At 44.7% G+C, this 233343-nt stretch overlaps 6 protein-coding genes and 1 pseudogene across 9 annotated transcripts; 2 read left to right on the forward strand and 5 right to left on the reverse strand.

Annotated features, from left to right (window-relative positions):
* The first annotated feature begins 58492 nt into the window (after positions 1–58492).
* Positions 58493–66390, forward strand: LOC121577227 (diencephalon/mesencephalon homeobox protein 1-A-like). The gene is made up of 5 exons (XM_041890987.2): positions 58493–58683; positions 62236–62400; positions 62655–62833; positions 63500–63917; positions 65674–66390. Exons 2-5 carry the CDS (start codon positions 62247–62249, stop codon positions 66099–66101), a joined length of 1179 nt encoding a protein of 392 aa, XP_041746921.2. The 5' UTR covers positions 58493–58683; positions 62236–62246; the 3' UTR covers positions 66102–66390.
* An 11634-nt stretch (positions 66391–78024) lies between these two features.
* LOC121576433 (fatty-acid amide hydrolase 1-like) lies at positions 78025–99766 on the reverse strand. 2 transcript variants are annotated; one of them, XM_045223491.1, is made up of 14 exons: positions 99425–99766; positions 98903–99016; positions 97675–97815; positions 96378–96511; positions 95832–96038; positions 95381–95421; positions 94983–95107; positions 86010–86214; positions 85486–85610; positions 85089–85132; positions 84960–84999; positions 79180–79288; positions 78753–78898; positions 78025–78294 (listed from the first exon to the last, which is right to left on the reverse strand). In XM_045223491.1, exons 1-14 carry the CDS (start codon positions 99638–99640, stop codon positions 78157–78159), a joined length of 1785 nt encoding a protein of 594 aa, XP_045079426.1. In that variant the 5' UTR covers positions 99641–99766; the 3' UTR covers positions 78025–78156. The 2 variants fall into 2 exon arrangements, with proteins under 2 accessions (XP_045079426.1, XP_045079425.1); XM_045223490.1 differs by lacking the exon at positions 79180–79288 and having other exon boundaries at positions 85486–85585; positions 86089–86214; positions 99425–99750.
* A 5350-nt stretch (positions 99767–105116) lies between these two features.
* On the reverse strand, positions 105117–109248 carry LOC121576434 (cytochrome b-c1 complex subunit 6, mitochondrial-like). The gene is made up of 4 exons (XM_045223492.1): positions 109110–109248; positions 108799–108834; positions 108373–108534; positions 105117–105310 (listed from the first exon to the last, which is right to left on the reverse strand). The coding sequence occupies exons 1-4, from the start codon at positions 109152–109154 to the stop codon at positions 105278–105280; spliced, it is 276 nt and encodes a 91-aa protein (XP_045079427.1). The 5' UTR covers positions 109155–109248; the 3' UTR covers positions 105117–105277.
* Positions 109249–114448: 5200 nt separating this feature from the next.
* Positions 114449–123052, reverse strand: LOC121577421 (annotated as a pseudogene).
* Positions 123053–123177: 125 nt separating this feature from the next.
* On the reverse strand, positions 123178–127548 carry LOC121576435 (leukocyte elastase inhibitor). Of its 2 annotated transcripts, none has more exons than XM_041889570.2 (7): positions 127130–127548; positions 126724–126982; positions 126405–126542; positions 125714–125831; positions 125416–125558; positions 125019–125183; positions 123178–124321 (listed from the first exon to the last, which is right to left on the reverse strand). In XM_041889570.2, the coding sequence occupies exons 2-7, from the start codon at positions 126973–126975 to the stop codon at positions 123875–123877; spliced, it is 1263 nt and encodes a 420-aa protein (XP_041745504.1). In that variant the 5' UTR covers positions 126976–126982; positions 127130–127548; the 3' UTR covers positions 123178–123874. The 2 variants fall into 2 exon arrangements, with proteins under 2 accessions (XP_041745504.1, XP_045079428.1); XM_045223493.1 differs by having other exon boundaries at positions 126724–126994.
* A 6578-nt stretch (positions 127549–134126) lies between these two features.
* LOC121576436 (SUN domain-containing protein 2) lies at positions 134127–156586 on the forward strand. 2 transcript variants are annotated; one of them, XM_041889573.2, is made up of 13 exons: positions 134127–134203; positions 146560–146662; positions 146751–146887; positions 147078–147362; positions 147468–147539; positions 147817–147947; positions 148082–148135; positions 148224–148277; positions 152077–152150; positions 152582–152714; positions 153035–153538; positions 153730–153819; positions 154196–156586. In XM_041889573.2, the coding sequence occupies exons 2-13, from the start codon at positions 146562–146564 to the stop codon at positions 154316–154318; spliced, it is 1758 nt and encodes a 585-aa protein (XP_041745507.1). In that variant the 5' UTR covers positions 134127–134203; positions 146560–146561; the 3' UTR covers positions 154319–156586. The 2 variants fall into 2 exon arrangements, with proteins under 2 accessions (XP_041745507.1, XP_041745505.1); XM_041889571.2 differs by lacking the exon at positions 134127–134203 and adding an exon at positions 134463–134755.
* A 5972-nt stretch (positions 156587–162558) lies between these two features.
* On the reverse strand, positions 162559–230894 carry LOC121577228 (growth hormone-releasing hormone receptor-like). Its single transcript, XM_041890988.2, has 13 exons — positions 230776–230894; positions 206783–206891; positions 204487–204594; positions 204168–204268; positions 201723–201820; positions 197707–197839; positions 178624–178777; positions 177590–177650; positions 177245–177314; positions 173793–173884; positions 171618–171747; positions 165114–165155; positions 162559–163018 (listed from the first exon to the last, which is right to left on the reverse strand). Exons 1-13 carry the CDS (start codon positions 230824–230826, stop codon positions 162917–162919), a joined length of 1251 nt encoding a protein of 416 aa, XP_041746922.1. The 5' UTR covers positions 230827–230894; the 3' UTR covers positions 162559–162916.
* Positions 230895–233343: the final 2449 nt, after the last annotated feature.

Raw genomic sequence — 233343 nt, forward strand, 5'->3', positions numbered from 1 at the left:
GGGAGTTGATGTCTGGGCTGGTTGGATATGGGGGGAATATTAATCTGGGTTTAGTGTGAGCAGGACCCCACAAACGGCTCAAGCAAACAGAGCTTAGACGAGGCCAAGTCTCTGAGAAAGTCCTAAATCTTCACATTAGCTCCCCGCGTTTCTTCTGCTGAACCCGTAAGCTCTTTTTCTAAAGGACAGCACAAACAAACCACAACCCCCCAATATTACCCCTTGCCAGTCCCACACCTCCCCTCGCTCCTCTCTCAAAACAAACACACGCACACACACATACACACTCTCTCAAAATCAAGACGGATTTGAGAATTCCAGATTGCTGGGAATTTATAAATCCGAGGCCCAAGTAGATAGGGACAGATTAGAAAGGTGGCCCTCTTAAAGCGACAGCATGCCACTCCATTGTGTTTCTCTTTCTACCATTTGCCCTACTCCTGTGTCACTTAAGAAAGAGATAGCAAGCAGAGACACATAGTGGATGTTGGGGAAGTTGAGAGTCTTGATAACCCTTCTCCAAAAATTACACTATACAAAATGATGTGCGTTGAAACCAAATTGTGCAGACATGTTACACATTTCGATGATTTTTAACTGTCCAATGATACAAATAAATAAATAAACAGCTCTTCTGAGCTCTCTGAGCTATAGTTAAGTAGTACAATAAGACACTTTAACATGAGTTTACAGTTTGATACTGTAACACACATTAAGCATCAATGTTTAAACCACTAATTCCAATGTCTATCAACTTGGTCAACGTGAATGATAGCTGTTATGAGAGCTTCTAAGATGGCTCACTACAGGCTATAGTGTGCACATACAGTGGTTTTGTTTTTCTGTTATTCGCAGAGTGGAAAGTCCATCTCGGAGGTGACAGGATTGCGGAGTGGAAAGTCCATCTCGGAGGTGACAGGATTGCGGAGTGGAAAGTCCATCTCGGAGGTGACAGGATTGCGGAGTGGAAAGTCCATCTCGGAGGTGACAGGATTGCGGAGTGGAAAGTCCATCTCGGAGGTGACAGAATGAAATATGTGGTGAATAGAGAGGTGGTTGAGTTTGTTGTTTCATGGGGCTACAGTAACAGTATGATTTAGTACCTAATGTTAACTAGATTAAATGCAATTGACCAGAATCTAATAAATTATTCACACCTTTAAGGTAAGTATTTAGATATTATGTAATACATTATTCTGCACAGTATTTACAATTAGCTCTAATGTCAATACTCTATGGACTGCCTTCAGCAAGTTCATAATAAGATTTCATTTCTTTACTACTGTTTCCATCTTAGAAAGAAAGATATAGGCACAATCTTTGGGAGAAAATGCTGAAGCAATTTCTATGTTTTAGTATTAGGATGCTATTACAATAGCTAAATGGGTCGTTCCACAAAGAGTGCCCTTTGATATTTTAAGTAGAAATTAAATGAAGTATGCTTTAATAGAGATCACATAGAGAATGTAATAAATATGATTTTTAATATGAATTAAGTCTTGCGAGAGTGCTAAAAAAATCAGCATTTTGTCCCTCCATCAAGCCTGTATCACTTCTAGGAAGATTTCAACCCACTTAATCCAAAAATGTCTGCAAGTTTCACCATCATTGTAAAGCGCTAGTTATTTTGTTGTTTTGACTAAGTAATTTTTTTATATCATTATTTATTTCATGTGATTAATTTACGTCTGTCCCACATTTTAAGGTCAACCCTGTTGCATGAATTGAACTCTCATTTTAATATGGTGAAACTATTCCTTTCTAAATATTTTCTTCAAAACAAACATTGAACTTCTAATAGTCAATTCATAGTGTAAAAGCAGGTGAGCTGGTTCTACTCTTTTTGGCCATTTTCTAGTGTTTTGTGGTGGAAAACTGAGCGGGTCACAATTTCATTTTTTTTGTGAAGCTTGCATTAAATTGCCACTCCCTGTTGCAGACAACAAGCTTCCATTCCCACAAGGGGATTTATGGCTGATTTAAGATGAAATCGTCAACCCTGTTACGGTCAACCCTGTTACTTTATTTGGCACCAAAAAGGCACATACTTAAAAGGCACATTTTATTTAACCTCTTGAGATGGGAATCTTGGACTAAGTTACACTTCTCAAAAGGCACATAATTGGTGGAATTACCCACATGTTGTCATTTTAAACCACAGGGGCCCTTTAAAACAATTAAAACAACACAAAAATGGTAGGACTGTAGTCAGTTGGAGGTGGTGTAGAGAAGTCATATCTGAGCAGCTTGAGAACCTAGAGGGGGCTTTCCCATACTGCTGGTGGAGAGGAGAGAGGGGAGTTGGTGGGGGTAGGGGGGAGCCGCTGAACCTCATCCCATCACCTGCAGCTTCCTGGCGGGGTGGGAACCAGGCGATGCTCACTTCTGACTGAGTTTCATTAACTTGACGGCATGTGCCAAAGCTCTGGTATTAAAGTTAATCAAACACAACCCACACACACACATATGCACGTAGCACATGCACACCCGCACACAGACGGAATTAAATATCAGACTCCACCATGACACCATATACCCTAAAATGAATCATTTTAAAGGGGGTGATATTAGTTACAGTAGACCAACCATCATTTCATGTTCTGGAAGTGTGTCCAATACTTTGGGTCACATGGCTAGATATTAATCTTGAGTGGAAGTGATTTAAACATCAAATGGAACCTTAAAGCGTTTTTCCACCTCATGGATGTGATTTTTCCTTATTTGAAGTTATCCATCAACTCTCAAGACTAAAGTATATTATTTACACATGAAGACTTCAACATATATTGCCACTTCAGGTCTTAAAACTACAAGAGCACATTGCTAGTTCTCAAGGACTGCAGTCACTGATGGTTTCAATTTACAATTTGATTTTATTTGATTTGAGTGAAGGAAAAGCAGCCAACAAGTGCTCAGCATATGTGGGAACTCCTTAAAGACTTTTGGAAAAGTATTCCAGGTGAAGCTGGTTGAGAGAATGCCAAGAGTGTGCAAAGCTGTCATCGAGGAAAAGGGTGGCTACTTTGAAGAATCTCAAATAGAAAATATATTTGGATTTGTTTAACACTTTTTTGGTTACTACGTGACTCCATATGTGTTATTTCATAGTTTTGATGTCTTCACTATTATTCTACAATGTAGAAAATAGTAAAAATAAAGAAAAACCCTTGAATGAGTAGATGTGTCCAAACTTTTGACTGGTACTGTATATATATATATATATATATATATATATATATATATATATATATACCAGTATATATATATATATCAGAGGAGGCTGGTGGGAGGATATATAGGAGGACAGGCTCATTGTAATGGATGGAATGGAATAAATGGAATGGTATCAAACATATGGAAACCACGTTTGACTCTGTTCCATTCATTCCATTCAAGCCATTACAATGAGCCCGTCCTCCTATAGCGCCTCCCACCAGCCTACTGTGATATATATATACATTTGAGGGGGCAGGAAACGAACTCAATATACTTGTAAATGACTCAAACTAAATCAAAACTGTGTAGATGATAATGGACCTACATTTATACAGTTTCTTGACTTAAAGCTATAGACAGTCAGGGAGTATTGAAAATTCCAAAAACAATGGCTAGAGGACTTTCTTTTGCAAATGTTTACGGTAAATATAACCAATTTTCTGTGCTGCCCTCCAGACCTCATTGAAGACCGAATGCGGCCCGCCAGGCAAAATGAGTTTGACACCCCTGCTCTAGACAGAGGGGGCCCCGGGGGCATTGGAGAGCCCGCGGAGGGTAACCAGGTGTCAACACAGGCGGGTCCACCCACTCTGCAGACAGGCAGCCCTCATCAAGCCAGCACCCTCCACAGATCCATCTTCCGCTGACACTTCATTTAGACTGAATTAATGTAGAATTAGAGCCCATTATGGGCTATTGGCAGGTCCTGTCAGTTCTATAGTACCAGGGAGAGTGAGAGAGAGAAAGAGAGAGAGAGAGAGAGAGAGGGGAGAGAGAGAGGCAGGAGGGAGCGAGGGAGAGAGAGAGAAAGAGAGAGAGTGTGTGTGTGTGAGAGAGAGAGAGAGAGAGAGAGAGAGAGAGAGAGAGAGAGGGGAGAGAGAGAGGCAGGAGGGAGCGAGGGAGAGAGAGAGAAAGAGAGAGAGTGTGTGTGTGTGAGAGAGAGAGAGAGAGAGAGAGAGAGAGAGAGAGAGAGAGAGAGAGAGAGCGAGATCGATAGGGGGTGAGAGGGGGAGGGAGGGAGGGAGAGAGAGATAGAGAGAGAGTGTGTGAGAGAGAGTGAGAGAGACAAAGAGAGAGGGGAGAGAGGGAGCGAGAGAGAGAGAGAGAGAGAGAGAGAGAGAGAGAGAGAGAGAGAGAGAGAGAGAGAGAGAGAGAGAGAGAGAGAGAGAGAGAGAGAGAGAGAGAGAGAGAGAGAGAGAGAGAGAGAGAGAGAGAGAGAGGGGAGAGAGAGCGAGAGAGAGAGAGAGAGAGAGAGAGAGAGAGAGAGAGAGAGAGAAATAAAGAGAGAGAGAGAGAGAGAGGCCAAACTCTCATTCTGAATATTACCAGATAAGGCATTTTCAGCCCTATAGCCACAAAGCTGCAGCGGTGATTAGATTTCTCTCTCTCATTCAACCTCAGTCATCAGTATTGCTAATCAACTAAAGGAATGCGTAAGGTTTTTTCCCTCCATCTGCCTTAGTCGTCTCAGATTCAAAAGAGATCATAAGAACCAACAGAACCATTTGAAGTACAGACATCAGCTCTATAGGGTGGGCGATAAAGTTAGAAATCGTTTTTTTTTAATAGTCACCTAATTATCAAATCTCAGCGGTGGTCTGTAAAAGCCTGGTGAGTGCGTATGCTATACGGCTTAATCCAGATCACTCACTGCCTCTATTCACATGGTCTTACTGTATCTACTGATAAAAGGTGAAGTAAGGACTTGGGTCCAGAGCTAGATCCAATGTCCATCTCCATGCTCACAACTGAACATAGCGAACAGCGTTTGGTAAGGAATGTGTGCGTGTTGTGTTTGCATTCAGGTGAGATCAGATCGGATCATGAAGACACACAGTGTGTGAGCGTCACTTTGTTCCTCTGAGACGTGTTTAACACCCGTCCAACAAATGTGGAGCCCAACTTTGACCTCTGAGAGTCAGGGGCAGACAAACACAGAAATATCACACGCAATCAGGCTCAGCTAACACAATCTGGCTCACGCTTGCAAATCTATATTTATATACACACATACTGTACAGTACCCACACACACAATATTCATGCATACACTATAATACTACTCCCACTCAACTCCTCATCAAGGAAATCCACACATTAGTACCATTTCCAGTATCAAGGGATCCATTCCTATGCCACCATTACCCTTCCAGACTCCAGCATGAGAAGTAGATTCCAAGTGGATATCAGTGTTAGAGCTGTCCATGTTGACCGAGGAGGAGTCGATCGCTGGATGGTCAGCCCTCCCCCGTCCTCCCCTCCCGCCCTCGTCACACCTCCCACTGTCTCAGGGGAGTTCACGTTGAGGGCCCCCACTGCGCATCCCTCACTGACCAGGCGGCTGAGAGGCACAAAGATACCCTTAAGGAGCTTTGCGCTCTGGAGGAAACTTAATCTTCTTTTTTAACGCCATCCCAAGGCTCCATCGCCGAACCCTGAATAGAATGTGGAGCTTGGGTGGGGGGGAGAGAGGGAGGGAGGAAGGGAGGGAGGGAAGGAGGAGCCGGCTACAGAGTATCTCACAGCCCACATGGCCGCCCAGCCCCAAATCTGAATATCTGAGCCATGGCAGAGAAGCTGAGGCACTCCCAACGCCAGCATAGGAATTAGCCCTCTGACTGGCTGCGCTAAATCCCAACTCCCCTCCCTCCGCTCTATGCTCTCGCCTAGCCATAGATACTACGCCCCTACTGCATTACTAATTCCCCCACTCCCGCCCCCCTTTCACTTTGCACTGTACATGTCGACTGGGTTTGGGGCCTGAGAGGCAGAGGGAAAGAGACAGAGAGAGACAGAGAGAGGGAGACAGACAGAGGGAGACAGACAGAGAGAGACAGACAGAGAGAGACAGACAGAGGGAGAGAGACAGAGGGAGAGAGACAGAGAGAGAGAGAGAGAGAGAGAGAGAGAGAGAGAGAGAGAGAGAGAGAGAGAGAGAGAGAGAGAGAGAGACAGACAGACAGACAGACAGACAGACAGACGGACAGAGGGAGAGAGGGAGAGAGGGAGACAGACAGAAGGAGACAGACAGAGAGAGAGAGAGACAGACAGACAGACAGACAGACAGACAGACAGACAGACAGACAGACAGACAGACAGACAGACAGACAGACAGACAGAAGGAGACAGACAGAGGGAGAGAGACAGAGAGAGAGAGCGAGAGAGAGAGAGAGAGAGAGAGAGAGAGAGAGAGAGAGAGAGAGAGAGAGAGAGAGAGAGAGAGACAGACAGACAGACAGAGGGAGACAGACAGAGGGAAAGAGAGAGAGGGAGACAGAGGGAGGGAGACAGACAGAGGGAAAGAGACAGAGGGAGAGAGACAGACAGGGAGAGAGACAGACAGAGGGAGAGAGACAGATGGAGACAGGCAGGCAGACACAGACAAAGAAAGAAAGAAAGAAAGAAAGAAAGAAAGAAAGAAAGAAAGAAAGAAAGAAAGAAAGAAAGAAAGAAAGAAAGAAAGAAAGAAAGAAAGAAAGAAAGAAAGAAAGAAAGAAAGAAAGAAAGAAAGAAAGAAAGAAAGAAAGAAAGAAAGAAAGAAAGAAAGAAAGAAAGAAAGAAAGAAAGAAAGAAAGAAAGAAAGTGAAGCGTTTTCATTAAAACTGTAACTATTACTGTGATGGAGATGATAGCCATTACTTCCCAGCTTAAACATTCCTATTGAAGACACTCATTGATAAGGTCCTTGAGAGTGAGATGGGAAATGTGAGCCCATCACCAGAGTCATTCCTCATCATGTCTTGGTTTGACACTGGCGACAAATGCAGCAGCAGAGGACAGACACAAAGAGGACAAGCATATAAAGAAAGAATTGCTCGTGACAGACTCGTGCGAAAAATCTCTGAGCCCATTATATTTGGAGGGAGGTGTGACAGATTACCGGTGAGGCGGATTCTTCAGAGGCAAGAGGTAGAGGACACTCTTTACCCAAACACTTGGGAGCAGTGCTCTGACATGCTCCTTCAGCACCCTTTCAGAAGACTATTCACAAAGCAAACACAGTCAAGGGCTTCTCTCCACAAGTCAGGCCCTGACGCCCTGCTCATAAACCTCCCTGAAAAGGATTTAGCCAGCATCGAAGAGCCACAAGCAAAAAAAGATGTGGGCAAACCCAACAGACACCTAGTACAAAGCCCTGACAATGGTATTTTTTGTCAACATAAATGAAAACTCCATCCGAAACTATCTTTTGCTATTTGTTTCATTAGTCCATTGTTGACACAGTCCCAAAATGTTTTCAAGAAATGTCACTTTCAAAATACAGAAATCATCCCCGTATGATGCATTTGGATCATATGATGCTGCATTTGCAACACATGATGCAAAACGATTTCTGTATTTTGAAAGTTACATATCTTGAAAACTGGATTGCTGACAAGGAAAACATTTTGGGACTATGTCAAAAATGGACTAATTAAACAAATAGCAAAAGATAGTTTTCGGATGGAGTTTTCCTTTAACAGGAGTAAAGAGAGGGTGGAACGAGTAAATGGGGGAAAGGAGAGGTGAGGGGGAGTTGGAACACAATTTTGAACGCAATCTCAAAAGGCACAAAGACAGAGCGGAGCTCTATTTCATGCTCAAAGTGTACACTCTTGTAAAAGCAATTTTTAACAAATGTAGAAGAAGAATATTCTAGGTTACTGTGTTGCCTTGTGGAATTCATGATGTGTCGGTCACAATACAAATGTGACAATTGTAACTTATTCTGTATTTTGTTACCTACAGTGATCTATGGTGGCCCTAAGGGGCAAAGTAGCTTTTTGCAATCAAGATTAATTCATCACTCTCTTCAAAAAGTGTGCTTTTAATTGATTTTACAGAGTCACTGTCCATTGATTTGTCCATGAAAATGGAACATAAAGTATTATATCGTATCATACCATATCATGTCGTACCTCGTATCTTGTATCTTGCATCATGTCATATCTTTGGGCCTGTCACACAATCAACAGAACTGATGACATACTAGGTGGCCAATACTGCCCTCTTGGCTAGTGTAATAAATTACAGTGAAAGTGATGTGAGCGTGTTGAGTCTGGGTCGATGAGGAGCTGAGCCTATTCCAGCCTGGAGGCATCTGTAGTGGGGGTGTGACATTCTGGCACGGCTGCGATAATACAGTCCACACACTGGTTTAGCACAGGCAGGAAGTATGAGGAATTCAAAAACCAAAACAATTAATTCTGCACTCTTAGAAAAAATAATTCCAAAAAGGTTCTCCATAGAAGAACCCTTTTTGGTTCTAGGTACATCCCTTTTGGGTTTCAGATAGAACCCTTTTGGGTTTCAGGTAGAACCCTTTTGGGTTCCATGTAGAGCCCTCTGTGGAAAGGGTTCTACATGGAACCCAAAGGGGTTCTACTTGGAACCAAAAGGGTTCAACCTAGAACCAAAGGGGGTTCTTCAAATGGTTCTCCTATGAGGACAGCCGTAGAACCCTTTTAGGCTCTAGAGAACACCTACAGTAAGAGTGCTAAGAGTGTGACCGAAAAGGTGAAAGATGCCTCTTCAAATAATTTGCAAATGATTTAACTTTTTGTTGCAGTGGGCTAAATCAGGGTCACAGAGTGTTTCTTGGTAGTCTTAAAAAATCTACTTTGAAACAAAAGCATACAACTCACACACATGGTTATGTGCTTAAAAGAAAGAAGAAACCTGTACCATGTCAGATGCAGAGTTGAAATGTATTCAGTTTTGATTTTGCCTCCCAATATTACACTTTATATACATCGCAGAAGACTGAAATAACAAAACCGTTTGACATAGAAACACCAGATTTTCTGTGGTTTTTTTGGAAATTAAGTTTATTAATTATGAAATTATGAAAGAAAGAAATTTGAATTTCTTTCCTTAATGCGTTTGAGCCAATCAGGTAGGGGTGGTATACAGAAGATAGCCCTATTTGGTAAAAGACCAAGTCCATATTATGGCAAGAATAGCTCACATAAGCAAAGACAAATGAAAGTCCATCATTACTTTAAGACATGAAGGTCAGTCAATCCGAAAAATTTCAAGAACTTTTAAAGTTTCTTCAAGTGCAGTCGCAAAAACCATCAAGCACTATGATGAAACTGTCTCTCATGAGGACCGCCACAGGAAAGGAAGACCCAGAGTCACCTCTGCTGCAGAGAATAAGTTCATTAGAGTTACCAGCCTCAGAAATTGCAGCCCAAATAAATGCTTCACAGAGTTCAAGTAACAGTCACATCTCAACATCAACTGTTCAGAGGAGACTGCGTGAATCAGGCCTTCATGGTCGAATTGCTGCAAACAAACCACTACTAAAGGACACCAATAAGAAGAAGATACTTGCTTGGGCCAAGAAACACGAGCAATGGACATTAGACCGTTAGAAATCTGTCCTTTGGTCTGATGAGTCCAAAATTGAGATTTTTGGTTCCAACCGCCGTGTCTTTGTGAGATGCAGAGTAGGTGAACGAATAATCTCTGCATGTGTGGTTCCCACCGTGAAGCATGGAGGTGGAGGTGTGATGGTTGGGGGTGCTTTGCTGGTGACACTGTCTGTGATTTATTTAGAATTCAAGGCACACTTAACCAGCATGGCTACCACAGCATTCTGCAGCGATACGGCATCCCATCTGGTTTGTGCTTAGTGGGACTATCATTTGATTTTCAACAGGACAATGACCCAACACACCTCCAGGCCGTGCAAGGGCTATTTGACCAAGAAGAAGAGTGATGGAGCGCTGCATCAGATGACCTGGCCTCCACAATCCCCAGACCTCAACCCAATTGAGATGGTTTGGAATGAGTTGGACCGCAGAGTACAGGAAAAGCAGCCAACATGTGCTCAGCGTATGTGGGAACTCTTTCAAGAAAAGCGTTCCAGGTGAAGCTGGTTGAGAGAATGCCAAGAGTGTGCAAAGCTGTCATCAAGGCTACTTTGAAGAATCTCAAATATAAAATATATTTTGATTTGTTTAACACTTTTTGGGTTACTACATGATTCCATATGTGTTACTTCATAGTTTTGATGTCTTCACTATTATTGTACAATGTAGAAAATAGTAAAAATAAAGAAAAACCCTTGAATGAGTAGGTGTGTCCAAACTTTTGACTGGTACTGTATAAAAATGTATTATTTCAACAAATCAACAATGACTGTTGTATGTTTTAGGATAGTGTTCTCTGTATTATTTTGATTCTATATGTTCTGATTCCATGATTCATATTCGAGTTCGCACAGTTCCAGATTGTGTCTAGAACGTGCACGATCAAACTTTGTCACGTCCTGACTCTGGGGACTTATTTGTTGAGTCAGGGTGTGATTTTCTATGTTGTATTTTCTATGTTTTCTATCTAGTATGTCTAGATCTATGTTGGCCGGTGTGGTTCCCAATCAGAGGCAGCTGTCGCTCGTTGTCTCTGATTGGGGACCATACTTAGGCAGCCTATTGGCACTAGTGGGTTGTGGGATCTTGTTCCGTGTGAGGTATGTTGTTTGTGTACCTTGGACTTCACGTTTCGTTTCGTTTGTTGTTTTGTCGTTGTTTATTCGGTTCAAATAAACATGTATGCATATCACGCTGCGCCTTGGTCTGACCCGTCCTTCAACGAACGTGACAAACTTGCTCAATACGCGTCATGGCGTTCGTCTTTACTGACCACACTCAGTCAGGACCTTGGAATTAACATCTCACCTCCAAGTGGAAAAGATCAATGGAGCGCCAGCGGGATATCAATTAGGATGTCAAGGAGACTGCTCAGAGATCAAACACTAGGGGTTGGTGGGAGTGATGCTGCAAAGAGCTGAGCTGTGTCCCAAATGGCACCCTATTCCCTATATAGTGCACTACTTTTGGTAACAATCTCTATGTAGAGAATAGGATGCTATTTGGGACTTGGAGTCTGAGTGAGAACTATTTCAGCTGAGCTGACATGGCTGGCCTAGACCACAGAGAAGGTCTCTCTCTCTTTCTCGCTCTCTTTCTCTCTAATAGAAGAGATTAACGGTGAATGGGCAATTATATACAAATGTAGGATCTTAATTTGATCATTTTATTTAGCTGAGAATTTTCCTGCACAGCAGGAAATGCAAACTTGTAGTGTCTTTAACATTTTAAAAGGTTTTTAAAGTTTGTAATTTCCACTTAGACATTTCTGACTTGATTTGCCCTACCGAAAAGTTGATCAACCCCTAAAGAATGTCCATTAATTATAATCTACATAATAATTCACATTCCCTGTTGCTGCAGGATTATTTTCCAAACTGGCTCAAATTAAGATCATACATCTGTAGGCTTATATTAAATACTATAATCTTATAAACAAGAACACAATTAAAGGCACTGATTGCTTAAAGTCTTATCTAATTCTAATTAATTCAATTGGTAAATCTTTCATGTGATGTGATTGATTCAGTGTGAAAATGATGCTAATTTTATTGGTGGTGGGGGGGGGGGGATATTGCGCCATATACCTTTTGTTTTACTCCACTGCTAACCGTATGTAATGTAATTCCCAGACCGGTGTCCAGTCTTACAACTGTGTAGTACATGAGGCTCGAATGTTACTCCTTCACACTTGTTTAACACTTGACCAGTGACCTGACAAAGAGCTTCTGTGGTGTGCTGTGTGTTGGACAGCTCCCCTCCGCCATTTTAGGTCAACTGTGTCAACCGTGTTCTATTCTCCTCAGAGAATGAGCTCAGGGAGGAAACCTCTGTCACCCCTCTGATATTATTATTTTAGAATGGGACTTAATGACTACATTTCAAAGGGGAAAGGAGGAGAGAGGGAGAAGTCAGTAATTCAGAAATTCATCCAGCCATTCATCCCTCTGTGGAATCGCCTTAATTGGAATTCAATTGAGTTGTGAGTATGTGTGTGTGAGGACGGTGAGAGGGGGGACATTGGACCTCCTTTTTTAAAATTCCCTCGCCTCTCTAGCCTGGCTGATGGGCTCTCAAATACATTCCTCTTGAGCCCGGAGCAGACTTAGATACACTGTGAAATACAAAGTACTTTACGGTGAAAGGGGCCAGGAACTTTATTCGAAAGGGAAGGGGGGAAATAATTCACTTTTTTCTCTCTCCTCCAGCAGCTCTAGCCAGCCTCTTTATGATTTGATGTCATTTAGATGAGTGGTTACTAAGGCAGACCGTTAAAGGGATTATGATCTGGTTGGGCCACGCCGGGAGGGGGGAGAGGGGTGGGTTTTAATGCTTCTGCGAAAAGGGTCAAGGGGTGGAATATAGGCTGGTGGGGTGGGGTGTATAACACTAGGCTGGTGGGGTGTATAACACTAGGCTAGTGGGATGGGGTGTATAACACTAGGCTGGTGGGGTGGGGTGTATAACACTAGGCTGGTGGGGTGGGGTGTATAACACTAGGCTGGTGGGGTGTATAACACTAGGCTAGTGGGATGGGGTGTATAACACTAGGCTGGTGGGGTGGGGTGTTTAACACCAGGCTGGTGGGGTGTATAACACTAGGCTGGTGGGGTGGGGTGTATAACACTAGGCTGATGGGGTGTATAACACTAGGCTGGTGGGGTGTATAACACTAGGCTGGTGGGGTGGGGTGTATAACACTAGGCTGGTGGGGTGGGGTGTATAACACTAGGCTGGTGGAGTGGGGTGTATAACACTAGGCTGGTGGGGTGGGGTGTATAACACTAGGCTGGTGGGTTGGGGTGTATAACACTAGGCTGGTGGGGTGTATAACACTAGGCTGAACACTAAGCTGGTGGGGTGTATAACACTAGGCTGGTGGAGTGGGGTGTATAACACTAGGCTGGTGGAGTGGGGTGTATAACACTAGGCTTGTAGGGTGGGGTGTATAACACTAGGCTGGTGGAGTGGGGTGTATAACACTAGACTGGTGGGGTGTATAACACTAGGCTGGTGGGGTGTATAACACTAGGCTGGTGGGGTGGGGTGTATAACACTAGGCAGGTGGGGTGTATAACACTAGGCTGGTGGGGTGGGGTGTATAACACTAGGCAGGTGGGGTGTATAACACTAGGCTGGTGGGGTGGGGTGTATAACACTAGGATGGTGGGTTGGGGTGTATAACACTAGGCTGGTGGGGTGTATAACACTAGGCTGAACACTAGGCTGGCGGGGTGTATAACACTAGGCTGGTGGGGTGGGGTGTATAACACTAGGCTTGTGGGGTGTATAACACTAGGCTGGTGGGGTGGGGTGTATAACATTAGGCTAGTGGGATGGGGTGTATAACACTAGGCTGGTGGGGTGGGGTGTATAACATTAGGCTGGTGGGGTGTATAACACTAGGCTGGTGGGGTTAGGTGTATAACACTAGGCTGGTGAGGTGTATAACACTAGGCTGGTGGGGTGTATAACACTAGGCTAGTAAGATGGGGTGTATAACACTAGGCTGGTGGAGTGGGGTGTATAACACTAGGCTGGTGGGGTGGGGTGTTTAACACCAGGCTGGTGGGGTGTATAACACTAGGCTGGTGGGGTGGGGTGTATAAAACTAGGCTGATGGGGTGTATAATACTAGGCTGGTGGGGTGTATAACACTAGGCTGGTGGGGTGGGGTGTATAACACTAGGCTGGTGGGGTGGGGTGTATAACACTAGGCTGGTGGAGTGGGGTGTATAACACTAGGCTGGTGGGGTGGGGTGTTTAACACCAGGCTGGTGGGGTGTATAACACTAGGCTGGTGGGGTGGGGTGTATAACACTAGGCTGATGGGGTGTATAACACTAGGCTGGTGGGGTGTATAACACTAGGCTGGTGGGGTGGGGTGTATAACACTAGGCTGGTGGGGTGGGGTGTATAACACTAGGCTGGTGGAGTGGGGTGTATAACACTAGGCTGGTGGGGTGTATAACACTAGGCTGGTGGGGTGGGGTGTATAACACTAGGCTGGTGGGTTGGGGTGTATAACACTAGGCTGGTGGGGTGTATAACACTAGGCTGGTGGGGTGGGGTGTATAACACTAGGCTGGTGGGGTGGGGTGTATAACACTAGGCTGGTGGGGTGGGGTGTATAACACTAGACTGGTGGGGTGTATAACACTAGGCTGGTGGGGTGGGGTGTATAACACTAGGCTGGTGGGGTGGGGTGTATAACACTAGGCTGGTGGGGTGTATAACACTAGGCTGGTGGGGTGGGGTGTATAACACTAGGCTGGTGGGGTGTATAACACTAGGCTGGTGGGGTGTATAACACTAGGCTGGTGGGGTGTATAACACTAGGCTGGTGGGGTGTATAACACTAGGCTGGTGGGGTGTATAACACTAGGCTGGTAGGGTGAGGTGTATAACACTAGGCTGGTGGAGTGGGGTGTATAACACTAGGCTTGTAGGGTGGGGTGTATAACACTAGGCTGGTGGAGTGGGGTGTATAACACTAGGCTGGTGGGGTGTATAAAACTAGGCTGGTGGGGTGGGGTGTATAACACTAGGCTGGTGGGGTGGGGTGTATAACACTAGGCTGGTGGGTTGGGGTGTATAACACTAGGCCGGTGGGTTGTATAACACTAGGCCGGTGGGGTGTATAACACTAGGCTGGTGGGGTGTATAACACTAGGCTGGTGGGGTGGGGTGTTTAACACTAGGCTGGTGGGTGTATAACACTAGGCTGGTGGGGTGTATAACACTAGGCTGGTAGGGTGAGGTGTATAACACTAGGCTGGTGGGGTGTATAACACTAGGCTGGTGGGGTTTATAACACTAGGCTGGTAGGGTGAGGTGTATAACACTAGGCTGGTGGGGTGGGGTGTATAACACTAGGCTGGTGGGGTGGGGTGTATAAAACTAGGCTGGTGGGGTGGGGTGTATAACACTAGGCTGGTGGGGTGTATAACACTAGGCTGGTGGGGTGTATAACACTAGGCTGGTAGGGTAGGGTGTATAACACTAGGCTGGTGGGGTGTATAACACTAGGCTGGTGGGGTGGGGTGTATAACACTAGGCTGGTGGGGTGGGGTGTATAACACTAGGCTGGTGGACTGGGGTGTATAACATTAGGCTTGAAGGGTGGGGTGTATAACACTAGGCTGGTGGAGTGGGGTGTATAACACTAGGCTGGTGGGGTGTATAACACTAGGCTGGTGGGGTGTATAACACTAGGCTGGTGGGGTGGGGTGTATAACACTAGGCTGGTGGGGTGTATAACACTAGGCTGGTGGGGTGGGGTGTATAACACTAGGCTGGTGGGGTGGGGTGTATAACACTAGGCTGGTGGGGTGTATAACACTAGGCTGGTGGGGTGTATAACACTAGGCTGGTGGGGGTGTATAACACTAGGCTGGTGGGGTGGGGTGTATAACACTAGGCTGGTGGGGTGTATAACACTAGGCTGGTGGGGTGGGGTGTATAACACTAGACTGGTGGGGTGGGGTGTATAACACTAGGCTGGTGGGGAGGGGTGTATAACACTAGGCTGGTGGGGTGTATAACACTAAGCTGGTAGGGTGAGGTGTATAACACTAGGCTGGTGGAGTGGGGTGTATACCACTAGGCTTGTAGGGTGGGTTGTATAACACTAGGCTGGTGGAGTGGGGTGTATAACACTAGGCTGGTGGGGTGTATAACACTAGGCTGGTGGGGTGGGGTGTATAACACTAGGCTGATGGGGTGTATAACACTAGGCTGGTGGGGTGTATAACACTTGGCTGGTGGGGTGGGGTGTATAACACTAGGCTTGTGGGGTGTATAACACTAGGCTGGTGGGGTGGGGTGTATACCACTAGGCTGGTGGAGTGGGGTGTATAACACTAGGCTGGTGGGGTGTATAACACTAGGCTGGTGGGGTGTATAACACTAGGCTGGTGGAGTGGGGTGTATAACACTAGGCTGGTGGAGTGGGGTGTATAACACTAGGCTTGTAGGGTGGGGTGTATAACACTAGGCTGGTGGAGTGGGGTGTATAACACTAGACTGGTGGGGTGTATAACACTAGGCTGGTGGGGTGTATAACACTAGGCTGGTGGGGTGGGGTGTATAACACTAGACTGGTGGGGTGGGGTGTATAACACTAGGCTGGTGGGGTGTATAACACTAGGCTGTGGGGTGGGGTGTATAACACTAGGCTGGGTGGTGTATAACACTAGGCTGGTGTTGGGGTGTATAACACTAGGCTGGTGGGGGTGTATAACACTAGGCTGGTGGGGTGGGGTGTATAACACTAGGCTGGTGGGGTGGGGTGTATAACACTAGGCTGTGGGGTGGGGTGTATAACACTAGGCTGGTGGGTGGGGTGTATAACACTAGGCTGGTGGGGTGTATAACACTAGGCTGGTGGGGTGTATAACACTAGGCTGGTAGGGGTGTATAACACTAGGCTGGTGGGGTGGGTGTATAACACTAGGCTTGTAGGGTGGGGTGTATAACACTAGGCTGGTGATGGGGTGTATAACACTAGGCTGGTGGGGTGTATAACACTAGGCTGGTGGGGTGTATAACACTAGGCTGGTGGGGTGGGGTGTATAACACTAGGCTGGTGGGGTGGGGTGTATAACACTAGGCTGGTGGGGTGGGGTGTATAACACTAGGCTGGTGGGTGGTAACACTAGGCGGTGGTGGTGTATAACACTAGGCTGGTGGGTGGGGTGTATAACACTAGGCTGGTGGGGTGGGGTGTATAACACTAGGCTGTTGGGGTGTATAACACTAGGCTGGTGGGGTGTATAACACTAGGCTGGTGGGGTGTATAACACTAGGCTGGTGGGGTGGGGTGTATAACACTAGGCTGGTGGGGTAGTGTATAACACTAGGCTGGTGGGGTGGGGTGTATAACACTAGGCTGGTGGGGTGGGGTGTATAACACTAGGCTGGTGGGGTGGGGTGTATAACACTAGGCTGGTGGGGTGGGGTGTATAACACTAGGCTGGTGGGTGGGTGTATAACACTAGGCTGGTGGGGTGGGTGTATAACACTAGGCTGGTGGGGTGGGGTGTATAACACTAGGCTGGTGGGGGTGTATAACACTAGGCTGGGGGGGTGTATAACACTAGGCTGGTGGGGGAGTGTATAACACTAGGCTGGTGGGGTGAGGGTGTATAACACTAGGCTGGTGGAGGGGGTGTATAACACTAGGCTGGTAGGGGTGTATAACACTAGGCTGGTGGGGTGGGGTGTATAACACTAGGCTGGTGGGGGTGTATAACACTAGGCTGGTGGGGGTGTATAACACTAGGCTGGTGGGGTGGGGTGTATAACACTAGGCTGGTGGGGTGTATAACACTAGGCTGGTGGGGTGGGGGTGTATAACACTAGGCTGGTGGGGTGGGGTGTATAACACTAGGCTGGTGGGGTGGGGTGTATAACACTAGGCTGGTGGGGGTGTATAACACTAGGCTGGTGGGGTGTATAACACTAGGCTGGTGGGGTGTATAACACTAGGCTGGTGGGGTGGGGTGTATAACACTAGGCTGGTGGGGTGGGGTGTATAACACTAGGCTGGTGGGGTGGGGTGTATAACACTAGGCTGGTGGGGTGGGGTGTATAACACTAGGCTGGTAGGGTGGGTGTATAACACTAGGCTGGTGGGGTGTATAACACTAGGCTGGTGGGGTGTATAACACTAGGCTGGTAGGGTGAGGTGTATAACACTAGGCTGGTGGGGTGTATAACAGTAGGCTGGTGGGGTGGGTTGTATAACACTAGGCTGGTGGGGTGGGGTGTATAACACTAGGCTGGTGGGGTGGGGTGTATAACACTAGGCTGGTGGACTGGGGTGTATAACACTAGGCTTGAAGGGTGGGGTGTATAACACTAGGCTGGTGGAGTGGGGTGTATATCACTAGGCTGGTGGGGTGTATAACACTAGGCTGGTGGGGTGTATAACACTAGGCTGGTGGGTGGGGTGTATAACACTAGGCTGGTGGGGTGTATAACACTAGGCTGGTGGGGTGGGGTGTATAACACTAGGCTGGTGGGGTGGGGTGTATAACACTAGGCTGGTGGGGTGGGGTGTATAACACTAGGCTGGTGGGGTGTATAACACTAGGCTGGTGGGGTGTATAACACTAGGCTGGTGGGGTGTATAACACTAGGCTGGTGGGGTGGGGTGTATAACACTAGGCTGGTGGGGTGGGGTGTATAACAGTAGGCTGGTGGGGTGGGGTGTATAACACTAGGCTGGTGGGGTGGGGTGTATAACACTAGGCTGGTAGGGTGAGGTGTATAACACTAGGCTGGTGGGGTGTATAACACTAGGCTGGTGGGGTGTATAACACTAGGCTGGTAGGGTGAGGTGTATAACACTAGGCTGGTGGGGTGTATAACAGTAGGCTGGTGGGGTGGGTTGTATAACACTAGGCTGGTGGGGTGGGGTGTATAACACTAGGCTGTTAGGGTGTGTTGTATAACACTAGGCTGGTGGGGTGTATAACACTAGGCTGGTGGGGTGTATAACACTAGGCTGGTGGGGTGGGGTGTATAACACTATGCTGGTGGGGTGGGGTGTATAACCCTAGGCTGGTGGGGTGTATAACACTAGGCTGGTGGGTCGGGGTGTATAACCCTAGGCTGGTGGGGTGTATAACACTAGGCTGGTGGGCCGGGGTGTATAACCCTAGGCTGGTGGGGTGTATAACACTAGGCTGGTGGGGTGGGGTGTATAACACTAGGCTGGTGGGGTGGGGTGTATAACACTAGGCTGGTGGGGTGGGGTGCATAACACTATGCTGGTGGGGTGGGGTGTATAACCCTAGGCTGGTGGGGTGTATAACACTAGGCTGGTGGGTCGGGGTGTATAACCCTAGGCTGGTGGGGGTTTATAACACTAGGCTGGTGGGGTGGGGTGCACAACACTATGCTGGTGGGGTAAGTGTATAACCCTAGGCTGGTGGGGTGTATAACACTAGGCTGGTGGGTCGGGGGTGTATAACCCTAGGCTGGTGTGTATAACACTAGGCTGGTGGGGTGGGGTGTATAACACTAGGCTGGTGGGGTGGGGTGTATAACACTAGGCTGGTGGGGGGGGGTGTATAACACTAGGCTGGTGGGGTGTATAACACTAGCTGGTGGGTGTATAACACTAGGCTGGTGGGTGTATAACACTAGGCTTGTAGGGGTGGGGTTGTATAACACTAGGCTGGTGGAGTGGGGTGTATAACACTAGGCTGGTGGGGTGTATAACACTAGGCTGGTGGGGTGGGGTGTATAACACTAGGCTGGTGGGGTGTATAACACTAGGCTGGTGGGGTGTATAACACTTGGCTGGTGGGGTGGGGTGTATAACACTAGCGCTTGTGGGGTGTATAACACTAGGCTGGTGGGGTGGGTGTATAACACTAGGCTGGTGGGGTGGGTGTATAACACTAGGCTGGTGGGGTGTATAAACTAGGCTGGTGGGGTGTATAACACTAGGCTGGTGGAGTGGGGTGTATAACACTAGGCTGGTGGGGTGGGGTGTATAACACTAGGCTTGTAGGGTGGGGTGTATAACACTAGGCTGGTGGAGTGGGGTGTATAACACTAGACTGGTGGGGTGTATAACACTAGGCTGGTGGGGTGTATAACACTAGGCTGGTGGGGTGGGGTGTATAACACTAGACTGGTGGGGTGGGGTGTATAACACTAGGCTGGTGGGGTGTATAACACTAGGCTGGTGGGGTGGGGTGTATAACACTAGGCTGGTGGGTTGGGGTGTATAACACTAGGCTGTTGGGGTGTATAACACTAGGCTGGTGGGGTGGGGTGTATAACACTAGGCTGGTGGGGTGGGGTGTATAACACTAGGCTGGTGGGGTGTATAACACTAGGCTGGTGGGGTGGGGTGTATAACACTAGGCTGGTGGGGTGTATAACACTAGGCTGGTGGGGTGTATAACACTAGGCTGGTGGGGTGTATAACACTAGGCTGGTAGGGTGAGGTGTATAACACTAGGCTGGTGGAGTGGGTGTATAACACTAGGCTTGTAGGGTGGGGGTGTATAACACTAGGCTGGTGGAGTGGGGTGTATAACACTAGGCTGGTGGGGTGTATAACACTAGGCTGGTGGGGTGGGGTGTATAACACTAGGCTGGTGGGGTGGGGTGTATAACACTAGGCTGGTGGGGTGGGGTGTATAACACTAGGCTGGTGGGGTGGGGTGTATAACAGTAGGCTGGTGGGGTGTATAACACTAGGCTGGTGGGGTGAATAACACTAGGCTGGTAGGGTGAGGTGTATAACACTAGGCTGGTGGGGTGTATAACACTAGGCTGGTGGGGTGTATAACACTAGGCTGGTAGGGTGAGGTGTATAACACAAGGCTGGTGGGGTGGGGTGTATAACACTAGGCTGGTGGGGTGGGGTGTATAACACTAGGCTGGTGGGGTGGGGTGTATAACACTAGGCTGGTAGGGTGAGGTGTATAACACTAGGCTGGTGGGGTGGGGTGTATAACACTAGGCTGGTGGGGTGGGGTGTATAACACTAGGCTGGTGGGGTGGGGTGTATAACACTAGGCTGGTTGGGTGTATAACACTAGGCTGGTGGGGTGTATAACACTAGGCTGGTGGGGTGGGGTGTATAACACTAGGCTGGCGGAGTGGGGTGTATAACACTAGGCTTGTAGGGTGGGGTGTATAACACTAGGCTGGTGGAGTGGGGTGTATAACACTAGGCTGGTGGGGTGTATAACACTAGGCTGGTGGGGTGTATAACACTAGGCTGGTGGGGTGGGGTGTATAACACTAGGCTGGTGGGGTGTATAACACTAGGCTGGTGGGGTGTATAACACTAGGCTGGTGGGGTGGGGTGTATAACACTAGGCTGGTGGGGTGGGGTGTATAACAGTAGGCTGGTGGGGTGGGGTGTATAACACTAGGCTGGTGGGGTGGGGTGTATAACACTAGGCTGGTAGGGTGAGGTGTATAACACTAGGCTGGTGGGGTGTATAACACTAGGCTGGTAGGGTGAGGTGTATAACACTAGGCTGGCGGGGTGTATAACAGTAGGCTGGTGGGGTGGGGTGTATAACACTAGGCTGGTGGGGTGGGGTGTATAACACTAGGCTGGTGGGGTGTATAACACTAGGCTGGTGGGGTGTATAACACTAGGCTGGTGGGGTGTATAACACTAGGCTGGTGGGGTGGGGTGTATAACACTAGGCTGGTGTGGTGGGGTGTATAACAGTAGGCTGGTGGGGTGGGGTGTATAACACTAGGCTGGTGGGGTGGGGTGTATAACACTAGGCTGGTAGGGTGAGGTGTATAACACTAGGCTGGTGGGGTGTATAACACTAGGCTGGTGGGGTGTATAACACTAGGCTGGTAGGGTGAGGTGTATAACACTAGGCTGGCGGGGTGTATAACAGTAGGCTGGTGGGGTGGGGTGTATAACACTAGGCTGGTGGGGTGGGGTGTATAACACTAGGCTGGTAGGGTGAGGTGTATAACACTAGGCTGGTGGGGTGTATAACACTAGGCTTGTGGGGTGTATAACACTAGGCTGGTGGGGTGGGGTGTATAACACTATGCTGGTGGGGTGGGGTGTATAACCCTAGGCTGGTGGGGTGTATAACACTAGGCTGGTGGGTCGGGGTGTATAACCCTAGGCTGGTGGGGTGTATAACACTAGGCTGGTCGGCCGGGGTGTATAACCCTAGGCTGGTGGGGTGGGGTGTATAACACTAGGCTGGTGGGGTGGGGTGTATAACACTAGGCTGGTGGGGTGGGGTGTATAACACTAGGCTGGTGGGGGTGGGGTGTATAACACTAGGCTGGTGGGGTGGGGTGTATAACACTAGGCTGTTGGGGTGTATAACACTAGGCTGGTGGGATGTATAACACTAGGCTGGTAGGGTGAGGTGTATAACACTAGGCTGGTGGGGTGTATAACACTAGGCTGGTGGGGTGTATAACACTAGGCTGGTGGGTGGGTGTATAACACTAGGCTGGTGGGGTGGGGTGTATAACACTAGGCTGGTGGGGTGGGGTGTATAACACTAGGCTGGTGGGGTGGGGTGTATAACACTAGGCTGGTGGGTGGGGTGTATAACACTAGGCTGGTGGGGTGGGGGTGTATAACACTAGGCTGGTGGGGGGGTGTATAACACTAGGCTGGTGGGGTGGGGTGTATAACACTAGGCTGGTGGGGTGTATAACACTAGGCTGGTGGGGGTGTATAACACTAGGCTGGTGGGGTGTATAACACTAGGCTGGTGGGTGTATAACACTAGGCTGGTGGAGTGGGGTGTATAACACTAGGCTGGTGGGGGGTGTATAACACTAGGCTGGTGGGGTGTATAACACTAGGCTGGTGGGGTGGGGTGTATAACACTAGGCTGGTGGGGTGTATAACACTAGGCTGGTGGGGTGGGGTGTATAACACTAGGCTGTGGGTGGGGTGTATAACACTAGGCTGGTGGGTGGGGTGTATAACACTAGGCTGGTGGGGTGGGGTGTATAACACTAGGCTGGTGGGGTGTATAACACTAGGCTGGTGGGGTGTATAACACTAGGCTGGTGGGGTGGGGGTGTATAACACTAGGCTGGTGGGGTGGGGTGTATAACACTAGGCTGGTGGGGTGGGGTGTATAACACTAGGCTGGTAGGGTGAGGTGTATAACCTAGGCTGGTGGGGTGTATAACACTAGGCTGGTGGGGTGTATAACACTAGGCTGGTAGGGTGAGTTGTGTATAACACTAGGCTGGTGGGGTGTATAACAGTAGGCTGGTGGGGTGTATAACACTAGGCTGGTGGGGTGGGGGTGTATAACACTAGGCTGGTGGGGTGGGGTGTATAACACTAGGCTGGTGGGGTGGGGGTGTATAACACTAGGCTGGTAGGGTGGGGTGTATAACACTAGGCTGGTGGGGTGTATAACACTAGGCTGGTGGGGTGTATAACACTAGGCTGGTGGGTGTATAACACTAGGCTGGTGGGGTGGGGTGTATAACACTAGGCTGGTGGGGTGTATAACACTAGGCTGGTGGGGTGGGGTGTATAACACTAGGCTGGTGGGGTGGGGTGTATAACACTAGGCTGGGTGGGGTGTATAACACTAGGCTGGTGGGGTGTATAACACTAGGCTGGTGGGGTGTATAACACTAGGCTGGTGGGGTGGGGTGTATAACACTAGGCTGGTGGGGTGGGGTGTATAACAGTAGGCTGGTGGGGTGGGGTGTATAACACTAGGCTGGTGGGGTGGGTGTATAACACTAGGCTGGTAGGGTGAGGGTGTATAACACTAGGCTGGTGGGGTGTATAACACTAGGCTGGTGGGGTGTATAACACTAGGCTGGTAGGGGTAGGTGTGTATAACACTAGGCTGGTGGGGGTGTATAACAGTAGGCTGGTGGGGTGGGGTGTATAACACTAGGCTGGTGGGGGTGGGGTGTATAACACTAGGCTGGTAGGGTGGGTGTATAACACTAGGCTGGTGGGGTGGTATAACACTAGGCTGGTGGGGTGTATAACACTAGGCTGGTGGGGTGGGGTGTATAACACTATGCTGGTGGGGTGGGGGTGTATAACACTAGGCTGGTGGGGTGTATAACACTAGGCTGGTGGGGTGTATAACACTAGGCTGGTGGGGGGGTGTATAACCTAGGCTGGTGGGGTGTATAACACTAGGCTGGTGGGGTAGGGTGTATAACACTAGGCTGGTGGTGGGGTGTATAACACTAGGCTGGTGGGGTGGGGTGTATAACACTAGGCTGGTGGGGGTGGGGTGTATAACACTAGGCTGGTGGAGGTGGGGTGTATAACACTAGGCTGGTGGGGTGGGGTGTATAACACTAGGCTGGTGGGGTGGGGTGTATAACACTAGGCTGGTGGGGTGTATAACACTAGGCTGGTGGGGGTGTATAACACTAGGCTGGTGGGGTGGGGGTGTATAACACTAGGCTGGTGGGGTGTATAACACTAGGCTGGTGGTGGGGTGTATAACACTAGGCTGGTGGGGGTGTATAACACTAGGCTGGTGGGGGTGTATAACACTAGGCTGGTGGGGTGGGGTGTATAACACTAGGCTGGTGGGGTGGTGTATAACACTAGGCTGGTGGGGGGGTGTATAACACTAGGCTGGTGGGGTGGGGTGTATAACACTAGGCTGGTGGGTGGGGTGTATAACACTAGGCTGGTGGGGTGTATAACACTAGGCTGGTGGGGTGTATAACACTAGGCTGGTAGGGGTGGGGTGTATAACACTAGGCTGGTGGGGTATATAACACTAGGCTGGTGGGTGTATAACACTAGGCTGGTGGGTGGGGTGTATAACACTAGGCTGGTGGGGTGTATAACACTAGGCTGGTGGGGTGGGGTGTATAACACCTAGGCTGGTGGGGTGGGGGTGTATAACACTAGGCTGGTGGGGTGGGGTGTATAACACTAGGCTGGTGGGGTGGGGGTGTATAACACTAGGCTGGTGGGTGGGGTGTATAACACTAGGCTGGTGGGGTGTATAACACTAGGCTGGTGGGGTGGGGTGTATAACACTAGGCTGGTGGGGTGGGGTGTATAACACTAGGCTGTAGGGTGGGTTGTATAACACTAGGCTGGTGGGGTGGGGTGTATAACACTAGGCTGGTGGGGTGTATAACACTAGGCTGGTGGGGTGTATAACACTAGGCTGGTGGGGTGAGTGTATAACACTAGGCTGGTGGGGTGGGGTGTATAACAGTAGGCTGGTGGGGTGGGGTGTATAACACTAGGCTGGTGGGGTGGGTGTATAACACTAGGCTGGTAGGGTGAGGTGTATAACACTAGGCTGGGGGTGGGGTGTATAACACTAGGCTGGTGGGGTGGGGTGTATAACACTAGGCTGGTGGGGTGGGGTGTATAACACTAGGCTGGTGGGGTGGGGTGTATAACACTAGGCTGGTGGGGTGTATAACACTAGGCTGGTGGGGTGTATAACACTAGGCTGGTGGGGTGGGGTGTATAACACTAGGCTGGTGGGGTGGGGTGTATAACACTAGGCTGGTGGGGGGGTGTATAACACTAGGCTGGTGGGGTGGGGTGTATAACACTAGGCTGGTGGGGTGGGGTGTATAACACTAGGCTGGTGGGGGGGTGTATAACACTAGGCCGGTGGGGTGTATAACACTAGGCTGGTGGGGTGTATAACACTAGGCTGGTGGGGGTGTATAACACTAGGCTGGTGGGGTGTATAACACTAGGCTGGTGGGGGTGTATAACACTAGGCTGGTGGGTGGGGTGTATAACACTAGGCTGGTGGGGTGTATAACACTAGGCTGGTGGGGGTGTATAACACTAGGCTGGTGGGGTGGGGTGTATAACACTAGGCTGGTGGGGTGGGGTGTATAACACTAGGCTGGTGGTGTGTATAAACTATGGTGGGGTGTATAACACTAGGCTGGTGGGGTGGGTGTATAACACTAGGCTGGTGGGGTGGGGTGTATAACACTAGGCTGGTGGGGGTTTATAACACTAGGCTGGTGGGGGTGTATAACACTAGGCTGGTGGGGTGTATAACACTAGGCTGGTGGGGTGGGTGTATAACACTAGGCTGGTGGGGTGTATAACACTAGGCTGGTAGGGGTGGGGTGTATAACACTAGGCTGGTGGGGGTGGGGTGTATAACACTAGGCTGGTGGGTGTATAACACTAGGCTGGTGGGGTGTATAACACTAGGCTGGTGGGTGTATAACACTAGGCTGGTGGGGTGAGGGTGTATAACACTAGGCTGGTGGGGTGAAGTGTATAACACTAGGCTGGTGGGGTGGGGTGTATAACACTAGGCTGGGGGTGGGGTGTATAACACTAGGCTGGTGGTGGGGTGTATAACACTAGGCTGGTGGGGTGTATAACACTAGGCTGGTGGGGTGGGGTGTATAACACTAGGCTGGTGGGGGTGGGGTGTATAACACTAGGCTTTGGTGGGGGGGGTGTATAACACTAGGCTGGTGGGGTGTATAACACTAGGCTGGTGGGAGGTGTATAACACTAGGCTGGTGGGGTGTATAACACTAGGCTGTTGGGGTGTATAACACTAGGCTGGTGGGGGGGATGTATAACACTAGGCTGGTGGGGTGGGGTGTATAACACTAGGCTGGTGGGGTGTATAACACTAGGCTGGTGGGGTGTATAACACTAGGCTGGTGAGGTGTATAACACTAGGCTGGTGGGTGGGGTGTATAACACTAGGCTGGTGGGGGTGTATAACACTAGGCTGGTGGGGTGGGGTGTATAACACTAGGCTGGTAGGGTGAGGGTGTATAACACTAGGCTGGTGGGGTGGGGTGTATAACACTAGGCTGGTGGGGTGGGGTGTATAACACTAGGCTGGTGGGGTGGGGTGTATAACACTAGGCTGGTGGGGTGTATAACACTAGGCTGGTGGGGTGTATAACACTAGGCTGGTGGGGTGGGGTGTATAACACTAGGCTGGTGGGGTGTATAACACTAGGCTGGTGGGGTGGGTGTATAACACTAGGCTGGTGGGGTGGGGTGTATAACACTAGGCTGGTGGGGTGGGGTGTATAACACTAGGCTGGTGGGTGGGGTGTATAACACTAGGCTGGTGGGGGGTGTATAACACTAGGCTGGTGGGGGTGTATAACACTAGGCTGGTGGGGTGTATAACACTAGGCTGGTGGGGTGGGGTGTATAACACTAGGCTGGTGGGGTGGGGTGTATAACACTAGGCTGGTGGGGTGGGGGTGTATAACACTAGGCTGGTTGGGGTGTATAACACTAGGCTGGTGGGGGTGTATAACACTAGGCTGGTGGGGTGTATAACACTAGGCTGGTGGGGTGGGGTGTATAACACTAGGCTGGTGGGGTGGGGTGTATAACACTAGGCTGGTGGGGTGGGGTGTATAACACTAGGCTGGTGGGGTGGGGTGTATAACACTAGGCTGGTAGGGTGAGGTGTATAACACTAGGCTGGTGGGGTGTATAACACTAGGCTGGTGGGGTGTATAACACTAGGCTGGTAGGGTGAGGTGTATAACACTAGGCTGGTGGGGTGTATAACAGTAGGCTGGTGGGGTGGGTTGTATAACACTAGGCTGGTGGGGTGGGGTGTATAACACTAGGCTGGTGGGGTGGGGTGTATAACACTAGGCTGGTGGACTGGGGTGTATAACACTAGGCTTGAAGGGTGGGGGTGTATAACACTAGGCTGGTGGAGTGGGGGTATAACACTAGGCTGGTGGGGTGTATAACACTAGGCTGGTGGGGTGTATAACCACTAGGCTGGTGGGGTGTATAACACTAGGCTGGTGGGGTGTATAACACTAGGCTGGGGGTGGGGTGGTATAACACTAGGCTGGTGGGGTGGGGTGTATACCACTAGGCTGGTGGGGTGGGGTGTATAACACTAGGCTGTTGGGGGTGTATAACACTAGGCTGGTGGGGTGTATAACACTAGGCTGGTGGGGTGTATAACACTAGGCTGGTGGGGTGGGGGTGTATAACACTAGGCTTGGGGTGGGGTGTATAACAGTAGGCTGGTGGGGTGGGTGTATAACACTAGGCTGGTGGGGTGGTGTGTATAACACTAGGCTGGTAGGGTGGGGTGTATAACACTAGGCTGGTGGGGGTGTATAACACTAGGCTGGTGGGGTGTATAACACTAGGCTGGTGGGGTGTATAACACTAGGCTGGTGGGGTGGGGTGTATAACACTATGCTGGTGGGGTGGGGGGTGTATAACCCTAGGCTGGTGGGGTGTATAACACTAGGCTGGTGGGTCGGGGTGTATAACCCTAGGCTGGTGGGGTGTATAACACTAGGCTGGTGGGCCGGGTGTATAACCCTAGGCTGGTGGGGTGTATAACACTAGGCTGGTGGGGTGGGGTGTATAACACTAGGCTGGTGGGGTGGGGTGTATAACACTAGGCTGGTGGGGTGGGGTGCATAACACTATGCTGGTGGGGTGGGGTGTATAACCCTAGGCTGGTGGGGTGTATAACACTAGGCTGGTGGGTCGGGGTGTATAACCCTAGGCTGGTGGGGTTTATAACACTAGGCTGGTGGGGTGGGGTGCATAACACTATGCTGGTGGGGTGGGGTGTATAACCCTAGGCTGGTGGGGTGTATAACACTAGGCTGGTGGGTCGGGGTGTATAACCCTAGGCTGGTGTCGTGTATAACACTAGGCTGGTGGGGTGGGGTGTATAACACTAGGCTGGTGGGGTGGGGTGTATAACACTAGGCTGGTGGGGTGGGGTGCATAACACTAGGCTGGTGGGGTGGGGTGTATAACACTAGGCTGGTGGGGTGTATAACACTAGGCTGGTGGGGTGGGGTGTATAACCCTAGGCTGGTGGGGTGTATAACACTAGGCTGGTGGGGTGGGGTGTATAACCCTAGGCTGGTGGGGTGTATAACACTAGGCTGGTGTGGTGGGGTGTATAACCCTAGGCTGGTGGGGTGTATAACACTAGGCTGGTGGGGTGGGGTGCATAACACTAGGCTGGTGGGGTGGGGTGTATAACCCTAGGCTGGTGGGGTGTATAACACTAGGCTGGTGGGCCGGGGTGTATTACATTTTACATTTACGTCATTTAGCAGACGCTCTTATCCAGAGCGACTTACAGTTAGTGCATACATTATAATTTTTTCATATACAGTGCATTGGAAAGTATTCAGACCCCTTGACTTTTTCCACATACTGTTACGTTACAGCCTTATTCTAAAATTGATTAAATTAAATGTTTTCCTCATCAATCTACACACAATACCCCATAATGACAAAGCGAAAACAGGTTTTAAGACATTATAGCAAATGTATTCCAAATAAAAAACAGAAATACCTTATTTACATAAGTATTCAGACCCTTTGCTATGAGACTTGAAATTGAGCTCAGGTGCATCCTGTTTCCATTGATCATCCTTGAGATGTTTCTACAACTTGATTGGAGTCCACCTGTGGTAAATTCAATTGATTGGACATGATTTAGAAAGGCACACACCTGTCTATATAAGGTCCCACAGTTGACAGTGCATGTCAGAGCAAAAACCAAGCCATGAGGTCGAAGGAATTGTCCATAGAGATCAGGAACAGGATTATGTCGAGGCACAGATCTGGGGAAGGGTACCAAAAAATGTCTGCAGCATTGAAGGTCCCCAAGATCACAGAGGCCTCCATCATTCTTAAATGGAAGAAGTTTAGAACCACCAAGACTGGTCCGGTCAAACTGAGCAATCGGGGGAGAAGGGCCTTGGTCAGGGAGGCCCAAAGATGAGAGAACCTTCCAGAAGGACAACCATCTGCAGCATTCCACCAATCAGGCCTTTATGGTAGAGTGTCCAGATGGAAGCCACTCCTCAGTAAAAGGCACATGACAGACCACTTGGAGTTTGCCAAAAGGCACCTAAAGACTCTCAGACTTTGAGAAACAAGATTCTCTGGTCTGATGAAACCAAGATTGAACTCTTTGCCTTGAATGCCAAGCATCACATCTGGAGGAAACCTGGCACCATCCCTACGGTGAAGCATGGTGGTGGCAGCATCATGATGTGGGGATGTTTTTCAGCAGAAGGGACTGGGAGACTAGTCAGGATCGAGGGAAAGATGAACGGAGCAAAGTACAGAAAGATCCTTGATGAAAACCTGCCCCAGAGTGCTTAGGACCTCAAACTGAGGCGAAGGTTCACCTTCCAACAGGACAACGACCCTAAGCACACAGCCAAGACAATGCAGGAGTGGCTTGGGGACAAGTCTCTGAATGTCCTTGAGTGGCCCAGCCAGATCTCTGACTTGAACCTGATCTAACATCTCTGGAGAGACCTGAAAATAGCTGTGCAGCGACGCTCCCCATCCAACCTGACAGAGATTGAGTGGATCTGCAGAGAAGAATGGGAGAAACTCCCCAAATACAGGTGTGCCAAGCTTGTAGTGTCATACCCAAGAAGACTTGAGGCTGTAATCGCTGCCAAAGGTGCTTCAACAAAGTACTGAGTAAAGGGTCTAAATACTTATGTAAATGTGATATTTCATTTTTATTTTTTATTAAGCGTTAAGGGTATTGTGTGTAGATAGATAAGGGCTATTTGACCAAGAAGGAGAGTGATGGAGTGCTGCATCAGATGACCTGGCCTCCACAATCCCCAACCTCAACCCAATTGAGATGGTTTGGGATGAGCCGGACGGCAGAGTGAAGGAAAAGCAGCCAACAAGTGCTCAGCATATGTGGGAACTCCTTCAAGACTGTTGGAAAAGCATTCCAGGTGAAGCTGGTTGAGAGAATGCCAAGAGTGTGCAAAGCTGTCATCAGGGCAAAGGGTGGCTATTTGAAGTTTTTGGTTACTACATGATTCCATATGTGTTTGTAGTGTATTAAAGATTATGACTTTCTTAATGGAACCAGAGGATGTTTATCTTAGTTCAAATGTAGCCGTTTGGAGGGTGACGCCCCAGGGGAGACCGGTGATTGGACGAAAGAGGGAGCAACCCATTTTTGCCATTGTTTATAAGTAGGAGCTAGACAAAGGGGGGGTTCAGAAGCATTCAGATTAATTTGGGACGGTGCTTCTCCAGACACCGCGGGTCTGTAACTTATGCTGTACACTTGTGATATTAATAAAAGCTTCTAATCAAGGTGCAGCCTAAGCGGACTCTTTGATTGACAGCAATAGCCACCAACATCCGACGGGACACGATATGTTATTTAATAGTTTTGATGTCTTCACTATTATTCTACAATGTAGAAATTATTAAAAATAAAGAAAAACCCTTGAATGAGTAGGTGTGTCCAAACTTTTGACTGGTACTGTATGTTTCACCAGAGAAGACCTGTCACCATCCAGAGTCTCTCTGAGGTTTCAGAATGTCACCTAGTATGTGGCTAATGAAGAGGAAAAGGGTTGAGTTAAAGCAAACTTCTCCCTGAAGAGTCTTAAGATGAGAGAAACAGATTCTCAGTCACCATGGCTGGTCGCTTGCCATTGCTTGCCGTCCTCCGATGCCTTCCTTCTCTTGGCGAGCCACTTGTATGCGAGAGCCCATTTTCCTTAAACTGCTTGGATCAGCTCCCTCTCACTCCTAGCTCGCTCCATCAAGAACCAAGAAGACACAAGCCTCCTACTTTATTTCTCTCTCTCCCCCACAACCTCGCCACCCCACCCCCGACTCACAGTGCCGGGCGCACAGCTCCTTCTCCTCCTTCTTAAACACCTCTTTAATTCACACCACTTTGAAGAGACACTCCAGCAAATGCACTCAATCAATTATAAATGAAATCATCTCCTTACGATATTAGAGATTTTGAAAAGTCTATGAAATACCGGGAGATTAGGGAGCCCAAATCAGTTTTAGCGGTATCTAAAGTGACAGCAGGAGAATCATTGGAAGGAGCGGGTAGAAACTTAAAATGATTATGTAGATCTGTGTCACTGCCGAATGTTTCTGCAAATCCCCGCTGGATCTACCGCGACGGAGGAACCAGATTATTCCCTGGCCTTATTTAAAAGGGCTGCAGCGCTTAAGTGGCTTTTCAAAAGGAAACATTTAAATATATTTATACCGTATATTTACAGCTATGATTACTCTCCCTCTCTTGATTATGACTCCAGCCACTTCTAGCAGCCCTTAACTGTCATATTTTACCCCTTGGGCACAGTGAGTGTGTTACATGAGCATTTATTGTACCGTGTTATAGAAATATAGTTATATTTTGTAGCAGTGCTCCTAAATGAGACATCAAATTGAGTTAAAGTTCATGCCAAACAGGAAATATCACTTAATTTCAACAGGGTCTCATTAGAAGAATGTCAAAATAGTGACATTTAACCATTGTAGTTATAATGTATGTCACATAAGCTGACATATTAGTTAATTTAGTGTTCTTTTTTAGGTAAGGATGTAACCAGGAAGTGACACGGAGGGGCGTCATCAAAAAGGTGAATCAGCTGACAAGTCTGGACCAATGAAATTACTATCAGATGGTCTTGGGGCAGAGCGCAATGGTAGCATGGCAACCAGGACAAGCCTCAACATAGGGAGAATCATTGGGACAATCTAATGTGGTTTTGTTCAACTCCTGCGTCCTCTCTCCGCCGTCCTATCTTGCTTCTTTTGAAAAAGGTCAAAGGTAATCGAGGAGAGGCACTCCTCAACCACTACCACTTATCGGTTTCCGGGTCACAGAGGAGAGAGAGGACGGAGGAGACGAGGAGAGGACAGACTTTTGCCAAAATGAGAGTCTCTCATACAGTCCAGTACAGGCAGTTCAACTAGTCTCAGTCTTAGCTGAATGTATCCTCCAAGACCATTACTCACAATGTTAAAACATTAAATTATGGCCCTGTGCACATTTACTTTCTGTCACGCTGTGGTTCATTCATCTTTAATGACACTTTTCAGATGATACAAAGTAGCCCTATCCACTGCATATAGGGTTGATGGATGGCAGAGAACGATATGAAACACACTGATCAATATCATGGATTCGGCTCTGTGTTCCAAGGCTATTCCACTCAGCAAAAGCACATGTTTCTCATTTCTGCTGCAAGCCTCTGTGAGTCCACACAATATATTATCAAATTTCCACTGTGTAGCCATACATACTAAATCTGAACTAAACTACACTGAAGGTCTTATGAGGATAAGGGGTGCATCTATCTACTATATATCACACAATTTACAGTACAGTTACTCTATGTAGTACATGTTACTCCAGTTCCTCTAGTCAGTATAAGAGTTGAATCCTACAAATCAAAGATCCTTCATCCTTCATGATTTATATCCTTAATTCTTCCCAATGGATCACTGCTATAGTCTGAGGGGTTCTTTCCTGCTGTGAGCCTACCTTTAGATCTTTCAAATCAAATCAAAGTTTGGTCACATCCATAGTTTAGCATTTGTTATAGCGGGTGCAGCGAAATGCTTATGTTACTAGCTCCTAACAATGCAATAAAACATCAAACAATTTAAATGTTGGGGGGTGGAGGGGAATACAGAAAATACAAGAAATCAAGAACGGCGGGACGAATTGAATTAACAACCCAAATACACTATATATGCAAAGGTATGTGGACACCCCTTCAAAATAGTGGATTCGGCTATTTCAGCCATACCCGTTGCTGACAGGTGTATGAATTTGAACACACAGCCATGCAATCTCCATAGACAAACATTGGCAGTAGAATGGCCTTACTGAAGAGCTCAGTGACTTTCAACCTGGCCCCGTCATACGATGCCACTTTTCCAACAAGTCAGTTTGTAACATTTCTGCTCTGATGGAGCTGCCCCGGTCAACTGTAAGTGCTGTTAATGTAAAGTGGAAACGTCTAGGTGCAACAATGGCTCAGCCGCAAAGTGGTTGGCCACGCAAGCTCATGGAACGGGACCGCCGAGTGCTGAGGCGTGTAGTGCGTAAAAATCGTCTGTCCTCGGTTGCAACGCTCACTACCGAGTTCCAAACCGCCTCAGGAAGCAACGTCAGCACAATAACTGTTTGTCGGGAACTTCAGGAAATGGGTTTCCATGGCCGAGCAGCCACACAGAAGTCTAAGATCACCATGCGCAATGCCAAGGGTCGGCTGGAGTGGTGTAAAGCTCACCGCCATTAGACTATGGAGCAGTGGAAACGCGTTCTCTGGAGTGATGAATCACGCTTCACCATCTGGCAGTCCGACGGACTAATCTGGGTTTGGCGGATGCCAGGAGAACGCTACCTGCCCCAATTTCATAGTGCCAACTGTACATTTTGGTGGAGGAGGAATAATGGTCTGGGCTGTTTTTCATGGTTCGGGCTAGACCCCTTAGTTCCAGTAAAGGGGAATCTTAACGCTACAGCATACAATGACATTCTAGACGATTCTGTGCTTCCAACTTTGTGGTAACAGTTTGGGGAAGGCCCTTTCCTGTTTCAGCATGACAATGCCCCCGTGCACAAAGCGAGGTCCATACAGAAATAGTTTGTCGAGATCGGTGTGGAAGAAATTGACTGGCCTGCACAAAGCCCTGACCTCAACCCCATCAAACACCTTTGGGATGAATTGGAAGACTGAGTGCGAGCCAGGCCTAATTGCCCAATATCAGTGCCCAAACTCACTAATGTTCTTGTGGCTGAATGGAAGCAAGTCCCCGCAGCAATGTTCCAACATCTAGTGGAAAGCCTTCCCAGAAGAGTGGAGGCTGTTATAACAGCAAAGGGGGACCAACTCCATATTAATGCCCATGATTTTTGAATGAGATGTTCGACGAGCAGGTGTCCACATACTTTTGGTCATGTAGTGTAGCACTGTAGCAGTAATCAAATGCAATCTATACTTATGTACACCAGGAGAATTTACACAAGATCAGCTAAGAATGATATGTACAGCAGTAGACATCTTAGAGTAAGCAATGTCAAGAATCCAGTGTATAAATCAATATGCGGTGTGTATAAACAGTGTAACTACAATACAATGTACAGTGGAATAAATATTATGATGAGCTACATCAGGGAAGTGACCACTGGTTCAATGTCTGTGTGTGTGTGAATGTGTATGTGAGTGTGTTTATTGTGGCAACCCGAGGGCCAGCAGCGAGCTACAAAGGAAGGAGCAGGACCTTGGTCCAGAGGTGAGTCAGTGCCATGGACAGCTCTACAGGCACTAACTGGGGCTGGTGATTCAACAACAATACTACCCAGTCCAGGTGCTGCAATCAATTGGCACCTGGAATTGGTCCCACATGTCCCTGGTTACCCCAAATGGGTATAAGTAGAGGTGCAGTCACTCGGGCGCAAGGGCAGACAGGCAGAGGGTACGCCTAGACCTCAGAAGAACCGGAGAAGAGGATCCATTCCCGGGCAGCACGCCACCCGGCGCAAGTTGAGAGCAAGGATTGAAACCCCGGACTCATTGCTCTCTCTCTCTGTTTTGTTCATTACCACAGGCGGTCTGAGGAGCCTCCACGTCGGACACAGAGTGACCCACTCGTTACCTGAGACGCCTTTCAGTTGTATTCCTCCCCTCCCCGTTCCCCCCAACCTTTATTAATGAACAACTTTGGTTTGAGCACTGCAAAACGGTCTCCAGCGGTCTTATTTTATTGTGAGTTTCACCTCTGACTCCCCTGGGCTGCCACAGTGGGTGTTTGTGAGTAGGATGTGTATGTTTTGTGTGAGTGTGCATCACCTGGTAGATGGCTAGTGATGGCTGTTTAACAGTCTGATGGTCTGGTAATAGAAGCTGTTTAACAGTCTGATGGTCTGGTAATAGAAGCTGTTCAACAGTCTGATGGTCTGGTAATAGAAGCTGTTCAACAGTCTGATGGTAATAGAAGCTGTTCAACAGTCTGATGGTCTGGTAATAGAAGCTGTTCAACAGTCTGATGGTCTGGTGGCTCTATGTAGTACTGTGTGCCTCCCATAGTCTGTTCTGGACTTGGGGACTGTGAAGAGACCTCTGGTGACATGTCTTGTGGGGTATGCATGGGTGTCCGAGCTGTGTGCCAGTAGCTAAAGACAGACAGCTCGGTGCATTCAACATGTCAATACCTCTCACAAATACAAGTAGTGATGAAGTCAATCTCTCCTCCACTTTGAGACAGGAGAGATTGACATGCATATTATTAATGTTAGCTCTCTGTGTACATCCAAGGGCCAGCCGTGCTGCCCTGTTCTGAGCCAATTTGCGGCACCTGACCACACGACTGATAAGTCGTCCAGGTGCGACAAAACTAGGGCCTGTAGGACCTGCCTTGTTGATAGTGCTGTTAAGAAGGTAGAGCAGTGCTTTATTATGGACAGACTTCTCCCCATCTTAGCTAATGTTGTATCAATATGTTTTGATCATGACAGTTTACAATCTAGGGTTACTCCAAGCAGTTTAGTCAACTCAACTTGCTCAATTTCCACATTATTTATTACAAGATTTAGAGGTTTAGGGTTTAGTGAATGATTTGTCCCAAATACAATGCTTTTAGTTTTTGAACTATTTAGGACTAACTTATTCCTTGCCAGCCATTCTGAAACTAACTGCAGCTCTTTGTTAAATATTGCAGCCATTTCTGTCACGCCCTGACTCAGGGGACTCTTATATGTTGAGTCAGGGTGTGAATGTTCTATGTTAGTATTTCTATGTTTCAGTCTAGGTATTGTATGTCTATGTTTGGCCGGGTGTGATTCCCAATCAGAGACAGGTGTCGCTCGTTGTCTCTGATTGGGGATCATACTTAGGCAGCCTATTGGCACTCGTTAGTTGTGGGATCTTGTTCCGTGTTGAGGCTTGTTTTGTGTTTAGCCTTAGGACTTCACGTTTCGTTGGTTTGTTGTTTTGTCGTTTGTTTATCATTTAAATAAACATGTACGCATTTCACGCTGCGCCTTGGTCTGACCCGTCCTTAAACGAACGTGACAATTTCAGTCTCTGTAGTCGCTGACGTGTATAGTGTTGAGTCATCCGCATACATAGACACACTGGCTTTACTCAAAGCCAGTGGCATGTTGTTAGTAAAGATTGAAAAAAGTATGGGGCCTAGACAGCTGCCCTGGGGAATTCCTGATTCTACCTGGATTATGTTGGAGAGGCTTCCATTAAAGAACACCCTCTGGTGTTCTGTTAGACAGGTAACTCTTTATCCAGTGGGTGTAAAGCCTATAACACATCATACCAGTCAAAAGTTTGGACAAAGCTGCCATCAAGGCAAAGGGTGGCTATTTGAAGAATCTCAAATATAAAATATATATATTTGTTTAACACTTTTTTGGTTACTACATGATTCCATATGTGTTATTTCATAGTTTTGATGTCTTCACTATTATTCTACAATGTAAAGAATTGTAAAAATAAAGAAAAACCCTTGAATGAGTAGGTGTGTCCAAACCTTTGACTGGTAGTGTACTTGGATGTGTAGTGTCAGCATTTGTAGCTGGCATGTCATGCCTAAGTTTGCTAATCTTGCCAATAAAAAAATCATTAAAGTAATTGGCAATATCAGTCGGTTTTGTGATGAATGAGCCATCTGATTCAATGAATGATGGAGCTGATGGAGCTGAGATGAGGTTCAATTCTCTAAATATCTGGGACAAGATGACCCACTGATGCTGTAAAGCACTTCTGATCAGATTTAGCAACAGTAGACAGATGTTGAGGGCTGAGAAGTAGCTGGGTAAGGACTATTATATTATTATATCATACCGTCACAGTTTTCTCCCATTCCTTCAATTGAGAAAAGACTTAGAGTCGTTTCTAAGTGCTCCCAAATCAGATAAAACAGTAAACGTTCTCAGCGCTATGACGCTGACATTCTCCCAGAAAGGATGATGTCCTGGTGCTAGGCTGGCTTTGGAGAGACTATGTGGGAGTTGGAGGTGTAAACTCACCCTTTACTTTTTGATAGAGTCTACTGGATATTTAGCCTGATCTAACATCATGATCGGACTGCTGTGTAGTGAAACAGAATGTATGCTCGTGAGATTAGGATGGTCGAATAAGGCTACTGGATATTATCATGCTACCAAAATACAGTCCAATGGCTACAACCAATGTTCCCTCTAATTTTTTGGGGCACTGAACAAATGTTTGGTCTTGTGAGCGGAAACTTGAACGTTGTGAGAATTTTGTGCAACTTCCGGCGTGCGTTTACAGTGAAGACTGAGGCTGTACCCTGACAGTTTTAGACAGTAGCCAGTAGGCTGTTGTGGCTATTTGAACATAATGTAGGCCTACCAACAAAACCAATGGAGCAAACACCATAACATGTTCACATGGAAATAGCTTTTGATTTCTATTATATAGCCTACAGTGGAATATGTGATGTGTTCAATGCAGGCCTGCATTGCATGAGACTTTTAAAAACGTTTTTACATTATGAAGGGCTTGACATTAATTCATGATGTTTTACTTGGTCTGTAACACCATGGGCCAAATAGGTGACTGTAAATTGCAGTGTATTGTGTTGTATGATGCAAGAAACCACTTTACAAAATAAAATAAATTCTTATTACCATACAGAGAATTAGACAATGTAGGCTACCCCTCTGCCTATTGGCTTATTTGCATATTCAAGCCTGTCTCAAGATACAACATTACCCCTTTAATTAAGACATAAGCTTTTTACCTGACTGGCTTTTCAAAGACAGCTTGAAATGTAGCCTGTCAGTGTAGATGGGAACATGCTCTCTCTGCTGTCTCCTGTAGTCCACGATCAACTCCTTTGTTCTGTTGACGTTGAGGGAGAGGTTATTTTCCTGGCACCACTCCGCCATGGCTCTCACCTCCTCCCTGTAGGCTGTCTCATTGTTGTTGCTAATCAGGCCTACCAATGTTGTGTCGTCAGCAAACTTAATGATTGAGTTGGAGACGTGTGTGGCCACGCAGTCATAGGTGAACAGGGAGTACAGGAGGGGGCTGAGCACGCACACCTGTGGGGCCCCCATGTTGAGAATCAGTGGCGGAGGTGTTGTTGCCTACCTTCACCACCTGGTGTCGGCCCGTCAGGAAGTTCAGGACCCAGTTGTACAGGGAGGGGTTCAGACCCAGGGTCCTGAGCTTAGTGATGAGCTTGGAGGGCACTATGGTGTTGAAGGCTGAGCTGTAGTCAATGAACTGCATTCTTATATAGGTATTTATCTTGTCCAGGTGGGATAGGGCAGTGGGCAGTGCAATGGCGATCGCATCATCCGTGGATCTCTTGGGACGATATGCGAATTGTAGTGGGTCTAGGGTGTCGGGTAAGGTGGAGGTGATATGATCCTTAAATAGCCTCTCAAAGCACTTCATGATGACAGAAGTGAGTGCTACGTGGCGATAGTCATTTAGTTCAGTTACCTTCACTTTCTTGCGTACAGGAACAAATGGTGGACATCTTGAAGCAAGTGGGGACAACAGACTGGGATATGGAGAGATTGAATATGTCCGTAAAACACTCAAGCCAGCTGGTCTGCACATGCTCTGAGGACGCGGCTTGGGATGCCGTCTGGGCCGGCAGCCTTGCGAGGGTGGGTGCGTGTTAAACCAGCCTTGCGAGGTTTAACACGCACACAGTCCTCGTGAGCGTCGGGGGCCCGCGTCGGCGGCACGGTGTTGTTTTCCTTCGAAGCAGGAGAAGAAGGTGTTTAGCTCATCTGGAAGCGAGGCGACAGTGTCCGCGACGTGGCTGGCTTTCCCTTTATAGTCAGTAATTGTCTGTAGTCCCTGCCACATACGTCTCGTGTCTGAACCGTTGAATTGAGACTCCACTTTGTCCCTGTACTGACGTTTGGCCTCTTTGATTACCTTACAGAGGTCATAGCTGGTCTGTTTGTACACATCCATGTTCCCAGTCACCTGACGACACCATTTTGTATACATCTGGCCCTTCATTGGACACTGTGTTAACAAACCTCCAAACGAGCTTCAATGCCATACAACAATCCTTCAGTAGCCTCCAACTGCTCTTAAACACTAGTAAAACTAAATGCATGCTTTTCAATCGAACGCTGCTGGCACCCGCCCACCCGACTAGAATCACCACTCTCGACGGGTCTGACCTAGAGTATGTGGACAACTACAAATACCTAGGTGTCTGGTTAGACTGTAAACTCAACTTCCAGACTCACATAAAGAATCTCCAATCCAAAGTTAAATCTAGAATCGGCTTCCTATTTCGCAACAAAGCCTCCTTCACTCATGCTGCCAAACATGCCCTCGTAAAACTGACTATCCTACCGATCCTTGACTTCGGCGATGTCATTTACAAAATAGCCTCCAACACTCTACTCAGCAAATTGGATGTAGTCTATCACAGTGCCATCCGTTTTGTCTCCAAAGCCCCATACACTACCCACCACTGTGACCTGTACGCTCTAGTTGGCTGGTCCTCACTACATGTTCGTCAGTCAAACCCACTGGCTCCAGGCCATCTATAAATCACTGCTAGGCAAATCCCCGCCTTATCTTAGCTCATTGGTCACCATAGCAGCACCCACCCGTAGTCTGCGCTCCAGCAGGTATATCTCACTGGTCATTCCCAAAGCCAACACCTCCTTTGGCCGCCATTCCTTCCAGTTCTCTGCTGCCAATGACTGGAACGAATTGCAAAAATCTCTGAAGCTGGAGACTCTTATCTCCCTCAATAACTTTAAGCATCAGTTGTCAGAGCACCTTACTGATCACTGCACCTGTACACAGCCCATCTGAAATTAGCCCACCCAACTACCTCATCCCTATATTGTTATTTATTTTGCTCTTTTGCACCCCAGTATCTCTATTTGCACATAATCTCTTGCACATCTATCACTCCAGTGTTAATACTATTGTAATTATTCTGCACTATAGCCTATTTATTGCCTTACCTCCATAACTTGCTACATTTGCACACACTGTATATATATTTTCTGTTGTATTTTTGACTTTATGTTTTTTTACCCCATATGTAACTCTGTGTTGTTTTTATTGCACTGCTTTGCTTTATCTTGGCCAGGTCGCAGTTGTAAATGAGAACCTGTTCTCAACTGGTTTACCTGGTTAAATAAAGGTGAAATAAATAAATAAATAAAAAAGTCACCTTGCCATGGTTAGATGCAGTGGTTCGCACTTTCAGTTTTGTGAGGATGCTGCCATCTATCCACGGTTTTTCTAGTATTGGTTTCCTTACCGTAAGCAGTCTATGGACAAAGTAATACAGGTAAGGAAACCAATATCAAAGAGGTGTACACTAATTATGATAAACACAAAGCCCAAATGACACACATAACTCACTGTCTAGCCTGACATAACAGAATCTGTTAGTGGTCCACCTATCCCTTTCCCCCCTTCTCTGTGGTGACTGTGTGACTGTCTCTTGGGTACTGCTAGTCCCAGCACAGTCTGTCTCATGTCTCTTTCTCCTGGTTGATAGTTTAATTACCCCAGATAAATCCATTGGCAATTTGTCAGGCTGTGACAGTGTCTCCTCCCTCCCTCTGCTCCCCCTCCCTGGTTCCAACTAAGCCCCTGTAATGAATCACTGATCACCCGGTCTTTGAAGAGCATCTCCAGCCCATTATCCCCTAATTACCCCAGACTAGCAAAGGCTCTGATTCTGTCCAGCAGGGGGCACTCTGGGAAGTAGAGTCCTCACATAGTTGAAGTAGATCTAATCAAGTGTAGGCCAATTTTTGGTATATGTTTTTATGGGATAAAATGTGTGCTGCCTTGTCTGGCAATTTTTTCTGTCAGAAGTTCAGTCCAATGGAGTTTCAGTAGGCGACCATCTCCTTGTCCAATGGATCCAAAATGGTAAGGCTAAAATGTAATGTAAATGTAGTTTGAAAGCCTGCTGGCTGGGGCAGTTTATGCACAGGGATCAAAGTATTGTTCTCCATCTCTACCTCCTGTTTGGCAGAGAAGCCATCTTGTTCTCCATCTCTACCTCCTGTTTGCCAGAGCAGCCATCCTGTTCTCCATCTCTACCTCCTGTTTGGCAGAGAAGCCATCTTGTTCTCCATCACTACCTCCTGTTTGACAGAGAAGCCATCTTGTTCTCCATCTCTACCTCCTTTTTGGCAGAGAAGCCATCTTGTTCGCCATCTCTACCTCCTGTTTGGCAGAGAGGCATTTTTTGGGGGGGTAGAAGGATTACTTCATCCTATCCCAGGTATTCCTTAAATAGGAGCTTGTTCCACCATTGGGGTGCCAGAGCAGCGAACAGTTTTGACTGGGCTGAGCAGGAACTATGCTTCCGCAGAGGAAGGGAAGCCAGCAGGCCAGAGGTGGATGAACGCAATGCCCTCGTTTGGGTGTAGGGACTGATCAGAGCCTGAATGTACGGAGGTGCCGTTCCCCTCACTGCTCCATAGGCAAGCACCATGGTCTTGTAACGGATGCGAGCTTCAACTGGAAGCCAGTGGAGTGTGCGGAGGAGGGGGGTGACGTGAGAGAACTTGGGAAGGTTGAACACCAGACGGGCTGCGGCATTCTGGATGAGTTGTAGGGGTTTAATGGCACAGGCAGGGAGCCCAGCCAACAGCGAGTTGCAGTAATCCAGACGGGAGATGACAAGTGCCTGGATTAGGACCTGTGCCGCTTCCTGTGTAAGGCAGGGTCGTACTCTCCGAATGTTGTAGAGCATGAACCTGCAGGATCGGGTCACCGCCTTGATGTTAGCGGAGAACGACAGGGTGTTGTCCAGGGTCACGCCAAGGCTCTTCGCACTCTGGGAGGAGGACACAACGGAGTTGTCAACCGTGATGGCGAGATCATGGAACGGGCAGTCCTTCCCCGGGAGGAAGAGCAGCTCCGTCTTGCCAGGGTTCAGCTTGAGGTGGTGATCCGTCATCCATACTGATATGTCGGCCAGACATGCAGAGATGCGATTCGCCACCTGGTTATCAGAAGGGGGAAAGGAGAAGATTAGTTGTGTATCGTCAGCGTAGCAATGATAGGAGAGGCCATGTGAGGATATGACAGAGCCAAGTGACTTGGTGTATAGGGAGAAAAGGAGAGGGCCTAGAACTGAGCCCTGGGGACACCAGTGGTGAGAGCACGTGGTGCAGAGACAGCTTCTCGCCACGCCACTTGGTAGGAGCGACCGGTCAGGTAGGACGCAATCCAGGAGTGAGCCGCGCCGGAGATGCCCAGCTCGGAGAGGGTGGAGAGGAGGATCTGATGGTTCACAGTATCAAAGGCAGCAGACAGGTCTAGAAGGACAAGAGCAGAGGAGAGAGAGTTAGCTTTAGCAGTGCGGAGAGCCTCCGTGACACAGAGAAGAGCAGTCTCAGTTGAATGACCAGTCCTGAAACCTGACTGGTTTGGATCAAGAAGGTCATTCTGAGAGAGATAGCAAGAGAGTTGGCTAAAGACGGCACGCTCAATAGTTTTGGAAAGAAAAGAAAGAAGGGATACTGGTCTGTAGTTGTTGACATCAGTGGGATCGAGTGTTGGTTTTTTGAGAAGGGGTGCAACTCTCGCTCTCTTGAAGACGGAAGGGACATAGCCAGCGGTCAAGGATGAGTTGATCAGCGAGGTGAGGTAGGGGAGAAGGTCACCGGAGATGGTCTGGAGAAGAGAGGAGGGGATGGGGTCGAGCGGGCAGGTTGTTGGGCAGCCTGCAGTCACTAGTCGCAAGATTTTATCTGGAGAGAGAGGGGAGAAAGAAGTCAAAGCATAGGGTAGGGCAGTGTGAGCAGGACCAGCAGTGTCATTAGACTTAACAAACGAGGATCGGATGTCGTCAACCTTCTTTTCAAAGTGGTTGACGAAGTCGTCCACAGAGAGGGAGGAGGGGGGGGTGGGGGGGGAGGATTCAGCAGTGAGGAGAATGTGGCAAAGAGCTTCCTAGGGTTAGAGGCAGATGCTTGGAATTTAGAGTGGTAGAAAGTGGCCTTAGCAGCAGAAACAGATGAAGAAAATGTAGAGAGGAGGGAGTGAAAAGATGCCAGGTCGGCAGGGAGTTTAGTTTTCTTCCATTTCCGCTCAGCTGCCCGGAGCTCTGTTCTGTGAGCTCGCAATGAGTCATCAAGCCACGGAGCTGGAGGGGAGGACCGAGCCGGCCGGGAGGATAGGGGACACAGGGAGTCAAAGGATGCAGAAAGGGAGGAGAGGAGGGTTGAGGAGGCAGAATTAGGAGATTGGAGGGAGAAGGATTGAGCAGAGGGAAGAGATGATAGGATGGAAGAGGAGAGAGTAGTGGGAGAGAGAGAGCGAAGGTTGCGGCGGCGCGTTACCATCTGTGTAGGGGCAGAGTGAGTAGTGTTGGAGGAGAGCGAGAGAGAAAAGGATACAAAGTAGTGGTCGGAGACATGGAGGGGAGTTGCAGTGAGATTAGTAGAAGAGCAACATCTAGTAAAGATGAAGTCAAGCGTATTGCCTGCCTTGTGAGTAGGGGGGATGGTGAGAGGGTGAGGTCAAAAGAGGAGAGGAGTGGAAAGAAGGAGGCAGAGAGAAATGAGTCAAATGTAGACGTAGGGAGGTTGAAATCCCCCAAAACTGTGAAGGGTGAGCCATCCTCAGGAAAGGAACTTATCAAGGCGTCAAGCTCATTGATGAACTCTCCAAGGGAACCTGGAGGGCGATAGATGACAAGGATATTAAGCTTAAATGGGCTAGTGACTGTGACAGCGTGGAATTCAAATGAGGAGATAGACAGATGGGTTAGGGGAAAATTGAGAATGACCACTTGGGAGAGATGAGGATTCCTGTGCCACCACCCCTCTGACCAGATGCTCTCGGGGTATGCGAGAACACATGGTCAGACGAGGAGAGAGCAGTAGGAGTAGCAGTGTTTTCAGTGGTAATCCATGTTTCCGTCAGCGCCAGGAAGTCGAGGGACTGGAGGGTAGCATAGGCTGGGATGAAGTCAGCCTTGTTGGCGGCAGAACGGCAGTTCCAGAGGCTGCCTGAGACCTGGAACTCCAGGTGTGTGGTGCGTGCAGGGACCACCAGGTTAGAGAGGCAGCAGCCACGCGGTGTGAGGCGTTTGTGTAGCCTGTGCGGAGAGGAGAGAACAGGGATAGGCAGAGGCATAGTTGACAGGCTGCAGCAGATGGCTACAATAATGCAGAGGAGATCGGAATGAAATGAACTAAACATCTGGGAAAGGAGAGAGCAGGCCTCCCTCACCAAAAAAAATATAACTCTCCCAACTTCCACCTCAGAAACTATAATTGTTTCACTGAACCACCCGAATAAAACTCTCCCAACTTCCACTTTAGAAATTAGAATTGTTGTAAACTACAGCGGTTCAATGTTTCAATGAATAGACTCAACTTACTTTATTCAGCTAGCTAACTATGACGCCATAGCTAACTAGCATGCTAGCATCCAATAACACACAGTTTAGCACCAATACTTGGTTACAACAAACTACCAATAGTGTGTGAACACACTAAACAGATAATTTGTGTCCGTGTCTAGTTCTTTCATAACGCAGCAATGATTAAACGTTGGCTAGCTAGCACAAAGATATTGTATTTAGCTACTACAGTACAGCCAGCTGGTAGTGTTGGCTAGCTAGCAATGGCTGCTGTGTTGACTTTGTTTGAAAAACGGCGTCGCTGCGAACGAATGTAGCTGGCTAAAAGGATATTGTTTTTAGTTGCTACCGTTGCTAATAGCTACTCGCCAGCTAATCCAGGAGGTGAGTAAGCTAGCTAGCTTCGTGCTACACCCGGCACCGTCGAATACAAAAGTAACCTACAATAACTACATACAACAACTACCCACAACAGCCCACGATGCCTACATATACTACCTAATAAAATACAGCCCACGATGCCTACCTATAATACCTACAGTGGGGAAAAAAAGTATTTAGTCAGCCACCAATTGTGCAAGTTCTCCCACTTAAAAAGACGAGAGAGGCCTGTAATTTTCATCATAGGTACACGTCAACTATGACAGACAAATTGAGGAAAAAAAATCCAGAAAATCACATTGTAGGATTTTTAATGATTTTATTTGCAAATTATGGTGGAAAATAAGTATTTGTTCACCTACAAACAAGCAAGATTTCTGGCTCTCTCCGACCTGTAACTTCTTCTTTAAGAGGCTCCTCTGTCCTCCACTCGTTACCTGTATTAATGGCACCTGTTTGAACTTGTTATCAGTATAAAAGACACCTGTCCACAACCTCAAACAGTCACACTCCAAACTCCACTATGGCCAAGACCAAAGAGCTGTCAAAGGACACCAGAAACAAAATTGTAGACCTGCACCAGGCTGGGAAGACTGAATCTGCAATAGGTAAGCAGCTTGGTTTGAAGAAATCAACTGTGGGAGCAATTATTAGGAAATGGAAGACATATAAGACCACTGATAATCTCCCTCGATCTGGGGCTCCACGCAAGATCTCACCCCGTGGGGTCAAAATGATCACAAGAACGGTGAGCAAAAATCCCAGAACCACACGGGGGGACCTAGTGAATGACCTGCAGAGAGCTGGGACCAAAGTAACAAAGCCTACCATCAGTAACACACTACGCCGCCAGGGACTCAAATACTGCAGTGCCAGACGTGTCCCCCTGCTTAAGGCAGTACATGTCCAGGCCCGTCGGAAGTTTGCTAGAGTGCATTTGGATGATCCAGAAGAGGATTGGGAGAATGTCATATGGTCAGATGAAACCAAAATAGAACTTTTTGGTAAAAACTCAACTCGTCGTGTTTGGAGGACAAAGAATGCTGAGTTGCATCCAAAGAACACCATACCTACTGTGAAGCATGGGAGTGGAAACATCATGCTTTGGGGCTGTTTTTCTGCAAAGGGACCAGGACGACTGATCCGTGTAAAGGAAAGAATGAATGGGGCCATGTATCGTGAGATTTTGAGTGAAAACCTCCTTCCATCAGCAAGGGCATTGAAGATGAAACATGGCTGGGTCTTTCAGCATGACAATGATCCCAAACACACCGCTCGGGCAACGAAGGAGTGGCTTCGTAAGAAGCATTTCAAGGTCCTGGAGTGGCCTAGCCAGTCTCCAGATCTCAACCCCATAGAAAATCTTTGGAGGGAGTTGAAAGTCTGTGTTGCCCAGCGACAGCCCCAAAACATCTCTGCTCTAGAGGAGATCTGCATGGAGGAATGGGCCAAAATACCAGCAACAGTGTGTGAAAACCTTGTGAAGACTTACAGAAAACGTTTGACCTGTGTCATTGCCAACAAAGGGTATATAACAAAGTATTGAGAAACTTTTGTTATTGACCAAATACTTATTTTCCACCATAATTTGCAAATAAATTCATTAAATATCCTACAATGTGATTTTCTGGAAAAAATTTCCTCATTTTGTCTGTCATAGTTGACGTGTACCTATGATGAAAATTACAGGCCTCTCTCATCTTTTTATGTGGGAGAACTTGCTCAATTGGTGGCTGACTAAATAATTTTTTCCCCCACTGTAACTACAATCTAAATACATAGTTTAAGCCTTACTCGACAAAGCCCAAGCTATGTATAAAGCCAAACTGGCAGACTGCAATCAGTAGCTGTAATTAAGTACAGCAGCTACCAACCACCTAACGTTAATGCCTCGGATAATGAGGTTAGAAAAACAGCTGAATGGTAGGCAGCTAGCTGGCTCAATCACAGGTACTCTTAAGCGTGAAATAACATTGGAAACAGGCCATCTTGTTCGCCATCTCTACCTCCTGTTTGGCAGAGAAGCCATCTTGTTCTCCAGGTCTACCTCCTGTTTGGCAGAGAAGCCATCTTGTTCGTCATCTCTACCTCCTGTTTGGCAGAGAAGCCATCTTGTTCTCCATCTCTACCTCCTGTTTGGCAGGGAAGCCATCTTGTTCTCCATCTCAACCTCCTGTTTGGCAGAGAAGCCATCTTGTTCTCCATCTCTACCTCCTGTTTGGCAGAGAAGCCATCTTGTTCTCCATCTCTACCTCCCTTTTGGCAGAGAAGCCATCTTGTTCGCCATCTCTACCTCCTGTTTGGCAGAGAGGCCATCTTGTTCGCCATCTCTACCTCCTGTTTGGCAGAGAAGCCATCTTGTTCTCCAGGTCTACCTCCTGTTTGGCAGAGAAGCCATCTTGTTCGCCATCTCTACCTCCTGTTTGGCAGAGACGCCATCTTGTTCTCCATCTCTACCTCCTGTTTGGCAGGGAAGCCATCTTGTTCTCCATCTCAACCTCCTGTTTGGCAGAGAAGCCATCTTGTTCTCCATCTCTTCCTCCTGTTTGGTAGAGCAGCCATCTTGTTCTCCATCTCTTCCTCCTGTTTGGCAGAGAAGCCATCTTGTTCTCCATCTCTTCCTCCTGTTTGGTAGAGCAGGGTCTAAATGGTTCTCCTGTACAGTGGCGACCCATCATTCAGGGCAGGTGGGGCAGTTTTTTTGGGGGGGCAATCTACTGGCAAATCCTTTATAATCCTTGTCATATGAAGATAAATAATGAAGAGTAATTATAGATAAAAACATATTGGTGCTCATTGGACATAATCACACAACAAGTTGGAAATTGCAAATTCAACAATGAGTGGTTTGGAAGGAATCAGTGGCTAACTGCAAGCATTGCAAAGCAATCACTAGCCTGCTATTCAGTGGAGTGGCTGTGTGGTCCCAAGTCTGGGATTAAGGGTCTATTTTCCAAGCTTAAAATGATAAACATTCAACATTGGCCATGCTGTCAATGAAGCATGATTTGTGCCGCGCTCAAAACAACTGTTAACTCGGAACTGGGAAATCTGTGTCACGATCGTCTAAGGAAGTGGACCAAGGCGCAGCGTGTTGAGCGAACATGTTGACTTTATTAAATTAAAGCAACCACGAAAACAACAAAACAAATGACGATAGTGAAGTCCACAGTGACAATGACTGAACATGGAACAAAAACCCACAACCCCAAGGTGAAAACACACAGTTTAAATATGGCTCCCAATCAGAGATAACGAGCCGACAGCTGACACTCGTTACCACTGATTGGGAGTCACACGAACAACCAAGACAACACACCCAAAGACAACCAACCAAAACACAACAAAACGAACACACCCTGGCTCAACATACAAAGTCCCGGAGCCAGAGCGTGACAGTACCCCCCTAAAGGCGCGGACTGCGATCACGCCTCAAAAACCCCAAACAGGGGAGGGCTGGGTGGGTGTTGCTCCTCGGAGGCGGCTCCGGCTCGGGCTTGACCACCACCCTTCCTCAATCCCCCGTAGCGCCCCGGTCCGATCCGACCCAGCTGGTAGGATCTGGACTGACGACGCGTACCCCTGGCTTGGCGCGTGAGGCAGGAACGGACCGGACCTGGCTGACGATACGCACCCTAGGCTTGATGCGTGGAGCCGGAACGGGCCTCACCAGGCTGACGACTCGCATCCCTGGCTTGGTGCGAGTAGCAGGAATGGGCTGGATCAGGCTGACGACTCGCACCCTTGGCTTGGTGCGAGTAGCCGGAACGGGCTGGACCAGGCCGACGACTCGTACCCCTGGCTTGGTGCGAGTAGCAGGAACGGGCTGGACCAGGCCGACGACGCACCCCGTAGGCTTTGTGCGTGGAGCAGGGACAGGCCGGGCTGGGCTGGCGACGCACCCCGTAGGCTTGGTGCGTAGAGCAGGGACAGGCCGGGCTGGGCTGGCGACGCACCCCGTAGGCTTGGTGCGTAGAGCAGGGACAGGCCGGGCTGGGCTGGCGACGCACCCCGTAGGCTTGGTGCGTAGAGCAGGGACAGGCCGGGCTGGGCTGGCGACGCACCCCGTAGGCTTGGTGCGTAGAGCAGGGACAGGCCGGGCTGGGCTGGCGACGCACCCCGTAGGCTTGGTGCGTGGAGCAGGGACAGGCCGGGCAGGGCTGTCGACGCACACCGTAGACTTGGTGCGTGGAGCAGGAACAGGCCGGGCAGGGCTGTCGACGCACACCGTAGACTTGGTGCGTAGAGCAGGAACAGGCCGGGCAGGGCTGTCGACGCACACCGTAGACTTGATGCGTAGAGCAGGAACAGGCCGGGCAGGGCTGTCGACGCACACCGTAGACTTGGTGCGTAGAGCAGGAACAGGCCGGGCAGGGCTGTCGACGCACACCGTAGACTTGGTGCGTAGAGCAGGAACAGGCCGGGCAGGGCTGTCGACGCACACCGTAGACTTGATGCGTAGAGCAGGAACAGGCCGGGCAGGGCTGTCGACGCACACCGTAGACTTGGTGCGTAGAGCAGGAACAGGCCGGGCAGGGCTGTCGACGCACACCGTAGACTTGGTGCGTAGAGCAGGAACAGGCCGGACAGGGCTGGCGATGCACACCGTAGGTTTAGTGCGTGGAGCAGGAACAGGCCGGGCTGGGCTGGCGACGCACACCGTAGGTTTAGTGCGTGGAGCAGGAACAGGCCGGGCTGGGCTGGCGACGCACACCGTAGGTTTAGTGCGTGGAGCAGGAACCGGCCGGGCTGGGCTGGCGACGCACACCGTGGGCTTGGTGCGTGGAGTAGGAACAGGCCGGTCCGTACCGGGAACACACACCACTGGCCTTAACTGGGGATCAGGAACGGGCCGGACCGGACTGGTAACACACATCAGTCTCTCACGCCGTGCCACAACAACTTCCCTCCCTCTACTCGCCAATGGCTCCCGTAATCCGGTAGCCTTCTCTCCACGTCTCCCTCTGGCAGCCTCCTGCTGCCCAGCCGCCCAAGCCATGTGCCCCCCCCAAAAAACTTTTTGGGGTTGCCTCTCGTCCCTCCGACGATGGCCCTGCTGACGCCGTTGCTCCTCTCTCGCCAGGGCCTTGATCCTCCCCCAAGGTCCCTTGCCCCCGAGCATGTCCTCCCAGGACCACGATTTGCCCACCTGGGCCATCGCCAGCCTCTCGATCTCCTTACCCGGCGCTTCCTCCCACGTCCAGTCTCCTTGCTCCTGGACACGCTGCTTGGTCCTTTTTGGTGGGTTTTTTCTGTCACGATCGTCTAAGGAAGCGGACCAAGGCGCAGCGTGTTGAGCCGAACATGTTGACTTTATTAAATAAAAGCAACCACGAAAACAACAAACCAAATGACGATAGTGAAGTCCACAGTGACACTGACCGCATAAGGAACAAAAACCCACAACCCCAAGGTGAAAACACACAGTTTAAATATGGCTCCCAATCAGAGATAACGAGCCGACAGCTGACACTCGTTACCACTGATTGGGAGTCACACGAACAACCAAGACAACACACCCAAAGACAACCAACCAAAACACAACAAAACGAACACACCCTGGCTCAACATACAAAGTCCCGGAGCCAGAGCGTGACAATCTGACTACAGTGAGTTCAAGACAACTGGGAACTCAGGGGAAAAAACTAGCTCAGACTGGGAAAATACGTTTTGAACGGTCATCCAACTCGGAATTGTAAATTGGGAACTCTGGCCTCTTTCTAGAACTACGACCTGAAGATCACTGACGTCATCATGATTCAACCTTGTTTTTTTCCGAGTTCCAAGTGCTCTTGAAAGCACCACAAATCCAGAGAATGCCAGACTTTGATGACAAAGTTTGATGACAAAATTTCCCCATGAAGGACCGCCGCGCCAACTTCCTGTTCAAGTGAGCACAGCACAACAAGGTGAGTCCAAAAATGTATTGTATGCTGCTGCATAAATGATGTAGGAGGGAGATATGTATACTGTAGCTAAGAAAGTAATACAACTGTAAGTGTATGTTGTGTAGTAAGCTGTTAGTAGCCCATGTGCCTCACCATAATAATTTGGTATATTTTCCCCTCTTAATTTCGCCTACTGTTTCGGACTTGGTGGTGCACATGTAGCCTATAACCTGTTTTAGAGAAATGTAATCATTTAATATTGTAAGAGCTTTCATTGTCTGCTTATATGCCCCCTTTACTTATCCTACGGTTCTGACTTGATGTACAGGGAGAACACTGTAAGAACGGCCCATGTTCTGAATTCTGTCGCTTAACAAATAGTTACATTGACTACGTCCGTCCTAGCTCGCTCATTAATGTCTTAAATTGACATTACGGATTGCCTCTTCTTTTTTTTTTGTCATTTAGCAGACGCTCTTATCCAGAGCGACTTACAGGAGCAATTAGGGTTAAGTGCCTTGCTCAAGGGCACAGACAGATTTTTCACCTATTCGGCTCGGGGATTAGAACCAGCGACCTTTCGGTTACTGGCACAACGCTCTTAACCACTAAGCTACCTGCCGCCCTACTCTTATCCGCTTGTCCTTCCCTTATGCCATAGTTTGTACACCTCAATTGTCAGTAGAAACCACATTTGTTTAAGCAAGTCAGCCATATCAGCTATGTTTTTTTAAAAGGCAGTAAATGAGGCTGAATGAACTGTTTCGCTGCCAGACAAGGCTCCGCTTACAGTGGTAAGGTGTTGGGACTGTTGTTGGGACTCTGCTGTTGGGACAGCTTTATGTAGGCCCTAACAGTTTGTGGGCACCGTTTGTCACCGTTATGGTGCAATTTATGTATTGTTTAGTGTTGTGTTGTGTTGTGTTGTGTAGTGGCTTTACTGGCATGCATCCCACATGTGTATTATTTTTTTTGCCCCACCAAAATGTACATTGCCACTGCTCCTGTAGAGTGTTTGGGCCACGGCAGAAAATGGAGCCCCTAACTCCCTATCTCACTCCCTATCTCACTCCCTATCTCACTCCCTATCTCACTCCCTATCTCACTCCCAGATGCTACACTTGGGATTTGGGGCGAGTCACCGCAGACCAATGATAAAAATTGGAATTGGTAGCCGACATGGAACAGGGTCAGGGGATTTGGTCTCAACACACACATATTATGTGTGATGGAGGCACATCTGGTTTACCAGGGGGTCTGTTAAAACAATGGAATTAGGGGTGTATAATATTCGAGGAATGTGATTCCACTCTTTGCAACATGATACGGAACTCCGCTAAATGTGTTAATGTTTTTTTATATTTCTTGGAACATCTCCACAGCCTAGGTACACTCCACTGAGTTCACTCTGATATAGAATGAACTGATCCAAATACAAAACGTGGATTTGTGGGAGAGTTTAGACGCAGGTCAGAGTGTGTCGGGGATTCAGAGTGATGAAGCAGATTTACTAAACAGTGTGTGTGCTGGGACAGAAAAGTTCCCGTAGAAAAGAGCGAAGAAAAGGGTCTCTAGATCACACAACGTCGGCCATATTTAACATGTGCCTAGATCTCACACATTTGTGAGAAAGCGATATCTCATCACTTATTTACTAACCTTTTAAGTATAGCCTAAACAATGTTAGGCTATGTTTTCTAGAATACCTTTTTAATGTGTACCCGACTTTATCTGGGATCCTAAAGCTTATGCTTGAACAAAAAACTCTATGGTACTTTTGGGATCCTGGTGTCCGTTTTTTGTCAGTGTGGAGGTGAAAGCCTGTCAGAAGGGGTTAGCTTCTCCAGTGAAACTACTTCTTTGCATTTTATAGCTCGAGGTCTTGCCCTGTGTCTGCACTATTTCTTTCTATCCTCTTGTTTCTCTCCTTTTGTTTAGATAAAGCGAGGGATTAGGAAGATTTGCCACCATAAAGTAGTGGTTTGATAGGCTTTTATCCCTCCATCTTGCTAAAGCTGTGTCTCCCCTGGATTAGGCGGCTACAATAGGGGCCCTTGTGCTAGGCCGCAGCCCGAGGGGGACAACCAAACACTGGCTCAGGGAGAAAGGAAGGAAACAAACCTGCCAACTTCGATATGTCAAGTTGGCCAGAGGAACCGTTGGCCAGAGTGGCTGTGGAGCATGTACGGTGGTGTGTGGGTTATGTGATACGGTTGTATCTTGATCAGGGCTTCCAAATTCCAGTCCTGGAGGGCCAAAACACTTGTGGTTTTCATCCTCTCCTTATCAGGGATTAATTCAAACCTGGGACACCAGGTAAGTGCAATTAACTACCAGGTAGAAACAAAAAACAGAAGTTTTTCGGCCTTCCAGGCATCCCTGATCTAGATTCTACAGGATCCATTGGATTAGTTAAGTCAAACTCTTCAAGGGTGCCACTGCCACAGAATATCCAATACACATTACTAGTACCCAATATGGCTTAAAATCAAAAGATTCCCTACCTATCTGTTTACATTTTACATTACAGAGCTAATATGGGCACAAGGGTCCTATTGGTGTCAGTTATTATGAGCATTAACGCCAATGTATCTCAACCTACGCACCTGTTGAGATGAGCTGTTATGAGGTCTGTGGTTACCCTAAGAGTTTTACTGCCCAGGAATCCTATGGCAAAATGATGCCTTATCTCCAGATGCAGAATCAGATGGATTACCATCTCTCATATTTAAAAGAATCAACAGGGCAATGGACGCTAAGAGCTAACCGAATCCCATTGTGATGCAGGGAGGGACAGTATGCCAAGAGTATGCAAAGCTGTTATCAAGGCAAAGGGTGGCTACTTTGAAGAATCTCAAACATAAAATATATTTTGATCTGTTTAACACTTTTTTGGTTACTACATGATTCCATATGTGTTATTTCATAGTTTTGATGTCTTCACGATTATTCCACAATGTAGAAAATAGTAAAAATAAAGAAAAATCCTGGAATGAGTAGGTGTGTCCAAACTTTTGACTAGTACTGTAAATATATATCTCAGTGGGTGTGTGCGTGCGTGCGTGCATGAGTGGATGTGTGCTAAGGTGAGGAGAATCAGAGCAGGTGTTCAGTTCAGTTCAAATGTCCAGCATTCTGATGGCTTGTAGATAGAAACTGTCTCTGAGCCTGTTGGTATCAGAACTCATGCTCTGATACCGTCTTGACAGAAGGGGAGTGAACAGCTCGCAGCTGTGGTGTGTTGGGCCGTTGATGACGCTGCAGGCCTTCCACTGGCACTGTTTTGAATAGATGTCCTGGATGGGAGGGAGCACAGTCCCAGTGATGTACTGGGCCATCTTCACCACCCGCTGCAGGGCCTTGCGGTCGTGGAGGGAGCAATTCCCGTAGCAGGCCATGATGCAACCGGTCAGGACGCTCTCGATGGTGCAGCGGTAGTATTTGGAGAGGACCCGGGGTGGCATCCCAAATTTCTTGTGGTGGTGTTGTCAACATTCAACTTCTTTGTTTTGCTGATGTTGAGGGAGAGGTTGTTGTCCTGGCACCACAATGCCAGTTCACTTACCTCCTTGGAGTTAGTGTTGTGCAAAGCCACGCAGTCATGGGTGAACAGGGAGTACCTGTGTTAAGAGTCAGTGCGGAGCAGGTGCTGTTGCCAATCCTCACAGCCTGTGGTTTGCCCATCAGGAAGTCCAGGATCCAGTTGCAGAGGGTGGTGTCCAGACCCAGGGCTCTGAGCTTGGTGTTGAGCTTGGAGGAAACAATAGTGTTGAATGCTGAACTGTAGTCGATGAACAGCATTCTCACATAGGTGTTCCTCTTGTCCAGATGTGTTAGGGCCGTGTGAATAGTGATGGACATGGCATCTTCCATGGATCTGTTGGAGTGGTAGGCAAACCTTTTTTTCTTGGGCACTGGGACGATGGTGGTCTCCTTAAAGCAGGTGGGGACTACAGCCTGGGACAGGGACAGGTTGAAGATGTCTGAGAAGACGCTCGCCAGCTGGTCAGCACACACTCAGAGGAAGCGGCCAGGGATACCATCTGGGCCAGCGGCTTTGGGAGTATTCACTCTTGAGAGTTTTCCACCTGTCACCCGCAGAGACTGAAAGCACCTGGTTGTCCAGAGCAGCGAGAATCTTCCTGGATGCCTCGCTATTGTCTGCCTCGAAGTGAGCACAGAATGTGTTAAGCTCGTCTGTGAGTTTGCCTTTGCAGTGTGTGTGTGTGTGTGTGTGTGTGTGTGTGTGTGTGTGTGTGTGTGTGTGTGTGTGTGTGTGTGTGTGTGTGTGTGTGTGTGTGTGTGTGTGTGTGTACACTTGCATATACAGTACTTGCCAAAAAATAAATATAAAACAGAGATTTCTATAAAAAATAAAGGGGATTTATCCCTTTAAAGCTGGTGTCTAACACATAGGGGTTGGGGGTTCTTTAAGGGAAGGCCCTGCTAAAAACATGTCTAAAAGATTGCTCTTGGCAAGTTGCTTTGTTACTCTTGTCACACAAGTCCCCAGGTAGCAGTCAATTCTCCCCCATACATCAAAATGATTAATTTAACATAAGTGAACACAGCCCTGATTAGCCTTGACTGAGATCAGGGGAGGCTAAAAGCGGGAGGATTGGAAGAATAGAATAATGTATTAATTAAGTTGCGAAAACCTCATAATGACTCTTAATGTGCTTTGAGAGACTCAACTTTCCACTCTATTAATGCAAAATATCAGTCGAAAATTAGCTCTATTTTTGAGCTGTAAAATTACAAACGCGTGTGTGTAATAAACATGATTAAACTGTAATCAAAAGTCCTTTAGAGTTTCCATTTAGTGTTTTACCGCTCGAGTTGGTTTATTAAGGCATGTACTGCCAAAGTCCTGATATGACTGGATAAAGTTTTAGATCCTGAAAGCAGGCAGGCCTACGTCATTCAGAGATGACGAAGAGCAAAGACACTGATCAGTCGAGGCTTTAAAGTGATAAAGTCTAAACGGTATGCTTTAAAGTGATAAAGTCTAAATGGAGCAGATGCCGTGTACGCAGAGAACAATGAGCCCTAGAGCCAAATCCGTGGAAATCTGAGATGAATTTCGAAATAAGGGCTAGAAAAGTTAGAGTGTGTTAAGATGAGAGCGAGAGAGAGGGGATGGAGAGAGAGAGCGAGAGAGAGAAAGAGAGAGAGCGAGAGAGAAATATACGGTAGGCCTAATAGAAGTTAGTCTTCCTCATGACCCTTGGCTTTAAACCATTTCGACGCGCTGGACACTAGCCCACATTAAGTTCTGTAGAAAGCTGATTTGAGGAAGAGCAGCTGAGGGGAATACCTTCTCGCTTTAATTGCTTTAGAAAGGGTTCCCACAAAGAGACACTGCCCAGATGTACCTCCCGTTTAAGTTCTTATTTCCATCGGTTCACAAGTTAATCCGATTTCTCTCTCAGGCCCAAATACTCCGTGATATATCTGCTGACAAAAGAGGGTCGGTTTGAAGGAATAAAAACTTTCCCAAAAATAAGAACAAACAATGGGAAACGAATGTGCATTTATACGAATTAAGTCCCAATTACACTTAATTGATGAATTGCTAAATGTGTTGTGGTTATTTTCATTAGACATATTAACCCTATCGTTAGGCTAATTATCAGTTAATAGGCTTATTCGTTGAATATTGAAAATGACTATTAGGCCTGAATCCTTGTCACTATTATAATAAGGGAATATCATGACTATTAAGTCACCAAGACCCATCTAGACTCAAGACCCAAATCAGGAACGATTTTCTTTCGTCAATAAATCAAAGACACATTTTTAAACAAGAGAATGCCTGCGTGCCAGCAAAAAACCCCATTCTGATGTTGAATAAATACTGGACCTGCCTAGATTATTGTTGTAGGTAGGCCTAATCTAATAAAGTATCACGAATAAACAAAAACATTGGTTCGTGGAGATCCTGAACAGTCAATCTGTTGCGCATAATGATCTCCGGGGCGCGCGTTGGATGGTGCATCAATGACAGCGCAGTAACTTGTCCTGCCAACCAGCTCAATCCACCAGGCTATGCCAAAACGGCGTATTCATTATCTACAACAATTTAATATCGTTACCACTATTTGCGTCATAGGTTTCCCAATTGTCTCATGCAGTCGATCAAGATGTGAGAATTGCACGACCTACAAAGAAAATACAACAACATATTCGCATTGAGTGTATTTTTAGAGAATTTTCTATGCATAGTTGTTATTGGCAATTCACCTCAAGACTGGATTGTGACTCTGTCTTGAGTGCCTATACATTTTCTTTTCATGTAGTGTCTTCTCTAAAGTCGAAACTTCTATGGATGAATATGGCCAAAGATCAAATTGAGTTTAAGATTTCACCCCCCTCTCACTTTCTCTCCTCTCGGAGAAATTCCACAAAATATGCAAGCACTACATTAGAAGGCTACTTTTCGCTGACCTTAATTCCAGCCTAAACGGTTTTTCTCCAGGAGAATACATATTTTCTTAAAACCTTGAAGAAGAGAGGGGCATTATTGTTTTAATCCTCTTAGCAGCAGTCATTTTAAGACCGTTTTTTGGAGACTGAAATGGCGTCTTTTCTCCCCAATCCTAACCTAAATCCCTTGGGGCCGGGAGAGTTTCTAAAGGTAGGACCCTAGCATCTATTAGCCATCTCTCCACCGCAGTCTCCTCTGCAAATGTCTCGACAAAGTCGAAAAGCAAATAAAATTAAATGCATGAGTAACTTAATAACCTTTTAAACACCTCAAACCCTGCATGCAAACCACTGTAATGAAAACGTTATTGAAGCCATTGGCACTTCTTGAATGAACAGGCACTTCTTGAATGAACAATCATAAGTTCTTATTTACCACTGATTTGAATTAACCTGTTATTATTATTATGATTATATGTAGGCTATTATAATGTTACATGCTTTTGCAACATGACATTGAAGATATTAGCCAATGTTCCGTGCTCCATTTGAAAATAGACTGCATATTGACCAAATATATACATGCAAAACAATTGCCAAATGTATATTTGAATTAAGAAAATGAGACTCAAGGAAACACTTATATTTCTGCATATCAAAATATAGACTGAGCAACATGCGGGATTCCTTAATGCATGACTTGTACGTACAATTAATAGTTTATGGCCTAAGAAAATGAAATTATAATATTTTTGTGCAGGCCTATACAGCGAGAATAAAATATTATTATTGCTATTTTGATAGGCTTAATGATTATACCTTGCCAATATGAGAATTCTACATTAAGACATTTAATTATCACACATCTGCATACAAACTATTATATGTTTGATGATAACATTAATGTCCAGACAACGATTCATAAATGAACAGTCAAAATCAGTCATGAGAAAGCCTGGAGTAGAATAAACTTATTTTGGTTGACACAGCAAAGGACCATTTGAAACTCTGCATGACCTCACCAGGCGCTCGAGCTCCTTAAAGCCCATACGTCGTGCGCGAGCCCAATAGATGGCAGCTCTCTGGATTCCCGACACTCTCTAACGACAGGAGAGTGAGAGCACCGCGCGCAGAAAACGGACTACAGTATTCCTGAGGAGTATTCCGGATTTAACAGCACGGAATTGAGAAGTAACATACAAGGTGATACTTTGAAAGCTAATATTCCATTTGAAAACAGCCGGACATAGGCTATAGGCCACGGGCGGTGTTCGTAAGAGGTGAGAACTTTTTGAAGGGCATGCATCTGTATAAAGAATCAGGTTGGACCTGTTAGTAAAGTAAAATTATGTGTGGCTGTCATAATTCCACTTTTATTGCATTTCCTTGCAACTTGAAACCTCTTCCATTTAAACCTTGGAGCAAGATATTGTTCAAGTCTTCTCATTACACATTCATTACGCATGGAAAGATCTAAACAAACTTAGACTTTAACATTATTTCATGATTTTTGTATTTATCTCCGGAATAATTAAATTAACCATTGGCGTAATTTTGGGCAAAAATGTGAATAAAGGGTTCATGTAGAAGGAAGAGTGTGTCGCCTGTACAGGCATATCGGCGGGCCCCTGGGCGATATTTAGCCTCCTCCGTGTCTGGGGTAGAACATATAAATCCACGGCAATTAGCATAATGGGGGTTAAATCAGCTCCCCAAGGCTAACTGATTTTGTCCACATCGAGAGATTAATATTTTTGGTGACGAGAAGGATTTAAAGAGCCTCAATAAAGCAATTGTAAACAATATGTAGACTACAGGCAATGGCACTTATAGGACCTATGATGAACAGTCATATTCAAAAAGGGACATTATTAATCACATACATACATACACACACACACACACATCCATACATGAGTCTGGTCACACCAATGGTCACATCAATTTATTTTATTTTGTGTGCTTTTTCAGAGAAAAGTCCCTGATTAATTTCTGATTATTGTGTAGTTTTCTGTTGACGTTTTTAAGTTCCGCTAACGCTGTAGGGGGCCACGACGCTTAGCTATTCAGGCACAACGTCAAGTGCGACATTAAATTAATGAATATCAATATCAGCATTAACGTTGAGATAACACTGGAGGGCAGGCTACTTATTTCACACAGCCTCTGGGGCTTTAATGGGGGGAACTCTCATGGGAAGGACTGGTTAAATAGCGAGCTCTCCGTGGGAAAAGGGGGTTATAGGTTTAGTGACTGGCTAGGTTTCTCAATGCCGTCATATAATAATGTTACTCTCAGCTTGAATCTTCTTAAAGAAAAATAGTTACAGTTATAGCCATATAATAACTGATGTAATATTGGATCATGTCCAAATGCAGCTTCACCATTAGGTTATTTGATGTCAGCTACTGACAGTTTTAATAAACACACACACACACACACACACACACACACACACACACACACACCTTTCACGTGTCAGAACTGATGACAAATGAATAGCCTAGCAGTTGGAGCCTATTTGCGCCTACATTAGACGGGTAGCCAACAGGGGATCCCTATGCATATATTTAACTGAATATCCTTACATCTACCCGCCACTGCAAGCCTCCAGGCGGTGGGACGGAGCCGCCATAGACCGGGAGAAACGGCTGCCATTCAACTCCAATACTCAGGGAGCTAAATACATATTTTGAAAAGGCCCTTATGTCCCCGTCCTGGCCAATGTCAAGTGTTCCCTCATGGCCTATGGCATATTCCAGTTTATTGTAAATCATTCTATTGTAAAAAATAGTTTATTAAAATAAATAAAATACATTACAGTAAAAAGTAAGCCTATGATTTAAGCCTGTATTTTAGGCCCATTATGATCCCTGTAAATTTGTCTGAAATTACCCCCTCATTACACTACTGTATTATTGGCATGGCAAAAAAATGAGATCGATTTATAATAGGTATACTTCCATCATAAATTATAAATCAAGATTTGTATAGCATTCAAACATATATCTTGATAAATGTTCATGCTCCTGCATTTGGTGACAATAAGAAAGTGAAAATATGGATGATAGCCTATTGATATAAGGTATATCCAGGTTATGAGCGTTCGATTAATTATAATAATAATAATAATATTATATTAAGCTTTTATTACCAATTTTTGTAATGTCACTTCATGCATTGTACATTTCTGCATTATCAGTTACAAGCTGAAATGTTAAGCTCGTGATAGGGATCTGATACAATCATTTTGGTACTGTATTTAAATGTATTGTTGGGGTACAAATTCCCGCTGTCACCCTTAGGGCTTTTCATTCCCAAGAGCATATAAAATGAAATAATACCGAAGGCTATATCATCTTTTCGACAAACGTTTCAACTCGATGTAAGCCTACTTAATATAGCAAATAAATAGGTCAAAAAAGGGCATATTTTAATCCACCTATTTGAGGAATTTTTATTATATTCAAACAAATATTACTATAGGCCTAGGTATTTACAATGATTCTTAAAATACCAACATTGCAGTGTTCCAAATTTTGAACGCAATATGAACGCACATGAAGTTAGCCCAACTTGTCTTAAAAATAGACAAAACTAAAACATGATTCGTTATGACTTGTTTAATGCCCAGGATGCGATTAAATTCGGAACGCACAGAAAAACCTTTGATTTATGTGGTAGGTACCCTTTTCAACAGTAGGCTTGGGTCATTTTTATCGTAATCTATAGGCTTAACCTGTGTAAATAAAAATGGTTCGAGTTAGGCTATTATGCACGCTATTTTGCTACACATTATGGATAATGACAATAATTAAGCAATTTATAGAACTCTTAATGAAAACATGATTATAACATTTAATAAATGAGTCTGGTCACACCAATGGTCACATCAATTTATTTTATTTTGTGTGCTTTTTCAGAGAAAAGTCCCTGATTAATTTCTGATTATTGTGTAGTTTTCTGTTGACGTTTTTAAGTTCCGCTAACGCTGTAGGGGGCCACGACGCTTAGCTATTCAGGCACAACGTCAAGTGCGACATTAAATTAATGAATAACAATATCAGCATTAACGTTGAGATAACACTGGAGGGCAGGCTAATTATTTCACACAGCCTCTGGGGCTTTAATGGGGGGAACTCTCATGGGAAGGACTGGTTAAATAGCGAGCTCTCCGTGGGAAAATGGGGTTATAGGTTTAGTGACTGGCTAGGTTTCTCAATGCCGTCATATAATAATGTCACTCTCAGCTTGAATCTTCTTAAAGAAAAATAGTTACAGTTATAGCCATATAATAACTGATGTAATATTGGATCATGTCCAAATGCAGCTTCACCATTAGGTTATTTGATGTCAGCTACTGACAGTTTTAATAAAATGGGCGGCAGATATCCTAGGTTAGAGCGTTGGGCCAGTAACCGAAGGTCGCTGGTTGGAATACCCGAGGAGACAAGGTGAAAAATCTGTGGATGTGCGGTTGAGCAAGGCACTTAACCCTAATTTACTCCAGGGGCGTCTTACTACTATGGCTGACCCTGTAAAACAACACATTTCACTGCACCTATCCGGGGTATGTGACAATAAAACATCTTAAAACATCTTAAATTAATGGAAATAAAAAACGAAGTTTAATATAAATACATAGCCTACATAAATAAAAGTTTAATATATAAATGTTCGATCATTTAGGCCACTTGATGTTTGAATCTAGGCCTACATCTGCAGGCCAAGTCTTGCTTACAGGTACATAAATCAACATTGATATTACTGGTTTTACTAATTCAACAATAACTAATTGTTTGAAACAACAACTTTTCCCTCTGTATTTACAGGTGACGCAGCCATGCAGCACTACGGAGTGAATGGATATTCTCTCCACGCCATGAACTCACTAAGTGCCATGTACAATCTTCACCAGCAGGCGGCGCAGCATGCCCAGCACGCGCCCGACTACCGGCCGTCCGTGCACGCGCTCACGCTGGCAGAGAGACTGGCTGGTAAGAACTGGTTGCACATTTACTCATTCTACTGCGTAAATCTGTCCATAAATCAGGAATATTTGCAGTACAATCAGGCTCTCATGCTGTGTGATGGACAAATATTATGTTGCCTTATGTTCAAAAGGTGTTCTTGAGTTTTATGCAATAAATTGTTACATTGTTTCAGAAAGGCTTATTGATCAGCCCTATCTGACCTGTCCCTCAATTAAATTAGCCCAATCTCTTTTCCTTCAACGGCTGCACATTTCAAGACATAATCCTGGAGGCCCGGTATGGCTCCCAGCACAGGAAGCAGCGGCGCAGTCGCACGGCCTTCACTGCCCAGCAGCTGGAGGCTCTGGAAAAGACCTTCCAGAAGACCCACTACCCTGATGTGGTGATGCGCGAACGCCTGGCCATGTGTACCAACTTACCAGAGGCCCGTGTACAGGTGAGGATATTACTTAGTCAAAATAAATAAAATATTTCACCTGCCTCTTAACTTTCAGTATTGGTGGGGGAGAAGAGAGGGGGTGGGGGCGATGAAGATAAATACTTGCTTAACCCTCTTCGTTCCTGGTGGAACATAGGACCATACTAAAGATCTCCAATGTTGCTGGTGGAACATAGGACCATACTAAAGATCTCCAATGTTGCTGGTGGAACATAGGACCATACTAAAGATCTCCAATGTTGCTGGTGGAACATAGTACCATACTAAAGATCTCCAACGTTCCTGGTAGAACATAGGCCCATACTAAAGATCTCCAATGTTGCTGGTGGAACATAGGACCATACTAAAGATCTCCAATGTTGCTGGTGGAACATAGGACCATACTAATGATCTCCAACTTTACTGGTCTCAGCAGTTTTATTTTGCTTCTGGCCATGACAAGTGGATGTTTTTGAGTTTCGCTGTCAAGAAGTTCAAATGCAATTAGTAACAATTATATTAGTGAGAATACATCATGTACACATGACGCACCAAAGCCATGTAACAAATCACCAATATTGACATTATCAGAAGCCTTGGCTATTATAGAGAATTGTAGTTTATTACAAAGTGATGACATTGTGTTTATTATTGTATAACAACTGAAATCCGTCCTCTCACCAGGTGTGGTTCAAGAACCGCCGCGCCAAGTTCCGCAAGAAGCAGCGCAGCCTCCAGAAGGAGCAGCTCCAGAAACAGAAGGAGGCCAACAGAGAGGGAGGTGACGAGGAAGAGGCCAAGACCACCGACCCCTCCACCCAGACCACTCCATATCCCTCCTCCTCCTCCTCCTCCCTCTCGGAGACCATGCGACCCCAGCCTGCGGAGATGAGTGTGGAGGTGAATGTCACCTCCCCGGAGGCCTCGGACAGCGAGTCGGCTGCGGAGGACAACGGTGAGGGAGAGGAGGAGCTGAAGTGGGAGAGGCTGCAGGAGGACACGCAGCAGCAGCATCAGCATCAGAGGGAGGTGCAGCAGGGGGGTGCAGGACTGCAGCCAGGAGGAGGATCCCCATCCTGCAAACGCCTCAGCCCCACACCAGGTGAGAAATCCCACAGACATTGGGCCATTAGACATAAGTATTTATTATACTGTAGATGCACCCTCGATTTCCTTAAGAAGCACATACAGTGGGGAGAACAAGTATTTGATACACTGCCGATTTTGCATGACATAAGTATTTGATACATCAGAAAAGCAGAACTTAATATTTGGTACAGAAACCTTTGTTTGCAATTACAGAGATCATACGTTTCCTGTAGGTCTTGACCAGGTTTGCACACACTGCAGCAGGGATTTTGGCCCACTCCTCCATACAGACCTTCTCCAGCAGATCCTTCAGGTTTCGGGGCTGTCGCTGGGCAATACGGACTTTCAGCTCCCTCCAAAGATTTTCTATTGGGTTCAGGTCTGGAGACTGGCTAGGCCACTCCAGGACCTTGAGATGCTTCTTACGGAGCCACTCCTTAGTTGCCCTGGCTGTGTGTTTCAGGTCGTTGTCATGCTGGAAGACCCAGCCACGAACCACCTTCAATGCTCTTACTGAGGGAAGGAGGTTGTTGGCCAAGATCTCACGATACATGGCCCCATCCATCCTCCCCTCAATACGGTGCAGTCGTCCTGTCCCCTTTGCAGAAAAGCATCCCCAAAGAATGATGTTTCCACCTCTATGCTTCACGGTTGGGATGGTGTTCTTGGGGTTGTACTCATCCTTCTTCTTCCTCCAAACACGGCGAGTGGAGTTTAGACCAAAAAGCTCTATTTTTGTCTCATCAGACCACATGACCTTCTCCCATTCCTCCTCTGGATCATCCAGATGGTCATTGGCAAACTTCAGACGGGCCTGGACATGCGCTGGCTTGAGCAGGGGGACCTTGCGTGCGCTGCAGGATTTTAATCCATGACGGCATAGTGTGTTACTAATGGTTTTCTTTGAGACTGTGGTCCCAGCTCTCTTCAGGTCATTGACCAGGTCCTGCCGTGTAGTTCTGGGCTGATCCCTCACCTTCCTCATGATCATTGATACCCCACGAGGTGAGATCTTGCATGGAGCCCCAGACCGAGGGTGATTGACCGTCATCTTGAACTTCTTCCATTTTCTAATAATTGCGCCAACAGTTGTTGCCTTCTCACCAAGCTGCTTGCATATTGTCCTGTAGTCCATCCCAGCCTTGTGCAGGTCTACAATTTTATCCCTGATGTCCTTACAAAGCTCTCTGGTCTTGGCCATTGTGGAGAGGTTGGAGTCTGTTTGATTGAGTGTGTGGACAGGTGTCTTTTATACAGGTAACGAGTTCAAACAGGTGCAGTTAATACAGGTAATGAGTGGAGAACAGGAGGGCTTCTTAAAGAAAAACTAACAGGTCTGTGAGAGCCGGAATTCTTACTGGTTGGTAGGTGATCAAATACTTATGTCATGCAATAAAATGCAAATTAATTACTTAAAAATCATACAATGTGATTTTCTGGATTTTTGTTTTAGATTCCGTCTCTCATAGTTGAAGTGTACCTATGATAAAAATGACAGACCTCTACATGCTTTGTAAGTAGGAAAACCTGAAAAATCGGCAGTGTATCAAATACTTGTTCTCCCCACTGTATGTCAATTTTTGTTAGTGTGCTTATCCCTTATCTGCAGGACTTCAATGTATTCTATATTATTATGAATTCGTTTTGAAAGCGCAAAATCGACATTTTCTCTAAAATAATAAAAACTATAACTAAAATCTCTCTCTCTCTCTCTCTCTCTCTCTCTCTCTCTCTCTCTCTCTCTCTCTCTCTCTCTCTCTCTCTCTCAGACTCTCCCTCCCTCCCCTCCTCCAGCGGTGGCATGGGCAGCAGTTGTGTGTCCCAAGGCTCCTATGCCTCGTCCCCCCTCAGCCTCTTCCGCCTGCAGGAGCAGTTCCGCCAGCACATGGCTGCCACCAACAACATGGTCCACTACCCCTCCTTCGACATGGGTACCCCCTCCTCCCTGCCCTATCTGGGCATGAACGTCAACATGCCCTCCCCCCTGGGCTCTCTGCCCTGCCAATCCTACTACCAGTCCCTGTCCCAGGCGTCCATTTCCCAGGCCCAGCAGGTGTGGAACAGCCCCCTGGCGGGTCTCCAGGCCCCTCCAGGCAGCCTGCCCAGCCTCAACAGCAAGACCACCAGCATTGAGAACCTGCGTCTGAGGGCCAAGCAGCACTCTGCCTCCCTGGGCCTGGACACGCTACCCAACTGACCCCCAGACTGACACCCCCCAGGGCAGGGCAGCTACCTGGGACACAGTCAGATGTTATGACCCCTTCTACTGACCTCATTACTGACTGGACATTACAGACACTGTATCAGTTTTGTACACTGGGACTGCATGGGACTGGAGATTAGATCAGTACCCTACCGGACACTACTTATTTGACCCCATTGCAGGTTAGATGCATAGACCCAGTGCAATCTCACTACTATACTGAACAAAAACATAAACGCAACATGTAAAGTGTTGGTCCTGTGTTTCATGAGCTGAAATAAAAGTTTTGCACGCTTTGAGGGAGCTTGCAATTGGCATGCTGACTGCAGGAAAGTCCACTAGAGCTGTTGTCAGAGAATTTAATGTTCATTTCTCTACCATAAGCCGTCTCCAACGTTCTTTTAGAGAATTTGGCAGTACGTCCAACCGGCCTCACAACCGCAGACCACGTGTAACCTCGCCAGCCCAGGACCTCCACATCCAGCTTCTTCGTCTGAGACCAGCCACCCGGACAGCTGATGAAACTGAGGAGTATTTCTGTCTATGATAAAGCCCTTTTGTGGGGAAAAACTCATTCTTATTGGCTAGGCCTGGCTCCCCAGTGGGTGAGCATAGGCCCTTCCAGGCCAACCCATGGCTGCGCCCCTGCCCAGTCATGTGAAATCCATAGATTAGGGCCATCCTTATATGAACTGCAACTCAGTAAAATCGTTAAAATTGTTGCATGTTGCGTTTATATTTTTGTTCATTATACTTCCTACCAAACCAGTTGGATCAGAGACTTCAATGCTACACTCTTAAATCACAAAGCCGTCATCTCATACTGGGGCAAATGCATTATGACGTCTACAGTATATCTGATGATCTCAACACTAGAGCTGGCGAGGGTGACAATAATATTAAAGATGTGCTTTGCATGCATCCTGAGACAAGTATTACAATGGCACAAAAATAGAAATGGCACAAAGATTGAACCAAGATTCCAGCCTCGGATCAAAAAGCCAATTCAAACATTTACAATAGGACAGACTGGCCAGTTCAATAGCCTACAAATCCCACAATGCCCTGCACCTGGCAGATGGACAGTACTTCCTGTTTTAGAGCGACATCCAGAGGAAGATGCAAAGCAAGATGGTTCACGCCGCCCAAAATCTGTCCACGAAAACAAGACTAGGAAGTGAGGAATTTCTGTATGGAGTTCAATGAGTGTCGAATTTGGTCAACAAAAAATGTAATTGCTAATTTGCTATGCAAGGCTTATTTGATCGAATAGACATTTCGTAATGGTTAGGTTGTTACGAATGCACTGATATAAGTGGACACACATGGCATTTCAGCAACAAAATATATATATATATATATATATATATATATATATATATATATATATATATATATATAGAGGAGTTGTGCCTGTTGTTCACATGCGTATCTGCCCTCTCATTGGCTAGAATGGTCCTACCGGATCTTGCCTACTCCCATCTTTGAGGATATGCATTTCCATTGTTAGAGCAGTCACTCGACTATCTTGTCAATATAATAGATAATCTTCGCTACATCCCACCTGCAAGAATTTATTCCACATTGTACTGTAAATATCCCTCCATGTTTGTTTCCATCCCATCTGCTTGGCTAGGGAGTATAAAATCGGTGTATCCTTTTGTGTCGAGGATTTAGAAGAAACATTCAACCTATTTCTGACTTGTTCCATTGTGGCTTAATGCAAAGGACCCACAGTATAATGAGCCAACACCTGCTGGGTACAGATTATGGTCTGTGGAATCCTACAGGGGGAACAGAGCGACGTTCAAATATGAAACTGTTCAACCTATGTTATGTTCGCCTGAGTGCCAGGCTGTTTCTGCGTTCAACAGCGTTGGTACATCCTTAAAAAGACAATGACAAAAAAAACTTGGTGTTGTTGACTAAAGCAGAAACGGACTGGCACCCAGTTCATAGCTACACTATATGTATTTTATCATTGTAGATCCCAGACGTGTATTTCTCAATTGTTTACTTAAATGTGAGTAATTTATCTGTTAAAATGCAAGGGAATAAACCACATGTATGAAGACTGATTGTTAATGAGATTATTATTTTAGATGTTTATTAAAATTATGCAAATGACAATTTATGAATGTTTTAACCAAACAATTTTGTGAACACATCACAGGCCACAGAGGTCAATGTGTAAGCCTTCTATGTTGGTTTGAACTCGTGTTGTACGGGGAAGACAGTTTCTATTTTTGTTCATTGTATCTACACATCCCTCCCAAATACATAATCACTGTTAACGCGTCACACAATAAACACAATTAAAAACTTTCCATGTTACACCCAACTATTCAGTGAAAACATGCACAGAGCTGAAGTCACTCATCTCAAACAAAACGCACACATGCCACTTGTTCACCGAATGCAGAGTAACTAACCCTAAAGGAAATGTCTGAATCCCCCTCCCCTTCTCAGCCCTGTCAGTCGAGGTTTGGCTGCACCGAAACAGAATGCTTTGCCATAAGAAGATTACCTTGGGTTGGGATATCGATGGAATAAGATGAAATAGAACTGAAAGGGTGCCTAGAGTCAGCAAAGTTTAGACATCTGTTTACCATGGTCCACCCTCTCACTCCCAGTCTCACTCCCTCAACAACCCATAAGATCAGAAATCTCTCTATCCCACTTTACGTAACGGAAGGATATCAAGTTGCAGAGTACATAAAAACGATTTGAAAAAAATCATTACAAATCATTTGTTGATATAAAAAATCCTGCCAGAGAAATATTGGGTTGTTCAAGCCTGTGTGATTATGTGGTCATGTTACGCTAATCAGTGGGGTTTGTGCATGTACACACATTTGTATATCGTGAGTTTGTGTGTGGACTGGTCAATGTGAATGCTGTGTGTGTGTGTGTGTATGACACTGCTAAGCCGCTGAAGGAAGGTTTCCATGAGCTCTTTGATTTGTATCTGGGTAATGTGCTATTAGAGGGATTTTCCTCGTTGACAGCTCAGAGAATGTGCGGAGGAATTGCGATGCTAGCGGTCTAAGAGAATACTGGAAACAGGATTAGGATCATATTCTGGAAGCGCCTGTCACTTCATCAATGGGCTAAGGTTCCCTGGGTGACAGCCCTCCTTCTCTGCCCGGCTAAAACCTTTAGCGGGCCCCATAAAGGGAGTGAAAGAGGGGGAAAAAAACAAATTATTAAATGAATGGTGCGCTATAATTTGGGTTGTGCTGGGACCAGGGGGGTATTGTGTTGGGAGGTCTAGGGGGCATGGATTTGGAGGGAGGGGTGGGGGGAGGAGGAGTTGGTGCTGGGTGAATGACTGGTCTCTGGGAAGTTATGCTGCATTCATAACATCTCGTAAATTGGTAAATACCAGCAAGCGACTAGGAAAAATCCACTTGAACACCCCTCAAACTGGTCATTTCTAGCGGGAAACTCATCTATCATCTCTGAGCGCCGACTTCTCCCACATGCTAAACTCTGACATTACATTTTAAAGGAAACCTACATAAAAGCATTTTCGGCAGTTAAATGCAACAAAACATTATTTATTAAAACAACTGATATGGTTTTTTAACACTATAATTTGTTTACGAGCATGATAGCTGTACTTTCAGTTTATGGTTGACGCAGCTCGTTTGCCATTAGCCAATTAGCGTTCTCAACGAGTTCAAAGCCCATGAATGCACAACACATTACGCCCAGTTTTCAAGCAGTATTTTCAGAGTTTGCCACTTGTTATGACGTCGCATTACACACACACACGCACAAAAACACAGACCCAATCCATTGGCTGTGCATAGGGGAGGGTTGTTATACTGATGCTATTGCACAGGGAGGAGGCAGGCATGGTAGTGTACTCCACAAGGAGGAATAGCAGCAAGTGTATGGTGAAGAACAGCATCCTGTGAACGTTGACTTTTAGTCGAACATTACTCCCTTGTTTCCAACTGTATCAGTCATGCATGTAATTCATTTTTGTTGAATGATTAATTGTTTCATACATGTAGTTGTCTGAGCTCTATTGCTGTCTGAATAATCCAGTGATCTTTAAAGTAAAATCACTGATGTTTGGTCCACTTAGGAAAGTAAGTAGTGGCCAATTAGATGGGTTGAGTATACAGATGTAGGATCTCAATTTGATCACCCTGTTGCAGGAGAACTTCCCTGCAATGTATGACATTTTCAACATGTAGGGTATTTGAAATTTTAAAAGGTTTCTGAAGTTCGTATTTTCCACTTTGACATTTCAGACTTGATTTTCCCTTACGAATGTATCAACCCCTACAAACATGTCCATTAATTATAATCCACATTTCCTGTTGCAGCAGGATTATTTTTCTGCTATAGCAAACAGGTTCAAATTATGATCCTATATCTGTGCTCAACTAGATGGTTTGTGTTGAATTTACTCAAATAGACAGTTTACTTGATGGGTTGTGTTTCTGCATATGACTAGAGGAAATAGAAGAGGAATGACATGAATAGTTCATAAAACAAACAATGAACAGACTATATACAGTGGGGGGAAAAAGTATTTAGTCAGCCACCAATTGTGCAAGTTCTCCCACTTAAAAGATGAGAGAGGCCTGTAATTTTCATCATAGGTACACGTCAACTATGACAGACAAAATGAGTAAAAAAATCCAGAAAATCACATTGTAGGATTTTTAATGAATTTATTTGCAAATTAGGGTGGAAAATAAGTATTTAACAAAAGTTTCTCAATACTTTGTTATATACCCTTTGTTGGCAATGACACAGGTCAAATGTTTTCTGTAAGTCTTCACAAGGTTTTCACACACTGTTGCTGGTATTTTGGCCCATTCCTCCATGCAGATCTCCTCTAGAGTAGTGATGTTTTGGGGCTGTCGCTGGGCAACACGGACTTTCAACTCCCTCCAAAGATTTTCTATGGGGTTGAGATCTGGAGACTGGCTAGGCCACTCCAGGACCTTGAAATGCTTATTACGAAGCCACTCCTTCGTTGCCCGGGCGGTGTGTTTGGGATCATTGTCATGCTGAAAGACCCAGCCACGTTTCATCTTCAATGCCCTTGCTGATGGAAGGAGGTTTTCACTCAAAATCTCACGATACATGGCCCCATTCATTCTTTCCTTTACACGGATCAGTCGTCCTGGTCCCTTTGCAGAAAAACAGCCCCAAAGCATGATGTTTCCACCCCCATGCTTCACAGTAGGTATGGTTTTCTTTGGATGCAACTCAGCATTCTTTGTCCTCCAAACACGACGAGTTGAGTTTTTACCAAAAAGTTCTATTTTGGTTTCATCTGACCATATGACATTCTCCCAATCCTCTTCTGGATCATCCAAATGCACTCTAGCAAACTTCAGACGGGCCTGGACATGTACTGGCTTAAGCAGGGGGACACGTCTGGCACTGCAGGATTTGAGTCCCTGGCGGCGTAGTGTGTTACTGATGGTAGGCTTTGTTACTTTGGTCCCAGCTCTCTGCAGGTCATTCACTAGGTCCCCCCGTGTGGTTCTGGGATTTTTGCTCACCGTTCTTGTGATCATTTTGACCCCACGGGGTGAGATCTTGCGTGGAGCCCCAGATCGAGGGAGATTATCAGTGGTCTTGTATGTCTTCCATTTCCTAATAATTGCTCCCACAGTTGATTTCTTCAAACCAAGCTGCTTACCTATTGCAGATTCAGTCTTCCCAGCCTGGTGCAGGTCTACAATTTTGTTTCTGGTGTCCTTTGACAGCTCTTTGGTCTTGGCCATAGTGGAGTTTGGAGTGTGACTGTTTGAGGTTGTGGACAGGTGTCTTTTATACTGATAACAAGTTCAAACAGGTGCCATTAATACAGGTAACGAGTGGAGGACAGAGGAGCCTCTTAAAGAAAAGTTACAGGTCTGTGAGAGCCTGAAATCTTGCTTGTTTGTAGGTGACCAAATACTTATTTTCCACCATAATTCGCAAATAAATTCATAAAAAATCCTACAATGTGATTTTCTGGATTTTTTTTCCTCAATTTGTCTGTCATAGTTGACGTGTACCTATGATGAAAATTACAGGCCTCTCTCATCTTTTTAAGTGGGAGAACCTGCACAATTGGTGGCTGACTAAATACTTTTTTCCCCCACTGTATACAGCTTCAGGGGGAGGTGCAGCAGGGGGGTGCAGGACTGCAGCCAGGAGGAGGATCCCCATCCTTTAAACGCCTCAGCCCCACACCAGGTGAGAAATCCCACAGACATTGGGCCATTAGACATAAGTATTTATTATACTGTAGATGCACCCTTGATTTCCTTAAGAGGCACATACAGTGGGGAGAACAAGTATTTGATACACTGCCGATTTTGCAGGTTTTCCTACTTACAAAGCATGTAGAGGTCTGTAATTTTTATCATAGGTACACTTCAACTGTGAGAGACGGAATCTAAAACAAAAATCCAGAAAATCACATTGTATGATTTTTAAGTAATTAATTTGCATTTTATTGCATGACATTTTCTGGATTTTTGTTTTAGATTCCGTCTCTCACAGTTGAAGTGTACCTATGATAAAAATTACAGAACTCTACATGCTTTGTAAGTAGGAAAATCTGCAAAATTGGCAGTGTATCAAATACTTGTTCTCCCCACTGTGTATATATATATATATATATATATAAAAATATGTATTGTCACAAACACTGGATAGGTGCAGTGAAATGTGTTATTTTCCAGGGTCTGCCATAGTAGTATGGCGCCCCTGGAGCAAATTAGGGTTAAGTGCCTTGCTCAAGTGCACATTGACAGATTTTTTTCACGTTTTTCTTTCACGTTGTCGGCTCGGGTACTCCAACCAGCGACCTTTCGGTTACTGGTCCAACTCTCTAAGCATTAGGCTACCTGTCTTCATATAAATATGAATGCATCCACAGACATGACTGCAGGATTACTTCACCGACTTCTCCGCTGAGAACGAGAAACGTCACCATGACAGGGGTCAAAGGTTAGCGATGCTCCATTCAGCCCCACCCACTCTCCCCCCGCAAGGACTGGGTCCATATGTCTGGAGCTCTTTGTCAATGAACTTCTTTCTACATAGCATTAGTGTTAAACAAGGAGAACTATCTGAATATACAACCACTTCTGTTATAAAGACACAATCCCACACATGACCACTTGTATGCATTCAGCACAGGTCCTTAGAATTAGAACATCTTAGTTACTGAGAAGGATCCGATGCTGACTCTCAGCACAATTCACTCAACAAACTCCATTAATTTGTTTCCTGACTTAATTTATTAAAGGAAAGATTCACCCATTTTTTATGTTATATGATGTAAAACTCGTCATACCGGCTGTATTTCTGCCTGCTTGAACGGCAATAGCTCAGATAAACAGGAAAACAGGAAATTACCACGGGAATCGATAGAACATCGCTCAGAGACGCACAAAAATGATATAACATTCAAAATGGATGAATCTTTCAATTAAGCAAGGTCACCCCAAAAAAGCTTATGACCTCTCCTCACAACTTAACCTCACAAGCCCTGATTACTTAAAATCATGACTTCCAAGGACAGAAGAACGTCAAAAGTTTAAGGTTAGTGCCCGAGGGCACCAGACTTTAAACAACGATACAGATGTAACTATGTGCCATTCAATGTATTATCTGAGCACCACTGGTGCTCCCAAGTCAAAATTCCACCTGCATTTCACAGGTCACGTTTATAAGTGCGTGTTCCCCAAAATAATCAATATTAGGAAACGTTTTTTTGCGGCACACCTGAGAGTTCAAAATGGATGAATCTTTATCTTTCAATTATGGGTGGTCCTCTGTAGCTCAGCTGGTAGAGCACGGCGCTTGTAACGCCAAGGTAGTGGGTTCGATCCCCGGGACCACCCATACACAAAAAAAAAAAAAAAATGTATGCACGCACGACTGTAAGTCGCTTTGGATAAAAGCGTCTGCTAAATGGCATATTATTATTATTATTATTATAGTTCCTCAAGGCACACCAGTGTGCCGCTGCAATAGAGCATCACCAAGACCAACTGATCCTAGACCTGCTACTAGGCCAACTTCCCCTACGGAAGAACCACCAAGACTCCCTCCACCAGGGGCGTATAGTAACTCCCAGGTCTGCTCACTTGTTTGAAACAATACTTTCACAATACTGCGTAAGGAGTTTGATTGTTGGCCGACAAGTTCTATAATTCCCGGAATTACAGACTAGTATGCAAAAGCTAAATCAGGCTCTGAAAAGTGGATGAGACGGTCTGTATCTGCAGGCTTCACTAGTAGCTCCCCAGCTTGTGTACCGCCAAGACGCTCTCCTTTCTCCCCCTGACTTGGGTGCTAATCCTGACACGCACGGTCTGCATTTTTGACTGTACGTGTTTAAGCGCATTTATCTCCCCAATGTAAACCAATTTGGCTGTAAGGGCCGTGGGCCAAGCATGCCGCAAGAGGAAAGAAAGGGAAAAACTCCCAACCTAGCAGATTGCGCAAGAGGGGGAAGAGATGGTGAGGTAGTGAGAAGAGGGATTGAAAGAGGGAGGGGAGGATGAGAGGAACACCTGAAAGCAGCAGAAAAAGGGATGCGGAACCATCTTCAAAGAAAAAAAGCCCAGAATGTCCCTTGTCCAGAGGGGAAGCTTTTCAACGTTGGAATAGCGGCTCTTAAAACCGCTAGAACCAGGATCACGGAATTGTTGAGTCACAGAATCGTAGGAAATCATTCAGAGCTCTCGGCTAATCCCGTCACAGAGAAATTGTTGGGCATATACTTTCGAGAGATCCCTGCCCCTATGCAAGAAGAAGCACGGTACCTGGGCTGGTGCATTGAAAAAAGCTCCCTTGTGCTATTCCATGTACACCTGTGTCAGCTGTCTGGTAATCTCCCCCATTCCTCTCCTCCCTCCACATGCTGCCTCTTCCGATTGGGGAGTAATGGTGGTTGAAATGGACCAAAGTCCTAAAAGCTGCCAATCTCAGTCTGATGTCCCTTTGGAAGTGTTTTTCAGGTCTCAGAGGCAGAACTCAGCACTTTGAACATCTAGGAGCCAGGAGTCGTGCTGCGACAGACATTACCTGCGAGTCTACAGCACTAGAACGACCGCGGGGCTCCTTGGTCCCTGAAATGGCACATTAAGACAGAATCATCCTAGTTTAGTTGGGGTGATATCGTGTTTTTATTTGTTTGCACCCGAGCGGGGTGTGAATGGGTTGGTATGGCTTTTTAAGTACCTGATCTCATAGCCTGAGGTTTCTGTAAATGAGGTGTTTGGACCTCTAACCAATGAGCCATGACATGAGGAGGAGCCTGCTGGAGACACTGGTATAGGTTCCCTGCTAGATGGTCTGTTATGTTCAGTTTTCTTGGTCTTGAGCCAGGTAAAGATGCAGTCGAGTGTTGAGCTCTAACTTTTCTCTAACTCTGTTAGAAAACTCCTCAGTAGTACGGTGTCCATATCAGGACAGCCTTAGTGTCAGTCCTCCTGAGCTGGACAACGTACCTCAGTATTCAGTCTGAGTAAATGCCGTAAAGGTTTTAGTCCAAGCAGGACCAGAAGTTGATCATCAGTACGGGGTTGTTATTAGCAGAATGGGGAAAAACAGCCTTATGTGGTGTACTTTTGACCTCTCTGAGCATGATAGTAGGGGACCACTCCAGGAACTATATTAAAACACACATTACAAGTCACTAACTACAATCAGCTAACATTATTAAACAATGACATCATCCTGATTACAGTTTGAAATCAAGCATTTAAGTAGAACCATTTGAATGCTGTGAGAGAGCGAGAGAGATAGTGAGAGAGTGAGTGTGTCACTGTTACTGGAGGGATTTGCGAACCATGTCAAGTTCTGAAGAGACCCGAGGCCACCCCCCCTTCTCTGCTTAATGCTTCTTGAATGAGACACAGCCAGAAGCACACACACACACACATCACTCTCTATGTACCAGATAACACTAATACTCTCAATCTACTCTCTCCTTGCTTGCCTAATGTGTCTACCTCAGTCTATCATATACTATTTCATATAGTAAAAAGAATAGGAGTTGGTTGCGGTGGTCAAAAACAAAATACATTGTCCCAATGGTCCCCCATCCTAGGAGTTTAAAACATGTACATTTATGTAAAAAAATTAAAACATATTTACAATACTTGGGTGTAATGACAATCCGCGGCAGTCATGGCGCTCTGGCCCTGCCAATGGAACAGCTAAGTCATTAGACCCCCCCCTATCCCTGCTCTAAAAGATATGTCCTGTTATTGAGGCAAAGCAGTAATCACTCAGACACAGAGGGACAATTATCTGTGGCACCAAGATGGAGAGAGGAGCGCAAAGAAGGAGAGACAAGGAGGAGAGAGGAGGGACAAGGAGGAGAGAGGAGGGACAAGGAGGAGAGAGGAGGGACAAGGAGGAGAGACAAGGAGGAGAGAGGAGAGACAAGGAGGAGAGACAAGGAGGAGAGAGGAGAGACAAGGAGGACAGAGGAGAGACAAGGAGGAGAGAGGAGGGACAAGGAGGAGAGAGGAGGAGGAGAGAGGAGGGAGAAGGGACAAGGAGGAGAGACAAGGAGGAGAGACAAGGAGGAGAGAGGAGGGACAAGGAGGAGAGAGGAGGGACAAGGAGGAGAGACAAGGAGGAGAGAGGAGAGACAAGGAGGAGAGACAAGGAGGAGAGAGGAGAGACAAGGAGGAGAGACAAGGAGGAGAGAGGAGAGACAAGGAGGAGAGAGGAGAGACAAGGAGGAGAGAGGAGGGACAAGGAGGAGAGAGGAGGGACAAGGAGGGACAAGGAGGAGAAAGGCGAGACAAGGAGGCCAAATAAGGAGAGAGGAATGTGGAGGGCAGGTCATCTGATGCAGTACTCCATCACTCTCCTTATTGGTCAAATAGCCCTTACACAGCCTGGAGGTGTGTTGGGTCATTGTCCTGTTGAAAAACAAATTAGTCCCACTAAGCGCAAACCAGATGGGATGGCGTATCGCTGCAGAATGCTGTGGTAGCCATGCTGGTTAAGTGTGCCTTGAATTCTAAATAAATCACAGACAGTGTCACCAGCAAAGCACCCCCAACCATCACACCTCCATGCTTCACGGTGGGAACCACACATGCAGAGATCATCCATTCACCTACTGTGTCTCACAAAGACACAGCGGTTGGAACCAAAAATCGCAAATTTGGACTCATCAGACCAAATTACATATCTTCACCGGTCTAATGTCCATTGCTCATGTCTCTTGGCCCAAGCAAGTCTCTTCTTCTTATTGGTGTCCTTTAGTAGTGGTTTCTTTGCAGCAATTCGACCATGAAGGCCTGATTTACGCAGTCTCCTTTGAAGAGTTCATTTTGAGATGTGTCTGTTACTTGAACTCTGTGAAGCATTTATTTGGGCTGCAATTTCTGAGGCTGGTAACTCTAATGAACTTATCCTCTGCAGCAGAGGTAACTGGGTCTTCTTTTCCTGTGGCGGTCCTCATGAGAGCCAGTTTCATCATAGCGCTTTATGGTTTTTGCGACTGCATTTGAAGAAACTTTCAAAGTTCTTGAAATGTTCCGTTTTGACTGACCTGCATGTCTTAAAGTAATGATGGACTGTCGTTTCTCTTTGCTTATTTGAGCTGTTCTTGCCATAATATGGACTTGGTCTTTTACCAAATAGGGCTATCTTCTGTATACCACCCCTACCTTGTTACAACACAACTGATTGGCTCGAACGCATTAAGGAAAGAAATTCCACAAATTAACTTTTAACAAGACACACCTGTTAATTGAAATGCATTCCAGGTGACTACCTCATGAAGCTGGTTGAGAGAATGCCAAGAGTGTGCAAAGCTGTCATCAAGGCAAAGGGTGGCTACTTTGAAGAATCTCAAATATAAAATATATTTTGATTTATTTAACACTTTATTTGATTACTACATGATTCCATATGTGTTATTTCATAGTTTTGATGTCTTCACTATTATTCTACAATGTAGAAAATAGTAAAAATAAAGAAAAACCCTCGAATGAGTAGTTTTGTCCAAACTCTTTGACTGGTACTGTACACTCCATCACTCTCTTCATCCCTCTCTCATTTCTTCGTCTCTTCGTCTGACCAGCATCTCCACCTCTCTCATGAAGCGCAGACAGAGCTCATCCTGCCAGGGCAGGGCGACACACTGGACGGCCACAGGAAGCCCCTCTCCACCAGTCACTGCCTGTAGAGACACACACACCTACGTAAGTCCCAACCAATGATGTGCAGATCAGAGCCCGTACTCATAAATCCTTTAAATCTGAGTAGGAGTGCTGCTCTAGGGACAGTTCCCCACAGTCCACCCCTAGCAATCTAAAATGCAAAACTGATCCTCTGGCAGCAATCCTTCTCAAAGACGCTTTTTGAATATGGGCCCAGTGATCTGAACTCTGCAACACAGCAACCAGGACCTCCATCTACTGGTTACATGTGGCACTGCAGCCTAAGATTGAGGTTAGTAGCTACATGAAGATGTACATTAATTAATAATTATGAGACTATAGTCTTGCATCATGTGCTTAGGCTACAGGTTGTATAGAATGGGTAAAATGGCCACTTCAAGTCAAGATGGAAATATGTTTGGAAAGGGCTAAATATACTGTAAATGTTTTAGGAGGAAGAGTTTGTGACTCCGACTACCTTTTTGTAGAGCTTGTCCCAGAGGTCCCCATAGTTGCCCTTGTAGTGCCGGAGTTCTTCCTCATCCTCTGCTGTTACCGTGGAGACAGGAACCACTCCAGCAGGAAAGTTAAGGAGATTGTAGAGAATGGTGTAGGTGACTGCACCTGGAAAGAGAGAGAGAGAAACAACTTAAAATCACACCACCATCTTGTCGTTACACATTGGAAAATCGGGCATGACTAAGTCTAAAGAAAAGTCTCATAAACCCCCAAAGGTTTAGTAAATCTTTGTGTGACTTAAGTAAATTATACAAGTGGCCTTGGACAACAACACAAAATCAACTCTAAGCAAAAACAGTTAACTTCCCTATGCTATAAAGACTAACCTAAACCCCATTTCATAAAGTGTTAATTTGCCACAGAGAGAGGAGAGATGGGTACAATACTGGTGAGTTTGCCAGGGTAGTTGTGGTTGTAGGCTGGACCCATCATGGGACACAGCAGCACATCCAGCTCACACCTCCTCCACTCTGCAATCACCTCATGCATGTAGTCCTTAGGACAGATGGAGAACAACATTTCCCTCAGAACATTGATGCCCACAGCCTTCTCACCAAAGCTAGATTTATTATACTGAACAAAAATATATGCAACAACTTCATTGATTTTACTAAGTTACAGTTCATATGAGGAAATCAGTCAATTTAAATAAATAAATTAGGCCCTAATCTATGGATTTCACACGACTGGGAATACAGATATGCATCTGTTGGTCACAGATACCTTTAAAAAAAAAAAGTAGGGGCGTGGATCAGAAAAAAACAATTTGCCTCATGCAGCAGGGCACATCTCCTTTGCATAGAGTTGATCAGACAGTTGATTGTGGCCTGTGGAATGTTGTCCCACTCCTCTTCAATGGCTGTGCGAAGATGCTGGATATTGGCATGAACTGGAACACACTTTTGTACACGTCGATCCAGAGCATACCAAACATGCTCAATGGGTGACATGTCTGGTGAATATGCAGGCCATGGAAGAACTGGGACATTTTCAACTTTCAGGAATTGTGTACAGATCCTTGCGACATGGGGCCGTGCATTATCATGCTGAAACATGAGGGATGGCGGCGGACGAATGGCACGACATTGGGCCTCAGGATCTCGTCACAGTATCTCTGTGCATTCAAATTGCCATTGATAAAATGCAATTGTGTTCGTTGTCCGTAGCTTATGCCTGCCCATACCATAACCCTACCGCCACCACGGAGCACTCTGTTCACAACGTTGACATCAGCAAACCGCTCACCCACACGACGCCATACACGTGGTCTGCGGTTATGAGGCCGGTTGGAAGTACTGCCAAATTCTCTAAAACAACGTTGGAGGCGGCTTATGGTAGAGAAATAACATTCAATTATCTGGCAACAGCTCTGGTGGAAATTCCTGCAGTCAGCATGCCATTTGCACACACCCTCAAAACATGAGACATCTGTGGCATTGTGTTGTGTGACAAAACTGCACATTTTAGAGTGGCCTTTAATTGTCTACAGCACAAGGTGCACCTGTGTAATGATCCTGTGGTTTAATCAGCTTCTTGATATGTCACACCTGTCAGGTGGATGGATTATCTTGCCAAAAGAGAAATGCTCACTAATTGGGATGTAAACAAATTTGTGCACAAAATTTGAGAGAAATAAGCTTTTCTGTGCGTATGGAAAATGTATGCTATCTTTTATTTTTTTGATCAGTGTACGTACACCATGGCCAAAAGTATGTGGACATCTGCTAATGGAAAATCTCATTCCAAAATCATGGGAATTAATATGGAGTTGGTCCCCCCTTTGCTGCTATAACAGCCTCCACTCTTCTGGGAAGGCTTTCCACTAGATGTTGGAACATTGTTGCGGGAAATTGCTTCCATTCAGCCACAAGAGCATTAGTGAGATCAGGCAATGATGTTGAGCGATTAGGCCTGGCTCGCAGTCGGTGTTCCAAATCATCCCAAAGGCGTTCGATGGGGTTGAGGTCAGGGCTCTGTGCAGGCCAGTCAAGTTCTTCCACACTGATCTCACCAAACAAACTGTATGGACCTAGCTTTGTGCACGGGGGCCTTGTCATGCTGAAACAGGAAAGGGCCTTTCCCAAACAGTTGCCACAAAATTGGAAGCACAGAATCATCTAGAATGTCATTGTATGCTATAGCGTTAAGATTTCCCTTCACTGGAACTAAGGAGCCTAGCTGAACCATTTAAAACAGCCCCTGACCATTATTCCTACTCCAACAAACTTTACAGTTGGCACTATGCATTCGGGCAGATAACGTTCTCCTGCATCCGCGAAACACAGATTTGTCCGTCGGAATGCCAATATTTGTCTATGGAGATTGCATGGCTGTGTGCTCGATTCTACCCACCTGTCAGCAACGGGTATGGCTGAAATAGCCGAATCCACTCATTTGAAAGTGTGTCCACATACCTTCGGCCATGTAGTGTATGTATGTTTAGTACATAAGTATAGATTGTATTTGATTACTGCTACACTACATGACCAAAAGTAAGTAAGTAAGTATGTACAGTGGGGGAAAAAAGTATTTAGTCAGCCACCAATTGTGCAAGTTCTCCCACTTAAAAAGATGAGAGAGGCCTGTAATTTTCATCATAGGTACACGTCAATGATGAGAGACAAATTGAGAGAAAAATATCCAGAAAATCACATTGTAGGATTTTTAATGAATTTATTTGCAAATTAGGGTGGGAAATAAGTATTTGGTCAATAACAAAAGTTTCTCAATACTTTGTTATATACCCTTTGTTGGCAATGACACAGGTCAAATGTTTTCTGTAAGTCTTCACAAGGTTTTCACACACTGTTGCTGGTATTTTGGCCCATTCCTCCATGCAGATCTCTTCTAGAGCAGTGATGTTTTGGGGCTGTCGCTGGGCAACACAGACTTTCAACTCCCTCCGAAGATTTTCTATGGGGTTGAGATCTGGAGACTGGCTAGGCCACTCCAGGACCTTGAAATGCTTATTACGAAGCCACTCCTTCGTTGCCCGGGCAGTGTGTTTGGGATCATTGTCATGCTGAAAGACCCAGCCACGTTTCATCTTCAATGCCCTTGCTGATGGAAGGAGGTTTTCACTCAAAATCTCACGATACATGGCCCCATTCATTCTTTCCTTTACACGGATCAGTCGTCCTGGTCCCTTTGCAGAAAAACAGCCCCAAAGCATGATGTTTCCACCCCCATGCTTCACAGTAGGTATGGTGTTCTTTGGATGCAACTCAGCATTCTTTGTCCTCCAAACACGACGAGTTGAGTTTTTACCAAAAAGTTCTATTTTGGTTTCATCTGACCATATGACATTCTCCCAATCCTCTTCTGGATCATCCAAATGCACTCTAGCAAACTTCAGACGGGCCTGGACATGTACTGGCTTAAGCAGGGGGACACGTCTGGCACTGCAGGATTTGAGTCCCTGGCGGCGTAGTGTGTTACTGATGGTAGGCTTTGTTACTTTGGTCCCAGCTCTCTGCAGGTCATTCACTAGGTCCCCCCGTGTGGTTCTGGGATTTTTGCTCACTGTTCTTGTGATCATTTTGACCCCACGGGGTGAGATCTTGCGTGGAGCCCCAGATCGAGGGAGATTATCAGTGGTCTTGTATGTCTTCCATTTCCTAATAATTGCTCCCACAGTTGATTTCTTCAAACCAAGCTGCTTACCTATTGCAGATTCAGTCTTCCCAGCCTGGTGCAGGTCTACAATTGTGTTTCTGGTGTCCTTTGACAGCTCTTTGGTCTTGGCCATAGTGGAGTTTGGAGTGTGACTGTTTGAGGTTGTGGACAGGTGTCTTTTATACTGATAACAAGTTCAAACAGGTGCCATTAATACAGGTAACGAGTGGAGGACAGAGGAGCCTCTTAAAGAAGAAGTTACAGGTCTGTGAGAGCCAGAAATCTTGCTTGTTTGTAGGTGACCAAATACTTATTTTCCACCATAATTAGCAAATAAATTCATTACAAATCCTACAATGTGATTTTCTGGTTTTTTTCTCCTCAATTTGTCTGTCATAGTTGACGTGTACCTATGATGAAAATTACAGGCCTCACAATTGGTGGCTGACTAAATACTTTTTTTCCCCACTGTATGCATGTATGTACGTACGCATGTATGCATGCATTTGGAAAGTATTCAGATACCTTGACTTTTTCCACATTTTGTTACGTTACAGCCTTATTCTAAAATTGATTTTTATTCCCCTCATCAATCTACACACAATACCCCATAATGACAAAGCAAAAACACGTTTTTAGAAATGTTAGCAAATTTAGCAAAACTTAAATATCACATTTACATAAGTATTTCAACACTTTACTCAGTCCTTTGTTGAAGCACCTTTGGCAGCGATTACAGCCCCAAGTCTTCTTGTGTATGACGCTACAAGCTTGGCACACCTGTATTTGGGGAGTTTCTCCCATTCTTCTCTGCAGATCTTCTCAAGCTCTGTCAGGTTGGATGGGGAGTGTCGCTGCACAGCTATTTTCAGGTCTCCACAAAGATGTTCGATCGGGTTCAAGTCCTGGCTCTGGCTGGGCCACTCGAGGACATTCAGAGACTTGTCCCGAAGCCACACCGGCGTTGTCTTGGCTGTGTGCTTAGGGTCGTTGTCCTGTTGGAAGGTGAACCTTCGCCCCCAGTCTGAGGTCCTAAGCGCTCTGGAGCAGGTTATCAAGGATCTCTCTGCACTTTTCTGCGTTCATCTTTCCCCTCGATCCTGACTAGTCTCCCAGTCCCTGCCGCTGAAAAACATCCCCACAGCATGATGCTGCCACCACCATGCTTCACCGTAGGAATGGTGCCAGGTTTCCTCCAGACGTGATGCTTTGCATTCAGGCCAAAGAGTTCAATCTTGGATTCATCAGACCAGAGAATCTTGTTTCTCATGGTCTGAGAGTCTTTAGTTGCCTTTTGGCAAACTCCAAGCGGGCTGTGCCTTTTACAGTCTGGCCACTCTACCATTAAGGCCTGATTGGTGGAGTGCTGCAGAGTTGTCCTTCTGGAAGGTTCTCCCATCTCCACAGAGGAACTCTGGAGCTCTGTCAGGGTGACCATCGGGTTCTTGGTCACCTCCCTGACCAAGGCCCTTCTCCCCCGATTGCTCAGTTTGGCCGGGCGGCCAGCTCTAGGAAGAGTCTTGGTGGTTCCAAACTTCTTTCATTTAAGAATGATGGAGGCCACTGTGTTCTTGGGGACCTTCAATGCTGCAGAAATGTTTTGGTACCCTTCCCCAGATCTGTGCCTCGCCACAATCCTGTCTCGGAGCTCTACGGACAATTCCTTTGACCTAATGGCTTGGTTTTTGCTCTGACATGCACCGTCAACTGTGGGACGTTATATAGACAGGTGTGTGCCTTTCCTAATCATATCCAATTAATTGAATTTACCACAGGTGGACTCCAATCAAGTTGTCGAAACATCTCAAGGATGATCAACGGAAACAGGATGCACCTGAGCGCAATTTCGAGTCTCAGAGCAAAGAGTCTGAATACTTAAGTAAAATTATTAAACCCATTTTCGCTTTGTCATTATGGGGTATTGTTTGTAGATTGATGAGGGGAAAAAAATCACGTAACAAAATGTGGAAAATGTCAAGGGGTCTGAATACTTTCCGAATGCACTGTATATACACACAAATATTGTCTGTGACTTATTCAATCGCATGCAACTCAGATAATTGTTTATAGGCAAAGAGACATCAAGGTGTGATTTTTATTTATTTATATGGCCTCTGTAATCTAAGACAATAAGACTCTTCACGAGTTTCTACATAAGCCAGCCGTTCCCCAGCCAATGAAAGCCTTAACGAGTTCCTCTGTGAGCCAGCCGTTCCCCAGCCAATGAAAGCCTTAATGAGTTCCTCTGTGAGCCAGCCGTTCCCCAGCCAATGAAAGCCTTAACGAGTTCCTCTGTGAGCCAGCCGTTCCCCAGCCAATGAAAGCCTTAACGAGTGAGCCAGCCGTTCCCCAGCCAATGAAAGCCTTAACGAGTGAGCCAGCCGCTCCCCAGGTAATCCCGCACACACGGGCGCACACGTACGAAAGAGTCGCCTACAAAAGAGTTTGCTTCTGCTGCAGCCTTCGCTGTAAAATATAACGCATGCGGCGGTCACTTGGTTGATCTCTAGACTGATATGTGAACCACACTGTTGACCAAATGTCTACCTACCTCCACATCCGCATGCTGCCTCCACAGGTCTTGCACAGAGCTGGTGAAAAAGGAAGTGATGGAGTAATTCATTATGGTTACTTCTGCATTTCATAAACACTGGAGAACAAGGCTGATCAGGCAGCTCACCCAACTCCACGCAGGCTCTCCATAGCGGCAGCGATGCGGGGAAACTGAGGGAGGGAAACGTGTCAGAAGCTTCATAATACATCACTACTACATAATTACATAACCAGTATTCCCAGTCGACCACATTTTCCAGCACTTTAGACCAAATGCAAACTACTCTTCACACACCTATACCCCTGTTAACTCCTGAGGGCAGGTGTACATAATTTGGCGGATATAATCAAAACAAGTATTACAATAAAAGCATTGATGCTACAGTTTCATCAATTGAATATACAGTAGAAAGATGCACTCATCCATAGGAATTACAATGATGCAGAACTGTGAAGGAGTCATTGGGCGGGGGGAATGGTTTCTCCAGCTCCTAGGTCACTGTTTTAACCTTCCCTTCACTCACTATAGGCTTGAGGAGAATGGAGAGGATTTTCTTCACAGTGCGAGGCAGACGGTAGGGGATAATCTGAACCCTCAGACACGGGTCGACTGGCCCCCCTTTCCTGAAATAACACACAAACAGAGTTACTTTCATTGACAACATATTTTAGTGTCCTGGATAGTTCATTTCACTCCCAGGGACGTTCATTGGGGTAGTTTTGTTTAACTCGTTGGGATTACCAGGGTCATGTCCATTAGGCCCAAAATGGAAGTAAACAGGTTGAATCAGGGAACGACAACATGGACTTGTTCAATGAGAAACAGTAATTTTCATTTTCCGTTTCAAAATGCTTTGCTACGGTGTGCCCTACTGAACACAACCCAGGGTAATTTGACTCACTGGAGGGAGAGTGCGAGAGATGAGGAGGCATCGAGGGAGAGAAAGGAATGCAATTTGCAATTACATATCAATACAGTCATGGATCGAACTATAAACTAATTATGCATATTTTTATATTTATGTCATTCAGCAGTCCAAGTCAACACTGTGTCTGATAAAAGTGTTCAACCAAGCTCTGATCTGGATTATGACAAATAGATCAGATTTGGGCTGGGGGTTACTCACCGTGTGCCCTGCTCTCTCCAACAACGCCTTGGTCTCCCTCAGGGCTCGGCCCATGCTTGGAGAGGGCATAGTGTAGCCGTCGTTCTCATAGTAACCGATCCTCAGGGGCTTGGAGCTCTGGTATACCTGGAGAACGGAGGAAGGATATAAAGATTTTCCATCAGAAAATATAATAGTAATATATACTGAACAGAAATATAAACGCAACATGTAAAGTGCTGGTCCCATGTTTCATAAGCTAAAATAAAAGATCCCAGAAATTTTCCATAAGCACAAAAAAGCTTATTCCTCTCAAATGTTGTGCACAAATTAGTTTACATCCCTGTAATGAGCATTTCTCCATTGCCAAGATAATCCATCCACCTGACAGGTGTGTCATATCAAGAAGCTGATTAAACAGCATGATCATTACACAGGTGAACCTTGTGCTAGGGACAATAAAAGGCCACTCTAAAATGTGCAGTTGTCACGCTGTGGCGGTCACGAAATTCCGTCAGCCGGTGATTGTCAAGCAAATAGCTGTCGGTCTCACGGTAATTGACCGTTAATTAACATAAACACATTTAGCATCTCCTGGCTTCCACACATAGCCTACAAGCCACTGATGCCGACCTTTGGAACATCTACATTTTAAACAGTCTAATAAATCCATGTAATATAGCCTACACCTTCACAATAAATCCATTATTATTTATTATTATGCGGCTATTCTGTGTTGAGCGGTTAACAAAGAAATAGGTTCTAATATATGCTTAATTTAGAGTTATTAATGGAACTTTAGTTGTTCTACAAATATATGTTTTGATTTTTAATTAATTGTAAGGCTGCATGATGCAACTAATGATGATTTGAAAAAAGTCGCTTGAAAGGCATAAGCTCTGCTTTGTTTTTTTGCGCAGGCTGTACACACTTCGTCAGTCTCTCATTCACAATCTGAGAAGCAATTGATAATGACTCGAATTTCCCGGCGGCATCCCCTTTGTGCGGCCATAATGCACCCTAAAAAAATCCTTGCCTTTTGCACCCCTTCTCCCTGAGTGCTGCACGCTCCGAAGCACCCCTCATCTCACTCACACGGCTCTCAATCACGTGATCGGGTCTTTCTCACAGGGTACAAGTGAAGACAGACACATCGGGGACGCAACTGCGCGTGTCCTTATCCAATTCCGAGGTGCATATTGAAGATATTGAAAGAACTGTCCACATTTACTTTTCGTCAGCCAACAAGATGAGTAGGCCTAACGAACAGCAAAAGCACTAGACTATGTCAATCTACTATCCCCCATAGTAAAAAAGTTGACCTATTCTATGCTGTGCGAGAAATAAACATTCCAAACATAGTCTGGGATATGTTGGAAAATTACAAACTCTCTTATGCACATGCGCTGTATGAGCCTTAAACCTGTAAATGTCCACTGTCTGTTTGAAGGTCTTGTAAGAAGAAGCTGGTATTTTTCGACTGCCTCTGTTCAACTTAGTCACAAGACAAAGAGCCTCTGACTGACCACAGTTTTTGGTCCATCCTGTTCTTTTCGTATCTTTCAAGGGGCACAGCTGTGTGGAGATATGAGGAGAACAGAGGCTAGCTTGAGCAACAGTGACAATTCTATCAGCAGAAAGGAGTAACAAAACTGGCGTCATCACTTGTTTGTGCGCTGTTCCCACCATGCTCTCACACACCTGCTAAACTGCCAAGTAGACAAAGGTTATGAAAGCTGAGACCCAACTCTTGTTGATGGGCTCTTAACTCTGCACTGTTGAGTGGAATGTTAACCAGCACCAGATTTGCAAATCTTAAAATAAAAAGTTGTTGGTTGAAGAATCTACAGTCTCTTCCTTTCTGGTTAGAATTTCGCCGACAGGGATGCAATAGATCCCAAATTAATACAACCTTTTTACACAATGAGGCTGACGCAACAGATCAGAACGTTTAGCTTAAAACTGATAAACTATTAGGCTATTTCTTCACATTATAAGCGCAGCAATGCGCACACGGCAGTAGGCTTTAAGTGCGAATGTTCCATTTGCGGGAAAACACAATGATCAAAAGTGACCACAAATGCGATTATGCATGTAATGCTTTCATTATAAAGGTGCATTTTTATGTTGAAAATGATCTTCCCCAGACTTGAAACTCACGCGCTTCTTATGTACGCCAGTTAGGCTCTACACCCCTTGTAAAGCGGATTAAAGTGCTTAATTTTAAGATGTTATTTGGCCACTTTAGTTGTGATACAAACCTTATTAAAACATACAGTGGGGAGAACAAGTATTTGATACACTGCCGATTTTGCAGGTTTTCCTACTTACAAAGCATGTAGAGGTCTGTAATTTTTATCATAGGTATACTTCAACTGTGAGAGACGGAATCTAAAACAAAAAAACAAAATCACATTGTATGATTTTTAAGTAATTCATTTCCATTTTATTGCATGACATAAGTATTTGATCACCTACCAACCAGTAAGAATTGCGGCTCTCACAGACCTGTTAGTTTTTCTTTAAGAAGCCCTCCTGTTCTCCACTCATTACCTGTATTAACTGCACCTGTTTGAACTCGTTACCTGTATAAAAGACACCTGTCCACACACTCAATCAAACAGACTCCAACCTCTCCACAATGGCCAAGACCAGAGAGCTGTGTAAGGACATCAGGGATAAAATTGTAGACCTGCACAAGGCTGGGATGGGCTAAAGGACAATAGGCAAGCAGCTTGGTGAGAAGGCAACAACTGTTGGCGCAATTATTCGAAAATGGAAGAAGTTCAAGATGACGGTCAATCACCCTCGGTCTGGGGCTCCATGCAAGATCTCACCTCGTGGGGCATCAATGATCATGAGGAAGGTGAGGGATCAGCCCAGAACTACACGGCAGGACCTGGTCAATGACCTGAAGAGAGCTGGTACCACAGTCTCAAAGAAAACCATTAGTAACACAATACGCTGTCATGGATTAAAATCCTGCAGCGCACGCAAGGTCCCCCTGCTCAAGCCAGCGCATGTCCAGGCACGTCTGAAGTTTGCCAATGACCATCTGGATGATCCAGAGGAGGAATGGGAGAAGGTAATGTGGTCTGATGAGACAAAAATAGAGCTTTTTGGTCTAAACTCCACTCGTCATGTTTGGAGGAAGAAGAAGGATGAGTACAACCCCAAGAACACCATCCCAACCGTGAAGCATGGAGGTGGAAACATCATTCTTTGGGGATGCTTTTCTGCAAAGGGGACAGGACGACTGCACCGTATTGAGGGGAGGATGGATGGGGCCATGTATCGCGAGATCTTGGCCAACAACCTCCTTCCCTCAGTAAGAGCATTGAAGATGGGTCGTGGCTGGGTCTTCCAGCATGACAACGACCCGAAACACACAGCCAGGCCAACTAAGGAGTGGCTCCGTAAGAAGCATCTCAAGGTCCTGGAGTGGCCTAGCCAGTCTCCAGACCTGAACCCAATAGAAAATCTTTGGAGGGAGCTGAAAGTCCGTATTGCCCAGCGACAGCCCCGAAACCTGAAGGATCTGGAGAAGGTCTGTATGGAGGAGTGGGCCAAAATCCCTGCTGCAGTGTGTGCAAACCTGGTCAAGACCTACAGGAAACGTATGATCTCAGTAATTGCAAACAAAGGTTTCTGTACCAAATATTAAGTTCTGCTTTTCTGATGTATCAAATACTTATGTCATGCAATAAAATGCAAATTAATTACTTAAAAATCATACAATGTGATTTTCTGGATTTTTGTTTTAGATTCCGTCTCTCACAGTTGAAGTGTACCTATGATAAAGATTACAGACCTCTACATGCTTTGTAAGTAGGAAAACCTGCAAAATCGGCAGTGTATCAAATACTTGTTCTCCCCACTGTATATGTGTGAAATTTGTTTTGATTTATAATGGACAATTATCATGCACCTGTATTGAAACCGGGGCAGCGGGAAAAATACGTCATCTATGCACTTAAATAGCGAATGGAGGACGCTTTTCCCCGTGGTTTATTTTCATGCCAGCCAGGTAGGCTATACTCCTGTTGTAAATATAAGCAATGTGCTTAATATTAGGAAAGTTGAAAAAGAAATATAGTAGGCCTAGCCTATAGAAAGCTGATCCTCCTCTTTTCAGTAGAGGCCATCACTTCGCACGCAATTGCATAGCCTATTGAAATGTTGCGCAACATGAGCTCATGGGCTCTCGTGAAGTGTTTGATTAGATTTTCGAATACATTGATGTCAGAGTGATTAGAGGGACAATAGAGTGCTGAGTACCAGTTAGCAAGTTTGGTAGGCTACTAATGACCATCAGCAGCATCAGAGCTTGGAGAAGCCTAATTACTGTGACTAAATGGTCATGTGGAATTTGACTGCCTTCCTGACTCGTGACCGCTGGTGTGGCGGTAATACGGTCACCGCAACAGCCCTAGTCACACAACACCACAGATGTCTCAAGTTGAGGGAGTGTGCAATTGGTATGCTGACTGCAGGAATGTCCTCCAGAGCCGTTGCCAGATAATTGAATGTTCCTTTCTCTAACATAAGCATCATTTTGAAAAATTTGGCAGTATGTCCAACCAGCCTCACAACCGCAGACCACGTGTATGGCGTCGTGTGGGTGAGCGGTTTGCTGATGTCAACGTTGTGAACAGAGTGCTCCATGGTGGCGGTAGGGTTATGGTATGGGCAGGCATAAGCTACGGACAACGAACACAATTGCATTTTATCGATGGCAATTTGAATGCACAGAGATACCGTGATGAGATCCTGAGGCCCATTGTCGTGCCATCGTGCCATTCATCCACCACCATCACCTCATGTTTCAGCATGATAATGCACAGCCCCATGTCGCAAGGATCCGTACACAATTCCTGGAAGCTGAAAATGTCTCAGTTCTTCCATGGCCTGCATACTCACCAGACATGTCACCCATTGAGCATGATTGAAATGCTCTGGATCGACATGTACGACAGCTTGTTCCAATTCCCACCAATATCCAGCAACTTCGAACAGCCATTGAAGAGAAGTGGGACAACATTCCACAGGCCACAATCAACAGCCTGATCAACTCTACGCAAAGGAGATGTCGCGCTGCATGAGGCAAAATGGTGGTCACACCAAATACTGACTGGTTCTGATAAACGCCACTACCTTTTTTTTTTTTAAAGGTATCTTTGAACAACAGATGCATATCTGTATTCCCAGTCATGCGAAATCCATAGATTAGGGCCTAATGAATTTATTGAAATTTCCTGATTTCCTCATATGAACTGTAAATCAGTAAAATATTTTAAATTGTTGCATGTTGCGTTTATAGTTTTGTTCAGTATAATAATAATAATAATATGGATCTCCCATTATATTCAATAACCAGGTTTCCATCCAACCTTCTAATACAAGTAAAGTACATTTTGGATAAAAATTTTTGTGATAGGCCCGATGGAAACGGATAATTTGTCGGTAAACTTTCCAAATGTCGACAAAGAAAAATACGCTAGACAAGGTGGGATCTTTTTGTGTCCGTAAATTAATGATGCAAGAAATATCGGCGTAAGCGCTGATGTGCAAATATTTATAGAATAACCATCATATCGAATTAAACTTGGAGTCACGCGATGACGTGTGGTCCTCCCACTACGACTCGTCGGGAAAACATGCAGTTTATTAGGCTACAGATGAAATACATTATGATGAACTTCACAGGGTGGTGAAAGTGCATGGTGAATAATAATAATAATAATAATAATAATAATAATAATAATAAGCCATTTAGCAGACGCTTTTATCCAAAGCAACTTACAGTCATGCGTGCATACATTTTTGATGTATGGGTGGTCCCGGGGATCGAACCCACTACCTTGGCGTTACAAGCGCCGTGCTCTACCAGCTGAGTACCTACAGTGATGAGCTCTACTGGTGAACAATTAATCAATTGGCCACCCAGACTATTTACATTTGTTTTTACACTGTTGCTACTCGCTGTTTATTATCTATGCATAGTCACTTTACCCCTACCTACATGTACAAATTACCTTGACTAACCTGTACCCCCACACATTGACTCGGGACCGGTACCACCTGCATATAGCCTCGTTATTGTGTTACTTTTTATTTAATTTTTTACTTTAGTTTCTTTTGTAAATATTTTCTTAACTCTATTTCTTGAACTGCATTGTTGGTTAAGGGCTTGTAAGTAAGCATTTCACCGTAAGGTCTACCTACACTTGTTGTATTCGGCGCATGTGACCATTTTTATTTTACTTGATCAGTGGTCACCAACCGGTCGATTGCGATCGACTAATCGATTTCCAAGGCATTCGTAGTCGATCACCAAATATTTCCTATTTAAAAAATAGTTTAGCGCTATTCGCTATAGGTGCACTTGATTCAGCAGCCCTAGCGTCAGGAAGGCAATGTGTTGTTTCATGTGTTTGAAGGTAAAACTCTGCTTACGCTGCAGGCCCAGAGAGCAAATCAAGTGCACCTATCGGCCTACCGCTGGCCAATCAGATTGCTCAGTTCACCGTGTCTGCACAGTTTCCTCGAGCCAGACTGTAAAAAGTAAAAAGAAGCCTCGAGCGCACAGAAAAGTTGATACTGTGAGATTTTAAAACTTTTAAAACCATGACTAGAGAGAGACTCAATGAATAGAGCAAAGAGTTGCTGTTTTTATAAGTTCATGTTTAGGTTGTTATTCAACACTTAAAAGGTGCGTTCTCCCTACTTCCACTCACACTACAACCAGCACTGCAGCTGCAATGAATGACTATAGCAAAGTGTTTCGATAAGCTTGCGTTGTTATTATTAGCGGCTTTTGTCTATTATTTTTCTTTCTCTGGTGATAAGAGTAACATAAATTGGTGCATGAGACAGAAATAACGCAGTGCGACTTGAGCTTCTTGATAGGCCACCCCTGTCAGCTGGAAGGAAGACTGTTTCCCCTTTTCTCAGCGGAGGGAGGGAGAGCGGAAGGGCAGTGAATCGGGTGAGAGGAAGCCACTGCTCTCTCTCTCCCTCCCTCCCTCCCCTCAGACTGACTATGAGACACAGGCCATCAGTCCAGTAAAAACATAAAAGCTAATTATTATGCTCAGTCAGCTCTGCCACACAAGAAATCCAACAGATTATACAAGTTTGATCATATACGTAAAATGTTGAAATATAATTTCAAAATGGTCTGAGAAGAACAACATTGGCAGGGCAATTCAAGGATAGCCAATATGCAGTGAAAATGTATTGGGCCTATAGCCTACAGCACAAACCTCAATGCTACATAACTGTTTTTAATTGGTTAATGTTGCATAGGCTTATGTTTTTGAAGTCATGTTTGTATTTTCTTTATCAGAGTGGTAGATCTCGGCTTGCTTTTGGACTCAAAGTGATCTTGACTCAGAAAAGGTTGGTGACCACTTGTGAAGATGAAGAGGGTTAAGAAGGATATTTAAACCTTGAGACACAGATTGTGTATGTGTGCCATTCACAGGGTATGGTAGTAGTTGCCAGGCGCACCTGTTTGTGTCAAGAACTGCAACGCTGCTGAGTTTTTCACGCTCAACAGTTTCCCGTGTGTATCAAGAATGGTCCACCACCCAAAAGACAACCAGCCATCTTGACACAACTGTGGGAAGTATTGGAGTCAACATGGCGAGCATCCCTGTGGAACGCTTGACATCTTGTAGAGTCCATGCCCCGACGAATTGAGGCTGTTCTGAGGGCAAAGGGGGGGTGGGGTGCAACTGAATATTAGGAAGGTGTTCTTAATGTTTTGAACACTGTGTATCTGCTAGCTGTTGGCTAGAGTGCACGTGCCCAGGGGCGGACTGGGACAAGAATTTGGCCCTGGCATTTTATCCACACCAGCCCACATCGCAAACTGTAAATATAATACCCACTGCTAGTAGCCATGTATTCATCCAACAGTAAATTGAATGTCCTCCCAATGGCCGGTGCACATTTCGTGCGCGCACCGCTCCATCTCAGAGCTACATCAAAAGTTTACCTACAGAAAACTGACACCCTCCTCTCTTCGACAGGGACAAAGCTTCCAAAGCTGTGCTTTTCCCGCAATTGCATTTTGAAATGTTACACGATCAGAGCGCATTGGGGGAGAGGAGAGTGGCTCGTTCATCACAGCAGCAGACTCCAGAGAGGGCACAGGGGCAGGGCAGACACTTTCATTAAAGGAGTCATGAGGATAATGCACTTTACTGTTTGGCCAAATTATGGTTTTAGCCGGCCAAAAAAAGAGGACGTTTTGAGTGAGGCGACAATGTAGCTTAGTACAACAGAGAAATTGCGCAAACATCTTTAAAACAAATCTTAACAGCCCCATGGCCTGAAGCCCATGTCACATTTTTGATTGTCAATTTTGATCAGTCTACCCAACTAAGACAACTGTCCAGCCCATCTGGCATTTGCCAGAATTGCCAGATGACCAATCCGCCCCTGCACATGCCAATACCAGAGTGGGCAAACTTGCTATATAACGCAGATTTATTTGTAAGTTGAAATGCGATGGAAACCCATTTAACTTGTATTTTTTTTATTCAGTACATGGGAATTTAACCGTGAAAAGTATTTTCATTTGCACTACGTCATCACGCACAGCCCTTGACCACAACAAGTCAATTTGATGGAAACAAATCTCTGGTGGGAAAATGCACGTATTGTTTTTATACAGATTTTACAACATTCGCATGAAAATCTGTCGCCAATTGTATGGAAACCTAGCTAATGATACGTATTCTATGATAAGATAAACTTCACCCTGGAACCTGAGACTATGTACGGATCTAGGATCATCTTCCCCTCCCACAATCCTAACCGTAACCATTAGTGGGGAAAATACTAGACTGACCCAAGACAAGCATCTGTGGGCAACTTCTCCCTCCTCCCTATGATAGAGAACCCACCTGTTGGTTGAATGGGATGGGTGGTACCATGGGGTCCAGGGTGAACATGTGGTCCCAGAGCAGAGCCTGCATACAGAGAGCCAGGCTGTCCACGTCTCTCGCCATGGGCCCAAGGGACGACAGCACTGGAACAAGCATAACACAAACAAGTCACTAAACGCTAACAATTTCATTAGTTACCATGTCGCTACGATACCAGAGTTACTTTATATAATGCAATAAGCACCCTTTTGAAAGAATTACTATATTTTCCACAGAATCAAAGCAGTGCTCACTTTTCTTTTGAAAATAATTTTTTTTGTAGACCTTATGAAGGACTGACAGAGGGGTCAGGTAAAATGTTGCCAATTTATTTACTATGCATGAGCAGGGATAACAGTTATATGTTTGAGCCTTACCTGACTTTTGGCCCCGGGTACAGGAGCTAGCACCTCGCAAACTAAAAAAAAAACATACAAAGAAATAAGTAAATGGGAAAGTCAGTCAATATCTAACCAAGACAATCAAGTAGCGCCTCGCCAAAAAAAAAATATAAAAAATAACTAAAACAAAGACAAATCAGTCAATATTTAACTAAGCCAAATCAGGTCATTGACATGCACATCAGCATAAGCACAGAATGTATGGTTTTACAGGGGAAATAAACATCTTGTGATGTAATCTGGGAGTCTTGTGATGTACTCTTTCTTTGAACTGTGCTCAAGGTTATGAGCATTGCTATAGATAACATATTAGGCCATGTTACCATGAGACACACAGATTCACTAACAGATACATTGACAGAAACACTAACGAACACTGACAGACACACTAAGAGTAACAGACAGACCCAATAACACACCCACCCACCTCAGCCTGTTGGATGTGGGCTTGAAGCCACAGATCCCACAGAAGGATGATGGGATGCGGATGCTGCCCCCGATGTCGGACCCTATGCCCAGAACCGAGCCCCCTCCTCCAATCAGCGCCCCTTCCCCGCCCGACGAGCCCCCTGGCGTTTTCTGGGGGCTGTGGGGGTTCAGAGTCCGCCCATAGATGGGGTTACCACAGTCATAGCTGGAAACGGGGACAATAAACAGATTTTTAGGACATGTTTAAAGGACTGCTTGATAACAACATGAGACATGGATGCGGACTAGCCTGGTCTTAGGGCTTCGACGATTACCACGTCCAGACATTCCTCAATCACATTACTCAAGTCATAGCTCTTGCACTAAATTACATGACTTACTGTGGTGCAACTGGCACGTCAAAGCAATCGTTATCCCACCTACTACAGTGTGTCAATGTAGCTCCAGTGTATGTGGCGATCATTCACCAGTTGACATTGTTTGGTATGCAAATAACATTCTGAATCTCATTTGTTGCATTCACAAGTCTATAACAACTATTTACTTTTGCAGGCCTTGGGGCACATTGGTCTTGACGAAGGGAATGGCGCCTTGTCTCTTCAGCACTTCAACCACCACACTGTCCCCTGTGGCAGGCAGCTCCAACTTACAGATCACGCCACACGTAGAGTCATGACCCTAAACACAAAAACAGGAGGAAAAACTACAACATGGAAATCATTCATGTAAAAAAATACTATTTCAGTAGACATGCACATCTCTGAACCCAGAACCATGTAGGGCTTATGTCACGAGAGATTCAACTATACTGAACAAAAATATAAACACAACATAAAACAATTTCAATGATTTTACTGAGTTAGTTCATATAAGGAAATCAGTCAATTGAAATAAAATGAATTAGGCCCTAATCTATTGATTTCACATGACTGGGAAGGGGCGTAGCCATGGGTGGGCCTGGGAGGGCATAGGCCCACCCACTGGGGAGCCAGGCCCAGCCAATCAGAATGAGTTTTTCCCCACAAAAGGTTTCAGCTTTCCGGGTGGCTGGTCTCAGATGATCCAGCAGGTGAAGAAGCCGGAAGTGGAGGTCCTGGGCTGGCGTGGTTACACGTGGTCTGCGGTTGTGAGGCCGGTTGGACGTACTGCCAAATTCCCTAAAACGACGTTGGAGGCGGCTTATGGTAGAGAAATTAACATTCAATTCTCTGACAACAACTCTGGTGGACATTCCTGCAGTCAGCATGCCAATTGCATGCTCCCTCAAAACTTGAGACATCTGTCGCATTGTGTTGTGTGACAACTGCACATTTTAGAGTGGCCTTTTATTGTCCCCAGCACAAGGTGCACCTGTGTAATGATCATGCTGTTTAATCAGCTTCTTGATAGGCCACACCTGTCAGGTGGATGGATTATCTTGGCATAAGAGAAATGCTCACTAACAGTGATGTTAACAAATTTGTGCACAGAATTTGAGAGAAATAAGCTTTTTGTGCGTATGGAAAATGTATGCAATCTTTTATTTCAGCTCATGAAACATGGGACCAACACTTTACATGTTGCGTTTCTATTTATTTTGTTCAGTATAGAAGCACAATCTCTGATCCCAGAACCATGTTACCGGTTGGGCTTATGTCACGAGAGAGTCAACTAAAAGTGCACAAACAGAGATGTTACAGACAGGCCTACTATGGAGCAGCTTCCTGGACACAGATTAAGCCTAGTCCTAGACTAAAAAGAATGTTCAATGGAGAATCTCCATTTAAAGTGTTTTAGTCCAGGACTAGGTACAGGGGAAAAGGGCAATGAAAGACACTGAAACGGCACCTAATCAACACTACCTTGTATCCCATATTTTCCTTGATGCTGACAGGGACCCCATAAAGGAGACCATCTTTGCAAGAGTCAATATCCTCCAGCTGATCCCAACTTTCCAGCAGGACCTCAGTGCAACAGTTCAGTCTCCTATTGACCTCCAAGGTCTGTTGGGAAACAGCACGGGAGAAATCAATGGGACTGCTTTAGTAGATTGATAGGCCTAGTAGCATGGTCCCAGATCTGTTTGTGTTGTCTTGTCAACTCGTATGGTCATTGTAACAAGAGCACAAACAGATGACAAACAGATCTGGGACCAGGCTAGATTGATTACCACACCCCACAAGAAATGTTGCCTAATATGTGATAGGCCTTCAATACAACAAAATGCATTATTTTATACAATACAGCTGCATTTGTTTTGTAAACACTGCAAAAATTATCCAGGCATGTCATCATACACTGAGTGTACAAAACATTATGAACACCTGCTCTTTCCATGACAGTCTGACCAGGTGAAAGCTATGATCCCTTAGTGATGTCACTTGTTAAATCCACTTCAATCAGTTTAGATGAAGGGGAGGAGACAGGTTAACAAAGGATTTTTTAAGCCTCGAGACAATTCAGACATGGATTTTGTATGTGTGCCATTCAGAGGGTGAATGGGCCAGACAAAATATTTAAGTGCGTTTGAATGGGGTATGGTAGTAGGTGCCAGGCTTGTGTCAAGAACTGCAACGCTGCTGGGGCTTTAACGCTCAACAGTTTCCCGAGTGTATCAAGAAAGGTCCACCACACAAAGGACATCCAGTCAACTTCACACAACTGTGGGAAGCATTGGCATCAACATGGGCCAGCATCCCTATGGAACGCTTTCGACACCTTGTAGAGTCCATGCCCCGACAAATTGAGGCTGTTCTGAGGGCAAAAGGGGGTGCAACTCAACATTTGGAAGGTGTTCCTAATGTTTTGTACACTCAGTGTAAAGGCCTTCTCAAGGCTGTCGGCTGTGACATTCCATTTAAATACGTAAACATTGTTAGACGGTTAATGGTTTGCAGAAAACATTGCAGGAGTAGGATATGACCGGTCAAAGATCACTGATTTAGGGCACAAGACTAGGTCACCCATGCTTGCAGTGAAAACAAAACGCTCAACTATAAAAAAAATATGCAGTCCACAAAATGTACATTAGAAATAGCTGGTATGCGCTATAACTGATTTACTGGGGATGTTGATTCGTTTGTGCATTACCTTTTCCATGTATGAGTGGAACACAGCTTGTGGAGTTAGTGTTCCATCCTTCAGTTGTTTGGACAGCTCAGCCAGGGCCAGAGAGAGGATGAGAGAGGTGTCTGTTTCAGGGTGCTGACATGGGAATCAAAGAAGTATTAACATTGGGTAGGCCTATACCACCAGATATCTATCAAACTACCCTTTCTGAAAATCAAAATGAAATGTCATGCTATCTCAGTCAGTGGGGTAGTCGTGTAGGGGTCCTCTGAATACCCCCTATGCCTCTTTTCACTTTATGCATTTATGGCTAAGTGAAAACTGGTTCGAACATTAACTTGGAGTGAGTTAGACATTAAATAGATCAGTTATTATATAGTACTGGGGTGGCTGACTGCCTAACTGACTGACTAACTTAATCAGCAGTGTTGAATGTTCATTCATTGAGGTTGTTAGCTAGCTTTCGCTTAGTCTATACATAGAGGGAGAATGCCCCCTTGGGTTCTCGAGAGCAAGTTTTCGCTAAACTAAAGTCAAACTTACCGATTCTTTGAACTGACAGACAGCATGCTCAGCTCGTTGCAGCGACTTTTCTCTTCGCACTTTTGCCCTCTGAATTTTCTTCCACGACTGGTGGTGTTCGAACCATTTCAGCAAAAGAACCAAGGCACTTGCACCGCATGCTGTGGCTGTCAGAATCGCTGTCCATTTCGGCTTTGCCCCAAAAATAAGTTGTTTATAGGTATCCATTCTGTCCATGACGCCTTTAAAGCTATCCAGCTAGGACAACAGGCTTTCTAAACTCATGTGATAGTGACGAATGGGGCAAACTTCCATGAGTCATAAAAAAACAATAGTTTGTGATTGCGTCCCGTAATTCGGGGCGTTCCTTGCATGTAAGCGTTCCTGAATCTGCAGAAACGCCCCCTCTCGAGCATCCCATTGGTTCCTGCATGAACACCGCCACCATCGAGCATCCCATTGGTTACTACATGAACGTCCCCTCTCGGGAGCACGCCATCTTCATGCTTGTGTGATACTTGATATTCGGGATTTCCCCTGATTGTCTATGCGATTAAAATGTGGGTCAAAAGGGAGATAACGGTATTATCTGAGTTTTTCGGGGGCGAAGGACACGGTGTACCGGAGTCCTAGCTAGCAAACAAGTTAGTACAGTGTCCTTCGCTCCGGGCTGCCGAACACCTGCCCTCGCCGTTAACAGAACTTCGGCAAAGCAGTGCCCGACAGGCAGGAGCGAAGTACACTGTCTACCGGTGTCCTAGTTATCGTTAGCTAGTTACCTATCCCGCCTTCTGTGTAACGGAGTCCTAGCTTACTAGCATCCACTGTCCTTCGCTAACGCCTGCCCTCGCAGTCGTTAACAGAACTGCAGGAAAACAGTGCCCAACAGGCGGGGCGTCGTACTGTCTACCCGTGTGCTAGCTATCTCGCCTGTTGTGTACTGGAGTCCTAACCAGCTAGCAAAGTGTAATTCGCTCCCGCTTGCTGTACACCTGCCCTCGCCGTTGTTAATAACATAACTGCGGGAAACAGTGCCCGAAAGGCGGGGGCGAAGGACATGGTCTACCGGTATCTTAGGGAGTCTTAACTAGCTAGCATCCAGTGTCCTAGCTAAATCGCCTGCCGAAAACCTGCCCTCGCAGTCAACAGAACTGTGGGGAAACAGTGTCCGATTGGAGGGGGCGAAGTACACCGGTGTGCTAGTTAACTTAACCTATCCTGCCTGCTGTGTACTGGAGTCGTAGTTTTCTAACTAGCTAGTTATCACCCATTGTCCTAAACGCCTGCCGAACAACTGTCCTCGTTAACTAAATTACTAAAATGTTAACAGAACTGCTGGGGCGAAGGACGTGTCTATCTACCGCCTCTTATTCTGTGGGGTTTACTGTACTGGAGAGTTCCGCCTGTGGAACGGAGTCCTAGCTTAATAATGGACCTATACTGCTATATAAGTATAAAGATGGGTTCCTGCATATGGAATGACCACATGCAAGAACGCCCCGAATTGCGGGCACCCTTCTCTAAAAAACAAACCCACCGGGGCGGGCTCGAGTCAAAATGAGAAAGTAGCTAACTAGCAGAGAGGAAGCCGAAGCCTAGTTTTGCCTGTGTACGCTAGATGGCGCAGTCGAGGGTCCAGTTCATAGATCATATTACAGTTTTTCTCCATTGGTTTGGCTCATTTCTTGAAACAGAAATTACATTCTCAAAACTACATGGACAAACCTCCAAACCACTTGGCAATTGTTCACAACAGAATTGAATTTCTCATTCATTTCATCAAATTGCAAATGTCTAAGTACATGTCTCAATGTCTCAGTACATCTTTGCAAATGATTAAGTACAGGTAGCCTACATTTAGCACAATTTCCAAGTGAATAGATCTTGTTGATCTAAACTGATTGTTGATTCTCAGTCTAATGGTTGTTCGCTCCAAAACGTGTCAGCGTCATTTCATTGTGTAAGTCATCACATGCACAATAGTCTGTTCAATTGTCAAAATTAGTCAAGAACATAATACCATGAATACCATATATGAATCCCTTGGAACATTTGATAAATTTATTACAGCAATTGACAGTCAGGTGAAACTAGAACTTGACTAACGAAGGAGGAGTTTCACACATCTCAGATGACCAATCAAACAGTATGTTTAGTTACCTGACAGGTGCTGTCCATGACTGTGAATGCTGCCAAACATGTATGTAAAGAGCTTGACCATGCAGGACCAGTACAATTTCTGAACATGGAGGCACCTGGCCAAGTAAATGAACAAGGGCAACTGCCTGCTCGAGGAAGAGGAAGAAGAAGAAGAGGAGGAGGAGGAGTAAGGGTGCGTGGTGGTGGAATAGGGGAAGAGGCCGAGGAGCACGAAGACACCATGCTGTCCCGGATGAAATTCGGGCCACAATTACAGACCATGTCATCAACCATGGCCTCACAATGGCGGAGGCAGGTCGCCGAGTGCAGCCTAATGTGCCTCGCTCAACAGTCTCCTCCATCATCCAAACCTTTCGCAGGGAAAACAGGTATGTAGTCAGTCAATGATGGAATTATATGTTGTATAGGACAGGACACTGTGCATAGAGCAAGAAATATATTTATTTACATATTTACCTATTCATTTAGTGTGTGTGTGTGATAGGCCTACAGTAATATCTTACCTCAATGGGATGTTATGATACTAAAAATGACAAGAAAAACATTGGAGAAAATAAACTATGGAATAGTTTATTTTCTACAGTATTGATGATACAGTTTACAGTAGTATTCCAGTCACTGTGCAGTGATGCGTTAGAATTGTGGTAAAGTTACTGTAAGTAAAACAACAATACAATTACATAGGTAACTCATTCTGTAAGGAATACATAAGGTATACATTACGAATGGAGTGTTGTCCTTTGACTTCTATATCTAGGATTGGACGACAACCTTGCACAGGTGGCAGAGGAAAACTTCTCAATGAACAACAAGAACAAGAGATCTGTAACATGGTGATGGCAAATAATGCCATCACATTGAGACAGATCCGCGCTGCAATCCTACAAGACAATGCCATATTCCAAAATGTCAACTCTATAAGCATCTCCACAATAGACCGGATATTGAAGAAGCATCAGATGACAATGAAGCAAATTTACAGGGTACCATTTGAGAGGAACTCTGATAGAGTGAAAGAGCTGCGGTACCAGTATGTACATGTAAGTCAGTTACTGGTTGTCCATCATTATAACATTTTTACAATTAAGCAGTGGTTCCCAAACTTTTTGGCTTCAGTACCCACTTTACCTGATTTGTGTATCCAGGTAATCCAGGTATGGAAGTATTTGATTTATCTGACTTCAACATTTCGCCTAAAAACTGCAGCTTACTGTATGATGCAATTATCATTATAATCCTTATTTTGAAGAATATAACATACAATAAGAAAAGGGGTCAAAGAGCTGCAATTAGTGCCTCCCATGTAAATCTATCTAATACTGTGGGTTTTACTGTAACATTTCAGTAAGTCTAGTCATTGATGATTTCCCCCCTCCCCTTTCTGTCAAATACCCCCTGTAGTACCTCTGCATAGGGGTACATGTACCCCAGGTTTGGAACCACTGGAGTAGTGGCCAGTAGTATATTGAACTTGTGGAGAACATAGAACATTCCTATGTAATTGTCTGTAACTGTAGTGTATGACTCTTCTGTATGACTGATTTGATGTTTTCTTTTTTACGCTATTGTAGAGAATAATGGCATTGGAAGGAAACGAGACCCATCACATCCTCGTGTTTGTGGATGAAGCTGGCTTCAACCTGGCCAAGGGCCGAAGACGTGGCCGTAATATTATTGGCCACCGGGCCATGGTGGATGTCCCAGGCCAGCGAGGGGGCAATATAACTATGTGTGCTGCCATATCGGAGAATGGTGTGGCCACTCACATCCCCAGTCTTGGCCCATACAATACACAGAAGCTCCTCATCTTCTTGGACCGCCTTCATGTTGATTTGATCCCTGAAAATGAGAGCGGTCTCGTAGGGCCTCACCTACCACAATATGTCATTGTATGGGACAATGTGAATTTCCACCGTGGCCCGCTCATCAGGGCCTGGTTCACTACTCATCCAAGGATGGTCATGGTGTTCCTACCACCTTACTCTCCTTTCCTCAATCCTATTGAGGAGTATTTCTCCGCTTGGAGGTGGAGAGTGTATGAGCATCGGGCTCAAGATCAGAGGTCCCTGCTCCATGCAATGGACGCTGCGTGTGAGGATATTACAGGAGATCAGTGTAGGGGATGGTTGCGACATGCACGCCGTTTCTTCCTCGTTGCATCGCAAGGGAGAATATACGCTGTGATGTGGACGAGAATCTGTGGCCAGACAGACAGCAGCGTGTGGATGGCCAGGAGGGTGAGGACAGCGACCAGTGAAGAACTGTTAGTAGTGAAACTCCAGCTTTATTTACAGCACTGTAGGCTGCATATAATTTTCATTGTTTTTTGTTTGTGTGTTTATATTACAGTATATTATGCTGTATACATTTTCTTTTACTCTGATGTATGGAAGTTACTTTATGTGTGTGAATGATAATGGTTACAATTTCCTTGGCAGTATGAGTGCAATGTGTGATGTCAAACCTTGGAGGCTACTCTTACCCTAAAATCCTATTTATTTTTTTCAGTTTTATACACAATTGTATTCTGTCAGCTAGACAAAAAACAGTACAGTAACCATTGTCAATGAAGGACTGGGCTAAGACTGAAAGGTGGACATGAGGGATATTTCAATGGTCCTCTGCCATAGTGACAAAACATCTAAACATTTTGACTTGCAGTGCTTACACAATGCCAAAGGGACGAAGCATTTTGGGGGCACTGACTGTTTAAATGAGAAGGAAATTTAGTTTTGACACATGCGTGAACTGTTTTGGGAGAGGTATGAGCTTTTGCAGGTGAACCATGGTGTTGTGCCGAACCATCCACGTTATTTTGGCTAAAGCACCAAGTGTTGAGAACGTCCGGTCTGTTTCAAGAAATGAGCCAAAGCAATTGAGAAGGATCTTTGCCATTTTCGTGGCACTGACTCCTTATATGGGAAAGGAATTTAGTTTTGAAGCATGAGTGAACAGTTTTAGAAAAGATATGAGCTTTTGCAAGTGAGCTATAGTGTTGTGCTGAACTGTAAGACTGTTTTGCCAAATGATCTTAGAGTTTTGAGAATGTAATTTCTGTTTCAAGAAATGAGCCAAACCAATGGAGAAAAACTGTAAATTCGTGTTCTAATTCCTAATTCAATGGTCCAGTTTGCCTTCGGATGGTTGCCTGGCTACCCAGTCTCATTGTTCCGGCCAAACGCCACGCTCTTCTCTGCAATGAAGTAGCCATGTAGCGATCGATAGAGCCAAGGCCATTCGGATGGGGAACCTGTGATACATCTTTTAAGGCACATTAAGCTACTCTTGTGCCAAAAAATTATTGTATCTTGTCAGGGACTGTTGATTGCATGAAGGCATGCTATACAATAGGTTTTAATTATGTGAAATTGTGTTTAAGCTGAACATAAATGCTTTGCAGTTATCCAGTTGAGACCAATGACCAAATTAATGTATGCTGCACTTGCCAAATTGATGCATCATTCCCAGTCTCAATAACTATACAGCCAGCCGGTAGACAAGATTAGATGCATCATCCAATATATTAAATCCAAACACAGAAAACAAACACTGATTCAACACTTAATCTATAATTTATTCACATGAACAGATACAGTGTGTATGAGGTTACAACAGACTCAGAGGAATCCTTTAAAACCAGGTATTTCAGTTAAATGGTAGTTGTCTATATCTGACCGGGAACTTCCACCAGTAGTGCAGGGAGCTGGAGGGACTTTACTTGACAGAATGGAAGACTTTGTGAGCCACCTGGAGGACAGAAATTAAAGGGCAAGTTATTGCAAACTGTCTTGTACAAATGTATGCAAAGTGAGTGACACTTTTGTCTCCTTAAGTAGCTAGTTATCCCATCCAAAGTTGGAGTATTTTCTCTTCATTCCTCCTATCTGACGATAGAATGTACACAACCTTATCACCAAATGAGGTTCGGTCCACTCTTCTGTCCCTGTTTCTCCACAGCCTTCTCCTCCATCCTGCTATTCAACTACTGTATCCAATTTGTAAGTCGCTCTGGATAAGAGCGTCTGCTAAATTACGAAAATGTAAAATGAAAATGTACTGTACTCAGATTCTAAGATCTCCAATCATGAGGAACTTAATGAAGGAGGAACATGTTATAGAGTAAATCCACTGACTCCTGAAAATTGATATAATCTTGGCTGTAGAAGTTCAAACGTTGAGTCATCTAATTTACCCATGCATCAGTTGTGGTGGTACACCTGGATGTTTATCCCAATGCTGACAGTAATACTAGGCTATTATTTTCCCTAGAGATATAGGGAGGGGGTATACTGCTACGTATCTCTCGAATACACTGACTGCATCTCAATAGTCTTAAGTCGCTTCCTCTCCTCGTTTCCCCTCTATCATCTACACTGAGGTGAAGAAACTGGACAGGTGAAAGCAAACACCCAGTATGGTTTCAACCACAGTGCTGTCAACTGTTTTCAGAACAGTACAGATGAAGGAGAGGAGACAAGGAGAGGGAGCCACTGTGTACGATTGAGGTGAACCCACTGATATCACTCTCTCGTCATGTTCATTCTTGGCAGACAGAGATCTACCTCCAGCCTACATACAGTACCAATCTGGAATACCTACGTGTTTCAAGCAGACCACCATAGTCCCTGTGCAGAAGAACGCCAAGGTAACCTGTCTAAATGTCTATCGCCCCGTAGCGCTCACATCTGTAGCCATGAAATGCTTTGAAAGGCTGGTTATGGCTCACATCGACACCATCATCCCAGACAGCCTGGACCCACTCCAATTCGTATACCGCCCCAACAGATCCACAGATGACGCAATCTCTATTGCCCTCCACACTACCCTCTCCCACCTGGACAAGAGGAATGCCTATGTGAGAATGCTGTTCATTGATTCCAGCTCAGTGTTCAACACCATAGTGCCCTTCAAGCTCACTACTAAGCTAAGGACCCTGGGACTAAACACCTCCCTCTGAAACTGGATCCTGGACTTCCTGACGGGCCGCCCCCAGGTGGTGAGTGTATGCAACAACACATCCGCCACGCTGACCCTCAACACGGGGGCCCCTCAGGGGTGCATGCTTAGTTCCCTCCTGTACTCCCTGTTCACGACTGTGTGACCGCGGACAACTCCAACACCATCATTAAGTTTGCTTACGACACTACAGTGGTAGGCCTGATCACCAACAACGATGAGACAGCCTATAGAGAGGAGGTCAGTGACCAGGCAGGTGTGTTGCCAGGACAACAACCTCTCCCTCATCAGCAGCAAGACAAAGTAGCTGATCATGGACTACAGGAAACGGATGGCCAAGCACGCCCCCATCCACATCGACGGGCTGTAGTGGAGAGGGTCGAGAGCTTCCAGTTCCTCTGTGTCCACATCATTAAGGAATTAACATGGTTCACACACACCAACACAGTCGTGAAGAAGGCACGACAATGCCTCTTCCCCCTCAGGAGGCTGAAAAGATTTGGCATGGGCCCTCAGATCCTCAAAAAGTTACAGCTGCACCACTGAAAGCATCTTGACTGGCTGCATCACCGCCTGGTATGGCAACTGCTTGGCATCCAACCGCAAGGTCCTACAGAGGGTACTGCGTACGGCCCAGTACCTCACAGGGGCTGAGCTCCCTGCCATCCAGGACCTCTAAGCGGAGTCAGAGGAAGGCCCTGAAAATGGTCAAAGACTCCAGCCACCCAAGTCATACTGTTCTCTCTGTTACTGCACAGCAAGTGGTACTGATGCACCAAGTCTGGAACGAACAGGACCCTGAACAGCTTCTACCACCAAGCCATAAGAGTGCTAAATAGTTAACCAAATAGCTACCCGGACTGTCTGCATTGACCCCCCCAACTCTTTTGACTCGTCACATACGCTGCTACTTCTTATTATCTATCCTGTTTCCTAGTCACTTTACCCCTACCTATATGTACATATCTACCTCAATTAGCTCGTACCCCTGCACATCGACTCGGTACTGGTACATTTAAATTACATTTACATTTGTCATTTAGCAGACGCTCTTATCCAGAGCGACTTACAAATTGGTGCATTCACCTTATGATAGCCAGTGGGACAACCACTTTACAATAGGTTATTATTATTTTTTTTATTTTTTTGGGGGGGGGGTAAGGGGGGGTAGAAGGATTACTTTATCCTATCTCAGGTATTCCTTAAAGAGGTGGGGTTTCAAGTGTCTCCGGAAGGTGGTGAGTGACTCCGCTGTCCTGGCGTCGTGAGGGAGCTTGTTCCACCATTGGGGTGCCAGAGCAGCGAACAGTTTTGACTGGGCTGAGCGGGAACTGTGCTTCCGCAGAGGTAGGGGAGCCAGCAGGCCAGAGGTGGATGAACGTAGTGCCCTCGTTTTGGTGTAGGGACTGATCAGAGCCTGAAGGTACGGAGGTGCCGTTCCCCTCACAGCTCCGTAGGCAAGCACCATGGTCTTGTAGCAGATGCAAGCTTCAACTGGAAGCCAGTGGAGTGTGCGGAGGAGCGGGGTGACCTGAGAGAACTTGGGAAGGTCGAACACTGTGTATATAGCCAGGTTATCATTACTCATTGTGTATTTATTCCTTGTGTTATTATTTTTCTATTATTTTTTTTCTCTGCATTGTTGGGAAAGGCCCGTAAGTAAGCATTTCACTGTTAGTCTACACCTGTTGTTTATGAAGCATGTGACAAATAACATTTGATTTGAGTAGGCTCTATCAAGAGCTGCAGGGCGCTATCAATGGAGTCACATGCACTCTCATGCCTGCTTGTATGTATTCCCTTGCACCCTCTTGTTCACTGTTGGTGAAAGTGTCTGGGTAGATCTCACGTACACAGTGGTCCCGCGCATGGAGGAAGTCAAAAAGCTCCTCAGTGCAGTCCTCTCTGGTTTCGGACTTGGAGCCGACCCTGGATTCGCAGTCCTCCAGTTTCGCCCTGGCGTGGACGCAGTGCTCTGCCTGCGCACACTTGTCCCGCACCACCTCAAGGGGGTCCTGGAACAGATAAACCAAGGCCAATAAGTACACAAACCATCTATTCTCCTAGCCTGGTCTCAGATCTGTTTCTGCTATAGCCAACATGTCTGGCATAACAAATAACCATAGGACTTGGCTATAGCTCAAACAGAATTGGGACCAGGCTATTTATTCCCTCCAGTTGCATGACAACTAGTTAGCTATGTGAGAACAGATTATGTGGGTTTTAGAACAAATGCAAGGTGGGCAGATTATGCTGCATCAAACCAAATCGATTCATACCACCATATCTTCCTCCTCCTCGTCTTCCTCCTCTTCCTGAAAGAAAAACACATTTCAAACCACTCGAAACATTACACCGATAGAACCCACTGGACAATTTAATAAGGTTGTTAACTAAGCTAACTAGCGCATGGTATTTATTGCCACTGGTTGATCGAAAGCAACCTAGCAGATTATTGGCTAACTAGCTAGCGAGTTTGCTAACGTACCAGATAGCCAATTTGGCTATCTCAGGTTTGGCCTTTAAAAAAATGAGCCAGTTCATTATTTAACCACATATTGAATAAAAAAATAGTGAGTTCACGTCTTACATCTTCGGGTTCCCCGGTTAGGACCATTTTCTCCTCGAAACCCATGACGTTTGTGCTCTTGACCAGGTATGACCCGCTGTTACATGAAGAATTTGATGTTGGAGGACGGACCAGTCCAGGTCACTCACCGGATGTTATCGTGTCGTCACATCACTTCAGTTTCCACTAGTAACAACAAAGTCGAAATTGGCTATGTCGTAAAAATCATTTTTTTTGCTCCTTTTTGGTCTTAATTCAAAGGTTAGCAGTGTGGTTAAGGTTAGGGTTAGGTTTGAATTCACATTTTAAGAAGATAAATTGTAGAAATGGGCGGGGTTTATAACTTTGTGGCTGTGGTAACTAGTGACGACCATTTACCTCTTCTACAGTGAGGGAAAAAAGTATTTGATCCCCTGCTGATTTTGTACGTTTGCCCACTGACAAAGACATGATCAGTCTATAATTTTAATGGTAGGTTTATTTGAACAGTGAGAGACAGAATAACAACGAAAAAATCCAGAAAAACGCATGTCAAAAATGTTATAAATTGATTTTTCATTTTAATGAGGGAAATAAGTATTTGACCCCTCTGCAAAACATGACTTAGTACTTGGTGGCAAAACCCTTGTTGGCAATCACAGAGGTCAGACGTTTCTTGTAGTTGGCCACCAGGTTTGCACACATCTCAGGAGGGATTTTGTCCCACTCCTCTTTGCAGATCTTCTCCAAGTCATTAAGGTTTCGAGGCTGATGTTTGGCAACTCGAACCTTCAGCCTCCCTCCACAGATTTTCTATGGGATTAAGGTCTGGAGACTGGCTAGGCCACTCCAGGACCTTAATGTGCTTTTTCTTGAGCCACTCCTTTGTTGCCTTGGCCGTGTGTTTTGGGTCATTGTCATGCTGGAATACCCATCCACGACCCATTTTCAATGCCCTGGCTGAGGGAAGGAGGTTCTCACCCAAGATTTGACGGTACATGGCCCCGTCCATCGTCCCTTTGATGCAGTGAAGTTGTCCTGTCCCCTTAGCAGAAAAACACCCCCAAAGCATAATGTTTCCACCTCCATGTTTGACGGTGGGGATGGTGTTCTTGGGGTCATAGGCAGCATTCCTTATCCTCCAAACACGGCGAGTTGAGTTGATGCCAAAGAGCTCGAGTTTGGTCTCATCTGACCACAACACTTTCACCCAGTTCTCCTCTGAATCATTCAGATGTTCATTGGCAAACTTCAGACGGCCCTGTATATGTGCTTTCTTGAGCAGGGGGACCTTACGGGTGCTGCAGGATTTCAGTCCTTCACAGCGTAGTGTGTTACCAATTGTTTTCTTGGTGACTATGGTCCCAGCTGCCTTGAGATCATTGACAAGATCCTCCCGTGTAGTTCTGGGCCGATTCCTCACCGTTCTCATGATCATTGTAACTCCACGAGGTGAGATCTTGCATGGAGCCCCAGGCCAAGGGAGATTGACAGTTATTTTGTGTTTCTTCCATTTGCGAATAATCGCACCAATTGTTGTCACCTTCTCACCAAGCTGCTTGGCGATGGTCTTGTAGCCCATTCCAGCCTTGTGTAGGTCTACAATCTTGTCCCTGACATCCTTGGAGAGCTCTTTGGTCTTGGCCATGGTGGAGAGTTTGGAATCTGATTGATTGATTGCTTCTGTGGACAGGTGTCTTTTATACAGGTAACAAGCTGAGATTAGGAGCACTCCCTTTTAGAGTGTGCTCCTAATCTCAGCTCGTTACCTGTATAAAAGACACCTGGGAGCCAGAAATCTTTCTGATTGAGAAGGAGTCAAATACTTATATGCAAATCAATTTATAACATTTTTGACATGCGTTTTTCTGGATTTTTTTCTGAAAACTGTTGTGCTGATTAAAGAAGCAATAAAACTGGCCTTCTTGAGACTAGTTGAGTATCTGGCGCATCAGCAATTGTGCGTTCGATTACAGGATCAAAATGGCCAGAAACGAACTTTCTTCTGAAACTCGTCAGTCTATTCTTGTTCTGAGAAATGAAGACTATTCCATGCGAGAAATTGGCAAGAAACTGAAGATCTTGTACAACGCTGTGTACTACTCCCTTCACAGAACAGCGCAAACTGGCTCTAACCAGTATAGAAAGAGGAGTGGGAGGCCCCGGTGCACAACTGAGCAAGAGGACAAATACATTAGAGTGTCTAGTTTGAGAAACAGACACCTCACAGGTCCTCAACTGGCAGCTTCATTAAATAGTACCCGCAAAACACCAGTCTCAACGTCAACAGTGAAGAGGCGACTCCGGGATGCTGACCTTCTAGACAGAGTTGCAAAGAAAAAGCCAAATCTCAGACTGGCCAATAAAAATAAAAGATTAAGATGGGCAAAAGATCAGACACTGGACAGAGGAAGATTGGAAAAAAGGGTTATGGACAGACAAATCGAAGTTTGAGGTGTTCGGATAACAAAGAAGAACATTTGTGAGATGCAGACCAAATGAAAAGATGCTGGAGGAATGCTTGATGCCATCTGTCAAGCATGGTGGAGGTAATGTGATGGTCTGGGGGTGCTTTGGTGGTGGTAAAGTGGGAGATTTGTACAGGGTAAAAGGGATCTTGAAGAAGGAAGGCTATCACTCCATTTTGCAACGTCATGCCATACCCTGTGGACTGTGCTTGATTGGAGCCAATTTCCTCCTACAACAGGACAATGACCCAAAGCTCAGCTCCAAACTATGCAAGAACTATTTAGGGAAGAAGCAGTCAGCTGGTATTCTGTCTATAATGGAGTGGCCAGCACAGTCACCGGATCTCAACCCTATTGAGCTGTTGTAGGAGCATCTTGACCGTATGGTACGTAAGAAGTGCCCATCAAGCCAATCCAACTAGTGGGAGGTGCTTCAGGAAGCATGGGGTGAAATCTCTTCAGATTACCTCAACAAATTGACAACTAGAATGCCAAAGGTCTGCAAGGCTGTAATCGCTGCAAATGGAGGATTCTTTGACGAAAGCAAAGTTTGAAGGACACAATTATTATTTCTATTAAAAATCATTATTTCTAACCTTGTCAATGATTACATTTCCTGTGCATTTTGCTATATTTCCTATTCAAACTCATGTATGTTTTCATGGAAAACAAGGACATTTCTAAGTGACCCCAAACTTTTGAACGGTAGTGTATATATTTTTACAAATATAATTTCCTTTATTATTTTCCCCTAATCCTACCATCCCTCCCCTAATTGGAGTAAACTAATCGACAACAACTCTTAGGCTTCTACTTCCAGCTTATACAAACTATACACATTTTACGGACACAGTATAGTTTACAATATTTATATTTTGTTTGTTTTTAGTCCCATCTTTCAGCTCCACTCAAACCCTCCCATCTTTCTCTCAACACCATCCAGTTTTGCGTACTCTGGATCTGTTTTTTTCTGGGTCTGAGACCACCTCCACCCCCCTTCGCTGGAGCTTCCTCTACATGTCCAAATACCCAGAGTATGTTGTCCCAAAGGTAAGTCCTGACATCGATGGAACCACTACTGGCACAGTGGGGTTTGGTCATTAAAAGGGATAGTTAAAATGTTTGTGTGTGAACTATCCCTTTAAACACTGATGAAGTTAGAGGAATGATTCTCAGTTGCTGTATTTGTTCCAGGATGTTTTGTTCATCCTGTAACAAGTTTGACAATAATTATTATATTTTTCCAGTGTGTCACCATTGTTCCCAATCTGATCTCTGTGATGTTTGACAAGAGCGAGTGGGAGACTCCCCACACCTTTAACCCTGGACAATTCTTAAATGCAGAGGGGAAGTTTGTGAAACGAGCAGCTGGTAATAATTGTGATTTTCTTTCTGGGAACATAGGAACTGTACTAAACTGTACAAAATCATGTAACGCTAATTCCTTATGTGTTGAAAAAATATTTTGTCAGTATACCATGAAGAATAAAGGGATATAGTTCACAAATTGCATAAGTAACTGCAGTCTATAGCACTATGTTCACACAATGAAGTACAGTACTGATAGATTAATTATTAATGACTAATTATTACACCCTGAAACTGTGTATAATGTGTTAGAAATGTGTGAGTGTAGGACCAGTAAAGGCTATGGCATTGAGCCACTATTTAGCAATGTGAGTAAGAGTTAGGCCAGACAACAAAGACAACTGAGAAACTAAGATAAAGAGGCCTCCCAATTTAGGGAGGGGAGAAACTGTTATGAAAACATGGTGCAGAATATTGTGAGAACGGCAATAACTGAGTAATGCAGGGAGTAGGGTATGTGTGTGTGTGTGTGTGTGTGTGTGTATGTGTGTATGCATGTGTGTATATGTGTGTGTGTGTGTGAACTGATGGTCAGTAGAGCAGTTTTAGAGTGGAAAACTACAGCCCGCCTACAGAGGGGAGGGATTTTTTTGTATGACGTATGAGTATAAAAGATGGACTCTGTATGAGTATAAAAAATGTATTTGATTATGGAGACAGTTCTGTCGTTATTTACATAGACGGTTTCACTCATCATCAGTGAGCCCATGTCTTGTTTTGAATTGTCAAATGACAGACTAAGCAAGGAATTAATAGTTTTGTACAGTGAGGTGTTGTGTGCTATATTTGGGTTATAGATTGTGATCCTGTACAGATATAATGACAATCCATGTTTGAATGAATGTGATTATTTTTATTTTAGATTTATGAAATAGAGGGACTGCTTTTCATTACTGTGATCATTTGAGATATACAGTATTACAGAAGATATGAAATAAGTATGATTAAGATAAGTATAGATAAAAAGTACTTGCCTTGATTGACCTTTGAACTATATTCTGAACTCTGATTATATATCGTTGAAGTGCTACTTTGGCTTTACCTGGTACCTTACAGTATGTTCAAGAGAAAGAAAATGCTGTGTTTTGTTTTTCAGGGAAGCAAACAAGTAAAGGAAACACATTTTGTAAACAATGTCTTCCACAAATCTCCTTTCCAGTAACAATTAAGAAAGAAAGAATTTGAATTTGATACACCACTCTTACAATATACAAATCATGATATATCAGCTTTATGCTGGAATTCTCTCCACACCCTACTACCATAAACCTATTTCCTCAGTTTGAGTACAAAATCTTTTAGACCGGTTTGACAAACAATGTAAATCACCTTCATCAACCAGTTCATGCAGGGCCTAGTCCTACACAAACCACAAGGAATGAATATCAATCGTATTTTCTTGATTCCTCACATCCTCGTCTCCTTCTCAAGGCACATTGGAGCAAGAAATCTGAGGTTCCTCCCCTCGGATCTTCTACTCCAATGTATTTTGAGAAGGAGGCACAAGGAATCAACAAAATACAATAGAGAGTCACCCAAGGTGTCTTATCGAGGCAGGGCACAGATTTTGAAGGGCTTTGGTCCACTGATGATGCCCACCTGGCCCTCCAGGCCAAGCTCCCAGCCCTGTGGAGGTGTGAAGGTGAACCTCTGGAGCAGACAGGTGAAGAACAGAAACAGCTCCATCCTGGCCAGCTGCTCCCCTGGACACATCCTCTTACCTGAGAGAGAGGAGAGCACACACACACACGCACGCACGCACGCACGCACGCACGCACGCACGCACGCACGCACACACGCACACACACACACACACACACACACACACACACACACACACATACCTTTAACATGAGGATGGAGAGTGTGTGTGTGGGTGTGTGTGTGTGTGTGTGTGTGTGTGTGTGTGTGTGTGTGTGTGTGTGTGTGTGTGTGTGTGTGTGTGTGTGTGTGTGTGTGTGTGTGTGTGTGTGTGTGTGTGTGTGTGTGTGTGTGTGTGTGTGTGTGTGTGTGTTCTCCACCCTTCCAACCTCTACGTGTCTTGGCAGACTCTATGGAAAATGAAAACCATAACAGTTCTGTCTAATGTCTCCTCAAGAATCTGCAGTAGCACATTCCATTTTGAACAACCGTTTCTCTGGTAGGGCGGAATGAAGCAAGATAGGGTTGTGATACATGTTTGGGAGACAAATTAAGGGTTTTTGTTATGGATTAACAGTATTACATTACATGTTTACATTTTACGTGTATGTTAATAATACATTACCTCTAGAAAATGGGATCAAATTGTATTTTCTGACACATTTTTCATTTTCATCCAGGAAATGTCCAGGATTTAACTGATCTGGGATTGCATACTCATTTTTGTCCAGGATTTAACTGATCTGGGATTGCATACTCATTTTTGTCCTTTAGGATTGGTTTTAACATGGGAAGAACCATAGTTCCCTGTGCAAAACAGAAGAGTCCATTTGTCAAATGGCATTGCCAGTAAAACCTTCAGTGTGACGTCAACATGCACCATTGCACCAACACGCATCAACTCAAACATTCAGTTGATCATGTACTCCAGCAGTAGAATCACAACATCTCCACCAACATCCATCGACCCTACACCCACCTTGGGCACTAGATACCCCGCCACGGTGGTGTCTTTACTGGCCACTCTGGGAGGCGTGAAGGGGACGATGTTCCCAAACCTCTGGATCTCATGAATCACAGCGTAGGTATACGGCATTTCGGCTCGGTCGTCCATTGAGGGCTGGCGAGCCGAACCTATGACCTCATCGATCTCCACCTGCACCTTCTCTACGGAGGAAGTCAGAATGAGGAAGTTAATGATTGTCTAGAGCAGATGGCTGCATAGCGCATGCAGTATAATTGATTAATAAAGCCATAAAACAAGTCATTCTTCTGGTAAGCACTAGGCTATTATAACAGAGTACTGTTAGGGCCTGTTTACTCTTAAGGCCTGTTTACTCTTAGGGCCTGTTACCTCTTAGGGCCTGTTTCCTCTTAGGGCCTGTTTACTCTTAGGACCTCTTTACTCTTAGGGCCTATTTCCTCTTAAGGCCTGTTTACTCTTAGGGCCTGTTTACTCTTAGGGCCTGTTTACTCTTAGGGCCTGTTTCCTCTTAGGGCCTGTTTCCTCTTAGGGCCTGTTTACTCTTATGGCCTGTTTCCTCTTAAGGCCTGTTTCCTCTTAGGGCCTGTTTACTCTTATGGCCTGTTTCCTCTTAGGGCCTGTTTCCTCTTAGGGCCTGTTTACTCTTAAGGCCTGTTTCCTCTTAGGGCCTGTTTACTCTTAGGGCCTGTTTACTCTTAGGGCCTGTTTACTCTTAGGGCCTCTTTACTCTTAGGCCTGTTTCCTCTTAAGGCCTGTTTACTCTTAAGGCCAGTTTACTCTTAGGGCCTGTTTACTCTTAGGGCCTGTTTCCTCTTAATGCCTGTTTCCTCTTAGGGCCTGTTTACTCTTAGGGCCTGTTTCCTCTTAAGGCCTGTTTCCTCTTAGGGCCTGTTTACTCTTAGGGCCTGTTTCCTCTTAAGGCCTGTTTCCTCTTAGGGCCTGTTTCCTCTTAAGGCCTGTTTACTCTTAGGGCCTGTTTCCTCCTAGGGCCGGTTTCCTCTTAGGGCCGGTTTCCTCTTAGGGCCTGTTTCCTCTTAGGGCCTGTTTCCTCTTAGGGCCTGTTTCCTCTTAGGGCCTGTTTACTCTTAGGGCCTGTTTCCTCTTAGGGCCTGTTTCCTCTTAGGGCCTGTTTACTCTTAGGGCCTGTTTCCTCTTAGGGCCTGTTTACTCTTAGGGCCTGTTTCCTCTTAGGCCTGTTTACTCTTAGGGCCTGTTTACTCTTAGGGCCTGTTTCTCTTAGGCCCTGTTTACTCTTAGGGCCTGTTTACTCTTATGGCCTGTTTACTCTTAGGGCCTGTTTCCTCTTAGGCCCTGTTTCCTCTTAGGGCCTGTTTACTCTTAGGGCCTGTTTCCTCTTAGGGCCTGTTTACTCTTAGGGCCTGTTTCCTCTTAGGGCCTGTTTCTTCTTAGGGCCTGTTTACTCTTAGGGCCTGTTTCCTCTTAGGGCCTGTTTCCTCTTAGGGCCTATTTACTCTTAGGGCCTGTTTACTCTTAGGGCCTGTTTCCTCTTAGGGCCTGTTTACTCTTATGGCCTGTTTCCTCTTAGGGCCTGTTTATTCTTATGGCCTGTTTCCTCTTAGGGCCTGTTTCCTCTTAGGGCCTGTTTACTCTTAAGGCCTGTTTACTCTTAGGGCCTGTTTACTCTTAGGGCCTGTTTACTCTTAGGGCCTGTTTACTCTTAGGGCCTCTTTACTCTTAGGGCCTGTTTCCTCTTAAGGCCTGTTTACTCTTAAGGCCTGTTTACTCTTAGGGCCTGTTTACTCTTAGGGCCTGTTTCCTCTTAATGCCTGTTTCCTCTTAGGGCCTGTTTACTCTTAGGGCCTGTTTCCTCTTAAGGCCTGTTTCCTCTTAGGGCCTGTTTACTCTTAGGGCCTGTTTCCTCTTAAGGCCTGTTTCCTCTTAGGGCCTGTTGCCTCTTAAGGCCTGTTTACTCTTAGGGCCTGTTTCCTCTTAGGGCCGGTTTCCTCTTAGGGCCTGTTTCCTCTTAGGGCCTGTTTCCTCTTAGGGCCTGTTTACTCTTAGGGCCTGTTTCCTCTTAGGGCCTGTTTCCTCTTAGGGCCTGTTTACTCTTAGGGCCTGTTTCCTCTTAGGGCCTGTTTACTCTTAGGGCCTGTTTCCTCTTAGGGCCTGTTTACTCTTAGGGCCTGTTTACTCTTAGGGCCTGTTTCCTCTTAGGCCCTGTTTACTCTTAGGGCCTGTTTACTCTTATGGCCTGTTTACTCTTAGGGCCTGTTTCCTCTTAGGTCCTGTTTCCTCTTAGGGCCTGTTTACTCTTAGGGCCTGTTTCCTCTTAGGGCCTGTTTACTCTTAGGGCCTGTTTCCTCTTAGGGCCTGTTTCCTCTTAGGGCCTGTTTCCTCTTAGGGCCTGTTTCCTCTTAAGGCCTGTTTACTCTTAGGGCCTGTTTCCTCTTAGGGCCGGTTTCCTCTTAGGGCCTGTTTACTCTTAGGGCCTGTTTACTCTTAGGGCCTGTTTCCTCTTAAGGCCTGTTTCCTCTTTGGGCCTGTTTCCTCTTAAGGCCTGTTTACTCTTAGGGCCTGTTTCCTCTTAGGGCCGGTTTCCTCTTAGGGCCGGTTTCCTCTTAGGGCCTGTTTCCTCTTAGGGCCTGTTTCCTCTTAGGGCCTGTTTACTCTTAGGGCCTGTTTCCTCTTAGGGCCTGTTTCCTCTTAGGGCCTGTTTACTCTTAGGGCCTGTTTCCTCTTAGGGCCTGTTTACTCTTAGGGCCTGTTTACTCTTAGGGCCTGTTTACTCTTAGGGCCTGTTTCCTCTTAGGCCCTGTTTACTCTTAGGGCCTGTTTACTCTTATGGCCTGTTTACTCTTAGGGCCTGTTGCCTCTTAGGTCCTGTTTCCTCTTAGGGCCTGTTTACTCTTAGGGCCTGTTTCCTCTTAGGGCCTGTTTACTCTTAGGGCCTGTTTCCTCTTAGGGCCTGTTTCCTCTTAGGGCCTGTTTACTCTTAGGGCCTGTTTCCTCTTAGGGCCTGTTTCCTCTTAGGGCCTGTTTACTCTTAGGGCCTGTTACCTCTTAGGGCCTGTTTACTCTTAGGGCCTGTTTACTCTTATGGCCTGTTTACTCTTAGGGCCTGTTTCCTCTTAGGGCCTGTTTACTCTTAGGGCCTGTTTCCTCTTAGGGCCTGTTTCCTCTTAGGGCCTGTTTACTCTTAGGGCCTGTTTACTCTTAGGGCCTGTTACCTCTTAGGGCCTGTTACCTCTTAGGGCCTGTTTACTCTTAGGGCCTGTTTACTCTTATGGCCTGTTTACTCTTAGGGCCTGTTTCCTCTTAGGGCCTGTTTACTCTTAGGGCCTGTTTACTCTTAGGGCCTGTTACCTCTTAGGGCCTGTTACCTCTTAGGGCCTGTTTACTCTTAGGGCCTGTTACCTCTTAGGGCCTGTTACCTCTTAGGGCCTGTTTACTCTTAGGGCCTGTTTACTCTTATGGCCTGTTTACTCTTAGGGCCTGTTTCCTCTTAGGGCCTGTTTACTCTTAGGGCCTGTTTACTCTTAGGGCCTGTTACCTCTTAGGGCCTGTTACCTCTTAGGGCCTGTTTACTCTTAGGGCCTGTTTACTCTTATGGCCTGTTTACTCTTAGGGCCTGTTTCCTCTTAGGGCCTGTTTACTCTTAGGGCCTGTTTCCTCTTAGGGCCTGTTTCCTCTTAGGGCCTGTTTACTCTTAGGGTCTGTTTCCTGAACACAGATGAAGCCTATTTCTGGACTAAAAAGCATGCTCAATGAAGACTCTCTATTGTGTCCGGGAAACCATCCCTTTGACGCCAACATGTACAGCATTGCCCAGCGAAGGCTTTTGGATGTCGTCTCTGTCCCAGCCCCAAACAGATCCACCACACAGTACAGCAGGTTCTCCTCAGTGAAGCCAGCCGCCCCATCTTGATTCTGCACTGGGAAGTGGTCATCAGGTGAAGTCAAGTTGAGGTCAAATCATCATGCACTGGCTGTAGGCTGTAGGGAGTTTGCTGACAATTTACATATTCAGTCATATTAAACCACAAATGTAACATTTTCTTGACGGAATTAGCCCAAAATATGACGAACAAACTGTATTAACGTGGCCATCGTAATTCTAGAGACATGAGAGTAGATCACATGCAGTAACTGTTAAAGATCGAAAAGAGCTGAAAAAGTCCAGCAGTGGTATTACCTTCTCTATCTCTTCGAGGTAACAGTCTATGTAGTCTCTGGGGTTGGACGGGTTTTCGTCCTCTTTGTGTTCCTCTACTTCCTCTCTGATAAACTGCTTTATGGTACCAAGGTTGATGAAGGCTGATTTGTGCCTCCCAGGTAAATAGTGCAGCAGTGTGGGAAACTGATTATACATCTGTCGAAAGAACAGGAAATTAGCCTGAGAAGGTAGATTTCCTGAGGAGAATTTGTGTCCTTGCAGATACTGTGCACTATAACTCACTTTGCCAAAGAGATACACTGATCACCCAACAGAGAATAGCAGACACGTCTGTGATGTTGTAACCATACCCGTCCCCAGAAGGTAGCAGGCAGCTGTAAAACATCCTCGGAGCATTTCAGCATGTGGTGGAAGTGGTGGTCGTTGTATTCAAACCTACGACCAAACACCAGGGTGCACATGATGTTGGCCACTGCATTGTTGGTGACGACTTCAGGGTTAAAGGGCAGGCCTGAAACAGATCAGAGGTTGGTTCAAAGACGGTGGATAAATGAAGATGTCTTAGACAGTTTAGACACAGATAGAACAATGAGCCAGATATTTCACGGGATGTATAAGTGTGAAGCATCTGGTTGGCGTTTCCACTCACTACCAAATACGGTGATGAGAGGAAGCCCAGTGGCCGGCAGTGGAAGAACATTGACCGAGATGGATTTTGGCCAACATTATGCTAATTTCCTCATTGATGAAACATTTGATCTCAATACAGTTTTCTGTTCCCAAAACTAAAATATGTTATGAACAGATTGAACTCAGTTTTGTAGATTTGACCCTTTGCCAAAGTGAGAGAAAAAAAAACTTTGTTTCGAGCGGAGTGCAAAGGCAAATTGAGTTACTGCGCACGCGCACTTCACAGAGTAGGCGTTCCCTAACGGAATTATGCAAATAACTACATCTCAAGATGCACGTTCATAGTTCATTTACAGGTAGAGAGAGGATATCTTGATCAGAGACGGTTGGAAATTAAAGCTAAGAAACATCTGGACTTCACAATAGCAAAGTTTTGGGTTTGAACCCCAGATAGCATTAAACCATACAACAACTAGCCATTCTGGATAAGAGTGCCAGTTAAACAACTGAGACTGTGGTTCATTCCATGGTTTGGGCACCATAAAAGTGTAGCAAAAACGCTGACCTCACCTCTCTCTGCCAGGAAGTGGCTCTCCTGGAGTATGGCGGTCTCCAGAGTCTTCTTCCCCACTCCAAAGTACTTGAGCGTGGACAGGGCAAAGCGCCTCTGCTGCCGCCACATGTGACCGTTAGAGGAGATCAGGCCTAGATAAACCATCATCCGGTCAAGACATCGAGACAATGACAGAATTACTAAGACCCAATATGACTAAATAAGACCCAATATGACTGTGTGGTTCTGCCTGATGGGTCATTCTTGAATTGTGGTGGTAAATGCTGGCCGTTGACTTTGGCAACATGTTGTAAAAACACAAAAATTGACAAAAACGTGAGAAATAATACATTTTACTGCAGTTCAATGTAAGTCATTTATACTGAAAAATATATATTTTTATGCATTGTAGAAAATACTGGGGGCTAGCTAATTGGCTTGTCCCACTGGTGATATGTTGAGGTGTAGTGAAATGTTTTGGGGATTTAGAGATACACTCTATCTATATATTATTTTGATTGCTAGACAGTAAAAAAAAGTATTTAAGAACAATCACCTATTAAAACACCTTTTTTTTTACTAGTATAATGTGTTTCCCTCAGTTTTATGTCATTGTCGTTACCGCCTTAAATCACTGATTACAAAGATATACAAGGACCTTGAGCATTCTCTCCAGTGGTACACTGTTATTGGGGGAGGGGTCTATATCAGGGGAGGGTGCTGAGGGAGGACTGCTCATAATAATGGCTGGAATGGAGTCAATGGAATGGCATCTACCACATGGAAACCACATGTTTGATGTGTTTGAGACCATTCCATTGACTCCATTCCAGCCATTATTGTGAGCCGTCCTCCCCTCAGCAGCCTCCAATGGTCTATATTAAAGAAAATTCTTAGCTAATCACACCCTTTTAGTATGTATACATTTGAGGATTCCATTGATAATTTGGTGTGTCTAAATCCAAAGTGTCACTTGGTGTTGGTCAATTCAAATAAAGGGAAATAACGTTGTGAGCAAAATGATTAATCATACCATTTTAGAGTTATGTTTTTTAAATGATTGATGACCTTAGATTTTATTTTGTGACCTCCATTATAGAAAACTGACCAAAAATGTCTCATTGGTGTTACCATCATTGGTGTTACTACTACTGGTGGCACAATGTTATCATAATGGTCAAAATTATTTCAATTCATTAAGCCAAGGTTTCCCAAACTTGGTCCTGGGGCCCCTCCTGGGTGCACGTTTTCTTTTTTGCCCTAGCACTACATAGCTGATTCAAGTAATCAAAGCTTGATGATGAGTTGATTATTTGAATCAGCTGTGTAGTGCTAGGGCAAAAACCCAAACGTGTACCCAGGGGTGGCCCCAGGACTGAGTTTGGGAAACCCTGCATTAAGCTACCATATTAGCCTACCCAAGCCTCTGCTCATTCTGTCGTTCAGGGGGTAAGATGGCCGATCGGTGAAGGTGTCGGCCTGCTCCACAAAGGCTTCCTTAAAGCCTCTGAGACCAGAGAGGAGCACACAGCGGTTCCCTCCACCCAAGTCTAGTGTAGTCACATCCCCGTAGGTCTCTACGAACTATAGAAAACACACTACAGTGGGCATGTCAGACTAAGCACACTAATTACATTATCATTTATCTACAATACAAACTAATGATTACAGAATGATTACATCCAATTGGTCACTGAGTATAGCATTTTTTGTTGTTGTGGAAAAGCCTATGGAGATATGGGGGAAAAAAAGGTGCTATCTAGAACCTAAAAGGGTTATTCGGCTGTCCCCATAGGTTAACCCTTTAAAGAACCCTTTTTGGTTCTAGGTAGAACCTTTTTGGGTTCCATGTAGAACCCTTGCCACAGAGGGTTCTACATGGAAAGCAAAATAATTCTAGCTGGAACCAAAAGGGGTTCTAGCTGGAACCAAAAAGAGTGTTCCTATGGTGGACAGCTGAAGAACCCTTTTGTAACCTTTTTATCTAAGAGTGTATAATTTGAGCAGATACACACAACCTTATCTCTCACGTGTCCTTGCCTTTTTAAAGGAGCCTATGCGGTCCTTGATGCTGATATTCAGCATATTCCCAACAAAAGGCAGGGGGAGGGGCCTGGTGGGTAGTTCTTAGAAGGCAGATCACGGATGTACTTGGTCACCAACAGAACCAAGAGGAACAGGAGGACCCCCTTGGTATCGATCCAGTGTCCCACCAGACAGGCTAATGCCTCCAACATGGTGGAAACCCTCACGGAACTCTCTGGTAACACATACAGTAGCAGGAGAAACCCTGAGTATCAGTCTTTACTCTTAAAGCATGTAGTCGAAGATCACATGCGGTCAGCAGACAAAACCGTAAACTTTTATTTTGAATAAACAAGTCATATTCTGTGAGAACATAAATCCATGGAGGACTGCAGTGATATAGAGCAAAGTTCAACAGCTTCTGGCTTTCACAAATGTAAACAAATTCCTTGCCTTTCCAGGCCAAACCGATGGTGAAAATGTTTCCTAAAATGGTACTTACATTTGTAGTTTGGTGTGACCCAGATGTTTCAGCCTGTTCAGACTGACTCTTACTGGGGCAGGAATTCAGACTGGGATAATCGCACATTTGTTACTCAATATCTGCACAATGAAGGTCTCTGTGATTGGCTAGTTTTGGAAATGGTATTATGTAAAATGCTTGTACAATGAGGTTACACAAGGGAATATTTGACTGTCGTGCCAATACTGACTACTACATTTTAGTTCCTAATATTTTGACATGTAGACAACCTACATAGAGAAAGAAAAAAGTATTACATTTATTTTCACTTTATTATGTCATTGATGATTTCCAATACAATAAATGTCACAAACTATAAGCAAGTTACATTACATGACAATACATAACAGCACTATTCACGCAGTAAAGGTCAAATACAGACTCAGTACACAAGATCAACAATAATCAATGTTGATTTAAAAGTTGTACTGATGTTGGCACTAAACTGTTAAGGGCTCTCTTGCATTACATCACGTTTTTCAAAACAAAGATCTGCCCTCCCTGTCACTCTCCTCGGGTGAGGAGAACCTGCCCAGAAACAGAATGGCTTGGGTCTGGTTGTGTCTAATGAAGAAAATAAAGGGGTGGTCTGCCGTGAAGTAATGTGGATTACTGATACCGTACAATACGCCCTTTGCCTCTGTGGATGCACCTGCCTCGGTGCCTCTCTCGTTCACGTCCACAAAGGCCTTGTGGGCTACAGTGGATAGGTAGAGCCTATCTTCCATCGCTGCGCTCATCCCAGACAGGTCTGCTCTGTCCTGGTCGAACACATCCACCATGCCCAGCGAGGCCAGGGGTGCGTTCAACTGGTAGTCCTCTTGCAGTTTAAACTTGGGGATCGAAATGTGGACTTTGGTCCTCGTGCCCATGTTCTGCCGTCTGGTCCACTTGTGGATCCTCTTCGGTGTCAGCGCTCTCCCCAGCTGTGTCAAACAGTAGGGAACGACCAATCAGAACAAACAGGGGATGATGTAACCACAGGATGTTGGTGGCACCTTAATTGGGGAGGACGGGCACGTGGTAATTGGCTGGATCGGAATACTTGGAAAGGTATCAACAACATCAAACATATGGTTTCAATGTGTTTGATTCAATTTGCTCCGTTCCAGCCACTATTATGAGGCGTCCACCCCTCAGCAGCCTCCATTGTATATAACACAGCACAGCTCTACATTGGCGGGATATGAACCTTGTTGCCAGTCTTATGTTAACGCATTTAAAAGGTAAGAAGATATATGTTTTTATAGTCAGTTTGTAGAGAAATTTCTTCGTGACGTTTTACTTTCCAAGTAATTAAATGACAGCAGAGGTTTTCACTATATCTACATACCAGTGGAGGTTGCTGAGGGGAGGACGGCTCATAATAATGGCTGGAACAGAGCAAATGGAAAGGCATCAAACCATGTTTGATGTATTTGATACCATTCCACTGATTCCGCTCCAGCCATTACCACGAGCCCGTCCTCCCCAATTAAGGTGCCACCAACATCCTGTGCTTCATACTGGAAAAGTTGTGGGTGTATGATCCACAGAGTATTGAACCATGGTCTTCCACGCAACTCAAGGCTAATAGCCCTCTGAGCTAAAGGCTGGGTCAATAGTGGTTTTGGCTACACCTACATTCAGTAACTGCTCAGGGTCATTGGACTCTGCAGGCAGAAGGAAGAACATGCTCAGCTCCTCCCCTTTATACGGAAGCTCCAGGATTTGGAGATTGAACTGGGATATGTAGTTGTATGGTAACTTCTTGACTTGAACCATCATCTGCACCTGTCTTTTCTCGTTCTGAAACCACACAAAAGAGATATCAATAATCACAGTACAAATGACACATACACACACATGTAATCCAGGACCATGTTTGAGGACTGTATTTCCAGAAGTTTTATGGCTTGAACAAAAAAAATGTTTTTGGGGGGGCTGGTTGCAATTATGCAATTGTTGCAGACAGTGGATTTTCTACACTCTGCTTATTATGACTCAAATACAGGATTTTCAGACACTGTAGTTCTCTCACCTCATTGACTTTAAAGGTATGTTCCATGGTATCGGCTTCATGGAACTCACTTATCCACTGTGCTTTAAAGTAGATTGCATTCACAAGAACCAACCTGGTCATGCTGCTTAGAGCTTCAGGTTTCAACATCGCTTTAATTTTATCTGTAGATAAAGAACACAAATAATGAACGGATCCACTGATCCCTTCAACGATCGATCTGAATCCCCCCAACTTCTGTAGTTGGAGCGGACACATCCTTACATTAAAACGTACAATAGTTATATTTTACACTCCTGAGTTCCACCAGTCATCTTACTGTCTGTTTTCTTTTCCACCCAGCTGTTGATTCGTGCTCTGGACTCCTCTGCAGCCCCAATGAAGTCCACAGCCTTCAGCTCTGATTGGTAGAACTTCTGTGTGGCTTCAATGAACTCCTAGAGGAGGTAGTTCAAAATCAAAACCCTATAGAGTCACTCTAAAGTAAAGCAGCCGAGCATGGTACCAAAGAGTCTATTCTAGAATATTCTACTGTATCTTAGTCCATGCCGCTCTGTCATCGCTTGTCCATATATGTATATATTCTTAAATCCCATTCCTTACTAGTTTTGTGTGTATTGGGTATATGTTGTGAAATTGTTAGATATTACTTGTTAGATATTACTGCACTGTCGGAGCTAGAAGCACAAGCATTTCGCTACACCCGCTATAACATCTGCTAAACACGTGTATGTGACAAATAACATTTTATTTTATTTTATTTTTGAGCAGAATATTTCCAATGGTCATCAATATTTCCTATATTTTCACAATTGTCAAGTTGGGGAAAGAGGAATGACAACATTTGCAAACAAGGCAGAGAGATTCAGCAGGGCTACAAACAAGGCAGAGAGATTCAGCAGGGCTACAAACAAGGCAGAGAGATTCAGCAGGGCTACAAACAAGGCAGAGAGATTCAGCAGGGCTACTGTCTGCTGCTAGATATTTGGGAAGGAGCTGGTCTAACTCACTGGGAAGAAGTTGAAGGTCTCTTCTCCATACAGGCAGTTGACCAGTTTCAGTTGGTATGAAGCTGAGGGTTTGTTGGTGTTTGAGCTGAGGTTTTGAAAATCAGAGTGGACGTCAGTGGCAGTGTCGAGACACAGGGTCTAGGAATAGTAGAATGAGTGAGTAGTATCTCTTACACACACTTGCCAGGTTGAGTGCTGTGGCAAAGACAGACAGGGCTGGTAAATGATCATATACATGAAACATAGAACAAAATCGGTTGCTTGTGTGTGTGTGTGTGTGTGTGTGTTTGTGTGAGAGTGCATGCTGGCATAGGGCTACCTTTGCTATCTGTTCGGCGGTGTCTCCTTTGGCCCCCAGGTAGACCATGGCCAGAGCTGAACTGATGCTCAGAGGGGAGAAGAATATGTTTCCATCTGCATGGTTTTCACTCAGTGTACGGTAAAGGTCCAGAGCAAACGCTGTGTTGGAGCTCTGAACAGTGGATGAAGGGTTGTTGAAAGGTATTGCCTCACCGTCTTTGGACCTATTTGGACTTTGTTGCCGGACGCAGCCGCTGAAACCAGATCCCATCTCAACTCTGCAAATAATTCTGGATGAGAAAGGCTACTCTTCCATAATTGTTATAATGACATCAATATAGATTATATTATACAGACGTCTGTCTGTAAACAATGGCTCGTTGCGGGACGAAGCAAAAAAATATAGATAAATATAGTCTACTTACGTTGGTATTTGTCGTTGCTCTGAAACCCCTTTTCCTTCTACCGTTTATCAACGCGGACACTTCTTTTCCAAGTGGGAGGTGTTGCAGGAAAAGGAGATGAGGATGTGGTTTCACTTTTCTCAGTGGTTCCCCAGTCTGTCCCATTGACTCTGTGTCAGTATCATAACACTGGCTTATCTACCACTTTATGAGCTATAGAAATAGGCTACATTGTAAATATACATGTATCTATGTGGGTCTCACATAGGCTGCGTTTACACAGGCAGCCCAATTCTGATATTTTGTTTCACTGATTGGTCTTTATCACATCAGATCTTTCCACTTCAGATCTTTTTCAAAGCTGATCTGATTTTCTGTTGCCAAAACTAAAATCTTATGAACAGAGTGGACTAAGCTTTGTAGACTTTACCCTTTGTAAAAAAAAACAAAAAAAAACGCGTTGTTTAGAAGGAGTGCAAAGGGTAATAGAGTTTTTGCACACGCGCACTTCACAGAGTAGACGTTCCCTAACAGAAATATGAAAATACATGCTAGAACGTGCCAATAGGATCTCGCTAGCTCGTGCTTGGCTCTGCCCCCCTCCTTGCTTCGTCTGCCCTCTATAACTAATTTGTTCCCATTGGAAACAACAGGCTGTGGTCTATCTTGGGTGAGTTATAATCATCTTTGGTAGGGCGTTGCCAAGGCGTTCACTCGTTTGCATGATTAAATGGCGACATCATGTGGCCTAAACAGAAATACACGCAATGAAAGCAAGGTGGAAAGAGTTTATGGATGTATTTCTTTATTTTAAACCCCTAAGGTCGATGTCCTCGCCCCCTGCTGAAATCTAATTAGCATAATAAAAACATCCCCAAACAAATCCACCAGTTTAACTAGAGATACCTGTTCTTTGCATTGGATGCATCTTAATTCCCTCTGTGGAAAGATGAGACTCTCACGAACAAGATGGTGTTTTGCTATACGACCCCCACAAGCGTCTTGGGACTCCTCTGAAGTCGGTACAGCCGATCTGCCAACTTCTGTCTGTAGCGTCCGAACACTAGTATGACCCCTCTGTGGAAAGGTGAAACTCTCACGAGCAAGTGCGTGTCGGTTGTTTTGCTCTAGGACAAGGACTCACAGGACTCTTCTGAAGGTCCCCGGTACCAGTTGAAAAAATGAATGGAAGTATACTGTATACTGGAAGTTTACGGCCAAAAATACGGCCAAAAATAATGTCCAAAAAAATAACAAATGTATCCTGATCTTTCTTATATCTCTCAGATATAGGACAGACACTTATATCTGAGAGATATATGGGCTAATAGCGGTAAAGCCCCCCAAAAATTATTAAACAAAATAAAAAAGCGATACTTCAAGGGGTCTTAAAATTCAAAATCAAATAGCAAAATGTTCCTTGGTATGACCTTCTTTAAACAATTCCATATAGCTTAGGAGAACCCCCAGCCCCCACCCCCCTTATTTATTACCATAAGCAACAGACTTGCAGCGGGGTCTGTGTATTCGCATATTTAAGAGTTCAGTAGGCCTATCCTTTAACAAAACTCATGCATTTAATCAATTAAAGAATTGATAGCCTCCAAGGCTACTGTCATACAATCCCTTTTGAAGACTGATGCAGGAGAACCGCGTAAGTTGCACATTTCTTGACAATATTGTTTTGAACATTCGTTTTAGGACTGATGCCCAACTGAACATCCTACTCAATGCATTGAGCAGATCCCTTGGGTTTTCTCGTTTGGTCTAAAAAGTCCATCCTCTCTCCTCTGGATTCTCTCTTTTGTGACCCGGAAACAGATAAGTGGTCGAGGAGTGTGTCAATTTGTTAGTTGGCAAAAGGAAAACGCTTCTCCCCTCCTCGATAGCCTCCTTTTGGCGAGGAAGCGGAAGTGTAGGCTATCCTACCCATAGAGATAAATAGAGAACTAATCTTTGTATCTGTGCTATTGGTGCGCAGGTCAGCAGTTTTTTTTTTACCTGCACCAGGCAGCAATTGCTGATAACCCATCTGCAACAGCAAGACTATATGTGATAAAGTGAAAATCTGAGGCCCGCACCCGACCCTAACCCGCTGATATAGAAAATGTGCTGTAGGCTACAGTCCGAGACAGCAGAATTATTTTTTAGACAGGGGGTGCATGATTTTTTGTGCCTAGTTTAAATATGTTTCTGCTTATAATTTCCTACATTTTGGTAGGCTATTTGTTAGTCAACTTGTCTATAATTTAAAACAGTGCATTCTGAAAGTATTTAAACCTTTTTCACATTTTGTTACAGCCTTATTCTAAAATTGATTAAATTCTTTTTTTCCTTCACCACTCTACACACAATACCCCAAAATGATGAAGCAAAAACAGGTTATAATTTTTTCCACATTTATAAAAAATGTAAAACTGAAATATTTTACATTTTAGTCATTTAGCAGACACTCTTATCCAGAGCGACTTACAGTTAGTGAGTGCATACATTTTTCCCAAAAAAATTATCATACTGGTCCCCCGTGGGAAACGAACCCACAACCCTTGCGTTGCAAATGCCATGCTCTACCAACTGAGCTACACGGGACTATAAATATCACATTTACATAAGTATTCAGACCCTTTAATCAGTACTTTGTTGAAGCACCTTTGGCAGCGATTACAGCCTTAAGTCTTCTTGGGTATGACGCTACAAGCTTGGCACACCTGTATTTGGGGAGTTTCTCCCATTATTCTCTGCAGATCCTCTCAAGCTCTGTCAGGTTGGATGGGGAGTGTCGCTGTACAGCAATTTTCAGCTCTCTCTAGAGATGTTCGATCAGGTTCGTCCAGGCTCTGGCTGGGCCACTCAGCGATATTCAGAGGCTTGTCCCGAAGCCACTCCTGCGCTGTCTTGGCTGTGTGCTTAGGGCCGTTGTCCTGTTGGAAGGTGAACCTTCACCCCAGTCTTAGGTCCTGAACGCTCTGGTGCAGGTTTTCATCAAGGATCTCTCTATACTTTTCTCTGTTAATCTTTCCCTCGATCCTGACTAGTCTCCCAGTCCCTGCCGCTGAAAAACATCCCCACAGCATGATGCTGCCACCCCCATGCTTCACCGTAGGGATAGTGCCAGGTTTCCTCCAGACGTGACGCTTGGCATTCAGGCCAAAGAGTTCAATTTGGTTTCATCAGATCAGAGAATCTTGTTTCTCATGGTCAGAGTCCTTTAGGTGCCTTTTGGCAAACTCCAAGCGGGCTACCATGTGCCTTTTACTGAGGAGTTGCTTCTGTCTGGCCACTCTACTATAAAGGCCTGATTGGTGGAGTGCTGCAGAGATGGTTGTCCTTATTGAAGGTTCTCCCATCTCCACAGAGGAACTCTGGAGCTCTGTCAGAGTGACCATCGGGTTCTTGGTCAACTCCCTGACCAAGGCCCTTCTTCCCCGATTGCTCAGTTTGGCAGGGCGGCCAGTTCTAGGAAGAGTCTTGGTAGTTCCAAACTTCTTCCATTTAAGAATGATGGAGGCCACTGTGTTCTTGGGGACCTTCAATGTTGCAGACATTTTTTGATACCCTTACCCAGATCTGTGCCTCGACATAATCCTGTCTCTGAGCTCTACGGACAATTCCTTTGACCTAATGGCTTGGTTTTTGCTCTGACATGCACTGTCAACTGTGGGACCTAATATATACAGGCGTGTGCCTTTCCAAATAATGTCCAATCAATTGAATTTACCACAGGTGGACACCAATCAAGTTGTAGAAACATCTCAAGGATGATCAATGGAAACAGGATGCATGCACCTGAGCTCAATTTCGAGTCTGATAGCAAAGGGTCTGAATACGTATGTAAATAAGTTATTTTATATATATATATATATATATATATATATATATATTTTCTTTTTTATATACATTTGCAAAAATGTCTAAAAACCAGTTTTTGCTTTGTCATTATGGGGTATTGTGTGTAGATTGATAAGGACATTTTTTTATTTAATCCATTTTAGAATCAGGCTGTAACGTAACAAAATGTGGAAAAAGTCAAGGGGTCTAAATACTTTCCGAATGCACTGTATGTTGCCCAAGAAGACTAAATAAACCTTTGCTCACCAGAATAATGTCATAAATTATCGAATAAAGGCTTGAATCTAGTTGAAATCAGTAAAGTTTTCTCTGTCATCTCTGCTTCTTTAGTGGAGCAAAGACGTTTAGGGACTGAGGAGGAAATGCCATTACTCTGTTCAAAATGTCCAAATGACATCCGTTTGACCGGTTGTAAGGATATAGAAAACTGTGAAAACGACCCAACATGTTTCTGATAAGATTTCAGTTCGGGCTTGGATGCATATTTTATGTGGTTGAAATACTATCAGCTTTTATGATGCTGATACAGACGGTCCCTAACTGTGCATTGCATTCTCTCAAGATGCTGAATGAAAGAAATCCTATTTCTCCACTCCTGTTCCCGAGTCAAAATGTACATTTGGTGTATCATTTTACTGCAAGAAATGCTTAATTCTGCAGGAGTTAATATTAAGACGATGTGAGAGGTTATAGAACTAAAGTCAGTGTCCAGATTTCAGTTTCCATTTAACCCATCTGAACAGTAGGCTACAGTTCTCTTGATGTGCCATATGCCTATTTGAAGTCCCCATCTTGTGACTGTCGAATTTGTATAGTGCCTCACAATCATCACACATAATGTAGCCGGCACTGCTATCATCCTCTTTGACCACTTCACCAAATCTTTCCCAAACATTACTTTTCTGGCCCTCCTTTCTCTTTATTTTCAACTCTCCATTTTGCAGCTTTTCTCTTATTGAATTAAACTCCGACATTGTCCTTTTTGCCTCAGTGAAACGACATTTACTTTTTCTGCCCGCTCCCAAAAGCGTTTGAAGATTGGCGTGTAGGCTATTTGGCGTGGGTAAAGTTAGGCCCTAAAGCTTAGGCTTGCTTACGCACTAATGCCAGACAGACAAAAAAAGAATGAAAGAAAAAACTCAATGTAGCTTATAGATGGATATAAATTGCACAAGAATGATACATTTATGGATTTATTTATTTATTGTTTTCTCTTCATTCAACCCGACCGCCACCCACCCGCCATTCATCCATCCACACAATATTTCATGACCCTAAACCCGCTTGATTTAACCGGGGGCCTGCGGCTTATGAGTCAACCCTTGCATCACTAATCTGTGTCATTATAGCATATGTGACAGCATGGGTAGCGCCATTAAGGCAATCTCCATTTTGAAGTAGTCAATTTTTTTCTTTTCAGCCAAAGATGTTGGAAGTCCCACCAGTTGGCTACATTCAAATGGTGGAAGACCTCAATTGCTCTGCCCATGCTAATACGGCCTTTTGGCCACTAGAGGCCTCTATCATTCTCTATGATCCTACTTGAGTCCTTTGCAGAAGTATTTTGAAATCTGCCACACCCTCTTTGTAATTGCATACTTGGAGTGTCTGAAAATGGGCATTGCAAAAGAAGTGGGTGGATCAACAGTGATGAGTGGCGCAGTGGTCTAAGGCACTGCATCGCAGTGCTAGCTGTGCCACTAGAGATCCTGGTTCGAATCCAGGCTCTGTCGTAGCCGGCCGCGACTGGGAGACCCATGGGGCGGCGCACAATTGGCCCAGTGTCGTCCAGGGTAGGGGAGGGAATGGCCGGCAGGGATGTAGCTCAGTTGGTAGAGCATGGTGTTTGCAATGCCAGGGTTGTGCGTTTGATTCCCACGGGGGGCCAGTATGTAAAAATAATGTATGTACTCACAAACTGTAAGTTGCTCTGGATAAGAGCTTCTGCTAAATTACGTAAATGTAATGGATGTAACATCAGTGAGTAGATCAACAGTGATGCGTGTAACATCAGTGGGTAGATCAACAGTGATGTGTGTAACATCAGTGGGTAGATCAACAGTGATGCGTGTAACATCAGTGGGTGGATCAACAGCGATGGTGCATCATCAGTGCCATTATTGGTTAGACCGGCCATAGCCAGGTGCACTGCGGTTCATCTTAATGTTTACATAGCAGGTTAAGAGAACTAACGTAGCAGGTTAGGATAATTAAGGGTGGCAGGTTAGGATAATTAACGAGGCAGGTTCGGAGAAAGAAGTTAAGGTTAGGAAAGGGGTTAGGCTTAGCTAAAATGCTACAGTTGTCAACAATCAACATGTTGTGCAGCCCAATCAGCCACGCAAAACGGTCTTGAGTGGCAACAAATCTGCCCAATTAGCTGATTCGCTTTCCATACACCCTGTTCTGTTGGTCCTCCCACTTCTGTTGACACGCCCACTTCCAGATACTCCATGTATGCAGTTATGCATGATTGTTTTGAATCAGCTATTGTTTTCTTGAAGGAGAAAAGCATGCAAACATAAAAAAAAGTATATGCTACTTATCCTTTTGCCTATAACATGTCTTGCACAACTAGCTAAATGTGTTTTTATCACTTTGTACATTTATTTTGAGATTCCACCCTGTAAACGTAGTTTGCTTGACTGACTGATCTACAAATAACATGGAGTAGTTATTTATGAATATTTATTTTTGTACATCAGTCTGCCGGCAGTCGCCTACACTGTCAACTGCTATGTCGAACAAGCCCTTTCATTTAATACAACCGTATTTTCGTCAACTTTCCCTCTCCTCCCTGCCTCTCCTCTAATACCTTTAACGTTTTTCAAAATGAGGCCAGAGAGGAAGGCTCAGAGAGGACGCAGGAGTTGAGCAAATGTTATTGAGAAAAGGAAAGGCCACTGACTCTGGGTTGTTGGATCGACAATGTCCATAATGAACGTGATCTTGTATTATTATGTTTTATTTAATTTTATTCATCAAGCAATTCAGTATTCAATTGTATTAAATGTGAATTAACAAATTTAACTTTAACTTGAAAACGTAAGCATGGCAAGGCAAAACATTTTTTTTACGTCAACCAATGTTTGACTTCATAATCAGTTCTCTGAGACTTGATTATGACGTCAAGCATTGGTCGATGTAAAAAAAAAAAAAAAAGCATTATGGACAGTGTCGGTACAACAACCCGAGTCAGGGATCTTCTTCACTGTCTGTAGACTGAGAAGATTATACAAGATTACGGTAATATTTTCTAAATGTGATGTCCTTGATTTTATCATATGCACATGTATAGCCTGTTTTCCCACACTTTTATTATTTCATTTCAACTCGCAAGATGCAAAGGAAAGTTGCCACGATTATTAATTAATCATTTAATAGAAATGGGGAAAACCGTGGCTGACCAGATATTGCCACAGGGTGTCGCGAAAAAAAGAGAGAGATCCTAAGAGGCAGCCTCAACTGAAAATAAGAGGTCTGTTTTGCAACTGTCTGTCTGGCCCGCGACTCCTCCTCCACCTTACTGTCAGTAGCAACGTTCTGGTATAGTGCTTTGTGCTACCAAATACTGTATCAGATTCTTTTGTAAGTCTTACGAAGAGCCAACAAAGGGGTTGGCTCATTATACCCGGTGCTGCCAATAAATTGTTGCTCGGCAATGTATAGGGCTGCTGGTTGCAATTAGCCAAGTTATCGTTCAATTTGAGAGGGGTTACATTTGACAGCTCGGCGCCTGGGACAGGGAGCTCGCGCTCTGCGTCTCTGCCTTGCCCATCATGGCGACCCAAGAAGCGGGTAAGTCATGACAAAATATATCAGTTTGTTTCCACCAAGTTTGTTTATGCATGTTTAATGGGTCTAGCTTGCTACAGTAGTTATGCTGTGAACTCGTGACGTGCTGTAGCTGACAGTTTTCAAGGCAGATTCATTACTTTTTTCTCTTATGGGGATGATGCTGTTGTTTGTGTCCGTGAGCCAGACAGACGGCGTCTGAAGTGTCAGCAGTTAGTTGATAAAAAATAACTAGTATTGATGTTCACAACACGTACATTCCATGGCATGAGTATCTCCTTATGACACACACACTTTTGAGAAGCAGCTTCCAGGGGCACAGTCAACACGTCCTATTATTTAGATGGCAATTATGTGCTTTTTGCTTTAAAAATTACTCAGCCGGGTTTTTTTTTCTCTCTCTCTTTCTCTCTCTCTCTCTGTGTGTGTTGTGGTCTATTTTTCTTACGTAGCCTGGCTGTGTGTATGGCAGTAGTCAGGGTAGCTCTGCCAGCAATGGTCTCCATGCCCTACCCCTCCCTTAACATGAACACAGAACGTTCAAACCCTAACTCTCCTCTCTGATGTTCTCCTAGGAGGAACATCATCCAATTTACTAATGAGGATCAGCTTCAAGCTGTTACGGAAACACACTCACGTGTGTTTGTTTGTGTGTATTTTCCACAACTGTCCTCCTGTATGTGTGTCAGGTCTAAGCATGTTTTTTTGTAGTATGTGGACTGCATTTGTGTCCCCATGCAATTATAGGCTAGCAAGCTACGAAAAAATATTGCAGTTATAATGCAGTAGATAGTGCATTTGGAAAATATTCAGACCCCTTGACTTTTTCCACATTTTGTTACATTAATCAAATCAAATCAAATTTTATTGGCCACATGCGCCGAATACAACCGGTGCAGACATTACAGTGAAATGCTTACTTACAGCCCTTAACCAACAGTGCATTTATTTTTAATAAAAAAGTAAAATAAAACAACAACAAAAAAGTGTTGAGAAAAAAGAGCAGAAGTAAATAAAATAACAGTAGGGGAGGCTATATATACAGGGGGGTACCGGTGCAGAGTCAATGTCTGGGGCACCGGCTAGTTGAGGTAGTTGAAGTAATATGTACATGTGGGTAGAGTTAAAGTGACTATGCATAAATGATTAACAGAGTAGCAGCAGCATAAAAAGATGGGGTGGGGGGGGGGGCAGTGCAAATAGTCCGGGTAGCCATGATTAGCTGTTCAAGAGTCTTATGGCTTGGGGGTAGAAGCTGTTGAGAAGTCTTTTGGACCTAGACTTGGCACTCCGGTACCGCTTGCCGTGCGGTAGCAGAGAGAACAGTCTATGACTAGGGTGGCTGGAGTCTTTGACAATTTTGAGGGCCTTCCTCTGACACCGCCTGGAATAGAGGTCCTGGATGGCAGGAAGCTTGGCCCCAGTGATGTACTGGGCCGTACGCACTACCCTCTGTAGTGCCTTGCGGTCGGAGGCCAAGCAGTTGCCATACCAGGCGGTGATGCAACCAGTCAAGATGCTCTCGATGGTGCAGCTGTAGAATTTTTTGAGGATCTGAGGACCCATGCCAAATATTTTCAGTCTCCTGAGGGGGAATAGGCTTTGTCGTGCCCTCTTCACGACTGTCTTGGTGTGTTTGGACCATGATAGTTCGTTGGTGATGTGGACACGAAGGAACTTGAAGCTCTCAACCTGTTCCACTACAGCCCCGTCGATGAGAATGGGGGTGTGCTCAGTCCTCTTTTTTTTCCTGTAGTACACAATCATCTCCTTTGTCTTGGTCACGTTGAGGGAGAGGTTGTTATCCTGGCACCACACGGCCAGGTCTCTGACCTCCTCCCTATAGGCTGTCTCATCGTTGCCTTATTCTAAAATTGATGAAATTATTTCCCCTCCTCATTAATCTACACACAATACCCCTTAATGATGAAGCAAAAACAGGTTGTTAGACATTTTTTCAAATGTATTACAAATAAAAAACGGAAATATCACATTTACATACAGTACCAGTCAAAAGTTTGGACACACCTACTCATTCAAGGGGTTTTCTTAATTTTGTACTATTTTCTACATTGTAGAATAATAGGAAAGACATCAAAACAATGAAATAACACATATGGAATCATGTAGTAACCAAAAAAGTTTTAAACAAATCAAAAAACAGGTTTCTTAGTGACCAAGACTCTTCCAAGAGCTGGCCGCCTGGCCAAACTGAGCAATCGGGGGAGAAGGGCCTTGGTCAGGGAGGTGACCAAGATCCCGATGGTCACTCTGACAGAGCTCCAGATTTCCTCTGTGGAAATTGGAGAACCTTCCAGAAGGACAACCAACTCTGCAGCACTCCACCAATCAGGCCTTTATGGTATAGTGGCCAGACGGAAGCCACTCCTCAGTAAAAGGCATATGACAGCCCGCTTGGTGTTTGCCAAAAGGCACCTAAAGGACTCTCAGACCATGAGAAACAAGATTCTCTGGTCTGATGAAACTAAGATTGAACTCTTTGGCCTGCATGCCAAGCGCCACGTCTGTAAGTCGCTCTGGATAAGAGCGTCTGCTAAATGATGAAAATGTAAATGTAAAATGGAGGAAACCTGGCACCATCCCTATGGTGAAGCATGGTGGTGGCAGCATCATGCTGTGGGGATGTTTTTCAGCGGCAGGGACTGGGAGACTAGTCAGGATCTAGGGAAAGATGAACGGAGCAAAGTACAAAGAAATCCTTGATGAAAACCTGCTCCAGAGCGCTCAGGAACTCAGATAGGGGCGAAGGTTCACCTTCCAACAGGACAACGGCCCTAAGCACACAGCCAAGACAACACAGGAGTGGCTTTGGGACAAGTCTCTGAATGTCCTTGAGTGGCCTAGCCAGAGCCCGGTCTGGAGAGATAGCTGTGCAGCAACGCTCCCCATCCAACCTGACATAGCTTGAGAAGATCTGCAGAGAAGAATGGGAGAAACTCCCCAAATACAGGTGTGCCAAGCTTGTAGCGTCATACCCAAGAAGACTCAAGGCTGTAATCGCTGCCAAAGGTGCTTCAACAAAGTACTGAGTAAAGGGTCTGAATACTTACAGTACCAGTCAAAAGTTTGGACACACCTACTCATTCAAGGGTTTTTCTTTATTTTTACTATTTTCTACATTGTAGAATAACAGTGAAGACATTAAAAACTATGAAATAACACATATGGAAGCATGTAGTAACCAAAAAAAGTGTTAAACAAATCAAAATATATTTTATATTTTATATTCTTCAAAGTAGCCACCCTTTGCCTTGATGACAGCTTTGCACACTCTTGGCATTCTCTCAACCAGCTTCATGAGGTAGTCACCTGGAATGCATTTCAATTAACAGGTGTGCCTTGTTAATTTGTGGAATTTCTTTCCTTAATGCGTTTGAGCCAATCAGTTGTGTTGTGACAAGGTATACAGAAGATATTCCTAATTGGTAAAAGACCAAGTCCATATTATGGCAAGAACAGCTCAATTAAGCAAAGAGAAACGACAGTCCATCATTACTTTAAGACATTAAGGTCAGTCAATCCGGAACATTTCAAGAACTTTGAAAGTTTCTTCAAATGCAGTTGCAAAAACCATCAAGCACTATGATGAAATTGGCTCTCATGAGGACCGCCACAGGAAAGAAAGACCCAGAGTTACCTCTGCTGCAGAGTATAAGTTCAGTAGAGTTACCAGCCTCAGAAATTGCAGCCCAAATAAATGCTTCACAGAGTTGAAGTAACAGACACATCTCAACATTAACTGTTCAGAGGAGACTGTGTGAATCAGGCCTTCATGGTCAAATTGCTGCAAAGAAACCACTACTAAAGGACATCAATGAGAAGAAGAGACTTGCTAGGGCCAAGAAACATGAGCAATGGACATTAGACCGGTGGAAATCTATCCTTTGGTCTGATGAGTCCAAATGTGAGATTTTTGGTTCCAACCGCCGTGTCTTTGTGAGACGCAGAGTAGGTGAACGGATGATCTCAGCATGTGTGGTTCCCACCGTGAAGCATGGAGGAGGAGGTGTGATGGTGTGGGGGTGCTTTGCTGGTGACACTGTCAGTGATTTTATTTAGAATTCAAGGCACACTTAACCAGCATGGCTACCACAGCATTCTGCAGCGACACACCTTCCCATCTGGTTTGCGCTTAGTGAGACTATCATTTGTTTTTCAACAGGACAATGACCCAACACACCTCCAGGCTGTGTAAGAGCTATTTGACCAGGAATGAGAGTGATGGAGTGCTGCATCACATGACCTGGCCTCCACAATCGCCCGACCTCAACCCAATTGAGACAGTTTGGGATGAGTTGGACCACAGAGTGAAGGAAAAGCAGCCAACAAGTGCTCAGCAAATGTGGGAACTCCTTCAAGACTGTTGGAAAAGCATTCCAGGTGAAGCTGTTTGAGAGAATGCCAAGAGTGTGCAAAGCTGTCATCAAGGCAAAGGGTGGCTACTTTGAAGAATATAAAATATATTTTGATTTGTTTAACACTTTTTTTGGTTACTACATGCTTCCATATGTGTTATTTCATAGTTTTTAATGTCTTCACTGTTATTCTACAATGTAGAAAATAGTAAAAATAAAGAAAAACCCTTGAATGAGTAGGTGTGTCCAAACTTTTGACTGGTACTGTATGTAAATATGATATTTCCGTTTTTTATTTGTAACAACCTGTTTTTGCTTCATCATTAAGGGGTATTGTGTGTAGATTGATGCGGAAAAAACAATTTTAATCGATTTTAGAATAATGCTGTAACGTAACAAAATGTGGAAAAAGTCAAGGGGTCTGAATACTTTCCGAATGCACTGTAGATGAGAGGATAGGGAGAGGGGTTGATTAGAGTGCAGGATCGGGGAAAGAAAGAGAGGTGGAGAAAGATGGGAGGAGAGCTTGGTGAAGGACAACTGAAGGCTATTGTAATGAGAAGAGGATTGGGAAGCAGGATAAAGTGCTGAGACGGCAAGAGATGCCATTTTCAGTGGAATAGAGAGGATTTGAGAGAATTAGCCTACGGTACAATATGTTCAGTGACGCTAAAGCTTCTTTTCACACCAGAGGAAGGTAATGTATTTCAGACTCCATTGCATAACAATGAGAATGCTATTAATGCAGGCTACTTGAACCTGGCTGGCTGACTGGCTGGATGTTTTTACCCAATTTTACTCAATCCCACTTGGTCGCTAGACCTACATCAGTGGCTTTTTGTCTGTCAGTAACGATGGAAAAGGACAGACGCTGCTCTATGCCCTAGCGACCTAAGCAACCTAAACTTGTTGTTAGTTGTTTACTGTAGTGTTGTCAAAGCTGCAGATAGTGTCTTTGATCTGCTGCTGATCTTCCTTTTTCTCAACTCTGTTGTCTGAATTTGCAAGTCACTCATTTCCTGTCTCTACGAACACCACACACCACATCCTCTCACACCTTATACCATGCCTTTACCCTGCATTTTGGCTTCTCTGCCGTACTAGTTACCAGAGGTGTGGACTCGAGTCACATGACTTGGACTCGTCTGACTTGAGTCACAAATTTGATGACTTGAGACTCGACTTGATAGAAAATAACTTGAGACTTGACTTGGAATTGGAGCCTCAAGACTCGGGACTCAACTTTGACTTGAGACTGATGACTTGAAATGATCTAGCCAGGTTTTGTAACGTTTTGTCTCTGTGGATTGCTCTCCACGCAGCCAGAGACAGTATCGCACATGCAAAAAAACAGATTGGTTAGTTAAATGCACACAGTGCTCTCTGATTGGACCAGCAAACTGTCAATCAACACAGGTTTGGTGCGCTAGCGCAGTGAGAAGGTTTTGTGTGAAACTGAATGGGGAAAATTACATATTTTTCATATTTGAATAGGCTACATATAGCCTACCATTTGAATGTTATATTTATACCTTTGTTTGTTCGATCTGGTCACTAACGTAGGACTACAGCGTAGCACAAAATTGTTTTTTCAAAAACATCTGTGTGCTTCAGAACCAAAAAGTTGCACGTCTTGACTGTTGACCAATGACCAGTCATCGGCATTTGTGCTCAAAGGCGGGTGCACATATCAAGATTATTGAACAGAAAGCGCTAGTTTAATTTTCCTCTGTTTTGCCTGGCAAAAACAGAGTAGCCTACCTACAGTACATTTAATATTATCCATATAAAGTACCGTTTAGCAATCTGCTACGGACGCATCGTTGCCAAAACAATAGGCTACCTGGTGATTCCATTTATAATTTTCATATTTCAGATAGGCCTAGTTTGAGTGGGTGTTAATTCTATACAGTGGCGATTTTAGCATGTAAATCTTGGTGGGGCAAATTTTTTTATTTTATTTTTATGCATGCCAGAAAATCCACTACACTACACTAAACAATACATTAATTGCACTATAATGGTGACAAATGGTGCCCACAAACTGTTAGGGCCTACATAAAGCTGTCCCAACAGCAGAGCTTTCTTTTCCTTACCATGGAATGAATCCTTACCACCGCTACACCTGGCTATCGGCGGAGCCTTGTCTGGCAGCGAAACAGTTCTTTCAGCCTCATTTACTGCCTTTAAAAAATATATATCTGATATGGCTGACTTGCTTAAACAAATGTGGTTTCTACTGACAATTGAGATGTACAAACTATGGCATAAGGGAATGATGAGCGGATAAGAGGCAATCTGTAAGTCTAAGACGGACGTAGTCAATTTAACTATTTGTTCAGCACTTTTGAAATGTGCAGCGACAGAATTCAGAACATTGACCGTTCTTACAGTATTCTCCCTGTACACCAAGTCAGAACTGTAGGATAAATAAAGGGGGTATATAAGCAGACAATGAAAGCTCTTACAATATTCGATGATTACATTTCTCTAAAACAGGCAGTAGGCTACATGTGCACCACCAAGTCAGAACAGTAGGCTAAATTATGAGTGGAAAAGGGACCAAATAGTTAGGGTGAGGCACATGGGCTACTAACAGCTTACTACACAACATACACTTAGTATTACTTTCTTAGCTACAGTATACAGTTTAAGTCGGAAGTTTACATGCACTTAGGTTTACATGCACACCGACTCTGGAGCTCTGTCAGAGTGACCTCCCTGACCAAGGCCCTTCTCCCCCGGTTACTCAGTTTGGCCGGGCAGCCAGCTCTAGGAAGAGTCTTCTTTTTTCAAAAAAAATTTTTGGGGGGTAGATCAGCTTTAATATTGCAGATAGATTGTAACTTCCATCAATGTAATTGTCTGCATCACTTCCAATCCCCCATATGTTGTTTTTTTCTTCTCGCAAATATATATGTGTGTGTGTGTATATATATATATATATATATATATATATATATATACATACATACATACATACATACATACATACATACATACATACATACATACATACATACATACATACATACATACATACATACATACATACATACATACATACATACATACAGCGGGGAGAACAAGTATTTGATACACTGCCGATTTTGCAGGTTTTCCTACTTACAAAGCATGTAGAGGTCTGTAATTTTTATCATAGGTACACTTCTTCTTGTGAGAGACGGAATCTAAAACAAAAATCCAGAAAATCACATTGTATGATTTTTAAGTAATTAATTTGCATTTTATTGCATGACATAAGTATTTGATACATCAGAAAAGCAGAACATAATATTTGGTACAGAAACCTTTGTTTGCAATTACAGAGATCATATGTTTCCTGTAGTTCTTGACCAGGTTTGCACACACTGCAGCAGGGATTTTGGCCCACTCCTCCATACACACCTTCTCCAGATCCTTCAGGTTTCGGGGCTGTTGCTGGGCAATACGGACTTTCAGCTCCCTCCAAAGATTTTCTATTGGGTTCAGGTCTGAGACTGGCTAGGCCACTCCAGGACCTTGAGATGCTTCTTACGAGGCCACTCCTTAGTTGCCCTGGCTGTGTGTTTTGGGTCGTTGTCATGCTGGAAGACCCAGCCACGACCCATCTTCAATGCTCTTACTGAGGGAAGGAGGTTGTTGGCCAAGATCTCGCGATACATTGGCCCATCCATCCTCCCCTCAATACGGTGCAGTCGTCCTGTCCCCTTTGCAGAAAAGCATCCCCAAAGAATGATGTTTCCATCTCCATTCTTCACGGTTGGGATGGTGTTCTTGGGGTTGTACTCATCCTTCTTCTTCCTCCAAACACGGCGAGTGGAGTTTAGACCAAAAAGCTCTATTTTTGTCTCATCTGACCACATGACCTTCTCCCATTCCTCCTCTGGATCATCCAGATGGTCATTGGCAAACTTCAGACGGGCCTGGACATGCGCTGGCTTGAGCAGGGGACCGCGTGCGCTGCAGGATTTTAATCCATGACGGCGTAGTGTGTTACTAATGGTTTTCTTTGAGACTGTGGTCCCAGCTCTCTTCAGGTCATTGACCAGGTCCTGTCGTGTAGTTCTGGGCTGATCCCTCACCTTCCTCATGATCATTGATGCCCCACAAGGTGAGATCTTGCATGGAGTTCCAGACCGAGGGTGATTGACCGTCATCTTGAACTTCTTCCATTTTCTAATAATTGCGCCAACAGTTGTTGCCTTCTCACCAAGCTGCTTGCCTATTGTCCTTTAGCCCATCCCAGCCTTGTGCAGGTCTACCATTTTATCCCTGATGTCCTTCACAGCTCTCTGGTCTTGGCCATTGTGGAGAGGTTGGAGTCTGTTTGATTGAGTGTGTGGACAGGTGTCTTTTATACAGGTAACGAGTTCAAACAGGTGCAGTTAATACAGGTAATGAGTGGAGAACAGGAGGGCTTCTTAAAGAAAAAACTAACAGGTCTGTGAGAGCCGGAATTCTTACTGGTTGGTAGGTGATCAAATACTTATGTCATGCAATAAAATGCAAATTAATTATTTAAAAATCATACAATGTGATTTTCTTGATTTTTGTTTTAGATTCCGTCTCTCACAGTTGAAGTGTACCTATGATAAAAATTACAGACCACTACATGCTTTGTAAGTAGGAAAACCTGCAAAATCGGCAGTGTATCAAATACTTGTTCTCCCCACTGTATGTATATATATATATATATATATATATATATATATATATATATATATATATATATATTATACACACACACACACACATCCTTTTTTAAATTATATTTCCCTTCATTACTTTCCAACCCCACCACCCCTTCCCCAATTGGAGTAAACAAGTGAACAACAACGCTTAGGCCTCTACTTCCAGCCCATACATACTATATACATTTTATGGACACAGTCAAATTCTACAATAATTATATTTTGTTTGTTTTACTCCTGAACTTCCTCCGATCATTTTCATGATGTCCATCTGGTTTGCTTCTATATGCCATATTTTTCTAACTGTGCTCTTTCACAAAAGCTCTCAACCTATAACCTATATAATTATTATGGACACAGTATGCTTTACATTAGTTATCTTGTTGTTATTAGTTGTTGTTAGTTGTTATTAGTCCCATTCTTCAGCTCCATTCAACCCCTCCCATCTATCTCTTAACACCATCCATATTGGATTTCTATTTGCCATATATTTTTCAACTGTACTGTGATGTTTTACAAAAGTTCTGAACCTTTCTATTCTCATTGTTTCTACAGATCGTAAATTGAAAATAATTTTTTTTGCTAATAGTATTATTATGTTATTGATAGATTGACTATGACTTTTCAGATCACCCAGTAGTGCTATCTGCAGGGTTAGCTCCAGGTAAATATTGCAATCCTTTAGCCATTTCTGGACCTGTGTCCAAAAACAAGCTACAAATGGACAGTACCAAAACAAATGATCTAATGATTCTCTCTCTTCGCAGCAAAATCTGCAGAGCTGGGAAGATTGTATCCCCCATATAAATAACATTCTATTGGTAGCAAGAATTTTATATAATCATTTAAATTGAAAAATTATAAGTTTTGAATCCGGCGTCAATTCATAAACACTATGCTATGGAATCGGTACGTCAAAAATCTCTTCCCAACTATTTTGCAATCTATATGGGACGGCTGTCAATCCTTTGGTCCTTAAATGAAACTGGTTTACTTTTTTATTTATCACAATTTTCTTTCCCCCCTTCCACTTTCCTCTTCCATTTTTGCGGTAATGCTGCAATTATTTGGTTGTAATTTTGGGTAGAGCAGACATTTCCATATGTTTTTGTTAGCTGCATGTGCGACATAACTCCACCAGTCCTACCGATAATCATTTACTTGAGACTTGCTTGTGATTAGAATAATAGTGACTTGGTCCCACCTCAAATAAAATAAAATGTTAATGGTCACGTACACATATTTAGCAGATGTTATTGCGGGTGTAGCGAAATGCTTGTGTTCCTAGCTCCAACAGTGCTAGCTCCAACACAAATCTAAAAGTAAAAGAATGGAATTAAGAAATATATAAATATTAGGACGAGCAATGTCGGAGTGGCACAGACTAAAATACAGTGGAATAGAATACAGTATATACATATGAGATGATTAAAGCAAAAATATGTAAACATTATTAAAGTGACTAGTGTTCCATTATTAAAGTGGCCAGTGATTCCATGTCTTATGTATATAGGGCAGCAGCCTCTAAGGTGCAAGGTGCAGGGTTGAGTAACTGGGTGGTAGCCGGCTAGTGAAGGCTATTTAACAGTCGGATAGCCTTGAGATTGGCTTTGATGCACCTGTACTGACCTCGCCTTCTGGATGAGAGCGGGGTGAACAGGCAGTGGCTCAGGTGGTTGATGTCCTTGATGATCTTTTTGGCCTTCCTGTGACATCGGGTGCTGTAAGTGTCCTGGAGGGCAGGCAGTGTGCCCCCGGTGATGTGTTGGGCAGACCACACCACCCTCTGGAGAGCCCTGCGTTTGCGGGCGGTGCAGATGCCGTACCAGGCGGTGATACAACTGACAGGATGCTCTCAATTGTGCATCTGTAAAAGTTTGTGCGGGTCTTAGCATTCTGCTAGTTAGCTAATGCTAATCCGTACTATTGCTGTTTGAAAGTTGAAGTTAATTCCTACACAGCCACAGTTAGCGTTAGCTTTGTGAACTGAGTCAAATTAAGTTACTCAGTACGCACAAAAAAACTGATCTAAGGTCAGTTGTGTGTTTATACTTAACCAGATCTGGCTTTGTCAGGCTTTACCCAAATCACCTTGCAGATCTGGATTTGGTAGGTCTAGCCTTTTCATATGACTATGCCAATGCTGCCTGTGTGGTATTCAGGCCTTACGGTAACGTGAATTACTGAGATGTCTTTTATTGTACAATGTATTGTATGAGAGGTAGCGTGTGTGCATGAGAGAGTAGTGTGAGGTGCTGTAAATTAGCTGGATTAGAGATTACATAGGAGAGCATCTGTCAGAGAGCCTCTCTCCTACCACCAGCTGTAGGCTACTGCTACCTGCTGCTCTAAACTAGCGCTATGCTACCTAGGCTACTGCTACCTGCTGCTCTAAGCTAGCGCTATGCTACCTAGGCTACTGCTACCTGCTGCTCTAAGCTAGCGCTATGCTACCTAGGCTACTGCTACCTGCTGCTCTAAGCTAGCGCTATGCTACCTAGGCTACTGCTACCTGCTGCTCTAAGCTAGCGCTATGCTACCTAGGCTACTGCTACCTGCTGCTCTAAGCTAGCGCTATGCTACCTAGGCTACTTCTTGGGAATCTCAATATGACTACAACTCCCTTTTACTGTAACTGTACATAACTTCTTATCTACTTTTGAAAACAAATAAGCCTAATGACTGTTATAAAGTGTTCTATTATTGATCGCTGTGTGTGTGTGTCTCTCTCTCTCAGACATGTCGCGGCGCAGTATGAGGCTGGTTTTAGGGGGATACTACCACCAATCCTCAGATGATGACGAGTCCTCCTCCGTTTCCTACAGGGAGAGCCCTGTGAGGTGTGTTTCATGTTGTACCGTATAGCCTAATACAGTAGGCCTGACAAAGTTGCTTTAACAAAGTTATCTCTCTCTCTCTCTCTCTCAGGGTTTTTACTAAGAGGAAGACGGGTGGTCGTAAAGTGGCAGCCTCTCGTACCTCCAGCCGGGCCAACAGCGTGGCTAGCACCACTAGCAGCAAGACTAGTACAGTGGAGCCACCCATCAATGCTGAGGACTACATTGGTACGGTTCACACCACTTCCTACATCCACTGTCTTAATGACACTCACTCAGTTACTTTCACTGTCTAAGCCTATTCTGTATACTTTGTATTGCAGCTGCCTGTTTGTCTATGGTTATAGTTAGCTATTATGGCTATTCAAAACTGACCGTCTGACTCTCTCTATTTGTCCCCGCACACCCTGCCTTTCAGGGGTCTTAAGCTTGGGTCAGAGGAGGAAGACCTTCCAGGAACCTCCAGCCCCAGCCCCGGCCCCGGCCCCCAGCCTGAAGCTGGCTCCCAGCCCCAGGGGCTTCTCATCCTGCCAGACTGGCCTGAACCAGGCCCAGAGCCAAAGCGCCGTAGACAGCTCTGGTTACTCCTCTTCAGAGGCAAGACGTTACAGAGGATACTCTGGAGACTCCTCCTTAGGCAAACAAAGGGTTAGCGCCAACCAGAGCTCTGGCAGCAACAGGACAAGCGCCAGTGCCAGCCGGAGTGAGTAGTGTGTGTGCTAACTTTACCTGCTAGCGTAGCATTAGCTTGTCTCTATGCTTGTAGCTTGTTTGTTAACGTTAGCTTTATCTCTGTCTTCTCCTGTAGCCCCTCCGTTTCTCCCGGCCGATGTGAGGAAGGCCGTTCTAATTGCCATCCTCCTCATCCTGTTGACCTTCGGTGAGTGACATCACACCACAGAATCAGACCGTCTATAGTTCTATAGAACTGCCATGAAAAGAATCAACAGCACTGTTACTTTATTGGTGCCAGCAGTACATTGTACACAGATGACATGCCTAACAATAGTACTTACTGCCAATTGAAATAACAGAAGTACAACACATACAACCCATTGTTGACGATCAATAATGTTCTAAATGTTGTCTGTGTAACCTGTCCTGTATGATAATGTGCTCCTTAGAGTATTCAAGTCTATTCTACCCCTCTCTGCTAGGCTGCTGGCACCTTGCCCCCTTGGTATGGGCCTCCCTGACTCCAGCCCTGAATGTTATGACTATGACCCAGAACCGACCCGTCATCACCCCGACTCCACCACCTGTCTTCACTCCGCCTCCCAAGGCTATGGTAGGATCTGATGGGACCGCATACCCGCCAATAATCTCTCTTTCTCTTGATTTGATAGGATGCTGCATTGACGCTCTCCATGTGTACTCCTGGATTGTACAATAAAAGCTTGTTTGTTGAAACTCTTTCTGCAGGATGGAGCTTCGGTATTTAATTCTGCTCTGGAAGCTAAGATGAACACCATCCTGGTAAGGGAGACAAAGAGAGAATGCACAAATATACAGCATTTGGGTGTATTCATTGGGTTAACTGACTTGTGTACGTGTTCTCCCGCAGAGAGAAATAGAAATTCTTAAGAAGAAGGAACACCAGCAGAAATTTGTGACCGAGGTGAGTACTCTACAGTGCAGTATTATTTGGAATGGGGTGTCATAAGGTCCTATAACAGTCTAGTATGGAGAACAGTGTTTCAGTTATAGATGTCTATTGTAGTGTAGTATATGTGTAATAGGGAGTGATTTATAATACCCCATAATGACAAAGCAAAAACAGGTTTTTAGACATATTTGCAAATGTATTATAAATAAAAAAACGGAAATATCACATTTACATAAGTATCCAGACCGTTTAGTGAGTACTTTGTTGAAGCACCTTTGGCAGCGATTACGGCCTCGAGTGTTCTTGGATATGACGCTACAAGCTTGGCACACCTGTATTTGGGGAGTTTCTCCCATTCTTACATTTACATTACATTTACGTCATTTAGCAGACGCTCTTATCCAGAGCGACTTACAAATAGGTGCATTCACCTTATAGCCAGGGGGATAACCACTTTACAATGTTTTTTTAAATTTTATTTTGTATTTATTTTTTGGGGGGGTTGGAGTAAGGGGGGGGGGGTAGAAGGATTACTTTATCCTATCCCAGGTATTCCTTAAAGAGGTGGGGTTTCAAATGTCTCCGGAAGGTGGTGAGTGACTCCGCTGTCCTGGCGTCGTGAGGGAGCTTGTTCCACCATTGGGGTGCCAGAGCAGCGAACAGTTTTGACTGGGCTGAGCGGGAACTATGCTTCCGCAGAGGTAGGGGAGCCAGCAGGCCAGAGGTGGATGAACGCAGTGCCTTCGTTTGGGTGTAGGGACTGATCAGAGCCTGAAGGTACGGAGGTGCCGTTCCCCTCACAGCTCCGTGAGGCAAGCACCATGGTCTTGTAGCAGATGCGAGCTTCAACTGGAAGCCAGTGGAGTGTGCGGAGGAGCTGGGTGACGTGAGAGAACTTGGGAAGGTTGAACACCAGACGGGCTGCGGCATTCTGGATGAGTTGTAGGGGTTTAATGGCACAGGCAGGGAGCCCAGCCAACAGCGAGTTGCAGTAATCCAGACGGGAGATGACAAGTGCCTGGATTAGGACCTGTGCCGCTTCCTGTGTAAGGCAGGGTCGTACTCTCCGAATGTTGTAGAGCATGAACCTACAGGATCGGGTCACCGCCTTGATATTAGCGGAGAACGACAGGGTGTTGTCCAGGGTCACGCCAAGGCTCTTCGCACTCTGGGAGGAGGACACAATCTCACAAACACACATCTTCTCTGCAGATCCTCGCAAGATCTGTCAGGTTGGATGGGGAGCGTCGCTGCACTGCTATTTTCAGGTCTCTCCGGAGATGTTAGATCGGGTTCAAGTCCGGGCTCTGGCTGGGCCACTCAAGGACATTCAGAGACTTGTCCCGAAGCCACTCCTGCGTTGTCTTGGATGTGTGCTTAGGGTCGTTGTCCTTCGTTGTTTCATCAGACCAGAGAATCTTGTTTTTCATGGTCTGAGAGTCCTCTAGGGGCCTTTTGGCAAACTCCAAGCGGGCTGTCATGTGCCTTTTACTGAGGAGTGGCTTCCGTTTGGCCACTCTACCATAAAGGCCTAATTGGTGGAGTGCTGCAGAGATGGTTGTCCTTCTGGAAGGTTCTCCCATCTCCACAGAGGAACTCTGGAGCTCTGTCAGAGTGACCATCGGGTTCTTGGTCACCTCCCTGACCAAGGCCCTTCTCCCCCGATTGCTCAGTTTGGCCGAGCGGCCAGCTCTAGGAAGAGTCTTGGTGGTTCCGAACTTCTTCAATTTAAAAATGATGGCGGCCACTGTGTTTTTGGGGACCTTTAATGCTGAAGAAATGTTTTGGTACCCTTCCCCAGATCGACGCTTCGACACAATCCTGTCTCGGAGCTCTACGGACAATTCCTTCGACCTCCTTGGTTTTTGCTAAGACATGCACTGTTAACTGTGGGACCTTATATACACAGGTGTGTGCCTTTCCAAATCATGTCCAATCAATTGAATTTAACATAGGTGGACTCCAATCAAGTTGTAGAAACATCTCAAGGATGATCAATGGAAACAGGATGCACCTGAGCTCAATTTCGAGACTCATAGAAAAGGGTCTGAATACTTACGTAAAGACGTTTTTCTATTTATTTTTGTTTGTTTTTACATAAAAAAAAAAAAAAACATGTTTTCACTTTGTCATGATGGGGTATTGTGTGTAAATTGATGAAGATTTGATTTGATTTGAACCATTTTAGAATAAGGCTGTAACATGTATATGTTTGCCTTCCAAAAGTATTCATCCCCCTTGGCATTTTTCCAATTTTGTTGCATTACAACCTGTATATTTAAATGGATTTTTATTTGGATTTCAACAAATTCAAAAAAAATATATAACGGAAAAGTGGTGCGTGCATATGTATTCACCCCCTTTGCTATGAAGCCCCTAAATAAGATCTGGTGCAACCAATTACCTTCAGAAGTCACATAATTAGTTAGATTGCACACAGGTGTACTTTATTTAAGTGTCACATGATCTCAGTATATATACACCTGTTCTGAAAGGCCCCAGAGTCTGCAACACCACTAAGCAAGGGGCACCACCAATCAAGCGGCACCATGAAGACCAAGGAGCTCTCCAAACAGGTCAGGGACAAAGTTATGGAGAAGTACAGATCAGGGTTGGGTTATAAAAAAATATCAGAAACTTTGAACATCCCACGGAGCACCATTAAATCCATTATAAAAAAATTGAAAGAATATGGCACCACAACAAACCTGCCAAGAGAGGGCCGCCCACCAAAATTCACAGACCAGGCAAGGAGTGCATTAATCAGAGAGGCAACAAAGAGATCAAAGATAACCCTGAAGGAGCTGCAAAGCTCCACAGCAGAGATTGGAGTATCTGTCTGTAGGACCACTCCACAGAGCTGGGCTTTATGGAAGAGTGGACAGAAAAAAGCCATTGCTTAAATAAATAAATAAGCAAAAATGTTTGGTGTTCGCCAAAAGGCATGTGGGAGACTCCCCAAACATATGGAAGAAGGTACTCTGGTCAGATGAGACTAAAATTGAGCCTTTTGGCCATCAAGGAAAACGCTATGTCTGGCGCAAACCCAACACCTCTCATCACCCCGAGAACACCATGTTTTTCATCGGCAGGGACTGGGAAACTAGTCAGAATTGAAGAAATGATGGATGGCGCTAAATACAGGGAAATTCTTGAGGGAAACCTGTTTCAGTCTTCCAGAGATTTGAGACTGGGACGGAGGTTCACCTTCCAGCAGGACAATGACCCTAAGCATACTGCTAAAGCAACACTCAAGTGGTTTAAGGGGAAACATGTAAATGTCTTGGAATGGCCTAGTCAAAGCCCAGATCTCAATCCAATTGAGAATCTGTGGTATGACTTAAAGATTGCTGTACACCAGCGGAACCCATCCAACTTGAAGGAGCTGGAGCAGTTTTGCCTTGAAGAATGGGCAAAATTCCCAGTGGCTAGATGTGCCAAGCTTATGGAGACATACCCCAAGAGACTTGCAGCTGTAATTGCTGCAAAAGGTGGCTCTATTAAGTATTGACTTTGGGGGGGTGAATAGTTATGCACGCTCAAGTTTTTCTGTTTTCTTGTCTTATTTCTTGTTTGTTTCACTAAAATATATATTTTGCATCTTCAAAGTGGCATGTTGTGTGAATGAAATGATACAAACCCCCATAAAATCAATTTTAATTCCAGGTTGTAAGGCAACAAAATAGGAAAAATGCCAAGGGGGTGAATACTTTCGCAAGCCTGTGTGTGTGTGTATGTTTTGTACTATAGAAGTGTTGTATATTTACGTATATGGTTGAGATGTAGTCTTTGTGCTCGTCTATCCCAACAGATGGTAGAGAGACTGCAGACAGACTTGGCAGATGTTAGGACGGACGTGAGGGACGTGAGAGTGAGAGTGGACAGGTGAGTGTGTGTGTGTGGCTGGCCCCATCCAGAACCTACCCCTAGCCTCTACCTCCTGCCCCTACCCCTAGCTCCTGCCCCTACCTACTACCCCTAGCCTCTACTTCCTGCCCCTGCCCCTACCCCTAGCTCCTGTCCCATGCTCCCCAGGGTTGAGTATGTTCCAGTTATAGTAACATTCTCCTCCAACAGTAGATCTCTGGGCACTTGGGAAGATTGAAAGGATTGAAAACCTACTCTCATGCTTTTTCTATTGACCGATCTAATGTCCCAACCTTGGTTGCAAAACAAACTTTGTCTTAAATCCAATCTTGACTTAACCTTTAAGAATGTTTTGTGAGTTTGCTGTCACAGGGGGTTGAAAGAAGATAAATTAACATCTCTGTTTCTCACTGGACAATTAAGTTATATTGTATTCTTTTCTATTGTAGTGTGAATCCGCTGGATTGGGAGCATCGTTTGAGCCAGCAGACAGCCGGCTTCACCAGTCAGGTGGGCGAGCTGAAGGACCAACACACACACGTCAGGCAGAGAGTCGCTTCCCTGGAGGACCAGAGTGCCACGGTAATGTACACAAAACACACATACTCAGTCAAATTTGTAGCACTGAACTTTTGCACTTTCTTAAGTGGTTCTGCATAAGAACTGGTGCTAAATATCTAAAATGTGAATGGATGAGTCCAAAATGGCACCCTATTCCCTACATAGTGCACTACATTTCACATTTTAGTCATTTATCAGACGCTCTTATCCAGAGCGACTTACAATACATTTTGACCAGAGCCCTATGGTAGTGCACTAAACAGGGAATGGGGTGCCATTTGGGACACAGTCAATTATGAGCCTTCCTAACCTAATGGATGTGGTCTCTCTGTGTTGTGTAGCTGGGGCAGCAGGTCTCCTCTATTCAGAACCAGCTTCCTCCAGCTCCCAACCCCACCACAGCCAACACACACCTGACCTATGAGCTCAAAGAGACCATGGCCAAATGGCTGCGTGAGAATGTGCCCCAGAACGAGCCACGGATGGTGAAAGAGGTTGTGAAGGACTGCAGTCCCCTATTGGCCGACAGGATGCCGGACTTTGCCTTAGAGTCCCAAGGTGCCAGCGTTGTGAGCACACGGTGTTCTGAGACTTACCGTACCCGCTCGGCATGCGTGTCCTTCCTGGGTGTACCCCTCTGGTACCCCTCTGAGAGCCCCCGCACCGTTATCCAGGGCCAGGCGGTGCAGGCTGGGAAGTGCTGGGCGTTCCACGGAGCGCAGGGCACCCTGGTCATCGCCCTGTCTCATCCTGCCCACATCACCCACGTCACCCTGGAGCACCTGCCCGTCTCCAACGCCCCCACCGGACGCATCGACAGTGCGCCCAAGGCCTTCTCTGTCTATGTGAGTCATCTCTGACCTCTGGCCCTTCCCTGACACACTATTCAGTGCATAACTTTTGCCCAGAGCCACATCTACATAATCTACTGTTGAGGATTTCCTACAGAGATGTTTAGAGCAGTATGGTGAATATCTTTAACGCTGATGACTCGTTTCTGTCTTTAAAAATCGGACTCCTCCCTCTCTCTGTGCAGGGTATGTCCACTGAAACAGAAGATGGCATCTGGCTGGGAACCTTCACTTATGATCAGCACGGAGAGCCAATCCAGACCTTCCAACTGCCTGTGAGTCCCAAAATTCAATCTTAGCCTGGGTTGTATTCATTAGTGCACACCGTTTTCAAAATTAAGCAAAGCATTTTGCTACAGAAAATGTGTTTCTTATTGGACAAGTTCAGGTAGTCCCTCCCTCCTTTCAGTTTTTCTTCCATTTGGTGCCTAGTGAATACGACCCCCAGTTAGGCACCCTAGGTTATTTTTGGTTGGCGTGACGTTAGTCGGGCTTGATGTTTATGCAACAGACTATAGCTGAAATAAGCCTGGAATAGAACTGGACTAGGACCATAGAACTAAGTTCTAACTACCTAGCTAGTAACTACTGTTGACCCTAATGCAATATCCATTCAGTCATCTAACCTTTTCTCCTTGTTCTCTCTGTCAGAACCCTACCAGGGCTGGCTATTATTACGTGGAGCTGCGCATTCTGAGTAACTGGGGTCACCTGGAGTACACGTGCGTGTACCGCTTCCGTGTGCACGGACACATGGCCGCCTCTTCCAAGTGAGAGGGGTTCACCGTCCACCCCAACCGCAGACCTCAGAGGCTTCGCTTTCATATCGGAGCAATTTTTTTTGGTTGCATCTCAACATTATGACGGACCATTCTAAATAAATCCCTCTATTTGGCATAATCCGGGTGGTTTCCTAAACTGGCTTCTGCTTGGTGTGAGGTCAGAGGTTAGTAGGGTTAAAGTTACAATTTGCAGTTTCATTTCTGGAAGAGGTATTGACCTGGCTAATAGGAGTGAGGGGATGTGCTTTTGAGAGCTACAAATTGAACTGTTTGTGTGCGTGTGTACGCTTTTGAGCATAGATTATTTGTTTGCATTTTAACCCCCGGCCACAGCGGACAAATATTTCAGATTGTACTTTGAATGTGTGTGTATGACAATCCTTCCTGTGTTACTGGGCTCTTATTCAGTTATTTAGTTTTATTTGATCTGTATCTTACAATTATTAAAAAAATTATACAAAGGTTTAATTATGTTTTAAAAAGAACGTTGTTGGATGTATATTTTGCAAGTATCGAGATGTATTTTATTAGGCCGATAAGAATTGGATGTAATATGCTTGTAAATGTATTATTTTCTGTTGGTCTGAATGGTTAAAAGTCTTGACGCACCTTGTCAATAGGCTTCCTATTACAGGATGTACTATATGATTGTAGATGCTTGCTACTTTGCATTTGGTAATGCACTGTTGTTTCAATTTCCTTATAATAATACCAACTACAGAGAAATAGACAAGTACACACTGAGGGTGGAACGTATTGTCTGAACAAAAAAATACAGCTAAGTTTACATGGCTTGCAGCATTTATTTTCGTTTTATTTTAAGTCATAATTCTTTTCAAATGTGGTATTCTTACCAATTTTGATCAGTTTAATAGTAGTGTGCGCACGTTTAGCATTTTTCCAGATGCAAGGTACAAATCATAGAAAATAAATACATAATTTTTCTCTACCAATTTTACTGCAATACTTGAATAACTCTTTCACCTCAAAGCAATGAATCCATTGCAATGATGTCTAAATATCAGGCTTTTCTACTTCTAAAGATTTGTAAATAGTAAAAAAAGTTTGAAAAAATCAGGAACATTTTATTCATGTTTTTAAATCATTATGTTTACAATTACAGTATTATGTGCACCATTTTAGTGGTAGCTACAGACTAACAAAAGACAAGAAGGACATATACAGAATGATTAGCTCTCAAAAGCATTTTTTGAGGTATTTTGTTTTTATCTGATGTTACGGCAGTGAAACATCGTACTTAACTCTGGGTCAATTTTAAGTTTGTCCAAATACAACAGAATATAAGTAAAGAATTTATCCATAGGAATGCAGTTCAATACCTGTGTATGACATGTACTCTGAAATTGCACTTCAATTATTTTGGGTTACTTTTCTGCAACAATGCTCTTTGACAGAGCGGCATTTTGACAGGTACATGATCAGATGTTTAGAATTGGGACATACTTAACCAGGTGCGTGTTATATTGGCACGAAATGGGATAAAACATTTTGAAACAGGGTGAGTGAAACAGGAAAGTAGTATGTGAACTTGTTTAAGAATTCTGAATTGTTTTGTGTTGCAACATTTTTGCTACATTGTGCCCAACTGAATACGGCACAGGTGAACATAATGCTCATGATATTGGTTTGTATTTATTTAATCATGTGCATATCAAACATAAATGAATTAAGAACATTGTGTTATTTATTTGTTTTTCAAATACTCAGTGGTCTATATATGATATTGATTTGCTATTGATCAGGTCATTGATAATGCATCGATATTGTACCATGTAAAATGACTGCACAAGTCTTCCCTTGGACTGTTATATCCAAGTCCAGGCACTCGTGTGGACTATTAAAATATACCAACGCGTATTGTCTTACTGCGTCTGATACAAAATGGAGGAGATGCAATTATATAGCCTTGACTCCCTTTTAATCAGACACCCTGATGAAGGCCTAAGCCAATATGCATTAGTGTATTTTAATAATGTTGTAGCCCATTCATTTTTTTATGGGCTTTTAATGAAAGGCTTTCTAACTTTCAAACCCACCAGGTGCCTTGACTTGGATTGTTTATGCCACTTAGCACCTATTTGTGGTTATCATTTATCCATTATGCTTTTCAAGTCCTATTCCCCTCAAAGAGCACCTGTGGTTGTTTTGGAATACCTGAAGCGCTTCTGCTACGTTTTCTTTCTTCTTCTCTTCGAGGTGTTATAGACATTGGAGTGACAAATAAAACTTAACAACCGTGTTGCCTTTTTCAACTGATTATTTTAACTGAAATTGCTCAGCAATGCTTTTAAAGTAAAGCTACACTGCCTTCAGAAAGTACCCCTTGCCTTATTCAACATTTTGTGTTACAGCCTGAATTCAAAATAGATCAAATAAAAATAAAATCACCCATTTACACAATACCCCATATTGACAAAGTGAAAACTTGTTTTTAGACATTTTCGCACATATCTCATTTACAGAAGTATTCACGCCCCTGAGTCAATACTTTGTAGAAACACATTTGGCAGTGATTACAGCTGTGAGTCTTTTGGGGGTAAGTCTCTTAAGAGCTTTGCACACCTGGATTGTACAGTATTTGCCGATTGTATTATTTTTATTCTTCAAACTCTGTCAAGTTGATTGTTGACCATTGCTAGACAGCCATTTCCAAGTTTAGCCATAGATTTTCAAGTAGATTTGAGTCAAAACTGTAACTCTGCCACTCAGGAGCATTCAGTGTCGTGTCGTCTTGGTAAGCAACTCCAGTGTAGATTTGGCCTTGTGTTTTAGGTTATTGTCCTGCTGAAAAGTGAATTTGTCTCCCAGTTTCTCTTGGAAAGTGACATAACATAACACTTTGTATTCAGGACAAAAAGTTCATTTCTTTGCCAATTTTTTTACAGTATTAGTTAAGTGCCTTGTTGCAAACAAGATGCATGATTTTGAATATTTTTATTCTGTATAGGCTTCCTTATTTTCACTCTCATTTAGGTTAATAGTGTGGAGTAACTGCAATGTTGTTGATACATCCTCAGTTTTCTCATATCACAACCATTAAACTCTGTAACTGTTGTAAAATCACCATTGGCCTCATGGTGAAATCCCTGAGCATTTTCCTTCCTCTCCGGCAACTGAGTTAGGAAGGACGCCTGTATCTTTGTAGTGACTGGGTGTATTGATACACCATCCAAAGTCTGCTTTTTAAATTTTTACAATTGGTGACCTTTGACCTTTGCGAATAATTGTGGTTGAATCTGTGCTTGAAATTTACTACTCGATTGAAGGACCTTACAGATAATTGGGGGGTAGAGCGATGGGGTAGTTATTCAAAAATCATGTTAACCAGTATTATTGAACACGGAATGAATCCGTTTAACTTATGTGATTTATGCAAATGTTTACTCCTAAACGTATATTGGCTTGCCATAACAAAGGGGTTGAATACTTAATGACTCAAGACATTTCAGCTTTTAATTTCTAAAATTCTCTACAAACAAAATTCCATTTTGACATTATGGGGTATTGTGTGTAGATCAGTGACACAATCTCAATTTAATCAATTTTAAGTTCAGGCTGTAACACAACAAAATGTGGAAAAAGTTAAGGGGTGTGAATACTGTCTGACGGCACTGTAAGTAATATGGTGGTTTGGTTTTACATATATTCTTAAATCACTGGGAATCGTATGCCAGTTCTATCCCCATACTCTCTGAAGTGTGCGCCTGTTCACGTCCTATCACAAATTGGTTTAATAAGGACAATTTAGGATTGTTACATCAATTTTTTTACTTTAAAATTAACAAGAGGGTGCTGCTCACCATCAAAATGATACATAGATTTAATTTATGGTGTTGATAGTGTGTGCATGTGCAAACGATGTCTGCCAGTACTGTGCTCTAAAACACAGAAGAAGACATTTTAACACACAATCTCCAGGATGGCAAAGAACTTAACCCCTGATTCACAGAATCTTTCACACTACTGACTTAGTATTTTTTTTTTTTACATTGAGAGTTGCAGCACTCTTCACAGTTCAAACTATCATTTCGATCTCATGGAGTGGTCCCCTTGTTTCCCTTGCAAACTGAGAGGTGAAACCTCTGAACTTCTGCTCCAATGTGCTTTGAAAAGAAGAATAGGAAGGTGGACATGAGCAATCAAGGAAATACAATTGAGATTCACCCCATTAGGTGGAGTGAATGAGTGCATACTTCAGGAAGAGGGGTTGAGAATCAGACCATAGCCAGGGTTATTAGACTGAAGTGCTCTTCCACTGTCCTAATGTGAAGTCAAGGGGCGCGTTTGAGTGGTAAGGCTAAAGCAACCGACTGTAGACGAAAGTGGAAGAGTGAAGTCAGGGGAGGTGCATCTGCGACAGCCGAAAGTCGGACACTAATGTGGTTTTCCAACAGCAACGCACAGATCAACAAGGCAGTGATGCCATTGTTTATAAAGGTTTTTCTTTATAATGTCAAAATAAATGTCTCCAACCCCCATATCACACACTCACAAACTATAAATATATGTGTATACATTGTTGGTGAGAGAGAGCCTCAAATATCACATTCAATTGTACATATCCACTGTGAATCGTGGCAAAGTTGGTTCATGTTTCAGCAATGTCTTTGATCACGTTCACGTGGGTCAAACAAAAACAACTAATGATTGGTTGACAATAGAACCTCCCACAATGCAGGCGATGGCTGCAGGATGAAGTTGGTGAAGAGCAACTGCAGAAATGTTAAGTTGACTGCAGTCACATGATTTTTTGTAAAGTTTATGCAGTCGTCATGTAAGCGCAAGTGGGACAATTTGTATCCCCATAATGCAACACACTTTGGAAGGCAACTTGACAAAAGTGATCCGCTCAAACGCGCCCATTGGCTCGAATCTAGTTTGTTCCTTTAGATTTTGAGAAAATTAACACCTAAGGAAGAATTTTTCACAACTGTCATTGGCCGTGTTCAAGACGATCAAAACCTTAATGTATCATGGATAAATTGTGACTAATCTACAAATGTATAATGAGTAGTTATTTATGATGCAAGGCTCTTTGTAGATCAGTCAGTTGACAGTGGCCTGAACTGTTGGTTGCAATGTTGAACAAGCCAATTGACTTCTCAAACCCCAAACCCTGGTCTGGTCTGCTTCGCAAGCGTTCCTGCTCGCGATGTTGCGCCTCTGGGTTTAGAAACTCTGTGGTTTGACCAGCTGGCAGCAGGATTGATACACAAGTATGGGTCACTGAGGTATAAAGAACTGGAGACAGCATCCAAGATGGCCGACAGTTGTTTTCAACGTAATCTATGCACGTTCGCATACGCGTTTCATGGTTGCTGCCATGTTGCTAGTTACCCATAGTGTTATTGCATTTTGGTACACCAGAAGTACATTCATTTCCAATGGAATGCTGCATTTGCCTTGCAGCATTGTGTTGCAGAGGCAGTTGCAGTGCATTCTGTGTGGTGCATAATTTGGATTTATCAAACGTATGCCTCAAACTGTATGCATAGAGGACTTGACGAAAATGGTAGCAGAAGGTGAATGTTTAACTTTTGTTGCACACATATCCAGATGATGCAGATTACCATTTTGCTCAAGATGCTGTAGGTGTGATAGTGGAGTTGCTGGGACTATTTTGTCTGTGCACTAGTAATGGAGCAGCACGAGCAGCAACATCATCATGAGCGCGGGAAGCTTTTGGGCAGTCTGCCAGTGTTGCCGGGGACTGCATGGCTGCAACTAGTTGGGGGAGGTGATATCTAATTTTCCACCACCACAGTTATCACAACCACTAGAAACATGAAAAGTAATTTTGTGTATGCAGTTGTATGCAAGTAATTTATTGAGGACTAAATCATATGTGCTCTAGCTAGCTCTACATGTACCTTGTGAGACCTAGCAGTTAGTTGTATGATTTTTTATATTCAACATAATGCAATCATAACAATACATACAAATTGTTTAAAAAAATAAAAAGTTAGTGAAAATAGTTTCTGCAAATGTTATGCAGCTATGATTTGCTTGTTAATCACTCAGTTAATCAGTAAAGTTGCCTTGTATATAGAAATAGCCGAATCCACTAATTTGAAGGGGTGTCCACATACTTTTGTATATATAGTGTACTTCTGGTGTAGCAAAATGCTATGTTTGTGTCAGCGATATCGAGGCGTTAAGGTTAGGGGAAGGGTTAGCTAGCATGATAAGTAGTTGCAAAGTAGCTAAAAAATAGCAAGCAGTTGCAAATTAACTAAAGGGATGAGATTCGAACATTCACGTTATACGCCCGACCAACCTCACTCATTGTTTCTGTTTTCAATAACCTACTATCTTTATCCGTGAGATTGAAATTCAATGTATACAACATCGTGTACTGCGTGTACTGTACTGTGCCTGTCACGAATTTCCAATGAGCAATTTGTGTCTATTTCACAATAATCTGTGATACTGGGTTGACTAGAGTATCTGGTCAATATAATGGATAATCTGTGTCTAGGGGTGTTGTGCTTGTTACAGCCTACAGAGGGAGCCGCTAGTGGTTGCTAGCCTGCCTAGTCAGTGAGTCAGTTGAATGAGAGAGCCAACTGAAAACAACTGAAGAGAGAAGCACTAGATAAAATCATGATTTTAAACTTTATCTTCATGGTGAGCGAGTTATAAAGCATAGATCTGCCTCTGCAAGCCTCCTGCAGGAATTTGCCTATTACGGCTTCATTCTGCAGAAATTTGCTTTGTCCTGCAGGAATAAATTAATACTGCAGGATCTGCCTCCGCAGAGTTTACTGCAGGAATTTGCCTTGACCTGCAGAAAGGTACCTACTTTGATTTTTGAAATTCCTGCAGGAGTGCTGTTTAAGCATAGGCAAAACTGACAGTTATCAACTTTTGTCCTGCAGGATTGCATTAGTCCTGCAGGTCACCTGCACAATTCCTTCACAGAGGCTCAAATTCCTGCAGGATTCCTGTGGGACTTTTATTGTAAGGGTTCTCCTTTTTTTGGAAGGGGGTAGAATAGAACAGATATAGAATAGATACAAATTATTTTGCTGTCACAATACCCAACCCCAGTAGGCCTACAGGGTCAGCCTCAGAGCAGCATGTTATGGGTTAAATGCCTTGCTCAAGGGCACAAGAGCAGTAGGCAGCACCTGAGATGTTCATGCCAGCAACCCTCCTCGTTGCCATCTCACTCTAAATAGGTTGTGAAAAAATGGTCTAAATTGTCCTGCAACACAAATCACCACTTGAGGGCAGCGTGAGATTGATACGCTTAGCAGACACCATCTCTTTGCACATCCAGTAGTAGCCTGTTCATGTCTAGATGTAGCTTTATTTGAGAGACACCACATTTTTCTCAGTGTTTTCAATTCTGTTATATTATACATCACATTCAGCCCATGTTAAAGCACACAGCTTTATTCAAACAGAACATTCAGCCCACGTTAAAGCACACAGCTTTATTCAAACAGAACATTCAGCCCACATTAAAGCACACAGCTTTATTCAAACAGAATTTGTCCTATTTTCTCATATTTATTGGCACTGCTAGAGGCTAAGGAATGATCCTGCGGTGATGTACTGTAGCGCACACGTGTGTATTTCTCATGCTTACGGCCAATAAGAAAGGATGATCTTTAATGTCCTCCAGGGGAAAATTGTCTTCGACACACAGTACTCCTGTATACATTGCACGTTACCCATCAATAGCCACAAGAAGCCTAATGAAAGGGTCTAAAGGGGACCTAATACTTTATCCAGAATCTAAAGCATAATCGGATATGGATGCATACAAACAAGCGCACGCACACACACACACACACACACACAGTGAGAAAGAGAGAGCGAAACACACACAGAGGCGCTGAAACATAGAGAGAAAGCTACAAACATATCATAAGACAATATTCCAATAAAACATGAAAAACAAGGACACATTTGATACATAAAACCCTCTATTTTCCAGTATAAATTATTTTCGAACATTGTTTTGTTAAAAACAAAACATCACCACTTTATTTGCAGTCCCAATACCTATTGGGATACAATCCTTGGTGGTATAGTACCTCAGAGACAGGCTTCTCTGTAACTTAACATAGATGATACTGAAGAGAAGAACGAGGAAGAGGAGGAGGAAGAGGAGGAGGAGGAGGAGGAGGAAGAAGAGAAAGAGAAAGAGGAAGTGGAAGAGGAGGAGGAAGAGGAAGAGGAGGAAGAGGAGGAGGCGGAAGAGGAAGAGGAAGATGAGGAGGAAGAGGAGGAAGAGGAGGAGGAGGGGGAAGAGGAGGAGGAGGAAGAGCATTTCACAGTGCTGCAACAGTTCATCTTGAGCTGGACACAATAGATGAACCCAGTGGTGGTCCCTTTAGCAATGAGATTGTGATGATGGGAACATTTGATGTTTTAGGGACACAATGTACATCACCCTCTCCTTCTAAAAATACATAATCAATGTGTGGAGGCCACAGGAAGGAGTAGAAGAATATGACTATTGTCCAATGGAAACTTCTGCTTTATTCCAACCCCTCCGAAAGACACACATATAGAGGTTGGAGAATGGAGGAGGAGGAGGTGGATGAAGAGTGTGGCACTAGAAAGGTGTGTCCATATGACTTCCCTTGGCACCGGGCAGTACCACTCCGTAGCTCTTATCCTGCCACCTCAGCCACCTCATATGGATCTCCTTCTGGACCTGATACAAACAGACACACACCTATAGAATTAGGAATTAGAATACTAGAACGGACATGAACCTTCTTATGATGGGATAAAGGGCAGACATTTTGGTCAGGGAGTTGGTCAACCATGGTTTGCCAGTGCTGTGATAAGATTTTGTGTAAAACAATGAATGTGAAGAATTGATCTGCACTGTATGTGTGTTAGCTAGCTAGCCAGACATATTTAAAGGAATTATTCCATACATTTTTCAAATTAACTGCCAATATTCCATTCAAACAGTCAATCCACAGCCATACACTGGCTCAAATCAGTTGATGATAGGAGTTAGACAAGTTGGAAATGCAACAAGTACTGATGTTGTATCATATAATAGCACTCACAGATTTCCAAGAAAACAAAATCTAAAACATTTACCATCTGTTTACATATATTTTAGAGGCTATTTGTACAGAAAATGTGTATAAAACCCATATAAACTGTACTTATAATTATATGACAAGTTAATTATAATTCCATTACACAATTTCTGATATAATCACATGCCTTACATTTATTGTCCTGCAGCAGTAAAAGCAGGAAATGCCTATGCCTCTACTGCCATTCAATCTAATTAGAATGGTTTGGGATTTCTCCTTGATCAAGATGGCTGCCATTTTCATCCCATTATGGAACTTTATGATATAGCCCCTCTAATAATTTAATAGGATCTAAATGCACACACCCAAAGACCTCAGATTACAGCACTACAGACATTGTAGGAGAGACTTAGATTACCACAGCCAGTTTCAGTGTTGTTGAAAATGAATGGATGGATGAATAAATTAATCAATTAACAAACAAATGAATTCAATTGATTGAATGATGAAACAAAGTCATCACTTATTGACTATTGTGTGTCTATTCACAGCAGCTCTGAGTTTCATTGCTGAATTACACTAGCTAGTCATTAAGAGGTGCAAATCTGCCAAAAAAAACCCAGCTGGGGACACATAAACTGATTTCTAAGCACTCAGTGTAAACACAGTAGGGATTCATATTTTCCCGAAAATCTACCAAGTTTCAATACCGGGAATAATGCTAATTGATCTCGAGAGTCCCGGGAAATACCCCAAAATCGGTTGTGCCCCATCTATAGCGTTTAAAACCAAGATGTGGTCACTATGGGTTCTCCCCAAATAAGAGGGGCGCTGCGCCACTATGTAAAGATTTCAGAGCAAATTAAACTGATAGTTACTCTGTCATTCATTACTAAATATCTTTGATAGCCAATGACATTGTTGTGAATTGCGAAACAGGCTGTTCATAAATTCTACACGTTATCATCAGCAGTAGGCTATCTCCACACAGAGCACACCCCGAGTATAGCATTTTCGAATCATACAACATTTGTAATGGCAGTCAAACCAAAGTCAAATGACCAAAGTTGCTAAGCTTGCTAGATAACCTCCTTTAACGAATGACAGAATATCTCCTATATTTGGCAAAATCGAGTTGATGATTATACAGATAGCAGATCAGCTCATGAATAAAGGGGAGATGAAGGGTGGAAATAGTTTAAATATCAAGGTATCTTAATGGGGACCAACTCCATTTTAAAAATATGCATATCTACTCCCATACCGTTTGTTGATCAGACATTCTCTACCGAAGCTCTCATATGGGCAACAAGTGGGTGGGTGGGTGCTTACATTGGTCCAATTCACACATGTACATGTACTATGTGTGAATTGGACATTTGTTTTTTGCATATCCCACTCCCCCTGAGACACCCTCGGAGAGTGGGTTCACGGCATTATTGACGGTGACCCTGGAGCAATATTGTGAATTTTGTGGAATTGCATTGGTGCGACATTGGGGATTTTGTATTTATTTCCCAGGTCTTGTCATTAGATTATTTCGGGAAATGTGAAGAGTGTTCCAGAGACAGCCCCGGGATCCCGGTAACCCATGTTAATACCTAAAGCACTGTAGTGTAAATTGCTTTGGATACAGGCATCTGCTCAATGGCTTATATTACATTATTAGCTTATGATTTATATCAAAGCAATATTTAGAGAGCAGTATGGTTGGTGTTTCTTATAGTTGGAATGTTAGTGTAGGCTACTCACCTCTTGATTGAGAAAACAGTAGAGAATCGCTACAATCAGCCCCTAGAAGACAGAGAATATATAATCAATAACTATCAATATTCAAAGAATTGAAGTACCCAGATGTTATCAACATTTAAGAGAAGTATAATTGTGAAGTATAATTGTGGCCAGTATAATTGTAAATAAAGCCATAAAAGGTATATGATATATTGCTGCACAGATTCAGCCATAGCATCGACAGCTGAACGACCGCAAATATGTATCTTGCTTGGTAATGAGCTCGCTGTAAGCCATGCTAGTGTTGAACTAGTTGATGAGACTGGTTGTATTCCCTATATAGTGCACTAGGGATCTGGTCAAAAGTAATGCACTATTTATTTTAAATGTACCTTTATTTAACTAGGCAAGTCAGTTAAGAACAAATTCTTATTTACAATGATGGCCTTATTTACGACGCTGGGCCAATTGTGCGCCGCCCTATGGGACTCCCAATCACAGCCGGTTGTGATACAGCCTGGAATTGAACCGGGGGGACTGTAGTGAAGCCTGTATTAGAGCTAATTTATGCTAGTTTATTCCTGTTTCTCATAGTTGCCTAATGGTTTCTTTTTCTATATTTGATAAGTATAATTTGTGTTTTTATCTGTTGTCTAGTACTGTCTTTTTGCTAGCTAGGGCCATCTAATTTAAGTGCTGCCTGTCTTCCCAGTAGCTTACTTGGTGTGTGAACTGCTGACTGCTCATAATTTGCAGATTAACATTGACACATCCACCAGGATCAACGTGCAGGGCAATTTGTGACTTGTTTTGGTAATCAGTGGCTTTATTGGAGGGGAATACATTCTCCTCTCCTAGACAATCATCAATTAGCACAGGGCGGTATCCTCTTTACCTCTGCTAGGCAATCAGCAATTATTGTTAGTTCTTCAGTCTCCCGTGGTTTCTCAGCGGCAGCTGTAAGCGGCAGTCGTGTCAGTCTCGTCGGCAAAACTAAGACCATCGCCAAAACAAAGACGGTTCTGCAGAGTTGTTGGAGGAAGGAAGGAGAGGAAGGCTCCACACCACTCTCTCACTCGAGTATCTTACCTAGTTATTCACAGATTCTCATTTTGCTCTTCTGCAGATGCTCTTATCTAGAGCGACTTACAGTAGTGAGTGCATCCATTTTTCGTACTGGTCCCCCGTGGGAATTGAACCCACAACCCTGGCATTGCAAGTGCCATGCTCTACCAACTGAGCCACACGGGAGCCCTCTACTCTTTATACACCAAGTCACTCGGCTCCGTCATATCCTCACATGGTCTCTCCCATCATTGCTATGCAGTTGAAACTCAACTACCCCCCATCTCTGCATTCCTGGCAGATATTTCAGTTTAGATGTTGGCCTACCACCTTAACTTCGACAAGACGGAGCGGCTCTTCCTCCCGGGGAAGGCCTGCCCACTCAAAGACCTCTCCAACACGGTTGACAACTCCAGTGTCGCCCTCCCAGAGTGCAAAGAACCTTGGCGTGACTCTGGACAACACCCTGTCATTCTCTGCCAACATCAAAGCAGTGACTCGCTCCTGCAGGTTCATGCGCTACAACATCCGTGGAGTATGACCCTACCGCACACAGGAAGCGGCACAGGTACTAATCCAGGCACTTGACATCTCCTGTCTGGACTACTGCAACTTGCTGTTGGCTGGGCTCCCCGCTTGTGCAATCAAACCCCTGCAACTTATCCAGAAAGCTGCAGCCCGCCTGGTTTTCAACCTTCCACGTTTTCAACCTTCCCACGTTTTCCCATGGCACCCGCTCCTCCACACACTCCACTGGCTTCCAGTCAAACTTGCATCCACCACAAGACCATGGTGCTTGCCTACGGAGCAACAAGAGGAACTTCCCCTCTCTACCTTCAGGTTATGCTCAAAGCCTACACCCCAACCTGAGCACTCCGTTCTGAATCAGGGTTCGTTTTGGCAGCTGGAGTGAAAGAGGAGCGATTACGATAGAGGAAACCAAGTCTAGATTTAATCTTAGCCTGCAGCTTGGAGAAGGACAGTGTACCGTCTAGCCATACTCCGAAGTACTTGTGTGAGGTGACTACCTCAAGCTCTAAACCCTAAGAGGTAGTAATCACACCGGTGGGGAAAGAGGCATTCTTCTTACCAAACCACATGACCTTTGTTTTGGAGGTGTTCAGACCCTGTCCTCATGTGACCTCGGATAAAATATTGACAATCCAAATGTTTTTACGGAGCTGTCTGGTCCGCTAGCCCGGGCTGTCTCTGACTGTTAGAGAAGTGAATGAATAATTATTAATACAGTAGATACAGTGGGGAAAAAAAGTATTTAGTCAGCCACCAATTGTGCAAGTTCTCCCACTTAAAAAGATGAGAGAGGCCTGTAATTTTCATCATAGGTACACGTCAACTATGACAGACAAATTGAGAAAAAAATATCCAGAAAATCACATTGTAGGATTTTTAATGAATTTATTTGCAAATTATGGTGGAAAATAAGTATTTGGTCACCTACAAACAAGCACGATTTCTGTCTCTCACAGACCTGTAACTTCTTCTTTAAGAGGCTCCTCTGTCCTCCACTCGTTACCTGTATTAATGGCACCTGTTTGAACTTGTTATCAGTATAAAACACACCTGTCCACAACCTCAAACAGTCACACTCCAAACTCCACTATGGCCAAGACCAAATAGCTGTCAAAGGACACCAGAAACAAAATTGTAGACCTGCACCAGGCTGGGAAGACTGAATCTGCAATAGGTAAGCAGCTTGGTTTGAAGAAATCAACTGTGGGAGCAATTATTAGGAAATGGAAGACATACAAGACCACTGATAATCTCCCTCGATCTGGGGCTCCACGCAAGATCTCACCCCGTGGGGTCAAAATGATCACAAGAACGGTGAGCAAAAATCCCAGAACCACACAGGGGGACCTAGTGAATGACCTGCAGAGAGCTGGGACCAAAGTAACAAAGCCTACCATCAGTAACACACTACGCCGCCAGGGACTCAAATCCTGCAGTGCCATACGTGTCCCCCCTGCTTAAGCCAGTACATGTCCAGGCCCGTCTGAAGTTTGCTAGAGTGCATTTGGATGATCCAGAAGAGGATTGGGAGAATGTCATATGGTCAGATGAAACCAAAATATAACTTTTTGGTAAAAACTCAACTCGTCGTGTTTGGAGGACAAAGAATGCTGAGTTGCATCCAAAGAACACCATACCTACTGTGAAGCATGGGGGTGGAAACATCATGCTTTGGGGCTGTTTTTCTGCAAAGGGACCAGGACGACTGATCCATGTAAAGGAAAGAATGAATGGGGCCATGTATCGTGAGATTTTGAGTGAAAACCTCCTTCCATCAGCAAGGGCATTGAAGATGAAACGTGGCTGGGTCTTTCAGCATGACAATGATCCCAAACACACCGCCCGGGCAACGAAGGAGTGGCTTCCTAAGATGCATTTCAAGGTCCTGGAGTGGCCTAGCCAGTCTCCAGATCTCAACCCCATAGAACATCTTTGGAGGGAGTTGAAAGTCCGTGTTGCCCAGCGACAGCCCCAAAACATCACTGCTCTAGAGGAGATCTGCATGGAGGAATGGGCCAAAATACCAGCAACAGTGTGTGAAAACCTTGTGAAGACTTACAGAAAACGTTTGACCTGTGTCATTGCCAACAAAGGGTATATAACAAAGTATTGAGAAACTTTTGTTATTGACCAAATACTTATTTTCCACCATAATTTGCAAATAAATTCATAAAAAACCCTACAATGTGATTTTCTGGATTTTTTTTCCTAATTTTGTCTGTCATAGTTGACGTGTACCTATGATGAAAATTACAGGCCTCTCTCATCTTTTTAAGTGGGAGAACTTGCACAAATGGTGGCTGACTAAATACTTTTCCCCCCCACTGTAACTCCGTGATGGATCAGTCTGGAAACCATTAGAAACCTCTGCCTGGTAACACTCAGGCCAGCCAAATCTCCCTCTGTCAAGCACTTGATCTTACAGAAGGAGAGGAGCATTCGAGAGGGGCATGATTGGGAAGAGAAAGTTATTATATTCCAGCCCTAGATAGCTTGAAAACATTTTGGGGGATGTTATCCAATTTTTTATTTGTTCCGATTTTTTTTAACAATATGTAAAAGGCCAAATGACAGAAACTAGATTACATGATTACAACTTTAAAAAGTTGTTAATGTAATTATCTGCTCAATTTTTCATATTTTGATGACTTTGTTTTACAGGCTGTAAAAGTGCTATCCATCCCAGGAATAATTTACGTAAATGCAATGTATATACAGTACCAGTTAAAAGTTTGGACACACCTACTCATTCCAGGGTTTTTCTTTATTTTTACTATTTTCTACATTGTAGAATAATAGTGAAGACATCAAAACTATGAAATAACACATATGGAATCATGTAGTAACCAAAGAAGTGTTAAACAAATCAAGATATATATTTTATTTTTGAGATTCTTCAAATAGCCACCCTTTGCCTTGATGACAGCTTTGCACACTCTTGGCATTCTCTCAACCAGCTTCACCTGGAATGCTTTTCCAACAGTCTTGAAGGAGTTCCCACATATGCTGAGCACTTGTTGGCTGCTTTTCCTTCACTCTGCGGTCCGACTCATCCCAAACCATCTCAATTGGGTTGAGGTCGGGTGATTGTTGTTGCATATTTAGATATCCCCTCTTTCTACATTTCAAATGGATATTTTCATCTCTGTCACATGAAATCACTCACAATGTTTTCCACTAATTGCATTATGGAATGAACATTTGTGCATAGCCTACTGCCTTGTGCCCAATGTGAAGAAATAATAGTTTATCAACATTTTAAGCTAAACGTTCTGATCTGTTGCATGAGCCTTTTTGGATGTGGCCTAGGCTTACTGGTTGTATGCATTTGGGATCTATCCTCCCACAACTGTCCCAGAGTCTGTTTAGAATAGGCAATTTTCTTCTCGAACAGAACGAACGACAAGCTGACGAAAAGAATAGGTAAACTTTTATACTATGGGGAATAGTAGATTGACATATGCTAGTGATTTTGCTGTTCATTACTCATCTTGTTGGCTGAGGAAAAGTACATGTGGATAGTTATTATAGGCTGCTCGTGGGTTTCAAGTTTGGGGAAACTAATTTTCACCATAGAAATGCACCTTCCTAATAAAGCAGTTCATCTATCCTCGCATTTGCAGACTTATGTAAAATAATTCCTAATGTGATGATTAGATTGGATAGTCAAACATCAATCAATCAAATGTATTTATAAAGCCCTTTTTACATTAGCAGATGTCACAAAGTGCTATACAGAAACCCAGCCTAAAACCCCAAACAGCAAGCAATGCAGATGTAAAAGCACAGTGGCTAGGAAAACTCCCTAGAAAGGCAGGAACCTAGGAAGAAACCTAGAGAGGTGGCCAGTCCTCTTTTGGCTGTGCCTGTGTAGATTAAGAGTACATGGCCATTTAAGTCCAGATAGTCATAATTTAGGCTAATAATATAACTCAATTACTGTTTGCAAAAATAATACTTAAATGCAACATGTATGGACGTAGACTAGACCTATAGGGTATAGGAAAATGTTGGCCTTTCATAAACACATTTCATGAAATTCTACTACATTTTATATGACTGGAGACGTTAGCAGACTACAAAACGGGTAGACACAAATACAATATGATGTCCACCTAACCTGGAGGAGGAAATTATTGTCCAAAAACAAACAAAAGTGGCACTGATCCAATGATAAAGACAGTGAATATGCACAATCACCGGGGGCATGGCCGATGTTCTCCGTGGGTGCCAATAAGATAGGCTACTTTTCGCTCAATTAAGTTGAGAATTTTGATCATTAAAAGACAGATTGGAGTCTTTTCGTTGTCTTTTATTTACAGCAATAGCCATTTCGCTTTCCAAACGGTTTTTCTATTTGGTATTTGCCGAGCGCTCTGGCCAAAATGCATGCCCTTCCGACTGTAGGCTATGCGATTTAAAACAATCTACAGCTTTGTTTTTTAAGAAGCTAATGATCCTCTGTGGCTAAATCATGCTTTCTGGTGTAGTAGCCTATTTTGAATGATTATATTTATTTATGTATAGAGAGGAGTAAGCTATTTAGGCTACAAAATTTCGGCAATTTAATTCAATTTACTTTTGGGAACGTTTAGCTTCCCTAACCTTATGGACGCCCCGCCTATTTATTCTAACGTCTTCAAATTGCTCATCGGAATTCGGTAAGAATGACGCACGCCGTTGCATTTGCATTGCATGTTGTGTTAAGATTAATTTCCATAAAGTAAATGTGATTTGTGGATGCTCTAACCAGGTTGCGCAACCATAGCATATGGATCCGGTACATTTCTTAAATGACCGGTAAATTAAAATGCTGCGGGTCAAGCGTCCGGCACCAAATTTTCGTAACGGAAACCCTGGTGTGTGTGTGTGTGTGTGTGTGTGTGTGTAGGCCAAGCATGTGAGTGTGTGTAAGAGGATCAAGAGTACCTGAAAGGAGCCCATGCAGAGCTCGATCCAGAGGCGCATGCTAACACTGAAGTAGTCAGGTAGGAAGTTAAACACCATGTAGGGGGTCCCGAAGAGGGGGATGAGGAGGAGGGTTGACTTAGTCAGCCGTCTAGCAGAGAGGAGGGAAGAGAGAATACGTTTGAGTAATATGCTCTGGGGGTGTTTATGTTTACATGTTTATCAAATCAAATGTTTTGGTCGCATACACATACATTTATTTAGCAGATGTTATTGCGGGTGTAGCGAAATGCCTGTGAAATGTTGGTGTATATGTGATTGTGTACAATAATGCATTTCAAAGTAATTTACGAGTGGGAGAATACTGGTATCATATATTATATTATGGGTATTCATGTCTTTTTTTTTTTTACAGTCTACTTCACTGACCTTTGCTGATAATATAATAGCACCTACATATGCATGAAGGCTTTCAGGGCTCTAGTTAATTATTATGCACTCCCCTCCAATAAGGTATTCATCTGCTAAGCCTCTTGAGGGGTGAAGTGGTGTAGGTTCCTGGTCAGACACACTGCAGTGACTCAGTGGTGGGTGAAGTGGTGAAGGTTCCTGGTCAGACACACTGCAGTGACTCAGTGGTGGGTGATGTGGTGAAGGTTCCTGGTCAGACACACTGCAGTGACTCAGTGGTGGGTGAAGTGGTGAAGGTTCCTGGTCAGACACACTGCAGTGACTCAGTGGTGGGTGAAGTGGTGAAGGTTCCTGGTCAGACACACTGCAGTGACTCAGTGGTGGGTGATGTGGTGAAGGTTCCTGGTCAGACACACTGCAGTGACTCAGTGGTGGGTGATGTGGTGAAGGTTCCTGGTCAGACACACTGCAGTGACTCAGTGGTGGGTGATGTGGTGAAGGTTCCTGGTGAGACACACTGCAGTGACTCAGTGGTGGGTGATGTGGTGAAGGTGCCTGGTCAGACACACTGCAGTGACTCAGTGGTGGGTGATGTGGTGAAGGTTCCTGGTCAGACACACTGCAGTGACTCAGTGGTGGGTGATATGGTGAAGGTTCCTGGTCAGACACACTGCAGTGACTCAGTGGTGGGTGATGTGGTGAAGGTTCCTGGTCAGACACACTGCAGTGACTCAGTGGTGGGTGATATGGTGTAGGTTCCTGGTCAGACACACTGCAGTGACTCAGTGGTGGGTGAAGTGGTGTAGGTTCCTGGTCAGACATTGGGTGAATCAGACCTTTCCCACATAGGATGAATTCATTACGAAAACATGTTCCCTTCCTTCAGCCCTTGACTACTCTCCTTCCTGGATATCAAGGGACTGGATAGGTAAGTAATAGGTAGATTTTCTGCCATTGTTTTCACCTATTAAACCAGTGCTCTCAAATCTGCGAGGGAAAGTTATCAAGGTGGTGCAATGTGAATGAGTAATAGAAGTGAAATCCAGCCATGATTACAGAAGGTAGCAGACAGACATTCACATGAAATTAACTATAGGAATTGATATTAACGGAACATAATTAACTTAAATGAACTGAAAATGTACTTAAATTAACTGAAATCAAATTAACTCCAGTTCAAAGTTTGATGCAGTTTTTCCGGTATACAAAGCCTCTGAGCCAATCAATCTGCAACAGAGCTCTTCATAAGAGGCCTGTTTCTGAACTCCCTAAAAGCGCCCCTAGAATAGGCCTAATGGTGTACATGAAAAGTGCTTTTGCATTACAATTCGTACACTTTGTTCTCTCTCTAATGTACTGCTGAAATGTACTACATTTAACCGGCGCAATGCAGCAGCCTAGCAACTGAGTAGACCGTTCCCTTCAGTAACCTCTAAATGGACTGGACTTCAGAGACCCTAGAATGTGCTTGAGCAACAAACTTTATTACCTACTTCTGCATTGCATAAGGTACTCAGAATACTCAGTCAGTCATAGTGATTATGATTATTATCTCTTTCCTCAAAATGGAGACTAGAAAAGTTGGCTTCATTCAGATCTCCCATTGATCGATAGTACAGTAGATATAATCTAGATTGTATCCTATAATTGCCTCCCCCTGTCTTTTCGAGGCAGATAACTTCCCATTGGAATTGCCCAATCAAATAATCTCTCCACTAGGATACCCAACTTCTTATCCAATCATATCGCTCCTTTCTTGTATCATCCTATGAAAAGACCCCTCACCTGTAGTGGTCTGAGTTATTGAACTGGATCAGACGAGGGTTCAGTTTCTGTATCAGGATTCTGATGATGTTCATAAAGAGGATGAAATTGACCTGTTGATAAAAATAATTTCATACAAATCGTGTCAATCATTTTATAAAGCCCTTTTTTAAATCAGCAGTGTCTCAAAATGGTTTACAGTAACACAACATGAGTACAGCTATAGAAAAACTAGGAAACAATCTTCCCAAGGGGATTAAATAAAGTAAACTAAACAAACAAACAATATTCCTCCTTTGCTTGGTTGCAACATGCATTGCCATGGCAACAGGAAAACCACACTCTGTATTTGGCTTTGTATGGATTCAAGACAATTTTCCCTTCCTAGAATCGACAGAGATCATTGGAGAAATATCAGAATAGAGCATCAACTTTCTTTAAAAGTAGGCAAAAAAACAATCACAAGTTCCCTGTCACATAAGTAAGGGATAAGGCTATGCGTTCTATGGAAAATAATGAATTACATGGAAGGTGTGTTCCACGACACGCCAGCTGAGTGGAACCATGGATATAACAATGAGACAGATATTTCACCGGATGTATAAATGTGAAGCATCCGCTTGGCGTTTCCACTCACTACCAAATATGGTAGTGAGTGGAAACCCACTGGCCGGCAGTGGGAGAAGATGGAATGAGATGGATTTTGGCCGACATTCTGCACATTTTCTCATCAATGAAACATTTGATCTCAATGCAGTTTTCTGTTCCCCAAACTAGAATCTTATGAACAGAGTGGACTAAGTTTTGTAGACTTTACCCTTTGGACTCTGCCCACCTCCTTGCTTGTTCTGCCCACTATGACTCATTTGTTCCCATTGGAAACGACAGGCTGTGGGCTCTTGGTTTAGTTATAGAAATCTTTGGTGAAAATAACCTTCCACAGAGTTGAATTAGTTTTCAGAGAACACAAAGCCCGAGTAGATTATCCCCTTTATTCCATGGCAACAATTTACACATTTGCTGCTAAAAATGTGTTCATTTGCAGGGAGGAATGTGTTCAACATGCACTGAAGTAGGCATCAATTTTACTAGAGAGCTACTGTAGTTGCCTTGGTAACCAAACAAACAGAGTTGCCAGTTTTTAGCTAACCAAACAATCAGTCCTAGCTTGCTATTATGGAAATCTAATTCAACAATGCCAGTACTGTTTTCAATTCGACTTTTGCTTTCAAAACCTGCAAGAATGAATGTAAGAATGAACTATAGCCATTGAATTCTACCGTGCTGACATACTGTACCATGCATTATAGGGAATTAAAAACTGGTTGGTTCGAGCCCTGAATGCTGATTGGCTGACAGCCGTGGTATATTGGCCATATACCAAACCCCCTCGGGCCTTATTGCTGAGTTCTAAAACTGGTTGTTTGGATCCTGGATGCTGATTGGACGAGCAGCGTTCGAAGCTGTGCTGTATTGACCGTCACACACACCTATGCCTGCTAACAGTTTCATCTGAAAATTATTACTGCACCTCCATAAGAATATTATGTTCATGTTGCTGTCTGAATCATCTCTTGTATTTATCTCAACTCACATTATTTCCCGTTGCTTCCATTCTAGCATTTAGTTTGGGACAGCAGGGGTTAATATAAGCTTGCTGTCTGCCTATCTGGAAACGTTTCACTTTTGAATTTCGTTCTCTTTAGTACCATACATAGAGTGAACGGGAACTTTTTCTGAGCCAGTCGAAATTATGCCTGAACTACGTTATCATGGGACATGTCCAAGAAAATGGCCATAGAAAAAATGCTCAAACAAATGAAAATGCAGCTAGTGTACTGTCATTCCAGGTTCAATGTTTGAAGTGAATGAGTTAGCTGAAGTTGGCTAGTTAGCTAGCAAGTGACAAGAACGTTATCCAGCCTGCGTAGCAACCATTTTGTTTAGAATGGACGACCAGTCTTTTGCATAGTAACTATGCAAAAATAATTAATGACTGGGTCTCTAGCAACATGACCAAAAGAACTAACAACAAGGTTTTTGTCCAGACTACATCTTCTGGTGGAAGAATGAAATTGAATGAATTGATTTATTAAAATAAAACATGAATGAAAATATGTAATTCATTGTTATTTGAATATGTTGGTAACAGTTTTATAAAAGCAATAAGGCATGCGAGGCAGTGCTGTCTCATGAATACAGTCACTGATACAGCACTGCCTCGCGTGCCTTATTGCTTAAAGTGGAACTGACAGCGTTTTAGCAACGTGAAGCCAGACTGCAACATTTTAGTGTCTGTACACTTTGTACATGTGTCTGTCCTTCCGCTGTGCGCTGTAAACTGGACACACAAAAGCAACGCAATTGTCCTCCCGAGTGGCGCAGTGGTTTAAGGCACTGCATCGCAGTGCTAGCTGTGCCACTAGAGATCCTGGTTCGAATCCAGGCTCTGTCGTAGCCGGCCGCGACCGGGAGACCCATGGGGCGGCGCACAATTGGCCCAGGGTAGGGGAGGGAATGGCTGGCAGGGATGTAGCTCAGTTGGTAGAGCATGGCGTTTGCAACGCCAGGGTTGTGGGTTCGCTTCCCACGGGGGGTATAAAAAATTATGTATGCACTAACTGTAAGTCGCTCTGGATAAGAGCATCTGCTAAATGACTAGAATGTAAGTTGAATTCACTGATGCAAGCACATCAGGCTGTAATTAGTAGATGACTCATTTATACTCGCTTGTGTGTCCTATTTGGCCCGCAGGCCTTGTTTGACAGAGTCGTGATCATTGGCCTTGCTAGTTTGATTATATTGACATTCCCAGCCTTAGTTACAGTCGTCTGTTTTTGTTCAAAATATTGAGTCATTGAAATTGAAACAGTGCGTCCCGAATGTGTGGAGGCAGCAAAACAATGTACCAGGCCAGCTGTGATTTACAACAATGTCTTACTGTATGTCATGGAATTTTGAGTCAAATATAACTTTTTTTTTAAACCCCCTTTATAACATTGGTTTTGAAGCATAAACTGGGAATTAGATATTTTGGACTGATATTATGATTGTCTCTTTGTTTCATATCTGCAAAGTAGTTAAAATGCTGTAAGTTCCACTTTAAATGGGCTCCCGAGTGGCGCAGTGGTCTAAGGCACTGCATCTCAGTGCTTGAGGCGTCACTACAGACCCCCTGGTTCAATTCCAGGCTGTATCACAACCGGCCGTGATTGGGAGTCCCATAGGGCGGCACACAATTGGCCCAGCGTCGTCCGGTGTAGGCCGTTATTGTAAATAAGAATTTGTTCTTAACTGACTTGCCTAGTTAAATAAAGATTTTAAAAAATAATGCACACTCTAGAATGCCATTCAAGCCCATCAGAAATAAGTATTGAACAATGCCATGATATGCTTGACCTATAATCAGTAGGTATGTCCCTTTTAAGATATAATGACACGTGTATGACTGCACCCCTATAGGGTCTACTCACCCCGATAGAAACAACAATTGGCCCTTTTACGATCCACCAATAGGGGGAGTCCTCATTGATGTCCCAGCATCTATAGGAGGAGAGGCGAACGATCGGTCAGACTAAACAGACAGTACAGTACGTAAAGGCCCTTCAGCTATTTCAGTCTCTGGTGGGAGTAAGACCAACTAGAGCCTTTCTCTGTGAATATTATAGTTACATGTAAACACTGACTATACAACCCTACTGAGAATAGCGAGTACCAAATCACAAACCATTTTCTAGAGGAAAGGAAATGGCCTCAACTGAGGACAGTACACGATTAGGGTTATCAGGTATACAGTACTTTGAGAGAATAATGCTCACTCAGTATCTTCAAAATACACCCTGGACCCAATCCATATGACTGTGAAGACGATGGGTACACCTGAAAATTAAGGCAAAGAATCAAGGATAAACTTGAAAAGTAAAATGTTAATGTAAAGTGTTAATGTTAATGTAATGAGTGTAGAGGCAAATGATAAATGTAAAGTTTGTGAAGACGAAAGAAGGAACTTGTTATACTGGTTAGTTTAAAGGCATGTGCTGTTTGGCTGAACATGAGAGACATACAGTAATTATACAAAATAAGTACATTTTGGAGTAGTCAGCGGGATGTAGCAATTATATGCTGATATGTAGCACTTACTGAGTAATTATGGAGAATTTAGAGCTCAGTACTACTTTCAGTAGCTGCACAGGTTTTACCAGAACTTCCCTGTAATCTACTCCCTGTTCTGCTTCAATTAAATACACCTGAATGTCTAAGGACCAAGAATTGAAATAGCAAAAGTAATGTATTTAAGCATTTCATTAACTGAGTGGAAAACACCTGCTGTTAACATCTCAGTAGAATGTGCATCATGATCAGATTGGGGGAGAAATGGCAGCAGAACAATTAATTAGCAATTTCTTGATTCATATGCAAATCAACGAGCCACATCGAAAAACTCAAATTTATCTCAGACGATTAATAATAATAACTATATGCAACACTAGACAGCATGAAAGACTAAAAGTCACATAAGGGAAAAAATATTATTAACATCTTAATCCAATCCAAAATACCAGTGGGAATTGTCACGGGCCACTAAGTTTAACTTAACTAAAGTTCAGTCCTCTCTATCTACAGAGAGTTATTTGTGCCATTTAAAAATAATGAGCAAGCGATGTTTTGCACAGTTGTTTGACCTTGAGTTCATTTCAATTCATTCTAAAAACGCGTAGTGGAATGAATATCAAACCGTATTTGAATCGTTACACACCACGAACTGAAGCTGCATAAACAAATGGCTCTTTCATGAACCAAAGGAATTACTACAGACAGACAGAGAGTCGGGAGCGAGGTGGAAAGTGCTCACCCCAGCCCAGCAGGCCAAAGCCCCAGAGGCAGCGGTGGTAGTGGTGGAAGGAGGAGAGGAGCAGTGAGTTGAGGTAGAGGGCCTCAACCAGGAGCCAGAAGAAGTTAGTCATGACACAGTAGTGACAGAAGGCTACCGATGCCTTACAGGCTGCCTGGAGAGAGGGGGGAAAACAGGGAAGAGGGGATGAGAGAGAGAGAAAGAGAGGCACAGAGGAAGAGGGGAAGATTGAGAAAGCGAGAGAGGTAAGAGTAGTGCGAAGTAGAGACGTTGCAGTGGTTGATTTACGGTTGATAGGGTGCAGTGGTTGATTTACAGTTGAGAGGGTGCAGTGGTTGATTTACAGTTGACAGGGTGCAGTGGTTTATTTACGGTTGATAGGGTGCTGTGGTTGATTTACGGTTGAGAGGGTGCAGTGGTTGATTTACAGTTGACAGGGTGCAGTGGTTGATTTACGGTTGAGAGGGTGCAGTGGTTGATTTACAGTTGACAGGGTGAAGTGGTTGATTTACGGTTGATAGGATGCAGTGGTTGATTTACGGTTGAGAGGGTGCAGTGGTTGTTTTACAGTTAACAGGGTGCAGTGGTTGATTTACGGTTGACAGGGTGCAGTGGTTGATTTACGGTTGACAGGGTGCAGTGGTTGATTTATAGTTGACAGGGTGCAGTGGTTGATTTACAGTTGACAGGGTGCAGTGGTTGATTTAGAGTTGACAGGATGCAGTGGTTGATTTACGGTTGACAGGGTGCAGTGGTTGATTTACGGTTGACAGGGTGCAGTGGTTGATTTACGGTTGATAGGGTGCAGTGGTTGATTTACGGTTGAGAGGGTGCAGTGGTTGATTTACGGTTGACAGGGTGCAGTGGTTGATTTACGGTTGACAGGGTGCAGTGGTTGATTTACGGTTGAGAGGATGCAGTGGTTGATTTACGGTTGACAGGGTGTAGTGCTTGATTTACGGTTGACAGGGTGCAGTGGTTGATTTACGGTTGAGAGGGTGCAGTGGTTAATTTACGGTTGACAGGGTGCAGTGGTTGATTTACGGTTGACAGGGTGCAGTGGTTGATTTACGGTTGAGAGGGTGCAGTGGTTGATTTACGGTTGACAGGGTGCAGTGGTTGGTTGATTTACGGTTGAGAGGGTGCAGTGGTTGATTTACGGTTGACAGGGTGCAGTGGTTGATTTACAGTTGACAGGGTGAAGTGGTTGATTTACGGTTGATAGGATGCAGTGGTTGATTTACGGTTGAGAGGGTGCAGTGGTTGATTTACGGTTGACAGGGTGCAGTGGTTGATTTACGGTTGACAGGGTGCAGTGGTTGATTTACAGTTGACAGGGTGCAGTGGTTGATTTACAGTTGACAGGGTGCAGTGGTTGATTTAGAGTTGACAGGGTGCAGTGGTTGATTTACGGTTGACAGGGTGCAGTGGTTGATTTACGGTTGACAGGGTGCAGTGGTTGATTTACGGTTGACAGGGTGCAGTGGTTGATTTACGGTTGAGAGGGTGCAGTGGTTGATTTACGGTTGACAGGGTGCAGTGGTTGATTTACGGTTGACAGGGTGCAGTGGTTGATTTACGGTTGACAGGATGCAGTGGTTGATTTACGGTTGACAGGGTGCAGTGCTTGATTTACGGTTGACAGGGTGCAGTGGTTGATTTACAGTTGAGAGGGTGCAGTGGTTGATTTACGGTTGACAGGGTGCAGTGGTTGATTTACGGTTGACAGGGTGCAGTGGTTGATTTACGGTTGAGAGGGTGCAGTGGTTGATTTACGGTTGACAGGGTGCAGTGGTTGGTTGATTTACGGTTGAGAGGGTGCAGTGGTTGATTTACGGCTGAGAGGGTGCAGTGGTTGATTTACGGTTGACAGGGTGCAGTGGTTGAATTACGGTTGATAGGGTGCAGTGGTTGATTTACGGTTGGCAGGGTGTAGTTGTTGTTTTATGGTTGACAGGGTGCAGTGGTTGATTTACGGTTGACAGGATGCAGTGGTTGATGTCACGGTTGACAGGGTGCAGTGGTTGATTTACTGTTGACAGGGTGCAGTGGTTGATTTACGGTTGAGAGGGTGCAGTGGTTGATTTACTGTTGACAGGTTGCAGTGGTTGATTTCACGGTTGACAGGGTGCAGTGGTTGATTTACGGTTGACAGGATGCAGTGGTTGATTTACGGTTGAGAGGGTGCAGTGGTTGATTTACGGTTGACAGGGTGCAGTGGTTGATTTACGGTTGACAGGGTGCAGTGGTTGGTTGATTTACGGTTGAGAGGGTGCAGTGGTTGATTTACGGTTGAGAGGGTGCAGTGGTTGATTTACGGTTGACAGGGTGCAGTGGTTGAATTACGGTTGATAGGGTGCAGTGGTTGATTTACGGTTGGCAGGGTGTAGTGGTTGTTTTATGGTTGACAGGGTGCAGTGGTTGATTTACGGTTGACAGGATGCAGTGGTTGATGTACGGTTGACAGGGTGCAGTGGTTGATTTACTGTTGACAGGGTGCAGTGGTTGATTTACGGTTGAGAGGGTGCAGTGGTTGATTTACTGTTGACAGGGTGCAGTGGTTGATTTACGGTTGACAGGGTGCAGTGGCTGATTTACGGGTTGACAGGATGCAGTGGTTGATTTACGGTTGAGAGGGTGCAGTGGTTGATTTACGGTTGACAGGGTGCAGTGGTTGATTTACGGTTGACAGGGTGCAGTGGTTGATTTACGGTTGAGAGGGTGCAGTGGTTGATTTACGGTTGACAGGGTGCAGTGGTTGGTTGATTTACGGTTGAGAGGGTGCAGTGGTTGATTTACGGTTGACAGGGTGCAGTGGTTGATTTACGGTTGACAGGATGCAGTGGTTGATTTACGGTGGAGAGGGTGCAGTGGTTGATTTACGGTTGACAGGGTGCAGTGGTTGATTTACGGTTGACAGGGTGCAGTGGTTGATTTACGGTTGACAGGGTGCAGTGGTTGGTTGATTTACGGTTGAGAGGGTGCAGTGGTTGATTTACAGTTGAGAGGGTGCAGTGGTTGATTTACGGTTGATAGGGTGCAGTGGTTGATTTACGGTTAACAGGGTGTAGTGGTTGATTTACGGTTGATAGGGTGCAGTGGTTGATTTACGGTTGAGAGGGTGCAGTGGTTGTTTTACAGTTAACAGGGTGCAGTGGTTGATTTACGGTTGACAGGGTGCAGTGGTTGATTTACGGTTGACAGGGTGCAGTGGTTGATTTACAGTTGACAGGGTGCAGTGGTTGATTTACAGTTGACAGGGTGCAGTGGTTGATTTAGAGTTGACAGGGTGCAGTGGTTGATTTACGGTTGACAGGGTACAGTGGTTGATTTAAGGTTGACAGGGTGCAGTGGTTGATTTACGGTTGATAGGGTGCAGTGGTTGATTTACGGTTGACAGGGTGTAGTTGTTGTTTTATGGTTGACAGGGTGCAGTGGTTGATTTACGGTTGACAGGATGCAGTGGTTGATGTACGGTTGACAGGGTGCAGTGGTTGATTTACTGTTGACAGGGTGCAGTGGTTGATTTACGGTTGAGAGGGTGCAGTGGTTGATTTACTGTTGACAGGTTGCAGTGGTTGATTTACGGTTGACAGGGTGCAGTGGTTGATTTACTGTTGACAGGTTGCAGTGGTTGATTTACGGTTGACAGGGTGCAGTGGTTGATTTACGGTTGACAGGGTGCAGTGGTTGATTTACGGTTGAGAGGGTGCAGTGGTTGATTTACGGTTGACAGGGTGCAGTGGTTGATTTACGGTTGAGAGGGTGCAGTGGTTGATTTACTGTTGACAGGTTGCAGTGGTTGATTTACGGTTGACAGGGTGCAGTGGTTGATTTACGGTTGACAGGATGCAGTGGTTGATTTACGGTTGAGAGGGTGCAGTGGTTGATTTACGGTTGACAGGGTGCAGTGGTTGATTTACGGTTGACAGGGTGCAGTGGTTGGTTGATTTACGGTTGAGAGGGTGCAGTGGTTGATTTACGGTTGAGAGGGTGCAGTGGTTGATTTACGGTTGACAGGGTGCAGTGGTTGAATTACGGTTGATAGGGTGCAGTGGTTGATTTACGGTTGGCAGGGTGTAGTGGTTGTTTTATGGTTGACAGGGTGCAGTGGTTGATTTACGGTTGACAGGATGCAGTGGTTGATGTACGGTTGACAGGGTGCAGTGGTTGATTTACTGTTGACAGGGTGCAGTGGTTGATTTACGGTTGAGAGGGTGCAGTGGTTGATTTACTGTTGACAGGGTGCAGTGGTTGATTTACGGTTGACAGGGGTGCAGTGGCTGATTTACGGTTGACAGGATGCAGTGGTTGATTTACGGTTGAGAGGGTGCAGTGGTTGATTTACGGTTGACAGGGTGCAGTGGTTGATTTACGGTTGACAGGGTGCAGTGGTTGATTTACGGTTGAGAGGGTGCAGTGGTTGATTTACGGTTGACAGGGTGCAGTGGTTGGTTGATTTACGGTTGAGAGGGTGCAGTGGTTGATTTACGGTTGACAGGGTGCAGTGGTTGATTTACGGTTGACAGGATGCAGTGGTTGATTTACGGTGGAGAGGGTGCAGTGGTTGATTTACGGTTGACAGGGTGCAGTGGTTGATTTACGGTTGACAGGGTGCAGTGGTTGATTTACGGTTGACAGGGTGCAGTGGTTGGTTGATTTACGGTTGAGAGGGTGCAGTGGTTGATTTACAGTTGAGAGGGTGCAGTGGTTGATTTACGGTTGATAGGGTGCAGTGGTTGATTTACGGTTAACAGGGTGTAGTGGTTGATTTACGGTTGATAGGGTGCAGTGGTTGATTTACGGTTGAGAGGGTGCAGTGGTTGTTTTACAGTTAACAGGGTGCAGTGGTTGATTTACGGTTGACAGGGTGCAGTGGTTGATTTACGGTTGACAGGGTGCAGTGGTTGATTTACAGTTGACAGGGTGCAGTGGTTGATTTACAGTTGACAGGGTGCAGTGGTTGATTTAGAGTTGACAGGGTGCAGTGGTTGATTTACGGTTGACAGGGTGCAGTGGTTGATTTACGGTTGACAGGGTGCAGTGGTTGATTTACGGTTGATAGGGTGCAGTGGTTGATTTACGGTTGAGAGGGTGCAGTGGTTGATTTACGGTTGACAGGGGTGCGGTGGTTGATTTACGGTTGACAGGGTGCAGTGGTTGATTTACGGTTGACAGGATGCAGTGGTTGATTTACGGTTGACAGGGTGCAGTGCTTGATTTACGGTTGACAGGGTGCAGTGGTTGATTTACGGTTGAGAGGGTGCAGTGGTTAATTTACGGTTGACAGGGTGCAGTGGTTGATTTACGGTTGACAGGGTGCAGTGGTTGATTTACGGTTGAGAGGGTGCAGTGGTTGATTTACGGTTGACAGGGTGCAGTGGTTGGTTGATTTACGGTTGAGAGGGTGCAGTGGTTGATTTACGGTTGAGAGGGTGCAGTGGTTGATTTACAGTTGACAGGGTGAAGTGGTTGATTTACGGTTGATAGGATGCAGTGGTTGATTTACGGTTGAGAGGGTGCAGTGGTTGTTTTACAGTTAACAGGGTGCAGTGGTTGATTTACGGTTGACAGGGTGCAGTGGTTGATTTACGGTTGACAGGGTGCAGTGGTTGATTTACAGTTGACAGGGTGCAGTGGTTGATTTACAGTTGACAGGGTGCAGTGGTTGATTTACGGTTGAGAGGGTGCAGTGGTTGATTTACTGTTGACAGGTTGCAGTGGTTGATTTACGGTTGACAGGGTGCAGTGGTTGATTTACGGTTGACAGGATGCAGTGGTTGATTTACGGTTGAGAGGGTGCAGTGGTTGATTTACGGTTGACAGGGTGCAGTGGTTGATTTACGGTTGACAGGGTGCAGTGGTTGATTTACGGTTGAGAGGGTGCAGTGGTTGATTTACGGTTGACAGGGTGCAGTGGTTGGTTGATTTACGGTTGAGAGGGTGCAGTGGTTGATTTACGGTTGAGAGGGTGCAGTGGTTGATTTACGGTTGACAGGGTGCAGTGGTTGAATTACGGTTGATAGGGTGCAGTGGTTGATTTACGGTTGGCAGGGTGTAGTGGTTGTTTTATGGTTGACAGGGTGCAGTGGTTGATTTACGGTTGACAGGATGCAGTGGTTGATTTACGGTTGACAGGGTGCAGTGGTTGATTTACTGTTGACAGGGTGCAGTGGTTGATTTACGGTTGAGAGGGTGCAGTGGTTGATTTACTGTTGACAGGGTGCAGTGGTTGATTTACGGTTGACAGGGTGCAGTGGTTGATTTACGGTTGACAGGATGCAGTGGTTGATTTACGGTTGAGAGGGTGCAGTGGTTGATTTACGGTTGACAGGGTGCAGTGGTTGATTTACGGTTGACAGGGTGCAGTGGTTGATTTACGGTTGAGAGGGTGCAGTGGTTGATTTACGGTTGACAGGGTGCAGTGGTTGGTTGATTTACGGTTGAGAGGGTGCAGGTGTTGATTTACGGTTGACAGGGTGCAGTGGTTGATTTACGGTTGACAGGATGCAGTGGTTGATTTACGGTGGAGAGGGTGCAGTGGTTGATTTACGGTTGACAGGGTGCAGTGGTTGATTTACGGTTGACAGGGTGCAGTGGTTGATTTACGGTTGACAGGGTGCAGTGGTTGGTTGATTTACGGTTGAGAGGGTGCAGTGGTTGATTTACAGTTGAGAGGGTGCAGTGGTTGATTTACGGTTGATAGGGTGCAGTGGTTGATTTACGGTTAACAGGGTGTAGTGGTTGATTTACGGTTGATAGGGTGCAGTGGTTGATTTACGGTTGAGAGGGTGCAGTGGTTGTTTTACAGTTAACAGGGTGCAGTGGTTGATTTACGGTTGACAGGGTGCAGTGGTTGATTTACGGTTGACAGGGTGCAGTGGTTGATTTACGGTTGACAGGGGTGCAGTGGTTGATTTACAGTTGACAGGGGTGCAGTGGTTGATTTAGAGTTGACAGGGTAAAGTGGTTGATTTACGGTTGACAGGGAGCAGTGGTTGATTTACGGTTGACAGGGTGCAGTGGTTGATTTACGGTTGATAGGGTGCAGTGGTTGATTTACGGTTGAGAGGGTGCAGTGGTTGATTTACGGTTGACAGGGTGCAGTGGTTGATTTACGGTTGACAGGGTGCAGTGGTTGATTTACGGTTGACAGGATGCAGTGGTTGATTTACGGTTGACAGGGTGCAGTGCTTAATTTACGGTTGACAGGGTGCAGTGGTTGATTTACGGTTGAGAGGGTGCAGTGGTTAATTTACGGTTGACAGGGTGCAGTGGTTGATTTACGGTTGACAGGGTGCAGTGGTTGATTTACGGTTGAGAGGGTGCAGTGGTTGATTTACGGTTGACAGGGTGCAGTGGTTGGTTGATTTATGGTTGAGAGGGTGCAGTGGTTGATTTACGGTTGAGAGGGTTCAGTGGTTGATTTACGGTTGATAGGATGCAGTGGTTGATTTACGGTTGAGAGGGTGCAGTGGTTGTTTTACAGTTAACAGGGTGCAGTGGTTGATTTACGGTTGACAGGGTGCAGTGGTCGATTTACGGTTGACAGGGTGCAGTGGTTGATTTACAGTTGACAGGGTGCAGTGGTTGATTTACAGTTGACAGGGTGCAGTGGTTGATTTAGAGTTGACAGGGTGCAGTGGTTGATTTACGGTTGACAGGGTGCAGTGGTTGATTTACGGTTGACAGGGTGCAGTGGTTGATTTACGGTTGATAGGGTGCAGTGGTTGATTTACGGTTGAGAGGGTGCAGTGGTTGATTTACGGTTGACAGGGTGCAGTGGTTCATTTACGGTTGACAGGGTGCAGTGGTTGATTTACGGTTGACAGGATGCAGTGGTTGATTTACGGTTGACAGGGTGCAGTGCTTGATTTACGGTTGAGAGGGTGCAGTGGTTGATTTACGGTTGACAGGGTGCAGTGGTTGATTTACGGTTGAGAGGGTGCAGTGGTTGATTTACGGTTGAGAGGGTGCAGTGGTTGATTTACGGCTGAGAGGGTGCAGTGGTTGATTTACGGTTGACAGGGTGCAGTGGTTGAATTACGGTTGATAGGGTGCAGTGGTTGATTTACGGTTGGCAGGGTGTAGTGGTTGTTTTATGGTTGACAGGGTGCAGTGGTTGATTTACGGTTGACAGGATGCAGTGGTTGATGTACGGTTGACAGGGTGCAGTGGTTGATTTACTGTTGACAGGGTGCAGTGGTTGATTTACGGTTGAGAGGGTGCAGTGGTTGATTTACTGTTGACAGGGTGCAGTGGTTGATTTACGGTTGACAGGGTGCAGTGGTTGATTTATGGTTGACAGGATGCAGTGGTTGATTTACGGTTGAGAGGGTGCAGTGGTTGATTTACGGTTGACAGGGTGCAGTGGTTGATTTACGGTTGACAGGGTGCAGTGGTTGATTTACGGTTGACAGGATGCAGTGGTTGATTTACGGTTGACAGGATGCAGTGGTTGATTTACGGTTGACAGGGTGCAGTGCTTGATTTACGGTTGACAGGGTGCAGTGGTTGATTTACGGTTGAGAGGGTGCAGTGGTTAATTTACGGTTGACAGGGTGCAGTGGTTGATTTACGGTTGACAGGGTGCAGTGGTTGATTTACGGTTGACAGGGTGCAGTGGTTGGTTGATTTACGGTTGAGAGGGTGCAGTGGTTGGTTGATTTACGGTTGAGAGGGTGCAGTGGTTGATTTACGGTTGACAGGGTGCAGTGGTTGATTTACGGTTGAGAGGGTGCAGTGGTTGATTTACTGTTGACAGGGTGCAGTGGTTGATTTACGGTTGACAGGGTGCAGTGGCTGATTTACGGTTGACAGGATGCAGTGGTTGATTTACGGTTGAGAGGGTGCAGTGGTTGATTTACGGTTGACAGGGTGCAGTGGTTGATTTACGGTTGACAGGGTGCAGTGGTTGATTTACGGTTGAGAGGGTGCAGTGGTTGATTTACGGTTGACAGGGTGCAGTGGTTGGTTGATTTACGGTTGAGAGGGTGCAGTGGTTGATTTACGGTTGACAGGGTGCAGTGGTTGATTTACGGTTGACAGGATGCAGTGGTTGATTTACGGTGGAGAGGGTGCAGTGGTTGATTTACGGTTGACAGGGTGCAGTGGTTGATTTACGGTTGACAGGGTGCAGTGGTTGATTTACGGTTGACAGGGTGCAGTGGTTGGTTGATTTACGGTTGAGAGGGTGCAGTGGTTGATTTACAGTTGAGAGGGTGCAGTGGTTGATTTACGGTTGATAGGGTGCAGTGGTTGATTTACGGTTAACAGGGTGTAGTGGTTGATTTACGGTTGATAGGGTGCAGTGGTTGATTTACGGTTGAGAGGGTGCAGTGGTTGTTTTACAGTTAACAGGGTGCAGTGGTTGATTCTACGGTTGACAGGGTGCAGTGGTTGATTTACGGTTGACAGGGTGCAGTGGTTGATTTACAGTTGACAGGGTGCAGTGGTTGATTTACAGTTGACAGGGTGCAGTGGTTGATTTAGAGTTGACAGGGTGCAGTGGTTGATTTACGGTTGACAGGGTACAGTGGTTGATTTAAGGTTGACAGGGTGCAGTGGTTGATTTACGGTTGACAGGGTGCAGTGGTTGATTTACAGTTGACAGGGTGCAGTGGTTGATTTACAGTTGACAGGGTGCAGTGGTTGATTTAGAGTTGACAGGGTGCAGTGGTTGATTTACGGTTGACAGGGTACAGTGGTTGATTTAAGGTTGACAGGGTGCAGTGGTTGATTTACGGTTGATAGGGTGCAGTGGTTGATTTACGGTTGACAGGGTGTAGTTGTTGTTTTATGGTTGACAGGGGTGCAGTGGTTGATTTACGGTTGACAGGATGCAGTGGTTGATTTACGGTTGACAGGGTGCAGTGGTTGATTTACTGTTGACAGGGTGCAGTGGTTGATTTACGGTTGAGAGGGTGCAGTGGTTGATTTACTGTTGACAGGTTGCAGTGGTTGATTTTACGGTTGACAGGGTGCAGTGGTTGATTTACTGTTGACAGGTTGCAGTGGTTGATTTACGGTTGACAGGGTGCAGTGGTTGATTTACGGTTGACAGGGTGCAGTGGTTGATTTACGGTTGAGAGGGTGCAGTGGTTGATTTACGGTTGACAGGGTGCAGTGGTTGATTTACGGTTGAGAGGGTGCAGTGGTTGATTTACTGTTGACAGGTTGCAGTGGTTGATTTACGGTTGACAGGGTGCAGTGGTTGATTTACGGTTGAGAGGGTGCAGTGGTTGATTTACTGTTGACAGGGTGCAGTGGTTGATTTACGGTTGACAGGGTGCAGTGGCTGATTTACGGTTGACAGGATGCAGTGGTTGATTTACGGTTGAGAGGGTGCAGTGGTTGATTTACGGTTGACAGGGTGCAGTGGTTGATTTACGGTTGACAGGGTGCAGTGGTTGATTTACGGTTGAGAGGGTGCAGTGGTTGATTTACGGTTGACAGGGTGCAGTGGTTGGTTGATTTACGGTTGAGAGGGTGCAGTGGTTGATTTACGGTTGACAGGGTGCAGTGGTTGATTTACAGTTGACAGGATGCAGTGGTTGATTTACGGTGGAGAGGGTGCAGTGGTTGATTTACGGTTGACTGGGTGCAGTGGTTGATTTACGGTTGACAGGGTGCAGTGGTTGATTTACGGTTGACAGGGTGCAGTGGTTGGTTGATTTACGGTTGAGAGGGTGCAGTGGTTGATTTACAGTTGAGAGGGTGCAGTGGTTGATTTACGGTTGATAGGGTGCAGTGGTTGATTTATGGTTAACAGGGTGTAGTGGTTGATTTACGGTTGATAGGGTGCAGTGGTTGATTTACAGTTGACAGGGTGCAGTGGTTGATTTAGAGTTGACAGGGTGCAGTGGTTGATTTACGGTTGACAGGGTACAGTGGTTGATTTAAGGTTGACAGGGTGCAGTGGTTGATTTACGGTTGATAGGGTGCAGTGGTTGATTTACGGTTGACAGGGTGTAGTTGTTGTTTTATGGTTGACAGGGTGCAGTGGTTGATTTACGGTTGACAGGATGCAGTGGTTGATGTACGGTTGACAGGGTGCAGTGGTTGATTTACTGTTGACAGGGGTGCAGTGGTTGATTTACGGTTGAGAGGGTGCAGTGGTTGATTTACTGTTGACAGGTTGCAGTGGTTGATTTACGGTTGACAGGGTGCAGTGGTTGATTTACTGTTGACAGGTTGCAGTGGTTGATTTACGGTTGACAGGGTGCAGTGGTTGATTTACGGTTGACAGGGTGCAGTGGTTGATTTACGGTTGAGAGGGTGCAGTGGTTGATTTACGGTTGACAGGGTGCAGTGGTTGATTTACGGTTGAGAGGGTGCAGTGGTTGATTTACTGTTGACAGGTTGCAGTGGTTGATTTACGGTTGACAGGGTGCAGTGGTTGATTTACGGTTGACAGGATGCAGTGGTTGATTTACGGTTGAGAGGGTGCAGTGGTTGATTTACGGTTGACAGGGTGCAGTGGTTGATTTACGGTTGACAGGGTGCAGTGGTTGGTTGATTTACGGTTGAGAGGGTGCAGTGGTTGATTTACGGTTGAGAGGGTGCAGTGGTTGATTTACGGTTGACAGGGTGCAGTGGTTGAATTACGGTTGATAGGGTGCAGTGGTTGATTTACGGTTGGCAGGGTGTAGTGGTTGTTTTATGGTTGACAGGGTGCAGTGGTTGATTTACGGTTGACAGGATGCAGTGGTTGATGTACGGTTGACAGGGTGCAGTGGTTGATTTACTGTTGACAGGGTGCAGTGGTTGATTTACGGTTGAGAGGGTGCAGTGGTTGATTTACTGTTGACAGGGTGCAGTGGTTGATTTACGGTTGACAGGGTGCAGTGGCTGATTTACGGTTGACAGGATGCAGTGGTTGATTTACGGTTGAGAGGGTGCAGTGGTTGATTTACGGTTGACAGGGTGCAGTGGTTGATTTACGGTTGACAGGGTGCAGTGGTTGATTTACGGTTGAGAGGGTGCAGTGGTTGATTTACGGTTGACAGGGTGCAGTGGTTGGTTGATTTACGGTTGAGAGGGTGCAGTGGTTGATTTACGGTTGACAGGGTGCAGTGGTTGATTTACGGTTGACAGGATGCAGTGGTTGATTTACGGTGGAGAGGGTGCAGTGGTTGATTTACGGTTGACAGGGTGCAGTGGTTGATTTACGGTTGACAGGGTGCAGTGGTTGGTTGATTTACGGTTGAGAGGGTGCAGTGGTTGATTTACAGTTGAGAGGGTGCAGTGGTTGATTTACGGTTGATAGGGTGCAGTGGTTGATTTACGGTTAACAGGGTGTAGTGGTTGATTTACGGTTGATAGGGTGCAGTGGTTGATTTACGGTTGAGAGGGTGCAGTGGTTGTTTTACAGTTAACAGGGTGCAGTGGTTGATTTACGGTTGACAGGGGTGCAGTGGTTGATTTACGGTTGACAGGGTGCAGTGGTTGATTTACAGTTGACAGGGTGCAGTGGTTGATTTACAGTTGACAGGGTGCAGTGGTTGATTTAGAGTTGACAGGGTGCAGTGGTTGATTTACGGTTGACAGGGTGCAGTGGTTGATTTACGGTTGACAGGGTGCAGTGGTTGATTTACGGTTGATAGGGTGCAGTGGTTGATTTACGGTTGAGAGGGTGCAGTGGTTGATTTACGGTTGACAGGGTGCGGTGGTTGATTTACGGTTGACAGGGTGCAGTGGTTGATTTACGGTTGACAGGATGCAGTGGTTGATTTACGGTTGACAGGGTGCAGTGCTTGATTTACGGTTGACAGGGTGCAGTGGTTGATTCTACGGTTGAGAGGGTGCAGTGGTTAATTTACGGTTGACAGGGTGCAGTGGTTGATTTACGGTTGACAGGGTGCAGTGGTTGATTTACGGTTGAGAGGGTGCAGTGGTTGATTTACGGTTGACAGGGTGCAGTGGTTGGTTGATTTACGGTTGAGAGGGTGCAGTGGTTGATTTACGGTTGACAGGGTGCAGTGGTTGATTTACAGTTGACAGGATGCAGTGGTTGATTTACGGTGGAGAGGGTGCAGTGGTTGATTTACGGTTGACTGGGTGCAGTGGTTGATTTACGGTTGACAGGGTGCAGTGGTTGATTTACGGTTGACAGGGTGCAGTGGTTGGTTGATTTACGGTTGAGAGGGTGCAGTGGTTGATTTACAGTTGAGAGGGTGCAGTGGTTGATTTACGGTTGATAGGGTGCAGTGGTTGATTTATGGTTAACAGGGTGTAGTGGTTGATTTACGGTTGATAGGGTGCAGTGGTTGATTTACAGTTGACAGGGTGCAGTGGTTGATTTAGAGTTGACAGGGTGCAGTGGTTGATTTACGGTTGACAGGGTACAGTGGTTGATTTAAGGTTGACAGGGTGCAGTGGTTGATTTACAGTTGACAGGGTGCAGTGGTTGATTTACAGTTGACAGGGTGCAGTGGTTGATTTAGAGTTGACAGGGTGCAGTGGTTGATTTACGGTTGACAGGGTGCAGTGGTTGATTTACGGTTGACAGGGTGCAGTGGTTGATTTACGGTTGATAGGGTGCAGTGGTTGATTTACGGTTGAGAGGGTGCAGTGGTTGATTTACGGTTGACAGGGTGCAGTGGTTCATTTACGGTTGACAGGGTGCAGTGGTTGATTTACGGTTGACAGGATGCAGTGGTTGATTTACGGTTGACAGGGTGCAGTGCTTGATTTACGGTTGAGAGGGTGCAGTGGTTGATTTACGGTTGACAGGGTGCAGTGGTTGATTTACGGTTGAGAGGGTGCAGTGGTTGATTTACGGTTGAGAGGGTGCAGTGGTTGATTTACGGCTGAGAGGGTGCAGTGGTTGATTTACGGTTGACAGGGTGCAGTGGTTGAATTACGGTTGATAGGGTGCAGTGGTTGATTTACGGTTGGCAGGGTGTAGTGGTTGTTTTATGGTTGACAGGGTGCAGTGGTTGATTTACGGTTGACAGGATGCAGTGGTTGATGTACGGTTGACAGGGTGCAGTGGTTGATTTACTGTTGACAGGGTGCAGTGGTTGATTTACGGTTGAGAGGGTGCAGTGGTTGATTTACTGTTGACAGGGTGCAGTGGTTGATTTACGGTTGACAGGGTGCAGTGGTTGATTTATGGTTGACAGGATGCAGTGGTTGATTTACGGTTGAGAGGGTGCAGTGGTTGATTTACGGTTGACAGGGTGCAGTGGTTGATTTACGGTTGACAGGGTGCAGTGGTTGATTTACGGTTGACAGGATGCAGTGGTTGATTTACGGTTGACAGGATGCAGTGGTTGATTTACGGTTGACAGGGTGCAGTGCTTGATTTACGGTTGACAGGGTGCAGTGGTTGATTTACGGTTGAGAGGGTGCAGTGGTTAATTTACGGTTGACAGGGTGCAGTGGTTGATTTACGGTTGACAGGGTGCAGTGGTTGATTTACGGTTGAGAGGGTGCAGTGGTTGATTTACGGTTGACAGGGTGCAGTGGTTGGTTGATTTACGGTTGAGAGGGTGCAGTGGTTGATTTACGGTTGAGAGGGTGCAGTGGTTGATTTACAGTTGACAGGGTGAAGTGGTTGATTTACGGTTGATAGGATGCAGTGGTTGATTTACGGTTGAGAGGGTGCAGTGGTTGTTTTACAGTTAACAGGGTGCAGTGGTTGATTTACGGTTGACAGGGTGCAGTGGTTGATTTACGGTTGACAGGGTGCAGTGGTTGATTTACAGTTGACAGGGTGCAGTGGTTGGTTGATTTACGGTTGAGAGGGTGCAGTGGTTGATTTACGGTTGAGAGGGTGCAGTGGTTGATTTACGGTTGAGAGGGTGCAGTGGTTGATTTACGGTTGAGAGGGTGCAGTGGTTGATTTACGGCTGAGAGGGTGCAGTGGTTGATTTACAGTTGACAGGGTGCAGTGGTTGATTTACGGTTGAGAGGGTGCAGTGGTTGATTTACTGTTGACAGGTTGCAGTGGTTGATTTACGGTTGACAGGGTGCAGTGGTTGATTTACGGTTGACAGGATGCAGTGGTTGATTTACGGTTGAGAGGGTGCAGTGGTTGATTTACGGTTGACAGGGTGCAGTGGTTGATTTACGGTTGACAGGGTGCAGTGGTTGATTTACGGTTGACAGGGTGCAGTGGTTGATTTACAGTTGACAGGGTGCAGTGGTTGGTTGATTTACGGTTGAGAGGGTGCAGTGGTTGATTTACGGTTGAGAGGGTGCAGTGGTTGATTTACGGTTGAGAGGGTGCAGTGGTTGATTTACGGTTGAGAGGGTGCAGTGGTTGATTTACGGCTGAGAGGGTGCAGTGGTTGATTTACAGTTGACAGGGTGCAGTGGTTGATTTACGGTTGAGAGGGTGCAGTGGTTGATTTACTGTTGACAGGTTGCAGTGGTTGATTTACGGTTGACAGGGTGCAGTGGTTGATTTACGGTTGACAGGATGCAGTGGTTGATTTACGGTTGAGAGGGTGCAGTGGTTGATTTACGGTTGACAGGGTGCAGTGGTTGATTTACGGTTGACAGGGTTCAGTGGTTGATTTACGGTTGAGAGGGTGCAGTGGTTGATTTACGGTTGAGAGGGTGCAGTGGTTGGTTGATTTACGGTTGAGAGGGTGCAGTGGTTGATTTACGGTTGAGAGGGTGCAGTGGTTGATTTACGGTTGGCAGGGTGTAGTGGTTGTTTTATGGTTGACAGGGTGCAGTGGTTGATTTACGGTTGACAGGATGCAGTGGTTGATTTACGGTTGACAGGGTGCAGTGGTTGATTTACTGTTGACAGGGTGCAGTGGTTGATTTACGGTTGAGAGGGTGCAGTGGTTGATTTACTGTTGACAGGGTGCAGTGGTTGATTCACGGTTGACAGGGTGCAGTGGTTGATTTACGGTTGACAGGATGCAGTGGTTGATTTACGGTTGAGAGGGTGCAGTGGTTGATTTACGGTTGACAGGGTGCAGTGGTTGATTTACGGTTGACAGGGTGCAGTGGTTGATTTACGGTTGAGAGGGTGCAGTGGTTGATTTACGGTTGACAGGGTGCAGTGGTTGGTTGATTTACGGTTGAGAGGGTGCAGGTGTTGATTTACGGTTGACAGGGTGCAGTGGTTGATTTACGGTTGACAGGATGCAGTGGTTGATTTACGGTGGAGAGGGTGCAGTGGTTGATTTACGGTTGACAGGGTGCAGTGGTTGATTTACGGTTGACAGGGTGCAGTGGTTGATTTACGGTTGACAGGGTGCAGTGGTTGGTTGATTTACGGTTGAGAGGGTGCAGTGGTTGATTTACAGTTGAGAGGGTGCAGTGGTTGATTTACGGTTGATAGGGTGCAGTGGTTGATTTACGGTTAACAGGGTGTAGTGGTTGATTTACGGTTGATAGGGTGCAGTGGTTGATTTACGGTTGAGAGGGTGCAGTGGTTGTTTTACAGTTAACAGGGTGCAGTGGTTGATTTACGGTTGACAGGGTGCAGTGGTTGATTTACGGTTGACAGGGTGCAGTGGTTGATTTACAGTTGACAGGGTGCAGTGGTTGATTTACAGTTGACAGGGTGCAGTGGTTGATTTAGAGTTGACAGGGTAAAGTGGTTGATTTACGGTTGACAGGGTGCAGTGGTTGATTTACGGTTGACAGGGTGCAGTGGTTGATTTACGGTTGATAGGGTGCAGTGGTTGATTTACGGTTGAGAGGGTGCAGTGGTTGATTTACGGTTGACAGGGTGCAGTGGTTGATTTACGGTTGACAGGGTGCAGTGGTTGATTTACGGTTGACAGGATGCAGTGGTTGATTTACGGTTGACAGGGTGCAGTGCTTGATTTACGGTTGACAGGGTGCAGTGGTTGATTTACGGTTGAGAGGGTGCAGTGGTTAATTTACGGTTGACAGGGTGCAGTGGTTGATTTACGGTTGACAGGGTGCAGTGGTTGATTTACGGTTGAGAGGGTGCAGTGGTTGATTTACGGTTGACAGGGTGCAGTGGTTGGTTGATTTATGGTTGAGAGGGTGCAGTGGTTGATTTACGGTTGAGAGGGTTCAGTGGTTGATTTACAGTTGACAGGGTGAAGTGGTTGATTTACGGTTGATAGGATGCAGTGGTTGATTTACGGTTGAGAGGGTGCAGTGGTTGATTTACGGTTGAGAGGGTGCAGTGGTTGTTTTACGGTTAACAGGGTGCAGTGGTTGATTTACGGTTGACAGGGTGCAGTGGTTGATTTACGGTTGACAGGGTGCAGTGGTTGATTTACAGTTGACAGGGTGCAGTGGTTGATTTACAGTTGACAGGGTGCAGTGGTTGATTTAGAGTTGACAGGGTGCAGTGGTTGATTTACGGTTGACAGGGTGCAGTGGTTGATTTACGGTTGACAGGGTGCAGTGGTTGATTTACGGTTGATAGGGTGCAGTGGTTGATTTACGGTTGACAGGGTGCAGTGGTTGATTTACGGTTGACAGGATGCAGTGGTTGATTTACGGTTGACAGGGTGCAGTGCTTGATTTACGGTTGAGAGGGTGCAGTGGTTGATTTACGGTTGAGAGGGTGCAGTGGTTGATTTACGGTTGACAGGGTGCAGTGGTTGATTTATGGTTGACAGGGTGCAGTGGTTGATTTACGGTTGAGAGGGTGCAGTGGTTGATTTACGGTTGACAGGGTGCAGTGGTTGGTTGATTTACGGTTGAGAGGGTGCAGTGGTTGATTTACGGCTGAGAGGGTGCAGTGGTTGATTTACGGTTGACAGGGTGCAGTGGTTGAATTACGGTTGATAGGGTGCAGTGGTTGATTTACGGTTGGCAGGGTGTAGTGGTTGTTTTATGGTTGACAGGGTGCAGTGGTTGATTTACGGTTGACAGGATGCAGTGGTTGATGTACGGTTGACAGGGTGCAGTGGTTGATTTACTGTTGACAGGGTGCAGTGGTTGATTTACGGTTGAGAGGGTGCAGTGGTTGATTTACTGTTGACAGGGTGCAGTGGTTGATTTACGGTTGACAGGGTGCAGTGGTTGATTTATGGTTGACAGGATGCAGTGGTTGATTTACGGTTGAGAGGGTGCAGTGGTTGATTTACGGTTGACAGGGTGCAGTGGTTGATTTACGGTTGACAGGGTGCAGTGGTTGATTTACGGTTGAGAGGGTGCAGTGGTTGATTTACGGTTGACAGGGTGCAGTGGTTGGTTGATTTACGGTTGAGAGGGTGCAGTGGTTGATTTACGGTTGACAGGGTGCAGTGGTTGAATTACGATTGATAGGGTGCAGTGGTTGATTTACGGTTGGCAGGGTGTAGTGGTTGTTTTATGGTTGACAGGGTGCAGTGGTTGATTTACGGTTGACAGGATGCAGTGGTTGATGTACGGTTGACAGGGTGCAGTGGTTGATTTACTGTTGACAGGGTGCAGTGGTTGATTTACGGTTGAGAGGGTGCAGTGGTTGATTTACTGTTGACAGGGTGCAGTGGTTGATTTACGGTTGACAGGGTGCAGTGGTTGATTTACGGTTGACAGGATGCAGTGGTTGATTTACGGTTGAGAGGGTGCAGTGGTTGATTTACGGTTGACAGGGTGCAGTGGTTGATTTACAGTTGACAGGGTGCAGTGGTTGATTTACGGTTGAGAGGGTGCAGTGGTTGATTTACGGTTGACAGGGTGCAGTGGTTGGTTGATTTACGGTTGAGAGGGTGCAGTGGTTGATTTACGGTTGACAGGGTGCAGTGGTTGATTTACGGTTGACAGGATGCAGTGGTTGATTTACGGTGGAGAGGGTGCAGTGGTTGATTTACGGTTGAGAGGGTGCAGTGGTTGATTTACGGTTGACAGGGTGCAGTGGTTGATTTACGGTTGACAGGGTGCAGTGGTTGGTTGATTTACGGTTGAGAGGGTGCAGTGGTTGATTTACGGTTGAGAGGGTGCAGTGGTTGATTTACGGTTGATAGGGTGCAGTGGTTGATTTACGGTTAACAGGGTGTAGTGGTTGTTTTATGGTTGACAGGGTGCAGTGGTTGATTTACGGTTGAGAGGGTGCAGTGGTTGACTTACAGTTGAGAGGGTGCAGTGGTTGACTTACGGTTTATTTACGGTGGAGAGGGTGCAGTGGTCTCTGTGCAGTTGACTTACGGTGGAGAAGGTGCAGTGGTTGGTGTCGTCGCTGGCGAAGAGTATGGCGTCCTTGATAAACACAGCCACCGACTTTAGCATGAAGGTGACAAACAGCTGGATGTGAATGTAGTTCCTGGCACAGTGAAGCCTCCTGTGAAGAACCACAAAACACGGTCAGGACCTGGGACCGCAGAGCAAACACATAGCATGGTCAGGACCGAGAACCGCAGGGCAAACACATAGCATGGTCAGGACGAGAACCGCAGGGCAAACACATAGCATGGTCAGGACGAGAACTGCAGGGCAAACACATAGCATGGTCAGGACCGAGAACCGCAGGGCAAACACATAGCATGGTCAGGACCGAGAACCGCAGGGCAAACACATAGCATGGTCAGGACCGAGAACCGCAGGGCAAACACATAGCATGGTCAGGACCTAGAACCACACACACAAAACACTGTCAGGACAAAGGACTGCACACTTCTCAACCGACAATTGAAAGACATTAAAATGAGGCCAAGGAGAAAAATAGTACAACAATAGGGGAGCCTCAGATTTAGAAACAATAATGGGTTGAACATGAGAGAGAGAGAGAGAGAGAGAGAGAGAGAGAGAGAGACAGAGACAGAGACAGAGACAGAGACAGAGACAGAGACAGAGACAGAGACAGAGAGAGAGAGAGACAGAGACAGAGACAGAGACAGAGACAGAGACAGAGAGAGAGAGAGAGAGAGAGAGAGAGAGAGAGAGAGAGAGACAGAGAGAGACGGCGGTAGCAGGTGTGTGTTACTGAGATAATAAAGTTATACCACTCAGCTTTAGTAAGGCTTTAGTAAGGCATTATCTGCCTCTCTGTTTATTACATATCCAGCTCATACACACTTCTCATACTTGCATGCTCTTCAACCGAACGCTGCTTGCACCCGCCCACCCGACTAGAATCACTACTCTAGACGGGTCTGACCTAGAGTATGTGGACAACTACAAATATCTAGGTGTCTGGTTAGACTGTAAACTCTCCTTCCAGACTCACATTAAGAATCTCCAATCCAAAGTTAAATCTAGAATCGGTTTCCTATTTCGCAACAAAGCCTCCTTCACTCATGCTGCCAAACATGCCCTCGTAAAACTGACTATCCTACCGATCCTTGACTTCGGCGATGTCATTTACAAAATAGCCTCCAACACTCTACTCAGCAAATTGGATGTAGTCTATCACAGTGCCATCCGTTTTGTCTCCAAAGCCCCATATACAGTGGGGAAAAAAAGTATTTAGTCAGCCACCAATTGTGCAAGTTCTCCCACTTAAAAAGATGAGAGAGGCCTGTCATTTTCATCATAGGTACACGTCAACTATGACAGACAAAATTAGAAAAAAATTTCCAGAAAATCACATTATAGGATTTTTAATGAATTTATTGGCATATGATGGTGGAAAATAAGTATTTGGTCAATAACAAAAGTTTCTCAATACTTTGTTATATACCCTTTGTTGGCAATGACACAGGTCAAACGTTTTCTGTAAGTCTTCACAAGGTTTTCACACACTGTTGCTGGTATTTTGGCCCATTCCTCCATGCAGATCTCCTCTAGAGCAGTGATGTTTTGGGGCTGTCGCTGGGCAACACAGACTTTCAACTCCCTCCAAAGATTTTCTATGGGGGTTGAGATCTGGAGACTGGCTAGGCCACTCCAGGACCTTGAAATGCTTCTTACGAAGCCACTCCTTCGTTGCCCGGGCGGTGTGTTTGGGATCATTGTCATGCTGAAAGACCCAGCCACGTTTCATCTTCAATGCCCTTGCTGATGGAAGGAGGGTTTCACTCAAAATCTCACGATACATGGCCCCATTCATTCTTTCCTTTACACGGATCAGTCGTCCTGGTCCCTTTGCAGAAAAACAGACCCAAAGCATGATGTTTCCAACCCCATGCTTCACAGTAGGTATGGTGTTCTTTGGATGCAACTCAGCATTCTTTGTCCTCCAAACATGACGAGTTGAGTTTTTACCAAAAAGTTATATTTTGGTTTCATCTGACCATATGACATTCTCCCAATCCTCTTCTGGATCATCCAAATGCACTTCAGACGGGCCTGGACATGTACTGGCTTAAGCAGGGGGACACGTCTCGCACTACAGGATTTGAGTCCCTGGCGGCGTAGTGTGTTACTGATGGTTGGCTTTGTTACTTTGGTCCCAGCTCTCAGCAGGTCATTCACTAGGTCCCCCCGTGTGGTTCTGGGATTTTGCTCACCGTTCTTGTGATCATTTTGACCCCACGGGGTGAGATCTTGCATGGAGCCCCAGATCGAGGGAGATTATCAGTGGTCTTGTATGTCTTCCATTTCCTAATAATTGCTCCCACAGTTGATTTCTTCAAACCAAGCTGCTTACCTGTTGCAGATTCAGTCTTCCCAGCCTGGTGCAGGTCTACAATTTTGTTTTTGGTGTCCTTTGAAAGCTCTTTGGTCTTGGCCATTGTGAAGTTTGGAGTGTGACTGTTTGAGGTTGTGGACAGGTGTCTTTTATACTGATAACAAGTTCAAACAGGTGCCATTAATACAGGTAACGAGTGGAGGACAGAGGAGCCTCTTAAAGAAGAAGTTACAGGTCTGTGAGAGCCAGAAATCTTGCTTGTTTGTAGGTGACCAAATACTTATTTTCCACCATAATTTGCAAATAAATTCATTAAAAATCCTACAATGGGATTTTCTGGATTTTTTTTTCTCAATTTGTCTGTCATAGTTGACGTGTACCTATGATGAAAATTACAGGCCTCTCTCATCTTTTTAAGTGGGAGAACTTGCACAATTGGTGGCTGACTAAATACTTTTTTGCCCCACTGTACTACCCACCACTGTGACCTGTACGCTCTTGTTGGCTGGTCCTCACTACATATTCGTCGCCAAACCCACTGGCTCCAGGCCATCTATAAATCACTGCTAGGCAAATCCCCGCCTTATCTTAGCTCATTGGTCACCATAGCAACACCCACCCGTAGACTGCGCTCCAGCGGGTATATCTCACTGGTCATCCCCAAAGCCAACACCTCCTTTGGCCGCAATTCCTTCCAGTTCTCTGCTGCCAATGACTGGAACGAATTGCAAAAATCTCTGAAGCTGGAGACACTTATCTCCCTCACTAACTTTAAGCATCAGTTGTCAGAGCACCTTACCGATCACTGCACCTGTACACAGCCCATCTGAAATTAGCCCGCCCAACTACCTCATCCCTATATTGTTATTTATTTTGCTCATTTGTACACCAGTATCTCTATTTGCACATCATCTCTTGCACATCATTCCAGTGTTAATACTAAATTGTAATTATTTTGCACTATAGCCTATTTTATTGCCTTACCTCCATAACTTGCTAAATTTGCACACTGTATATTATATGTATTTCTGTTGTATTTTTGACTTTGTTTTGTTTTACCCCATATGTAACTCTGTGTTGTTGTTTTTATCGCACTGCTTTGCTTTATCTTGGCCAGGTCGCAGTTGTAAATGAGAACTTGTTCTCAACTGGTTTACCTGGTTAAATAAAGGTGAAAAAAAAAAATGAAAAAAAAAAAATACAATCCAAATGTCATGGGCACTATATCGTCATCCCCAATGTGTGAGCCCAGTCAGATAAGATACCATTCTCTCTTTTACTGTCATTCCTTAAAGAGACCACCATTAATTTGAGTGAATTTGGCGAGAGAGAGAGAGTAAACGGCCATCTATGGATTTGTCCTTTAAGAGTGTGTTTCATTAGATTAGCCTGCTAAAAATGGCTGGAGGGAGAGAGGAGGGGAGGAGAGAAGAGGAGGTAGGAGAGGAGGGAGGAAAGCATGCTAGACATTGGGAGAATCTCAATTGCATATTCCTCGCCTCTTCTTTCCTCACCTCCTTCTCAAAACCCATTGGATTAGAAGGGCAGAGGTCAACTTTGGTATTACAGTAGAGTATGCCTACTCTAGCCATTATTTTTCTTCACCCAACAACAACCTCAAAACAATCTCCTGTTCTGACCTTTGACCTCCTACCTGAAGAGCAGTAGGATCACCACGGCGATGGAGAGGAAGACCAGGGAGGTGCCGTAGCCGATGGTGTAGATCAGCTTGACAGTGGCAAAGTAGGACTCCTGCATAGGTTTCACATAGAGATAGAAATCAGAACCCCATATTCAGTCTCAGAGTAGTGGTGCTGATCTGGGATCAGGTCCCCCTGTTCAAATAATCGTATTTATTATGGTCTAAAATAGAGAACTGATCCTATATCAGCACTCACACTCGACACCAGGACCTGTACTAATGAAGCCTGTCAGAGTATGAGTGCTGATCTAGGATCAGTTCTCTATTTTAGACCATAATAAATACGATTATTTGAACAGGGGGACCTGATCCCAGATCAGCACTCCTCCTCTGAGACTCTGGGGTCATTCCATGTCATCTCTGCAAGCCACGACACCCACCATCTCAGATTGTTCTGAAATCGTTTCTGTAGTTAGAGACAGATAAGATTAGCATTCCTGAAACATTATTTTGTTGAAATGTAATTTGATCGCTGAGAAATTAAGCTAATTGATTGCACCCAAATTGGCCATTCGATTTGGACTATAATTATTTCTAACAATGTTCAAATGACAATAAAATGATCAATAGCCACCCACGGGCTCCCCACACCCCACACCACTCCCACCCCAACAACCAGTATACAGTATCAGTTCTCTATGTCTGACAACCTTTAAGTCTTTACTGAAGAATCATCTCTTCAGTAGGTCCTATGATTGAGTGTAGTCTGGCCCAGGGGTGCGAAGGTGAACGGCAAGGCACTGGAGTGACGAACCACCCTTGCTGTCTCTGCCTGGCTGGCTTCCCTCTCTCCACTGGGATTCTCTGCCTCTGACCCTATTACGGGGGCTGAGTCACTGGCTTGCAAGTGCTCTCCCATGCCATCCCTATGAGGGGCGCATCAGGTCTTGACAGGCTTTTTTCGCTAAACTCGACTTGAGTGGGTTGAGTCACTAATGTTACCTTCCTGTCCGGTCATCTCGGGCTCGTGTGGTGGGGGAGATCTTTGTGGGCTATGCCTTGTCTCAGAGTATTAAGTTGGTGGTCTGTTGATATCACTCTGGTGGTGTATTTCTCCTGTCTTATCTGGTGTCCTGTGTGATCTTAAGTATGCTCCCTTTAATTCTCTCATCTCTCTCTGTCGCTCTCTCTCTCTCTTCGCTCAGAGAGGAACTGAGCCCTAGGACCATGCCTCAGGACAACCTGGCCTGATGACTCCTGGCTGTCCCCTTCCCCAGTCCACCTTGTCGTGATCCAGTTTCTGCTGTTCTGCCTGCGGCTATGGAACCCTGACCTGTTCACCGGGGGGCCAGTATGAAAAATGTATGCACTCACTAACTGTAAGTCGCTCTGGATAAGAGCGTCTGCTAAATGACTAAAATGTAAAAGGGTGGCAGGTAGCTTAGTGGGTAAGAGCGTTGTGCCAGTAACCGAAAGGTCGCTGGTTCTAATCCCTGAGCCGACTAGGTGAGAAATCTGTCGATGTGCACTTAACCCTAATTGCTCATGTAAGTCGCTCTGGATAAGAGCGTCTGCTAAATGACTAAAATGTAAATCACTTGCAATCTTAACCATTAGTGTAAAAGTACCACGTTTTACCCACTAAATGCCGCTGTTCCTGCCACCCCACCCTTTTATCTATTTTGCTGGTCTCTTGTGTTTATTACATTTTACATTTACATTTTAGTCATTTAGCAGACGCTCTTATCCAGAGCGACTTACAGTTAGTGAGTGCATACATTTTAATACTGGCCCCCCGTGGGAATCGAAACCCACAACCCTGGCGTTGCAAACGCCATGCTCTACCAACTGAGCTACATCCCTGCCGGCCATTCCCTCCCCTACCCTGGACGACGCTGGGCCAATTGTGCGCCGCCCCATGGGTCTCCCGGTCACGGCCGGCTACGACAGAGCCTGGATTTATTAAATGGATCACCACATTGTCTTTGCAACTTTGGGTAGAAAACCAATTGCTTTTGCTCATGATGATAATATCGGTCCCATGATTTCAATGGGATTTCCAACTCTAGGTTTTTTCACAACTGCCACCAGTTTTTTTACTATGAAACCCTGAACACCAATGGTATTCACTAAGTTGATGGTTTATATTTAGGATAATGTTTACAGCTTTGCCATTGTATTTAAACATTTTAAATCATCTTATTTGATTGTATATATATATATATATATATATGTTTTACATGTGATATGGCCACACAGAGGGCCAGAGATAATTACAGACACTTGTGATAATCTGAAGTACCCAAAAAGGCCACTAGATATCATTGATAAACATTTCATATATTCCTTGAAAGTTACCAAAATTCTGGTAGTTTACTGATAATCTTCTAAAGTTTCCAGTAATATACCATCCCTTTGAAACCCTACCCTGATCCTTCTCTCTAAACTCTCTTTCACCTCTGGAATGTGAATGTCGTCGCCCACACTACAGGCTATGTGGTACGGGGGGAAGGGTCGCGACCATCCGATGCTGGTGCAGTTTCGGCTGACTGATCCTGCTGAGGTAGAGGTCAAGGTTAGGGGTCACCGTGGATGAGAAACAGGGATTGAAAGCCAGTGGAAAATGGACAAAGAGATAATTACTGTATAAGCGAAAACCATAACATACTACCTGTATATCATTGTACGTATATTGTATTTATACTTTATACAGTACTGTCATAGACACATCAGTACACACACAACCCCCCCTCAGTGTGACAAATGTCACCTGCACCTGTGTTATTCCCAAAAAGAGAGAAGACAGCAGGACAGGCTGTGTGGACCATCTCCCCAACCGCAGCATATGGCCAGCACACCACAGAGTCCCAGAACGGTAAACAACCTTCGAGAGAGAGAGAGAGAGAGAGAGAGAGAGAGAGAGAGAGAGAGAGAGAGAGAGAGAGAGAGAGAGAGAGAGAGAGAGAGAGAGAGAGAGAGAGGATGAGAGAGAGGATGAGAGAGAGAGAGAGAGAGAGAGAGAGAGAGAGAGAGAGAGAGAGAGAGAGAGAGAGAGAGAGAGAGAGAGAGAGAGAGAGAGAGAGAGGAGAGAGAGAGAGAGAGAGAGAGAGAGAGAGAGAGAGAGAGAGAGAGAGAGAGAGAGAGCGAGGATGAGAGAGAGCGAGAGAGAGAGAGAGAGAGAGAGAGAGAGAGAGAGAGAGAGAGAGAGAGGGATGTACAGTCTACTGTATTTTCATTCTTAAAGCCTACTTAATTGCAACCCAAATATAATACCTCACTCACAGCCAAGAATTTAATCCTGCTATAAATTACACACATACAGTGCATTCTGAAAGTATTCAGACCCCTTGACTTTTTCCACATTGTGTGGAAATTGATTAAAAATAAAACCATCTCAATCTACACACAATATTATCACATTTACATAAGTATTCAGACCCTTTGTTGAAGCACCTTTGGCAGCGACTACAGCCTTCTTGGGTATGACGCTACAAGCTTGGCACACCTGTATTTGGGGAGTTTCTCCCATTGCAGATCCTCTCAAGCTCTGTCAGGTTGGATGGAGAGTGTTGCTGCGCAGCTATTTTCAGGTCTCTCCAGAGATGTTTGGTTGGGTTCAAGTCCGGGCTCTGGCTGGGCCACTCAAGGACATTCAGAGACTTGTCCCAAAGCCACTCCTGCGTTGTATTGGCTGTGTGCTTAGGATCGTTGTACTTTTGGAAGGTGAACCTTTGCCCCAGTCTGAGGTCCTGAGCGCTCTGGAGTAGGTTTTCATCAAGGATCTCTCTGTACTTTGCTCTGTTCATCTTTCCCTCGATCCTGACTAGTCTCCCAGTCCCTGCCGCTGAAAATCATCCCCACAGCATGATGCTGCCACCACCATGCTTCACCGTAGGGATGGCCCCAGGCTTCCTCCAGACATGACGCTTGGCATTCAGGCCAAAGAGTTCAATCTTGGTTTCATCAGACCAGAGAATCTTGTTTCTCATGGTCTGTGAGTCCTTTAGGTGCCTTTTGGTAAACTCCAAGCAGGCTGTCATGTGCCTTTTACTGAGGAGTGGCTTCCGTCTGGCCACTCTACCATCAAGGCCTGATTGGGTGGAATGCTGCAGAGATGGTTGTCCTTCTGGAAGGTTCTCCCATCTCCACAGAGGAACTCTGGAGCTCTGTCAGAGTGACCATCGGGTTCTTGGTCACCTCCCTGACCAATGCCTTTCTCCCCTGATTGCTCAGTTTGGCCGGGTGGCCAGCTCTTGGTGGTTCCAAACTTCTTCCATTTAAGAATGATGGAGGCCACTGTGTTCTTGTGGACCTTCAATGCTGCAGAAATGTTTTGGTACCCTTCCCCAGATCTGTGCCTCGACACAATCCTGTCTTGGAGCTCTACGGACAATTCCTTCGACCTCATGGCTTGGTTTTTGCTCTGACATGCAATGTCAACTGTGGGACCTTATATAGACAGGTGTGTGCCTTTCCAAATCATGTCCAATTCATTGAATTTACCACAGGTGGACTCCAATCAAGTTGTAGAAACATCTCAAGGATGATCAATGGAAACAGCATGCACCTGAGCTCAATTTTGAGTCTCATAGCAAAGGGTCTGAATACTTATGTAAATAAGGTATTTCTGTTTTTTATTTTTAATACATTTGCAAAAATGTCTAAACCAGTTTTCGCTTTGTCATTGTGGGGTATTGTGTGTAGATTGAAGGGAATTATTATTATTATTTGAATCCATTTTAGAATAAGGCTGTAATGTAACAAAATGTGGAAAAGGGGAAGGGGTCTGAATACTTTCTGAATGCACAGTATATAGGCCTTAAAGGGATAGCTCACCTCAACTATGCTACTCTCTTTTGATATATTATAATCACTTACTACTTCTACACTAGAATCGTTTTTGAATCTGCTCTTTCACAAACTATTCTCTGCAAACCATTTATTCAATGCCAGACTCTCACATTTAGATGTGAACACACTGTATATCATATTATGACTGACTATACTTGAGATAGAGAGTGGAGAGTGAGAACATGTAATGGCTCATTCTAAGAGGATAGTGGCACGGATACCTAGTGTACTGTGGTTGTTGTCGTGCTCTGTGATATATTGAAGACAACGCCGCTCCTCTCTCTCCAGCTGTAAAATATACTCGCAGTCTGGGTGCAGACTCGACAGAATCTGGCGAGAGAGATGGGGGGGGGGGGAGATAGACAAAGAGAGACAGATACAGAGAAAGTGAGGCAAATATTGAACCAAAAGTTGAAACTATCAAAACAAAACCAATCATTCTTCTATTAAGTGTATGCAAGAACACTCACGTCTCCCTCCAGCAACCCACCTGCATGGCTATTGAAGAAAGGAATTAATATTATCTACTGGCTGAGATGTCTGCACATTTTATGATTAATATTGCACACAAATTAAATGGCATATTTGAAATATGAAGGTGGCTATTCACACGTAAAAAAAAGAACAGAAAACGACTTGACATTGACAGAGTCTGTATCTGTCACGCCCTGGCTCTGGGGACTCTTAAATGTTGAGCCAGGGTGTGGATTTTTCTATGTTTAGTTTTTTGTTCTAGATCGTTTTATGGTGTGCCGGCTCAACGCTCGTGGCCTCCAGTACGCCTCCTCGGTCCCGTATATCCTGCGCCAGTGCCACGTGCTGTAGCGCCAGTACGAGTGCACAGCCCTGTACGTCCTGTGCTGATGCCTCACACATATTGTGTGGAAATAGGCATTCAGCCAGGACGGGTTGTGTCAGCTCTCCGCTCCAGACCTCCAGTCCGCCTCCACAGTCCGTCCCGGCCCGTTCCGGCTCCCCGCACCAAGCCAGTGGTGCGTGTTCCCAGTCCAGCCCAGGCCTGTTCCTTCTCCCCGCACCAAGGCAGTGGTGCGTGTTCCCAGTCCAGCCCGGCCTTTTCCTGCTCCCCGCACCAAGCCAGTGGTGCGTGTTCCCAGTCCAGCCCGGCCTGTTCCTGTCCCTCGCACCAAGCCAGTGGTGCGCGTCGCCAGCCCGGTCCGGCCTATTCCTGTCCCTCGCACCAAGCCAGTGGTGCGCGTCGCCAGCCCGGTCCGGCCTGTTCCTGCTCCCCGCACCAAGCCAGTGGTGCGCGTCGCCAGCCCGGTCCGGCCTGTTCCTGCTCCCCGCACCAAGCCTGTGGTGCCTGTGGTGCGCGTCGTCAGCCCGGTCCGGCCCGTTCCTGCTCCCCGCACCAAGCCAGTGGTGCGCGTCGTCAGCCCGGTCCGGCTTGTTCCTGCTCCCCGCGCCAAGCCAGTGGTGCGTGTGTCCAGTCCGGCACGGCCCGTGCCTGTTCCACCGGTGCCTGGTCCGGCACCGGTCAGCTGCTCCACTCCGGAGTCAGAGCAATCCGCTCCACCGGGGTCCGGTCCAACTCCAGTCAGCGGATCCACTCCGGAGCCAGAGCAATCCGCTCCACCGGTGTCCAGTCCAGCTCCGGCCAGCGGCTCGGTAAGGTTTGGTCCACCGTCGTCGGGTCCAGCTCCAGTCAGCGGGACCAGACCAGGGGCGCAACGGGGAGGTGGAGAAAAGGTGGTGGTCACGCCCGGAGCCGGATCCGCGGAATGCCCACCCGGCCCCTACCCTCTTGTGTTTGTGTGGCGCGGTCGCAGTCCGCGCCTTTGGGGGGGGTACTGTCATGCCCTGGCTCTGGGGACTCTTAAATGTTGAGCCAGGGTGTGGATTTTTCTATGTTTAGTTTTTTGTTCTAGATCGTTTAGATCTATGTTGGCCAGGGTGGTTCCCAATCAGAGGCAGCTGTAGCTCGTTGTCTCTGATTGGGGACCATACTTAGGCAGCCTGTTGGCACCAGTTAGTTTGTGGGATCTTGATCCGTAAAGGTTTGGTGTGTGTAACCTCAGGACTTCACGTATCGTTTCGTTTTGTTGTTTTGTTCGTGTGTTGTGTATCAATAAAGATGTACGCTTATCACGCTGCGCCTTGGTTCCACAAGTCATCAGTCAACGTGCGTGACAGTATCCCCAATGTCAGAGAGAGGTAAATTATCCAACAGGATCAACAGGACCCTGAACAGCTTCTATCCCCAAGATATAAGACTGCTAAATAGTTAGTGCAAAAAGGGTCAATGCTATTGGTTAACTATTTAACTAACTCTTTTGACTCATCACATACACTGCTGCTACTGTTTATTATCTATCCCGTTGCCTAGTCACTTTATCCCTACCTACAGTTGAAGTCGGAAGTTTACATACACTTAGGTTGGAGTCATTAAAACTCATTTTTCAACCACTCCACACATTTCTTGTTAACAAACTATAGTTTTGGCAAGTCGGTTAGGACATCTACTTTGTGCATGACACAAGTAATTTTTCCAACAATTGTTTACAGACAGATTATTTCACTTATAATTCACTGTATCACAATTCCAGTGGGTCAGAAGTTTACATACACTAAATTGACTGTGCCTTTAAACAGCTTGGAAAATTCCAGAAAATGATGTTATGGCTTTAGAAGCTTCTGATAAGCTAATTGACATCATTTGAGTCAATTGGAGGTGTACCTGTGGATGTATTTCAAGGCCTACCTTCAAACTCAGTGCCTCTTTGCTTGACATCATGGGAAAATCAAAAGAAATCAGCCAAGACCTCAGAAAAATAATTGTAGACCTCCATAAGTCTGGTTTATCCTTGGGAGCAATTTCCAAACGCCTGAAGGTACCACGTTCATCTGTACAAACAATAGTACACAAGTATAAACACCATGGGACCACGCAGCTGTCATATGGCTCAGGAAGGAGACGCATTCTGTCTCCTAGAGATGAACGTACTTTGGTGCGAAAAGTGCAAATCAATCCCAGAACAACAGCAAAGGACATTGTGAAGATGCTGGAGGAAACAGGTACAAAAGTATCTATATCCACAGTAAAACGAGTCCTATATTGACATAACCTGAAAGGCCGCTCAGCAAGGAAGAAGCTTATCTTTCTATTTTTCTACTATTTCTCTTTTTTTCTCTCTGCATTGTTGGGAACGGCCCGTAAGTAAGCATTTCACTGTTAGTCTACGAAGCATGTGACAAATAAAAGATTTGAACAGTGACTCATTTCGGCCATACAGTGCCTTCAGAAAGTATTCATACACCTTCCGACTTTGTTAGTGTGCAAAGCTGTCATCAAGGCAAAGGGTGGCTATTTGAAGAATCTCAAATATAAAATATATTTTGATTTGTTTAACACTTTTTTTGGTTACTACATGATTCCATATGTGTTATTTCATAGTTTTGATGTCTTCACTATTATTATACAATGTAAAATATAGTAAAAATAAAGAAAAACCCTTGAGTAGGGGTGTCCAAACCATTGACTGGTAGTGAACATATTTCTTCCATTTTCGTGTGTGAGAGAGAGTATGTTTGTGGATTTGTTAGTCTTAGGATATTTTGAGTGGTTGTGTGGATGGACATAGAGTGCATTCGGAAAGTATTCAGACCCCTTCACTTTATCCAAATGTTGTTACATTACAGACATATTCTAAAATTAATTGCATTAGTTTTGTTCCTCATCAATCTACACACAATACCCCATAAAGGCAAAGGAAAAACAGGTTTTTAGACATTTTTGCACATTTATGAATAGCAAAAAATGGAAATATCACATTTAGGGTTTTTAATGAACTAGTATGGCTATCTTCAATAGATAGGACATATTGATGCAACAGTAGATAAGATGGGGAGAGGTCTGTCTGTAATAAAGCGCTGCTGTGCTTTCTTGACATCGCTATCATCAAAACAAGTCCTACAGGCCCTAGTTTTATCACACATGGACTACTGCCCAGTCATATGGTCAAGTGCCACAAAGCGGGACATAGGCATCTTAAAGTTGGCCCAGAAGAGAACAGCACCACTGACCCTTAAATGTACATGGAGCTCTAACATAAAAAACATGCATGTCTCAAAGTAGAGGAGAGATTGACTGCATCACTACTCGTCTTTGTGAGAGGTATTGACATGTTGAAAGCACAGAGCTGTCTGTTCAAACGACTTGCACACAGCTCAGACACCCATGCATACCCCACAAGACATGCCACCAGTGGTCTCTTCACAGTCCCCAAGTTTACTTAAGCGTATGGTTTGTTAAAATAGAACCCAAGGGCTTAAATCAAGCAAGTCAATCAGAAACTGAGGATTGGGGTTCATAAAGTGTTTACGACTCTAATGGTAACCCATTAATAGTACACTACTTTTGTGTTTCACGTGTGTTTGACAACAGCTGATCATTAGAATTGGGGGCGCTCTCAAAAAAAAAATTAACGAATGGTGGGGAACAAGCGTGATTGCGCATTAGATGACACCTTCTCAGTACTGCATACGTTTTTACTAATCAGTACGTTTATGTCGTAAGTAGTAGGCAATAGAAATGTCAGACACGGACAGTTTCGTGACTTTTACCGACACACACTCTGAATTCCATATCGCCCCCTAGCCCCTTGTCTAGATCTGAGAGGATTGGCTACATATAAGCGTTACGGTGATCACTTCTGATTGGCTGCAATAGGTCTATTGGTTCTGATTGGATGCCATAGGCCTATTGCTTCCATCTATCCAATCCTCTCAGATCTACAGTAGTGCCTAGGGTGTAGGGTCTAGGGGTTAGGATTAGGGTGTAGGGCTTAGGTTGTAGGGGATAGGGGTTAGGGTGTAGGATCTAGGGGTCAATATGGAACTGAGCATAAGTAGAGTCACTCTATATTTGTCTGGATCAATGTTACGTTAGTAGGGTTAATGACTAGGTAATTACAAGTCTCTGGGTAGAAGAGTAGAGAAGAAGGGATATCAAAAGAGGAGAGCAACGTGTGTTCTTTATGATGTAACTAGTGGCATAGTCATTTCAACTAAAATAAGCTCAGGGTTTATGTTTACATTTGTAAGATATGCAGGTCATGTTGTCGGCCATGTTGGAATATGCTAAGAGAGCTAATGCTAACCAGATCACTACTGTAGTTGACCTTTGAACTTGTTTGTGTAGAGCATTTACACTGGTTGCTCTTATTGGCTTCATTACAACAATATCATCAACAATAACAACGTGTGTGTCAGTAACGCGTTTGTCAAATTTACATTTACATTTTACATTTTAGTCATTTAGCAGACGCTCTTATCCAGAGCGACTTACAGATTCTCCACATGGGAAAATTATCCACCAGATGTTCTTGTCTCTTGGTTCGGCAGCTGAGGCATAAAATGGATCGTTGTCGCTCTGAAAAACCAGGTCACGTTGATTCCGATAAAGGACTTTATTTCTTTGGATAAGCCGAGGCACAACGACGACTTAATCTCCCTGGAATAGAAAAGTGTAGATAACTCACAGGTTGCATCCCAAATGGTCGGGGTCTCTCTCTCTCTCATACACACACCCATGTGTCAGTCTTGTCACTGAAAAATGTTACATTTTGTTTTCCTGTTTCCTGTCAATTCGAACTCCTCAAATGAAGGCTACAATGGAAACTTTCAGTCCCACTTTAGGCATTACAACTTATAAAGGCTTTATGTAGCATACATAAAGTCTTCATAAGCACTATAAAGATGCTTCACAAATCCTTTATTTTACATTTACATTTTAGTCATTTAGCAGACGCTCTTATCCAGAGCGACTTACAGTTAGTGAGTGCATACATTATTTATGTATTTATTTTTCATACTGGCCCCCCGTGGGAATCAAACCCACAACCCTGTCGTTGCAAACGCCATGCTCTACCAACTGAGCTACATCCCTGCCGGCCATTCCCTCCCCTACCCTGGACGACGCTGCGCCACCCCATGGGTCTCCCGGTCGCGGCCGGCTACGACAGAGCTTTGTCATTATTGGGTATTGTGTGTAGATTGATGAAGGAAAAAAACAATTTAATCAATTTTAGAATAAGGCTGTAACGTAACAAAATATGAAAAAGTCAAGGCGTCTGAATACTTTCTGACGGCACTGTACGCCCTTAATAGAATATGACATCAAATCAAATTGTGTTTGTCACATGCTTCGTAAACAACAGCTGTAGATTAACAGTGAAATGCTTACTTACGGGTGCTTTTCCAACAATGCAGAGTTAAAGATAAGATACAAATATAAAAGAAAATTAGAAATAGTGGCACGAGGAATAAATACACAGTGAAAACAATAACGAGTAAAAATAACATGGCAATATACAGGGAGTACCAGGTAATAACATGGCTATAAACAGGGAGTACATTTACATTTACATAATTTAGCAGATGCTCTTATCCAGAGCGACTTACAAATTGGTGCATTCAACTTATGATAGCAAGTGGGACAACCACTTTTTTTCTTCTTTTTTTATTTTTTATGGGAGGGTGGGGTGGGGGGGTAGAAGGATTGCTTTATACTATTCCAGGTATTCCTTAAAGAGGTAGGGTTTCAAGTGTCTCCGGAAGGTGGTCAGTGACTCCGCTGTCCTGGCGTCGAGGGGGAGCTTGTTCCACCATTGGGGTGCCAGAGCAGCAAATAGCTTTGACTGGGCTGAGCAGGAACTGTGCTTCTGTAGAGGTAGGGGAGCTAGCAGGCCAGAGGTGGATGAACGTAGTGCCCTCGTTTGGGTGTAGGGTCTGATCAGAGCCTGAAGGTAAGGAGGTGCCGTTCCCCTCACAGCTCCGTAGGCAAGCACCATGGTCTTGTAGTCGATGCGAGCCTCAACTGGAAGCCAGTGGAGTGTGCTGAGGAGCGGGGTGACATGAGAGAACTTGGCTACATATAAGCGTTACGGTGATCAGAAAGTATTCAGACCCCTTGACTTTTTCATATTTTGTTACGTTACAGCCTTATTCTAAAATTGATTAAATTGTTTTTTTCCTTCATCAATCTACACACAATACCCAATAATGACAAAGCTCTGTCGTAGCCGGCCGCGACCGGGAGACCCATGGGGCGGCGCACAATTGGCCCAGCGTCATCCAGGGTAGGGGAGTGAATGGCTGGCAGGGATGTAGCTCAGTTGGTAGAGCATGGCGTTTGCAACGCCAGGGTTGTGGGTTTGTATCCCACGGGGGGCCAGTATAAAAAAAAAGAAGTATGCACTCACTAACTGTAAGTCGCTCTGGATAAGAGTGTCTGCTAAATGACTAAAATGTAAAATGTAAAGCAAAATCAGGTTTTAAGATTTTCTTTGCTAATTTATCAAAATAAAAAAACTGAAATATGACATTTACATAAGTATTCAGACCCTTTACTCAGTACTTTGTTGAAGCACCTTAGGCAGCGACTACAGCCTCGAGTCTTCATGGGTATGACGCTACAAGCGTGGCACACCTGTATTTGGGGAGTTTCTCCCATTCTTTTCTGCAGATCCTCTTAAGCTCTGTCAGGTTGGATGGGGAGCGTTGCTGCGCAGCTATTTTCAGGTCTCTCCAGAGATGTTCGATCGGGTTCAATCCAGGCTCTGGCTGGGCCACTCAAGGACATCCAGAGACTTGTCCCGAAGTCACTCCTGCGTTGTCTTGGCTGTGTGCTTAGGGTCGTTGTCCTGTTGGAAGGTGAAACTGCGCCCCAGTCTGAGGTCCTGAGCGCTCTGGAGCAGGTTTTCATCAAGGATCTCTCTGTACTTTGCTCCGTTCATCTTTCCCTCGATCCTGACTAGTCTCCCAGTCCCTGCCGCTGACAAACATCCCCACAGCAGGATGCTGCCACCACCATGCTTCACTGTAGGGATGGTGCCAGGTTTCCTCCAGACGTGACGCTTGGCATTTAGGCCAAAGAGTTCAATCTTGGTTTCATCAGACCAGAGAATCATGGTCTGAGAGTCTTTAGGTGCCTTTTGGCAAACTCCAAGCGGGCTGTGATGTGACTTTTTCTGAGGAGTGGCTTCCGTCTGGCCACTCTACTATAAAGGCCTGCTTGGTGGAGTGCTGCAGAGATGGTTGTCCTTCTGGAAGGTTCTTTCATCTCCACAGAGGAACTCTGGAGCTCTGTCAGTGTGACCTCCCTGACCAAGGCCCTTCTCCCCCGGTTACTCAGTTTGGCCGGGCAGCCAGCTCTAGGAAGAGTCTTTTTTTTTTTGGGGGGGTAGATCAGCTTTAATATTGCAGATAGATTGTAACTTCCATCAATGAAATTGTCAGCATCACTTCCAATCCCCCATATGTTTTTTTTTTCTCGCAAATATATATGTGTATATATATATATATATACATACAGTGGGGAAAAAAAGTATTTAGTCAGCCACCAATTGTGCAAGTTCTCCCACTTAAAAAGATGAGAGAGGCCTGTAATTTTCATCATAGGTACACGTCAACTATGACGGACAAATTCAGAATATAAAATCCAGAAAATCACATTGTAGGATTTTTAATGAATTTATTTGCAAATTATGGTGGAAAATAAGTATTTGGTCACCTACAAACAAGCAAGATTTCTGGCTCTCACAGACCTGTAACTTCTTCTTTAAGAGGCTCCTCTGTCCTCCACTCGTTACCTGTATTAATGGCACCTGTTTGAACTTGTTATCAGTATAAAAGACACCTGTCCACAACCTCAAACAGTCACACTCCAAACTCCACTATGGCCAAGACCAAAGAGCTGTCAAAGGACACCAGAAACAAAATTGTAGACCTGCACCAGGCTGGGAAGACTGAATCTGCAATAGGTAAGCAGCTTGGTTTGAAGAAATCAACTGTGGGAGCAATTATTAGGAAATGGAAGACATACAAGACCACTGATAATCTCCCTCGATCTGGGGCTCCACGCAAGATCTCACCCCGTGGGGTCAAAATGATCACAAGAACGGTGAGCAAAAATCCCAGAACCACACGGGGGGACCTAGTGAATGACCTGCAGAGAGCTGGGACCAAAGTAACAAAGCCTACCATCAGTAACACACTACGCCGCCAGGGACTCAAATCCTGCAGTGCTAGACGTGTCCCCTTGCTTAAGCCAGTACATGTCCAGGCCTGTCTGAAGTTTGCTAGAGTGCATTTGGATGATCCAGAAGAGGATTGGGAGAATGTCATATGGTCAGATGAAACCAAAATATAACTTTTTGGTAAAAACTCAACTCATCGTGTTTGTAGGTCAAAGAATGCTGAGTTGCATCCAAAGAACACCATACCTACTGTGAAGCATGGGGGTGGAAACATCATGCTTTGGGGCTGTTTTTCTGCAAAGGGACCAGGACGACTGATCCGTGTAAAGGAAAGAATGAATGGGGCCATGTATCGTGAGATTTTGAGTGAAAACCTCCTTCCATCAGCAAGGGCATTGAAGATGAAACGTGGCAGGTTCTTTCAGCATGACAATGATCCCAAACACACCGCCCGGGCAACGAAGGAGTGGCTTCGTAAGAAGCATTTCAAGGTCCTGGAGTGGCGTAGCCAGTCTCCAGATCTCAACCCCATAGAAAATCTTTGGAGGGAGTTGAAAGTCTGTGTTGCCCAGCGACAGCCCCAAAACATCACTGCTCTAGAGGAGATCTGCATGGAGGAATGGGCCAAAATACCAGCAACAGTGTGTGAAAACCTTGTGAAGACTTACAGAAAACGTTTGACCTGTGTCATTGCCAACAAAGGGTATATAACAAACTATTGAGAAACTTTTGTTATTGACCAAATACTTATTTTCCACCATAATTTGCAAATAAATTCATTAAAAATCCTACAATGTGATTTTCTGGATTTTTTTTCTTTTTTTGTCTGTCATAGTTGACGTGTACCTATGATGAAAATTACAGGCCTCTCTCATCTTTTTAAGTGGGAGAATTTGCACAATTGGTGGCTGACTAAATACTTTTTTCCCCCACTGTACATACATACATACATACATACATACATACATACATACATACATACACACACACATACATACATATATATATATACATACATACAGCGGGGAGAACAAGTATTTGATACACTGCCGATTTTGCAGGTTTTCCTACTTACAAAGCATGTAGAGGTCTGTAATTTTTATCATAGGTACACTTCAACTTGTGAGAGATGGAATCTAAAACAAAAATCCAGAAAATCACATTGTATGATTTTTAAGTAATTCATTTGCATTTTATTGCATGACATAAGTATTTGATACATCAGAAAAGCAGAACTTAATATTTGGTACAGAAACCTTTGTTTGCAATTACAGAGATCATACGTTTCCTGTAGGTCTTGACCAGGTTTGCACACACTGCAGCAGGGATTTTGGCCCACTCCTCCATACAGACCTTCTCAAGATCCTTCAGGTTTCGTGGCTGTCGCTGGGCAATACGGACTTTCAGCTCCCTCCAAAGATGTTCTATTGGGTTCAGGTCTGGAGACTGGCTAGGCCACTCCAGGACCTTGAGATGCTTCTTATGGAGCCACTACTTAGTTGCCCTGGCTGTGTGTTTTGTGTCGTTGTCATGCTGGAAGACCCAGCCACGACCCATCGTCAATGCTCTTACTGAGGGAAGGAGGTTGTTGGCCAAGATCTCGCGATACATGGCCCCATCCATCCTCCCCCAATACGGTGCAGTCGTCCTGTCCCCTTTGCAGAAAAGCATCCCCAAAGAATGATGTTTCCACCTCCATGCTTCACGGTTGGGATGGTGTTCTTGGGGTTGTACTCATCCTTCTTCTTCCTTCAAACACGGCAAGTGGAGTTTAGACCAAAAAGCTCTATTTTTGTCTCATCAGACCACATGACCTTCTCCCATTCCTCCTCTGGATCATCCAGATGGTCATTGGCAAACTTCAGACGGGCCTGGACATGCGCTGGCTTGAGCAGGGGGACCTTGCGTGCGCTGCAGGATTTTGATCCATGACGGCGTAGTGTGTTACTAATGGTTTTCTTCGAGACTGTGGTCCCAGCTCTCTTCAGGTCATTGACCAGGTCCTGCTGTGTAGTTCTGGGCTGATCCCTCACCTTCCTCATGATCATTGATGCCCCACGAGGTGAGATCTTGCATGGAGCCCTAGACCGAGGGTGATTGACCGTCATCTTGAACTTCTTCCATTTTCTAATAATTGCGCCAACAGTTGTTGCCTTCTCACCAAGCTGCTTGCCTATTGTCCTGTAGCCCATCCCAGCCTTGTGCAGGTCTACAATTTTATCCCTGATGTCCTTACACAGCTCTCTGATTGAGTGTGTGGACAGGTGTCTTTTATACAGGTAACGAGTTCAAACAGGTGCAGTTAATACAGGTAATGAGTGGAGAACAGGAGGGCTTCTTAAAGATAAACTAACTGGTCCGTGAGTGCCGGAATTCTTACTGGTTGGTAGGTGATCAAATACTTATGTCATGCAATAAAATGCAAATTAATTACTTAAAAATCATACAATGTGATTTTCTGGATTTTTGTTTTAGATTGCGTTTCTCACAGTTGAAGTGTACCTATGATAAAAAATTACAGACCTCTACATGCTTTGTAAGTAGGAAAACCTGCAAAATCGGCAGTGTATCAAATACTTGTTCTCCCCAAAAAAAGTATTTAGTCAGCCACCAATTGTGCAAGTTCTCCCACTTAAAAAGATGAGAGAGACCTGTAATTTTCATCATAGGTACACGTCAACTATGACAGACAAAATGAGAAAAATAAATCCAGAAAATCACATTGTACGATTTTTAATGAATTTATTTGCAAATTATGGTGGAAAATATGTATTTGGTCAATAACAAAAGTTTCTCAATACTTTGTTATATACCCTTTGTTGGCAATGACACAGGTCAAACGTTTTCTGTAAGTCTTCACAAGGTTTTCACACACTGTTGCTGGTATTTTGGCCCATTCCTCCATGCAGATCTCCTCTAGAGCAGTGATGTTTTGGGGCTGTCGCTGGGCAACACGGACTTTCAACTCCCTCCAAATATTTTCTATGGGGTTGAGATCTGAAGACTGGCTAGGCCACTCCAGGACCTTGAAATGCTTCTTACGAAGTCACTCCTTCGTTGCCCGGGCGGTGTGTTTGGGATCATTGTCATGCTGAAAGAACCTGCCACGTTTCATCTTCAATGCCCTTGCTGATGGAAAGAGGTTTTCACTCTTTATCTCACGATACATGGCCCCATTCATTCTTTCCTTTACACGGATCAGTCGTCCTGGTCTCTTTGCAGAAAAACAGCCCCAAAGCATGATGTTTCCACCCCCATGCTTCACAGTAGGTATGGTGTTCTTTGGATGCAACTCAGCATTCTTTGTCCTCCAAACACGACCAGTTGAGTTTTTACCAAAAAGTTCTATTTTGGTTTCATCTGACCATATGACATTCTCCCAATCCTCTTCTGGATCATCCAAATGCACTCTAGCAAACTTCAGACGGGCCTGGACATGTACTGGCTTAAGGAGGGGGACACGTCTGGCACTGCAGGATTTGAGTCCCTGGCGGCGTAGTGTGTTACTGATGGTAGGCTTTGTTACTTTGGTCCCAGCTCTCTGCAGGTCATTCACTAGGTCCCCCCGTGTCGTTCTGGGATTTTTGCTCACCGTTCTTGTGATCATTTTGACCCCACGGGGTGAGATCTGGGGTGAGCCCCAGATCGAGGGAGATTATCAGTGGTCTTGGATGTCTTCCATTTCCTAATAATTGCTCCCACAGTTGATTTCTTCAAACCAAGCTGCTTACCTATTGCAGATTCAGTCTTCCCAGCCTGGTGCAGGTCTACAATTTTGTTTCTGGTGTCCATTGACAGCTCTTTGGTCTTGGCCATAGTGGAGTTTGGAGTGTGACTGTTTGAGGTTGTGGACAGGTGTGTTTTATACTGATAACAAGTTCAAACAGGTGCCATTAATACAGGTAACGAGTGGAGGACAGAGGAGCCTCTTAAAGAAGAAGTTACAGGTCTGTGAGAGCCAGAAATCTTGCTTGTTTGTAGGTGACCAAATACTTATTTTCCACCATAATTTGCAAATAAATTCATTAAAAAATCCTACATGTGATTTTCTGGAATTTTTTTCCTCAATTTGTCTGTCATAGTTGACGTGTACCTATGATGAAAATTACAGGCCTCTCTCATCTTTTTAAGTGGGAGAACTTGCACAATTGGTGGCTGACTAAATACTTTTTTTCCCCCACTGTATACACATATACATATCCTTTAAAAAAATATATTTCCCTTTATTACTTTTCAACACCGCCACCCCTTCCCTAATTTGAGTAAACTAGTAAACAACAATGCTTAGGCCTCTATTTCCAGCTTATACATACTATGTACATTTTATGGACACAGTCAATTTTACAATAATTATATTTTGTTTGTTTTTACTCCTGAACTTCCTCTACCCTCAACCTCTCCGATCATTTTCATGATGTCCATCCGGTTTGCTTCTATATGCCATATCTTTCTAACTGTGCTCTTTCACAAAAGCTCTCAACCTATTACCTATATACTTATTATGGACATAGTATGCTTTACAGTATTAGTTATCTTGTTGTTATTAGTTGTTGTTAGTTGTTATTAGTCCCATCCTTCAGCTCCATTCAACCCCTCGCATCTATCTCTTAACACCATCCATATTGGATTTCTATTTGCCATATATTTTTCAACTGTACTGTGATGTTTTACAAAAGTTCTGAACCCTTCTATTCTCATTGTTTCTAAAGATTGTGAATTGAAAATAAACATTTTTGCTAAAAGTATTATTATATTATTGATCGATTGACTATGACTTTTCAGATCACCCAGTAGTGCTATCTGCAGGGTTAGCTCCAGGTAAATATTGCAATCCTTCAGCCATTCCTGGACCTGTGTCCAGAATCAAGCTAAAAATGGACATTACCAAAACAAATGATCTAATGATTCTGTCTCTTCGCAGCGAAATCTGCAGAGCTGGGAAGATTGTATCCCCCGTATAAATAACATTCTATTGGTAGCAAGAATTTTGTATAATAATTTAAATTGAAAAATTCTAAGTTTTGAATCCGGCGTCGTTTTGCGTATCAGTTCATAAACACTATGCCATGGAATCCGTAAGTCAAAAATCTCTTCCCAACTATTTTGCAATCTATTTGGTCCTTAAATTAAACTGGTATACTTTTTTATTTATCACAGTTTTCTTTAAGCAATTATGTTCTTTAATATGGCCCTGTGTAGCTCAGTTGGTAGAGCATGGCGCTTGCAACGCCAGGGTTGTGGGTTCGATTCCCACGGAGGGCCAGTATGAAAAATAAATTAAATAAAATGTATGCACTCACTAACTGTAAGTCGCTCTGGATAGGAGCGTCTGCTAAATGACTAAAATTTTAAATATAAGGCCGACAGACATGTTCCTTACTTTCCTCTTCCATTTTTGCGGTAATGCTGCAATTATTTGGTTGTAATTTTGGGTAGAGCAGACATTTCCATATGTTTTTGTTAGCTGCATGTGCGACGTAACTCCACCAGTCCTACCGATGATATTATTTACGAAGATTATACCTTCTTTAGAAATGTTGTCCAAAAAAAGAGTTTTTTTAATCAATTAGTATATTTGAGTTTAACCATATTTGAGTCTTGGTGGTTCCAAACTTCTTCCATTTAAGAATGATGGAGGCCACTGTGTTCTTGGGGACCTTCAACGCTGCAGACATTTTTTGGTAGCCTTCCCCAGATCTTTGCCTCGACACAATCCTGTTTTGGAGCTTGACGGACAATTCCTTTGACCTCATGGCTTGGTTTTTGCTCTGACATGCACTGTCAACTGTGGGACCTTATATAGACAGGTGTGTGCCTTTCCAAATCATGTCCAATCAATTGAATTTACCACAGGTGGACTCCAATCAAGTTGTAGAAGCATTTCAAGTATGATCAACGGAAACAGGATGCACCTGAACTCAATTTCAAGTCTCATAGCAAAGGGTCTGAATACTTATATAAATAAGGTATTTCTGTTTTTTATTTTTAATAAATGTGCAAAATTTTCTGAAAACCTGTTTTCGCTTTGTCATCATGGGGTATTGTGTGTAGATTGCTGAGGATTCTTTTTTTAAATCCATTTTAGAATAAGGCTGTAACATAACAAAATGTGAAAAACGTCTAGGGGTCTGAATACTTTCCGAAGGCACTGTATGTAGGTGGGTGCATTGCCAAATGTGACCAAATGTTCTCATGTGGTAAGCAAAATGCCACAATTAATAAAATCAGTCAGATATCCTAGTGGAGTTCAATGTTCAACTTCCAACTTTGTCTGTGAAAACACTTTTTAGTAGTTTTTGTAATACTTGACCCAGTTAGCTGGTTCTTTTGTTTGCAGTGCCTTTCTGCCTCAATGTGAGTACATAACTGTTTCAGAGGATGAGGGATAAAGAACTGTTAAAGTTCCAATGTAGCAGTTTGTATCTCAATATCAACTCATTTCTGAGTAACAATTAAGTATAATATTTTCAATTAAAATGGTCCAAAAAAAACAAAAATAGCTTCTTAGCAAAAAATGTATTTCTTAAGCAAGAATTTTGCTAGGACTGTTAGCCTGTTTTGATGGGATGGAGTTTTCACCTGCCTGGTGACATCACTCGTGGGCAAGACAAAATATTTAAATGTCTTTTAACAGGGTATGGTAGAAGGTGCCAGCCGCATCGGTTTGTGTCAAGAACTGCAACACTGCTGGGTTTTTTATGCTCAACAGTTTCCCGTGTGTATCAAGAATGGTCCACAACCCAAAGGACATCCAGCCAACTTGACACAACTGTGGGAAGCATTGGAGTCAACATAGGCCAGCATCCCTGTGGAACACTTTCGATACATTGTAGAGTCCATGCCCCACGAATTGAGGCTGTTGTGAGGGAAAAAGGGGGGCGGTGCAACTCAAAATTAGGAAGGTGTTCCTAATGTTTGGTATACTCAGTGTACTGTGCCTTTAATGTCTTGGTTAATGCCTTACCTTGTTTCTAATGCATCGCTAATAGCCTAATGAGAGATTTTATTAAGCAATTTACTCCACAATTATTGTCTCCTCTAGCTTTTCACTGGAAAAGTAAGATGGAGGAACATATGAGAGAGAGAGAGAGAGAGAGAGAGAGAGAGCGAGAGAGAGAGAGAGAGAGAGAGAGAGAGAGAGAGAGAGAGAGAGAGAGAGAGAGAGAGAGCACAATACATTAGCAGAGAGAGAGATAGTGGATTTTAGCTTAGTTATTATGCTTAGAGATTAAGCACACACACACTGTCGGAAGTGAGTGTACACACACACTTCAATGCAATGTTTTTTCCATACTAGGCTGCTTCCTATGGTTGTGCAACAGTGTAGACTACAGTAGGTGTCCCTATGCACAGACTGCTCCCCCACTGAGGTGAAAGTGGGTTCTCCAAAGCACTCAACTTGAGCAGTATACAGTATAGATACAATTGTAAGATAGAGAGATGTGTGTGTGTGTGTGTGTGTGTTGTGTGTGTGTGCGTGTGTGCGTGTGAGTTCTTGTAAACCAAATATTGTTGTTGTGTGGAGGCCGGAGGGAGGTGCTTATTTTGGAAGTGCCATGAAGCTGTGAGACATACATGTGTATAGCAGATGTTATTGCGGGTGTAGCGAAATGCTTGTGCTTCTAGCTCCGACAGTGCAGTAATATCTAGCAAGTAATATCTAACAATTTCACAACTTGTACCCAATACACACAAATCTAGTTAAGGAATTAATTAAGAATATATACATATATGGACGAGCGATGTCAGAGCGGCATGGACTAAGATACAGTAGAATAGTATAGAATGCAGTATATACATAAGAGATGAGTAATGCAAGATATGTAAACATTATTAAAGTGACTAGTGTTCCATTCTTAAAGTGGCCAGTGATTTCTAGTCTACAGTGAGGGAAAAAAGTATTTGATCCCCTGCTGATTTTGTACGTTTGCCCACTGACAAAGACATGATCAGTCTATAATTTTAATGGTAGGTTTATTTGAACAGTGAGAGACAAAATAACAACAACAAAATCCAGAAAAACGAATGTCAAAAATGTTATAAATTGATTTGCATTTTAATGAGGGAAATAAGTATTTGACCCCTCTGCAAAACATGACTTAGTACTTGGTGGCAAAACCCTTGTTGGCAATCACAGAGGTCAGCCGTTTCTTGTAGTTGGCCACCAGGTTTGCACACATCTCAGGAGGGATTTTGTCCCACTCCTCTTTGCAGATCTTCTCCAAGTCATTAAGGTTTCGAGACTGACGTTTGGCAACTCGAACCTTCAGCTCCCTCCACAGATTTTCTATGGGATTAAGGTCTGGAGACTGGCTAGGCCACTCCAGGACCTTAATGTGCTTCTTCTTGAGCCACTCCTTTGTTGCCTTGGTCGTGTGTTTTGGGTCATTGTCATGCTGGAATACCCATCCACAACCCATTTTCAATGCCCTGGCTGAGGGAAGGAGGTTCTCACCCAGGATTTGACGGTACATGGCGCCGTCCATCGTCCCTTTGATGCGGTGAAGTTGTCCTGTCCCCTTAGCAGAAAAACACCCCCAAAGCATAATGTTTCCACCTCCATGTTTGACGGTGGGGATGGTGTTCTTGGGGTCATAGGCAGCATTCCTCCTCCTCCAAACACGGTGAGTTGAGTTGATGCCAAAGAGCTCGATTTTGGTCTCATCTGACCACAACACTTACACCCAGTTCTCCTCTGAATCATTCAGATGTTCATTGGCAAACTTCAGACGGGCATGTATATGTGCTTTCTTGAGCAGGGGGACCTTGCGGGCGCTGCAGGATTTCAGTCCTTCACGGCGTAGTGTGTTACCAATTGTTTTCTTGGTGACTATGGTCCCAGCTGCCTTGAGATCATTGACAAGATCCTCCCGTGTAGTTCTGGTCTGATTCCTCAGTGTTCTCATGATCATTGCAACTCCACGAGGTGAGATCTTGCATGGAGCCCCAGGCCGAGGGAGATTGACGGTTCTTTTGTGTTTCTTCCATTTGCGAATAATCGCACCAACTGTTGTCATCTTCTCACCAAGCTGCTTGGCGATGGTCTTGTAGCCCATTCCAGCCTTGTGTAGGTCTACAATCTTGTCCCTGACATCCTTGGAGAGCTCTTTGGTCTTGACCATGGTGGAGAGTTTGGAATCTGATTGATTGATTGCTTCTGTGGACAGGTGTCTTTTATACAGGTAACAAGCTGAGATTAGGAGCACTCCCTTAAAGAGTGTGCTCCTAATCTCAGCTCGTTACCTGTATAAAAAACACCTGGGAGCCAGAAATCTTTCTGATTGAGAGGGGGTCAAATACTTATTTCCCTAAAATGAAAATCAATTTATAACATTTTTGACATGCGTTTTTCTGGATTTTTTTGTTGTTATTCTGTCTCTCACTGTTCAAATAAACCTACCATTAAAATTATAGACTGATAATTTTTTTGTCAGTGGGCAAACGTACAAAATCAGCAGGGGATCAAATACTTTTTTTCCTCACTGTATGTCTATAGGCAGCAGCCTCTAATGTGCTAGTGATGGATGTTTAACAGCCTGATGGCCTTGATATAGAAGCTGTTTTTCAGTCTCTCGGTCCCAGCTTTGATGCACCTGTACTGACCTCGCCTTCTGGATGACAGCAGGGTGAACAGGCAGTGGCTCGGGTGGTTGATGTCCTTGATGATCTTTTTGGCCTTCCTGTGACATCTTTTTGGCCTTCCTGTGCTGTAGGTGTCCTGGAGGGCGGGTTGTTTGCCCCGGGTAATGCATTGTGCAGACCGCACTACCCTCTGGAGAGCCTTGTGGTTGCGGGCGGTGCAGTTGCCGTATCAGGTGGTGATACAGCCCGACAGGATGCTCTCAATTGTGCATCTGTAAAAGTTTGTGAGGGTTTTTGGTGCCAAGCCAAATTTCTTTAGCCTCCTGAGATTGAAGAGGCTCTGTTGCGCCTTCTTCACCCCACTGTCTGTGTGGGTGGCCCATTTCAGTTTGTCAGTGATGTGTACGCCAAGGAACTTGAAGCTTTCCAGCTTCTCCACTGCAGTCTCGTCAATGTGGATAGGGGGTGCACCACTTGCCTATAAGGCCAAACCAGAACTCAGTGTTCTCAGCACACTATGAAATGTTCTTTGAAATAGAGGTACACCCATTATGTACTAACTATCCAAAGAGGTACCATCAAATCAGCTTCACTTTGCAGATTTTGGATTCTCTTCTGTACTGCTTTTGTCCAGTTGCCAAGGTAATGAGACAGACACACACATGAACACTATATCAAATATCTCAATTATTTTCACCTACATTTCGAAGTAACTATTCAGATATTTTTTGTTGTTGAAAATACAGGTAGTTGAATATTGGAAGCCCTGTGGGCTGTGGTCAAAAGTAGTGGTCTATATAGGGAATAGGGTACCATTTGGAACGTAGCCATAGAGATGGACAAATAAGAGCGCTCTGTTGACAAAGAACAGCTGTTGTTTATCAACAGCAGACGGTAAATGCCACTTTCCACTCTCGCCACTTGTGTCTTTTGAGGGAGATAGACAAAATTAAGATGATAATATCTTTTAAAATCTGCGATTGCATTAGTGGAGAAAGAGGGGGAGAGGAGGGAGAGAGGGAAAGAGTGAGAGAGAGGGGGGAGAGGAGAGAGGGACAGAGTGAGAGAGAGGGGGGAGAGGAGAGAGGGACAGAGTGAGAGAGAGGGGGGAGAGGAGGGAGAGAACGAAGGAACAAAAGTGGGAGCGAGAGAGAGGGAGAATGTGTGTGACAGAGAGAGAGACAGAGAGAGAGAGAGAGAATGGGAGAGGGTGAACAGATAGACAGAGAGACCCATATTATAATTATTGTTGTTGTTATTATTATTATTATTATTAGTGCTTAGAATTCTTTCTCGTTATGCTACAGTTAGAGGTTAGGGGTCATCGGAATGGAATGAGGTAAGAGACACTGATGATGAGCTGCCACATCCACATATCACCACCAAGCCTAGTTTGATAATCACACTGTCCATTATTATCCTGGATATTTATACTTTTTTCATCTAAATTCTGAAAAACTGTCATACTGTTAACTTGGGACAGGAATTTAAAAAAAAGCTCGTAAAACACACATACAGTGGTTTTAACTTGGCAGATGTCACATACATAAACCCCTGGAGATAAAGTACAGTACCAGTCAAAAGTTTGGACACACCTACTCATTCCAGGGTTTTTCTTTATTTTTTACTGTTTTCTACATTGTAGAAAAATAGTGAAGACATCAAAACTATGAAATAATACATATGGAATCATGTAGTAACCAAAAAAGTGTTAAACAAATCAAAATATATTTTATATTTGAGATTCTTAAAATAGCCACCCTTTGCCTTGATGACAGCTTTGCACAATCTTGGCATTCTCTCAACCATCTTCATGAGGTAGTCACCTGGAATGCATTTCAATTAACAGGTGTGCCTTGTTAAAAGTTAATTTTTGGAATTTCTTTCCTTCTTAATGCGTTTGAGCCAATCAGTTGTGTTGTGACAAGGTAGGGGTGATATACAGAAGATAGCCCTATTTGGTAAAATACCAAGTCCATATTATGGCAAGAACAGCTCAAATAAGCAAAGCGAAACGACAGTCCATCATTACTTTAAGACATGAAGGTCAGTCAATTCAGAACATTTCAAGAACTTTGAACGTTTCTTCAGGTGCAGTCGCAAAAACCATCAAGCGCTACGGTGAAACTGGCTCTCATGAGGACCGCCACAGGAAAGGAAGACCCAGAGTTACCTCTGCTGCAGAGGATAAGTTCATTAGAGTTAACTGCACCTCAGATTGCAGCCCAAATAAATGCTTCACAGAGTTCAAGTAACAGACACATCTCAACATCAACTGTTCAGAGGAGACTGCTTAACTCAGGCCTTCATGGTCGAATTGCTGCAAAGAAACCACTACTAAAGGACACCAATAATAAGAAGAGACTTGCTTGGGCCAAGAAACAGCGAGCAATGGACATTAAATCGGTGGAAATCTGTCCTTTGGTCTGATGAGTCCAAATTTGAGATTTTTTGTTCCAACCGCCGCGTCTTTATGAGTTGCAGAGTAGGTGAACGGATGATCTCCGAATGTGTGGTTCCCATTGGGAAGCATGGAGGAGGAGGTGTGATGGTGTGGGGGTGCTTTGCTGGTGACACTGTCAGTGATTTATTTAGAATTCAAGGCACACATAACCAGCATGGCTACCACAGCATTCTGCAGCGATACGCCATCCCATCTGTTTTACGCTTAGTGGGACTATCATTTGTTTTTTCAACAGGACAATGACCCAAAACACACCTAAAGGCTTTGTAAGGGCTATTTGACCAAGAAGGAGAGTGATGGAGTGCTGCATCAGATGACCTAGCCTCCACAATCACCCGACCTCAACCCAATTGAGATGGTTTGGGATGTGTTGGACCGCAGAGTGAAGGAAAAGCAGCCAACAAGTGCTCAGCATATGTGGGAACTCCTTCAAGACTGTTGGAAAAGCATTCGTCATGAAGCTGGTTGAGAGAATGCCAAGTGTGTGCAAAGCTGTCATCAAGGTAAAGGGTGGCTACTTTGAAGAATCTAAAATCTAAAATATATTTTGATTTGTTTAACACTTTTTTGGTTACTACATGATTCCATATGTGTTATTTCATAGTTTTGATGTCTTCACTATTATTCTACAATGTAGAAAATAGTAAAAATAAAGAAAAACTTTTGACTGGTACTGTATGTTCATTCATAACCAGACCCTAATGGCTTGTTGAATCAGTCATAACCCGCCAAGCTGAACATAGGGTATTTGCTGGGCTATTTTTAGCTCTGGTCCAGGTCGTTAGTGTGTGCTCCTAGTCCAGGTTGTTAATGAGCATGGAGAAATGCACACTAACATCGTGGACCAGAGCTAGGTTATTTGGTGTCTCTGCTAAAGTGAATGGGCCAAGAACAACATATCATTTTCACTGATCACATTTAATTTTGACATTTAATTCTGACTGATAACATTTAATTTTGACAGAGACAACATCACCCTTGGCTCTGGTTAAATCAGTGCACCGTATGCCTGGTCCCATCTGTTTGTGCTCTTGCAAACGCCATAGCTGTCATTGAGAAGCCGAACATGACATTGTCATTGGCATGATAGCACAAACAGACTGGCCCTCAGGCCCGCTCATGTGGAGGAAGAGGAACGCCAACATGGTCATAGATTACTAGTATATTCCAACAAAAATTCAATACAAACCTAGCCTGGTGGTCCCAGATCTAATTGTGTTGTCTTGTCAACTACTAGACTATATGGTCATTGTCATTGCCACACACCAGCCATAGAAGTCTGCAAACAGACAGCACAAACAGTTCTGGGACCAACAGGCTAACACAAATGCTACTTTTATATGAGAACACATAGGCTACTTCTAATTTCATAAATGAAACGTTGTTCATTTAATAGCCTGGCTACACTTCAAAATGTGGATATGTGGTGACTGCCTTTAGACATTGTGGCACAAACAACATTAATTAATAAATCGCATCATTACTATGCAGATACCACCTAGTCCCATGTGATTAACATTAACCTTGAAGAAGAACTTTAATTATAATTTCCCTGTGGAGGAGCAGGGCTTATTAGAAGACAATCAGTGTCAGCACAAACTCATTCATTATGAGGCTTTCCTGCCATGGATTTAATTACAACAATGAAAGACCCCTCTACAGTCACACGAACACTCACGTACACAGACACACACGAACGTACGCGCGCAAACACAAATACAGACACGCACTTGTGCTTAAAATGTTATATAGCTATCTCGTTGCGGTCTTTCTAATTTATTATAATGGACTCATCGTACTCATCGTGCTTTGCTTATCTTGGCCAGGTCGCAGTTGTAAATGAGAACTTGTTCTCAACTGGCTTACCTGGTTAAATAAAGGTGAAATAAAATAAAATAAAATAAAAAAACTCTAGTGACTCCTTTTGGCAGGCTGAGCGCCTGAAGGCTGACAGGTCGTCAGTTGAACGGTGTTTCCTCCGACACATTGGTGCCGCTGGCTCCCTGGTTAAGCTGGCGGGTGTTAAGAAGCGAGGTTTGACGGGTCATGTTTCGGAGGCCTTTGGGGAGTTGCAGCAATGAGCCAAGATCGTAATCACGAAATTGGGGAGAAAAGAGGGTAAAATAATAATAATAATAATAAATACTTTTTTGTATTATTATTATAAAGGAAACCCTACAGCTACATAAAAGTTTGATATTTCAAAAAAGGAAATGAAGGGACGCATGAAAGTGTACACTGAGTGTGGTGGACCATTCTTGATACACAGGGGAAACTGTTGAGCGTGAAAAATCCAGCAGCTTTGCAGTTCTTGACACCAACCGGTGCGCCTGGCACCTACTACCATACCCCGTTCAAAGGTACTTAAATATTTTGTCTTTCCCATTCACCCTCTGAATGGCACACATACACAATCCATGTCTCAAGGCTTAAAAATCCTTCTTTAACCTGTCTCCTCCCCTTCATCTACACTGATTGAAGTGGATTTAACAAGTGACATCAATCAGGGATCATAGTGTGGTATCTGAACAATTTATGACTTTGCTAATGGTTGCAAATGGTTTTAGAGGATGTTGACTCAGCTTAAGGGAAGCATCTGGAGAGTAGTTCTATAGGGGCACCCAAAAGCAGAGGAAGTCTGTTAGGTGGAGTCCTGGGATTGGTCTGTAGGGGAAAACACCCATATCAGGTTACATAAGATATATACTATGGTTTGGGACAGAGGACGGGGAGAATAACATATTTAGAGTTTGGGTCAGGTTATTCTCCAGATGTCTGCAGATATCTGTAAATTGGCGCTGAGATCTTCAAATGTAATAAATAATTATAATCGAGGACAGTGTCAGCGGATTTCCTTGTTCTCACAGCATAATTAACATAGTTTTCTCGACACTACAATAACTTTCACCTAGATTCACCTGGTCAGTCTATATCATTGAAAGAGCAGGTGTCCTTAATGTTTTGTACACAGTGTATTTCTTCATCATACACGTGACATTTTTTGTTATCCAAAACATGTAGGTGATAACCTATTCTGTATACACGCACGTAGCCTAATTGCCAACGCTCAGGCAGTTGTTTACACTTTTAGAGTCTAATGCATGATCAATACGGCCCTCAACATCTGTGTACAGTAAGTCATACTGTGGCAGAAAGCACTTCAAATACTCACAGATGGAGCCAAAGATGTCACGAAAAGAATCCAATAGAGACGGACGCGCATCTTGAGTGTTCGAAGCTGTTTGAATGCGCCAGATCAACTCAGCTCACTGTCCACTCTCACTGAACTGCCGTCTATTTAATTAAGTCTCCAATGACGTGCGCTGAGGGAGGTAGCGGGAAGCCTATCTCCCCACCACCGGGCGAGATGCATCTAAAACCATCTCTCCGCTGCGTCGGAGCCTGCGCTTGCCACTGGCGGTCTGCACGAGTGTCTTGCACAACAAAGTCACATTACTGAAGCTATAATCTGTTTTGAATTTGTATTATCACAACTAACGCCACCCGTGTAAACTTTTATTGTGGGTTTACTGCGCTTTGTGTGCGTCAAACCAAGTGTCCTATTGTAGTCCAGTCCTTTGTCGTGCGTCATTGGACATTTCTGTAAGCGTGTGTGGGGTGGAATTATGGCCATTTCCACTTTGGACAGATCACCTGTAGACTGGAATGTACACAATTGATTTTCCTCGTTATTTTTTATCTTAGAAGTCAATACATAAAATGACATTAAAGCACAATGCGCACTTAATTCACCGATGGCGTGGTAGCTCCAGCGCACACATCAATGCACATTTTCGCCTCAAATCATCTTGCTGTCACGGCTTCCCCCAAGCTGCGTAAATGTGATAGAATTGGAGGCTATGAAATCCTACACTAAGGGAAGATCGTAATTGCATACTCCTCGCGTCCTCGTCCCTTTCGCAAAACCTTGTCCTCCAATGGGTTTTGAGAAGGAGCCGAGGAGAGAGGAGAGAGGTGAATATGCCATTTAAATTCTCCCCAAGGCACCGCTGGTCCTTGCCACTGCCAGATGATTCAGTGCAGTGGCAAGGTGAGAGTGGATGCTAAAATTCAACAGGGGAGTGTGCAGGGGAATTAGGCTTGGAGTGGCAAACCCCTGGGTCCATGCAAAAAGCTTCAGGGCTGAATGGCATTCGTTTTAACGCACTACACGAATCTGTGTAGCCTACTCATGTAAGGCTTAAAATTACCACAGAGAGAAATTGCAGGTTCTGCCTGGAACCACAAGGGGTTCTGCCTGGAACCACAAAAAGGGTTCTGCCTGGGTTGAGTGTCACCTTGTTAACATCCAGGATTGAGTGTCGCCTTGTTAACATCCAAAAGCGGAAGTCGTGGGTGATATGATCCATCACTATCTGATCTACTTTGTCGCGTCTACACATGGTATTGAAATGTGTCTCTTATAAGTCTACCGTGTCTGCATTGTGACCAGAGTTCCTGGTGCCACCCTGTAAGCAAATTCTTTAACAGATATTATTTTCTTGATTTTTTTTACGACAATTATCGATGCCATAAGTCAATCGTGCTACCTGTCAATGGTTTTAGAGGCCAGTATAATGATGATTTAAAGAGTTTGACCATCTTGGTCTGTTTATACTTGATTGATATCCAGATACAATGGATCCTCCAGAGGTGGTCAGGAAGATCTGATCACAATCAGATTACAATGCATATCTTAATTTTATACTTTTGTCTAAAAATGTGGGCACAATCAGAACGTGGACAAGACGCATGTTTACATTTACATTTACATTTTAGTCATTTAGCAGACGCTCTTATCCAGAGCGACTTACAGTTAGTGAGTGCATACATTTTCATACTGGCCCCCCGTGGAAAACGAACCCACAACCCTGGCGTTGCAAGCGCCATGCTCTATCAACTGAGCTACACGGGGCCCTTGAATAGTGCAATAACCCTCACATACGTATATATAACATTGACATAAAGCAGTTACAGACATCCACAACATATTAGAACATATCTATGAAGCTGTAAGAACCTATAAATGTGTTGCATGCATGTAGGGGGTTGGATACTGAGAAAAGCACAACAACAGCACTATGAACATGATACTTCTGTAACATGACAACATAGAGTTCTATAGGCCCTGTCGAATTGTTCTCACTGCTAGTTTCACAGCGCTTATACCTGGTGCATGTTATACCTGGTGCATGTTATACCTGGAGCATGTTATACCTGGTGCATGTTATACCTGGAGCATGTTATACCTGGTGCATGTTATACCTGGAGCATGTTATACCTGGTGCATGTTATACCTGGAGCATGTTATACCTGGTGCATGTTATACCTGGAGCATGTTATACCTGGTGCATGTTATACCTGGTGCATGTTATACCTGGAGCATGTTATACCTGGAGCATGTTATACCTGGTGCATGTTATACCTGGAGCATGTTATACCTGGTGCATGTTATACCTGGTGCATGTTATACCTGGAGCATGTTATACCTGGTGCATGTTATACCTGGTGCATGTTATACCTGGTGCATGTTATACCTGGAGCATGTTATACCTGGAGCATGTTATACCTGGTGCATGTTATACCTGGAGCATGTTATACCTGGTGCATGTTATACCTGGAGCATGTTATACCTGGTGCATGTTATACCTGGTGCATGTTATACCTGGAGCATGTTATACCTGGTGCATGTTATACCTGGTGCATGTTATACCTGGAGCATGTTATACCTGGAGCATGT

Source organism: Coregonus clupeaformis, chromosome 11 (genome assembly GCF_020615455.1).
Source record: "Coregonus clupeaformis isolate EN_2021a chromosome 11, ASM2061545v1, whole genome shotgun sequence".
Taxonomy (NCBI): Eukaryota; Metazoa; Chordata; class Actinopteri; order Salmoniformes; family Salmonidae; genus Coregonus; species Coregonus clupeaformis.

Excerpts from the sequence above, each read along its gene's own strand:
- LOC121577227 (XM_041890987.2), top strand. The coding sequence starts at position 62,247 with ATGCAGCACTACGGAGTGAATGGATATTCTCTCCACGCCATGAACTCA. Across the intron at positions 62,401-62,654 it reads GCTGGCAGAGAGACTGGCTG|ACATAATCCTGGAGGCCCGG; the intron begins GTAAGAACTGGT and ends GCACATTTCAAG. Across the intron at positions 63,918-65,673 it reads ACGCCTCAGCCCCACACCAG|ACTCTCCCTCCCTCCCCTCC; the intron begins GTGAGAAATCCC and ends TCTCTCTCTCAG.
- LOC121576433 (XM_045223491.1), bottom strand. The coding sequence starts at position 99,640 with ATGGACAGAATGGATACCTATAAACAACTTATTTTTGGGGCAAAGCCG. Across the intron at positions 85,000-85,088 it reads GAGAGCCTGCGTGGAGTTGG|CTCTGTGCAAGACCTGTGGA; the intron begins GTGAGCTGCCTG and ends CTTTTTCACCAG. Across the intron at positions 79,289-84,959 it reads GGCAGCATGCGGATGTGGAG|GACTACATGCATGAGGTGAT; the intron begins GTAGGTAGACAT and ends ATCTGTCCTAAG.
- LOC121576434 (XM_045223492.1), bottom strand. The coding sequence starts at position 109,154 with ATGGGTTTCGAGGAGAAAATGGTCCTAACCGGGGAACCCGAAGAT. Across the intron at positions 108,535-108,798 it reads AGGAGGAGGAAGATATGGTG|GACCCCCTTGAGGTGGTGCG; the intron begins GTATGAATCGAT and ends TATCTGTTCCAG. Across the intron at positions 105,311-108,372 it reads TCCATGCGCGGGACCACTGT|GTGGCTCACAAAGTCTTCCA; the intron begins GTACGTGAGATC and ends TCTGTCCTCCAG.
- LOC121576435 (XM_041889570.2), bottom strand. The coding sequence starts at position 126,975 with ATGGGATCTGGTTTCAGCGGCTGCGTCCGGCAACAAAGTCCAAATAGG. Across the intron at positions 125,184-125,415 it reads ATACCTTTAAAGTCAATGAG|AACGAGAAAAGACAGGTGCA; the intron begins GTGAGAGAACTA and ends GTGTGGTTTCAG. Across the intron at positions 124,322-125,018 it reads ACCCTGAGCAGTTACTGAAT|CTGGGGAGAGCGCTGACACC; the intron begins GTAGGTGTAGCC and ends TGTTTGACACAG.
- LOC121576436 (XM_041889571.2), top strand. Across the intron at positions 146,888-147,077 it reads CAATGCTGAGGACTACATTG|GGGTCTTAAGCTTGGGTCAG; the intron begins GTACGGTTCACA and ends CCTGCCTTTCAG. Across the intron at positions 147,363-147,467 it reads AAGCGCCAGTGCCAGCCGGA|CCCCTCCGTTTCTCCCGGCC; the intron begins GTGAGTAGTGTG and ends CTTCTCCTGTAG.
- LOC121577228 (XM_041890988.2), bottom strand. The coding sequence starts at position 230,826 with ATGCGCGTCCGTCTCTATTGGATTCTTTTCGTGACATCTTTGGCTCCA. Across the intron at positions 206,892-230,775 it reads TGACATCTTTGGCTCCATCT|ATTCTGTCGAGTCTGCACCC; the intron begins GTGAGTATTTGA and ends CTCTCTCGCCAG. Across the intron at positions 177,651-178,623 it reads CTTTGGCCTGCTGGGCTGGG|GTGTACCCATCGTCTTCACA; the intron begins GTGAGCACTTTC and ends CTTAATTTTCAG.